This window comes from Cyclopterus lumpus, chromosome 7 (genome assembly GCF_009769545.1).
Source record: "Cyclopterus lumpus isolate fCycLum1 chromosome 7, fCycLum1.pri, whole genome shotgun sequence".
Classification (NCBI taxonomy): domain Eukaryota; kingdom Metazoa; phylum Chordata; class Actinopteri; order Perciformes; family Cyclopteridae; genus Cyclopterus; species Cyclopterus lumpus.
The window spans coordinates 8,712,658-8,997,705 of NC_046972.1; the positions used below are offsets into that span (position 1 = coordinate 8,712,658).

The following is a 285,048-nucleotide window of genomic DNA, read 5'->3' on the forward strand; positions in this document are numbered from 1 at the left end:
GGAAAAAAAGAAGATATTAGCAGGAAAGAGAAGGAAGACCCCAAATACTTAGCGCGAGACGGTCAAATCGCCAATTAATGCCACCTGTATAGGGCACGCGCGCGCACAGAACAAGGTGATAGCGACCAGCTGCATGAACATAGACAGACAGACAGACAGAGGATTACTTAATTACCTGTATATGACAGTCTCATCCGCGGTACATTTAACTTGGTCGATGAGACGGTGGCGACAAGTAGTGCGGCGAGAATCATGTTGAAGAAAGCTGTAAATCCCTCCATTCTGCTGAGGAGATGCCCTCCGGCTTTTAATTGATTCAAACTAGACTATACAAATATGTTGCCTACAATCAAGCAGTATATTCCAAGATAATTTAAGGGGCGGGGGGGGCAGTTGTTGGATCCTTGTTCTCAGTCACAGTGACAACATTTGCGTTTTCAGGTGGAATTCCTCCCGGTGCGTAATTGGGTCTTTGACTGAGCAGCTGCGTCTTCTCCGCGGAGTGAGTGCTGCTCTGCCCCGGCTGCTGAGGTGATTCACTTACTGCGCTCTAAAAACTGACACAGAAGTCTGTTTCAGTCAGAGAGAGAGAGAGAGAGAGCGAGAGAGAGAGAGAGAGAGAGAGCGAGAGAGAGAGAGAGAGGGAGAGCGAGAGAGAGGGAGGGAGAGAGCGAGAGAGAGAGAGAGGGAGGGAGAGAGAGCGAGAGAGACACCACGCCTTGAGAGAGAGAGAGAGAGAGAGAGAGAGACCTATTTTACCCACATCAGACTCCCCGGACAAGGCACATTTGGAGGGACGCTCTTACAGATGATTCATAACACCATTTCAACTTCATGTATAGTGCATTCATCACGTATAGCTGTGATAATCTTTTATTGAGGCCATTCATCATTTCTAGGCATATACACCTTTAATAAATAGTTTGCAACACATTATTATGTGGACAGTATGGATATTTGAAGTGTATGGATGAAGTAGTTGGCTACTACATCAATAAATAACAAAAATATGTTCCGTTGGAATTATTGAATGTATGCATGTATGTATATATATATATATATATATATATATATATATATATATATATATATATATATATATATATATATATAATGTCAGCAAAAATAAGTTATGAGGTTGAATTAGATGTCAAGGTAAACAAAAGATGAACTGTATAAAAGCCCATTGCTCAAAATAAAAAAAATAATCCAGTTAGAAAAGTGAACTGGCCCTTAAGCACCGATGAAGATATTCACTAAGAAATCAGGAAGCTTTATGATTTATGGTCAATAAATGAACAAAGAACATCTCCAACTCCACATTTCTCTCCACTTTGAGCCCGGTCCATGCTTGAACTTTCTTAACCCCTTCAGCGCCAACTGAAAGTGTTCAGTAATTAAGTTGTAGGGAATACTCCCCCCCCCCACACACACACACACACACACCCCTTTGCATCTATTCACAAGCAAGCCTCCACGTGAACCCAGTGGTCTTAGCAGGGTGAGTGAGAGCCACTCAAGGTGTCAGTGTTCTGGAACCCAGAGTCCTTTGGGAGCGTTTGTTTGTTGTGAGAAAGGGGCTCCCATACATGTTTCTTAGAGACAGAACACGGCTGCTGGGTGCTTGAGATGACATCGTGTCTCTTGGGCATGCCGAGGGCTTGTTTGTGCCAGGGAAGGGGCTCCCGTGTGCACTTCAAGTTCCGGTTTCATGGAACTTGTCATGCAGGCAGATCAGTGGACTGACTGAGCCAATCAGTATTGATTTGATATCCCCCTCTTAAGTTTGGTCTCTTTGATTGTGATGAAACTGTGATGAAATTGATGTAGTATCTTGGACATTATTATTTATGGACATATATTAAACGTGTATATTTTGGCTTTTTTTAATTAAAGGCAACAAAACCTCATATTGCAAAGGGAGATTTTCAGAGATATGCAGGGATATCTAATCATACTCTGTCTGAAATATGTTTGTGCAGTAGTCAAACCCAATTTTCTTATCAATATTCTTTTATATTATATTTATAATATATATTTTTTTTTACTTAATACTAAATGGGAGCTCGATGAGTGCCTTCCAAATGCTAAATGAAATATTTTGAACATGAATACTGTGAGGGGGAAAATGATCAAAATACTTTTGCATAATTACTGCAGACAAAGGAAACCGCGCCACCGCCTCCGTCTCATTCCAGTGGTATTGTGCTCTCATTAGGATCCTGTTTCCACTAAATACTAATGCTTACTGATGAAATAAAGATGTTGCTACTTGTCCTCGTCTTCAGGCACATGTCTTTTGTATATTTCAGAGGACAAACATGCTCTAAAAAAAACTATTTTTCCATCTGCCATTTTCTCGTCTAATTATGTGCCATTACCATAAACCCTACTGTATCCCTTTATGGCACAAACCAACAGTAAACACAGTTAATATTTCAGTATTCTAACAAACCACAGAAACAGTAGTGCATGATGTGTGATGTGGTATGTTGTGTGGGGGCCAGTGGAAGCTGCTTAGTGATGGTGTTGAGAGTGATGTTTTTTTTATTATACTTTGAGACCACTGCGGTGCTTCAATTATTTAGCATTTGAAAATATGAAATAATGAATGGGAATGTTTATTAATCCAGATTGTTTTAACCATTATGATAATGCTTACAAATATAGTTTATTCATTTCAAGACAAAGATCTGAGTTTTACTGTAATTTATGACATTGCATATCAAATGTTGTCTGTGTTGCATTTATTCTGTTGATTATACAGTGCAAGCAAAACCAAATGTGGCTTTTTGCCGGCTCTGTTATTAAAAAGCATTAATCAAAAGCATGTTGCAACAGTAAAATTATAATTATTCAAAAGTATTTGCACATGCATGTTGTTTTTAAGGATATGAATGCATTTTATTCAAAACAACCAAGTCAGCGACCGCCTGCGATTCAAGTTCTTCTGATTGGTTCTTTTGTTGGAGTGAAGGGCTCTCAGGCCTCAAGGCTCCTGATTGGACAGCACTCGTCCTCAAGCAGACGCCTTTTGAAGGACAAACTGACGTGGGAAAGCAGCAGAAGTGTTCAAGAGCTGAATTCATTAATGTGTCAAAACACCATCCTTGTGAATGAATGTTCCCTTGCACTGCTAACGGGAAGTGACATCTCTAGAAATGCCTCTCGAACCGCATCGTTGGACGAGGAACACGAGGAGCAGAAACGAGTATATTTCTGCCCCGTTTAACTCTCTCTTTCTAACTCTCCCTGTACATTTCTAACTGTCCTTTACAACTGAACATTCATGCAGGTTTCAAAACATGGTGCTTGCTTTCAAAAGTCCAGCGAAGGATCTTTGTGTGTCTCGGTGTCGCCATCCAAACTCTTGAACAATGTAATTAACTCTGAAAGAAAAGCCATACTTCTCCCAATTCCCTTCGTTTACTGCGGTCCATTGTCTGATTGAATTGTTCTGTCTGAGCGAGCTGACCTTCTCTGCGTCTCACAAAATCCTCCCGGGGCTGAATTATGCCCTTCGGACTGTCAGAGGAGATGAAACGTAAGACCACTTACCAGCATCTTGACATTGCGTCACTTTGACAAATCAGACCGGTGCTCCTTGAGTGGTTATTGGGAATGGCAGGGCAGAGGTTTATGAATTCACAATGTGGTAGGTAGGCGGAGAACAACTCCGAAGCAAGACAGCTGCTGCGTTTGTGTGTGCGCCTCAGGGTTCATACATGTTTCATCTCTTCTTGGCAATAAGAGGAGGAACACGGATATTGGAGTTGACACGAGTGGAGACACAGTCAAGGACAAAGTGACTCGGGAAAGTCAGAACAAGTGGAGAGGAAGCCGGGCACGCAGTGCACTGACACAAAGGGTGGTTGTGGGTATTTGCTGCTTGTGCCACTGGAGGACTCAAAGGAAATGTTCACAATCATTTATGCGTTCCACATTTTTGAAGGTGGCTCCGTTACATCGAATACAGAATGACGAGATTCTATATTTTAAACACTTTTCAAAGACATTGGTACAACAGTATGAGTATCGCTGAAAAACTTTTAATTAAGCAGACATCTAGATGTTTCACGATAGGAAGAGCACATTGACGATGTCTCAGTAAGTCATGGCAGTGTGACAGAGATTCAACGTGCTCAATACCGGGGACCCTGAAACTGAATCATTCTGCATTCTTTTTTTCTTTTTTTCTACCAAAAATCTATATTCACAGAAAAAGGTCCACTAGATCCTTTTCAGGTGAGCTGACTGAAGAGTGAGGGGACATCAATCTATGTGTTGGTTGTATCTGTCAAATGCTAAAAAAGAATTGCTGACATTCGCCCAGCTTCCACACTACACCAAACAAGGATTTATTAACGATGATAACGAATGTATGCAACTATTTGTTAGTTCACCAGGGATGGAGGCGTTTGCTTTTTGCACACATATTCTATGTCACAAACATTCTGCCTTTTCTTCAAGTTCCCGTAACACTTCTTTTTTTTTTCTCCAGAAAGTTAGTTGAAAAAAAATTGCATGAAAACTTTCCACAGGGAGCACGTAGAGCACTTTCCATCAATTGGAAAAAAAGAAAGAAAAATAAATACATTGAGAAAAATACTTTTGCCACAGCTGCTGCATCTGTGAGGCGGGTGGACTGACCCAGTTTCCACCCAGCCAGAGATGTTTGGTCATATGCTGAGGGAAACATTCTCAGATTGTATGTTGTTTATGGCTTTTGTTTGTTTGTAAGTTGTTTTAAGTGAGTTTTTTTTGTTACTAATATGTATTCCACTTTAATACCAAATGCATACGGAGAACAAGCTTGCTCACAATACTTTACTGGATGTCTTGGTGTCTGTGATGGTCATTTCAAACACCATTCGATTGTACCCTGCTTCATTATTTTCCTAATCTCATGTGGCCAAAAGGCTGGACAACATATTCTAGAAATCATGCCTTTGCGTGCCAGTTTGACAAAAGCTGAGTCTATTTCTAAATATTCGACTGTACTTCATTTAATCACTGCACAGATGTGTCGGAAGAGTTACACACCAGTAGGAACATCGACCTCCATCTCTTTCCTCCATGGATTATTTGTCTTTTGGAGAACTTTATTGGCTGTAAGGGATGGGTCATGCTATTTGAGAAAATCTTAACACAAACACAGCTGTAATAATGTTCTCCTCCGTCATCCAAGTTTAGGAAATCGAACGAAAAGTCCAAGAAGAACCGTCTCATGCGCTGCATATATTATCACTACTATAATTACTACCGCAGCAGGGCTGGAGGGTGGCCATGTCAGTTGGTCCAGAGGGAAATATCAAACATTGAATGGATTGCCATAAAAAAATGGTACAGCCATGCATGTTCCCGGGAGGATGAATCTCCCTAGACTAATGACATTTTACAAATGTTAGCATATTAGCACACTAATCTAATATGTTAACTCACTATTACTATCCCAAACTATTTATTTATTTCTACTATGAGGACATATTATTTTTCCTACTCTTGTAGCATGTCACGTTTCCTCTTTTTTTATATCAGAGAAGGAATTTGGTATCTAGGATAATAAAAACATGACGTAATGAGAGGAACAGATCAAATCCATAGTTTGAAAACAAAACTCAGATGCAGCTCACCTATAATAAGGAAAGACATGAGAAGTTAAGAGGAGAGAAAAGAGGCACACACACACCCACTCACACACACACACACACACACACATTTGGTCTTTAACACATGTGGCCTCTGCAATAAAGGGGGACATTTTAAATTGGTTTGTTTGGGACCTTTGTGCCAGGGAACACACACACACACACACACAGACCGCTTTTGGTATCCTTTACGTGCCCCAAGTAATAATTTCGACTGATTAGAGCCTGACCTTAGCAGTGAACTCTCACACAGGACTCCTGCCCGTCCTGATTGAGATGTGACCCGGCCACTGACCACTGGGCACTAAACACTCCCAGACCAGGATAAAACACAGCTGACACACTAGAAAGAACACATGGGGGGGGGGGGGGGGGGGGACACTAAGCTGTGCAACTGCATGAGGAAGTCATTTAAAGCTCCTTATTCTGCTCAAACAGGGTGTCATTTTGTTCATTGCGTTGCAACGGTTTCCCACTAAAAAAACATTTTGACCTTTGACTCCTACGAAACATAAGATTTAATGTGCTATCATTACCTGCATCAGTTGTTTTATCCTCAGAACCCTTTTTTGTTAGTTTCATTTGAATTATTGTTCAAATATACCCACTGCATTGGTTATATCTGTATTTACCCCTTTAATGAGTCCCCAGTGTGCTCTTTAAATAGTCAATAAGATACAAATCGTAAAAAAAGGATGGAACACTTATATTGCGTTTTTTCCACCCTGTAATTTTTCCGGATTGTGCTTGTGGTCATTTTCATACAGATGTCGCCACCATAAAGTTCCCCTCTGCGTGCATTGTGTGTGTTTGCTGCTGTTGCTCAACAGCTCAGATCGTTCAAAGGGTTTCAACTAAATTACAGCTGAAGAGCATTTTTCAAACTGGACAGTTATTGCACAAGATGTCATGCAGAATTTGTCATTTAAATTAATATAAATGGATTATTATATTTTAGTTTATTGTTCAATTATTGGCAATAATTGTACCGTTGGAAATATTCTTAATATAATTAAGTCTGCATGTGTTTTGGCTTTTTACTGTTGCTCTACAATCTCTAAGTGTTATGCCTCTCTTCTTTGTTCTCAAAGATGATTATATCCATTTAATGTATAACTTACTCCAGAAACCAACTGGGTTGTGCCCTGCAGTGGAGAGTCAGGTCCAGAAAGACCAACATCTTTATTCTGCTGCCAAAGAACAACAAGCTTACACTCACACGCACACACGCACACACGCACACGCACTCACGCACACACACACACACGCACACACACTCACACGCACACACACACGCACACGCACACGCACATGCACACGCACACACACTCACGCACACACACACGCACACGCACACACACACACCCCTACACACACACACGCACACACACGCACACACACACGCACGCACGCACGCACGCACACACACACACACACACACGCCTACACACACACACACATTGTAAGACTGCCCTGTCGCAAACACAATCTAAACACCATCTCCTCATCCTTAAAGTGAGAACCAACCAAAATGTTCTTAATATCTAAGTCTTACTACTTTTGTGAGGATACAAATACAAACAAGCCCAAACCCAAATCCCAATTGAGCAACCTCTCCTGTCTTCACCTTCTCTCCCTCATCTGAGTCATCTACCATGTCTCCTCTCCTCTCCTCTCCTCTCCTCTCCTCTCCTCTCCTCTCCTCTCCTCTCCTCTCCTCTCCCCCACAGTGAGCACTGCTTGTTTCCAGTCGAATGTATAAAACAGCATGTGAGGAGAACAACTAGCAGTGATTTCCTTATCAACAGACAAGCCAAACATAAATTGTCTTTATGATTTGTTGGGAGACATTTTCCTCAGCACAAAAGTATTTAAAACAGTGTTGCAGGAGTGCTTTAAGGACAGCAGCAGTGATTAATGTATCCCTTATTAAATATTGCCTGGCAATAGTTAGCATAATAACAGTATTTCAAAACAAAGTACTCTATTATGGAAAAAAATAGCATGTTGCTTGCATTTATTTTTATTTTTTCCCTCTATACAATAGACTTCCACGCTCTCCTCCCAGTGGTTCCAGTCTGTCCTGGGGCTCATCGCTGTTTACCGTCTTCTAAAAGAGAAAAGACTTGAACAATAACCATCAAATTAAAGCAAATAGCCCGGTCGTGTGCGTCCACTCTGTGAGGACAAAGTGATGACTGTTGTGTGGTTCCTACAGCACGCCAAGGTCGTGACCCCGCACTAGAGGTTAGGATCCCTAATGTGGTTGATCATCATGATGGTGTCTTTAACACTTACACGCAGACATTGGCCACGGTCTGTAACCTTTTGACCCATACATCACGGTGCCAGATGTTTATTTGTTGATTCTCCCCATCCATCATCACTGTCAGAGTGGGGAAGGAGTGTGTGTGTGTGTGTGTGTGTGTGTGTGTGTGTGTGTGTCTGTGTGTGACTGTAGTATTATGGGTGCTGATCGATGTGCTGTGTTGTCATTATTAAGCTTTATTACAAATTAAAAGATGTCATGGTTGGTCATGGTGTGTGCATGTGCTCTTCCACTTGACTAATTGGGTTCAGCATGTAGAGATTGAGGGTTAGAGAATGTGAAGGTCCTCAAGATACAAATGTGTGTTTGTATATGTATGGAAGATGGATGGGTTACACATACATCTTAATATCATTTAGCAATGTCAACTTTACTACTCCCCTGAAGACTACAGACAACACAGACACACACACACACACACACACACACACACACACACACACATATAAACACCCACACCGCTTTTGGGACCTTTACGTGCCCCAAGTTACAATTTCGACACACAAACACACAGAGTCCAAACACTCCCAGAAGACTAAACACACACATTCCCTAAAGATAAGTGAAAAAAACAATAGAAATGTAATAAAAAATAAACGCCATGTGGAATGTCTTGATGTCAGGTATAAAGAACACAGCACTAAATGTCACTCTTCAGACCGTTGATACACTTGAAAAGCAAAAGACAACATACAGGTACATAAGTCTCTTGTGTACCATCAATTTGTCTACTTCAATCAGTGATTTCATACATTTCCCATAATTACTTTCAACAATTCCAAGCATTTGGTATTTCATTGAGAGGATGACAATGAGACATTCCCTTTGTGAATCTTTACTTTCGCTTTTCAAAAAGAGATTTCTGCTTGTTTTCTGCCTCCAACAGAAATAATTTAAGGTACGTCATCCACAGCTGTTAATTTGGGGGGTCCTTTAACAAGCATCCTACCAGACCAGAACTATTCATGTCTGTTTTTTATTTATTTATTTGTAGGTACTCTAGAGCAGTGATGTCACATACTGCTGTATTTCCGTCTGTCTGAAAGTCACCTATCCAAAACTAACACCTAAAGGGGATTGACTGAAATAATGTTTTTCCGGGTTGCGTGGAACGTTTTTCCAACGCTGAGCACACACAATCAAAGTAGCCGAGCATATTGACAAATGAACACATTAGATTTAGAACAAACTTTTCACTTTCGATTAAATGAAAAATGTGAGCCAAATTTCGAACGTTTCTTTTCAGATATATTATTTGGCCTCCAGGTGATAAACACCAGCCCTGCTCCTGCTGCGGTCCCACACCTACTTTTAAAGGTGGGCTGTTTAATGTCCCGTAACCCTGGCTGTGTAATGGTTTTAAAACCTCTTAAACAAGGAAAAACAAGGTACCACCTTAAAATTTATGAGACATAATTTTTTTTTCTCCATTAAATTGCAGTCAATCCATCATCATTAAGGCTTTCTCAAAATAATCACCAAGCCTGTAAAACAACTTAGCTAGTATTTTTGCTGAGGTACAAGTACAAGGACAAGGTGTGTGTGTGTGTGTGTGTGTGTGTGTGTGTGTGTGTGTGTGTGTGTGTGTGTGTGTGTGTGTGTGTGTGTGTGTGGGTGTGTGTGTGTGTCACCCTCTAACTTTCCTTCAGTTTCAGTTTGGGATGGAATGAATTATAGACTTTCTTCCTGCGTGTGGGGGTTGGTGGTCTTTCAGCCTCTCATCTACAGATATTTCTCTCTGAATAAAGAAAGGTGGAAATGTTCAATATTTCCATCATTACAGGCTTCGGTCTGTGATCTCCCTTTGTGTGAACGTGTGTGTGTGTGTGTGTGTGTGGGGGGGGGGGGGGGGGGGGTTGGGGGTGTAATTAGTGATGATTATCCATTGCTAATTCTTGCACTTCTCTACATGATGACATACATTTATATATTGTAATCACTATAATTATAAAGGGATCGTTTTAAATTAGTATCTATAAGGAAACTGCACTGTTGCTGCAGCATGACAGATAACATCAGCACATTAATGGGAACTGATCTCAGATAGACATATAAAGTGAATACAAAAAGATCAATACCTACCGATACAGGATGTTAAAAATTACCACAGCAGAATTAGTAACCACAGGGCAGAGTGGAGTTTGCATTAAATAGGAGAAACAGTCCAAAGACCTTTTGATACAGAAAATAATATTTCAAATTTTACATAATAATATTATAATTATATGGGGACAAATATATGATCAGAGTGTATGGAAAACCAAATCGCCTCAGCACATTGCAGGAAGTAACGAAATGGCCTCTTATTGACATTCTGTGTGGTTGTAGTGCAACACGCCTGAAAGCTTCGGGCAAAACTGCTCAATGGCTATTATCATACAGCTTAATCTTGTTCTCCTCCATCTTCCGTACAAAGGTGGGGCCTGATCAAGAATGGTGTGCTATGAATTTTGTTATTTGAGACTTTACAAAGAAAATGAAAAAAAATTGCGATCTAGTCTGCCCCCTCACCCTGGTGCCCCAATCACCATGGTAACCAGTGACACATACGCACGGAGAGAAAAGGATATGCAAAAAGTTCTCTAAAATCCCTCGAATGCGTCACTTAAGAATTAATTTCTTCAGACCAGAGGTTCTTGCAGGACCAATGTGCTGCACAACAGATGAAAACATTCATAACAAAGACAAATTGATCAAATCGGAACTTTATACAACATTCTTCCATTCTCCTTCCTTAATCTCTCCATCTCGTGCAGGTTCAGTCGTTGGCACAATATGGAATACAATATAGAATACAGGGCAGAGTGGCGTTTGCATTAAATAGGAGTAACAGTCCAAAGACCTGCTCTTCGGGTGCCTCGGACACATTGTTTATAGACGACTGAACGATCGCGGTAACTGATGGTGATCCAATGAAGAAACACAATTCCATCTCTTCATGTTTCACTTTCCCACCCTCCTCTGACTCTCCTCTTTTCGCAGTTCTAAACCCTTAAATAAAAGTCTCCACGCTTCGCTGACACTCAGTTGAGCGCCCCCGTCTTGCCTCTCCTCTTAAAAGCCAGCACCGCCCGTCCCCGTCGACAGAGCGAGCCAGCGGATGCTTCAGAGCGTGCCCAGTGGAGCCCGATTACAGCCCCCAATGGTTTCTGCCTGGCAGATCACAGCTTCACTGAGAAAGTTAAAATGAGAACAGTTTCTAAAGCTCCGCTCAGAGTCACCACCACTACTTTTCCTGCCAAAGTTTACGTCACGCCTTCTTTCTTTTTTTTTACATTATGCCTTTTCATGATTGGGATTTACAGCTCCTTTGTTGCCAACCAGTCAACGCCGCTTATGTTAATAATGTGTAAGTGTGACGTTTTTTCTTTCTTTCTCTGACAACAACATGTTGTCTGGGAAATCTTCTATTTATCTCAGGGGAAAAGTTGGGACAGAAAAGTAGGAACACCTAATTTGACCCTGACCCCAAGGCTGGCGATATTTTCAGAAGAAACCAGAATTTGACAGAAGCACACCATGTTTGTTTTGATCATACTTATCGGTTCTATGCACTTATTTCACAATAAAACAAAGTACCGTCTGAGTTCACCAAAGTGCCAAAAGGTACATAACTACTTTAGTTTTTTATTGAAGACATGACTAGTTATATTATAACTGTGTGTGCCGTGTGTGTGAGCTCCTGTCACAGTTGGCAGTTTCCCCATCTGACTTGGAGCCGGACTCAGAGCTGAGCAGCGTTTAGTGCTTCGCCAACACACCGACATTATGTGTCAATGTGAGAGGGAAGATCCAATGCAGGGGGTTAGAGGTCAGGCCGATGTTGATACAAGCTGCACGTGGCGCAGGCTTCTCTTTGGCCAAAGCACATAATTGACTGCACACATTAAATGCATGTGTAATGTTAAATGGACACTGTGTATATTATTCATGTATTATACATATATTCCACGTGCGATACAATTCTGGGGTTTACTTAGTTAAGGTAAACTTTCATCAGGTGTACTTCGGCTCAGCTTTGGTTAGCATACCACTTCCATCAGCTCAATGACCGTGTACGATTACAGTTTAATTACAATTAACTGAACAACAATCACCTCAAAAGCAACGCCGGTTAGATGTCACCATGTAAACAGGGCAAAGCGGTTTAGGAAAATGTGTTCATCATTTTAAGAAACTCTTACGTGACAAATTGTATCATTGCTGTGTGTGTTGGCTTAATATGTTGGCCTTAAACAAATGTTTCATGTTGCACTTTTATCTCTTCCACCACTCATCTGGCTCATTCTATTCAGTCACTCTCTCTCTAATGTGTTCTTTCGGGGGCCAAAAGTTTATCTACTGTTGTCGCCTTTTAATTTTGTTCAAGCAATCTTTCTTTCTTTTTCTGTCACTTCCAGCCTCTCTATGACCTCATTCCTCTCCCGCTTCCCTCTTTCCTTTCATCACCAGCCCTCTGATGTCTTCAGTGTTTCCTTAGTTCCTCTGTCTGTTCCCTCTTGTCCTCCCCTTGTTCTTTTATCTACCCACTTTCCTTTTTTGCTGTTCTTATTATTCTGTCTCAATGTTTTCCTCCTCTCCCATCTAACATCCACCAGCTCTGGATATGCAAAGACACACACATGCGTACACACACACACACACACACACACACATTTGTGGAACCACTTATGTCAATTGCTTTCTAACATCATACACATAAAGTCCACCTACGTGCACATTAACGTGCACTTGTCCACCTCATAGTGTGTCTAAAAAGCTGATATTATTTGACAGGCGGCCGCAGGAATTAATTAGAGAGAGTGCTTCTATAACTGAATGGTATACGTCACTGACACTACCTGCAGTATGACGTCACTGACTCTACCTGCAGTACAACGTCACTGACGCTACCTGCAGTACGACGTCACTGACTCTACCTGCAGTACGACGTCACTGACACTACCTGCAGTACGACGTCACTGACTCTACCTGCAGTACGACGTCACTGACTCTACCTGCAGTACGACGTCACTGACTCTACCTGCAGTACGACGTCACTGACTCTACCTGCAGTACGACGTCACTGACTCTACCTGCAGTACGACGTCACTGACACTACCTGCAGTATGACGTCACTGACATCACTGACTCTACCTGCAGTACGACGTCACTGACTCTACCTGCAGTACGACGTGACAGACGATACCTGCAGTACGACGTCACTGACGCTACCTGCAGTACGACGTCACTGACGCTACCTGCAGTACGACGTCACTGACGCTACCTGCAGTACGACGTCACTGACTCTACCTGCAGTACGACGTCACTGACGCTACCTGCAGTACGACGTCACTCACTCTACCTGCAGTACGACGTCACTGACTCTACCTGCAGTACGACGTCACTCACTCTACCTGCAGTACGACGTCACTGACGCTACCTGCAGTACGACGTCACTGACATCACTGACTCTACCTGCAGTACGACGTGACAGACGATACCTGCAGTACGACGTCACTGACGCTACCTGCAGTACGACGTCACTGACATCACTGACTCTACCTGCAGTACGACGTGACAGACGATACCTGCAGTACGACGTCACTGACGCTACCTGCAGTACGACGTCACTGACTCTACCTGCAGTACGACGTGACAGACGATACCTGCAGTACGACGTCACTGACTCTACCTGCAGTACGACGTCACTCACTCTACCTGCAGTACGACGTCACTGACTCTACCTGCAGTACGACGTCACTGACGCTACCTGCAGTACGACGTCACTGACACTACCTGCAGTACGACGTCACTGACGCTACCTGCAGTACGACGTGACAGACGATACCTGCAGTACGACGTCACTGACTCTACCTGCAGTACGACGTCACTGACGCTACCTGCAGTACGACGTCACTGACTTTACCTGCAGTACGACGTCACTGACTCTACCTGCAGTACGACGTCACTGACACTACCTGCAGTACGACGTCACTGACTCTACCTGCAGTACGACGTCACTGACACTACCTGCAGTACGACGTCACTGACTCTACCTGCAGTACGACGTCACTGACTCTACCTGCAGTACGACGTCACTGACTCTACCTGCAGTATGACGTCACTCACTCTACCTGCAGTACGACGTCACTGACTCTACCTGCAGTACGACGTCACTGACACTACCTGCAGTACGACGTCACTGACTCTACCTGCAGTACGACGTCACTGACTCTACCTGCAGTACGACGTCACTGACTCTACCTGCAGTACGACGTCACTGACTCTACCTGCAGTACGTCACTGACTCTACCTGCAGTACGACGTCACTGACTCTACCTGCAGTACGACGTCACTGACGCTACCTGCAGTACGACGTCACTGACTCTACCTGCAGTACAACGTCACTGACTCTACCTGCAGTACGACGTCACTCACTCTACCTGCAGTACGACGTCACTGACTCTACCTGCAGTACGACGTCACTGACGCTACCTGCAGTACGACGTCACTCACTCTACCTGCAGTACGACGTCACTGACTCTACCTGCAGTACGACGTCACTGACTCTCCGACAAACTGCTATTCAAGAGTAAAGCACCAAGGCAAGTCATTTGCTAGGTTTCAAATTAGCAAAAGCCAGCAAGCCTTTCTCTGAAAGGGAGTTTTTGAAAGAATGTGTGGTAGATAGAGAGCAGCTTTTAATCCTTGATTGGTGGTTTTAAGCCCCTGTAAACACAGATGTGTTTTGATGACGGCTTTTAATAAAATAAGCGTTGCTGTTTTGTTGAGATGGGTTAAACCATCATCATTAAATACGAGAGTGGGATTTAATGAGCAGCATCACCCACATAAACATAAATGTGTTTTTAACAGCAGCTTTTAACTATATAAATACGGGTTTGTTTTTTCTGCGGTTCTGACACTTCTTCTGATCCTTCCACTCCTGATGAAGCACAGACCGCCCCTTTAATCCCTCACAGGCCCCCGTCTCACCTTTAAGGCTGGCTTTTATAGTCAACATAACTCACAGCCCAGACTCTTGAAGTGTTCTTCCTATGAGTGAGGCCTATTTAATCTCCGTTAGAGGGTCACGTGTGGAAGCGAATGTTGCACTCACACAAACATCCGCATCAAAAATACATGCAGACCCAGACCACTCTCCATATGCGCAACAAAAACACCCACAGCGAAGGCCGTCTGCTCCAAAATATGTGTAATATTCTCCATTAGTGATTTAGGATAAAAGTGGCGTGATGGTCATATGGAGCAGTGAACCCAGGTGGTGGATGAGCCTGTATGAGTGGCCTTTAACACTAACAATTAGGTTATACTGAATCTTTCAGTGTTTTAGAACGTTTTGACAGATCATCACCTTTCATATTGAACTTGGTGGAACGGTGCTGTGATGTGTAATCAGCCTCAGCTGGGATCAAGTGAGCAGGGGTAGCTGGAGAACGAGAGGAAGAGCGGGGAGCAGATGCTGACGCAGCGTTCGGAAAGCGTAAACCTGACCGGCAGCAGGGAAACGGAACTAGTAAAGCCAGTCACATTGCAAAGAGCCCGTGTGTTGCCCTCTTTTGTGCCTGCCCGAAACTCACACCTGTTACACATGCTAACTATGCTAGCCAACAGTCAACGCCAGAATGGGCGGCTCTGCTCAGAGGTTGGCAGACAATTTAAAGACTCAGCAAAATATTTTTCTCCGACAAACTGCTATTCAAGAGTAAAGCAAAAGCCAGCAAGCCTTTCTCTGAAAGGGAGTTTTTGAAAGAATGCATGGTAGAGACAGCAACTAATTCAAAAAAATGTAGTTTATCACGCAGAACAGGGACTCGGTGTGTAAAACTAATTGACGAAGACTTAGCCAGCCAGTTAAACAAAAAAAAGAGTCATTTAAGTTATATTCGTTGGCACTGAACGAAAGTAACGACGTAAAAGACAGCGCTCAGCTCTTGATTTTTATCAGAGGTATTAATGAAGATTTTGAAATAACGGAGGAATTTTGGACCATGGAATCTCTATAGGGGAGGAGAGGACACACGAGGAGAGGACTTGTATGACAAGGTGTCCGGTGTCATCGAGAGGCTGAAGCTACCTCGGTGTAAACTTGCCAATGTCCCCACAGATGGATCGCCAAACTTAAGTGGAAAAAACGTTGGGCTGCTGTAAAGAATACAGGATAAGGTGAAAGAGGAAAACCCTGAGCTGCATGTCATTTTGCTACACTGCATAATCCATCAGGAAGCCCTGTGTAAATCTGTATTGCAGCTTGATCATGTAAAACAGTCGTAAAACTCGCTAACTGTATACGAGCGAAGGGACTTCAGCATCGTCAATGTATTAAGTTCCTTGAGGAAACTGATGCTGATCACCAGGACTTGCTGTTTCACTCTCATGTCCGCTGGTTTGGGGAAAGTATGTCGACGAGTGTGGGAGCTCAAAGGGGAGATTAGCTCGTGATTTTCCAGAGCTGAGCGACGCAGATTGCCTTTGTGATTTTGCTTTGGACATATTGACATACATGAATGAGCTGAACATGAAGCTACAAGAGAAAGATCAATTTGTGCATGAAATATACACAAATGTGAGAGCCTTCAAAGCCAAGGTGACTTAATTCTAATAAGTTTCAAATAAATCATTTGCTCATTTCCCCACACTAGCAAGACTGCAAGAGGCATGTGAAGAAATACAGCAAATCACTGGACGACCTGCACGGAGAATTCTGCCGTCGGTTCTCTGATTTAAAAACAATCGACAAGTCACTTCAGCTGGTGTCATGTCCCCTGTCACAAGACTATGAAACGGCGCCGCAGGAGTTGCAATTGGAACTCATTGATCTTCAAGTTCAACTCCCTTAATGTGGATGAATTATATGCTTCACTAAGCAAAGCCAAGTTTACAAACATCAGGAGGGTGTATCGGGCCAGTATCCATCCATCTGATACTGGCCCGGCCCGTCTGTCAAGTTTTAAAAGTCATTGTGGCCCCTGAGCCAAAACGTTTGCCCACCCCTGATCTATCCATTGCATGATTATATTATTATAATGTCTGTGGAGTAGGACGTCTATTTACATACACTAGCTTCAAGTGTAGTCGCGAAAACACTTTTGTGGCTTCTGATCTCTCTCACACACACACACACACACACACACATTTTAGCCCATACATCAATTTCCATGACACACACTTCTCTTCAGCCCTGAGGCTAATTTAGTATTTCCACGCGGCGCCTCGTCCTAATCCTTGGTTTGACTCTGCTGAAACGTCTCCTCAAGCTAAACCATAGACACACAAACACACTCTTGCACACACAAAGACTGCAGCCTTCCCACCAGCAGCCCTGAGGACGCCCTGAAGGCCTGTTCGACCTCACAGATGCAGATGTGTTTGGCTTGTGTGAGGTCATTTTAGGTATATATCATTAGGGACTTTGCTTTGAAAGTTATTAATGACCGTATACTTTTTTTAAACATTGACAACAGTAATTCAACCATTAACCTGCATGTGAAGCTTTTACAGACACAAAAAATGATATGTGGCATGCAAGAAAACAGAAATATGTCTCTAAATCTCAGCCATTATGAATTATAAGCAGATGTCCGATGCAGCTCGCAATTATCCATACAGGCTCTTATTCTTGTTTGGATTCAAACCACCCTCAGTCTGTGCTCAGTCTTGCACATGGCAACTTCCTCTTAAGAGTGCCAGAGCAGCCAGTGTGTTGATGCAAGAAGCCATTGTACACCAGTTGATGACGTGAGGCATTAACTCTTTTAATTGGTGGCACGAGGAAGCCAAATGTAAGGCCTGGTGGTATTTATGGTTTTCAGTTGGACAGATCATCATTGTGGGACTACAGATGAAAAATAGCCTCTTGGCTAACTCTGGCACATTTACAGAAATTTTTATATTAATGTGCATTGTCCCTTATCAAATAAACAAATATAAAAAACAAAAAAAATCTAATGAGAAGGAAGTAATACATGTTATATTTAAAGCAGTAACAACACATGTTTTAAGCCAAAAATGATATCAGGTGAGTAACAATAGCCACCATGACTGATCATAAACGGGAGGTACAATCCACAGGTTAACTCTGGCTAGTTCAGAGCAACAAAAGACTCACCAAAGAAAAGCATTTACCAAATACAGATGGTGTGACCTGGCACGTTAACTTCATACCACCGTCTCCACAGAAATTAAACGCTTACAGCAGCAGAATGTTGAGCTGCTCCTCAGTGACGTCGCCCAATCTGCACATTCAGCAGTGACACAAGAAAAAAAACTGAATTCACAATCACAGCATTTATAAAACAGATTAAAATGCAATCGCTTCCATCCAAAACATCAAAGAGCAAAATGTGGTCTCTTGCTCCGCAAAGACACTGCTGATGACCCCGAAATCGAGAAAACAGACATTAACACACATCACACACACTACATATACACACGCAAACCGAGTTGGTATTCCACTTCCTGATGCGATAAGTCTTAATCGCAACTCAATGGAGCAGTCAAGAGTGCGAGACGCGGCTTGGTGTGCACAGTAGTAGGTCTGACACACACTCACTCACACACATAATTCATTCAATTCATTGAGCAAACCCAATCCAGTGGTGGGCTGTGCAGACTCCCTGGGGACTCGCAGATTAGCCCGGGCCAAAGCCACTAAGCCCCTCACATACCTACACACAGCCTCAGACAGTGCCTCTGCCCTGCGCTGGCCACATGCAGTCTCATTCAAACGATTGCCTGAAAGTCGAGAGGGATCTACTTCAGAGTGGTCTCTCACACACACACACACACACACACACACACACAGAATAAGTGAGGGATGGAAACAGAGAAAGGTGAGGGGGTTTGTCTCCAGAGGGTTTACTGAAACCTCTGGTCTCTACCTTTTTAACCTCTTGTTTCTTCTGCCATCTGAAGGATGCTTTAAATGCTTTCGGAGTTGTGTTAGGCTCTGACGCATCAGCAGATCAATGATCCAGATTTTAATATCCTCTCAAGGCTCTGCATGAATGCATGGGCGGGGAAAATGTGGCCCACTGTAAGATTCTTAGCCGGAGTAATACGCAAGCTACTGGGGTAGCAGCTACTGGGGTAGCAGCTACTGGGTTTCAGAGGTCACTGGTATGATAAAATAAATCATGTCTTGGTCCACGCCGGATGTATCTGTATTCTTCTCCTCAGCCAACACAAATCATGCCTGTTTGCCTCCTATTCAAAACAAGGGATGACATTTTTAATTTTTATAATGCAATAAAGTTTGAAACGCTTCAACCAACAAACTGGAAGAGAGCCTGCAGAACTCATATTATTTACATCTGCATGCGGTGAACGCTGTAAAAGCAACGACACCGCGGTTCAAAAGCACTTCATTCAGGTAGGTGGTTTAACAACACGCAATCACTCCCCAGCTACAACTTTACCACATATCTGATGGTTTCACAGCGGCTAAGCTAACTGCGCCGTAACTAAGACGAGGTCACAAGGTCAAAGGTTAAAACCACACTGGCTCCTACTCAGAGATTCAGTTTCCCAATGTGTGTGTGTGTGTGTGTGTGTGTGTGCGTGCCTTGTTTAGCCACCTCAACATACCGTAACAATCACTCTCCTCCCGCTGACCACCAACTCAATATCCTGTGTGCTTTGGTATGTTGGTTCAGAGATGTCTGCTTCTTTTCTTCTCCGTCTTTTTATCCGTAAACCTTTTTTTTCTTTATTTACTTAGTCATTCTTTCAGTCCGTCTCTCATTATTCCACTCTGTCCTTAGTGTTTTGTGAATGTTTTCATTAAAAGCATCTACAGTCTCGCCTTGCATTGTTTGTTGCCCTCGCCTTCCTTTACAATAGGCTTTTCAATTCATCCACTTATTCACTCAATCCATCATCTAGACCTGCAATCAGATCCCCAGATGCCTATTGGGGGGAAAATCCAGTGCCAAACTAAAAGCAGATTACACTTCCTTCTGAAAACGGCAAGATGAAGAGCGAGAGAACAAGAGCCGGTCCACTTTTATAGGATTACTGGTTTTAGCCCCTAAAGAAAGAAAGGGATACCCTTCTAATTTTAAAGGATTACCCCTTTGCCTCGAAAACTGGACAATGCCCAAGAAGAAGAAGAAGAAAATAAATCTGCCCTGTGGGTTAAGGTTTACTAACAAGTATCTACGCATTTTTCTTCAGGATTATCATTGCATTATACCTCTTTGGTGGCCTGGGATAAAACCAGAGCCCAACACAATCACACTCACCACATAAAATGTTCCATGAACCTTCCAAATTACTAAAATTACTAAAATATATATAAACACTTGTAAAGTGCACTCTCTCCACCAGGCGTGTCTCCCTCACCACTCCAAAAACAAAGAAGAGTTGAGTCTTTCTCATTTGTCCTTCACGGCTCGATACAACAAAGATGAAAGCAAAGATCTCTATCGTGCCTCACTTCAGTGGATCCTAACATATCAGGTATTTAATTCATACGCAGTTCCTCCAGTTCAAAATGAGACCAAACTTTTCTATGGATGTCAGTAATTGAGCCACAACTAAATGTGGCCTGCAACAGACTGGGGCAGGCGTGGCTGTAGCCGAGCTGATTAGCCATTGCATAGTCATGAGCAACAGTTTAAACTATTTCACCACACAACACATAAACCCTGTGTAATGTGCATTATTTTAGAAATATGTATCTTGTAAATTGTCTACTGACCGAAATTAGCAGTAGAAATGACCAAACGTCCAGGTCTAACACACACACACACACAGACACACACACACACACACACACACACTCACACACACCTACACACACGCACACATCTCATTCACAGACAGGTGGAAGCTAAAAACTAGTTACTAATTACATTTGAGATGAGAACATTGCAACAAGTCATCTGAGCAGAAGAAGAGATTGTTAACAGTAAAATCATAACATGTCACTATTTCATTTCACCAATCATAAAATCACCTGCCAAGACTTGAAATAGGTCATCGCAAGCTTTCTGGACACTTTATTGTCTTGATTATTGTTATATTATGTTCAGCCCACTTGAAATATACTTTATGATTAAAATGACTTTATTTTATGACCTCTTGAGCACACAGTACAACCTCCAAAACCTTGAAGGCGCAGCCGACAAACAACAAGGAGCAATGCAACTTTAGAATGCTGGACTCTCGCAATGGATGCACAAGATCACCAGAGAATTGGGGACTCTCATATTAAACCAAAATGCATCTTTCCAGGTTTACAACAATGTGTGGTGTCCAGTAAGCCACAGCACAAGAGCTACTAGTGTGATCTAGGTGTGTGAGAGACGTGACAGTTTGGTGTAACAACAAATCTTAAAGAGTTTAGCGTTGGTGCTGCAAGAGCATCGGTCATACCAGAGCTGGAGAGAACTTCTTCATCGAAATGGCACAAAGAAAGACTTTTCTCGATGGAAAAGATGATTTCAGGGGGAAAAAAACAGCATGGACGAGTTCAAGAGAGAAGTAACTCTGCTTCCTCCCCGGAGTCTTTGTGACTTCACGTCTCAGAGGGTCCATTGGACCTGGAGGTGTCTGATGCCGATCTCCTGCCATGGCCCTGCTGATGCGCCCCGCCCCCCCCTCCTCTCTACCTCCTTCTGTTTCATGGATTGTGGAAGTCCATTCATACATTGTCATATTCATGTAATGTGTTTATGTAACTTTGTAACGCTGTTCATTCTGTACACATGACATCTATTGCTTCTGTCCATCCGGGGAGAGGGATCCTCCTCTGTTGCTCTCCTGAAGGTTTCTTCCCTTTTTTCCCTGTGAAAGGTTATTTTTGGGGAGTTTTTCCTGATCCGATGTGAGGTCCTGGGACAGGGATGTCGTATGTGTACAGATTGTAAAGCCCTCTAAGGGAAATTTGTCATTTGTGATATTGGGCTATACAAAATGAACTGAATTGAATTGAAGTTTCAAAACAAAGAAGAGAAAGGGAAAAAGTACAAAACATACTGAGAGTGTAGAGGGAAGGTTCAGGATCCGACTGCGGAGGCAAAACAAGTGAATGAAGAAGACTAATGATAGAGGGAAGGGAAAAAATGATGAAAAAGGAGAATATTGAGACAGTGGGAGGGCTCTTGGTATCCATGGAGGTAAATAATGAGAATCTCATGACATCGGGCCTCCAGGAGAGTGTTCCACTTTCCTCCCATTCCACCCCTCCTCTTCCTTTTCCTCTCCCCCTCGCTTTCATCCGTGCCCCTCTTAGCGGACTCCCTTTTCTACTCCCAAATCCTTCCTGCCGTTCTCTCAATCAGAGGCACACACATGTATGAATCGACCTCGGCTTGATTTGCATAAGAAGAGAAAATACTTTTTCTCAAATCCTGATGGAGGAGATCCGAGACGGTCATTAAAGATTAACCAGTGATTACCGACGTGTCTGCCTTTTGAATCTTATTTGTCTGGAATGCCATGAATAATAAGCTTTCCTGATATATGTGCCTCTCTGGGGGAACGCAAATGCTCCGTTCCCTCCTATATGACATATATATTTCTATTTATGTATCACTTTTATTTGATCCATATGTGATGTTGTTAATTCTTCAATATGTCTATGCAGTGAAATTGTCGTACTGATCTTGATCTACTTATCTGCTGCACGCACAACTAAAAGTTTACAGCTGCACACCCAGCGGCGACTCCAAACCACAGAACTTCCCTCCAGCTCATCCGTGGTTTAAGCATCAACTGCAACCCATACTGAATTTAAAATTCTGCTGATTTTATGGCCCTGTTGGAAGCTCCAACAAAATCCGGGAATGCACCATGTAAAATAGAAAGCAGAAGAATAAGAGGAGGAAGAAGTGGAAGAAGACAAAGAATGAGGAAAAGCAAGAAGAAGAAGAACAAGATGAAGAAGAAGAAGAAGAAGAAGAACAAGAACAACAAGAACAAGAACAAGAACAACAAGTTGGGTAAGAGAGAGACTAATTCATCCATTTGATTCAAAGCAAGGTTTTATTACAAAAGAAAACAAACTCATAGCAGCATGCGGCAAAACAACCACCCGCTTAACATCAAGCAAAAACATCGCAATATTTATGGGCATGCTTATGGACTTGTCTTTGTGGCCTGTATGATATTTAAGTCCGATAAACACTGGGCTCTCAACTTTCTAGCTCTTGTTTGGTCCACCAAGTGAAGTAAAAACAATAAAGAAAAGTATAGCATTCTTTTGTTCTGCACGTTTTATAATGATTGATTTTGTCTGCTCAGATAACAAAGCAACACGCTGAAAGTAGCTGAAGTACGCTGTGCTCATAGCCGTGGGTGAGGCGGGGGGGAGTTTGTCCCTTTCGTCCTGTTCAATTCAAGTTTTGAGGAAGAAGTCACAAGCTCGCTCTCACAAGGATCTGGATTTCTCCAGTAGCATTCACACGTTTCAACTGGTACGGCCTTGTCACCTGACGACTGTGACAAACTATGGATTCAGGTCATAAAGGGGAACATCGGCCTAAAGGTCAGGATGGGAGCTGAGTTTAGGTCTTTGTCCCTGCTCTTCAAATTTGGATGTTTATAACAGCCCAAACTACATCCCAATCCCCCTCTGCCCACGGTCCCCCCAGCTTCATTTCCTTCTCTCCTCTCAACACACATGTTGCCTTAAACCTCTCTCCTCTTCCTGGACCCCTCTTTTCTAAACCTCCTCAACCCCCTCACTTCCTTCTCTCCCAGATCACTCTGTTATAAAATTCCTTAGGGCTGCCTAAGTGATGATAAGACCATGCTCTCTCCCTCCCTCTCTCCCTCTCTCCCTCTCTCCCTCTCTCTCCATGGGTGCTGATGAGATCATGTGATGATTTAAGTGTGTTTATACCATTGGATTGACTTTAAAGTCAAAACCACAGGTCGACGCTACATAAACCTTCTAGAAACCTACGAGTGAGTGTGTGTGTGTGTGTTTGTGTGTGTTGTCCATAATGGATCTGTCTTCACTTTGGGGTCAGCGGGGGTAATCCCCACCTTTAAAGCAAGATAATCAGACACACTAGAAGTGCAATCCCACACAAAAACACACACACACACACACACACACACACACTAATTCATGTTGTTAAAGGATTTCTGCAGCATTTGCTGAAGATCATCCTTATTTTGCACCATTGGAGTAAATACAACCAAACACTAGAAAAAACATGTTCACAAAATGTTACAATTAACTTTCATCAACTGAAAGCACACTGTTTGACAAAAACAAGGACAACTCCCACACAACGCTGTGTGTAGCGACCTGTCAATCACAAGGTCGCCACAACTTACGTCTGTTTTACTAAATGAACATCCCGTGGTATTGAAGGAGACTTGAAACTAGCGATCAAGACTTTTAATGTTTATTGAGGAAATAAATCAAGTGAGAAGTAGGGTCTCGGACTATAGGAGTCGCCCCTGATGGCCTTTAGAAAGAATGCAAGTTTAAGGCCCTTCTGCATTGGCTTCACTTTTCAAATCTGGAGGTGAAACTTCAGTGATAAATACAGGGCCTTTCCTATAGTTGCTTCACAATAAAAGTCTCCATGTTATTCACTTTGCAGTCATGTAAAACAAGTCCTGGTTTGGCTCTAGAAGAGTCTAGTGGTGCATCCATGTGTGTGTGTGTGTGTATGTGTGTGTATGTGTGTGTGTCCATTGGCATCTCTGCCAATGAAAGAGAGTCCCTACTTGTCCCGCAGTGTGACAGCAAGAATTATACCCCCTTCACTCTACCATGTGCTACTGTCACTACACATTACAAGGTACACACACACACACACAAACACACGTTCAGTATTCTCACATTTCTTTGTAAATACAGACACCCAACCTTTCATGATATGTTAAAAACACATTCACTCATCCTGAGAGAGGGTCCCATCATAACCTGTAGCACACTCTTCATTCCCCTCTCTTTCTTTCATCACCTCCAGAACTGAACACAACTTTGTTCAGTGTGTCTGTTTTAACCATGCACTCCCCTGCTGAGTGACAAATCTCTCTGCCAAAGAGGCAATCCATCAAGCCTACACATTCACACACACACACACACACACTCAATCTGTTATGAAGATTGAATATCAGAGTAGCCTCAGATGATCCAAATCGATTCTCATCCCAAATTTTCGTATGAACCTTCAGCCGCTAAAGATCACAGCAGGAATGCACGTTAAAAATGATCCAGAGCAGAGTCCTGTCTGTGTGAGGGATTTGTACAAACACACACACACTAACAGGGAGAAGTACACACACACACATACTATAGTTGGAACAGAGCTCTCTAATTTGGTCTGCTCAGCGGGGAGTCCGTTGTCACCGTACGGTTTCCCATGGCTGGATTTGAAAGGGAAAATCCAGCTGAAAGTCTACTTTCGCATCCAGGAACACTGAGCATGACACACTGTCTGGCATTGACAGGGAAAGTGCTGAGGACAGGGGTGTCCAGACTTTTATCACTGAGGGACAAATACTGAACAATTTACGAAAGTCTGGGCCACTCACTAGAAGTGAGGTATATTACCTCACCTCTATTAAAGTTAACACAATGAATCAAATGAGGTCAATTATGCCTATAGGCCTTGAATATGCTTAAAGAAGAAAACATCAGCCTGAGGTTGCTTCAGTCAGGATGGTGAACCCCTTCACAGGGGATGGGTATATTTAGACTAGTTATGCAGATATGTTATTGGCGTTGTTAACAACTCAACTAACATTTAATTGTTATTAAATGACAACAACTAGAATTGATTTAATGTATTACATAATTGGGCTTAATAACACAGGCATTATGTGTGTAGGATTAGTTAGTTGTGTAGTTTTTGTCACAGAATGCTTTCATGTGTGCATAAAGTTGTGGTTCAAGCTGGTCTTTGCCTTGCAGGCTCTTGTTCAGTGTGTTGAGATGATGATTAAGATCAACTAAGGCCAGGTCTGCCAACCATAAAGGGGCACTCCGTTCATGAAGAGGTCCTTCTCTTTCAAAAACTGGTCAATTTCTGATCTCAGGGAATGTTAAACCCGCTGCGGCACGGAGACTGAGCTAGCGCACCGATAGAGGAGGTCCCCGTATTCAGCATCAACATCAGCGAGGAATGCTTGAAATTATGTTAAGTTATAACAGCTCTGTTCATCACATAGCCAAGATGGACGGTCTTTGCAGACAGGGCTTCTTGGTGGATGATGCAGTGCATTTTAACAGGGATAGGGACGTATCATACATTTTATATATGCACAGTGGACAATCTCTTTTTTCATTTGTATTCATTTTTGCTTGTAGCAGTATCTCTCAATGTGTGAACAAGAGTAAGGAGCGTGTCTTAATCTGCAACATAATTAGTCATCTGATTCTGACGTTCTGCTGCATAATAAAATACAACAATTCACTGGCTCACTCGTATTTATGTACGAAGCCTAAATTCACCCACTGCACTCATTAATTAGGAAGGACGCGACTCCGACAAATGACAGCATGATTCTCTGGGGATCGGTCTCCAAAATGAAAGTACAGCTGTAGTCAGACGTCCCACTGAATGCAAAGTTTAGACAAGGCTTTCCCACAGAGTCAGTCTACCATTTAGCATCAGCAGAGCAGCTCCAGCTGCATCTTAGTGACGTTGCTCTTTTTCCGCTCCTCTCCTCTGTTTCGTGGCTTTGGAAGACAGTTCTTCATGTCCACAGAGGCTGAACGGCCTGAACCAAAGACACAGGAATAACACATTTCAAAGATGGTATCTGCCTGTGTCAGTTCAGCTGGTATTTGCCTTCCAGCATTTATATACACACACACACAGACACACAGACACACACACAGACACACACACACAGACACACACACACAGACACACACACACACACACACACACACACACACACACACACACACCACACACACAGCATTGCAGAAGGGCAGAAATAGCCCTGAGTGTTTATTTGTGTACCGGAGGAGCAGGGTCGTCTCACAGCTCTCTTTGTAAGCCCGGTAGATTCTATTGGGGTTCGGATTTTCCACAAAAACAGAATCTGTAATCTTTCCATCGCAGAGAAATCTGACTCTGTATGTTTTCTCTCGCTTTAGCCATAAATGAAAATAGTGGAGTCGCTAGCTAGCAGGCATATACTTTATTGGGCACTCCAGACACACACACACACACACACACACACACACTGTCTCAGTTATGAGCAAACCCTCTCCAGCACCCATCGCTGCATTAAGCCTGCAGGGATGTCGGGCGGTGAATGGGAGTGATTTGCAGTGTATGTTTGAACATTAATCTCAGTTTCAGAAACAAGATAATCCTTCCCTGGGCATGTCGGTCTGTCCTGCGGGGGAATTTTGAAAAAAGTTTGTGGGATTTTAGTCCTTCATACCAGTGACTATTTTTGCTGATTTATGCCCCAAGAGTGAGAGAACTTATGTTGGACATATGGACCTGCTCATGCTTAATATTTCTTTTTGTTTCCAGAGGTTTTTGTGCTGGTCAACTCTGATTTAAATCTTTGCATCTTTCCTGAACTGTTCCCATTGTATTTTGCATCGTAATTCACTGCACTGTTGTAATACAGGTTGGATGGCCAGGTTTTATTGAATCAATGATATAAATATGTCTTAATATATTTTCTCAGTAAGTTCAATTCTTGTTCACCACATTTAGATAACTGCAGGCATGTGTCATGATGTTCCCCTCAGAGTCTGCTCTGCTTTGAATGTCGTGCATGTCAAGCCCTTAAAGACTCAAACTTGTCACATGGCATTGTTATGATACAGATTGGTTGAGTAGTCACTATACAATAATCAAGCCACGTTATAGAAATAATGCTACATAATGCTAAAAAATTTAATAATTCTTCCAAGGATGTAGGGAGCAATTAAGTGCAGCCTGTCAAAGTCATAGCTCAAATAGTTATGCCTGAAGACAGTGGGTTTGTCGTGGTTGTTTATTGTAAAGGTAATATACTTAATTTATGTCTTTACTGCGTTGCAACGTGTCAGCCATTCTATCACAATGAGATAACAACAAAAAAAACTATGCCGCTACTATGATTTTACTTTCTTTTGTCTCCTTTATTCTTTGTAATCAGTTCAAAGCAAATCGAGAAATTATTTGGTCACTGATAAATAAATGGTTTCCCAAAACTATTTTGACACTGATTGAATGCAGTTGAGACATTAAGAAAAAGCTACATCTTTGAAAATGTGTGAAAATGAACTCACAATAAAAGGCGTGATGATGCATGACCCGAGTGGATGAGAACAATGTCGTCATGTTCTGCTGTTGACATGTTGTGCTTTGGTCTTCTCGCTGGAATGAACTGAGCCTGAACACAATCTGTATCCTACTACAGATCTTTAGAATTTAATCAACTCACCCATTTCCAAGAAAGTGGTCTTTAACTGATAACATATCAAATCAATTGAGGAGAGAAAAAGGGGGATAAAGAGTGAAGCGGATGATAAGACAGGAAAAAAGAGACAGAGGACTGTCGGTGTATATTGAATCTGTGGGTCCCAATGGGAGTAATGGGGAGGAGGGTTCCCAAGCCGCTGACACTATTTTTCCAAACCGCTTCACTTCTTCTGATTTATTACCCCATCATACATCTTTCCACACCAGAGGAGGGAAGATGGGAGGGGCCCGTGAACCAAATCAGAAGACGATGGAGGATATATCGCAGAGAGAAGGAAACACAAATGGTGGAATTGAAAGAAGCAGCGGTTTGTTGAGCAGAGGGTAGCCACTAGTGTGACAATGAGTCCAGAGCTCGTATAGAGAATAGGAAACACATTTTATGAACACGGAAATGTTGAATCTTACTTACTATCTTAAAGGTGATAATAAATAAGTGCCATAAACTGACATCATGATCATAAGATTTGTCATTGCAGTTTGAGGATAAGGTCAGAGATTAGCATAAGAGGAGGGTGAGACAAAAATGGAGGTAAAGACAAGAACAAATGAACAAAAAGGGGGAAAGAAATCCACGATGGAAGAGATGAAGGCAACAGGGATGGATGAAAAGAATTGAGGAGCGTGCTGGGGGAACAGCCGCCGCTTCAGAGGTGATAAATGTTGTTTTGACACGTGCGTATCCACAGGCCCGAAGGTCACAGTTTAACAGGAGGAACGGAGGTCAGTTTAAAGTCAGGGTCAAGTCAAATATGATTCCCGAAATGACAGGTTGGGAATTTTACTTTATGGTTCAGAGTAGCTCGATGGGTGATGGATTAGCATGATAGTACCCCAGTTAAGGTCAGGTGACGGGTCACGTGTTGTCGAATGAGCGGAGGGGCAGTGATTTAAGATCATGTGGATACAGACCTCCACCAAGATGATGGAGGTAAAGGAAAGGAAGGTTTGAATAAAGACGATCCATACACTGAATATAAATGTTGACTACACTGCATAGAAAGCAGGAAACATACAAATAAAACCGGGCAAGTCAGATACAATAGATTTAGGCTCAAGGCATGCGGAGAAGAAAAAGGCAGGCGGTAAGAGAGGTGGAACAAAACTAAGACTTAAGAAGAGGGGTAAAAGAAGGGGGGGGGGGAATAAAGTAAAACACATTTTAACTAATTAATGTAGCAGTATTACAAAAAGGAAAGAAGGAAAATAGTTGTTTTAAACGTTAACAGTTGTTGTTTCACAAGCCAATACAATGTGTTTATTAAGTTGTGTTGCACTTTTGACCAGCAGACATGGATATTAACACACTTACAAAGTCTGGAAGCAATTACTCTTTACCTGCAGGCTGCTGGGTAATAAACACTACCCCTGTGTGTGTGGTGTGTGTGTGTGTGTCTGTTTGTGTGTGTGTGTGTGTGTGTGTGTGTGTGTGTGTGTGTGTGTGTGTGTGTGTGTGTGTGTGTGTGTGTGTGTGTGTAAAGCAGTGGCCTTGGGAAGATTCTAATTGTTAAATCTGATGTCAACTACCTGCAGGAAACAGAAACATATACAAAGTGGAAAGTGTTGACATCACATACACACATGTCCTCACTATGACTCCATGAAACATGGCTGAGCTTATGTCAATACACGGATCATGCCTGACCACGGGGGAGCTGAGGCAGATCACTGAAACCGAACGCACGCTACGAGGCTCCTGACAGCAGACCAGATAGATGTGGTGCATCGTTCTTTGTCTCCGGCCCAATCGGATTTGCTCTGGTCTCTGGTATTTTCTGTGTTCTTGACTCGTATTTCGGCCAAAGGCTAACACAAGTAAGCTCAAAGAATTGCCTCAGACTCACAACATGCTCTGTTTTACAGATACTTTTGAACCATTTGCCAACTATTAGGGTTTTGCTGTTGACGCTGACTCAAGCTTGCCCCGACTCGATTGTTTCATCTCGAAGTCAACAACGGGTGAATGTGTTTCACGATCGCAGGCTTCTCTCATGCACAGTTCGTGACTAAATCCAGGAAAAGTAATGCACCATAATTCATATTCACATAATCATGGTGTACTACGTGTCCACGTAACCGTGAGCCAGGAAAGGTGAGGTAGTACAAAATGTAACAAAGTGGACAGGTGGGTCTAAAAACACCAGCTTTTCATCCAGAAGAACGCCGTTTGTGTCCCGTCAACATTTATTTATTTGTCACATAACTTTTAACCCAACCCATGTTTTTTTTTTCTCAACCTAACAAAGTAGTTTAAATACCGCAGGGGCTTGAACAGGCTCATGTTGTTGAACATTGGGAGGTAAATGCGTAAAAAAATGACTTTTGGTAAACGTCATACAAACCGTTCTATGAGGATAATTGAGCAGAGAGAAGGACACAAGCTCCAGCAGATGCTTATGGTGGCCTACTCCATCTTTGATGTGGAGTCAAATATAATGTCTAATTTAAACCTTTAGCGTTGCAATTAAAAAGTCAAAAGTGTTTACAATTTCAGACCAAAACTTTAAACTTTAAATTTTACCTCCAAACGTTTTTGCAAAAAGTGTAATGCTCTCAAATCCATAACAATTCCTGGACCAGTCTCTCCAGTGAGCGAGCACACACACACACACACACACACACACACAACAATGATGGACCCATTGGGGATAAACCTGGTCCAAATCTGACTAAAGCTTGCGCTGTACGTTTGTGTTGTTGTGGAATATCATGCATCATTTGTCTTGTGACAGAGAGATAACTTGAAAGTGAGCTCTTTCCAGAGTTGCCTGTCCTTGTTCGGACCGCTGCATCTCTCCAGGAGACAATCCCACGAGTCACTGACAGGTCAGAGAGACGTGGGAGAGATATCTGGATGAAATGAGCCCAGTCACAACAAAGACGAGCTCAGCACGGAATATGTGCATGAACATGACACCGCTGTGCACATTTGAGGCTTAATAACATCCTCGGTCCCCAAATAAAACCTCCCAAAGTGTCATTATTGTTTTTTGTTATCTTTTGTAAACATTGAAGATCTCACCATGACACATTTGTCTTATGAATGAACTTCCACCCGCCCTTTGATCACCTCCATTGTCTCCCATACTATTGTCCGCGGTCAGTAAACATGTTATATTATTATTATATATTCTACATCGATCTGTCTTTAACTTTATAGTCCTCACCTGTCAACTGAGCCTCGACAGTTTTGCCCTAAAAAATAGAACTAAAATATGTTTTTCTTATTCATCAATCTGATTCAATTCCCCTCTGGGTATAATAGTTTAGAAGTACGTGTCCCTTATTCTGAATTACTGATTAAATATAATTTTCAATATCATTGTCATGTAAAAAAAATTATAATAAAGAAACAGTGACATTGTGTACAGTGTAATTATACTATTACAAAATGTAAAATATGTCCCCAAATATGTTATTGTCATAACCCACATTAATGTGTTTTAGATTTGAGTTTTTTGATTTTCACTCAATCCCAAAGGATTATACATATATATATATATATATATATATATATATATATATATATATATATATATATATATATATATATATATATATATATACACATACATGCAATACTGTTTGTTTGTAACAACAAGTTATTTTCTGTGACAGGATTGGTCACATATCTTTCAACACTCGTTGCCTCTCCTCTCCATCCTGACTGTCGTGTGTGTGCATGTGTGTGTGTGTGTGTGTGTGTGTTTGTGTTTGTGTTTTTGTTGGGGGGGGGGGCAGGCTGATGGAGGATCATAAATACAAGGTCACTGGTGCATGTTCTTTGCGTGTGCCTCACATGGGGGAGCCGCTACATGGAAACACATGTTGGCTCTGTGATAACCTCTGTCATAACTGTACAGGGAAAGCAGGACACTCAAAGACAATCGGGAAGAGAAGATTAATGAGATGAGAAGCAGATGCAGCTCTTCCATTATGAGTCAATAATAATATAGATCTTTGCAGTCGTTAAACTATGTGTGGTGCGTCTATTAAAATTCAAGTAAATCTTCATTAGGTGAAATGTTCAAGCACAGGGAGAGGAGCTCAGATATCAGGAGGGAGATCAGAGGAGAACTGCTTCTCCTCATATGGAAAAAAAGAACAAGTCAAAGAGGACATATATCATTCTCAGGTGCATACTTGTGTAACGCCCGTCCCATAGCTATGTAGTTGTAATTGAATCTGGTGTAGTAGTACCATGAGCAGGGTCCTGGGTACAGTTTTAAAAGTGATGGCGCTATTAGCTGTTCTTACAAATTAATATAATGGTTCTTACAACTGCGGTGACTCAAAATAAAAGGTTTGTGCCTATTAATAAGTCCTTTTAGCTTGTGTTTTAATTGTATTTTACCTCTGATTTAAACAGTTCTCGAACTTTGACACACCCAAGATACTTCAACTGCCTTAAAATACAGTTTGGTATTTATTATACAACAAACAAAATAACATGCAGATCCCTTATGAAAGACATATTAAAAGAGATACTATGCAATATCAACAAACCCCAAAATGATTATGAATTCCTCTTTGGACCATCTTAAACATGTGAACATCAATATACGGTAAACCCACACTCTCACACACACACAATCAATTTGGACCATCACTCATGGTATTAGGTTAGTTTGAAAGTGGAGCCCGAACACAAATCTCTTATTTGATAGTTCCTCGCTCCTTCTGTCCTCGCTTGAACTGAAAGTTGTTCTGGCTCTTTAACTTTTATTCCTGCTCTGAGGAGCGAGGAGGGATTTTCCGAGGAAAGCCATGTGCGAGGACACTCGAGAGCAGCCTTCACGGAAGTCGTTCAGCATGAAGAGCCGACGTACTCGGAGTACCAACTCCACCTCCATTCTACAGCTGGCACATTTTAACTTAATTAGACGCAAGTGAGGGGAAATATGGACGCAGTTAAGAGATTTGGGATGCACCGAAAGAGGCAAGTGACGTTAAGAAGAAAAGGGTTAAAATATTGGAGGTCTGATGAGCTGATTGTTTGCAGGTGTGTGTGGAACGAAGGGGGGGGATAGGTGATGAGCTGATTGAAGGCAGGTGCGTGGCAAGACGCACACGCACGCACGCACACACACACACACGCACACACACACACATGGATGGTCAAGGCTGCAGTCGAATAGTCCTTTTTGGTTAGGAAGGTTCCTAACTGAGTGAAATGACCCGAAAGTATCTAAGTGGCCGTCATGATAAGTGCTGGTTGATTTCTCTGAATGCAAAGAAAAGGAGCTTCAATGCTTCTTAATTTAGCTCCTTTAGCTTAGGAAACGCTGGACCTTACTTTATGAAAGGAAAGGAGATAATGACGCCCCAAAGTGACCTATCATTCGGTCGTTCATCAGAACAAACGATCATGGCCGAGAAATGCAGATGTAGGTAACCGGTAGCATCACTTGGAAATGTTTAGAAGTTGTAAACTTTTAATAATCTGTTAAACCTGCTGGCAAGCTACGAACGTTACATTGCAGTTGCTGAAAACTGAAAAGAAAAGTGATCAAACTGAAATTGTCTCTGGTGTTGAACTGCAATCCAGAAATACCTATAGCCCACTTGTCAGAGCTGTCCATCTCACTGTTATGTGCCAGCCCCTTCCTCACAACATGGACAACAGTAGATACCACGAGTGGCTTTTTCAGAACCGTCACCTCGACACGACACGTCTGTTAATGCAGCATTTATTTACATAGAAGTTTTCAGAAGGGTTTGGTGAAGTAGAAATACCCAAATTCAAAGTGACCAACCTACTGCGGTCATATGAACTATTATTTACACCACATTTGGAATAGTTTGACCCGTTGGAAGTCCCTTCACCACTTTTTAATTGCGTGTGTTTTAGGCACGCTGCCTAAAACGGATCTTTGCATCTCACATAAAGATCAAATGTAATAGAGACAAATACTAGGGTGAAAGGTAAGTTCTTCATTTATTTATATACAAAACAGTTCAATTATAGCACACCAAAGATATTTATAAAATGAAATAATTGTGTTTCCAACGAGGTGGGAGACACCGGTTTGGAGCGGACACACCTCTGAACTGCTGCCCTCCGTGTTCATTGGCTTGCACAGGTAGTGGTAGTGGTGGTGACCCTGGATCTTCTTCCTCAGCAAACTCCATATTGACGGCCTTCCGCTCTTATTTCCGCTTTGAGGAGCGAGGAGGGATCTCCGGGGATCCATTAGCGAGGATGCACGAGAGCAGCCTTCCAGGAAGTGATTAAACTCAAGTTTTATATTTGATTTTTTTTTCTGATTCACCATCTGGTTAAAATATGTTCATCCTTCGCCCTATGTCAGCTGGGATAGGCTCCAGCGCCCCCGCGACCCTAATGAGGATAAGCGGTATTGAAAATGGATGGATGGATGGATGAACAACAAAATGATGACAAAAAAAACGTTCTTCCTTTTATAAAAAGATGTGACTTTTCTTGATTTATTTCCCTCAATAACTTATTATGGATACAATTAAAGTCAGAGAGATCCGGAGTGCCGAAACACTTTTTACATAATTTATCGTCATTTCCATTCAGTCACATCTCGTGAGTGTCTGGTTTGATGAGCCATGTCATTTCAATTTCCCCTCGAAACATTCTGGGTCAATTAGTAATGACTTCAGTCAGAATTTTCAAAACATATTGCAAATAATTAATAATTAAAACAAACGCGATCCGCCGGTAGAACTAAGTCCTGTGCTTATAAGCAGAACACAGTAGAAATACAATGCAGTTTGTTAAACAGGTAAAACATCTCTCCTCTGGCAGCGATGATAACTGTGTCTTTATTAGTATAAGTACAGTGATCATGTGTGCAGACACAAAATCCATCAAAAGTCTCTCCAGCTGTTAAAGCCGACTGACAGCTGGAGAATTATTGGCTTTAACAGTTGTCTCTCCAACGTCATCAGAAACAGACCTGTCTCTTCAAACCCGTTTCCTTGTGCACGTCTCTGGAAGCGACTAAGAGGCGAGGAACAGATCCAAGTGAGGGAAACGTGGATGCAAATAAGAAACTTGGGATGTACCCAGAGACACATGGTGCACATATTCAAGGGAATACTGAGTGAGCATGAACAATGAGTGTGGCTGGCCAGTCAGTGGGTGACATAGTGTACATGTAGCTCTTGTACGTCTCTTTGGTAAGACAAATCTGATCTTTAGACCATGGGAATAAAGACGTCTTTGGAGATCTCTCCCTTCTAGAAAGGGCTGTTTGAGGGTTAGGATTTGGTTTTAAGGATTAAAGTAGGTTCTGAATTTTCTTCTCCAGGAAAACTGTTTTATAGATTGTACATATTGCCATGTAATTTTGGTTGTTTTGCTGCCTTTTGGCAGGTTGTCATTGTAAATGTGAACTGGTTCTCAATTGACTTACTGGTGAATTCAAAAGTAAAATAATACAAAATTAATTCTAAAGTTTCAGCTTTAAGGATTGGGGTCAGGCATTATATTAGGAAATATGATGTCAATGAGTGTTCTCACAACAGACATAAACATGTATGTGTGTGCAATAAAAAATAAAAAATAATGCTTTTTTTAAATGGAGAGTGTTTCAATGCTCTTTCCCCCCTCTCTCTCTCTTTAGCCCTTCCTATCTTACCGCATCAGCTCTCATCTAATTACTGAAGTACCAAAGGGGGGTGACCTCATCACCCCAACGCCATGGTAACGCCCCGCAGCCGTGCACCCTGGGTCCCCGGGATCCTGGGAAGGTGGAGGAATGCGGAATGTGATTGGTCTGTGAGAGGCAGAGTGGACGCGCAGGGTGGGAGCGGAGCAACCTGAGGATGGATTAAATGACAGCTGGTATAGGCACACACACACACACACCTCTACAAACTGTGCTGATTAAACTCACACATACAGGAAAACACACAACAGGTTTCCTCTGTTGGCCAAAGTATTAAACGACATAACACCCTGAAGCTATACACACACAAACGCAAGCATGTGATACCTGCAGAGCAGCAGTTATCAGAGTCTAATTCACTTTGTCTGTCCAAGCTGCAGGGCAGATCTATGAAGCAGTGGAAGTGAAGGGTGCTGAAAGCCTTATTTGAATTCATTCACACAATGTCAAGAGTTGAAATATTTTGAATACTTGCACTCGCTTTACTAAATCACAGCTCCATAACAGCTTCCTTTTGAACCGTAAGAGCAGATCTGATGTTCCTGACGCTGTAAATCAAGCGAACCTCACAGCGTTGACCCTGCTGGTGAGTGTGGTTTACGCTGGGGAACCAAGTAGCCTGGTAAAAAAGAGGCAGTTAGGTCACAAAGCACTGTTCTCATTGAATGTTTAGGTTATTATTCATTGAGACTTTACTGTTTTTAAATATTTAGTTTATATTCAAATAGGTAAAGAGAAGAGAAAGCAGCTGTAAATCACAGCTGTAAAGGAGTGTAGCATTGAGTGTGTGTCTGCCTCCGTCTGTATGTTGTGTCTCAATCTCTGTGAGGACCATGTAACTTTGCAGGACTTTCACTTCCAAAAGTATTATTTATTTTGCACTCATAATACTTTTACTTAAGTAAAAGAAACATAATATTTCTGACTTTCACTATATATCCACTTATATCATGTTGGTGGAAAGAAAGAAAGAAAGAAGGTCGGCTTAAACGAAATACAGCACGGTCACATGACTTCATGTCACCACCGCTACGCTAAAAGCCGACTAGTGCCTGATGGCGCTTAGTCGTCTCATTTGCCCACTTGTTTTGTTTTTAGCAACCGCCCTTTTTAAGACACATTAAAACTTAAAATTTCTTGAGCGGGATATCAAAACCATAACATCTCTTAAGTCAACCTTTTTCAGCCACCTAACCAAAAATCCACTGATTTTTAGATGGTCACTTGCTCGGTTTTGTAAATCAGCATATTTCGAGTGCTGTATGTTTGTGCGTTACAAAGAATAATATTAGTCTTCACAGAGGACCGTCCTTCTGGCTCATTGATATGGCTCATTTTATTGGCCATCTTTGAAGGCCACTGATGCTGTATTCCACCTGCTACAAATATCTTCACCCTGGTTCAGTGAAGCTTGCCCTGCCATGTGCTACCTTAGTCCTCACTGTCTGGGTCGGTTTGGGCTCAAATCCTAGCCGTTTTGCTCATATCTGGGATTTTTTCCCATTTTTTTGTTGGGGTAAGAAAGCCATTCAGCACTATGAGGTCAGAATCGTAGACAACCTCTAAACTTATTCTAAGAAACCATAAACATCTGTGTTTTTTTTATTATAGGCATGTAACTAAACATCTTTCATCTCTTTTATATGAAAAAGGAACATATATAATAATCTTAATTATTACAAAATAAAGCTAGTGGAAGCATTTAACAAAGGGCGTGGGGTGTTGAAACAGGTTTGTTTCACTTCTAAAGCGGTGACATTCACACACACACACACACACACACATACACACAAAGTGCCTCGTCCCCATTCAGCAAACCCACACAAACACTCATTCATCCAGCTTGAGGCTTGCAAAGGCAGCTCTCTAATCAAAACAAATCTTCAGAGACAGAGGCAGAGCGGGACAAAGAGCGTGAGGCGCTCTGAATGTGTTGTCAATTAGCAGCAGCGGCGGCTCAATGGTTACGGAGTGAAAGGCGCCGAAACAGGAAAGATCCTGAATGAATCAAACGGCTCTGTTGTGTTTGTGCCGTCTCTAATGTGGACCCAGAACTAAATGTTTAACTCAGTTTTTAAACTTCTTCAAAGATTTGGTCAAGAAGCTTGTACAGACAGGCCTTCAGTGTGCTGGGTGATGTATTGTCTGGGACCTTTCAGAACTCAGTTATCCCCTTCCTGCGCCCCAGCTTTCTTTTAGGCTTGTCTTTCATGGGTGTAATTCATTACCGCCTGTATTCAGATGCTCACACACACACACACACACACACGGTTGCAGAAATCAAGCATAGTTTTTACTGCTTTTGTAATCTATGATGTCAATATGTGTGTTGGTCCTGTGCCACCCCGTATGTTTAGGGAAGAGAACCATAGTTTGTTTATTGAGCAGAAACGTTTAAATGGGGTTAAGAAAATTTCACATGCTGTTTCTCAATGTTTGGTTTTGAGACTGAACCGTTAGCTGTGGGAAGGCTAACATTGGTTTCTTAAATTATTCAAAGGAAGCCGGTGTCAAAACCGTTGTGTTGTTAAACTGCAGCACTCCCGCAGATGAAAGTGGACAGGATACAATTAAATATAGTAGGACGATTCTTTACCTAATGGATGCATATAGAAAGGGCCAGTCTTTTCTCTTATTTCAGCATTCCTTTTTGTTTGCTACAATGTGAAAAACATTAACAGGAATAATTTCTCCCATCAGGCTCAATCACAGTTCCTTTAGCTGTAGCTGTCAATCTAAATGTGTCACGGGGTGTGGTGAGGCAGAAGCTCAGGTGCAGAGGAATTAGGCAGGAGTCCAGGTAACGTGAAACAAAAAAACTCTTTTTACTAAGGAAAAGGTAAACATGAAAAACACTGAAAGTGACACAAAAGACTAACAAACAACAGGGACCAAACAACTGGGACTATACACCATGACTATAAACAGGGAATCTACTAAACGACACGACGGAACACATGGCAATCTGGCAGGGGACAAGTGTGTGTGTGTGTGTGTGTGTGTGTGTGTGTGTGTGTGTGTGTGTGTGTGTGTGTGTGTGTGTGACTGTGTTTTCCTGACTTTTGGGGACAGTACATCCATTTCCTGGAGACTTACCCTAACCATAACCATACCAGCATTACCCTTGCACAACAGGATTTCTAGTCATCATGTTTGTCTTTTTGGTTATACATTTAGAGAAAAGAAAATTCTACAAATTGTGTTGTATTTTATATCGTCAACAAACACCATTTCCCATAATCCCTAAGGTCACAGGTTGAACATCACCAGAACCTCGCAACATCACCAACATCAGAGGAGGCGAGACCACAGTGAGTAAGGAGCAGCCAGTTGTTCAGACGTGATGTTTGTAGTGACATCAAGATGAGAGAGAGCTGAACTGTGCACAGGTTTCCAGACAGCTGAGGTTGCTTATCTTTGTCAAATGTACAAAGGGTTCAATTTCTAACAACTGTTTTCCTATTTGGACTCAATATCATGTTCCCTGAAGACCAATTTACTTCCACAAAACTTTAGCTGCAGCTCACTTTGAAAAGTAAAGTAAATGCACTCACTGTACACTTACTTGAGGATCTCAAATTTACAGTGTAGACTCTGCAGGCCTTCAGCAAGCTTATCTGCACACCTGAATCCAGCAGGTCTTTACGACTCAGGTCCATCTTTGTCAGATTACAGGATGGGGAGCAGAGAACTGAGGACGACAGACCTCTGCAGGATTCCTCTGAGAGCTCACACCAACTCAGCCTTTGAAAACACTTGGAGGCATATATTGGCATGTTCTACAGCAGACTCTGAGCTGAATGTTGATTGTAATGTTGATTGTATCGATTGTATCGTGCTAAATCGCTGTACTACCTGCCAAAACCCTCTCTATGTGTCATGGTAATGCAAATTCCTTCCGAAAAACTGGAATAGTCCCAACTACAAAATAACTTCAGATCATTACTTTGTGTCTGCTAGACACTAATTTGATTTAATGTTGTTTAAATTAAACGTGGGAATTTGGCTAGACAGCAATCTCACTTTTAGACAACACATCAAACAACTGGCACAGAAATAAAGATAACTAGAAGGACATTTAGAGAGCACAGACCTCCATCATGGCAGTTTATATAAGTAAAAAGATAATGCACATGTAATGTTTTTTTTCCTTGGCCTATGCTCCACTCTTCCGCTAACTTAATGAAAATAGGGCCAAAAGTATTTTCGTAATTCTGCAGTCAAACCTAACCAAGAACATAACCTCCCTAGAGGAGGTACAAATGGGTTTATTCTATAATCGAAATAAAGCATGCATCTGTTGACTTGCAAGATGAGGCTTGCCTGGAGGAAAATAAATGTTATTACGGATATAAATTAGACAATAGTTGTGACTAAATGTGTGCAATCATGGTGCAAGTTTATAAAATCTAAACCATTTTTGTATTTGATTGTTTGGGTACACACTGGCAAACTAAAAATGAAGCAGAGCAACATTTAAGAATAAGCTTAAGAAGAGGCAGAATATGAGCATTAATCATGACACTTTGTACTTTGTTGGTTTTCGTGTGTGAACCTGATGTCCACAGCCTGCAGTGCCGACATGTTGTGACATATACAAGTAGAACTTATATCGCTGCACCGGCGCGACTGACTCTGACAGTGGGGGAGGCTAAATGCAAAGTTCACTAAACTCAGACACTAAACATGTCTTTTCCTCTCTCTCTCTCTCTTATTAGTAAATAACTGCATTCAGGAAGCAGCTTCTCGCCAATTAAATGGCGTCAAAAATACTAATTAACATTAATTCCATAAGAAACTTATGGTCTGTTGTCTGGTTATTTTATCTTTGCAGCCAGTGTGTGTACTCGTCAAAGATCGTCTTCAGGAGACTTGTCCTATCTCTAACAGATCGGGTTGCGTCGATTACAGGAATCCAATTCTCCCAGTTAAATATCGTATCAGTACTTCAAAATGATAAACTTTGTTGATAGCTTTGAACCTCAAGCGTTTGGATCAAGAAGCTTGGTACAAATAAGGTGAGTCAGGTAAGATATTATTATCGGTCTCTGTATCAGCAGATACTCAATATTAAAGATATTAAGAGAGTTTCATTTCATAGCGGTTTTGAGCATTTATGCTACCTCAAGGCGAATTAAAACACTTTGAACATGCTCGGGTTTGATTGCACACCTATTTAAACCCTTCCATTGACGGCTTTAATCCGCACCCATAAGATTACATCGTATTTCTGTCATCCTGTCAACACATGGTTCAGGCAACAGGAGGTTATCCAGATCCAGGCAGAAGGAAGCAAGTTTCCTCTGATGAGGTCTGTCAGTAGAACGGCCACTGAAGCTGGCGCTCTGACACCAGTCACGGTGTCGTTGTTGTCCAAGTCAAGAGGACTAAGCATCCATACCGTCCAAGACAAATACAACTTTGAACTGTTCAAAGTTAGAGATCCCAAAAGTATCAATTTCTTTGTAGAAATGATTAAGAAATCCCATCAAACAGACTTTTTCTCTTTAATCAAAATCCGCTTAGAGAGGTCAAGTGGAATTATGACGTTTATCACTTAAATGTGACTGATTGTCATTTTTAGCCCACTCTTTTATGAATTTCTGCACGTCTTCCACGTTTTTCCAATTCCAGCTTCTCCGGTGGTCAGCACAGTTCCAATCTTTTTTTTCTTTCGTATCCTTAAAGATGTTAGATCCTGCATTGACTCGTGTCACAGATGTTGCTTCAGTACGTACAATATTCTCTTTGTCATTGACCTCACCACTTTGGTCTTCTCATTAGCGGGTGCAGGTTTTTCCGGTTCGGATGATTTATGTCTTTTTGAGTGGCTTCTTTAAGAAATCTTTCTCGCAGGGCTGACGTCTGCCATCGCTTTGAGGTCTCTGAATGAATAAAACAAAATGATGGATCATGAAGGCTACAAGTAGCTTTAATCAGTTATTTTGAAGTATCATAAAAGTGATTGTTTTGAACCAAGCCAGCTAAAATGATTCATAGTACAATACCAAAGTAAACAGTGTTGTTGACAATAAACATATAAGAAATGATGTTACTGTCGTAGTTTCATATTCATGATCCAGAGCAGACGGACGCAAATTCCCCTTGATGAGGTTTGTTAGCAGCACGTCCTTCCATATCAGTCACGTCCTCATTCTTTGCAAAATCCAGAGGAAGTTTACATTCTTCCAAGCCATCGAGGACGAACGCTACTTTACACTTATCGTAGTTGTAATCTCTGAGTTCATCATCATCGAAATAATGACAAATCAGATCTTTCAGGCTATGAACTTCTTTTCAGCGCTCCAAAATTAAACTATCAAATCTATTTTTTTGTTGGATTTTCCTTTTGCCCAATCTACCTTGAACAACTTTGTTTGAAATGATTTAATTCTCTGTGTCAAACATCCAACATAACCAACACATTTTACCCCAGTTCGTCTTTACTGAAGCTGGGAGGATCACCCATGGAACGGTCACTTTTCACTGAAACATTGCTGTGTGCAGGAGAGACTGGTCTTTCTGGCTCAAGCCTTTTTTAAGACGGATTACCAATAAATGCTTTTACGGCCCATGCGCACCAGCCGTTTAAACAGCAACATGTAAGAGCATTTCCTAATGGAATTGCTGCTATCAGTGGATCTATGCACACATATAAGGAATAATAAGTTTAACATCAGTCTTTACCTGGGAGGTAAAATTAATTTCTAACGTAATTTTGAATACATTAAAAATGTCAAAGACCTAATTTCACGCCCCAGGATAACGGGCACTGTGTTTTTGGACTAAGAATAAATGGCAAATATTTTCCTCGCTTTGTCACGAAGTTGGTGTCTTGTCGATTTGGTATCTAGTGCAATCGCTCTCTCATTTTTGTTAATTATCATGGTAAGAAGATAGTCACCTTCTTTCATTTCTTATTTTTAGCCAGCAGTTTGGCTGTTGGAATTCACCACTTTAGTCCAGACTTCAATATATTTTCCTCCAACAATTTTTCGCGCCTCTGGATATCATGTAAAGTCAACGCACAGACGCGTTTGGTTGCGAAATTCGCCGGACGTTGCGATAGACGCATTTCGCGCGTTGCAAAATTTCGCCAGAGTTGAAATATTTCAACTTCCAACACGGTGAAATTTCCCGAGTTGTGTGAGAGGTGATGTTATGAACCCAAACACGAGGGCGTTAGATGTTCCGACGTTTATGGGATGTCCACAACAAGTATAAAGCAGAACTAGTGGTTATTTTGACCGTGGTGGATGGTGGAATTTATAATTGTTTTTACCGAGACAAGCCACGGAGATAAGCCACGCCCCCTTTTCGCAACTGGTTGCGAAAGACACAAATGAACACAACTTGACTAGCGAATAAACTGATGTGAGTAAAGCGTTGCGAGTAAAGCGTTGCGAGTAAAGCGTTGCAAATATTCGCAACGCGTTTAGTGTGAACACACCATAAGAGGTTGATATTTGTGGTTTTAAGTGACAACTATTTAATACATGCTTTGGTTTATGACCACGTGCATGTTTAACTCTTTTGTCGTTTGGTGATATTCAGTGTACTAATACACTATAACTATTATATTTCACTATAGATAGTACCATGGGGCAATATCTACACCATTAGAATATTAAGCATTGTCATTGCGGACAAGTTAGCACACAGATGTTAGCACGCCTAGCCTCACAGAGCTGCTAGCATGTCCACAGACTCGTAGTCTTTTTCACTCTGTGCCTCCTGTCATTTCTTCTTTTCAGACCAAAGTGTATGTTTTTAAAGCTGCTCGTTTATTCAACCAGCTTAATATGTTCGTGTGAAGTTAGTCAACATGCAGCCCTCACCAGCACTATGATACAGTCAAATGTTCCCCTGAAAACCGGGGCAGTTTATTTTGGACCATGACATAATGGCCGTCAAAGCTTTCTGGTACTCACTCTGCACATTAATAATCCAATATGACCTGACCAATGTAGTAGCTTATGGCCTCCACAAATACACAGATGCATAACCATGTATTTGCACATTTGTAAACAAATACTCAATGTATTTTTGGAGCCTGTTCCTCTTCATCAGTAGACAGCAGTGAACCGCCTCTTGGTCACACGCACTTATACAAACATGTGAAAAAGTCCAAAAGAAAAACTCAATTGAAAACTGTAAACTTAAGAGTGTGTGTGTCTAGTGCATAGTTAGACCATAAAGTAGTTAGTGATCGACAGTAAAGCAACAAAGTAAAACTATTGTCACACCCATTCCTGCCTCATGACTGACCTGTGGTATATAATTACAACAGATCAGTGATATATTCAACTGGATGGTGTAATAAGAGTCCAAAAGATGTCCTCCTCCATTTTGAACTCCATGGTTTTCTCAGTTACCTCAAAGATCAGCTCCGTCAGAGCAGATTGCAATAGGTCAATAGCGCAAATTTAGATGTCAAAGATCACCAAATGTCGCAGAAAATGAGATATGATTTACTCGAAATCCACAAGTGATTCCAGTGGAGTGTGTCCAATGATATTGGTTGACTTTGGCCCAGATTCTGTTTCTTCAAAAGGCTGTTTGAGATGTTAAGTGTTGGTTTTGGTTTAATGTAAACATTACATTTAGGTGAAAATTAAGCTAAGTGTTGGTTTTGGGCGCGCAGTTGTGGTGGTTAAGATGTGTGTTAAGGAATGCTGTCAACAAGGGTCACGTGCCTGTGAGCGCGTCGAGGATCTTAGTGATGAATCCTAGTGTCCCATCTCCTCTAAAGGTGGGGTTCATCCTCACTGACCCTAAAATGAAGATCCATCCTTTACAGACACACACACACACCTACACACACACACACACAAATGTACACGCAGATGTACGTTTCCAAACCTGAAGTTGAAGTTTCGTGTTTTTGTGTGTGTAAGGCATTTTGAGAGTATGTGTGTGCGTTTCATAATAAAAGCATGGGGCAAGGAAAGTAAATAATTCACAAGACTCCCCATAGAAATACAGGAATTTATAACCTCTTCAATCTCACTCGGTCACGCATCGCCACTCACTCGTTCCACATACACACAACGCAAACATACAAAATGACAGACACACACATGACCCTGCAGACCTGCGCTGCTTTTTGTCCAAGAGTGTTGGAGAGGCAGACGTCCAGCATGTGTGTGTGTGTGTGTGTGTGTGTGTGTGATTTTACTGCCTTTACAATGCGTACACATGGTCAGCACCTGCCCACTGCTCCCCTCCATGTCTTTTTATTACCCACGCAGCTCATTGAACCCTCATTACCCTTTCTCCCCCTTCTCTCTCTCATCTCTTTACATCTGCTGTCTATCCTCAACCTTCTGCTTGTACCACCAATAAAAGTTGACTCACAGAAATGGTCAAAACCGATGTAGCAGAGGCTTTAAGTTTCTCTCATTGTGGACCGACAGGATTGCAGGGTTACAGATGTGATCCTGCATGCTGTGTTTCCACCAGATTTGGGAAAGAGAAGGAGAGAGTAAATACAAATGTTCCCTTTCTGTGTTCAGAGGTTTGAATAGCTGTTACCGAAGGTATGCAGATACATGTCCACATTTTAATGAATTTACGGGATAAAAGAATCTGACAAAAGACCCTTGCCATGTTGACACTTGAGTTCAGAAACATTAAAAGAATGTCAGTGGAGCCTTATAACTAAACTAAATAATATAGATGTCATTACTGATAAAAGGCCCTGCTGCACAGGAGTCTAACAGAGCATCAGAAAGTGATACATGCTATGTCTCGATTTGCATCCTTTCATGCTTCCATTTGCCATATTACAGTGGCTCATATGTCAGTGGCTCATTAAAAAAAATAATCAAAAGTTCAACTTAGCAGGAAGGTCATTTTTACCTCTGGCTTCAGGGATGCCAAGCTATCGTCCCTGATGGACAACACCTCCCACCCCATGCAGGGTACTCTGGCAGCGCTGCACAGCTCCTTCAGCCACCGGCTGATTCATCCCCGGTGTCTGGGGGAGAGGTACCGCAGGTCCTTTCTCCCCGCTGCTGTCAGGCTGCACAACAAGCTGAGCTCCCAGTAGGCCACAAACACTTGAACACTTTGGACTTCGCACTGAACAGCACTTTAGCCCAGTTGCCCAGTTGTGCAATACTAATACGTTTAAGTACTTTTTTAATTTTTTTAAAATTTATTTTATACACTTTATCCACTTTATTCTATTTCTACTCCGTCTGTATATATAATATTCTTCTTGTTTTTTACTCTTTTATCTTAATTCTGTTATACTACTTGTTTTTTACTTACTACTGTGAGCAATGCTGCTGTAATCCTGTAATTTCCCCACTGAGGGACTAATAAAGGATTATCTTATCTTATCTTATCTTATCTTATCTGTGGGTCAATCCATCACTTTTATCTCTATCAATATAAGTTAATTTAATTTACTTTGTGCTGAGCAACATAAGCTTTCCTGTCAATTCAATAGCATTTATAGAAGCATAGTTTCTCACAATCAACAATATTGAGGGATGGTTTCCTTGGAAAAAATTGTTCCAATAAAAACTATATTCAGTTTTTACAATTTGTGATATTGTTAGTAATAAGAGACACTAATCTAAGACAGTACACAATATATGTACCAACCTTTTTTGAGCTTTTAACACAGAATCAGGAAATGATAAATAGTTATGCAGTTATGCAAAGGTTATGAGCAGGCACTGAATTCCTGAGGAAGTTTAATGAAAAAGCTAAGCTCAGCAAATGGAATTCATCTGAGGCTCAGACAGATAGAGGCTGCCTGACAGGCAGAAACACGTTCAGGTTGAAATGTCTGAACAGCAACTCAGCAAAAAACAAACAAACTGGACAATTTCGCAGGCAGCGTTCTGACTGCACGACGCTGAGCAGAGAGATGCTGTGAAATATGGTATTTTTCTGCTCATGCCTTGACTCCAATGTGATAGAGGAGCTTAAAGGATTAGGAATAACGAATGACCACGGATTTAGGAAGGGACGATTCAAGAAACCCTGTTTCTATATCGTTTGAACTGTTCAGTCCAGATTGATCAACATGAGGTGAGGCCGACACTCACCAGAGAGGAGTAACTGTTTGTTCTTATTAAAGCTCCTCTTCGGGTTTCTAGAGACCACACATCCTCTTTACGGAACTGGAAATTAATCGTTTTCAAAAGCAAGCATACAAACATGATTTATATCTGAGTTTTCAATGCATTCAATGTGACGTTTCATATATCTTTAATATCGTTATTATGTCTAACATTATTATTAAAAGATTAGGATTCATAACCTGAAGCACATTTTCACCCAGTGTGAGAAAGTTTGATGTACTATAATCAGGTAGTGTCGTCTGGAGAAGTATGATGAAATAAATATTGAGGTTTTGTGTTTGATGGCTTTCACATTTGTTGTGGCACATTGTGCACATTGTGCCACATAACTCTGTTATCAAAACATTATTTTTCAAAAAGGCATTTTTGCAACAAAATGACACACATGCAGCATTTAAATTCAAAACAGCCGCAACACATTGATGATGTACTTCATAAAAACACAACTTTAGTACTTTGGATAGCTTTTTGATTTCTTCTGCAGGCTTGAAATATTGTTTCAGTACAGTACAGCTAACACATTTCAATGAACACAAAAATTGACAGGCTTCAGATGAAATGGCTCATTCTTTTCTCCTCTACATCACAAGCAATATCATCCCTGCCAATCATGTCCACTTCCTTGTTCATGTCCTCCTCTTGCTCATCCTCCTCCTCCTGTCGCTCTCACTGCCTCCATGTTTGCAAGGTTCTCACAAAGGAGGTGAGCTTATTTGTAGTGCTATGGCTAATAGCACTACACTGTTTAATTGTGTATCTGTGTTTTCATGTGTGTGTGTGTGTGTGTGTGTGTGTGTGTTGTTCATTTTATACAGAAGTGTTTTCCCATTAATTGCAAGCAAACAGTGTGTAGTGTTTTGCAAGTGTGTTCCACAATTGCAAATCAAAGTGCAAAGTAGAAACTGTTAAGTTGTCGTTGTTTAAGGCTTTGGTGCTTTTGCCGAAGCTTTCACGTTCAGTGAGCAAGCAATCGCAAACGAAACTGTAAGATACGGCACGGTGAAGAGTGGCTGGGGTTTGGTATATGATTAATGAGAAAGAGGTAAGCCAATCAGACTGTGAGTAATTACGTGATATCTCTCTTCCTCTCTGTCATATCTGGCTACTTTGTTTTCTTCCTATGCCATTCCATTGTTAATAATCCCCATCTTGTCTGTCTTTCATCAACCCCCCCCCCCAGCAGTGACAGACGACCTGGCAGCCATCGGTGTGATAGGCCTGCTGTTATCTTCTATAGACAAGTGCTGTCTGATGTGTGTGTGTGTGTGTGTGTGTGTGTGTGTGTGTGTGTGTGTGTGTGTGTGTGTGTGTGTGTGTGTGTGTGTGTGTGTGTGTGTGTGTGTTTGTGTGTGTGTCTGAAGGCAGATTAATGGAGATGATATGAATATTCAGGACAAAGAAGGCCTTCACTGTGGGATTAGAGGATCCAGTAGCACATCAGCCTGACATTCCACAGTGACTCCTGAATTGTGTGTGGAAACATCTACCTGACATTTGTAAGCACTGCTGGGTGTGCATCAAATATCACTTAAAAGAAGCACCACTTTAAATGTTTCCCCCATTTTGGTTACAGAACCACATTGAATTACTTTTAATTCAGGTGTGGACGTGTATCCAAGTGAGTTCGAGGGAACAGATTAACTTGTGAAAGTAGCAAACAAAGAGTGAGAGATGTGACGGAGGTGAAAGTGAAAAAGATGGAGATGTCAGAGAAAGAGAGAGAAAACAGGGATGTAAAACCTGCCCCAGTTAACCTGGTCGATAGCAGTTAGAGACACTTCACTCCTCGCCTGTCAGATGCTGCTTGAGGAGAGAGCATTGTTATTAGCTGTTAGGGACCCCAACATTGGACACACACACACACACACACATTGGTGTCCTTATGAGGACCATCAGAATAGCATGACAAAAGTATTTGTATTATGTTGAAATACTTTGCAGCACTTAATAAAAATATAGTAAAAAAAAGTCAATGAAAATGTAATTTCACCAGATCCATCAAATGCCACTTTTCACACTTAAAATAGTATTTCTTGCAATTTCTTAAATTGTCCATTGAAGCAATTTATCATTATCTTTATTACATGAAATACAGTTATATTTAGAAAATGTTATTAATAGAAACAGGTTATAGTTTGATCATTCAAAAACTAAAAACAATTAACCTTATTTATATTTGACAGAAACTATGTCATCTCCTTTTAGAGTATATTTAGAGTGATGGTGTGTGATAAGTATGTTTGAGGCGCCATAACGCGTTTTTTTTAAAACCAGCAGGCTGCCCTTCTTGTTTTCTGTGAGAGAAAGGGTTAAAAAGAGAGTACCGTGAACTTCTATCCACTCTTATCTCTTCATACAGTCTTAGTTTAGGAATAGCACTGTGTTAGAAAATGCACATGGTCTAATGTGTTTTAAACAGTGCTATTCTTGGTCTGATTGCCTCCGAACCAGCGCATTTAAAAATCATTAGCTTTTTAAAGGGTGACTATGGTAACTACCTTCCTCACATAAGAAAAATGCAACAGATGACTAATTTCGGGGTTTCACAAACAGGAAATCCCCACTTGTATTTAACATAAAAGCCACATCCAGATCAACAGATACTGTAGCGACATCTGGGAGAAAAGTACTTGTATTTATTTACTTCCGTTGTCAAGAAGCACACAAAATGAAAGGAATCCAGGTAGCTAAAAGAGAAAAGAAACTTTATATGCAGTCACTTAATGATAATTTTTAAGACTGGAGCATTACTGGATATAAAGCCGGGGTTCAGAAGTTGAGTGATTTCTATCAAATTACATTTTCAATGCATGTCAACACAAGAAATACTGAAACAAACCACTATCAATGTTGAATAATTTAATGTGGATAAAGTGAAATTTTCAGCTTTTTTTTCCAGAACTTTCTGCTTTTATTTTTATGCTGAATAGCGTACCGTTAAAGATTTATCTACTGACAGTTATTTTTGTTGAACTGTACGTCGATTAGCCACCGCAGTGTGTGCGTGTGTGTGTGTGTGTGTGCGTGTCTGTGTGTGTTCGTTCCCCCAGGTGCCTGGAAAAAGGTTTATGTGTCTAAATGTTTCCAGTAGAAGAATTTAACCTCTGAACTCCAAGCGAAAGTGCTTTTCATTCATCAGGGGGAAAGTGGACACACACTCGTACGCACATACAGTCACGGGCAAACACACTAACAAGCACATATGGGAATACTACACACACATACACTTAGTTATAAGCTGCCATGATGATTCATGAGGACGTGGTGCGTGATCATTTCCCTAAAGGCCGCACTCTGACCTTTTGACCCCTCCAGCAGCAGTGTAGTTCTCCCTCACGTCAGAGGTCACATCCGTACAGTCGTCTGTCCTCTTTTTTCTTTCCCCTCAGTTTGTCCCATTCATCGCTCCTCACCTTTAATTTCTGCTTTCTCCAAACTTCTTTCCAGCCGCTCCTCCAGAGTGGACACTTACCAAACAGAGCTGGAATGTGTTTTGAGTTGTCATCCAGGAAGTCACGGCTACTCATTAAGTTAACATGTCATTTCCTGCATCTGCTCGTTTGATTATGTTGACTGACTTGATGGATGAACTGATGAACACATTTATGACATTTATGACAGAATAACTTAACAGACTCTCTCGTCTTCATCCTCTCCCAATGGTGACTTGTAACTAACTACATTTTCTTAAGGGTTGTAATTAATTACTTTTTTGAGAATAATTCTATTTTATGCCACATTATACTTGCACTCCACAATCTATCAGAGGAAAATATACTTTTTACTGCGCAACATTTCATTTAATGTATATAAAATAAAACTTGAAAATATAATTAAAAAATATAAAACGTTTCAAACTTCACATCCATCAGCCACTTTAAAATGCTACTTTCCTGTGAAAGCATGAATTACTATAATCCAATAACCTATATTCATAATGAACACTTTGTCTCTTGATATGTAATCACAATAATTTGAGGGCATGGCTTACACTTGTAATGGAGAATTTTTACATTGTAAAACAGCTTTAATTGAAGTAAGGTCTAAATACTACCACCACTGTCCTCACCATGTCTGTGCTCCTGCAACTTCAACTCAGAACTTTATATTGGAAAATCGGTATTTGAATAAAGAGACACGGACTTATACAAATATAAGCAATCAGGTATTTCTTTTTCTGAGGGTGTTGACAAGATTTACAGCAAAGACGCCAACCATGCCTCCCTACAAAATGCATTTATACACTAATTTGCTTTGTCAAAAAAGCATGTACCCAATACCTACTTTCTCATTGGTTTGTCCTTCTGGTTTTAAATGTCTTTTCTCCTCCAAATTTGTAATAAATCATTTGTCTCGCAGAGAGGAATTGTGGCTCGCCTGGAAACTAGTTGAGAGCAGGCGGCAGCAGCAGGGGGTGTTGAATAAAAAACGCTCTCATGTCAGACAGTTTTCAGCCGCCTTTGAAAGAATACCCAGGAAGTCAAAGAAAGTCACATCCCGTTAGATCTGATCTGTAGGCTAGTTGCAAATATTTAAATTGAACCAGAACATACTATGTTCACGGTTTGTCAATTTACCGTTGGGCTCAACTGCAGAGGGGCACAGAGTGGGAGTGGTTCAGGGAACCGTGCCAGGAAGAGGCCTCATTGGCCTCAGCTGAACTCCATCTTGTGATTGTCTCTCCCCGATATGATCTCCAGTAGGGATGGAGGAGCGGACGAGGAGAGCACGAGACAATCTGCCAGAGTGGTGGGAGAAACCACAAACCGCCTTTCGCAACGACGCTGTTGCGAAAGGCGGTTTGGAAGAGGATGCTCAGGCCCTGGGTCAAGAGGGAATGCACATCGGTGACTCAGCTTATCCTCTATTGCGACAACTGATGAAACTCTACAGGGATAATGCGGGCACCTAACTGCCAGGCAGAGGAGCTTCAACCAAAAGCTCACTGCAGCGTGTGTAGCCATTGAGCATGCTTTTGGGATCCTGAAATCAAGAGGATTTGTCTGCACATGAAAGAACAGCATGTTGCATTCTTCACATTTGTTTGGATTCAGGTGACCAACTTGATGAAGATGAGCAGGGTCTTCGTAATCAACTTAGTAATTGATGATCCACATCCACCACAGCCCAATAACCAACATGCACATCAGCACAGAGACATGATCTGTGCCACGATGTAAGGAGAGTAGACACTTTGACACTACTCTTGGTTAAAATGTTCTTTCCACATGTTGTGAGCTGGTGTGCAGGGATGGGAGCACTTCAGGTCAAATGCCAAGCAGAAAACAACCTTGTAATATTTTGAAGACATTCGCTTTTTTGATTGAAGTGCCTCCACACCATCAAGACTTCTGCTGTGCCTCCGCGTGGCAGCTCATGGGAACTGGGTGCAAGAAGTCAATCATTTAATACCAATTGTTTGACAATAAATGACCACACACCTATGTGAGATGGAGCAGATCTACTCTGTGGGAACTGATTACAAATGGCAACAGAATATACCAAATCAGCGCCCATCACACGTGATGACGTGCGTGTATGTGTGTGTGTGTGTGTGTGTGTGTGTGCGTGTGTGTGTGTATGTTGCTGATTTTCTAGATGATATTTTTCAGGAATGTTTTTCTTATGCTTTACTGTAATTGTACAATGAATAACAAATACATGTAACATAACTAATCATCTTAATGGCCATATGAGATCAGGTTTGTGATATCTAATATTTAATCTCACGAATGTAACAAATGTATTTTCAATATGTTGAGGTCAAACAAAACAATAAATCTACTTTTCACAGATTTATTCATCAAACATTTAGTTTTCTTATTGAAGCTGTTTTGGTCAAAGCGAGAAAATAGATCATTTAAAATGACCTCTCGTCTGCCTGGAAGACGTTCAAATGAGGGAGTAAAAGGTATCGAATACCCACAATTATACGTTGCAGCAAAGTATTTACATAATTTAACAAGCAACGTCAGTAAGTCCCTGAAGGTTCAGGGTTCAGGGCTGGAGGCCTTAGGGGGACATTGGGATTGGGCCGTACACGAAGCTAACCATCATGCATTGAGAGGCGATCGCCGGTGATCGATTCTGCAAAGGACTGGCTCATCTTGAACGAGCCTAACATCCCATTTCATACTCACACACAGACCACTCCCTTATCAGTTGCAGCCAAATATTAAGTATAGATACACAGATCATCAGCCAGGAACCGTCTCATATCTAATCTCCAATAACCATTAACAGCTGAAACCCACTTAGCTGCAGTAATTAGAGATTGGTGAAATGGACGGGGGAAAAAAAGCTCAACAGCCTGACAACATTCCTTTATGCTCCTCGTCATTTTCTCCTTACTGCTCTTTCTTTTTTTTTTCCATCCCTCTTTTTCTCAATTCCTTCCCTCTTAACTTAAACCCCATCCATATGTCTCCAGCAGGCCTGGAACACCATTAATGCAATGTAGACTAGACACATCATCTCATCTGTCCACAATGACACATAAAGCAAAAAGAAAAAGAATCTGGATAAATGTTTTTCAGACATAAACAAGCATTTAAAAGTTCAACATAACTTTTCTCAGTTCATTTCTCATCCCTCGTTTTATTGTCACTGTCCATTTTATTATTCTCCTTTTCCTTCTCACGATCAACCTTTCTTGCCCCACCCCTCAATGCGTTATTACTGTACAGTCAATGTTGCAGACTTCGTCGTCGGGTACAGGATTAATGCGACTTGGAGCAGAGTGACTGAAAACCTCCAGATCTCAGTGGTTTTGGAAACTCCAAGAAATAATGGCCCAAACCACAAAAGCAAGGCCCAGATCATAAGAAAAACATGTTATTGTACCAGTCTGATGGCAGCCATCCTAACTTCCTGCTCTTCATTCCCATGACAACATCAAATCTGTGAGGCCATAATCTTTCATTGAACTATTGCATATGACTCTAATCCACATAGGATTATCAAAGAAAGATGTCATTGTCGTCATGCCCCATATCCTAAAAAGACAATATGTCTTGCAGACGAAGCACAGATACACATTTATTAAACAGTCTTTTCTGTTACAAGCCACACCGAGGGCTGTAGAAGCAACTTAAGTCTGACAGAAGGACACTTCATATCAGTTGATTAGAGTCTGCAGTGCTTCATTGTGTAACCCAGTCAGTGTGCGTATTTTACGTTTAAAGCACAACACTGTTTCCTTTCCTCTTTCTTTTTCTCATCTGTAAATGACACAATTGATCACTCCTACTTGTGTCCAGCAGGGATATGCACCATCCCCAAGGACAGCTGAATGTCGGCCAGGGCCATGCAGTAATATAATAACTGAGTGAAGTGTACTTGCAGTAATATAATAACTGAGTGAAGTGTACTTGCAGTAATATAATAACTGAGTGAAGTGTACTTGCAGTAATATAATATAAGTGATCCGGTCATGATCTGCAGTAAACGTTTCAAATGTTGTATAAAAATATTATACTTTATTCAAATGTCTAGATTTGTCCTAACGTTCTAGTAAAACAACTCTTGGCACACACACACACACACACACACACACAGCATTGAAACTTGTCAAAAGATAGAAAGAGAGCGATGGAAATAGAGAGAAAAATCCACACAGCACATTCCAACAGTCAACAAGCGCTGAGTATTTTCTTGTGGACCTTTTACTGACATTAGTCGACTTTGAGATGACAACTGCACGCTGGCAACAGTCTGTTACATCTTTGTGTATCTGTTCAAGGGTATGTGTCTGAAGAGATGGAATAAAAATAAATAAATAAAATATGCATGGTAAAAGATACCGGGGAAGAGAACCAGTGAAGAGGGACGGAGAAGTGATGACCTTGGAGAAAAGAGATAATGGAAGGGAAATAAGTTATTTATCCAGCTGCAGGCCACAACTTCATCTCACTATGTGTGCTCTAGTTAGCTGAATCATAACAAATGCATATAAATATACATTTTAATGAGGAAAACTACACCCCCCCCCCCCCCCCCCTTACCTTCTCTCTTGCTCCTGTTCTCTTCGCCTGACTGTTATTTATGAACTTTCACCCCTCTGCATGAGTCAGTCTTCAGAAGTACAACCCTGTTTTGGCTGAACTTCTGACCTCTGACCTTCAGTCTGGGGTCATGACCATGGTGACAGGCGGCATCAAAGATGCACAGCCCTCTAAGTTGTTGAGCTGTTTCTTTTTATTTCATTAGTGTTTCCCAAAGGGACATCTGAGAACCCAAAAGGCTCCTCGTGGGGTCAGAAAGGTCTCTATCAAAGTAAGGAATTGTATATATTCCCTGTTAGTTTGTAAATGAGGGCAGCGTTTCAGACACTGTAACTGTATATCATCTTTTGGCCTTTGCTGCCCTCTAGTGGCTGTAAAGTGAACACAATATTCCTGAATGTCAGGGAATCAATATGAAGCAGTGATGAAGTGAAGATGTTGAGGATTTTTAAGAATTCAAATTCCCCAAAATGTGATGCATTTGTGTGTGTTTGTGGAGCAATATTACCAATGCATCTACACTGATGAGGGAAGAATGCCTGTTCGCCTGCATCAGGTGTTCTGTCCTTTTTCCTTCTATCAGTGTTTGCACTTTCTGTGTCATGGCATTTAGAAGCAGCAGCAGACAAAGAACAGAGTTGCTGCCCAGTACTACAAAGACAGCCTTCAAATGTGCAGAACCATTTCTTTATAATCTATTAAACAGTCTACATGTGTGGTTGCCGTGCCATTTAAGTTACTTTGGGGTTGTTGTTGTTGTTGTTGTTGTTGTTGTTTTATCTAATATTGCATTGTCCACATATGCACTTTAGCAATTCTATGTTAATTTATCCATATTTACCTTTTAGTCAAAAAGAGAATATTGTAGAACGAGTGTGACGCTTTTATTTTGAAATAACCGTACCGGACGTGTCGGTCATTTTGTTTTAGTGAAATACAAACGGGTCTGTAAAGTAGCGGTGGACAGGCTGAACAGCCTGCCTACCTTTTTATATCGTTACACCTCCCAGTATGAGTGACTTAACAGACTTTGACAGGGGCCAGATTGTCGGTGCCCAACTTGCAGGTATGTCAGTCAGAAAAACTGCCCAGTTATGTGACGTAGCGAGTCAAACTGTCCTCAAAGTGATGAGTGTCTATAAAGCACATGGACACACGGCAGCAAAGAGGAACGGCGGGCACACGACAGAGACTAAGAGGGTCAAACGGACCAAAGCTGCTGCTTCCAGCGAAGAAGCTGCTGTCTCCAGTGAAGCTGCTGCTGCAGCCAGTGAAGCTGCTGCTGCCTCCAGTGAAAGTGCTGTTGCCAGTGAAGCTGCTGTTGACCGTGAAGCTGCTGTTGACCGTGAAGCTGCTGCTGACCGTGAAGTTGCTGCTGACCGTGAAGTTGCTGCTGCCGCCAGTGAAGAAGTTGCCTGTGGGAAACCAGGATGTGACTCTGAGGTCAAAACACCAAATTCTGATGAAGAGAGCAAGAGACATGAAACCCAGACCAAAGACACGGGGACATGTTAGTCTTATCTGCTTGTATTTCAGACTTTTATGACCTGCCATTGGTTTTGCGCGCTTTTGATTTATTTTATTTTTTTAAAGCCTTAAAATTGACAGGACATTTGAAGGTATTCTGTCAGTACATTCATTGGCTTTTCTCAAGCCTTTTATTTTATTTTATTTTATTAAGAATCCGTTACTGTAGTTAAAGTAACTAATGGTATATGTCTGTAAATGTCTGGCCAATCTATTGATGAGGAAGTAAACACATTTGGACAATGACACTAAATTGTGTTTAGACTTCTCTTTTTAGTATTAAATAAGGCACCGTCATTGTAGCATGTAAATACAGTACAATACAACTAAACGGTGTAGTCCTGCTTGTGTCCGTCTCCTGTCCTGTCGCTCACTATTCTGACCCCCAGAAAGATAACCTTTTTCAGTCTGTGTCATGACCATCAGAGGCTGCATCGGATCATGTTGACGGTTTCTCAAACAAACAGCCTTCTCTGTTTAACATTTTTTTAATTGATATGATTATTTGGTCAACCATTCCCCTGCACCATCAACAGCTGTTGGGAGTGATGCACTGTCGTCGGGACCCTTTTTTTATTCTGAAACCCTTCGACCGGAAGTACTATTTCCCCTCTCCCCGGTGAAAACACAAACAGATCGGTGACAAAGTAACGTTAGCAGTGGACAGGCTGCCAACGTTGCACACGGTTAGTTGTAAGTAAACCCCGCAGTGAGTGCGTACCCCTGCGTGCATTGCGTGACACTAACATAATAATGACCCCGTGACGTAGCTACGTGTGGAAACGTGTTTAGCGTGTAATAGTAGCTAGCGGCTACCTGGTTAGCCTAAATTACAGCATCGAAGACTGGGACTGTCAATAAAAGGCAAACCCACGCCAGTGAGCGTCTCTACTTGTGTATTTTTATAGGTAATTGTACTGTAAGTGTTCATTGTTTCGAGTATATCTGTTAAGTAACTATCTCAGGTAATGTTGGCTCTCACGTTGAGTCCTGATGATGTCAACACTGGACACCTGACATTTTTTTCATGTTTTTAAAGTGTTACTTTCTGGTATTTATTATTAACCTCTTTTTTGTATCCATTTATAGACCGTGGTGGATGTTCACCTGCCCTGGATCGCTTTGCCCCAGTGTCCAAAATAATGGAAGCACCATATGGCAGAGGACTTTGGAACACCTGAGTAGCAATTACAGGGCCCGCCTGCCAGTTGGGATCGTTTGTCGCCTCTGAGAAATGGCTGCCAACGCCTAAATAGTGGTGCTCGAAGCAATATGAGTGACTTAACGGAGTTTGAAAGATGCCAAATAGTTGCTGCAAGACTATCAGGTGCATCTGTCACAAAAACTGCACAGCTGTTCAATGTGGCCAGAGGAACGGTCTCCAGAGTCATGACTGTGTACATCAAACATGGACGAACGGCATCAGCAAAGAAGAACAGCGGGCGCAAGTCAAAGCTCACTGAAAAGGACAGACAGACACTTCTCAGGATAGTTGCTGAGCACCCCAAGTATACAGCGTCAAAAATAACCTCGGAGTTGAATAGACACCTCTCTCACGCCGTCTCAGTCAAAACTATACGGCGAGAGCTCCACAAAGCTGGTATTTTTCGAGGAGCTGGCAGTCGGAAAACGGAGGCCGAGACCGACGCACAGAAGCCAGGAGGAGAGAACACTAAACCCCAACCTGAGAAAGCGAGCGGCACACACAAAACTGGTGAAGAGAGCACGAGGCCTGAAAGGCAAACAAAGGACAAGGAGTATGGCACACGCCGGTCTGTGGAAGGCCGAACAATATCAGAGCCCCAGGCTTGTGTCGAAGAGTACGACGGAGAAGAGAGGATACGACCTGAACCCAAAGTCCGTGAAGAAGAAGAAGACGACAGCACACAACAGCTTGGTGAAGAGAGCGCGGGACCTGAACCTCAGACCAGTGAAAATGAATAGCATGTTGTATTTCTGCCTTTTCTAATACGTCCACATTGGTCATGTTAATGGGAAATCACAGAATTCCTTCATCTCTTGATTCGACAACTGTTAAATGTGACCATGGATCTGAAATTATATTTCAGTTTCTAGATTGTATTGTTTATTTTTGCATGAATGCATAACGGTGCAATATTCTGTCTTTTCGCAAGCTTTGCTTTCATATTTTCTCAATTACAAGAAAACAGTTGACTTAAATGTAGACTGTTGAGAATTACCTTTTTGTAACACTTAAAATATCCATACGGTAGATTTCTTAACATTATATTATATTATATTGTTTTGATGTCTGTTTGAAAAATTCACAGTTCAATGTGATTGAATCTGAGTCATCACATCCCTCCCTCTTTGCTTTTGTATACAACATGTCATATTTATGGCACCTCCATGTCCGTAGCTATGGCAGGGGTGGGACACGAAGCATCAGACAACATATGTAATGTTGGTACTGCATATTAAAACATTACACAGAAAAAACAAAAGTTGTCTGTATGTTCTATTGGTTATATTGAAATACACTCTGCTCTGTTGTCTTAATGTGTTATCCTCGGACAATAAATTATAAGCACCACTGTACAGCCTGACATTAAAACAGTGGTGGGATAAGTATCCAGATACTTTCCATCAGTTAAGTACAAGTAAAGCACTGGAAAAACGTTTTACAACATTTTTCTCCTGTATTAATGTTTACTGCTCTTATGGTTGTGCTCAATATAACTACTTTAATAGTGTTAGTTTAATCATCAGCATTGCATCATATTCAATATGAGCATGATATGTGTGTAGTCTTCTTGTCCTGTGTTGTCATGGGCTCAGACAAATATACAATTTTCAGCTTTGCATTTTGATTCACTTTTTAGCGAAATTAAAGATGTGTTTTTTAATTTTTTTCCAAATGGTTCATTTATTTTAGGATGTCAAGAATTCAACCCATAAAGGAAAACAATCTTTCAATTTATCAGAAGAAAATCAATATGCTGCGTTTCACTCATTTGTTTTCAGAACCGCTTCACGCCCAGAGCGTCTCTGGCACATCCGGAGAATGACTCAAGACCAACGCCAACGAACCCGGAAGTGGAGCACCAGCTGTAAACACAGCTGTGGACGCTGTTGTTAAAGTAAAAGATGGTGTACGTGTCCAACGGTGAGTGGTTTGTCCCGTGTCTTCAACAGTGTTCTTATCTTCAGAGAAAATAGGCAGCGGTCTTGTTGAAATAGCTTTTCTCCGTCGGAAACCTTTCAGTGGAAACACCCCGTTAGACATGAAATGTGTATTTGTAGCAGCGCTTTGAGCTACATTAAGCTAAGCTAGCTCGTTAGCGTGTAGCCTAGCAGGAAGAACTACTGTATTAATCCAGCGAGTGTTGGCCCCGTAGGCATCTACTCACTGTTCTTCTGTTGCCACCAGTAGTTCGAGTGTATTACGTTGAACACCAGGCATCGGAACAAGTCTCGGACCCCGCTGTTCTGATGTCAATAACCTCACAAGCTCTTCTGTTTCCCATGAACTGACCCCGTCCCTCACAGGTCAGGTCCTGGACAGCAGGTCCCAGTCGCCATGGCGAATGTCCTTCCTGGTCGATCTCTTCTGGGGAGCAGTGGACTTCATCGGCCTGTTGTAAGTGCTCCGTTGTCTGTTGTCAACGTGTTGCTAGCCAAACTCATAGAAAGTGGTGGAATAGTTATTGTGTGGCTTTGAGCTAAACTGTCAAGTCAGCATCCTCAAGAAGTTCACCATTAGTGGGCCATTAGCGTGCTAACCTTTTTTTTTTATGACGATGCTGAGGTGGATCTTAATGTCAGGTGTTTCTCAGGTAAAGATGTGAGGATAACAGTGGCTCCCTCGTGACTCTCCATTCACACTGATCTTTGTTGTCCTCCTACCAGTTTTAAGACGATACTTCACCCCAACATGACAAAGGATGGAAACGGTGGTTCATCCCGCTTCACTGATGGCAGAGGGTAGGTTTCTGGGGCCCAGTCATTTCTCTACACACACACACTGGGAACATGCTCTACATTAGTGGCTCTCAACCTTTTTTCAGTGATGTACCCACTGTGAAATATTTCTTCAGCCAAGTACCCCCTAACCAACGCAAAGCATTTTGGGTTAAAAAAAAGATGTAATACACAGCACTGTGCCATCAGTGTCTGATTTTAATATTGAATATATACAATTCTGTTTATGAACATACACTTATATTTATTAAATAACAATTTTGAAAGGATTTTTTTTTAAATGGATGTTAATTTTAAATGTATATTTTAATTCCCGTACCCCCTGGAGTGCCTTAATGTACCTCCATTTGAGAACCACTGCTCTACGTGTACCGCTACCCTGACCAAGGGGCCCGAATCCGACGGTGGGAGGGAAACCACCGGTTACTAGAATCCTATCTCAAAATTGTTCTGAATCCAAGGACAGTCCTGACCTGGGTCCTTCAGTTTAAATGTTATCTTATGCTGCCCACTACAGCAGTGGAATGAACTGCAGCATAGTGAGTGTGTTTCTCATTGATGTTGTCCATTCCTTCACATTGAGTTTCAAATAACTAATGTAGGAAAGGAAAAGACTAACTATAACAGATCATTTAAGGCTGTTACCCTCATTTTATAAAGTTTCCTCTTCTGTATCACTTGTTTATTTTCAGTCCTCCAGGTCCTCCTGGTGGCAGAAGACGGATGGGAAGAATTAACCACGGTGCAGGTCCCACTGCCCCACCGATGGGTGGAGGAGGATGAGGAAGGTGAGGATTTATTTGATTTTTTATTATTAAACATCACCCATCGGATAAAACCCTTGTTGATATATTGCATGTTCTCTATCTGAAGCCTGTGTCACAAAGTGAGATCATGGTTTGTTACAACAAGTAGCTGTACATTTTTTTTTTTAAAAGAATGTTAACATTTCAGTATTGTTTTTTTTCCCCAATTGCCTCAAGTATTTTGGAGATGATGTGAATACATAATTCCTTTATTTTATAACCCTCACATCTCTAGGTAAACGCCTACACATTTAGTGTAGGCGTGGGGCCGGGCACAGTGTCCATTCGCTGACAACCGAAAGAAAGATGGTGATGTCACAGTGCTGAAGCTCCTCCCCTCTTCATCGGCTGCCGCTGCAACGAGCAGCTTCTTGACGCCTTTCTGGGAATTCCTACATGTAGGAACCAGAATGTCCGATACAGCAGCTATCCACGATTCCTCCCTTTAGACTCATTAGTGTTCCATTCTGGGAATTATTAATTTAGTTTGTCATTATTTTGTATCTTTGTCTGAATAAAAATATGCAATGTTTAAACATGTTACTACTGAGTCCCATTAGCATCACACTCTGTAACAACACAACCTTCCTCTGTGTAGAGCAAGGCAATACTGGCAAATAGGTGGTATCCCGAAACCCTGTACTTAAAACAACCAATGTGAAGATATTATAAAACATTAAATCTAATAAATGGGTGTTTGAAATGTAATGTGCAAGAGCCTGCAGAGGCAATTGTCGTTGTTTTAACTCGAGACCGTTAACGCAAAGTTTCAAAGCATTGAGTTACTGGGTTTGTAAATTCAGTCGCAATTCAAAACCCCTGTGTTTCAATTCAAAATGTTCAGAATTCAAAGAAAGGAGGATCTTGTTTGTTCCAACAATTGTGTATCCAAGTGTTATTTGGTTTATTTACACATATTCAAACTTTCATAGAGGCAAGAATTGCAGTATTTACAGAATACTATTAAAGACCGTTCAAAAGTTATACAATATTGACGCCTACTTAGCAGCGCTATAATTGTCGAAGGGCTTCATTGCCCTGTAGGAGCTGCCTCTCGTGTAAAATCCAGCATTGGATTCAAGTAAAACGTTTGGTTTCACCAGACGAAGGCCGCTCTCTCGCGGAGCATTCGGACACCAAACCGCTGCCACTCCCTCTGGTGGATCCACATCTCCTGAGTGGTGTCCAGACACGCCAGCACTGCCCCCCCCTTCCATGATATCAGCCGAGGGTCCATGTCCTAGGAATGCACAGCAATATACAAGTACATTAGGAGTTGTGTATAAAATATGTGCCCATCTCTCCAGGATGTGTGTACAGTATGTTGTGTAGCACTCATCTAACTCCCAACCTTCGACATACATGAACATAAAAACATTAAGCCCACTGAACAACATGCTACTTCGCCCACACCGCAGATCTGTATCCAACTTTATGACTGCACAACATATTCCAGGTTACCTTTGGCCGCGTGATAACTTCCACGTTGTCTACCAGCCTTCTGAACGAGGGCGGCATCTTGTTGATGATGCGGTGAAGCAGAAACTCCTGAGCACCCTGAAACATGAGCCCTCCTCCCACGACCAGGATGGAGCTGTACATCTTGCGTTTGGTTTCGTCCGATGCTATACAAAATAAAATACAATATGAGCTTATATCGGACTATCAAACATCTGTCCTTTATTATATAAATATTTTTCCTGTCCATCCTTACCACAGCAGTCGATGCTATGCAGGACGGCCTTATCCAGGCCCAGAGCTTTGCTCTCAAACTGGCTCATGATGGCAGTCTTCCTGGAAAGGTGAGCAGACAGGGGCTCTTCCACCTCTCCTGCCCCCATCAGGCACTCCCCCTGCGCAGGCCCAAACTCCATCTCCCCCTTCATCCCTCCTCCACCGCTGCCACCCCCACAGCCCCTGGTTAGGTCAGAGAGCTCCCCGACCCCTCCCTGACCGCTCATCTCACCGTCCAAACCACCACCTGGTCTGGACAAACCCTTCCGGTCTGCAGCAGATTTGGAGGACTAGTAAAGAAAATGGGATAATAATGATAATAATAAAAAAAATTAAAGAATCGCAGAGTCTCTACAAGAAGAATACATTATTATTATTATTATTATTATTATTATTATTATTATTATTATATATTCTCTGTGTGAGTGTTTGTTACCTGGTCCTGTTTGCTCTGTGTAGCCATCAGGTAGTGTTCATCATGAGGATCCTCTGAGTCTCCTTGGGAACGGTACTGAAGTGATGTCATCTTTTGACCTACGATGCCAAATGTGGTCGGGTAGAAAAGACCCATAGGTGCCTAACATATAGAGATGAGCCGGAAAAACATGAGGGGGGGGACACACAAATATAGCCACAGATAAAAAAAATTAAAAAGTACTTCCAGTACACAAGCTGGAGGCTGAACAATTGAAAATAATTTCAACACCAATATTTAAAAAAGCATAGTAATTCATTAATATCCAACTTGCGTACCTGTAATTTCTCATCCCCTAGTCGAACCTGGTAGAGAAGAGCTGGGGCTTCTGGGAGACGGGTCTGGAATTCATGATCTTGTAGCCCTGATATGTCCTATTAAGAATAAATGCAGGTAAAAACACATTTTGGAAATGATCTGAATAACTGCAGATTTCTCTGTCCATTCTTGAGAAGGACTATGGTAATTGAAACCAACACAAAGGTGCCAGCGCTGCCCTAAAACGGATCAAAGTACAACACTACACTTCTCCAGACTCCCTCTCAACACACTTGGTTCAGATGACAGAAGGTCTCCTTCAGATGCTGCAGTAGCTGACAGTTCAGTCTGCTGGACAGCTGACAGTCTCTGTAGGGAAAGCCCGCCCTCTGCAGGAGCCAGAAGAAAGTGCGGGTCACATCTGAGCCACCATAAGCCAAACACAATCTGCCAACAGACAAGAAAAACAATGTCACTGAAGGAATAATTTTTTTTTCTTCCTGAAAATCCAAGTTTAAATAAACTGGCAGTGTGTTGTAACTCGACTGTACCAACACACTAACTGTTCCTTCGAATGAGGGAAAGTAAAACGTAATAGTATTGCAAGGGAATGCAAAAGAAATCCAGAAACCAAATTCCCACTTTGACGGCAACACAAACTGACTAGAAACAATGTACTCAACATTGAGTATTGTTATCTTCTGTATGTCACTGTGACCGAGTCATGTGTAAAAGGGATCCATGATGTCTCCAATTATAACCTGGATGAATTAAGCGACAGAGAAACCTGGCGGGGGGGGGGGTGATTGGGAGGAACGGTTTGCCCGATCTGAACCTGAGCGGTCGTTATTGTACTTCTGTGCTAGCGATGGTTTGTCCATAAGGAACACCATGTTTTAGCATAAGGTGGCTCATAAGTGTACCTGGTACCAGAACACCTTAGGATGGAGATCGTGAAGAGAGGAGCAGAGCTGTCAACTGATCACCACCTGGTGGTGAGTTGGATCAGATGGCGGGGGAGCCGGCTAGAAAGCCCAAACGTGTAGTGAGGGTGAACTGGGAACGTCTGGCGCAGGGTCCTGTCCGCCTTCAAGCTAAAGAAGGAGGCCTTTCAGGGGCTGGTTGGTCCAGGGGTCTCCTGAAGCAACTGACAGGTACCGGCAGGCCAGAAGGGCAGCTAAGGCTCCTTGGTGGCAAGGCACCGGAGATGCTGAAGATGCTGGACATTGTTGGTCTGTCTTGGCTGACACTCCGTTTCAAGGTCGCATGGGGGGGTCCTGAACAGTTCCCATGGCCTGGCTGACCGGGGTGGTGGTTCCCATTTTCAAAAAGGGGGACCGTAGAGTGTGCTCGAACTATTGGGTTACCACACTACTCAGCCTCCCGGGGAAAGCTTATGCGAGAGTGCTGCAAAGGAGGCACCGACCGTTTGTCGAACCTCAAATTCAAGAGGAGCAGTGCGGATTTCGTCCCGGCCGTGGGACAGTGGACCAGCTCTTTACCCTCGAAAGACTACTGGAGGGGTCCTGGGACTTTGCCCAACCATTCTACATGTGCTTTGTGGACTTGGAGACAGGCTTTCGACCGGGTCCCTCGGGGGTTGTTGTGGGGGGTGCTGCGGGAGTATGGGGTGCCGGTCTCGTTGCAACGGGATATCCGGTCTCTACTTCTGCAGTAGAAGCTGTGTTCATATTCTCGGCATTAAGTCAGACACGTTCCCAGTAGGTGTTTTCCTTCACCAGGGCTGCCCTTTATCACCGGTCCTGTTCATGACTTTCATGGACAGGATATCTAGGCACAGCCTGGGGGTGGAGAATGTCGGGTTTGGGGGTCTCGGGATCGCCTCTCTGCTGTTTGTAGATGATGTGGTCCTGTTGGCCTCCTCGGACCGTGACTTCTAGTAGTCACTGGGGCCTCCTGGACCATTAGAGGTTTTCCAGGCACGTCCAACTTGTAGGAGACCCCGGGGAAGACCCAGGACACGCTAGAGGGATTATATCTCCCAGCTGGCCTGGGAACGCCTCGGGATCCCCCAGAATGAGCTAGAAAGTGTTGTGGGTGAAAGGGAAGCCTGATGGGTCTGCTGCCACCGCGAACAGACCACGGATGAAAATGGATGGATGGATGAATTGACTATTTCATAGAAATAAAATATAACATATAAATTGGTATCAGTCCCACCTGGAGTTCCGGTGGGACACGCCGTCCTCTACACAGCAAAGACTGGACTTCTGGTCTCCTACATCCACGACACAAGCGCTGCTTAACCCACTGCCAAATGTAGCACACACCGACTCCTGGTGCACGATGATTGCTACACACACACACACACACACACACAACACACGTTTGCTATTGCAAAGGATAACAGTGTATATAACGTGTTTTGTTGTGCACGCAGCCATGTGTACATGTGTGTAATACCTGAGAATCCCATATTAAGCAGCAGCATATTGACAACTTCTTTGATGTGCTGCCTGTTATAGATGTCGGGGACCAGTAGGATACATCTGTAATACTGGCAACAAGTCACAAAAGCAAAGCTTTAATATGAAAATATTTTTCTTTTGAAACTATCAGTTTAGTTTAACATAATTTATATTATTTTCTACTTTCAATATGTTGCAGAAGGTCATGTAAGTTTCTCCTACCTTTAAATCTTTGAGGGGGATTTCCAGTTGCTTTTGAATAACGTGACTCCAGATTGTCTCGAGGTCAGCCAGTACGGCGGTCAATGAGCCTCCGGTACCGGCATGCACATTAAGCTGACCTCTGACTATTGGCCAGTGGATGTTGTAGGAGTCGGATGGATTCACATAAAGAGCCTACATGATAAAACAGACAGAGAGTCTCGGTAATACAGTTTTTAGATGTCTTATTTTCTAGAAATTATCAGGCACTGACCTCCTCTCCGACCAGATGAGGAGGCTGGTGGGCTGTGTTGCTCCACTTAACCCTGGAGCTGCTGTCTAGTACTGCCGGACGGATCTGACAGTTATACGCTCTGGCCTTTACTCACATAGGTTAAACAAAAGAAAGAAGATTATTTAATGAATTTCTGCACAGAAAAGCATATAGCACTTGAGTTATTCATGGTCCTTTCTAGCAGCCGATCAACCCATGAATTACTCTAGAACCTTTCATAGAGTCGATGCAGCACACCGTGCTTCACATTTCTTTTTGAAAAAACACCATTTACAATGTAAAAGCAAAATATATAATCAAATCATGTTGCTGCTGTCTGTGAATAGTGTAGTATTATATCTGCAACCACTCTCCCTTTCATAATACACACCTGTTCAGCGGACACGGGTGTTCTCCGCACTCCGTTTGACATTTTCTTGGACCAGATGGCCTGGTCCACCATTTTAAGCCCATTCTGCCTCTGGTCATTACTCTCTGTTTTCTGTTGAGCAGGAAGTAGACGCAATGAGGGTAATTTACACAAATATGAAATTAATTTGAGTACAGTCGAATAAGACACAGAATAAAATATAGGGCTGCACAATAAATAAATAAAAAAGTGGCAATTTGTTTTTTGCAATTTATAAATCGCAGAGGCGCCTTAATTGTTAAAGGCAAAATGTGTGTCAAAATACCATATTTAACTTAAATAGAATCCTTCTGCGGAGCTGTCCAGGCTTACACATCCTATTCTACAGACCTAAGAAAAAATATTTACTGGTACAGACCCCGAAAAAAACACCACAATTATATTAATCTGCTAAACTAATTGCAATTAGATTTTTTTTTTTTTAATCGCTCATCCCTAGAATCAAAGCCTGCGTGTATCTGGTCATGAGTGACTTACATTCAGACCATCTCTCAACAGCCAGGCGTCTTCGTATCTCGGCTGTCCAGTTTGTTTGTGTCTGCGTGCTATGACATGTGGGAGTGTCACCGGAAGATTATCTGTTGCTCGGCCAATGCGGAGTGTCCTTGAACCAGGGTGGATGACAACTATAAAATTGCTCTGTATTTGCTGTAAGAGAGGAAAGTATGATTATCAGCATAAACATAGCCATACCATAAACAAATCTCCAACATCCCAAAAGCATGTGGTCACCTGTACATTACACCAGCATGTGACTGCTGTATATAAAAGCATGGGCATATATACATTCTGCTATAACAGTGTATTAGCCTGGCTGAAGAGATGTGTCTCCCCTTCAGCAACAAAAGCATTAATGGAGTCCAACACTGATGTTTGTTCACACTCGGGCATTGAGTTCATCCCAAAGGTCAGAGCTCTGTGCGGGCCAGTCATCTTCATCCGCACCAAGCACAGAGAAGCAGTTCCCTATAGACCCCAAACTGTGCACAGGGACATTGTTATGTGCAAACAGTAAAGGTCTCCCCCCAAACTGTTGCCTCACACACTGACACACACTACAATAGCATTGTAAGCTGCAGCATCAAAATTAATCTCAAACCAAAGGTATTTCTGATTATTTGCCTCATCAATGCAAACTAAACACCTGGGGTGATCAGCTGATCGTCAAATACTGTATCTGAAGGCACCACTTTAAAGCTATTCCGATACGTCATAGGCTTGGGCAGATAAATGGTGAGTTCAAGTGACTGACACTAAACCCCGGTCAGTCCAGAATAGGCTGTATTGTGCATGCACGAGGGATGAATTACAGAGATTGAGACGAGGATATTCGACCATTCTTTTATAAATAAGAGCATTAGACAACCATTGAAACACTCGACATCACCATCTCACCTCCTGAAGGGGGTCTGGGATGACCGGAGGAGCGATGGGTCTTTTCACCCCACGTTGTTGCTCCTTTTCTTTCTCCTTGTCTCGTTCCTTTTCTTTCTCCTTCCCGTTGTCCTGCTCTTTCTCAGCCTGAGTCATTGTTGGGGAACAATTTTAGTCAACTAAATAGTCATAAATAATGAGTCGCGACCTCTTTGTGCTTCGACAAGCAACCAAAAGCGAGGACCTTCCCCTAGAAAGTTGTGGCAGCGTTAGATTCTACTTCCGTGTTTGATCACGTGCTACAAGACGGCGGTTTCTATTCGCCGAAAGCGATTTTTACTTGGCACTGTCTATGACAAAGGTACTCATCTATCAATATCAATATCGCCGTTTCGATGACAAATTGAATTTGCAATGTTGAAATGCATTGCCAAATAAAGAAAGAGACCCACAAACACTGCATTACATAATGCTATCAATTGAGCTTTAAACCAAATTTCATCATGTTATTATGCATTTTCAAATTGCATTAGCAAATTGCACTTTGAATTGCCAATTGCAAAATGCATTGACATTGGGATAATGTCAGTAAAGGAAAAGAAAATTAATAAACGAGGACCTAGTTCACCAGGTTCACCTTGATTATTTTGTTGTTTTTCTCCACGTCTACAAAACATTCTTGGATTCCCTGGAATGCACTTAAGGAATGCCAGCTATTATTATGACTAATAGCTCAAATTAACCACATTGTGCTACTTTTTCTGACTAAGTAAATGTGTAGCAGTAAAACCCCTATGTCTACTGAGTTGAACTCGGAACAGAGTGAGGACAGGAACATTTGTTTTAGGGACACCCCCACTTTTGACAAAGCCCCTAGTGTGCTGGGCCCCTTTGCCTATTGCCAGTAGGAAAGTTCATTCATTCATTCCCTGACATATGTGTATGAACTGTGTGTTAATCCCATTCAGGCTTACGTGATGCAAGAGTCTACCCAAGCAACCACCTCTTTCTTTAGTCTTTTTAAGGATGGCAGATTAAGTAAAGAAAATAAACAAAACACAACAAATACATTTCTTAAATCTGTTACATAAAAGGAGAGGAGAGAAGGTGTCTTTGATGCCTTTATTTCTTTCTTTCTTTGTGTGTTCATCTGTTTACAATTTATACATGATGATGATTATGATGATGATGATGATGATGATGATGATGATGATGACAAATGAAACACTCACGCAGCATTTTTTAGGTAGAAAATATAAATAGGTAACTATGATGTTATTACAAAGAAAGTAATAGAATACAGTATGCAGTACTGGAAAACACAGAGACAAGTATCCACCCTGTGGTGTTGTTAGCGTCGTTCAGAATCGTCTGCATGGGAAGAGCCTTTGGAGGAATTCAGCCAACAACTTCTCTCGTTCTGGTAGATTTATTTCTCTGATCACAAGCAAAGCATAAGGGCTGAGATTGCAATACCAGGGGAGTCACAACAACTCTGCCCTATAACCGGAAAACCCGGCCTTTACATACACAGATTTCATCACAGGTTATGCATCATCTTAATTTCTGATTGGTGCTGAGCGATCAAGGAGGTGGATGATTTCATCTCACAGGACTGCGCCATGCAAGGCCAGTCAACATTTCGATGAGATCAATGACATTCGGGTGTGTTGTTTCCAAGACGAGACAGCCGCACATTCCCAGACACAAATTTCACCCTCTATGTGTTATTCTGAATTTGAGTAGCCTGACAAAAGCATAACATTATAACAATATATAAGTATTTATATTATCAGTGTCCAAGCCAGTGTTTGGGTTACCAAAATAAGCATATGTCTATGCTATATAGAATAAAATAGATGTAAATGCTCTTTAGAAAGCGTAATGAAAGACTCAGCTATTCACTATCAACTATTCTGACCCACCTTCTTTATCAAGCAATCTAAACATTGTCATTACACATTTTCAAACAATGGTAGCCACAGATTTCAGTGGTTCTGCTTTTCTGGAAATGTTTGGCTGAAGCTTTTCTACAGCTTCTCTTAACTTCACTGTACACTTTTCAAACCCCGGTCTGAAGATCAGATCTGATATCTTCTTGTCATCCTGACTCTCGGAATGAAGACTCCTGCACAGCTTGTTTAAGTCCTTCATCAAACGAAAAGTTTTGCAGGCCCTTAGTTCCAGCGCAAGGTTGCTAGGCTTCTTGTCCTGCTGCTCGCCCAGCTGCACCACACAGAACTTAGCCAAGTCGCTGGCACTCTTTGCGTGGCCTGCCACCATGTTGAGAATCAGGGGGTAAAGGTCATGAGCTGAAGCTGGGATTGAAGGCTCTGGAAAGGTGTGGTTGGGAGGAGAGTGACTGGGCAGTGAAGAGGACTGAGAGAAGAGAGGTTTTTTATTTAGCAGATGGCAAATAAAAAATGATAAATATTACATACAAATTATAATCTACCTTTGGGCACACAATGAGGACTCGGTGTGCATTCTTGGCCTTTTCTGCCAGCCAGCGCATTGGCCCTAGCTCTGCAATCTTCCTCTGCTCCCACATGTCGATAGCCACGCTGCATCCGCCGTACCCCTGCAGGAACTCCGTGAGGGCCACCAATGCCTGCTGGAAGGCTGAATCCTCAGCAGGGTACACCACAAGGACAGGGACGGGTGCCACGGGAGATGTAGGCAACCTTTTGAAACCCAATGAGCTCGCAACGTTGGCGCCACATCTTTTATCTGGAGAGTAAGACGTCAGCGGAAAGTAGGAGTTTGTTGTCTTCAACACATCGGCACATATTTCACATAACCTAGAGGGGATTTCTGAATTTGTTTGTGGTACATTTCAGTACTTTTTTCATCCAATCTTCCCATCTAACAGCGGAGGCATGTTTCCAGTTTAGCAAATATTTTGATCCAGTAGCTTTCTGACTGAGGACAGGTCCAATGCATGTGTACCAGATTGGCGAGTGAGCCCGTGCATCTGTCTTAAAATGAGCATCTTTTACTATTCAACATCTGCAATTTCGGTGCCAACAAGGTCCTCTCCCAACTAAATGCATGTTTAAAAAGTGTTGTATTTACATATCATGTAGCAGGAACTCAGGATCATCAAACCGGCCAGTAGTCCAAAAACGGCCAACGCTATTCTGGTGAAGTTGACATTACCAGGGACAGCATCTGTTCTGTTTTCTGCACAGACAAAAAAAAAATCCCCCATTTTACTTTATTTATAATTATATTGCGATTGTACTGTATGGCTTTAAGTGATGGTGCAGTCATACTTAAAGACTTGATCTCGGCTGCAGTGAAATATTTAAAAAAAAGGTGTTGTTAAAGATTGAATTACAACCATCTTTGTGTTATATTAAATACACACATGCACCAGCAAATGAGATTGCTCACCTATAGGAACTGTACAAGGCTTTGTTGTCACACCTGAAAAAAACAGAGACAAAGGTTTAAAGAGTTTACTCACATAAAAATGAAAGTATAAAGTATCAAAGTATCAAAGGAAGTGGAGAATAAAAAAAGAACGTACGCCGTGTTGGGCGAGGAATTGTGATTGTAGCTAACTTGTAAGCGATGACGCTCTCCGACAGAGAAAATGGCAGACTGGCAGCTTGGATGCTGTTGAAGCCATAGCTTGCCTCTACTAAATAATAAAACCATTTCTAGATTTGAAAAGATGACAGTCATTGCATTAATCTCACATATGTCTATCATTTCCAACTCATACTGTGCAGACAATCACTGATAAACACAGAAATGTTGTAGGCAAGATACCACGATACCTGCACTGATCCACGGATGCCTGCCTCGGACAAAACTGGTTTGTATGTACAGTGGTACGTTGGTTGCCCCATAATTACGATCCGAATGCCTGTCAGGTATTTATTACTCGCTGCAAATGGACAGAAAATGTCAGACACCCTGCATAACTAAACACAGTTTGTATAATTAATAGATATAGCGTAAATACCATCTAATTGTTCTCTCATCTCCTGTTTACCCTTCCACACAACAACGTGCACACACACAATTGTTGTTGTTTTAGCTTAGCAACGTCCATCAGTGTTAATTGTCACAATGATTGTTTACCGTTGTGTGCCACTGTTAACCCATCAGCTGTGTTGTGTCCTATTATGTTATGTTTCATCAATTAAAAAAAAACAGCATTTGATGTTTCTCTACTTTTAGGGAGATGCAAAGTCTGGGTGGATGTATGGGTCAAACAAGCACAACACTGATCACATAAGAATATGATCAAAGGGATTTATAACTTAGTCCTAGTTCTGTTTGAAATGACAATCAACACAACACTTTGTGATTCTAATTAATAGTCAGCTTTTTGTTGTTATTATTTTTATTATTATTATCATTATTACTAGTAGTAGTATTTCTATTATAATCATTATTATTATTGTTGTTGTTATTTTTGTGGTTCTTGTTATTATTACTGTCAGGTTATTGTTATTATGTTATTATTTCAAAGTATCCACTGGGTAATAGGCCTCATCTGCTCTTTGTATGACTTGTTATACATCATGACCAAATACTTTCACAGGTTTAAATCTTGGTCAAGGCATTATCTATAACCATAATATAATTTATAATATAAGATGTGATCTATAAAAGCTCAGGATATATGGCAATGCACATTGTTGCTTTGCTAAAAGACCACAGCACACTAACTCTGTTGTGATCCGTGTTACTTATCCACTCACTGCATGCTCGTCTCCTCAGATTAAAAGAAGCCTGTACGTCGGTGTTATGTTGGTGCATGGCAGGGATTGACCAACACCTTGCAGTTTGTTCTGCTGAGCAAACTATTTTACACTTTCCACAATGCTTTTAAATACAAATAATACTTCTGGGATGCACTGCCTTAACATAATTAGGGTGTCTTTATTTTATATTCTGAGTGCATACTAGCTACATTATTTCAATATAAACGTGTTTACCTTCTGTCTAGTGCAGTGTCCTGTTTTACAAAGGGAGTGGCGTTTTGGGGAAATCTCCTCTGTTATTTTGATAAACAGTATAGTAGATGTATCAACTTTTGATGTGTTCAGTTAATGAATAATAATCAATAAGCTATCGTATTGTATTTAATATATATATTTTGTATTATATATATATATATATATTTTGTCAATTCTGAAGATGTCATGTCAGTGAATTACTCATGCACAACACATGTTTGTTAAACTGTTTACTAGAAAACAAGTGGTTTTATAAGTTCCATGTAAGTCAAATTAATAAGTGGTGTATCTTACCATCAATGTTGATTGCCCAGCTTATGTTCATCATATCTTTTTCTCCCACTGTCACTAGCTTCACTCTCAGGTCCGCCAGGACAGACGGAGTGATGTTACTGTAAGGAGGGAAAACTGGAAAAACAAACAACGGTATTATAATGTGTAGCCTATGGTATTATTCTCTGATATTGACTCAGATGTTGTCTGATAATTCTGCGGTTGACGGGTAGGTCTATTGTACTTCCAGTTGTGTTTTGCGAAATGCACACATTATTCACATTCACAAACATTTGGAATTTGGATCCACCTGCTTGGCTAAAGATGTTATTGAATTTCAGGCAGACATTTAAAATACACCTTTTGTTGTTTAGCCCTGGCCTCCATATTAAATATTAACATATCAAATCTCTTTGATTATTTCTTAATCAGGTGGGCTATATCTAGAGTTCCACTTGTGTCATTATGATCCAAGTGTTATATTTCCAACATACAAAGCTGGCAGCTTTGAAAAGTAATACTAAATTAACAGTACAGCATGGCATAGATTGGTCTCTGCATTGGCCAACAAACACTGTTTTTTAAATCAAAAACAGCCATATTATTAACATAGAGGTCGGACCTCATCCAGAGTACAAATAATAAATGACATACCATGAAATTCACGACACTCCACTTTCTGCAAGAAAACACCAAAATAAATTACGTCATTTACTTTGAATTGAATAACAGTTAATAACATGGCTCAGTTGTCAAAGTCGATAACTTACAATTTCTTGTGATGTCACCTGGACCGCGAGATAGGAGAACACAATCAGACTGCCTCCCCACATCATCAACACCTGGTTGTAGCTCAAATAAAAACTATACTATAAACTAAAACTGAAACTATAATAATAATAAAAAAACTGGAAAATAAGGGGATAGTATATCTTTTACATTTGACCGCGTCTGACTCTCGCGCACTTGTTGAACGAACTGTCAGTGAGTGACACGCTCGATTGGGTCCGTTAAATAGCACTAAACCCCGCCCACAGCATTCGTCCAGTTCATTCGGGGTTCACACGGTCACACTCATATCCACTGTCAGTGTTTAAAAAAGGTAAGGTTTTTTTTTTTGCTGCTCCTTGAGCCAGTTGTTCACGTATATGTAGGTATATTGAACTCCTCCGACACCGCCTCGCTTTTGCATTAAACACAGTTTGTGACGTCCACACGCGGTGTCCACCGTCCTGCTGTCAACTACTAAGAGTAACGTGTTATCGAAAGAAACGTAACGGGCAACTAAGGCCCGCATGAAGCCTGTCAGCAAGGCGGTCAACACCAGCCTCGCCCGTTTTAAGATGTTACACTTCAACACACGTCATTTCAAACGGGTTTAAATCCCGCAGCCCGGAGTGGAGCTGCACGCTGCAGCGGACCGACAGACCGTTACACTGATAAGCGAACAGTTGCGTCATTGGCCTTTAATAGTAAACATGTTTTGCGGTATTTCAGATTTAACCATACAACTTAAATTGGTGAAACCTGCACACGTCTTGCTGTGAATAATTTGGTGTCTCAGAAGCTTTTTTAGTTTTTACTTTACCGACATTTCAGGCTGTTTGCTGATTTCAGCTTATCAGTAAAAGTGCTGCGCACTGGCTGCTTTATTGCTCTGACGGTCCTGACCTACTTACCCCTCCCTGTGAGTGAGCAGGCTACACTTGCTCTATGAAGTAAACGCACGACAGAAAACCCCCCAAATAAATACAATTACAATGCCAGACAGTGTTTTGCAGCCTTTTGCTCTGTAACATTTTACACAAAGTAGACATGATACACCCTCTCTCTCTCTTTCTGGTTGAAAGACACATGACCATTTGCCCAAGTAAAATGTAAGCATTTGGTGGTTGAGCAATACAAAGTTAGTGGAGAAACCTCCCTCCTCAACAGCAGGAAATCAGCCAAGGCACATAAATAACCTGTGGGGCCTGGCTCCACATGCAGAGTTGGGGGTTACTTCCAAGGTGCCTGGAGAAGGGAACGACAAATTAATATATTTCTGTTTGTTCATTTAACTGCTTGTAATTTTAAAAGTAGGAGTTGAGAAGGACAAGGTGTGGTTGAAGTAATGATTAATGATTAATAAAGGCTCCCCGTAGCCCACAATGTGCATACTTAGCAGGACAGCACACAAACAAGTGTTACTTTTGGACATGTACATTTCATTAGTAGTTTGAGTCCCGGCTCCAGCTTGCCCCTTCAAGGGCAACCTTTACTGTGTGTTGTTGTGATTTACAGTGAATGAAAAAAAACTCCCAGAACCAGGATGTTGTCTTTGGCCACATCAGGCCAAACGGGAGCCCGCCAATTTGTGACTGCGGCTCGAGGGAGATTTATGAGGGATGGCAGGTGCTCGTTTACCCGTTTGCCAGAATTTTCCCCTATGACCAGACATATGGGCCGGTGCTTTTCCAGATCCTCCTTTAACCACGACAGATGCTTCAGTGCAACAGCTGCTAGAAGGAGCACTTCATCACCTTCAGCCAATCAGAAAACACCGTCCTACAGTTACGTCGTTGTCGGGGCAGGATCAGCGGGCTGCGTCCTTGCCAACCGTCTCAGTGAGGATGCCCATGAGTCTGTGCTGCTTCTGGAGGCTGGGCCTAAGGACATGTTGCTAGGCAACGTACAACTCTCATGGAAGATCCACATGCCGGCTGCGTTGACCTACAACCTCTGTGATGACAAGTACACTAGTTGGATCATTTCACAAATGTTTTGTTGCTGATGTGTCAAACTATTTGATTTACCTTGTCATTTATTGCTACGGCGGTTCGCAGATGTGTGCAAACACAAATAATGTCAACACAAATGCCATTTCTGTGCTAACAGTTTGACACAATGTGACTTTTTTACATATAGCATATAGTTTTCCTCAGTCAAACTGTGATTTTATATTATTTTAGACAATTAAAGCCACAATAACAAAAGAGAAACAACTAATGAATCATCCATATATCACATACACCTTTATATCAACTTATTAGTCCAGCATGTTGATATCAGTCTCCATATAATAACATATTATTCAACTGTGTCCAGATCCGGTAAGCAGACAGATATTGGTTCCAATCAGATGCCATGCTGTATCTGTTTTCATTTCTCCTCAGGTATAACTGGTACTACCACACTTTGGCCCAGGCACACATGGACAACCGGGTGATGTACTGGCCGAGGGGCCGCGTCTGGGGCGGGTCCTCTTCTCTCAACGCCATGGTGTACATCCGCGGACACGCTGAAGACTACAACCGCTGGCAGAGGGAGGGGGCCGAGGGCTGGGATTACGAACACTGTCTGCCTTACTTTAGGAAAGCTCAGTGTCATGAGCTGGGAGAAAACAGGTAGCGAACAAAAATATCTGCTGGACATTCTTTCTTTCGTCCGAATGCTCTTAGGGTACCTTTTGACCTATTTTAAAATAATTGTAATATGCATAGACCGAGTTTAAAGGGAACCCTAAGTCTGGCGGTGTTGATGCTGCCGTCCCACAGACTCACAATGCTTCAAAATGCGTCCTGGGCGGTAAATGCAATGTAATGTAAATGTATACTGGCACAGTGACACTCTTATTACATATTACACAGCTGCGGGAGCTTCAAAGGTTAAATGCTATGTGTCACCAATATAATTTCAGCACATACAAATGAGGAAAGATGACGGCAGCTCAGATATTAACATGCTTGTTCAAACTAGAATGATAAAGACCTGCTGGAAACATTCTGGGAGGTAGATATCACAGACGAGAGCGATGTATGTGTCCATCTGTGTTATAATGACAGACAGAGAAATTAGATTTTATTATGTGCTATGTTTTGTTATAAAAAAAGTTTACGTTATTTGTCATTTCTCAGAGACTGTAATGTAATTATCATGCCATGCATCCACAGGAAGTTTTTTCTGCAGTGTTAGATTAACATAATGCATCTACGTAGTACTGAATCACCAAATTGTGTCCATTTGTTTGTGTTTGAACTCAAATGTCATCTCATAAGTACATTTTCACCACCTTCTTCTGAAAGATTGTTGCTTTTTGAAAGGGGAATTCTCTTATCTTTGTGACACATTCCATCAATTTGTGTTTTATGTGTTTACTGTAGGTACCGGGGGGACAGTGGACCTCTTCATGTGTCCAGAGGGAAGACCAACCATCCCCTTCACCAAGCTTTTATTGAGGCGGGGCAACAGGCAGGATACCCCTTCACGGATGACATGAACGGACACCAACAGGAGGGCTTGGGCTGGATGGACATGACCATTTATAAAGGTTAAAGAACACATTAACTCCTATATCCAATAACAACTGAGAACATCTGCAACCACAATGCTGTATCTATACATCTCTAGTGAACCAACTATTAAATATTGTCCACATCTCACTGCCCAAATCTGTACAGGAAAGAGGTGGAGCACAGCCAGCGCCTACCTGAGACCTGTCCTGGGTCGACCCAACCTGAAGACGGAGGTGCGCTGCTTGACCACCAAGATCCTGTTTGATGGCAACCGTGCCGTTGGTGTAGAGTACACACAGAAAGGACAAAAGAAAAGGGTACGATGGATAGAATTACCATCACTTTTTAAAAGATGGGGAAAATAAAATGATGTTGTGGAAGGTGATTTACTGTCTTTTTTTAAACACATAATTGGTATGATCTTTCTCAACCAAGCCTTCTAATTTACTTTACACTTGCTACTCGTGTCTTAATCATTCTGGTTCTGGATGGATGGGTTTAAAATGTTTGATGAATCCTTGGACTCTTTTAGTATTGATTTTCTCATTAGTTTTTCTCTTCTCTCTTCAGGTGTTTGCCGATAAAGAGGTGATATTAAGCGGAGGAGCCATTAACTCCCCTCAGCTTCTCATGCTGTCTGGGGTGGGAAACGCTGATGACCTGAAACAACTCGGTATCGCTGCAGTTCAGCACTTACCAGGTAACTAAAATGAGGAGAAAAAAGGACAAAACTCTACGTGACTTTATTTGATCAAACACAAATACACACTGACAGAGTGATTCATTGACACGTGTTTCATGCTTAACACATGAGTGGTATTCATGCCTCTCTTTGTCTTCTCCTGTGGTTTCTCAGGTGTTGGCAGTAACCTGCAGGATCATTTGGAGTTATACATCCAGCAGCAGTGCACTCAGCCCATCACCCTGTACAAGGCCCAGAAACCTTTCCGCATGGTTAAGATAGGCCTGGAGTGGCTCAGTCAGTTCACTGGTAACCAAAGCAACCACATATGCATGTTGTAACACACACATTCTCCCGAATGTTCGATAAAATAATGAATTTCAATGCCTACTAACACAGGAAACGGGTCAATTATGTATCTTGAATCATAGAGATAATGAAGTTTGAAGAAGGTTTTTTTTTTTCAATACGTCAACACAATAACTTCTTTACATTCTGTTGATAATGAGTTATATTTTTACCATTTTATATGAAAAAGTCTGGTCAGATCTGACACATTGAACCATTATCACGCAGAATGTGAGGATGTAGCGATTGTCACGTTTATCAGTTAGACAAGACGGGCGCTGCCTGTCTGATGACACTGTGTCCCACCATCTAACACACCATGACAACTGTCCCTTAGGTTATGGAGCAACAGCCCACTTGGAGAGCGGAGGGTTCATCCGCAGTCGACCACATGTCGCACACCCCGACATCCAGTTTCACTTCCTGCCCTCACAGGTCATCGACCACGGTCGAGTTGCCTCCCAGATAGAGGCGTATCAGGTGTGTGTTTAGTGCGTGTGGGAGCTTTCAGGGTAGTATCATACAGGCATATGCGTGTCTGTGTCTGTGTGTGTGGAGGGTTTGTTATTTGTCAACAGTGTGTCAGATAACATCCCAACGAACTCCTTCACACTCTGCAACCACACAACCTTTATTCATGATTAATCAGATAAGACCTTTCCATAATGTATATGAAACAAAGGAGAGTGTTTACAGCTCCATGTGTTATTCCACGGAAAACCAAAAAAAACCGACAGGAGCTTTCTAGGAATTTCCCGAGAGGTGGCTCATTGATCTTAATTGTAGGCTCTTTTCCAGAGAATGATATCTTCCAGGAAAGAGTTAAGTTATATTGTTACTGTATACAGAGAGTGAAATGAGGCTTCCACTGAAGTGCTAAAAAAGGTTTTGTTAATGTGTGCAGAAACCATGAACGCCAAAAGCAATAACACTGGAAATTGTATACTAAGTAACATCTGTATAACTACAAAAGACAACAAACAAATTGTCTTCATAAAGTGTTTACTGAATGTAGGCACAGTCAAATACACACAGTGGTTACTTTACTTGTTTTTTCCTCTTGCGGTGAGGAGACACTATTTCACTAAATAGTGTCTCCTCACCGTCCGTAAGGAGAAAAGGAAGTCTACCGGCGCAGTACAAATGAATGCATTGTGAATACAAAACATACCACAGAGATGAGTGTTCCTATTTGTGTTTTAGGTTCATGTTGGACCAATGAGGAGCACCAGTATCGGCTGGATGAAGCTGAAGAGCGCCAGCCCTTTGGATCACCCGATCCTCCAGCCGAACTATCTCTCCAGCGGTAAGATTGAGTCACTGAACTGTCTAGAAGGTTTTGAGAACACTTTCTATGAGACCGGCTTAGTTCTGAAGGTACTTTGCTTTATTTTGCTTCAACACTTCCCTCTGAAGGCTGATGATTCGTTTGCAAGCATTGTTGTTATTTGAAAGATTTGTACTGTATTCATTGTGGCTGGACGGCACACTGCTGCTTATACAGAGAGTTTTTTTTAAATGTACATCTCCTCTCTCCTCTCAGATGTTGATGTGTGTGAGTTCAGGGAGTGTGTCAAACTCTCCAGAGAGATTTTTACCCAGAAGGCCTTCGACCCGTTCCGTGGTCCCGAAGTCCAGCCTGGTCCTCAGGTCCAATCCGACGCCGACATTGACGCTTTTGTCCGCCGAAAAGCTGACAGCGCTTACCACCCGTCCTGCACCTGCAAGATGGGCTCGCCATCCGACCCGGCGGCGGTCGTCGACTCCAGTGTGCGCGTTCTGGGGCTCGAGCGGCTGCGAGTGGTCGACGCCTCCATCATGCCCAGCATCGTCAGCGGCAACCTGAACGCTCCGACCATCATGATGGCAGAGAAGGCCGCCGACATCATCAGAGGTCACGCTCCTCTCGTTGACCCAGGGGTTCCCGTGTACCAACCTCCGACACTCGCCACGCAGCGATGAGCAGAGGAACCGAGTAACGGGTGAACGGTTCACAGCGCAATGATCGGCGTATTCTGTGTTCTGTGATCAATATCAGTTTTAGATGTGTAGTCACAGGCTAACAACAATTATGAAGGGCTTTTTCAATTCAAAGCCATAATGTTGTGATAATTTTAGCAGTTTACATGTGAAATTCTGTTTGAATTTAGACATAAAGTCCTGGTGCTCCAGGATGGCATGACGTGGTTACTGGGAAATATGCTGAGCAATTGCAACCGCATTGTGAACAGAATGGAAAAGTGCTTCTCTGGAAGTTTGACAAACTTACTCGTGTAGATTCCCCTCACGTCACCTCATTTTATCAGCAGAAGCAATTCCAGTTAGATGAAGCTAACATGGAAAAGGTATTGGGCAACAGCAGACTGGACAGGAGTATTGCATTATTAGCTCACAGGCTTTAGTTGCCTTTTGGTTCAGGATGCTGAACGGTGCTGTCAATTTCACTCGTGTTTATACATTTGTTCTTAATGTATCGTGGATGCTTTTGAAGAGTATTGTTTATAACTGATCAGATTATACCACCTGTGCCTGTAAAGTCATCATTGTTATTATTGTTATTATTATGCTGGTTCAGTCCAGCCAGGAATGATACACGTTGGTGTTAAGTACATTTTAGAAACAGCCTCACTGAACAGTCTTTGATTTAAATGAAATGAACATGTTTTTATTATCAACACTAATATGGGCAAGTGCTAGAATTAATTCAAGTTGTGTCTTACTAAGCTTTGCACTACTCTATTAAGTATTTTCATTAGTGACAATTATTGTTTACATTTTATGCAGTGTTGTGCTATATTACATGAGTGTTTAAATCGTTTGTGTCCTAATGAAGGAGTAACACTTTGATTGTAAAGGGGAAATTACTGTGAAAGTTCTTACAGCCTTTCTGTCTTCTATTTTCCTCGTGTTAGCTGTAAACAAACACGTGTGAGTTGTAAACAAATGCGAGAAGCTGTGCTGACCTTGTCCTTGTGACTTTATTCAGTGATCCTTACAAAAATTCTCAGCAGGTTCATTGTCAAGAATTAAAATGTACAAAACAGGCTTTTTGTTTTCCATTGGTACAAAATCTATAAGGTACTAATACTTGTGCTACAGGGTAGATAGAGTTATATTTGTTTGATTTCCATATAACAAATGGATAGAAAGCAGAAGTCATCACTTTTTATAAACACTATGCAGATTGTATACATTGTTGTCATTTCATAGACGTCTGTTAAGCAGTGGACCAGTACAAAAAAATAAAGCCGTCAGTTGTTTTTGTCACTGCTTCTTTTGATAAAAGTCTAAATGTTGATGCGTTTTGATACTTGTACTGTGAATAAGCAGCGTATGAATATTTGTACTGGTGTTGCTGGCTGTCAGTTATTCTCTGTTTGATTGTATTGACTCAAAATGAACTGGACTATACAAAGTCATGTTGGTTCAATCATTTCTGATCTGTTTTGTTGAAGTTTTTAAATGTAGATGTTTGTAAAACCAATCAATGATAACACTGAATGATGAATTTCCTTTTAATAGTGTGTTTGATGGAGTAACTAGAATGTTTCTCTGATGGGAGAAACAATCACAATCCACCGCAGCTCTACGTTCCCCAGACTGCTTTATTGGCTCCTCAGAAATGTGTTTCAGATGGATATGCAGAAAATCTACACACAGCATGTCTGTCATATGGCTTTTGAAGTCTTCTTAAGTACTCTAAAATGCTTTTGAAAAAGCCAGTCGAATCCAAAACCGTAATATGGAGATTTTGAAGAGGTAATTGTGTGATTCTGTTTCATTCAAACACAGAGGTGACTTGGAAATCTCTAAAAATGTGAATGTTTCACATGATTGCGTCTTTAATTATATATCTTTTTTTTTTTAAATAGTTTTGTGCTAAATGAAGAATGAATGAGTGCATTTACGGAACATTCGAAGAGCGTTTCAGACTCCAGCTGGGGTCAAATTAACCGGTATATTCACTATTAAGTCTTATGCAAGAAAACAACTTTTTAATATTGGCATCAACCTTTTGTCATGAGTGTACAGAGGGAACAGTGTGCTCTTCTTCAGCAACTTACAAAAAGAGACAAACGGCCAATCTGGAATAATAATTGAATGTGCGTGTAACTTAATGATTCCTTGTTTTGGTTTTATATTTGAACAAGCCCTTTGATTGCACAGATCAAGCATGTTGCCCAGACAACAGTATTTAAATTCAGGAAAGAAGAAAAAGAAGATTGCCCCCACCACGACCCAGTGTTTGTAATAGTTGCCCCAAAGACATTGTTACAGTTGGCAGTGGTAGAGAAACACATCTTGTACACATCTGGACACCTTGTACACTCACTAGTGTGGAATCAAAACAAAATCCTGAAATAAATAATAAATAAATAAAAGGCAACATCATTTCATTCCAAGAACACAAATACACAGAATTAATATATAATCAGGAAAGTCTCCCTGCCTGTTGCGGCTTTTTAAATATACAATATGTGGACAGTCGGGCCCTTTAGTGTCGGAGAGCTTTGAAACGAGCCCTCAGACGCCTGCCGGTGGATTGAAATGCTGCGTCGCAGGTTAAACCAATAAAAGTGATGCGGGGTTCACAGGAAGCTCCCCGAGAGGCCGAGCCACGCATGACGTCAGACTGATGGCTTTCTGCTGCAGCATAATACATCAACATGTCCTTTACAGCTGTCATGTTCTCAGGCAGTTTGTCTTATTTTCATATTTTAGCTTCGAGCAGGTCTGAGAAAAGTGAGACGTTGCATATTCTGGGGGAGTCGTTAACAATGAAATGGTCTCTCCTCGCAGTCTTCAAGGGGCTTTGATCAAAGTTAAGGGTCACGATGCAAACAAGTGTGACATGGAACATTCATCCTAAATCTTTATGTCCAGGCTGCTTAAAGTGGTTGTGTTAGTCGAATGGCTGTAGATGTCGTCTCTGTTGTTGTGTAAAGGGGGGAGTGGATGCTTCTCTTATCAGTGTGCATGTGAGACAGAAGGATATGCCTGAGGACAAAGTCTTTTTTCAGTGATATGTGATTTCCTTTTCAAGTCAAGTACCGACCAGCAACATTTAACCCTGAAACCTGAACTCAAATCAGCCTACTGAAATATACATATATATATATATATATATATATATATATATATATATATATATATATATATATATATATATATATATATATATTTATTTCTATCACCTTTTTTTGTTATTTGAGTTGCAACATGGAGGCCATATTGTAATATTAATAACCAGCATCTGTTACCATGATCACTAAAGATTAAAAGCACACATTATACGTATATACATAGACATAAAACTCCAACTGAATACAGGGAATCTTGGAACCATCGGAAAACTAAAGACATTTTGCAGCACGACAAATGCAGCTTTTCAAAGCCAGCTTCGCTCTTTCACACGCGCGTGTGTTTAGAACGGTGGCCAATTCAGTTTCATTGTCTCTTCACATCGAGTGAACGGTGTTCGATTCACGGCCTTGTTTGTACAAAGTCACACAATTTCAGTCGGAGAAGCAGAAGAACGACAGGGCAACAATTATACTCTCAATATGGATGCAAACGCCCACATTTAAAGCCATTTCAAATCCATGTGCTGCAGTACAGAGTCAAAATGATAAAGTGATCAAGTACAGACCATCATTACGATCAACTCTCGGTATTTCACTTGATCCTCAACGGATGCTGTTGTAGAAATGAATGTGACGAGCTCTGGGCTGGCTTTGCGAGGCTGGCAGGTTATTCTGTTGACATAAAGGAAATAGAAAACACTCTTTGGAGAGTATCCCGAACTCCTGCGAAACGACAGGCAGGCTGGCGAGTAGATTGATTCCCTCTGGTCTCAATATTTGCAGAATCCCTCTCAGCTCTTTCACGTCTGTTTTTCTCATATCTCCTACATTCCCATTCTGCACAGAAAGAGAAAACAAGGCACTTTGTTCTCTTATCCCTCCATGTTCTCCATGTTCTCTCTATTGACGGATGCTCCTGAACGGAGACATCCCCTCACTGTGGAATAGAAGTAGAAATTCAATTGAAAAAAACTAAATAATCCCGTGTGAGCCGCTGCTATAGCGACGTGATGCATATCATCTCATCTGTCAGGTCCTCCTCGCATTTCAGAGCCACGTACGGCTCTTCGTCGCTGTAGTCCCGGATACTGCAGTCTCTAACATTCGTGGTGGCCAGCGGGTCCGAGCTGACGCTACCCGCTCCCCCCGTGTTGCCATTATCCAGACTCCCGTTCAGCAGGTTGCTGGCGGCACTCTCCATCTCATCAATGGTCATCTCGCAGGCGTCTGCGATTTCGTGTTTGGTTGCTGTCACAAACTTGGGGTCCCTGGCGTATTTTCCCAGACCCTCCGAGATCAACACCTGAGGACCAGTGAAACATGATCAAAGCTGAAGAGATGGGGTTTTTTATGGGTATGTTTTATACATTCACATTCAAATTCGGCTAAATGTCAGATTCTGGCAGTCAACTCAGAAACATCTGGATTGTGTGTGCGTGCTCTTGAGTAAGGTGGTTTTCACAGTGGGACCAAGGGTCCCTACGGGGGTCTCAGGAAAATATAGAAATACTTTAATATCACTGTAATTTCTATTACAGTCTGTAATTTCAATTAAAGCTCAAATGGTACGTTTGTTGATGCGGTGATAGGATTACCTTGTTGCTCTCTGGTTTGACATCACCATGAAGTTACAGTAATACATCTTTTATATATATATATATATATATATATCAATGGAAATCTCATCAAAGTGGTCAAGGTTGTAAATGTGTTGTACTCACAGCCTCCACCACGCTGTTGGCACTGCCTCTCTTCTGCATAATGTGTGAGCAGCATTCTGCAGGAAGCTGTAGATGTGACGGAGAGCGGCTGAGGCTGGGAGGACCGTCCTGGCCGTCGGTGTACCAAGAACTCCTCTTCACTGCTCCGGGGAGGCTGCTGACGCTGCCGGGGCTGCGCCAGTCCACCTGGGTGTACACACACACACACACACACACTGAATTATTAGTGAACCAGTCTTTACCACTAACCGAAATGATCGGGTTCATCTTCACATGTCTCTGACCACGCAGGGAACCAGACCTGTATGAGCGGTGTGTAGCAGGGCGAGCAGCCGCGGCTGATGGGTGAGGCCGGAGGCGTGACCCAGGAGCGAAGCGACCCCGTCGGAGACAGACGGTGAATTCTGCTGGCGTCGAAACCGGCCACCGCCATGACCTGAGGTTCAATCCAATCGCACCCGACATGTTTGGGTTTGGGGAGAAAAAGACACAACGGGTCTCTTACAAGTGCTCTGCTTCCCTTTGTAACAACTGCGTTTTGTGACGATAAGGTTTATTCTTGTTGACAAACAGAAGGAAGAAAAAGGTGCGCGAGTGTACCTGTTGCTGCACCAGGTGTAGTGGAAGAGCTGTGCAGGATGGAGAGGGAGGGGTGTCATCCTGACTACTTCTTCTGCGAAGACACTCAAAGCTGAACGTCGGTCGGTTGGAACCTGAGAAAACAAACAAGAGCCAAACAAGTGATCACTCTCTGCACTTTAACGCTGGTTACATACAGGAACATAAATACAGGGACAAGTATTGCACAACAAAGTTGAACGAAACACAAGAAAAGCTCATTTCACGCACATTCATGAAAAGCATGTAATAACACATACTAATTTAATTGACCTTTTCCTTAAACGTATTCATTACAATGAACTGCATCTGAATGACGGTAAACACAACAATCTTTATAGATTTCGTTTGAATACCATATAATTTGTTGTACTTTCAACCTGATCGGCAGTTCTAAAAATACTGAACTACAGTTTGTTGGGCGTCACCTTGAGGTGAGGGTAGAAGCCACCTCCTGGGCGACCGCCTGCCAACTTGGCAGATCGGCTGTTGGTCATCGTCATAACAACCATCAGAATGGTGGTCACCCCTGGAAACCCCAAGGTCACAGTCACCCTCTTCATCATGGTGGTCCTTGTTTGACAACCTGTGAAACAAATAGATTGTTTTTGTTTTAGTGATGGAGCCAAAAGAATTGTGCCAAAAAATATTAGTTTATTACATAATTAATACAAATCTTTGCAGGGGGGATTTATTTGGAAACTGGAAGTAGCCGACTTCATTGTTATGTTGTTACTGGTGAGCATGCTGCCAGTGATGCACGATGAACCACGAGGACTCATTCTAGATCAATTCTCAGCCACAAGGAAATTCTTGTATAACGTCATGTCAGCACTATTCCATCATGTCAGCAGCATCCTATTGTGTGTGTATTGAAGTGTGGCAGTGGTGTTGTCAGTGTAGCACTCCCTCATTATGTGATACTTGCTGGAATGTTCTTCCCCTAAATTGATTTTAGCTGAATGTCACGATTCCCTGAGTTCATTGTAGGCTCATTAAGATCACCTGTTGAGTTTTTGAAAAAGGCTTAAGAGTTTTTTAAGACAAAGCGGAAGGAGAAATATTATCCAAACACGGAGTCAATCAAACGCTACGGATTAGATCCTGCAGGGCGAATGTGTGTTGTTGATGTCAGGTGTGCTCACATCTCCGACCCACACAATAACGCCAGAAATAAAAGTGATCACAATATATTAAGCAGCTGGAACAATGCTAAAGTGTCTTGCTGGTTTATAGATGTACATGTCAACCAATGTCGCCACTTATAGACTGGACAGCAATCCTAAAAACTGATTGTGAATGCGGTCCCGGGTCTTTAAGCCCTTCTGAGACTTCTTTGCTGTCTTAACTTTTCGGATTACGGTGATTTCTTTTCTTTTTTTTTGCGTTCTGAAACTAGCTGAAAATTAAAGATCACCATTCCACTAGGTTAACTGAATCAGGCCAGATCTTAGTACTATTTGTGCTTCACTAACTCATGCAGGGTTTATTTGGTTATTTAGTTTTAAACACGTTTCCTTATTATCAAAGAGGCATATTGTTTATTGTTTTAAAAGGCATTTTTTTCATTGTGAAGGCACTTGTGAGACTTGTTTTTTTTTCAAACGTAATATGTCTGTATTATGCGGTTGGGAACTGGTTCTCAGGCTTCTTCCTGATCAGTTACCATCACAGTACCTGTCCTTAGTGAGCATGATGTCGTCTTCGTGAAACTCCTCCCCGCTGAAGTACTCTCCCGACCCTCGCTCGTCATCGCTGTCTCCACCCCCCGGCTCCTCTCGGCGAATAGTGGAGTAAAGCCCACCGCCGCTTTCTGACCTTGCATCGCAACGACAAAGAGACACTTATTAGTGCACATTTGACAATTATACATATGCCGGAACGTTTTTCTTTATTTGTAGTTTGAGGTTTTATGCAGTGCATTGACACACTAATACTGTGAAAACAACTCTACTGAAACACCAGCAGTCCCCACAGAACTCATTCACAGACCGATGCTTTGAAACAAATTGTCTATCTTTGTTTGCAAGTAAGAAACTTTCACAGATAGTTTTTATGCCACCTGACCCAGCCCAAAAAATAAAGGATAATGAGAAACGACGGTAACATTGTGCACATACCTAATGTCAGCCTCATAGTAGCGTGTCCTGCTCCGAGGAGAGGAAGTGGGCAGGGAAGGAAAGTGAAGAGGTTGCATGCAATGACAAGAGGACAAAAATATAAGCGCTTTCAAAAGTAGATTTTTGTACAGGCTGGATATCATGTGAATGGTTTCAGGTTACATGAGAACATAATGTAATCTAAATATTAGTATATGCTATATACTAATAAGTTAGGTACAATTGTAGAGCCCAAATATCTAGATCAGAAAGGATAAGCACCTTTGAGCTGGGGGGGGGAGGGGAATCCAAACACAAGCTTATAATATACCTCAAAACAGACTGGGTAAGATTAGTTATGTCCGCCAGGGGATCATGCGATGGGTCAAGTGTGTGCTTCTGCGAGTCATATTATGGGTTGCCAGTTATGGCTGCATGCTCAACGACCTCTAGCTGGTGGACTCACACTAACACGCTTTTGCCTGTGTTGTACTATGTGTTTTTGTTTGTTAGTCAGGACATTATGCAACAAATCCTCTTCAGTTTGGGAGAAACATCATGGTTGGTCTTAAAATAAGTACGTACACTTTGGTTTAGGTAATAAAACGTTCACAACAACACTTTGTGTTTGTTGGAGCGATCCATCCCACCATAAGTCTTTCTTCTACTTCACCTAGCTCTGACTGTTGCACATACTGGATGCCACCTGAATGTCTTTTATTTACAAATGTTGTGGTGAGACTGGGTTAATGTTGAGCACATGGTCGTTGCATCTAGTGTCTGTTGTATAATTATTCTATGTACTTCAATAAACAATTGATTGAGCGGTTCTACTATGTACAAATGAAATGTGAATGTTGATAAGATGAAGTCCTGCAGGAGTTAGGGGAGGGGGCTATGAGGTGATACTTTTATACGAAAGCTATTTGTTGTGATCACGCATTCATCACTATTAGGGAATGTCTCAATTAAAGCACGACTCGCTGGAACCTTTGGGACAGGAAACGATACCCATGACACTTTTTATAGGTACATTTTGCCTTTGTGTATTTCTGCCATTCCTGTGTAACAGTGACCTGTTTGTTGAGAGACAATATTCCACATTGACGAACAGATCTGTGATGGAAACCTTTTGAAGTAGCGTGAAGGGAGCCAAGTATATGAGGTCACGCTAATCAAATGACCTTTGGCTTTGTGACACAGTATTGAGCCTGAGTATTGAGAACTTCTGTCTCCACTGCGCAGTGAATAAAACTGATCTGAACCGGCCACAAAATATGACCTTAAAGAAATGTGTCTCCAACACAGCTGTGTGGGAGGAGGTGTGTAAGTCTTTCATGTTCTAAAATAGATCTGAGACACTTCATTAATCGTATTGAATTGGCACCCAGACCCACTGAGCAGTGTATCGACATGGCTCGTCTCAAACTGCTCAATGAGTATATATCTCACTGAAATTTGATGTCAGTTCATGTAAAAAATGTGAGCATCAAAAAATGGATAATACATCTGTAACTATCACATGAGACACTCCAGGATTCTCCTTTGAAGGGGAGCTCTACCCTTTTATGGGGGAGTACTACTAGCCGTGTAAACAACAACGTGTGAATCCTTTTTTCACTGACCTCAGGGAGTGTGACTTCCAAAGCTTGTCGTGCACTCCTTTGCTGTAAGTGGACGCTGATGGTCCCTTTTTGGTGGAGGATGGACGCTCTCCCCTTAGCAAGCACTTCTGCTGCCTCCCGTTGGTCATGGGGGGAAGTGAGGGCACGTTGGCATTGTTGAGGTTGGCATTGGAGGGGATTGGCGATTGATGGCAAGTGGAAACGCAGTGAGGATAATGATACGAATGCGGGTTGTGACAATGATGGTTGTACTGGATGGGTGAGGAGTTCATCTCTACTTCCTCTCCTCTCTCGGCGTCGCTGGTTCTCCTGCCTGATTCGGTGGGTTCAGTTGAGGCACTGCAGGAGAAGGGCAGGACCTGTAGCGGCCGCTGGGTGACCGTGGTCGGGTGAAAGCAGCCTTGCTGATCAGCACTGACGTGGTTCCCAAAAAGGCCGCCGTTACGCTGCAGAGAGACAAGAGAAACCGATGAAGATTGAGACATTAAGTTTTTCATACTGAACATCAGAGCAAGTATTTAATGCAGTGCCCCTTGAAAAAATATATATTTGTGGTGAGCTAAGATCCATCTCATCTTATCAGAAGGTGTCCGGGTTCTTTTCTGTGTTGAATTTCACTCTTTTAGTTCTTATCCCTCCAAAAATATGATAAATAGGTATCAATAATTTAAAAAAATTTTGTGTTATATGTCAGTTGTAACAGCAACGGAAATATAAATAAAGGTCCGCACACTGTAGCTCCCTCTAATGCAATTCATTAGCACATCCTTAAGTGACGTGTTGAGCTAACGCTCTTCTTCAGATTTGTATGTTGTAAGCAGTCATCTGAGAGCCCATCTAATTGGCTTCCTGGGACGTCTAAATCTTAGAGTTTTGTAATTAAAAGTAAAAAAAAAGAGGAAAGACCTCACTTTGAAATGTGGAATAAAAAAAGAAAGAAAATTGGTATGTTTTTATTTGGCTTAATTTAGGAAATGTGTCTTTTTTTTAATAACCCAATAACAAAAAATGATCAATGTCTGAAGGGCATCTTAAAGGATGTTTACCCTGTAGATGTCCTCTTCTTCCTCTCCAATAGCATCTACTAGCCCCGCCTCTTGCAGGTCACATGATATGGCTCGACGGATCTCTGGTCCAATGTCATGCAGCGTGCGCAGGCCGGCCTGCAAAGAGATCAGCTATAAAAATCAAACCTGCCAGCTGCTGCGTTCCAGTTTTTTTCAGGTGCCAGCATGACCCTGTCAGACTTTTACATATCCATAACAGAGTAATTCATAAAAGCTGATAACATATAGTTTTAAAGGCAGACAGAGCAAATCTCTAATGTTCTTTTTTGACCTCTGCGGAGCATAAAAGTAAGAAAGGCACATGTACTTTTAAAGGGTCAGCCAAACGCATCGTCCCACTTACTGTAATATCCACCATGCAGATAGTTTTACTTGTCCCCCTTACTTTGGATGTTTCATTGTACTTCACTCACCTGCAGAGCCATGGTTGTGTTCAGCCTCTCCCACGAGCGCCTTCCTACAAGACCTTGCTCTTTGCGCCTCTTGAACTTCCTGAAGTAGTCCTGTATCAGGAAGGTGGCATAGAACTTCCCCACTGTTACCTCGTCATCTGAGTGAACAGACCAGACACACCAAAGCCTCCCAGATCAACACCAAAATACTGAAATACCGCAACACTGTTTGTATCCATTGACATAAAACATGTACAAAAACCCTTAATAGAGATCTTCCCCATCACTATCTCACCATCAGAGAAACAAGAAACACATCTAGGCAGTAAAGTCTTAAATGTATCCAAGTATTCCATAAACAGTGTTATATCAGAACAATGAAGCCACCTCCAATGCAGATGTATGACAAGATAATATGAGATAATACAATGAAAAAAAGAACGTATGTCACAATCAAAATCAAAGAATACTAATAATATGATATTAAACTCGCTGCAGGAGCATTATAATAACCGTCCAGTTGAGAAAACGCTATTTCAAGAGGATCACAACACACCAGCACACACACACATATTTCTTCAGAAGCTTTATAGTTTGTCTGTGCGTAACACTGTTTGTGTCTACAGAGCAAAACAATGTCAGATTCCCCTTCCTTTCCAACTTAAACAACCGGGTAGCTCGACATTATTCTTGGCACTGTTTTATTAAATATCATAACTGGTAATGAAGTAGGTGTTGGTGCTCTGGTGAATTTGTGAGAATAGTATCATTCTCACAAGCAAATGTGTGCAGCAGCTTTGAACCTGACAGCAGATATCATCTATGGCTGCGGCTGCCATCTACAGTATGACAACGTGCATGTGGTTATGAAACACAAATCCCACACATGCATACACGATTGCTCATGCAAGCCAATTAATGCACCAAAATCAGACTTTAGCTGGTGATGAGTTTGCAATACAGTATGTAAATCTAACCAGTTACCACCACACATACCAGCACTACATTCAACATCCGCCGCTTCAGATACGGACGAGCAGAGGTTTGACACCTCTAAACCCCGGACAACAATGGACTGTAGCAAGAAGCAAGCGCATGCAAAACGGCAGCCAAAAAGAAACAGCCGGGGTCATATCTATAGCTCGCCTCTCGAGGGCCAACACATTGAGCCTGGCAGGAAGCTGTGACTAAACACACTGTCTGCCATGCAGGAAGGCTAATCAAGCGTGGGTCTGATTCACTCAGATAAGGTTGCTGAAGCAGAATGGGGAGAAAGACTACAAAAGAATAAAGCTGAACTCTGGTGCGTAGGAAATGTGGGCGTTTCTTTTTTTCTTTTTCATCGTCGTCACCTTTCCTCGACCCTCTAGAGCCTTGACAGGAATCGAGTAAAGGTGACACATGTCTGTTTGGACGGATGCTTTAAGATGGAAGCAGCATTCATTCTGATTTGATGATCCATCGTAAAGCAGATGACACATTTCTCTACGTCACCCGAGAGAGAAACTGTGAAAGGCTCTGTTCAGAAAGGGAAACCTACGAATAAAAAGCATATTCAAGGTTCTCTGGAGCTCTTATCCAGAAGTTCAGATGTGCATGAACGTGTGGGGCGATTATTTATCAGATGAATCCTGATATCTGTGATCTGCACCGTTTTTACATATTTTCTCTTCAGAGAGAAGAGTCGATCCAAGTGATTTTTATCAATGTGTTTTAACGAGGTGGTGAGATGTAACCTGTCTATCAACCCTGTTGTGGGAGCATCAATGTACCCCTTGTGCCCACATGCAGGTGGCAGCTGCTTCTCTTTCTGGGCAGAGCCTGATGACGCTTTTTTAAGGAAGAGGTATCAGTAGTTTCATGCCACCAGACTAAAACAGAACTGCCCCAGAAAGTTAGGATGGCAGAAAGAGAAGAGAAGAAGGCCAGCGACTGACAGAGCAGAGGAAGCTGTGGAGGAGACGGGCTTGGCAGAAAAGGCGAAGCAGAGAGGAGAAGAGGGGTACAAACGAGCACACACAGAGACATGCAGCTGAATCAAGCATGAAAGCTAAAGCATTGTACGCAAAGTAAGAACCACATGAACGCAAGTAGAGGAACCTGCATGCTGGACTCAGGTGTGCCTTCCATCAGCACTCGACTTCCAAGAATTCATTGGTTTTCCACACACGACCATAGAGTTAAAGGTGAAAACCTCCAGCTCGGCAGAGGCTGTCTAATAAAGACGCTGGATGGCTTTCTGTTTTAAATAAGACATAAAGTCGATTTCCACTTCAATTTATGAAGCAGTAAGCTGGATAGGATTGATTCAGCAAAAGAAGTTGGGGATTTGTTTCGGGGCATAATTGAAACTAACGCAACTTTTGTGTATTTATGGCATTTCTAACTAATGCTGATAAGGGCAATGGAATAAAGAGACTTATTTCAGCGTGGCTTTCATTTCGACACACATTGTGCTCGGCCGTTTGGAGCTGATGCATGCAAATAAAGTTGTTCATAAAGGAAGAGAAAGATTAATGATAAACAAAACTGCAGAGTTATGACAGAGACTGCAGTTGAACTGCGATAAGAGTTTCTCTGAAATGAGGCGGCAGTGCTGCACTATCTTGGTTTTGGTTCCTGGGCCTCCCTGCTTCAGAACAGCAACAACAGGATGCTGGTGTCTGATGGACTGACCCTCATCACCTGTTTCTCAGTGGCATGCGCCTCCCACAATCTTGCTTGTGTGTATTAAATATATTGTAACCACTATGTAGACTTTGAAAAAAGGTGGATTGTCAGCATGTTTGTTCCAAATTTGAAGAAATTTGTTGCTGAGAAATCACTTTCACGAGAATGAACAACTGAAAAACACAATTCCTCCAGTCACTTTAACAACTGAGAGCCCCCTTTCAAGCCGAGGGTGGACAGAATACTCTCCCTCCCCCTCCTAAAACCAGAATGATTCAGTTATCACAACATGTTTTTGAAATGAACTGTGTTTGTGGTGTGATTCTTTAGTTCTGCACAGTTTCCAGTGGTAAGAACAATAAGTCGTGAGGCAGAACATTCTGCACAATTAACATCATTCAGCAAAGAAAAAGTTAGTAAAAGTTTCCAGTGGTTTGTAAAAGTTAACAAAATAAGTAATGAGGCTGCACAGTCTGCACAATGAACATCATTCAGCAAAGGAAAAGTGTGTGATTAGCGCTGACTTCCTTTTTTAAATTCAAATGAAGGGAATAATATATGTGCATTCAAATGCATGTCCATTGCTTCACACCCTTCCTCCTTCTATTAATACTCTAATGTAGAATGGGTCGCTGTGGGACTTCCAGGACATTTACCTCACCTCACTACGTGTGAGGTTGCCATTATTTAATTCTCTGGAAAATACAAATGAGAAGCATAGTGTATTCAAATCAGCTGAAAGAAAGAAGAAGAGAGGGAGGCAGAGAGGTTTCTGGAAAGCAAATGACATCACTGTTAATGAATGGTGTTAAAAACCACGTGTGCATTTGTGTAGGTAATGACCACTGACCGCCTGCAGGGGGCACCACTTGGTCCAGCAGCTTCATGCTTGTCCTTTTCCAAATCTTCTTAATCACAGCTCTAAGCTCCTCATTGGCTTGCTCCAGATTACCTTGGAAATTACAGAAAAAGTGGAATGTTTAACCGAAGGGTCACTTTGGTCAAAAGCAACGAGTCGCCGATCAATACATTGTTGTATTAAGGAGTATCTGGCTGAAAGTATTAAGTATTATAATTCCATTTCTCTTTTTTCTCATACACACACACATCATTGATATTTAAAGTTACAACGAATGCACACAATTCCCTATATAAACTAGTTACAAGAGATTAAGATTTAAATGTTAGGAGCCCTGTGTAGATATGTAACACCTATAGCGCCCTCTTAAGGCGAAATGTGAACTGGAAGACACTCAGTGAAAAGGGAACTCCTACTAAAAGTCAAAGATGCTTAAAGTCATTAATGACATTAATTCAAAAGATATTGCACCAGTAAATAATTCAGAAGAGGGAAAAAGTGTAGAATAAAATATTTTCAATAAAAAAAAGATCTGTAGATAGAAATGTAATTGCAATGCTTATGCAAATCATAAATTACTTCGTACCATGTAATACTGCACGACTCTGGCCCATTTATTCCCTTGTACTACATCTTCTCACCTTATGATCGTATGACTCATCTATTTTATACTGTAAGTCCCTCTTTTTTACTGTACAGAATGACAATGCACAAAAAACCCACAGAAAGCTTGATAGTGTTGACTCACCCTCTGTCTTAATCTTGAGAGCAGTGCGGACCAGAGCAAACAAGGTGGCATTAAACATGACGGTCCCGTCACTGTTGAGGGGCATGTTCATGGCCACCAGACGCTGCAACAGAAGTACAGATTATGAAGGGTTTCATCAAAGGGGACAAACCTATGAATTGACATGTTAATGATGTAACAAAGATCTTCACGTATTTCTGTCTCTCTCGACATTCACCCCATTCATCTCTCTCTCTGTATCGGTGTTAGTGAGTCGTTGTGTTGTCGAAACCTACCTTACAGGCCACTCTGTGAGGGCAGAGCTTGCCAAAGCCCAGCGGGGGCTGGATCCTCCTCAGCAGAGTCACCACGTCGAGGTGCTTTATCCTGCCCCTGACAACAAGATGCGTTCAGATATAAGGCACGTTACCAATGAGCACAGTCTTCACTGCCACTCAGGTTCTGATAAGTAACGGATCACCATCCCATGTGTTCTGACGCACATATTCCTCAGCTGTAACGTACAGTAGAAAGGATAGGGGAACTTCTGGCTACTTACTTGGCTTCAGGGTCGTATTCAGACCAGATCCTTTTAAACTCATCCAGGTGATGCGGCCCAAGAATGGACCAATCACGGGTCAGATAGTCAAAGTTATCCATGATGACCGCAACAAACAGGTTGATGATCTGAAACCAGGACATGCCATTTTATTCTATTTGCAACGTTTTATTGTCTACAGGAATGTGCCTGCTGTCTGTGCCCAAACATTATTGCTACTGCACACAGTGAAATGATTACCAGGAAAGCACAGAGCATGTAGAAGGTGATGAAGTAGATAATGGCGAAGCCGCTGCCGCAAGTTCTCTCCTCTCCGGGGTTGTAGTCCGACTCCGGATCACACAGCTTCCCCGGCAGACAGGCCAGCATGATCTCCTGCCAGGCCTCACCTGTGGCACACCTAACACACAAAGCCAGAAACATTGACACAGGAGCAGAATCAGGGGGTTCCCCTTGTGCATTTTATGCATTCGTGATAACTTATTATAGCTGTTAATGAACAATTTAAGCTACACAAACACCTGAAGAGCATCAGCACAGCTTGAGGAAAGGTTTGAAAGTTGTTGTTGCGGTTGATTTGAGTTCCATCCACCATGGCTATTTTTCCAAACACCTAGAAAAAAAATGAAACATCAGCCAGCCTGTTCTTAAATTTGGACCAACATTCAAGACGAACTAGACGGGCACTCGGAGAGCGCAGACCTTCGCGAAGGCCATAAAGGCCGTATGTCGCAACATTAACATGTGTCCGACCTGAAGGGGTTCTAACTTGCTCCCGTGATACACCCGTCCACCGAGTTGCATGCAGGGTGTCAAACAGGTTATCGTACCTGCATCCCGATTACAGCATAGATGAAGAACAGCATGGCTATCAGGAGTGCAACGTAGGGAAGAGCCTGGGTGGGGAAAAAAGAGAAAAGAGTGAGACACTGGAATCTGCAGTATGTCATTTGAGACCACGGTTTCGCCAGCAGATTCACTTCTTATCTTCATTACATCTTGTACAACTAGCCCACTATGTCCTCTAATCTTAGTATGCTACACAGTTTCTTCAGACCTACATCAGAAAAGCTTTTTTTTTTGTAAACTTCAACATTATAATTACATCTCAGAAAATGTTAGCCATGAATTGTGGTTATACTGGTTAAAAGCGGACTACCCGGCAACCAGTTTGAGAAAGTTAGAGGCTAAAACCTAACTTGTGATAACACGTGTAATCTCTCATCTCATTGGTCCATGACATTGCAGATTCAAGAGGGATGTTGCGGTCTTACCTGGAAAGACTTGATGAAGGTCCAAAGCAGAGTCCTGATGCCCTCCCCCCTACTCAGAAGTTTGACCAATCGCATCACTCTGAACAGGCGGAAGAAGGTGATGGAGATGCGAGCGCTGTCCTCCGTGTTCTGGGGTGTGGAGGACGTAGAGAGTGATCAGGGGAGGAGGGAGTAGCATCCAAACACAGCTCTGTGCCACTCATTCATTCATTCATTCACGCAGTCAGTCATGCATTTGTTCAAACCTCACGTGTGAGTCACATGAGCTTACAAGCAACCTTAAAGTAGATTGTCATTTGTGATCTTTCTGCCATGGCAACAACAAATGTGCATGCCATGACCAACAGACCCGGAGGACTTACACACAGGACATTTAACTCTGGAGGACTGATTCAAAACAGGTGACAGACAATCTGCAGACCAAAAGACAAACAGACCAAAAGACGAACTGTTTCAGTTGATGCAAACATCGAAATGGATTTTTTTATTACCATGTTGAAATACAATAACGTGAGATGTTTTGACGAAAAATGTAATCTGATAGCAAACACTTGGGCGAGCTCTGTTGAAATGAAGAAACGAGACAAAAGACCGTACAGTGTTATCTGTCCCGTCAGTGGCATGCCATGCACTCAGGTGGATCCAAGTCGACAGAAAACAAAAAAAGTCACTTTAACCATGAAACTGGAGCCAAAATGCAACAAACCAGGTGGATTCAAAACAAGACTTTGACAAACATCGAGAATTCGATCACAAACCACCACACGATTGAATACGTCCAATGTGTCCATCAGTAAGTGAGCGACAGAGTGACAACAAAAAGATCTTTGATGCTGAGTGAGCACAGAAGGGCGAGGGGCTTCATAGTGTTCTTACCCCTGGCTCCACTATCACCTTGACGACAGGAATGGCTGCTGACTTGAAACCAAAAGCCTCAGGTTAATCCGAGATGCACAAACCAGCCGTGCACCACATGTTCACGAGTCATTGTTAGCTTTTGATTGATTCACCATGCAATTAAAAAAAACGCTTGTATGCACCTTCACTTGTAAACAACAACACGGCATTACAGTTCATAGCACGAACAAGAGCATCATCATTGTAAAGCCTGTCATGCAAAAGCTTGACCACATGTTATCCACAGTAACACCAGACATGAGATGTATTTAGGGCTGAAAGACAATGGCTTCTGGACCAAAATACTAGTTTAACTGTTGACATTGAGAATAAGGAGAAAGCACTGAAACGCCTCCCTGAAGGAAACTGCTGACATTGGGTTTTTCTCTCTCCCAAATTACATGTTACATTTCACTTGTGATTTTATAATTCATGCCGGATGTAATAACATATTTTCAGTATTTTTGAATGATATGATCTTTCAATATTAAGACTAATTTAAATGAACTGTTGCCCTAAGTTAATGTTGACATCCCAAATCAAAAGAAGATGTATTTTTTCTTTAAGGCCCAACTAAACCGACATCATCGAACTAGCGGCGGCTCATGTCGCTTGTGTCTTGGCCAACAAGTTGCACTTGAACACACTACGGCCCACTAGCATGTATGTGTGAGTGGGAATTACTCTCCATACCATCAGGTGGCGCTAGTCTGTCATTCAAAAGGGAAAAACAAAAGAACTACAGAGCAGTGTTTGCCTAGCATTTCTCAGTCTCTTCACTATCTTCATTTATGATGGCCATGTTGTTGTGAAAATATTGAATGCGTTAATGATCCGAAAAATAAGAAGAGCCGTCTGTGTGTGTCCTCTCATTAATCGTACACCTGCTTCCCTCACCCTCGTCTCTCTTGTTGTGCACCGATTCGCTTAAGATGAACAGCCAATCAGATTAATCTTTCTCACAAATGAGCTTCAACTGGCCTAAAAAAACAGCAGCAAGGGCCAACTGGTGCCAACGGTGCGGGACACCAGAGCCCCAGAGACTCACAGGCAACCTGACATTGGCCAACAGTCGATCGTCGGGGCCTTTTAGAGAACTTTCTCTTCCTTTCTATCCAAGATACCGGAACAACCTCCTCGAGCCCCACTCATCTGGTTTCAAAGCGGGCCCCTCCACTGATGAGGCCCTCTTTGCAGTGACAGGGCTGCACGCTGCCTTCGGACCTCGCCTACAAGACCTGTTTGCTGCGATTGAAACAGTAAAACACCAGCTCCTCCTCTCCACTTTACAGGATTTGGCATCTGAAGCTCTGTAATCTCTCTGTTTGTATCATTTGACCAAATAGGTCAGTCCTCCCAGGTGACATGGAAAGGATGTGTGTCTGAACCACGCAGCCTATCACCAGTGAACACTAGGGGGGTGACAAATCCGACAGCGAGGAACCTCCGAATGACCCTGATGTCATTCTCGGCATTAGCCCGTAACCATAACCCGTTGCCTCTGGATGCATTGCTGTCCCTTCACCCTGTGGTTGTTCATCTCAGTTAAGGCTCCTCTATAATCTGGCTCCACATCTGGAATGAGCTCCCCACTGAAGGCAGCACATCAGAGTCACTACCTAACAACCCTTGCACGTCATTTTTCATTTCTAGAAATAAGAATGGTTGTACTAGCACGGATATCAAGCTCAGAGTTTCTTTCAAGTTTCGAAATATATGGTGGCTGTGTGCAGGAAAATATATATATGAAGTAAAAGGATAAACTGAGATGATGACTGATGTTACCTTTTAAAAAATGTAAAACATAAATACGCTGGAATTTTCTGAGTTGCAGAACTATACATGCCGACATGCTCTCAGCAGATGTATACCTGTTTCTCTTCAGGCCTTCTGATTGCAGTTTATTTTACACCTTACATCATATGCTAGAGTTTTGTTAAATGATGTGTTCAGTGTGGTCTTAACCTCAAACATTCACTCAAAGCAAGACCGACCAGACAAACCAACATATTCACATGTACAGACAACAATACAGAGCGGCCTTGGAGGAGGAAACAGTCTGGTACAAAATTATCACATCAGATATTTTTTAAATGATAACTGAGCTGCATTCAAAAACAACAGTTCCCAATAAATTTAGAAGCTTTTTTTTTTTTTACCTGTTATTTGATCAATTAATTGAGCAAGTAATACAATTGTGAAACAATTTGTTTGTTTTATTGAAATATATTTTTTATCAATATAATAAAGAGAAAAATATTTAAATGCTGTCCACCTAATGTATGTATGTTCACAACCTGTAGTTTTTAAATTGAAATTATAGCACCATTAAATATCATGACAGACGTGAAAGTCTCCCTTCATCTTTTTTTCTTTACTTCTGTTTAGTTAAAAAATTATTGAAGGTGGATGGGGTTCTCATAATAAACTCGAATTACATTCGTTAAACAATGTCATTAGAATATTTAAGTATCATGAGACTGTGGTTTTATGACCGAGGATGGCATTGTGAAGAGCGGTAATTACGCATAAAAAAAAAAAGAGCATTGTGATCTTGAATGCAGCTCTGATGACAGGGCCAGGCCCTCTGGCTGGCAGCTCAGAGTAAGCAGTAAGACAGGCTGGTGTGTGTGATACGTGACTACTTACATTGATCTCAGTGATGGCAATGTCAACCACGCTACCCACAACAATTAAGGCATCAAACGTGTTCCATGCATCAGCAAAATAGTTCTGCAAGCACCAGCGACAAAGACACAGAAAAGAAGAAGAGAGAGACAAGAGAGCAAGAAAGAAAATGTACAACAATAAACAAGGATTATGAAAGATAGAGAACATCAAAAAGTTGTGATTAGATTTAAGTGTGAAATTGAAAGTCAAATCCTTCCTGCCACTGAGTCTGTGGGACTATTCATTTGTTTAATTTATCCAGATAATCATTTGAAAACTAAATCATTCTATGTGATTAATTTGACTCTCTGTCATTAATCTTCCATTTCAAATGTAATGTTCTACTCCCACTGATGCGGTGGCAGGCTTAAAGAAATGTCCACCATAGACTTAAAACTGAATTTAACCAGATCTCATTGGTACGGAGCAGGGCCTTCATCTAATTCATGTGTTGGCATTCATCCCGCAGGTAGTTGATTTTAGTAGTTGAATATATTTTCCAGCCAATCGGCATGTATTTTGTTCATGATGCTCAGCAACCATTAAGTCCACAACAGGTTCGACAGACTTGCTTCAAGAGCAGAAATTGGCTCAAGCCAACCTTTAAAAAACAACACAGAAATACAAACAGGAAGGAAAGGAGGAAAGGAGGAAAGGTGTGAAGGGCAGGAACAACAAAGCAGCAGCAGTGGGAGAGCGGAAGGAGGGAATGACAGAGTTGTACATACTAACGTCTTTCTACCTGGCTGAGTATGATGTCGACTACACTGCCAATCACGACCAGGGCATCGAAGACGTTCCAGGCGTCCCCGACATAGCCCTGATTATGGCAGCATGCACAGCCAGCAGGAGGAGAGGGGGAGGCAGGAGTGGAGGGCGATGCCGCAAAGGATAAGAGGTAGAGAAGTTACGGTGAGGAGTAATGGAAGGTGACGATAAGGAATAGATGGAAGTGGAGTCATAGCCGGTGGGCAAAGAGCCCAAGAGAAGAGTGTATGAGGGCGGGGTTACAAGGAAACGTGGAGGCCCTTCAGGTAAAAGGTCAAAAACATGAACCTTTTTATGGATAAAATATAAAAGGGAGATCTAAAAGGAAAAACTATAAGCAAGAGGATTTCAGGTGATGGTAGTTTTGCACTTATTTGTATACGAGGAGAGGAGAGGAGAGGAGAGGAGAGGAGAGGAGAGGAGAGGAGAGGAGAGGAGAGGAGAGGAGAGGAGAGGAGAGGAGAGGAGAGGAGAGGAGAGGAGACTTACTCTGGGTTTGAAGGCGATGAGCTTGAGGATCATCTCCACAGTGAATACCCCGGTGAAGACCATGTTGAGGATGTCCATGGCATAATTAAACAGATGAGACTGACCATGGTGCTGGAAAGAGACCGGCAGATAGACAAATATAAAACAATAACACATGTACTCTATTTAAAGTGTATCAGTATTCAGAAATTGCCACACACATTAGGTAGAGAGTCAATCTTCTGCAATACATTATTGGAAGAAAGGTCCTGATACCCATTGCTACAAACAAAATGATAGATTTTGACACAGTAGATGGTTTAATGAAGAAAGAAAACATATAGTGGTTCTATTTTGATGGCTGTTGAGGAAAATGAAAGAAACAATTGTATTCTGGTTCTAAGGAAAGGGAGTCAGATAACGTTAACTGCATGCAGCATTGCTGAAATTCAAACAAAAATCATCTTTTACGGTGCCAGACGCATGCATTAAACTGAATGGAGGGCACTCACCTGAATGGCCAGACACAAGGTGTTGAGGATGATCAGGACAAACATGACGTACTCAAAGCCTGTAGAGTTGACCACATACCAGAACTTGTACTGGTAAGGGTTTTTGGGGATGTAGCGCCGCAGAGGACGAGCTTTGAGAGCATATTCCACACACTGACGCTGTGGTGGCGGGCAAATAGAGAAACACATTCACCATCAAGAGAAGCATGTCTTCTCTGAAGGACACAGTAACTTTTACCACAATCTTTTCCTAAACCTAGCCAAGTTGTTTCATGTGAAGACAGAAGTTTATTTAGAGAATACTGTATGAACGTAAAGAGAGGAAATTAACACGTGTTGCTGTGCATTTTGGAGGAAAATGCAAAAAAAAATGTCAATAGCTTTTCATAGGGTTTCATGAGAACCGTAGCACGAGGATACATTGCAACGATCCACAATTCACAATTTGACATGAACAGATAAAATGTTCAATAAAAGCACCAACACCAAACAACATCCTGCACAAACACATAAACGTCAAAGGTGCCGCCCACCTGGTTCTTGTCCAGCTCGCAGTTCTTGTACTCCTTCTCCCCCTGCTCCTGAAAGGTGACGATAACGAAACCGACAAAGATGTTCATCATGAAGAAGGCGATGATGATGATGTAGATGATGAAGAAGATGGAGATCTCGATGCGGTAGTTGTAGATGGGACCCATGTTCTCTCTGTTCGAGTCGATGGCCTTGTAGAGCAGACTGCATGGACACACAAAAGAGATAGTTAACAGTAGTTATTCAGAACGATTCTGCTAGTTTCATTTTTTAAAAATATAATACATAATATCCTTAAGCATACAAAAGAGACAAATTAAAGACAAAAAGGCCTTGAAGGGTGGGTTGGCTTTATCACTTTACTTTTGGTTATTGAAAACAGTGGGAATGAAGAATTTCCACTCAGACAGAGATAAAGGTGAATAATTATCAAACACTAAATCTTGCCATTATTCTACATATTGGTAATCGAATCTCAGGGCCAAAGCAGTACTTACGTGGGCCACCCTTCGAATGTGGAGACAGTAAAAAGAGCCATCATGGCCATGAGGACGTTGTCAAAGTTGAAGTCGCTGTTGTACCAGATCCTCTCCTTCACCATGGGCATCGCCGTGTCCCCGTTGTTGTAGAGAATGTAGGTACCTCTGTGATAGAAAGATGAAATATCAACCACATGTAAGCACAAGCACATACACAGAGACTCTCATGCAGGCCAATGCCCAAAGCTGGAAGCTGATAGAGAAAATCAACGACTCACTTGCAGTCGTCTGGGCTGGACTTGGCGTCATCGGTGCAGCGATAAAATTTACCCTAAAACAACAGAGAAAGTCAGAACTGTTCTTTGCTTCCTTCTACTTGCGACTAACCGTGACCCCATTGCCCTCAATCTCTCTTCCCACTTGTCCCCGGTACCTTGAAGAGCTGCACTCCGATACAAGCGAACATGAACTGCAGCAGCGTGGTGACGATCATGATGTTGCCGATGGTCCTGATGGCCACGAACACACACTGGACCACATGCTGCAAAGGACACACACATTGTGAGAAGGGTATACAGTACCGGGAGGGGGGGGGGTGGGGGGGGGGGGGGGGGGGGGGGGGGGGGGGTAGCCCCATGTCCTTTATTTCCATTGTGTATTTCAAATGTAGAACATATTAAGTCTTGCTGATGTACATAACACCTCAGTGAAGAAGCAAACATCAGCGCTGCCTCAATGAAGGGGACCAATGAGTTTATGCTTGTTCTTGTACACTTTAAAAACTATAAGAAGATAAGGAGGAAAGACGGATGGACTTCATTTACAAGTAAAGGTAAGCCTATGCATACACTGCAGTCGGCTATATGGCCTGTTTATATTTGTATTGAATGAGGATGAATTGTGGAATTGAGATGGCAAATTAAAAGCACACGGAGGGTGCAGAGGAAATGCGCTCTTTCTCTGAGCAGCTATAAATTGGTGTAATCAAATATGTACCGTACCTATGTGTGTGTAAAGAATATGAAATATGAAAAACAAGCAGTAGTCAATGTGCCAAATGAATGGTGATTTAAGCTACTCTATTGGGTTCACATATTAGTAAATCTGACTCTTGAATCAGCCACGTCACTGTACAGTACTGTATCATAAGCAAAGGCGCATGCATTCACAATTATATAGACGCAGGCCTACAGATGCACACTGTGATGTGTTATTGTTCTTCTGACCTTCAGTCCCTTGGCTCTGTTGATGGCCCTGAGCGGACGGAGGACTCTCAGAACACGGAGAATCTTCACCACTGAGATAGCAGAGGACCTGAGGAAGACAGAAAAACACACACCAGTGGTGTCAGCTGAGCAACGTTAACGCCATGTTGGTCATAGAGGCACTGCTTTCAGCCACCAGCAGATGTATATGTCATGGCAAAACTACCACAACTGCTCAATGATACATTCAAAAACATAAAAAAGATTGAATGATACATACTGGATGCCAAAGGAGACCAGAGACACACCAACGACCAGCAGGTCTAAGAGGTTGAAGTAGTTTCTACAAAACGCCCCTTTATGAAGAAACGCTCCAAACGCTGTCATCTGGATAGAGGAGAGACACCAGTCACGACTAAAGAAGATCTGCCATCATTCAACACATTCAGGCAGCTTCAAATCAGGCTGAAATGGAATTTAAATGACTGTTAATACTATTTAAAATGATGTGTTACTATTTACAGTGTCAATTTTCAAAAGAACGTGTTGTGATTACCAAAATGTTTGAATGTTGCATTTTCTTCATTTCATATGGCCTTACATTCACATTTCAATCATGGGTGTACACAGTGTACAATGCAATTTCATCTGCAGTTTACCAGTTTATGGTCCTGCATTGAAAATGAGCTCTTATGTTAATTATGTTACGTAATTATGTTCCTCATGACCAGCACACACAAACAGATTAGTACTTGTGTGAGTGACAATAGCTTCAAGCAATATTTCTTATATGTTTGATTCGATATTTAAAAATGGTGCGACAAAAAAATTAATTGATATGGTAAGCCTGGATTCACACTCATGAACACTTATAAGCACTTCCAAACACTGTGGTCAGAAATGCATACATGTGCAGTACAACACACACACACACACACACACACACATAGACAGATCATATATGATGCAAAATGGTCACACGAGACACAGGGAACATTATTCGAAAGCTACTACACTCATTTCCGGTGCAGATTAAGAGAGGGACAAGGCCTTTAATCCTGTCCTGATCGAATTTAAGGCTTAAGCCATAATACATGAGATTCACCTGGTACAGACATGCAGTGAGCGAAAAGGTGAGGCAGAGGAGTTCATTCCAACAGCAAAAATCAAAAATAATGTTCCTGATTTTGTGGATTTCTATAAATACAATAGTTGGGAGTGCAATAGTCCAACAAAAAAAAGGGAGGCAGAGCTACTTGTACTGGATGCAATGAGGCAGTGGGATATAAAGTTCAAGTTCATCTCTCCATAGTTCAGAATATTTCAAATCTAACAAACAAAATTCTAATTAAAAACAAACATGTTTGTGAATATATTAACAAAGATTCATGATAGTGGTTGGTTTCAAAATTCAAATCAGGCTTTTGTTTTTATGTTCAGAAAGTTAAAAGAATAGAACAGAAATAACTGTACCATCTGAGCCAAACAAGTAGTTTTACACTGGTCTATGAATTAGTCGAGGATGAAAAAGGGAAGTGCACCATAATGAAAAAGTGACTGACAGAAACAAAAACTCTCCACGCTAACGGACTGGCGCCATAACAACAGGACAAGCGTCCATTTCAACCAAAAATGATAGAGACAAAAATGAGGGGGATGAGGAGAACACGTGCAGCAAGCTTGGAAGTGATGGATTGTTGCTGAGGAGGCGCAACAGTTTTTATTGTTTACCTTAATAAGGATCTCAAATGTAAACATACTAGTGAAGACATAGTCTGCATAGCCTAGGATCTGAGGAGGCAATCAGAGTGACATAAGCACGCAGGGTTACTGAAGCTCTACCCGGCAAAGCACAACACAGCAAAAAGGGTCCTTTACCTTCAACAGGATCTCAACAGTAAAGATTGCGGTGAAAGCATAGTCAAAATAACCAAGTACCTGCAAGAGGCAATGCACAAGTTCAAGTTTTCAACAGCACAATATATTTAAATAAATATATATATATATATCAAAATATATATAAATGTGTATATATATAAATGTGTATATATATATATATATATATATATATATATATTATAAATATATATATACACACACACAAACACTAAGTGTTACACTGATGAGAATAACTACCGGTATATTAAAACTGCATGAGGCAATATTCTGATGCAGTATAAAATAAATAATCTAACTAACTTCTAAATTATTTCTATGTGTTTCTATGGCAGGTATGTAATGTTATAGGACCCAGGATTCATTGTAATATTTGCTCCTGTGCTTTTCTACTGTGGCATGTCGAAATGTGCGCCGTGATAAACTCGGATTGTCAGCTACAGAGAGACGAATAAACTCTCCAAATATGACGTGGGGTCGCCTTTTGGGGCCGCCAAAGACTACGGTCCTAGTGGCTAGTCCACGTACGATATTGCGAGCAGAGAAGTTGCGTATTGGGTCCTCAGCAGCCAGAGAGATGGAGCTGAGCATGATGAAGACCAGGATTAGGTTGGTGAAGATCTGATGGTTGATCAGCTTATGGCAGAACACACGAAACCTAAAGCGGAGAGAAAACCAAAGAAGAAGATTTGGAGACAGATGATGCACAGTGAGTGTTACATCAAGGCTGGTTCTGTGACACAGCTGTGGTTTCTGCTATCACTGAGATGCTTCTGGGATGTCTGTCACACTGAGCAGGGAGACTGGTTCCTGAGTCCATATCAGCACAAAGCGGTCCGAGACTCACGGGTTAGTGCTGCTGAAGATGAAGAAGGCGCTGCCCACCGGGATGGGCGGGGTCTTCTCTTTGATGCTGAGCTCCGACAGCCTCTGAGGGCGGGGCCCTGACGGGACTTCTGGGAGAACGGCATTATTGTCGTCATCATCGCAAGCTAGGAACAAAACTGGAGTTATTTATAATCCCTCTTCTGATTAAAACAGTCCTTCAGTTGCTTTTGTAGTTTCATTACTGCAGAAACCAAATTCAGTGTATGTCGTTGTTACGGTGTATGTGGTCCGAAACATGAGATCTCATTCAGAAATAATTAAGAACTTTATTTCATGTAAAATAAAGCTGTTCTCAGTACCACAGGAATTTACAGCCTTCCACCTCGCTGAATCTTGTCACTAGGAAAAGGTGATATTTGTGCCACAATTCTAACTCAACTGGACTGTCGGTGGTAAAATAACACTGGAGACCTCTACCTCTGATTTATATCATTTTTCAAACCTATAGTCAATCACAACACCAGGAAATTGGATGAATTGATGGATTATTGTGGACCCCCCCCAACTCAAAGTGTCACTTTTACCCAGAGAGTCGATGGCAGGATATGACTCCTTGTCTTCCTCCAACAACACTTCTGCTGGCACCTACACACAGTGATCAGGTTTCATAAAACTGAACAATTACTCAGATGAAAACTATATATAGATAATGCACTTTAAGACAGGCGGTCTGTTATGAACACAATTTGCATGATTTATGCCGATAACTAGTTTATTTTACCTTGGTCTCTCCATCCTTGACATCTGTGATTTCAACCTTCTTCTTCTCAGTGCTAATATCCCTGTGAGGGACAGATCAAACAGGGAGTAACTAACAAAGCAGAAGGCCATTTCGTTGTTCTGCCAATAGAAAGTGCCTGTGGCAAATGTGACATCTGTCTCCACGAACGATCAGACAGAAAATGGAAACAGAAATGAAAAATGTTAATTATTTAGGTGTTTTAAGCTGTACTTGGCACTATTCTTCCTCTTCTTGGCCTCCTCTTCCTCCTTCTGTGCTGTGTTGAGGCTCTCCGCGTCTGCCAGGTTGTCAACGGCGATGGCCAAGAAGACGTTTAGCAGGATGTCTGGTCATGTGACTTCAGAAGAAAACACTGAGCACATGAAAGACGCACCTGGGCTTTAGAATATGGAGACGACACTTTCTTACACAAGCAAGCGTGGAATGTGTGAGTGTGTGTGTGTGTGTGTGTGTGTGTGTGTATGTGTGTGTGTGTGTGTTTGTGTGTGTGGCCAGAAGGATACAGTTTCCACAGATAAAGAGGATGATGAAGTAAATGCAGACCACCATTCCAGAGGAGGCCGGACCGCCGTACGCCATGATACCGTCATACATCACCGTGTTCCAGTCTTCTCCTGTCAAGATCTGGCAAGCACAATATACAGATAGACAATAGTGTGAATCCTGAACACTGTTATGAAAATAATTATTATAATTATAATCAAGACAAAACACTCACCTGGAACACGGTGAGCAGGGCCTGGGGGAAGTTATCAAACGTGCTCCTTTTGGTCACAGTCTCATCAAAGTTGAACTTGCCCCCAAAGAGCTGCATGCCAAGCAGGGAGAAAATAATGATGAAGAGGAAGAGCAGCAGCAACAGGGAAGCGATGGACTTCATGGAGTTGAGCAGAGAGGCCACCAGGTTACTGAGAGATGCCCAATGACTGGAGAAGAAGAAGAAGTGTAAAGCAAGTTAACGGGAAGGATCCGCTCACAGAATGCCAAACACAAGATGTGAAGGTACTGAGGGGGACATGTAGGAATGATACTATTAGTTAGACGAGACATGAACACCACATTCTCCTGTGCCAGACGCCACGTATTAGTATTGACTATAGGTTGTTGTCATTTTCGTTTGTGGCGCTCTTTTGCTCACCGCGTAACCTTGAAGATGCGAAGGAGTCGTACGCAACGGAAGACGGAGATGCCCAGCGGACACATGAAGGCCAGCTCCACCAGGATGGTCTCTACGATGCCTCCGCACACCACGAAACAGTCAAAGCGGTTAAACAGGGACACGAAGTACGCCTGCAGCCCCAGACTGTACATCTTCACGAGCATCTCCATGGTGAACATTGCCAGGAGAACTTTGTTGGCTACGTCTGGAGAGAAGAGGACTTACTTCAACAGCCAATCATCGGACATGTTGAAACAGTCAAGAAAAAACTGAGGAGAATTCATGTTTTACGAAAACCTGAATAGAACAGAACAGAGCACGACAAGTTACCCTGGACTTTGGTCAGCCAGTCCGGCTGGTTGTAGTGCTCAGAGGCAATGGTGAGGGTGTTGAGGAACACCAAGATGATGACCAGCCAATAAAACGACACAGACTTCACGGCTGCTCGACACTTCCTGCGGCAGAAACGGTTCCACCGTCGCCACTGACGACTGACGAGACAAATAGTTCCACTTTAGGATCAACCGGCAGGATATGTGAGGCCAAAGTTAGAAGAGTTCACTTCAAAAATACGACGAAATAAGCCACAATAAAAACTTGTCTTTCTTGAATGGAGAATTATATTGAATCTAACTCATTTTGGAATGAACTCTTCTGACTTTGGCCTTCTTGCGTATGCATTTAATTGTGTTTTCTCACATATGCAGTTATACATGAAATAACATGAAATACCACTGAAATATGAATTTTAAAGAAGACAGGGAAATAACACAGTGATGAAACTGCAGCAACATCAGGATAAAGACAGATTGGTCGGATATAAAACATGACCGATATCGGATCAATCGTAATAAATTAGATGAAAACATTTGGGATTCAAGTACGAGGTAAGAATGAGTCATGCAAGATAAGTTGATCCAGTAAATGAATGAAGAAGGCATCAACATGCAGTGTCATACAGTACCGAGGTACTAACCTGCACTTTGACTTAGTAATTTTTTGACTGCGGAGGATAAAAGATTAGGCAACTTTAAATAAAAGGGCAACATGTGAAATTGTGCACTCTGCATTTGAGTCACATTTTCAATATGTGCAATAGCCCTTGTGTCTATTGACATCCCTTTATGAGCCTCTTTTTATTGGCTCATCACAGCAACAATACGGTCACACTCACCATAGCGGACCACAGCAGGGGGATTTGTTTTCCTCTCCGTTGTGATTTTCTGTGTTTGCCGACTCTGTCTCACTGGGCATGCTCGCTGTGGTAGCACACACACACACACACACACACACACACGCATACACACACACACACACACACACACACACACAGACACAAGACAAAGTAAGGTGAGACCATCAGGTGCCACGGTAACAAAGAGGTTTAGGACATAAAAACAGGTTTCAACAATAAAATACCAATTTTACTTGATTTTCCTATTGACACGCATTTGGCTTGGTTCCTCTTTGAAAAGAACAATTCTTTAATTTAGGATTATATTAAACTGAAACTATTAGAAGACTCAACTGAAAAAATGAGCCTTCACTTAAGAATAAACTGCTGGAAAAAAATATTAGCTGAAATTGTATCTGTCTTTCATGTTTTACAAAGCACTAGCCCAAACCCCTGGAAAACAAAAAATGCAGGTGTAAATAGAAGATGCTGGGTGACTCCTCAAAGTTGGGCATTAATGAAAGCTAATTCAGGGTTTTCTAATTTTAGAAAACCCTGAATTAGCTTTCATTCATTTAGAATCTATATTACAAGATAGTATCGTTCTCAAAGAAAGAGACTGACGATATCCAAACATTATGAATGCTAAGGTGCCTGCATAGATGAAGTCACAGTGAGTGAATGCTGCCAGACCTGAGTCAAATTGGACTTGATCAATCGTTTCGAAAAAGATTTGATTGATTGGAACCATCATAATATAAATATTGTTACTAGAGTTTAATTGTTAAATGTTGAATCTTTTTTCGTACTGACTGTATTGTCCAGCTGATTTATTTGATCAGACTATTTGGTCCAGGTCTGTATGCTGCAACAAATAGTTACATAGTTACAGAGTTACAGCATACAGCATATTGGAAATCACATATACTGTACATGCATTGTCTTTATAAATGACAAATGAAAGGAAAATGATGATGATTGGATGAGAGATCTGTACACAAATACTTTGACAATGCTGTTTACTTCAGAACCAAAATATATTTGACATGAGATTTACTGAAAACATTATTACTATGTTTTACTATACATTACAAGGGGTTTTCTGGATGTAATATTTAAACAGATTCTAATGTCTAATGTTGCTGGCAAAAAGTCTAAGAAGATTGTCTGGAAAGTTCTAATGTCACACAAAAATGTGCATCCTTTACATAAGACTTTGACCTTGACATGCATTATTCATTTAAAGTCATAGTTTTTTATACTAGGACTCCCATTTAGTATGTCGCAACAGAGAAGTACATTCAAATTTAGTTTGAAAAGCATTGTTTTACTGTATCTTGAAACTTGAAAGTACTAATGCTAAACGTTACACAAATTCATATCATGTTCAAGATGAATGGCAATCTCTCTTGTGTGAGCGTGTCATTCGTAACATTCACGTTAAAATGAAAGCTTCATAATTCGGTACACATCCCCCTCCACTGTGACATGGAGGCTGGAGCACATTTCCCCTCCATCAGCTTCTCGTGTGTTGTACAACACAAAGTGTTGATTCATTTCACTAGAAAGGCTTTGTGTGCCGCTCGGGGACAATGTGAAGCAAAGTTTAAAGGAGGTATTCGTGTGCTCCGTGAAATGGATTTGCTTAAGATGAGGATGGCAAGGATTAGACACTGATTAATGCGACAAAGGGCATGCGAACACAAAAGCACAAACAAAAGCAGAAGCAAAGCACACACAAGCATGAACTGTCCCTTTATGAACATGCACCAAAGGACGCACACTCCCTCACGCGCACACAAACGCATTTACCCTGTGTCTCTGTGGACTGCGTGAACCAGCCAAACTTTCCTTTCTTCTTCTCAGTGAGGTCAGCCAGCGTGACCCCTTGGTGTTACCAACATGCAGTTCACACAGCCAGACAGCAGAGGAAGCAGTGAGTCAGTACCGGAGAGAGAGGATTGGACAACAGAAGACAATACAAACTACAGCACAGACACGGCTACCGTGTCCAGGAAGAAAGCTACCAAACAAGTGTGCAGGACATACAGTAATATCCTCTAGCCATAAAAGACTATCTGTAAATCATTCACTGCTAACAGGAAGGGGATTGACACATAACAGGAAAGAGAAAAGTTAAAGAGACGATACTGTAAACATGAGCATAGAAACTCAGAGCCCAGTCTAGACAGATACTTGCTAACTGAAAGATGATTGTAGAAGTAGAGAATAGTTGTTGAATAGTACTGAAAAATAGCCAGGCTCATATGTCTTAGCTGAATGCAGATATACCGGTATTGGCGTATTTATTTATTGGCTATGTCAGCCAATAAATAAAAAATAAAAATGCAAGTTCAGACATGGCATTTATTTGTTTGAGGTACGTATCTTTATCATAATTCTTTCAAAACTAACAATACTATATTGACCTCAAAAATCCCCTCGGTTACAGACTAACAATAAATACAATATTAGACTGAAAAGGATTAGCAGTAATCACAACTTCAGAAAGAAAAGATAGAAAGCAGAGAAGGGAAAACCTGCTCGCAAGAGGAGGAGAAGATATGAAGACACAGAAGGTGGAAAAGGGAGAAAGAGGGAGAGAAAAAACTAATGTTAGCGGCAATCTACAGACGTTTTCTTTTACACGGTCGCTGCAGGAGTTAAGGAGAGAAAGTTAGTGTGTGGCCTCAGGTGTCTACAACAGCAGCAGCAGAGGTAGAAGCAGAGCAATTACTGGAGGATGTAAAAACCGACAGGTACATATGCACTGACCGCACTGTGAATGGTTTAAAGGCACTGGAGCAGTGTGGCAAAACCTGCCAACCCTGTTACCCACAATGCAACTCTACCGGCATCAATTGGGTCTGAGAGTCACGTGTATTATGTTGCTGACGTAGCCTCAAGCCGCGAGCCCTCATCCTATTGAACAACATATATGTGTGATAAAGAAGGTAAATTATTGACCTGTGACATAAAGTATCAGCAAACCTAAACGCCAATCAGTATGAGAGGCAAATACTCATTATTCAGTAAGACACAGACTCAAAAAGAGAGAAACAGAGAGCAAACTATGCGAGAAAAAGTTCTTCTGAGCATCATGACTGTATCAAGCAAGTTTTTCTATATTTTGTTAGTATGATGTCCTTGTGAATTGGATAGATCAAGCATTTGGTCATCTCAAAAGGCAGTTATGTAAATAATTCTATCCTTTATGTAAGTGATGGTTGACGGGGACATTTAAAGAGAGAACTGCATGGCTGAACTCTTCTGCACTCGCACAGTGCACCAGGAAGGTCCTCCACAAACACATCTGATAAAACACTCCTAGATCCACTGGATGAAAAGAAACATGGTGCTCTGGATTTGTGGGATTGTAGCCACCGAGAAAAAGTAAACTAATGTACTAAAATGAACAACAAGGGCAAAATGTGGTATTTGCTAAACACACAATTTCAAAATTGGGATGGATTTTGACAAAGTGAAAACTCAGCAGAGTGCATCAGCCGCTACAAAGACAAATAACTTTATACTGTGGGTGACTGTGTGTCAGTGGTTAGCAGGTCCATCCTGCATTGCTCCCTGTAGCTGTGTCTACAGTGTATGAATGTAAAGTGTTTTTGAGTACCTTAAAAAGCGCTATATAAATTAAATGCATTATTCTTATAAAGGGTTATTTAATGTGTAAACTGTATGTACTCTAAACTGTAAAAATCCACACAGGGTGCAATCATTCTCTTCCCACAATAAGCCTCCTCCAGATCAGAATAAGCTATATTTTATTTCTCTCACACGCACACACACGCACAAAACCAAACATCCACAGTTATCGCTCTGTCGTCATGGCAACTGAACACACAAGGCCACACCGTAGAATAGACTGAAAATCATGGCACCGCCGTCGCCCACTTTCTTTGTGCTACCTCAGAGGTCGCCACCAAGGCTGACGTCCCTGTTGCGCCATCCCGAAACAGAGTTGTTTTTTTTCCTGGTTGGTGTCTCATCACAAAGGCGATCACAACGTGCAGAGAGTTTAAGACTGCACTGATCAAGAGATGATAATGAGCATCTATATGTGTCATACATTGATACACAGTGTGATTCTGCAGGGTCACGTACATGTTCAGGAAGTATTTATATTGTTGACCTAATTAATGAAAGTAATTCACCTCACAAAATTATGAGGTGAATCCGGTGGTGAATGTCTTATTTTGCTACAATAACTGTTCTGGATTGATTCCTTATTGTAGAAATGACCTGTTTTACCAAACTACACAACCTGGAGAAAGATATATTTTATCGAATGCATCGTTGATATTCATGTGTCGTCTCCAATCTAGCGGAGCCAGAGCAATTTGTCCCAGATACATAGAGCATTTCCTTTATGATACATGAAAGGCAAAGCATCGGTGAGCTTGTCCAAGTGGAATAACAACAGAAAGATGAGTAATGGTTTGCCCTCGTCACCTGCCTCCTTTCTCTATCAATGAGAATAAGAGACATGCAACAATATGTAAAGGCAGCAGAGTTTAAGGCTTGGCTTAACTCTCAGTTCTGTTTGCATTACTCAGAGAGACAAAATTTATTAAATTCAGGGAACTCACGGTTACGCTTGCCCTCCTCGTCGCCCTCCTCCTCGTTCTCAGGGTCAATGTCCTCCGCCTGGGTTATCCAGTCCAGGTAGCCCTTCAGGTCTTCCTCTAACTGCTGCTTCTCACGTAGCTTCTGGAAATCTCCCCGAGCCTTGGCCTTCTCTCGCTCTTTGGAAAACTCTCTGGACAGGGCAGAGCATAACGATGGTCAAACCTGACTCAGATAATACTGTACTGCACTAAAACAGAACTGATGAACATATGGCTTCTAATGTTTTTAAAATGATAGCTTATTGAACCGTTTCATCCAGCGTCTGAGAATATTCTTAGTGTTTGAAACACAACCTGTTGTCTTGTGCACAGCACAGAACCAACAAAGCACCTCAAAACTTACCCGCTCAACACACCCAAAACCAAGTTGAGAACAAAGAAGGACCCAAAGATGACCAGACTGACAAAGTAGACCCAGGGCAGCTCAAAGCCCATTGCATCGTTCATCTGAATAGAAACACAAATAGAGAAGGGGGAATATTAGACGTGGTTTATTTATATGTTTTGGTTCATTGTACATATATTCTCTTCTTTTTTAATGTTTTTTGTATACTAAAATTGCAATAGTTCCTGTTTTTATCAAACGTGTTGTACTGAATTGAACTAGTTTGCTCTAGTAAACCCAAAGACACTCGCAAACAACTTCTCAAACGTCTACAAAGAATAGTCTAATTCTACCAAATGTAGTTTAGTTTGACAGCTGCCTTGGTGTTGCATCCATTCAAGTATTAATGTCTGGATGATGGGAAGCTAAAGCCCATAATGTCCTTCAGAGGGAAAGAGATCTCCAGAGAGCTACAACTAAAAGTGGAGCAGGAACTGTGACCACTAGAGGGCACCACGTGAGAGACGACTGGGTTAGCGATGAGTGGATGATGATATTTATCTTTTAGTAATGATGACGTGGTAAATGACCTCACTACAAAGTGTGTTTTAATCCAGCTGTTTGGCAAAAAGAACATTTATAGTTGTATGTGTACATTTTTAACCTCATACCTGGCTTTTAACGTAGTCCAAATTACCTGGATACACTTGACACTTAACTTTTCGTTGTCCTGTACATGCAATTCTACTTAAAAACTCCTAATACCACAGCAGCTGGCATGGAAGAGACAACTCAATGCTACAACTATGCCTCCAGCAGCAGCACAAGATATTGAATTGATTTATGTAGTAAAGGTCAGAGGTCTCTCTGTCTATCCATGCAGCTATCCTTCTTTAAGGCTCGTCTCCTTCTTTCGGCACCTTAACAGCAGTTTTAGCATGGGATTGCCATGGTAACACATACAGTAAAAAGTAAAGAGTGTGCGAGGGAGAGAAAAAGGAGAAAAAGGACAACACGCCGAGGTTCATTATTTCAAAGATGAGGGTCTCCATCAATAAAAGGATGTGGGTGGATTCTGATTAAAACCCATTCTGAGTTGGGCTTCAATGCTGAGTGTTTTGGCTAGTTAAAAGCTGCTTTTTATTTTTGCTAATGAAAAGCTGAAGGTTTTGAAGTGAGCCTGGCTTTTGGGAGTTTTGAAATGTTGTTATGAACGAAAAGAAGGGCAATAGTTCAGGCTACAGCTCTCAACGAGCACTGCTTTGTATATGAGCTTGAATATTGCAGGAAACAGAGACCGAATGTCTTTTATATATTGAGAGCCTTAATGAGTTATGTTTCTTGTAGACTGCAGAGCTTAAACCTTGTAATTTATCCTCAGACGTTATTGTGATTGTCCTGTATGACACAACACTTTTGTACATCATCTTAATTGTCGTCCATGTTACATAATAGTAATAAATAATAAATAAATGGTAATGTCTTATGTAAAATACTTGTTGTTGAAAGGGGCTGTACAAAAAAACGTGCCTTGCCTAATCAATGCACATTGCCATCATCCTGTCACATTTATGGCACTTATTTCATAACTTCAATATATTGGGATACTACTATCAGTTAAAATATAGCCTTATAACTTTCAAATTCCTTTCTGTGATGGAAATTAACCTTTCCAATATTCTTTAGAGAAAGCAAGGGTAATGTTGAAACACTTAAATGTCTAAATGTAACAAATAAAGCAATTCAACACGGGGTAATCATGAAAAATACGTCACACTGTTTTTAACTTTAACTTAAAAGATGTGGAAGATGACTGACATACTGTAGACATACCCGACGTTACAGTATTTTACCAGCTTTTGTCAAAATCAAAGATCTCAAAAGTGAGACACGTGGATTATGAACTCAAATTATGGCCCCATTTCAGCTCCACCAGTCATGTTGATGCATATTACCCAGTAGAGAACGTCGGTCCAGCCCTCCATGGTGATGCACTGGAACACAGTGAGCATGGCAAACAAAAAGTTGTCGAAGTTGGTGATGCCGTTGTTGGGGCCTTGCCAGCCCTCTTTGCAAGACGTACCATTGAGCAGGCAATGGCGGCCGTGCCCTGAAACCGCACATGGCGTGGCCTCTTCTTCCGCGAGGGCACCTGGGGGCACAGAGTCCGACAGATGAATCCACTGGATTGTAGCTGGCGCATAAGGAAGGCTAAGAGAAGATCAACGCTTTCTGTTTGAAATGGCACCTTTTTCTATTCTTAAATCTCTCTTTTTACTGAATATCTTGGTCTTAATCATACTATTTTATCATCTCCTTTTGCTGGTTATCCTAGTCTACATTGTCTTAGCCTCCTATCACCATTTCATTCTTTTGACTGTATTCATTTCTTAAAATTGCCTGCTCCGTTTAATTAATAAGGAAAAATCTCTTATAAGAGCATTTTCCTTTGATTTTTCCTTTGATTTTTTCTGGAAAAAGCTTACGATTAATTATGATCACTATATTTGTAATAATTACTCTATAAAGAGAGAATAAAACAGTTATTTAAGCTTATCCCAGTCAGACAGACCACACAGATCAGCGCCTTGCTCACAGAAAAAGACATGAAGGGGGATTAAAGGGAGCTTCCATCTCGCTCAGTCATGATTTACACATTATTTATTTCAAATGTTTGATAGATATCGCGATATTATCGTGATCGTGAATTCTTTTGGCCACGATAATCACATAGTGAAATATCTGATATTGTAAAAGCCCTCGCTTCAAGCAATGCTAGAGTAGGTCAAGCCTATTTCCATAATAATTAGATATTAGTCATCAAATCACTGGCTTTAATCCACCCATCTGTTGTTCTGTCCTGTTTTCAGCAGCGTTCCACCATTTACATTCAAGGAGCATGTGTCCATTCATTCATAGGGATTACATTCTGTATAGATGAGATGTATCCTCCTCTTCATACTGTAGGATGGATGTGGGGCTCCATTAAAAAAGGGTTTCAAGGATCGAACATTGAATACATTGCATGAGATTCACAAGGTCTCATTAATTAAATCAAAATCAAATTAAACCAAAAATGTAAATAAAAATCGCGAGCCCCTACCATACCTGTTTGTATCACGTAGCATGTTGCATGCATTTTGCCAATGAAGAGCTCCAGCCCAATGATGGCGTAGATGATAATGACAAAGAGGACCAGCAGAGCGATGTGAAGCAGGGGAACCATGGCTTTAATAATGGAGTTTAAAACCACCTGTAAACCTGCAAAGGGAACACATGACAGAAATATAAATGTTGGTGTGTACCCAACAATTAGTGCCTTCCATATGAGAAAAGCAGCAATAGTATATTTGTTCCTTATTTTATTTTTTATTTCATGTAGAAACCTTAATTATGTGTTTATGTTACCAAGAACATACATCTATATTCTCGATGCTAAAAATATATATATATCAATATATATATATATATATATATATATATATATATATATATATATATATATACTGTATATATATGTATATATATATACATATATATACACATATATATACACACATATATATATATATATATATATATATATATATATATATATATATATATATATATATATATATATATATATTAGTTTGGTCATTAAACTAGCCATTCTCCTTTCGAGCTCCAGAAACAGGCGGAAACTTACAATTATAAGTATTACTGATTATTTTCTCAAGTCTATTGTTTGGACAAATGATATGCAGAAAAGCAAACAGCTACATACACACACAAAGCTATCAGTCGTTGTAAAGTCATGGCATTATCCTCATGATATCACCGATTAGACATAAAAGCCCACAAACCGGCCTCCATAGCTTCAGCCAACGAGCCCAAATATCACAGCTTAATTAAACGGAACAAACCAGAGTACAGAGACAAATGTTAAACCAGATTAGAACTGAAAATGTCATTGAAGCTCAGTTCATCTTTCCTTCCTGAGACAGGTGCACAAGACATTGCTATGGCAACTCAAAGAATGCAGAGACATTCGGGCAACGTCATGTTCAGGTCAAATATGAGGTGGACTGAAATAGTGAAGGAAGCCGCATCTCATGATCTTTTCTTTGCAGGAAGGGAAGTTTTCTTTTCAAATATCTCCGGTAATATTCCAGTGGTTAGCCACGGTCAAACAAGCAGCATTACACTGCTCGCTGTAGAATGAATGCTGTACAGAAACATGAAATAACTTCTGCTTGTTCCTATTTGCTGTTGATTGCTACAATTGCACTATATTGGCTTGGGCAGAGACCACTGGCTTATGTTAGAATCTGCCCAGCCAAACAAATATCTTAGTTAACTTAATACTGAAGGTATGGGGGGATCTCAATAGCAGGGTAGACCCAGCTCATTAGGTTCATCAGTTGTTCAATAGTCAACAGGTTCCCTTTTGTTGACTGATTTCAATACTATGTGGATGTGTACACACTTTGCTCGACAAATATCTGCCTCTCTTGTTAGCTGTATGAACACATTTTTATTGTTATTATTGTTATCAGTAGCCGATACATAGAATCACCCAACGACTGATTAAATAGTGTGTGCAAGTGTGTGCAAGTCAAGGGATACGGACAAGTAACTCAAGTCTCAACTGCTTCAGACCTAAAACCAGCTCAGTGTTAACTCACTAGGGACTCCAGAGACAAGGCGAAGTGGTCGTAGCACGCGGAAAGCTCGGAGGGCCTTGACATCAAACCCCCCAGGTTTGCCTCCAGACTGGCCGCCAGAATCAGCGTCTTTGGTTATCATCTCCAGAACCACACTGAACAACCTGATGGAGAGGAGAGAGGGAAACAGTGACAGAGATGTCATGAAAACAGAGCAACGGTAAGGTAAGGTAAGGTAAGGATGTTTATTGTCATTGTAAACGAAATTAAGTTGGCAACTCAGTCAGTACAGCACAGGAAAGCAAGACACCTCTTTGTCTCTGTGTGCATGCACCTGTGTGTGCAAGTGTGTGCTCATATGCTTTATGTGCCTTTTATGTCTGCGCATATTTACCTTTACCATCACAGTTTACATTAAAGTCCTACCAGGGCCAGGTGATCTACTGATCACTCCTAACAAGGCCATGTGTGTGCACGTGTGGACATACGTGTGTGTGTGCGCGCGCGTGTGTGTGTGTGTGTGTTTGTGTGCGTGCTCGTGTGTGTGTGTGTGTGTGTGTGTGTGTGTGTGTGTGTGCATGTTTCGAAATATTACTGCCATCTTGTTTCTGAATTAGATGAGAATGAAAATCTGGGAAGCCACGCAAATGACGGACAGCTAAATGTTGAGCTAGGTGCTTGTGCAATTCCTATATGTCTGATTGAAAGTGAATGAGGGACCGTATGAGCAATAACGTGCATCGTTAAAGCTCAAGTGTATGTAAGAAATCTGTGTCTCTGTGTGTGTGTGTGTGTGTGTGTGTGTGTGTGTGTGTGTGTGTGTGTGTGTGTGTGTGTGTGTGTGTGTGTGTGTCATGCATGCGCTACTCTGAGCTCACCCCACTATGACGATGACAAAGTCCAGCATGTTCCAGCCATTTCTGACGTAGGAGTTTTGGTGCATGACCAGACCGTAAGCAATAATCTTCAGAAATGTCTCTATCGTGAAAATGATCAGGAAGGCGTATTCTACTGTTTCCTGCGTGGAGAGAGCGAGAAAAGAGAAGAAAGAGAACAGTTTAGTCACCTAACTTTGCCCAAACTTTGCCAAATAATGTGCATGGGGGTTGCCAAAAAAGGAGACAATGAGACGAGAAGGTATAAGAACTAAGACAATATTTCCCTGGTTATCACCACAGTTGGCATGGCAACTGGTTTACTTTTTTGTCAAAGCAAACGGAAGAGTATCTTTGACTTGACTTTGATCAGATCCACAGCCTTCTGCTGACTAGTGTAAAAGTAGGTTTCCAATAAATAATGCTCTCCTGTTATGTATAGTTATTATAATATTATAATAGTTTCAATGTGACTCCAATCCTGTTGCAAAAAGCTAAACTGAACGTAAAACTTAAGCATGGTTTGGCACGATCAAGAATGTGAGATTTGATTTGCACATCACCTCTCGAGGACATGCTGAGCGGAAGGTTGAAGGAAATAAAAATATCTTTATAAACACAATTCTTAACATATTCTGTTGTGGAAGTGATGCATTTGACATCAGTAGTTTGGAATAAAAGGAAGAACTTGGTGATTAACATGACCATTGATGATCACTTTGGGCGAACAGACAAACAAAACTAAAAAGATGTCGAAGTATTACCAGCACTGTTTATTTACAGCTGATCTCTGGGAAATGTAGCACACAAACAATAAACCAATGACCACCGAAGCATCAGAAATTGAGGCAAAATAATACATTCCAGGGCCAAAAAAGATGATATTCAAATTCTACAGTCATAGTGTATGTCCTGCTGCATCATCAGCATGTTTCCATGGTAACGCTGTCTGGTAACGGAAACAGGTCCCTGAATTTGGACATATCCACATACATCTATTTATTGAGCTTCCCTTTCATTGTCTCTCTGCTTCTCCCACACAAACTCCCTCTTTTTCTATCTGTGGATGTCTCTCTCTCTCTCTCTCGTTCTCTCAGTCTCCCTCAATGCAAAAGGTTAGTGAGTCAGGTGTAAGGACCATTAAGCAAAGCACTTCTTCTGTTGATTTAAAGGACACAAACACAGAAGGTGCACACAGAGACATTCATGCCCACTGAAAGATACTGACAACAACAGTAACACTCAGACTTCACACCCACCCAAGCGGGTAAGAGACCCGCAGTAGTACACACACTTCTGAAAGCAAACCAGCTTTCGCACGGGGAATATAAAAGCTCCTGGCAATGGTGACTGCACAGTTAGGATGTGTAATTAAACAGCAGCCATTGAAAGATGACAACAGCGACCTATATTGTTTGTTCGTGCTCCATAACCGCATGTGCTGTATATTCTATTTAAATGCAGACTATCATTGCATGCAGTCAGGTACAGTCCTTTCATAATGCAGAAAAAGGCCCTGATTCTTCAGATGAACATCTGAGCTGCCGTGTAGTTATGTATTTCTCTACAATGTCTGTCTGGCTCATAATTGTTATCTGGTGTAAACTGAGCGGTGTGTCATAACAGTAGCTGTGTGATGACCAGTTAAGGTCAACAGGCTCCGCAACTCAGAGCTGTTTAACACTGATGAAGAGACTCCGAAGCACACACACACCACACACACACACACACACACCACACACACACACACACACACACACTCTCACACACACACACACACACACGTACACACCACAAACACACACACACACGCACTCACACACACGCACCACACACAACACAAACTCACGCACCACACGCACACACACACACACACTCACTCACACACACACACACACACACCACACACGCACACACTCCACAAACACACACACTCACACACATGCACCACACACACACACACACAAGCTCCTCCGCTTAGTGAACAGCTGACAAACTGTGTATATGTGTGTGTATCTGTTTAGCCCTCTGCATGCAGGTTGTGACCTGCGGAGTGCAGCTGATCATCAACATGGTTGTGTCTTAAGAATGGAGATTACTGTAGGACAATGGAGACAATAAATAGAGCGGTCACATGATCTTACATACTGAATTAATACCCACTCACCCGCACACACACTAAAAACATTGAAGCGTAAGCAATTATGAACACCTAAAACAACTGACAACTGTTCAAAAACAAAATCAATAGTAAAAAGCTAAGATATTTGAAAAATGAGTGTAAGCATTCAGTTACACACTGCTTCCATTACCTGAATATATAATGTATTTTTAACACAAGTAATAGAGGCACTATACTATGATTATATATTATATATAATTGGATTTGAGATTGGATTTGATTTGATTTTGTTGATAGTTAGATCAAGTGATAATTAATGTTAATGCATTTATTTCATTTGTAAGACGTCCTTTGTCATGAAGAGTCCATTTCACAGACATTTACAATAAGTCAACCCTCTCCTGCATGTCCCACTGTAGTACACTGTATTCCTGGGTGTTATACCCAAAGAAATGCAAGATAACCTGACAGACAGTTTTACTTTCAACCACCTCACCCAAAATGAAAAAGAAAAATCGGACACAATGAATGATGGAGGCCAAAAGCAGCAGACAGCAGTTTTCAGAGGGCAGGTGCATGTGTGCAATGCTGGTAATGAAAAAAAAAACACTTCCTGCTGCCGCATCATATTAAAAGCTTTCCTGTGAAAGGGCTGGATTATGTCTTTATTATGAAGCAGCTATGAAGACCTGTAATTACTGTGGTTAGCTCATCCTGCATTATTTAAATATATATTTTTAAGCACAAAATTCAACATTATTATAATGAATTAATATAAATACGTTACAACAATTATTGTTTTAGCATGTAGGCAAAAAACTAAATGAATAAACTAGTGTAGAGGGAGCCGCTCATATATTCTAAATTACACCATAATGCACTATATTTTCAAATGTATCTAATTCAGCAAACTAGAAGACCCATCAGAAACTCATTTTGCACTGAAACCCACAGTTTAGTGTTTTGCTCATGTAACTTCCACTCCTCCCCTCCTCCCCACAGGGTACAGGAGTGGATTTAATAAGTAGACAGAAAATAAATAGTCTTTGCCCTCTGCCCTATTACATACCTCATGATGGCTTTAATACACATGGCATGATGTTACATAATAAATATAAAATCTCTTGTTTCTCACATGGGTTCCTGGATAGTATGTGAGTGAAGGAGTGTTAGAGACACGTGGCGCTGTGTGACATAATTAGTGGGGTTGAGTGCTGACCAGGAGGTGGAAAGAGAAACACCCAAAACCCTGTCAACCCTCTTCTCTCGACAACCCGTTGTTGTTAGAACTGAGGTGGAGACTGGGAAATGCAATGCCCACACTGGTATGCTCAAGAGCCACAAAGCTGCTTTTATTTGGTTTTGTTCAAAGGATCAATTAAAAAGTTCCAACGGTTTTTGTTTCCTTTGTCCAAACCCTGTGAAGACCACTACACTAGTGCATCGTGGTAATCGCCTTCTGTGCTTGTTATACAGCTGTGATAGAGATAACGTTGCCATGGAAATCAGGCTTTTTTTCATGTGTGGGCAGAGAATGAGACTTGAAGTTGGGATACTCAAGACAACCGCCTCTTGTACAGCACACGTTGTCAGATAAATAGGAGTTTTCACTGATGCACTAGACACTTTAGCCAGCAAGTGCCTTTAAATCTGAGCTGCACACATAAAAGGTGAGTGACCAATGTTAAAGATCCTTTAAGTAGGTTAATTGTTTGAATACAAAAATATAGTCGCATTGCATTTTGTTTCTCTGAGTATTTAGGATCTAAATAGCTCATTCTTCTTACGTGTGTGTTGTGGTGATTTTAAATACCATTGCTCCATTTAGACTTGTTGTTTTTTACGTTGGATGTCAAGGTCTCAGATCACAATCGTCTAATTATAGCTTTACTCAGGATCCACAATGCCCAAATTTGGATTTACTGGCTTCAGCAACTAGCATCATTACATTACATTCAGCTGACGCTTTTATCCAAAGCGAATTACATACGTAGACACAGCTACGGGGAGCAATTCAGGGTTAAGTGTCTTGCTCAAGGACACATCGACATGAGCTAGCGGAGCCGGGGATCGAACCGCTGATCCTCTGATTGAAAGACGGACCCACAGTCGCCCTGTGTTGGCGTTGAGTGGTAAGCTCAAAGAATAGGCCTGAAGGAAGTCCTTTTCCATGAGCACTGCCGTACGTCCAAGTTTTCCTACAGTCGTTAATTGTGAAAGCAGGAGGATGAAGTGCATTTGTTCTCCTTTCCCTCGTTACATTCCTTGGCTTTAAGATGTCTTTCCTAACCGCAGCACAACACCGGCCCAGGCACACATTACGAAGCAGCTTAACTGATTTAAGGAGGAGCAGTGCTTCCTGTAATCTCCCAAATCTCCTCTTTTGGAAGCCAGACAAGAAATGTTGGTTGCTGAAGCCAAGAGAGCTCACAGTCGCTCTACAGAAGACAGACAAAATGTCCAGATGATGTTTTGGGATCGGCAGAGACTGTATTGCATGTTTTCAGTCGAGAGAAGTCAACAACTGTAAAAAAAATTATAAAAAAGAGACACTCATTACATTACATTACATTACGTGTCATTTAGCTGACGCTTTTATCCAAAGCGACTTACAATAAGTGCATTAAACCATGAGTCCAAACTCAGAACAACAAGAATCAAGCAAGTACAATTTCTTCAATAACGTTAAACTACAAAGTGCTATCAGTAAGAGACATTTAAGTGCTACTAAAGTGTTAAACTACAAAGTGCTATCGGTAAGGGACATTTAAGTGCTACTAGAGTGCTACTACGGCTCTACCTTCCCTATTCAAGGTATATTCGAAAAAGATGTGTTTTTAGTTTGCGACGGAAGATGTAGAGACTTTCTGCTGTCCTGATGTCAATGGGGAGCTCGTTCCACCAATGAGGAGCCAGCACAGCAAACAGTCGTGACTTCGTTGAGTGTTTAGCTCGAAGTGAAGGAGCTACAAGCCGATTGGCAGAAGCCGAGCGAAGTGAACGGGCTGGGGTGTACGGTTTGACCATGTCCTGGACGTAGACCGGACCCGATCTCAGAGTTGTGCCGTTATTATGAAGAGATGTAGGGTCAGCTTTATCCTCTCTATCCTCATGGCTTTATTGATCGACCTATTAGCCTGGCTAAACCACAATCACCCCTTTTGAGATTGAGCTGGACGATAGACAATTGGTTTGAGCTCTCGTGCACTCAGGCATCACCACGGACAGCCCGACACCTGACGGGACAAATGCACAACTTTGTTTTGCATTTTTCTGTTTTTGTGGTTGCTTTATTGTGCACTCTGCATCAGGCTGTACAATGATACGAATGTAAAACTGTGTTCTCCAATAAGACAAACTGGAAGCAAGCAATGGTGAGTTGGCTGTACTCTGCAAGCGCCACATTATGTTGTGTGAATCTTTGCAGTTATACCAACAAGTTCCTTTTCTGCGCCATCCCACGACACATGACCACCTAATTAATTATCTCAATGTGATTTGTATCAGTCTGATTCTGGATTTGTTTCTCTTCCGTGGATAATACAGTGCAGTTTTTTGCACAGTACTTAGCCATTTAGAAAATATAAATAAACATGAATAGCTTACATGATCACAAAGGTGCTGCTTGGACAATAATGCAGGGAATTAATGCAGTGAATTAATGTCTCAATCTGTGTCCATTAGCAATGTGGTATTTGAGATACGTTTTTGGTCTATGGCCCTTATTGCATATTTAGATCGAATTAATACAAACTTGTTTTGCTGTCAACTGCAGGCGGGAATGTTTATTGTTATTTAAAGGAGTTTTTAATCTTCATATAATGAAATAAATTGTGTTAATTATGGAGGCGGATTCATTTACTAGCTGTTCTTCTCTGTTTCCTGTCTTTGTGCTAAGCTAGCCATCTGCTGATGATAGCTTCATATTTAACCTACAGACATGAGTGTCTTCTCATCTAACTCTCAGCAAGAAAGCGTGGAATATTTCCCAAAAATGTTAAATTATTCCCTTAAAAAAGAAGCTCATTGGTCTCCAGATCTGTGAGAAGTAACATACTTTTAGAACAGTGCTTAAAAAGTTGCTCTTCAGTGGCTTCACAGATCACAGATCTTACAAAATGACACCACCAAATTAAAACACATATTTTAAAGCAACCGGAGCAGCTTCAGTCCCTCCTGAGGAGCCCCGCCTCTTAGAAAACACTTGGGAATGTCTTAAAAAGGTGTATCTGTCTCTCAACAACAGTGTTTGTGTTGTGATGATTTTGATGTGTGTCCAAACCAAAATCCATATTAAAAAAAGGAAGAAAATATACACAAATACATACTGTATGCAAGCAGTACTAATTCAAGATGCAGGGAACAGCTGGCCAGTGTTATGTCATGAATGAACTGAAGAGCCCACTTCAGGCAATGAAGTGTACCTGGAGTATCCAGGGTGCATCAAAATTATTTCAACGTTCAACGAGAGCGAGAGAGAGAGAGAGAGAGAGAGAGACGTTATGCAGATGGTGAGGTGCTGACATTTTCTTTTCTGTCCGATCGTTCATGCACTCTGATTTCAACACTGACTTACTATGTGTTTTTCAGGTGACTGTATTCCCCCTCTGTGTATATTCTGGTGTGTGTATGTGTGTGTTTGTGTGTGTGTGTGTGTAAATTGATTAGAGAGAAGAGCTGGGAGCTTCACATACACACAAACACACACAGCAGATGCAGAGTCACGCGATGTCACTACCCTCATTGATGATAACACAAGCTGACATAACACTCAATGCCATGTGGCTCTGTGTGTGTGTGTGTGTGTGTGTGTGTGTGTGTGTGTGTGTGTGTGTGTGTGTGTGTGTGTGTGTGTGTGTGTGTGTGCTCAGTATCATCCACCCCACCCAACAGGTACTGTAGCATCCCATAATGATCTGTCTGTGAACAAGAGCTGCGGTGATGTCAGCCCGAGTCACATGATGTAAACAGGAAGTTGATCTTTCAAAACATGTTTTTAAACAAAACTATTGATATTCATCGACATTGATCAGCAAACAAGTGGCCTTACATATATAGAAACCTCATGAACTAGATTCTAAAACATGAATAAATCCTACAGCACCTTAAATGAAATGTTAATAAAGACCAGAAGAGCACATACCTCAGAGCTGTACAGAGATCCCATTCTGGAGGACCATCATGTGTTTGATCATTGAATTTTGAACTGTGGTAAATAGTGACAGTAACTGTGTTTATTTATCTTTCATAAAATATCTTCCTACAATTAAATATATGATGGGGTACACAAGTACTGTATAGTTGCAGTTAAGCCTATATGCTGAATATTAATAGTATGTAGTAGAGTGAGCATCATCCTTTAAACAGTTTAAGCATGTCATATTTTGCGTTGAGTTGATAAATCAAGGTTTCCTTCAGCTCTTTATCGTGGAGAGAGAGCAGCAACATCCTCTGCTGATGTCAGGAGAAAGTTGTACACTTTTAAAGAAAACTGTAGTCTACAGTCACGGTAGCAGCTGTGTCCTAAAAGTAAAGCCAAGGCTAATGGGAATGTAAGAGGCACAAAGAATCCAGCAATCCATAAAATATATGTCAGAGTGATATTGCCATCCATTGAGCGTGGCTAAAAACAAGAGCACACACACTATTTCTCAGATCCACTGACGGATCAGACTTCCTATATTCACATCTGGGTAATTAATCACAGCCCCTTTAGATAAAATGACAAAAACTCAACGAGGTTGACTCAATGTGTCATAATTACCTGCAGGTGTGTGATTAATAACTCAGCCGGGAACAGTTTTGTGGCAGTGTTGTGTCGTGAGCAAAGAATCACTCCGATTGTCAAGAGCTGAGCTGGAGTCTGAAGTCTGATATGTTGGAGCCCGGCTTGTATTTTCTCCTCGATGCGTTCGAGTTGTTGTGAAGACAGGGCCTCAGCTCTGCCTCTCGGACACTATCTGATTCTGCCCACCAACTTTTCTCGGAGAAACCCAGAGAAAGTTCAATGAATATATTTGTGTGGATGCCGGTGTACGCTCGTACGAGAGCGTGTCAGTGTGATTCTGTCAGTGTGCTCGTATCTTTGAGGCCATGTGCATGTGAACGAGTGCATGTAGGTGAATCAGCCAGGCGGCCAGAGACAGGCTCATCAGCTCCTATTAGCCTGTGTTCCCATTGGTCTTAATATGATTAATGAAGGCCAGAGAGGCTGAGGATGTGCATGCGGATTGCTCCAGAACACGACCACATGGCTGAACAATAGAGTCGCCAGCATCGCCTCCATCAGGGCACTTGTTCTAAAAAGACTAATGGAGTGTTGTTCTTAAATCTACTGCCTGGTCGTGTCAGGAAGTGATGCTACATGTACCTGTTGTTGATGTAATATATGTACCTGTTGTATTTATTGATGTAATATATTCTAAACGTGTTTAAATATGCTAAATGTGAGGTCTCCTTTGCTCTACTGTCCATATTCATGAAGAAAACTGACTGGTTATGTATCGTCACCTCTCCTGTTGCTGCAGGTCAGAGCTGCACATTTGAAGAGTTGAAGATTGGAAGTAATTTTCAAACAAAAAACTATTTGGTAGAATACAGTAGGTGAAAAAAGACAGAACTCTAAATGATCACATGAAATCCTGAAAAAAAAGTGCATCCTGGTTTTCACATCAGCTGTTAACTTGGTCTGATCCAGAAACAGCAGCCGACCTCTCACCTTCAGAATGGACAGGATTTACAGAAAGAAATTAGAAAACAAAACTGCTTAACGTTGGAGTCTATTTGGGTGGATGTTGAACCCACATGCAGCATACTGTTTCCACTACCTGCTACCTACCACTTGTTACCTGTTTCCTACCTGAGAAAAGGGGGTAATACCCGTACTTTATCCTGAATCACTCATAGAACAGGAGAAGTGAAACACAGAGAGGATTTATATTGTCAGCTTCCCACTTCTCTTCTCCAGCATGTCTGCTTCTCTCATGTCTCTTCTTTATTCCTCTGTGTGCCTCTGTGTGCCTCTCTCTCTCTCTCTCTCTCTCTCTATCTCTATCTCTCTCTCTATCTCTCTCATCTCCGGATATAGAGACCGGTCCTATGATATCATGTTGGATGTAGATGGCATAAAATATCAGTACAGAGGAGAACACTGTAATTGCTAAATGCTAATTATTAACCTGATAAGTTTTGCCATTTGCAACCAAAACTCAAGGAAGCAAATGTCAGGGAAAAGTTATGATGTGGTCAAAGAAAGGTGACAGTCATATACCAGATACAAACGTATTACTGACCGAAAACAAGCTACTTTAAAGTACCCTTTTTGTTTACAGTACAATCTGGTCGTCTGGTTGTTTGCTGCTGGGAAAAGATGATGTTCCTTATTACAGGAAGTTGTAAAAAAAGACATACTAACTACTCACTGTTGAAGGAGTCCATTTTCCCAAAAATATTTTAACTCAAGGTTGATTTCATAAATTAACTGGAAACGTAGCATCACATGTGACATAATTCAAACATTAGTTTCATCCCGGGTAATCATTTAATCTCTTCGGGCATACAAAAGACGTCTGTGGGATCATGAAACACTTAATCTGGATAATAGCAGATGACTTTGGATAACCACATTGCAGTGATCCTGACAAATTTTTGACGTTTTGATTTTTCCACTAAGGTTGGATTTGCATCTGGTGGTAACGTAGCATAACGTAGCATTGAAGCGTTGTTGCTATTATTCCCTTGCTATACCACTGATTTCGATATGGCATACAGTTGCCTACTAACAAGCATTTAACTGGTCAGTTGTACTTACTTACACATACCGGTTTTGGATTAATTTTAAAAGAAAGAAAACTAAATAAGCATCCCAGTCAGAAAGCTTTTTGTATTTGATTCCATGTTCAACATATGCATCAAACCCAGTATTCAGCAAGCTTCACTTCAACAAATACTTTAAAGATGATCATTGTCCAGCACTTTCTATCTCTTCTAGCTCTGTGGCAGCATCAGTCCAGACAGCGTTATTGATGGTTCGGCAGCTGAGTTTGGCCTTTGTGCCTTCCTGTTCTCTCTACTGGTTTTCCAATCATGACCATATAGCTAGTGTCTATTTTTAGTCGTGGATATTCATAATCCTGATGTCAAAACAGGGAGCAGCCAACGTCGGTACTGGCTGACCACCAAGAGCTATTTACTAATCCAGAGTTGGTATTAAGACTTTATAGCCTCACTATAGAACGTAAACAGTCATGTGTACCACGACATGGCTTCATCAGTCTGGAAGTGATGATACAAACACACACACACACACACACACATTACTGCTGCTGATCAAAGCGGCTCAACACAGCATGACTTCAATTAGCAGCTGAGTGGGTTTAAACATGTTAATAACAGATTAACTGCAGGTCTCGTTCAAAACAGAATATGAGAGAAAGAAGAAAGTTCATCTCTCTTGATTTTCTTCTCCCTTGTATTGTTTCAACCCTCATCTGCTGCTCTAATTCCACCTATCCTTCTCTCCTCCTCTTTAATTCTTCCCTCTCTTGTCCTCATTCCCCTCTCTCAGCTGTTCGTCACCTACGATCTTAACCTCTCCACTTCTTCCGTCTTATGTCATCCTCTTTTTTTCCTCTCCCTTATTATCTCCTAGCGCTCCTCTTCCCTCGCTTTGACTCTTGTGCCCTCTGCTCTTTTCTCCATTTCTTGTCCCACTCTTTCTCCTCTCTGCCTCTCTCTCTCTCCTGTCGAGAGCCTTCTCGTCCGATACTCCACAAGTCTCCATGGCCACAGTTGTCACGGCAGCCGGCCGGCCTGTATGTAAAATGAGGCGCAGCAGCAGCACGATGAATATGAACACCTAGCGTTAAAATGCATATGCGGGACATGGATGGCAACTTTAGCATCCTCAAAACACACATTTGCTTTCCCACAAAATAGTGTTTCATTACAGAAATAAAGATGAGGCATATTTTGTAAAGATTGTACAATATCACTGTTCATGATGAATAACATGTTAGCTGAAGCAATATGCAGGGTAGCCTTTTTCCATACGACACAAGGTCCTGTCATTTCATCCCTATTTTGTATTAATTTGTACATTATAAATACTGTGTTTTATTTCACGTGAACATTACAACTGGAGGTATTGCATAGAAATGTAATTCCCTTTTTATACTCTAAAGCGTTACTTTCATCTCCTTTAAACACAGGACTCTCTCCATTATGACAAACTAGCAGTTTGAGAATCCTGTGGACTTTTCCTCAGAGGACACTTATTGTTAAGTCAATTTTGAATAAAGTTGTATTTCCACTGTAAGCCTACAATACTGTGAAGAATCTTATCCAGGCCCGCCTTACTTTGATAGAACAGTGAAATATTTTCCATTTGAATTCATATTTCAAATGCAAATGGTTTCACTTTCACTTTGAATGTTAGTTCTTGAGTTGCAGAGCCAAACATCCTGCCGTCAAGAAGAAAACTGTTTCAAACGACAGAGAGATTTAAGTTCTCATCAATCCCACAAGCCATAAACCTGCTTAGCTGTAACAGATAAGCTCCTCGTCGTCATTTCCTGGTCATTCCATCTACAGCCACATTTTGAACAGCTTTGTTTGAATAATATACATTTATCATTTAAAACAAAGTAACTGTAACAAAAATGGTCGCTGGTGCCAGACAAATCACATTTTCATGGGATGATTAATGACTAGAACAATGATGATTAATTTAGAAAATAAAAACCAACACATCCGCACGTTATTGAATGCCGAAAAGTTATTCAAACAGATATCTTGAATTGTTGTGTTTCTTCTTACTTTAATCAACATTTGATGCTATTTGTAAACAACGACAACAGCTGAAGAAATCGGCCTCATAACTATTACTATATTATAAAAAGGTGTACACTAACCTGAGCCTCACTTTGCAAACATCCATCCATCCATCCATCCATTTTCAATACCGCTTATCCTCATTAGGGTCGCGGGACTTTGCAAACATGTATTAATCAAATATGATTTGCTCTTTGCGTCTTGTCTTTTCATTTAAATTCAATCAATGAGCTTCTCACCAGACAGCGATTTGGGTTAAGTCCAGAAGAATACTGAGTTTTGAGTCCTTCAGTCTGGAGCACAGGGCTTAACACTGCATTCATTAAGTGTGCTCTGTGGCTATTGTCTGGACAAATGTGGTTTTGTAATACAAAGCTTTGGAATCATAGTGTGTGTGTGTGTGTGTATGTGTGTGTGTGTGCGTGTGTGTGTGTGTGTGTGTGTGTGTGTGTGGGTGTGTGCGTGCGTGAGCATGTGCGTGTGTGTGTGTGTGAGACAGAGCGTAAGTGAGAGAAAGAGTGAGAGTGTGTACGTGTGTGTGCAAGTGTGTGTTATGTGTTCCACATTCCCTGCAGTGTTTGTGGTCCCTGGGCCTTTGGGTGCTAAGCAGTCTGTCCAACAGGCCTCCTTACATCTGGGCATCTGTCACCCGATGGCCTAAAAACCTTTAAAGCCCCTGGGCTCCATTTAAAAACACACTTGCATAACACTCAGACACGCCCACGCGTTCATTTGTGTGTCCCGGTTTCTATTATATTTTTCATTAAAAGTAATACCAGTTTTACCTTTTTTGGTAAAACGTCAGAAGATTTTGCTCTCAACAACTGAATCAAATATGTAATTCTTCCTCAATGAGAGATTGAATTTAGCAGACCGTATATAAGTGAGCATGTTTGCTATAGTTATACGGAGATTCTATATGTAATTCATGATAATGATGAAGAGGAGTGACCACTCAGAGAAGGACATGACTGGACATAAATGGGACTGCACTCTCTTAGAGCTGTATGATCACAGATGTCCCGAGGCAACTTCAACGGTGCAAAGGTCACACAAGAAAAATAGTTTTTTTTATTGACAAATGAATATTCCTTTTGCACAGCGGGCCTTTTGACACGTCACAGCAGGAAAACCACAGGTGTATTTAATAAAGGTAACGATGGCTGCATTCCAGTCAGGAGAGCCAGTTTCAGGGTCCTGGTATATTGCATGCTGGCTTCCTGGAATATTTCACTCGGACACTAAATGGAACTGAGCCATCGTTAATGTTATCAGTTGCATGCACCTGTGTTTTTTCCTGCAACGTCTGCTGTGAAAAAGGTCTGTTGGGGGTGGGAGTAATTGTATTACACATTATAAATTCATATGTGTGACACTACTAATGGATAAAATAACCAGGAAGCTTTTTGGATAATGCAGTCAATTAAACATACAACATAATAAGGTACTTCCTTATAATGATACAATATTTATACACAAATCGATTCTAGATTGCCCACAGTGGGCTCATAGAGATGTTAAAGAGATAGAAAGCCGTAAACACTAAGATCAGTGCAGCAAAATCTGTGATGGTGGACAAATGTTGTCTCACACTATATTGTCATTCCATTCTAATGATAGATTGATTACAATTGTTCTATAAAATGACAAATGACAAATACCCATCACAATTTACAAAAGGCCAATTTGGCGCATTCATATTGCAGCTTTTGTCTGAACAGTTGGAAAATGGAAAATGGAAAAATAATGTAATTAGTAAATGTAACTTCTGAGTATTTCCTACAAACAATTCAACAAGAATTATCCAACATTTCTTCAACAAAAAATATCTAATGCTGTAATTATATGTGTTTAGTGTTCCGCTCCGGGACACACGGTTGCTGATACACACACATACACACTCTTTTTAATCCAATCCAACAACATCATTCAATAAACAGTGCTTCAAAATGTAAGAAAGCAGCACTTTGTCAAATTTGAAATTGTTATGTATTTTACTCTTTTGTCAAAATAGTCATTACTTACTGTTTTCTCAAGGTTGCCAAATCATTTGCGCAACATTCATGCATGAATCTTCCTTCCTGCTCATGGTGTGGTGAACAGACAGACACACACACACACACACACACACTCAGAGACCTTACAGTGGAAAGGGAGCAAGCTTCAACCAAATGTAAACCAACAGGGTAAATGAAGCTTTAAGAATATTAACAATGGTGTTCTTCACACTGTCCCACCCACTCTCCATCCCTTTATCTCTCCATCCATACATCCATCCTGCCATCAGTGCGTCAATGCTGCAGATTCTGTCAATCTGGCAAATCAAGATGTGAGCTCGACCCTCCAAAGTCTCCTAAAGATAAGCCTAGATTTATTGAAGTGTCATCAAGTGTTGAGTTTTTGTGCATACATGGTTTATCCACTCATATCCCGTTGTGTCATCTTAATTCAGTTAAATCCTAATGAACTAATTTTAGGGCTTGTTCTATTTGTGTTGAAGGCGAGTGTGTGGGCAGCATTGACGCTTGTTATCTGATCAGCGTGGAAAAAGCAGCCTGCTGTTCCACTCTCTTCACTTTATGGGAACAAGTAATGGAACACCAAGTGCTATTTGGTGGTCATAGAAAGACAATGTGAGGACTTGATTAAAATGTTTGTGTTATATGACACCCAAAATTGAATTCTGTCATATTTTTATATGACAGTATTTAATTTGATGTCTATTATACGGGCCTCATAGACTTATATTAACACAAGTGTGTCTGTAAACTGCATTACATGACGTGCAGTACTTTATTATACCATGATGTATATTTTGCTTTAAACCTATCTACTAAATAGTTCAGACAATATGTCTGCTCAAGTTGCACGACTGGACTTATTATTGTAATCTATATATTGCATATATAGTTTATCTTAACGTCACCTCTCTATTTTAGTGAATCTCTTATTGCATTTGGAGTTATTGTAATTTGTTATTTCTGTGTGAAAACCTCTAACAGTAATTTCCCGTCGTAATTCTAATCTTTTATGGGTTGAGGAAGCTCATCTGATAATTCTCTCAAAGGCTTTCAGATCTTTGTTGCTCCAACAGTTGAAGTTGTGACAAACTGAACGTCTAATTGTCTTTCTGTTAAATGTCCTGACAGCATGTTGCAATGCTCATGACAATCTGGACCAGAGCAACACGCAGCGACTTGATAAGAAGGAAAAGCCTCTTCTAGCACCACTGTCTGTTTCCTCTCCTGCCAACTGATCCACCGTTGGACAACTGGCACTGGGAGGGGACCGCTTTACTCGTCTTATTCGACGAAACACTGACCACAAGATGTGCTGGGAATTCATTCATTTATTTTAATAACTTTGTAACAGGAGTGGCGAGACGTGTCTATATTTTTATGAGTTCTGTGATTCACCGGCGAGACAAGGCTGTCCTCACTAAAACCCAGAACAATCTTTTAATAAAAAAAACGATCTCAGTATTCAAACACACCACCCATGTTTTCCTGTGGCTGGCGATTAACGAGAGGGCTTCACCCCACACACCTCACATCGAGACACCCATCCCTCCTCGCACCCACTCGCATACATCATACACATGAATATGGAGTCACGCAGACAGACTGAAGACGGAAATTATTACGAAATGACAAAGAGTTGGAAGTCAATGCATGCGTTTTTTTTGTGTCCAAATACTGCCCTAAAGGCTGACATCTTGCTAGGTCAACAACCAGCCACACGCTGCTCTCGCCTGATCACCAATACAATTAATTGATCTCTTTCTTTCTCTCTCTCCCTCTTTCTCTATCCGTGTAGATACTTTATGATGACAGCTGATACCCGATGCTGTTCAAATTATTAGTGAAATCAGCACCACAATCAAATATTTCTTCCAATATGTGTCACAATGTGGTGAACATAAGCAGGACCACATAAAATAATCAAAATGTTGTTTTGTAAAAATGTGTTATATTTGATTTCACTGAAAGTCCCTTCCTCTTTAAACCTTTAATCCCTGACTGAGAGGGGAAATGACGCAACACCACATTCTGTTCTCAGAATCACACACGCGCAAACATAAAGACACACAACATGCATGATTGCGACACACGGATACACAAGGGTGTGCAGACTGTATGTGGAAGCTCTAGATAAAAACACAAACAGGCATATGTTTAGATACACACAAGTTCATTTACACACACAAACACACAGCAGTTTTTACATATCCATCATCCTCTGAAGTCACAAACATAGAGTCTGTGCTTTGACTGACTGGTACACAACATATGTGTATGAACACACACACACACACACATGCACAGAACTCACTCCTGTACTGTTGTTTTGTATTAGCCTGCCATACTTAAAGTATTCAGGTCTCATGATTGCTGTTACACGACCAACTCAAACATGTGAGAGTGAGGAGCAACGTGAGGAGCAACGTGAGGAGCAACGTGAGGAGCAACGTGAGGAGCAACGTGAGGAGCAAGGTGAGGAGCAAGGTGCAGTCAAAAGGATCCTCATATGACAACACAACGCCTTGTTGCTCTCTTAATGAGCTTAACGATAAGACCATAAACGTAAAGTGCTTGTCTGTAAAAAACATATATTTATTTATTATTTCTAAAGCTCTTGCCCTGATGAAAGACAGTAGGAACACACAGAAGGTGATGTGCTTCAGGAGGGTTTTAAGTTACCTTTCTTGTTTCAAATTGCACTCGATAATCATCATCGTGGTCAAAAGGTACGAAATTCCAAACCTTCTCTTCTGAATCTCTTCAAGGTTGAATCTGAAACTAATGAGAAACAAAAGGCACTCTGCACGGCCATCCAGGTTCAATGTGCCGCCAGAGACCAGGACCTCCACTCAGCCGATAATTGATTGAGACAAATCAGTCAGACAAAGACTCTGAAATGTGTTCACATTTTCAAAAGCTACACTCGGGCTGAAAGAATTCAGCTACCACGGCAGGCAAGTTTATGAGAATGAGTTTTACATTTGAGGTGAATAAAACAAGGGTGAAGTCTGGATGTTTGCTGCTGTGTGTTTTGACTTGATGACGGGAGTCAAGCACAGTTAAACACTCCTGCTGCAGAGTCTGCCTATAGTGTTAATAAAAAAATGATGTGGCTTGTTACCATGCCTTCAACTCCGATATCCAACCCTGCATTAGCCAAAAGATTTGATCTCTGACTCATGCTGCTCATGCGAAGGCTCACTCACCCACATGAAGTTAAAATGGACTCCAAAAATGAGGACAGAATGCAAACACAACCAGTGAGGTTATACTCTGAGAATAGAATATAAACAAATCTGCTTATAATGACAAGAAATAGTCTTTTCATGTTACTACTTTGCATCTTTATTATTTATGCACAGAATAAAATATCCCTTTAGAATAACCTCAAATAGCTCACATAGCACTTGCCATGCATTGTATGACTATCACAGCTGTCTCCATCACTTCATGCCAGGTTCTGTAAACAGCAGGTACTCATATGAGCTAAGTAATGAGGCAACATCTTTTTTCCACATAATAAAAATTATAATATTAATCGTCACAAAAAGAATCAGCTTGAGATCTAAAATGCCTCAGAACATTTATTGGATATATTTAACATATATTTGATGTTATCTATTTGACTCAATAGAATGAATTGGCATTTTATTTAAAATGATGTGGTTTTGTATTCTTTAGTCCATATTGCTCCATATTTGAGGAGATCAAAATAATCAAAATATGAAAGTTGCCCGATTGTTGTTAGAAAGTAGAATACACACCTCAAATCAAAGCAGAAATCCTTTCATTGCAGTTTCGTAAACATACTGCACACTGCGAAGTATAAATACACAGACGCTGGAACAAAATCCCCTTCAGTGTTTTGACATGTTTTTAGAGCCTAGTTTGAATGCCAGAGGCAGGGAGGGAGGGTTTGGTGCCAGCAGGTCATTTCGGTTTTTAGTGAAGCACTTACATGCCCAATGGCCCTAAAACAGAACTTTATTATACTGTATATATTTCCATTTGATGAAAATTTATGAGATTTTGAGATTGTAAAAGTGGAATTAGCCTCTATGCGACCAACCAAACCTATGAGTTTCTAGACTGAGAATAAATACTTCAGGGTGATGATAGAACATTATAGTTCATGGAGCAGACGTCTGTTATTGCTTTTTTTTTGTTTTTTTTCAAAGTTGCCATTATTTTTCGGTAAGAGACAGTAACATCATTACTCACTGAATTTGGATAAAGAGTCAATTCTAAGCGTTTGACAACATTTCTATCAGGTTCTATAGGACGATGCCTGCTCAGTCGCTAAAATGAGAAGATGGTCTGAAGCTTTTCCACATGATGTATGTATCCAGTCATTTAAAAAACTAGACACTCAATCACATTTAGACTTTACATCATGGTTATGATGTTCAAGTCAGTTTTCCCCTGACCTGAATGAGCATGTCCACTTTACATACATGCCTCTTTCTTCTCCACTCATACAGCAGATTCCTCTCATGGGATTATGAGCTGATCAAAGGTGTATATTAGTCGGCCAGTGGTCAAAGGGGCCGTCATAAGTCTGCTAAATCACTAACAGGCTTAATAAGATATTAATCATGTTCCATTCTGCACAGGAAGGGGAAGCAGGGGAGGAGAAGAAGAACTGATAGAAGAAAGAGGACAACGAGGAAAACATGAATGGTAAACGTAGGAGGAGACTGAGGCAGTTAAGTAGGCAGATTTAGTAATATGAGAGTAATGGAGAGATGAACGTGACAAACAAAGCAAAAGGTCACAAAGAAGAAAACTGCAGGCCTTCATGATCAATTTCAAATGGCTTTTTACATGTGGGATGACTTGCTAGCATGTCATTTATTATCAACATCAACAACAGCAATGTCACAAACACGTGCACAATAACGAAACACATCTCCTTATTTCATGAACTTGCTCGTATGTTTTAACATGTTTCAGGTATGGACGCTGCTTCATTCAACTGAAGAGTCTCGACACACACACACACACACACACACACACAGAAAAGCTAATCATGTTCTATGGTTGTGTTTCTTTCCATTGTTGAAAATTAAAGCACATTATTTTTTTATTTTACTCAAATCTCTTTCTGTATGAGTTCATGTCCCATCGATGCACATTACTGACGTTGCTTCTTTGCTCTTCTGTCCCTCCTGGGAGAGGATCCTCTTCTCTTAGTCCTCTGTTTCTTACTTTCTTTCCCCCTTTTATTTGGGGGGACAGAAAATGTTGTATGTGTATAGATTCTAAAGCCATCTGAGGTCAATTTGTAATTTGGGCAATAGAAATAATTGAACCGAATTCATTTGCATTGAAGTTACATATTAAAAAAGTATGTGGAAACTGATGGAAATAAACCAATATTGCAAAACTCCAGGTTTCTGATTGCATCTACTGTTAGCACAATTATTTGAGAGTTGTTTTTTTTTTTTTACACCTAATTGAAAGTAGCTAAATCTGGTATAGAGCATCTTGACAGACAGACAGATAGATAGATAGATAGATAGATAGATAGATAGATAGATAGATAGATAGATAGATAGATAGATAGATAGATAGATAGATAGATAGATAGATAGATAGATAGATAGATAGATAGATAGATAGATAGATAGATAGATAGATAGATAGATAGATAGATAGATAGGTGGATGGGTGAACTTGGAAGCTCTCGCCCCATCTCTCTCTTTCTGCAACCTCCATTCATTTACTGACGACTAATCCACTGCACAGATTAATCCCTCAACCTCCACAGACACACAACTGGGACACACACAACATTCTGTCTGTGCACACTCAGCCCCTCACACTCACATACAAACTCTTATATAAAATAAAACTAAAGTACACGGCAGCACAGTACACACTAACAGTGACATTTCATCACTAAAAATACTTACGAGTTCAACAACGTTCATAAATGATTGTTCTACTCGTATGAATGGGATGAGAATTATTCTGTAAAACAGAAGAACAGAACTGGCGCTTCGCAAAAAGGCTCGAAAGGTGCAGGTTGAAATGTGTTGGGTTTTGTCAACTTGAAGTCAAATATGTTTATATTACTGCATACATGCTTTCAAATCACCCCATTATTAGATTACTTTCATACAATTCATTCACCCGTCAAGTTTAGCACAAATGTCATTAAATACAGTGAACACTTTGTGATTGCCACATTATTGTTCCAACTGTGTTTTCTTTGTGTGGTTTTCTTTTGGTGTCCTTCAGTAATGCACATGTGTGTTTAACAGGCTAAAACATGGAAAAGCACCATGGTAAGTCAATTTAAAAGCTGTAGCATGAAATCTACTTAGCTAAGTAGCAAACAACAGAATCCACAAATGACTCTATTTAGAGAATTGCTAAAGTGCATTATGACTATAATGTCAGAAGAGTTAAGACCAGACAACAAATAATGACACCATTTTTCTACAAATGTCCATGGCAAGTTCATGTGAGGACTTATTGTGTTCCCCAAGCTCAATAATTCTCCTCCTCGGTCCCATTTCTTGCTATGAAGGAGCCGATCAAACAACACCTACACGCGCTCTAAAAAAGGAAGCAGTGGTTGTGGAAATACTAGTGTGTTCCCCAGACCTTGAATGAGTTATTCTTTTAAATAACCTTTGGCCTCGCTAGAATATATGTTGTTAATGTTCTGTAAATGTATAATAAGACCACAACTCTGTTTACTTACATAGCAACACATTTAAGTGGCACATTTAGCTTTATTTGGCACATTTTGACTCAAATATGAGTCCCTGTGTGTGAGGAGCACAGTGAGGGTGGACAGAGCAGAAATTGATGATGCTGCAGGAGAAGTTTGAGAAGTTGCTATGGACACTGATACTTTAATAAAAGAAATACTGGTTTTAAGTGGAGCATTACTTAACCATGTTTATATAAATGACTATTAGACCAAAGGATCACTTCATTAGCTTTGGGAATTTGAGCAGAATTTGAGCACAATGTTGCATTTCAAAAACATTTTGAGGGACAATAATTAGTTTACACTGAAAGTCTTTTGCCTGAAATGAACTCTTTCCAACATTTGTTTTGGCTGCCAACAAATGTGCACCTGCCAAAGAGTGCATTTATGGACTGGACTCAATATTATTTGAGATAAAAGTATGTGCTCCATATCCTCGTAAACAAGCAGTACTTTGTAAAAGTACAACAGTATAACAATAACCGCAATGACCTGAGACATCTCATGTCTGTAAGCAGAAAAGAGCAGTGTGTCATGTGACTCCTAAAGAGATGCAAAAAGCTGCACAAACATTCACACACACACACACACACGCGTACAGTACATTATGTAGAGAGTGATGACTTCACAGCACGAATAATACCCATCTGTTGAGGGAACATACTACGTTTCAGTGTCCGTCTCGCGCTACACGCACACACACACACATAAAAAGATTTGTAGATACATAAATGATGGTTCTAGTTAATATATTATAATTTTGCCTATAATATATTCAGGAATTATTTATTCTGCCTATTTCGTTATGACTACAAATACAAAATTCTAGCTCTAGATTTCGATTTGAACAATGGTGGTTATGGTGAAAATATTCCAACGCTGACTGTAGGTTGTAAACGGGAGAGGTCTCCCTGTGACAAAGTCTTAACTTTAGTCGACTATCAAACAAACCCAACAACAACAACAACAACAAGAGTACCAAATAATAAACGGTTGACCGAGCTAAAAAGCTGCTGATAACATAAATCTTTGTCAAAAACGTGATTTGCGTGTAATGGCGCGTGATATTGTTCAGGCCAAGGGGAAAAGGGTTTTGCATTGGAGATATTGTGAATTTCTGACCATCTTGGCGAAAAGAACTAAAGAAACGAGTGGCAAAGTGAAAAGAAACGAGTGGCAAAAAAGCTGCAAAGTCCCATTCGTTAAAATCCAATTGTACGTTTAATGTAGTCTTTATTGAAAATCAAGAAAGAGGATAAACCACATGTGTTTGTTTGTCAGAGCAAAGAATATTTATGCGTTATTAAACAGGTGTACAAGAGAGTTTCTGAGCAGTTTCCAGAACGCTTACAATCCAAAAATTGTGCCAAAAATGCTATTCTTGCAAATCGCCAAATGTCAAATGTGTTTGATACCAAATCTTAACATGACTTTCCTGAGGTGTTCCTTCTGGTCTTTGTGTCTAAATCTGCTATATTGGAGGGATTCTGGATCACTCATCAATTCGCGAGTGGTAAACAAAAGATTTTTTCTTCGGCTTAAACTGCTTGCTTTGTTGTAGATAACAGGAACGTAATTTGAGTGTATTGTAATCAAATCTGAGTTGGATTCATACATAGTATTGTATTCAACTGTAATAATTATTGTCAGATTACACTGTCATTTTGGCACCAAAACAAACTGCGTTTCATCTCTCACTGCCTTTCTGCTCTCACACCATGGGGAGCTGCTGGGTGTGTGTGTGCGTGTGTGTGTGTGTGTGTGCGTCCACCAGTAATTGCGTGTGTCAAAAAGACAATGAAACACGACACATCCATCCAAATATTGCCGGGAAAACCCTCTGACGCAGTTCACACGTCAAGCCAATCACACTCATGCAAAGGTGTTGAGTCGAGCCTTTGTGTGTCCGCTGATGACAAATAGTGGCACGAGCAACAAGCAGCACAGTGCAAGTGTGAACAAAGTAAACTATCTGCATGGCTTGATACCACGTGGGTAAAGTGAGAAGATGTGACAGCATCTCTTTTGGCATTAGTGACGTGCAACAGCAAGCCTGCTCTGAATGTCGTCACTGCTAAACTAAGCTGAACGATGCTCTTAGAAAGTATTACAGGTTCTGAAAAGCTCCCAAAAATTGCAGTGTGTTCTTTTTACAATCCAATTGAGCTCAACACACACTTTCCGGGGACAGAAAATACATATATTTGGCTAAAGTGTATCTTCTGACCTCAGAAGCAAACCTATGAAATTCCTCTAACAAGCTGATCTGTACCACTATAGGCTATATCCACAGCAGGGATACACACATGGCAGTAGCATTTAACAGTGGATGAACAATATACTTCAGCGAACCCCAGTTTATCCGTTACATGCCTTGTTTCTGTATTTTCCAGCACCACTCACCAGTTCTTGGTTGGTAGAGTTGGAGTCGTCTCCGGGGAAGGGGATGTAGATGGCTAAGGCCACACAGTTGGCAAAAATAGACAGCAGTATAAAGATATCAAACGGTCTGGAAAAGAAACTGTTAAGGACATTAATCGTGAATAGTGGTATTAGGATTTTGGAAGTGAGTGAATCCTTGGACATAGCAGGGCTTCTACATGTAAGTTACTTATGTTAACAACGTTAATTATGTTGTTTATTTTAAGATACACATTCATTCATCAACCTCCCAACCATCCATCCGCTGAGCTATGAAGCAATCTATGCATACAAACAAACATATGTGAAGGAAGATTTTTTTTAGGTCAATCGGGAGAGGAGGAATGAAGTCTCTGAATCAAAGTTGCCTGTATCTGTTTTATTTCTTGCAAGAAGGAAAATTATGCCACAGCTTCTCAGGGCACGCTGTGACACAAGGTTCAACAACCCAAAAGTCACACCATTACTTATACAACATGAGGGTTACGCCCCTAAGCCCCGGTCAAACAAACAAAAAAGTGCTGAGTCTGGTTTGTACCAGAACTTCAAATAAGAAGTTACCCCCTTGTCTCTGCTTACCCCCACCCCCAGTGTGGTATGTGATTGGTCTTAAGAGAGCAGGAAGGTCTGCTCCGTATTTTCCCTATACACTAAATCACTCTTTTATAAAACTCCTGATGAACTTAGCTCTATTTTCCCATAACATGACACTACTATATTTTACCATTACACATAATCCCAAGCATCTGCCATCCATCCATCCAGTCTCTGGGCTAAAGGATACTTCCACTCCACCAGGCTGATGCAGGCCCTGCGGATCGGGTTGTTGAGGGTGAGGCAGAACAGAGCTCTGGGTGGCCTGCTGTTGGTAGATCCTCCCTGCTTTTTGCTTTTGGCGTACTGCTGCCTCTTCCTCTGTGCCAGTGAGCCCACAGGAGGTTGTCCCGTGGTGCAAACTGTGGGCTGCGTACTCATGTCAGGCTTGGCGACATCGCCCTGCACTTGGCGAGCAGCGCTAATGGCGGCATGCCAAGCGAGGACCGGGCTGACACCGGAACCAGTGCCACCGGAGTCCTGAACGCCACTGTTGGCCCCAAAGAGACCACAAGAGGAGCCCACGGGCTTGCCGGTGCTATGCGGGGCATGCAGGGGCTCAGGGGGATGGAGCTGGTGCAGACGGGTTTGGCTTTCTGACCAGAGAGCTGAGGCGTCACCGGGGGGAGTGGTCCTTTTGTTGCTGGCATACTGTGCCCCTGGAGGAAGAGGGCGCAATCAGACACAAAAAGGACATGACATTTAGAGAATGTAAGTTTGAGTATGTAGCCAAGAGGGATGTAATAATACATTTATATTCATAAAGGGCATTAGAAACAAGGGGGCAAAATGCTTTCAAGAACAGGTCAAATAAAGTGCAATAACATGTCATAATTGCATATATGCTATATGTCCAGACTGGAACATTTTACATTGTACACAAAATGTTTGCATAACTACAGCAGGTGCTTTTTCAATAATGAAAGGGGGAAAGGAAGCAAAGAAACAAACATTGAGGAGTCTGACTTTCATAGATGTGATCTTATTTCTGTGAGCAGAGACATGCCAGATTTTAATTTGAGCAAACAGGAAAAAAATATTAAGACCTTCCATTAGGGGACTGTATATTTAATTTTCTTTAGATTTTTGCAGATAAGACGAGTGCAATTTCACATTAAATTCCTGTACGGGTACAAATGAATATGAAAACTGAACTTCAAGGAGAAGATGTACAAATTACCTGGGCAGAAAAGTGAAAGGACAAAGAAGAACAAGAACAAGAGGAAGAGGATTGTTTTTGAAAGAATGTAGAAGAGGGAGAGAGCAGGACAAACTCCCTTAATGAGAGAGACAGGGGGAGTCATTAAAATCAATGCAAACCACGAGTGAAAAAGACAGTGCCCTTGACACATTCACTTTGGTTCACTGCAGCTCACAGCAGAATCACATTAGAGACAGTCACAGCTAACTCTGGCTGGAAGAGCTCTCACACTGAGACGATCAAATCCAAAACACAGATCATTCATATGGATAATAACTCTTAAGACTGGGTGAGAGGGAAGAACACACACAGAGAGAGAAGGCCCCTCGTTAACAACTAAGGTTGAGGGTGATGAAATGGTCAAAACACCAAAGCAAAGCAGAAACACACTTGTTTACAGAAGGTTGCCAGTGACTAATATCGTCCCTGAATTGTTTTTACTTTTTTTTTTTTTACTGTATTTTATAAATGTCTCATCTGAATGAGTAACTGCTGGACAACAACCTCATTATTCAAGCACACAACATCGCAACAGGTGCAAAATAACAAGTGCAGCCTATTATTTATTGACGAGTACAGCTTCTCTGACCTCTCTGGGATGCAACAGGAATAACCAGCATGTTCTGCTGGACATCGCACATCTGTCACACGTTGCTTGATGACAACTGTTGACTCCCCTGCTGTTGCTCTCGACTTCACTTTGACCTGTGGTGGCTTTTGGAAACCCTACGAGGTTTTTAGAGGACCTCTTACACGTGAAACTCATTTTAAACGAACGGGATTCGCGTCACTTCAAAAGTTTATTTAGCAAATCCAGAGCATCCTCCCCAAGCTGTCACATGGATCCAAAACGTACACTTGGCCACAATGAGAGCGAACATGGTCAACCATGTTTTCGGAGAACTACTGCAAACAACTCGTTTCCCAATAGATTGGATGACATTACAATCACGGTCCCTATAGAACCAGCGCTCACAACGAGCCGATTCAATCTGTGGACTCAAATAAATTGGAGGAAATAAATCCTGGGCACAGACACGATTCAGATCATACAACCAGACAGAGCGAACAGGCATCCAGAGAATAAACCGAACGAGCGCTCTCGCCCCCTCTCTCTCTCCCGGCGCTCCAACTCTCCCACTGCGCCCCGCGCGCACAGTATTTACCTTCAGACTGTTCATCTGCTTCTTGCATCCTCGAATCCACATTGAAATGGTCCGTTTTAAATCCAACTCATCGTTGGAAGAAAAACATCCAAAGGTTTCGACGCGTGAGTCTGAAACGAGCCGTCAACCTGAATTATCAAATATGTTCCGAGCGCAAACCCTGAGAGGAGCGCCAAACATTGTTGCCACATCCGGGTGCCCGCCTGCAGATTCACGGCGGATCCGAGGGGACGCGCTGAAAGCAGCAGTCAATCCACCACTGTCAATTATTATCTGGACTCAAGTTACAGCAATTTACAGTGCAGCCGACTGGAATCACATCCGAACTGGGTATGCACCTGTTGCCGCCCACTGGACGTCAAAAGCGCATATTAAACATCTCAACTCAAGGATGACGTCTGGCAGGATTGCCAAATGTTTCCAGAGAAAGCTCATGATGTGTGCTTTAAACAACAATCATCAATTAAATGGATCCTATGCGGATAAAGAAATAAATTATTCTTCATAAATACTGATGACAAGAAACAACCAGCAAAGACAACAAGAAGTCAGCATGTTTCTAATTAGATCGAGATGCATACATCGTATTAATAATAAATGAAGTCGCGTGTAACACAGGGACACAAACACACAAAGAGACGCCCACAAATTAAGGCCTCGTCTCCAAATCATTTTAAAAACAACAACTAAACAGCATTTAACAACATGTGTATAATCTGCCTGACGTATATTGATATCAATGTTTCAGTTCAATGCATTGTTTTATGACTCATTAGGATGCAAAATCATTCAGATCAGGGGAGTCGCTGTAATCACTCTGACTTTCCCCGTTTTCTGGATAGCAAGATAAACAGCATGCCCTCGTCCTATCACTCCATATCATTGAGGTCTAGTTATTTCAGGTCCTTGGACTTACCCCTCGTGGGTCTTCCCCTTATAATGAACGGCATTCTGTCACCTGGCTCTTCTCTGGGGCCTCATTGCACCGTTTTCTGTTCTCACTCCGTGGCGATTCGAGAGGAAATGAGATGTCGGAGCTGTGCTGGAAGGTTACCAGTGATTGGATTACCTGTGGCTGTTTGGAGGATAACAGTTTCACGGTAGCGCGTAATCCTCCGATTATAATCCCTGCTCCAATGTTCCCTCAACAGAGGCAGGTGGGGCAGCTGCAGTTCAACTGGACCAAATGACCGAGCAGAGAATTGTTATTGTTTAGACGTTATGTATGGTGGATTTTAACATACTACTGAGTTATGTTAGGCTATATGTTGGTCACCTGCCGACCAATTGGTTATTTTGGCATGCGTAAAACAAAAAAAGTAAAGATTTAACGATCTGGATCTTGAGTAAATTCCCTTCGATGCAAACAACTGGTTCACTTTGATTGTTCACCCTAAACTACACAAAGGTTCCCCGAGAGATTGGAGCCCAACACATAGACCTGTTGCAGTTTAGTCCTGTTAGCATGAAGACACTAATGAGTACAGTGCAATGGTTGTCTTCTTAAATAACACAATTTTGTTCTGAATTTAATTTAATGTAATGTTTCATCATTGCCAGGTTTGCGTGCGCCTTAAAATAAAGATTTTTTTAAATCCTCAATTTGATTAATTTTGTTTATTTGTAACATATCCTGTTTAATACGACCGTCATTTGCTAAAATAATTGTCTTCTTTTTTTAATGTCACTTTAACCAATTGAGAATGACCCATCTTGCGTTGCAGATTAAACTCTGCGTAAACTTTTCCGAGAGCCATGATTTCCGAGGACAGCGGAAGTGACAACTGTGTCCTCCGAAATCCGTCCGTGTTGGAGCAACAATCACATCCAAGATGGAGACCGTTAACGCTGGACAAATGATGAGCCTGGCAGCGCTACAGAGGCAAGACCCGTACATCAACAAACTGCTCGATGTTACCGGACAGGTGGCTCTCTACAACTTCAACTCCAAAGTGAACGAATGGGTGAGTTTGTTCACAGGCACGCGGCGGTTTGTCAAAGGCTTCAGCGGTGCGTTAGGTATGCTAGTGTGTATGCTAACGCGTGATTAAAACACCCGTGAACGCGAAGAAACGCGTTGGTATCTGTCACGCTGTCCCATATCCGGATATGTTGGAGTTCCCACTGCTTTATTGTTAATACGTTAGTTACCTCACCCTCTATGTGTTAACGCTACCTGCGCTAGCACAAGTTAGCTCGTGACGCTCGTCGCTGTTATTCAGGACGTTTTGGAACAGCGGTTGTTGTTGTTGTTGTTGTTGTTGTTGTTGACATGATGTCTCCTATCATTTCAGGAGAAGACCGACATCGAGGGCACCCTGTTTGTTTATGCGAGGTAAGCACGTGAGGTGTGGGTGACGTCAGGTATTAAACACGCGCACCATCTGTGGTTCTTTAATTATACTCCATGTCATTGTTTATGTCCACAGTTAAGTCGTTTGTTACACTAATGACACAGTTACATACTAGGCGATCACTTTTAAGTGTGCGGATGCGTTTGTCAGTTATTTGTGGCTTGATTTAACGCAATAGCCATCTTTAATAGACATCATGGTAACGTATGATACCACATGGCAACATAATAATAATGCAGCAGTTCATTATTGAACTAATTTATTTGACTTATCAATAAGGAAAATATCTGTCAGTTGTTTGTCAGTGTCTGTAATGTATAAACATGTTGCGAGTTATATATTTATTTAAGATTACTTAACAATATATTCATTTAGCTTTATATATTTCAAAGAAATGCAAGTCTAGAAAGTTTGCTAGGCTCAAGTCATGAGTAATGTGTTGTGAAGTGTGACCAGGGATCTGTTGTACTGCCAGAGAATGATCTTAAGAGTGTTTGCAACCTTTGCTCATCTAAGGTCGGCCTCGCCTCACCACGGCTTCACCATCATGAACCGACTGAGCACGGAGAACCTGGTGGAGCCGATCAACAAAGACCTGGAGTTCCAACTGCAGGATCCCTTCCTTCTCTATAGAAACGGCAACTGTGAGTATTTTGTTGAATAGAAGCTCAAATGAGCTAAAAGAATAGATATCATACACAGTCCCGACAAATTGCCCTGTCAGGGTTAATTTACTGATTTTAATTAAATTAATTTACAGATGTGAGAAGAGATTGTTATTCAATGTAGGGGGAGCCACTTTTTTTGTTTTTCAGTGTGCATGGTTGCATGTGAGGCCCAGCCCAATACCAATCAGTCAAGTTTTAAGAATCTGCATGAAATGTGAGATTTTGTCCCGATTGAAAATGCTGATCGAACCTTCATCATCACAACGTTACAAATGCTGGACAAAATCTAAAAAATCTTTGTCAGTGGAATATCGTGATGTATTGTTTTTTTGCTATCGAATCTGTTTCTGTTAGATTTCTGCTCAACTACCATAAACACGTCTTCTGTAACAAAGAAGATTCTGTCATGCAAATGTACACATTGTGCATATGTCCTGCTAGTAGACAGCATTGTTGGCGTTATTAACATTCAGTATCACACACAGAAACAAATGGAATAGAATATAATGGTACCTCTGAAAATGCCGAATAAACAACTCCCCAGCGTTCTCTGGAACATCTCCTTCCCCTTCTGCTTGAAGTCATTGTGGCGTCTTGGAGTCGCATTTAGCAAGAAAACTTCTTCTGATGCGTTTTCTCCGCTCATGGCCTCACACAAGCCGACCAGACAGCAACAGTTTCAGCTCGTTTTGGCCACAGACGATATCCTTCTGTATGCGGGCCACAGCCAAAAAGATCTGTCTATTTGATTATAAATCCGAAGTTGTGTTTTGACTGATTGCCTTATCCAGATAGATGCCTATGCTGCAGCAGAGTCCTTGTGGAAACTGTTCTGCAAAAGTGCTTTGAAAAGAAAAAGAGTGATGAAATTCCTCAGATCTTGAGAAAGTAACTGACAGCGCTGCCACCGAGGTAATCGATTAGAAGTCTGAACAGGAGTTTCATTAAAGCAATGAATAAGGAATTAGACGGTTTTCCCATTTGTTTGCTTATCAGAAAAAACAACATAGCCAGGGTCAACGTCAGAGTAGACTGCTCCCCTTTTGGACTTGGCTTGCCCATCAGCCTGCCTGGTATGGAAGACATGGTGTGATGTATTGTTCGTATTCAGGCCAGAGCAGCTTCTCTGATTGCTTCACTTGAGTCAAAGTGCTCTTGTTGGCATGTCTACTCCTGAGACTAGATTGAGTTGTAGGTTACAGTTGTTGAGTAAAATACCGGTCGAAGATATTCCTCTGGTTTTGTTGGAGACGTTTCAAGCGGCAGTCGGTCGCCTGGAATGAATCAATTTTCTCTGGTCGTGTCCTCCCCTGTTGTTGTTTTATTCCATTGAGTGCATGTGTAGTTCTCCCAAGTTCCTTTCAGTCCATTGGTGGTCTTCAGTGATGCAACTTACTGGCTGAGGATCCCTTTGGTAGATTTCAGATGTCAATTGGTCATCATGTAGAGCCCGTCTTAATGCGCTCCTGTGAAGGTGTGGTTGTTATCTTCAAGATGGTTCGACGACGCCTCCCTCGACGTCCAAGTAGGAAGTGCCGAGACGGAACGACGGAGGCTAAGCACGAGCACGATTGAAGTTTGATTCAAACGTCCAACACAGGGAGGATGGATTATTCAGAGAGATGGTGATAACTAATAGTTATCTGTGTCTTGTCCTAGTGGACATGCTGCCTGAGGTTCACCAGCGTACTCAAACTTAGAGAATGCTGTTTAGAGAGACCAGTGTACTTGGACACACACCTGTTTACAACTCTCCATATTCCCCTTGGTCACAGTTGATGCTGCAGGGAAGCAAACACTCCGGTTGTTAGGTTACCTCAGCCTCTTGAGGGACCTTCAATACACCAGTATCTCATCACATACACACACACACTCACACAAATGACGCACAAGCAATGTAGAATTAACTAGTTATTGTTTCAGCAAAAACTGCTGACAGATTGTTTTTATTTGTACATTCTATTGTGCAACAGGTAGGTGAATACGGTGTATGTGCTGGGCAGTCTGTCCAGGTGATATGCAGCATTGAGTTTAATAATAATGATACATTCTAAGGTCCAATAGGCCTGGGCGATAACCTTTAGTATAACTGTATTGTGATGATATAATCATATGATGTTAATGGTTTGTTCTATGTGGGAATAGCTTTGTCTAATGTAATGTTTTCTTTGCTACACATTGTAATATATAGTATTTGTGTTTTTTCTTGCAGTGGGTATCTACAGTATTTGGTTCTATGACAAGAGGGACTGCCACCGCATCGCTCAGCTGATGGTCAAGTAAGAAGTGTAACATGTGTACACTGCATCTGTTTGGATGAGATGGAACAGTATGCTGTTGGCTCTTCAGAGGTTTTCACCCATCAGGTGTTAGCTTAAGAGGCAGCGCTGCTCTCATCACAAGGAGCATTTAAATCCACATTTGACATAGCACATAACAGTTCGGTGTGTATGCTAAATGTCACATTTTAACTCTCCCCAAGGATTGTCAAACAAGAGGCAGACCACGCCCAGAGAAATTCCCCAGAAAGGGCCTTGCCAACGAGGACAAATGGAGTCGCAGAACCACGGCCCATCGACATCCTGGAACTGCTCAGCAAAGCCAAGGAGGAATACCAGAGAGTGAGGAGGCAAACACACGTAACATGTTATTTATTTTCTTGGATGAGCCAACATGTTTTGTTTTTTTAGTACTGGGGTTGGGTATGATACAGAACGATAAATTGTCATTGCAGATTATACAAAAACATGAACGTTGATCACAGGCTTGAGTCCAAATGTAGCATTTGTAGTTTTTTTAATTCATACATGCCTATTAAACACTGACTGATACGCTCTCTTAGGTCTGACCCTGGCGAAACATACTCATGACTCACGTATACATATATGAGATTACGGTGGTACTAAATCTGTGATTACTTCTCAGGATGAAGTGGGAAATGTATGCCGGGTCCAGTTTTTAGTGAATTTGAGTGAATTTGATCTACGTATTTATCTAGTTGCTCTTTTTTAGATTTAGCATTTCATTTGTGTGTGTGTGTGTGTGTGTGTGTGTGTGTGTGTGTGTGTGTGTGTGTGTGTGTGTGTGTGTGTGTGTGTGTGTGTGTGTGTGTGTGTGTGTGTGTGTGTGTGTGTGTGTGTGTGTGTGTGTGTGTGTGTGTGTGTGTGTGTGTGTGTGTGTGTGTGTGTGTGTGTGTGTGTGTGTGTGTGTGTGTGTGTGTCGCAGGCTCAGGCAGGTGAAGATGTGTCTGCAGAGCCGAATGGGAAAGCAGCTATCAACGCCACCGTGCATCCGCACAGCACACCACAACCTGAAAAGGTACACGCATTACACAAACATCAACGCAAAGATATTTATTCATTTATCCAGTTAACTCCTACAAACAGCGACACACAGGTGGTGCATGTTTTCATCTCAGGTGTCACTGTCCCCCCATATGAGGAGTAATTGGATGCAGAAAGCTGTTAATTATGTGGGTTATGTTGCAAACAGACAGCTAGTCATCCAACCTTGAGGTTTTATGAGGCACAGGTCTGATGTTTTTTTGGACAATTGAGTTTGACAAAAATAATTTCATGAGAGCAGAAAAGGCAGCATTTTAACACAATAGTATGCAAAATGCATTATCTTGAGCCTAGGAAATGAATCAGGAAGGCATGGAGCACTCCCTCGTTGTGTTCAGTCTGAGGTAAGCCGGAGAGTTTAAGCATTGAGGATATCGTATTTCCACTTTCACACATAATACTGATCTTGCCGGTTTTGATTGGGTTTTTTTGGTTCCAGCTTCCAGTTAACAATATGCCGGACATGTTAATCTCCAACCCTAACAAATCTTTTTTGTTTTTATGCTGTTATTAGACCATTCATGGTGGTCTAAACCACTTGGGCGTACCTTTTTAATATTCCCTCCCTATTAGATTCTTTTATAAATTGCTTTAAACTTAATGTATCAGAAAATACTAAACAATGCCCATCTTACAGTCTAATGTGGCATCCTCATATTGGTAAGAAAATCAATCAACAGCTGTTTATGGATAGATTTTCTGTCGACGACTGTTTCAGAACTGCTCTGCATGTGTTTAATTCCCACCACAGCTCACACATTTGTTCTTTTTACCCAGAGCTCTCATACGATGGTGAAACAGATCACAGTTGAGGAGCTCTTTGGCTCGTCTTTGCCCAAGGACCCCCCCCTACCCACCTTGCTGGCACACAACACTACCACTGCTTCCAGTGACAGTGACCCCTCCACTGCTTACCTCCACAACCAGTCTTATCCCACTCCAGCCCACCAGAACCCACTCTTTCCTCCCCATCTCTCAGCCCAAGACCCTGGGTCAAGTCAGCGGCACCAAGTCCCTGGCCTGCTCCCAGCTCCGTACACAATACACCCCAGCCCTGTTTTCAGGTCAGTGGTCTCGAGGTCTGACCCCCAACCTCAGTGTTCAGTTTCCCCTCTTATGGTGCTTCCAGCTGGCTCAGAGGCGCGTGCTGCTCCGCCCGTTCCTGCAGCACCATCATCAGCTCCTACTGCATATTTAGGACAGGAGATACTCAACACTCTCAAAGCGGCAGTGCCCTCTGTGAACTCGGACATCCACAAGCCCATCCTCGCACCCAACTTCCTGCCCAGCGCGCTGTTCCCACCCCACAGCTTCCAGGAGCCCATGGGGAAACCTCTTCTCAAGCACAGCAGTGAGATGGATGTTTTTTCTCAGCCTCCAAACCTGATCAAACCAATGTCTGTGAGTTCAATGGTTTTCTTAGCAGCCGTTTTTGTGGATCTGTTTGCTGATATTAACCTCATCTGTGTCTTATAACGCAACACATTTCATTATAATCCAACATATTGTTTGTTCCTTTGCCGTTTCCTCTCTGATCCTCTCCATCTTTCTTTTTCTATTGTCAGGCGGTCCCCATGAGTCCAGGTCTTGCTGTTCCAGTGTCGCCGATTTCTGTGCTTCTCTCCCCCAGCGCCTTCCAGCAGTCCATCAGTAAGACGGCAGCATCAGTGGTCCCACCTTCCCCCATCAAGCCCTCCTGCGCCTCTGTAGGAGCTTTAGAGCCTCCACAAGCAGCCTGCAGCAAAACACAGCTTCAGGATACTCTGATTCTCCTCATTAAGGTAAGCAAAGTGTGTGAAATACATGAAAGCAGTACTGTTCGCCCGTTTAGTGTAAAACACTTAAGACAAAGCTGTTCTTAACACAGCATTACCATTTCAAAATATAAAGACTAGCGGGGTGGACGTTTCTTGACGTATATTTAGCGTAAGCACTAAGTTTCAGTGAGCGGTCGAGTGAGCTAGAGAGACAATCACAGAGAAGGAGCGACAAGAGAATAAAGCCAGTGATGTAAAGAAAAATAAAACCTGTATTTCCTGAAGGATTCGTTGCGTTTACGTTCTACACGCAGACAAGATTGCTCAAAAGGGACTTTTAGTTCCTGGTTTGGTTCCTCTGATTCCAGAATTCCTGGAAAGCCAAGTTTCATAGAGAGCTGTCTTACTGCTCTGGCCCAATATGGTTGAGGTGAATGGAGTTTCATTTGTGGTGCTCACATTGTTGAAAGATTAGAATAATGCAATAGTAACTCTTCTTTCCATAAATGGTGTCCATGTTACTCGTGTTAATAATCCTGAGTAACTGAGACCTCATTCATAAAAGATTTGCTGCTGTTGAGTTTGAAGTGCTTCAATGTGAGTCAGTAATCTGCTATTTCAAAAGTCCCACCATAAAAATATTGTAGGCGTTTTACAATTAGTTGTGTTTCCAATGAAACGGTAGAATTCCAGTGAATGTCGTCTTGTTTATTTGCTCACACAGGTGTAGTTTGTTCATTCCTCTCAGGTGTAGTTTGTTCATTCCTCTCAGGTGTAGTTTGTTTATTCTTCACAGGTGTAGTTTGTTCATTCCTCTCAGGTGTAGTTTGTTTATTCTTCACATGTGTAGTTTGTTCATTCCTCTCAGGTGTAGTTTGTTCATTCCTCTCAGGTGTAGTTTGTTTATTCTTCACAGGTGTAGTTTGTTCATTCCTCTCAGGTGTAGTTTGTTTATTCTTCACAGGTGTAGTTTGTTCATTCCTCTCAGGTGTAGTTTGTTCATTCCTCTCAGGTGTAGTTTGTTTATTCTTCACAGGTGTAGTTTGTTCATTCCTCTCAGGTGTAGTTTGTTTATTCTTCACAGGTGTAGTTTGTTCATTCCTCTCAGGTGTAGTTTGTTTATTCTTCACAGGTGTAGTTTGTTCATTCCTCTCAGGTGTAGTTTGTTCATTCTTCACATGTGTAGTTTGTTCATTCCTCTCAGGTGTAGTTTGTTTATTCCTCTCAGGTGTAGTTTGTTCATTCTTCTCAGGTGTAGTTTGTTTATTCCTCTCAGGTGTAGTTTGTTCATTCCTCTCTCGTTTACTTCCTCCCGGTATAGAACGACCCAGACTTCCTTGGTGCCATTCATGATGCTTACCTGCAGAGTTTGTCCAAGGACCTCAGCAGCATGAAGCTATAGTCAACGTCAACAATCATCACTTTCAGTGCCGCGACCCCTCTGTGACCTGTGAAGAATTCTCAAGTTAATGGGACTTAAAGGAAGATAACAGGTTTTTGACACACTGCACACCACAACTCTTCAAACCCCGTCTGTGTTCTGAGGCCTATGATCTCATGCAGCGCCTCATTCAACTCACTGTTCCTGCCTCTCAACATGTCGGTGGTTGTTTTTTGTCTCAGCTGAACTCTTAAGCTGTCTCGGATACCTGCGTTACCTTGGATCAACTTATTGTCTGCTTTGTCGAACCAGAACTGCTGTGGCAGAGAAGGATGCGTGGCCTTGAGCTTTCATTTTTACTCTAAACATATAATAAAAGAGTCGTCCACGTACTGGTAATGTTGAGCTGTTGCTGGTTTAATTCCCTTGAGGACGTCACCGCGGTGGAACTTCGGTGACGTCAAATCATTTAACTTTTGACTTTTTATGAAAGATGATTTTTACAGTTTAAACATTGTGGGAATCGGAGACGCTGCTTCTCGTCTCACGTCTTCGGGCTTCTCGCAGTGCGAGACTGGGACCAGTCAGGACACACGAAGAAGAAGAAGGATCTCTGCTGGGACCTCAGAACTGTTGTGGGGTTTTTTTGCAGACAAACTTTCCCTCTCTCTCTCTCTTTTTCTCTGTGTGGACTTCTCATTTTCCCTTTTTCACTTCCCCTCTTTAATGCTGAGGCCTGTACGAACAGCCTTCACAGTTATTGTAGACTTTTGTGTTTGTCTGTTTGAGATTGTTGAGGATTTTGGTTTGGTATTGTTCAACCCTTGTCCAAGGAAGATGAAGAACTTTCGGTATTGTTTGGAGAAGCACTTGCAGCTGAATCTAAGAATCAATTCCTCTCTGTGGTATATAAAAACACAGAGACGAACGCACAACCCAGCTTCTGCTTCCTGTCCTTTTCTCCTCGCTCCTCCCTGTCCTCGCTCTTTCTCTTGTCTGCGCTGTTTATTTGTCCTCCACAAGCGGAGCTCCTACTTGATGTTCTTTGAGGGGAACAACAGACAACTGTCGCGTTGCTTTTAGGGACACCAGCCTTTTGGGATACTTTATGACGGTACAGTAAAGCTACATTTAACTCAACCTCAGGATTCTGGTTCTGCAACAATTCATAATTCAAATATCATGAGAAGAAAAAGAAAAAAAAGAGCTATTGATTTTTGAGTTATTGTTAACATTCCCATTAATATTACATTTCAAATCAAGGAGGACTCGTAGCTTCACTATGTGTAAAACCAGTTTATAGAAAAACAAACAAGTTTATACCAGTAATCAAACTAATGACGACAAATATTAATTGCCTCCTTTCCTTTTCCCAGCCCACAATAAAGTCTTAAGTCACAAAGACTTAAGACGGACTTGTTGTTTTTTTGTTGGGTTTCTTTGCAGTAGAAGGTTACTGCAGCACAGAACCGTAGAGCCTGCAGACCACCGAGGGAACAGGGAGAAGCTCATCGGCCTCCTCCTCATGTGCAACACTGAGTGGCTGTTTTATGCTTTTCGTGAACAAAGGAAACCAATCCAACGTAGATCAGAAAATCAGGTTTCAAAGATTTAGGGGAAAAAAGGTTTATTATGTGCCTCGTGGGCATGTCTGAACACAAGAGAGTGCTAATAGGTTTCATTCACCCTGTTCAGCACATACTTGATCATTAAAACAAAGTAAAAGCACGGACATTTTGGTTTACGGTTGTTCGGTGATGTTTGATGTCACTCGTCAGCTCATGGGCGATCTGTCTTATTTTAAGTCATTCCAGATGGTGACCTTAGCAGAATACTTTTTAAGGTTTAACAAACACGAATTGCAGATATTACGGCTCTTTTTGAATGTTTTCTTGCAGAATGTCATGTAATCCACGTTTGGAGATAACTGAAGGCGTGATTATGAATCTTTGCATAAATACCTGTCTCGATGGTGGTACTACAGCTTTGCATTATGTCCTGCTATTTGAATGTATGTGATTTCTTGCAGTATATATGTGCCAGTCTATTTTTGTCCTGCAAATTTAAGCTGAACATGCTTTCAGTACCAGCTGTTAATCATGTTTTTCTTTCCCTTTTTGATTTTGCAAAATTAAGATTAAAATTGCGAAATGACGCATCCATAGCCAGTGAGCAGTGAGCAAACCAGATCATTTGTACACTTATTTGCCCTGTTTATAATTTTTCAGAAGTAATCTTTCCAACAATTCTGCAATGTGTTGGATAAATAAACTCAAATGGGAGAAATGATTGAAATTAGTTGTTTTAATCCAGGGCATATATTTAAGATTTTAAGGTTATTTTATGCTTAGATATAATTTATCTTATTGGCCAGAGATATCATTTTGGAAAATTCTTTGCATATTCTAATACTTTTCTAAGAGTGTTGCCACTGTACATAATTTGGTTTATTTTTGACTATTTTGTGATATTAAAGAATCGAAATAGAGTTTTCTGTTTTTGTTTGCTGCTGTCTTTCGGTCAACTGTGAAAATATGCTTTAAAGATTAAAAAGGATTGGGATTTGTTTTTTATATAGTATATGATTTGAAGCTGACAATATTGGGACACCAAATCATGTCACATTTTATGAAGAAGGTTCCTAATTTTCCAGTTTAATAGTAGAGCATACATTAAGAGAAAATGTAATTATATTTGGCCAGATGGTTTTCTCTAAAGTGTGTCATTCAGGAGGGGGAGAATTGTGCACTTTCTCTTTTTGACCACCAGGTGTCACTGTGCGCTCACTGTGTTGGTGGTTAAATTGTAATCCTTTGGTATCTGGCCCATGCAGGGGTTTATTAAAGGGTTTATTTAAGCCGAGAACTTGACCTTTAAGCCTTTCTGGGTTTAATGACAAAACCAATGTATCCTTCTCTGAAGGGAGATATTGACTAATAGGTTGCCATGGATGTCCTTATTTTCTTTTTTTTTTTAATCACCATCCAGAGGTCCCCTGCTGCCCAAAATGTGGATCTCAGTCTCAGCCATGGGCAGGAGTGCCCTGGCATTCCATGAGAAAAGGTTAGTCCCCCTAAAATTAACCTTTTCTGAGTGTCAAAACCGAACAAAAGCTGTGCGCTAGTTAATCAGGTCAGCCTGCGTGGAGAAATGTCATTAAGATTAGTCATTTGTCATCCTCCTTTTGCATGTCACCCTCCCCGGCTCTCGTGTAAATGGTGTGGCTTCACAAACAGGCCCACTCAATTGTTGAAAGAGAGATCTGTTCATGTTACACTCGACTGTGTCTGATCGGTCTGTCTCTCACACCAGAATACATTTCAATTGGACCAAGTCAAACATACAGTGTCAGTCTGCAACTGTGGCGGCTGGTGGAATTATGTTTTGGTAGGGCCATCCAATTAATTTCAGCAAACATCCCAGTAATATATAATAACATATAAATATTGTATAACATAAATCTCATACTCTGCACTTACTCCATTTCATTTTTACTGCATTTTCTGTTCGCCTTAGCCTCCCTCACCAAAACGTCACTAGATACGTTATAGTGCTCTGGGGGTTGAACCTGAGCAGAGTGTGCGTGTGGCCTTGGTCTCAGCCCAAAGCCCTCCTCCTCTGTGCTTATTGGTGCTTATTGGTGCCCATGCGTGACAGTTTGGAGTAACGGTCTGCTCCTTTTAGCCCTACATTAGCCATATTCAGAGTCTTTGCTTGCCAACACGCCCCCTCCATCCCTCGTCTCTGTCTGGCAGGTTCAGCACCACTGCCTCTTTTTAACCCTGACATCGTCCGCTGTGCACAGATCGCCTTTTATTCTCTGGCCAGCAGACCGTGGACTTTTAACTCTTCACTCCATTCAACCGACTCGTGTGTGCGTGTGAGCTCTTCTTCGGTGCATCGGCCAGATGGAGGACTACCATAAACCCGACCAGCAGACGGTGCAGGCGCTCAGGAACATCGCCACCAAGCTCCGGATCAACTCCATCAAGGCGACAACTGCAGCGGGCAGCGGGTAAGAGGAGGAGGAGGGATACGGAGAGATTAACCCGAGCTGGAGATGTATACCCAACACAACCAGGTTACTGTCCTGGGATAGTTGCGATATGATTCATGCACCTTTTTTTTGTTGTTGTAAAGGGCACAATAAAAAATAAAAAAGTAGAAACGCGGACTGGGATGTTCACAACACACAGCTTGTTTTCTGATTGCGTGACTGTCCGCGGCAGACTGCGTGCAGGAGGATCAGCAGCATAAAGCATTTTATGCAGAATATCACAACGGTGACGTCCCGTGTGGTGTGCCAAAACTAAAACTTGACATTGGATTTTCCTTATTCATATTTCCTCCTACAGTGTTGCGCCAACGCGCGTTATGCGCAATTTACGCACTGTGTTGTGCGTAAATTAAAGGGTCCGAGAGTTGATTACTTGGCCTTTTTGCATCTGTATTTCAGTTCACGAGGGTATTAAGTTTCTGAGCGCAATTAGACGTACAATAAAATTAACATACGTGTTTTGGTTGGCACCAACAGCCCTTCAAATTATAAAATATGTAATTATCGTGTCGGATTAGGCTCGGCATAATTTGCTGGAGGTGTCCCAGCTTTCTCTTCACGTACTCTGTGGTCGGTTATACAACGGAGGAGGAGCAGAGCCGCGATCGGTGAGTGCATGATCGCGTGCGTTCAGCCCTCGGGTCGACATGGCGTGAGGAGGCAGCTCTACCACGCGTGCGTGCGTGCGTGCGTGCGTGCGTGCGTGCGTGCGTCCAGCCTCTCACGAATTCAAAACGGGAGAAATACGTCGGGGGGGGGGGGGGGGGGAATGTCAACATAAAATCCGAATTCACAAACTGACTGCAACGTTATTGGAGTGATGGAAAATAAAAGATTACAATTAAAAATAGATTATAGGATACGCGAAAGTGTAACTTCTGCGTGCTTGTTCAACGTTCTTCTCATTACACAGAATATAAGGATTAGACAGCCCCATTTTGACTCTATACAATATGTTACTGTGTTTTGCTTCCCTTGGTGTTATGATTAATGGTTTAATGTTCAAAGTGTTTGATTATTGGTGACTGAGCTCTATAGGCTGCTTTTCTTTAAGTCAATGTGAGTGAAGGGCTGTGTGAACAAGACATCACTGAAACACAAACATGATAATAAAACTGTCTATCACATGCTTCATTTATTCCATTCTTTTATCACAGCCAGTTTTCATGTTGCAGCCATTGAGCCTCTGGCCTCTCATGGAGCATCCTCCTTCCCACATGAGAGCAATCTAATTCTTCAGCTCCTTCTGCTTTTTCCCCACAACATCCCTTTTTTCCATTTCAGGAGAGTAAGGTACAGGCCTTCACGGAGGAGGTCTGAGTGAGGTATTATCATGTGATTAGAAAATAAAGAGAATAACAACCTTCAAGACATAAAACCTCATCATAACCTATGTTGCGTTCAATTGTCGTGACTTTAACAGTTTGGGACAACGCATTGAATTAAGCTTTTGTACTCAAGTGTATGTATTTTTGTGTGTGCGTGTATGAGAGAGAAAGAAATAAAGAAACATCCTACAAAGAGCTACTGTATATATATATATATACTGACTGACTGTCTGGCCCTGATGAAGTCAGTCTCACTAGCATACTGTGTTTCTTGCATAACTCTCTGACTGCAGTTGGTCCGGCATGACTTAACCCACTCGGTCCAAGTTGACAAAGAGTCGAGCTCCACTTCTGATTACCACTTTGTTTCTGACTTTCTTTCTTTTTTTTTTAATGTCTCCTTTCTCCTCTGCATCTGTGTGTGAACAGTATGCTCTGAACATGCGTATATATTTCAACAACGCAACACATCAAGTTTTTTTTTATTTGGTCGCCGTGTGTCTGATGTCTCTCTCTCACCATCATTTCTTTGCAGTCATCCCACATCATGTTGCAGTGTGGCAGAGATTATGTCTGTGCTGTTCTTTAATACCATGAAGTACCGACCTGAAGATCCCCGTAACCCCAACAACGACCGCTTCATCCTCTCCAAGGTAAAACACACACACACACACACACACACACACACACACACACACACACACACACACACAGCGAGGTGGGTGACTGATGTTTCTTTGATGCAATGCACAAAAACAACACACGAGGGACATCTTCATTATTTACTACCTGTTAAGTGAGGCATATTGAGAACATGTGCATCTAATTCTAAGTCCACATGCATGTTTTTCTTGATTCTAGTGTTTGATGTATATAAGGTGCCAGAGGCAAACTCCACACTTTACTATTCCAAATGTCACACCTAATTTGACGCTTGGGAGAAAAATTTTAATTAGAGACGCAAAAACAAGATCTTATAGCTCCCTAACATTGATGAGCGTTTTATAAACTCTGATAGCAGCTCCAGCAAATCCGGTAAACGGTATGTTCGCCTTACACTCTTGACCTTTCACCTCTGCCTCCTCAGGGTCATGCAGCCCCTGTGCTGTATGCCGTGTGGGCGGAGACTGGCTACCTGAAGGAGAACGAGCTCCTCAACCTCCGCAAGGTGGACTCCATCCTGGAGGGACATCCTGTGCCGGTGAGGTGACGTTCAGACCTGCAAGAAGTCTGAAAGCAATTTACTCCAGCATGCCAACACATGTGCATTAGGAATACGTTGAAAGCCGGCCACTAGCATTCTGTAGTCATTTGGGGGTCACTGGTATTGTTGATGTGAAAGAGAATATTTACAATACGACTATACCAGTAAATGAACATTGAGGAAACACATTCATAGCTCTTCCACCATTAACACGTCGGCATCTTTCTGGTTTGACTCCAGAACTGTTGCCTGCACTGTTTTATCGGTCCAACTCTGCTTGCTTATTTGGGCTGTGGGCAAACCTTTTGATCACATCTAACAATCTTAAAATATTGCCATGAGATGAGCAAGGACAAATATCCCTGGATGTGGCCATACTGCAAATTTTAAATATGCAACGATTTAAGGTAGTTGTATTTTTCCTGTTAGAGATGGTATGATATTTTGACCAGTAGTTCCCAAGCTGGCGATTGAGACCATCCAAGGGTGTTACAAGCTAAATAGGATGGTGAAAAAGAATAATAAATATCTTTATGCAACATAAAAACAAGGTTTTCCATTTTCTAGCCTTTCTGTAATCTTTTTCCCTCTAAAATACTGGATAGTTTTATCTTTTCAAATGTTTGTGAACTTCTACTTCAGAACATAACATGTACACTTGCTGCACATTCTGTTCATATAGAGACATAAACACATGTAGACAGATAACAGATAACAGACACACGTTATGCACAAAGGGACCTGGTGACAAAGATGCTCTTGTGTGACAAAGATGCTCCTCTGTCCCCGGCTCCTTTCTCCTTTGCTGCAGACATTAATAAGATGCTGTTCACATCAACCCAGATACAGACACGCTGCTACTCACAGATTTCAGGCTTTCTGTGTTTGGAATCTATAGCTCTCCTGCAGCCCGTAGAGTGAGACGTGTGTGTGTGTGTGTGTGTGTGTGTGTGTGTGTGTGTGTGTGTGTGTGTGTGCGTGTTAACAGAAGCAGCAGTTTGTGGATGTGGCCACTGGATCTCTGGGTCAGGGGCTGGGAGCTGCCTGTGGAATGGCCTACACTGGAAAATACTTTGACAAGGCCAGGTAACATGCACCAACAAAACACCACACACACACACACACACACACACAGCCCAGCTTGCATCTGCACACATTAAGGTAGATGGTATGAAATTATGCATGATGCATAATGCAGTGCAGTGAACGGTGCTGACGTGTGACATTTCCGCCTTTAAGTTGGGATCAAATCTTACCTGACAGCTCTGGTCTGGGTTGACATTTAGGTCAATCAGAGAGCCGGGAGATCTGACCTCTGATCAGTTTACCTTCATATCCGGATGAGGGAGGGTATGTGCTTAGTGATCCGAAATCCCCAATAACTCTACAGGGATAGATGCAAAAGTGCAAAATATATCAGTGATGGGGATTCATTTGTCTCTTCATAAAAGGTCAAATTCAAATTCCTAGATTAAAATGATGTTTAGTTTTGGTTGAAAAACAGTGTACACTTCTGCAGCTTCTTCTTTTATATTTGAGGTTGACGGTTTCCAACATACTTGCAACACAATAACGTGTGTGGCCATCTATCGCTCAGCTGAATGTTAGCAGTGTTGCAGATGAGTCCTCGTGTGTCTCCTTTGTTCTCCTGCGATCTAGAAAGAGCCACATGGTCTCCAGCCCAACAATAGAGACAGCGTAATGCCATTCATATTTTACTGAGAAGACGATGATGCAAAAGTGTCAGAGCTGAACACAGGAACATAGTTTGACCATTTTAATCGTGGCCAGAACTCCAACGGCAATTTTGTAAGATTGTGTAAATGTGTAATAGCAGCCGTTCAGGGAATGCCGTATTTGCAGTCTGTGTAGGCGGCCCTTGATATCTCTCACTCTGCATTCTGTGTGCACTCGATTGTTTCTGCTCTAATAATCACACATGCAATGGCAGAGCCCCTCCCCTCATCTCTACGCCTCACCCTTTAATCTCGTTCTCACAACAACAAAAAATAGAACAATTCTAAATCCCATTCCCATGCTTTGGATGCATCTATGTGTGCGCGGTGGATTATACTGGGATGTGCTTGTGCATGTGGTTGAGCGCGCATGCGCATGGGCGTATGCTTTTCCCTTACGATGCTCAGAGCAGCTTGTCAAACTAATGTGCATCACTGGTTTCACAACACAATCTGAGACAAAAACTGCTGAATGGCTACTATATGAGCCCCTCCTGGAGGCAACCTGCTCTACTAGATCAATAGGAGTGGAGCAGCAGGCATATGTCACACTTTGTTATTTCTGGTCGAACTGTATCCAGAAATTAATCAACAACCAAACTGACGCTCAGCTTCTCTGAGGGTGTGGTTTTATTACAAATCAATACAGGAATGAACCTGTCAACTACACTTATCAACAGAGACTGAATAATTGACACTTCTCACTTCTCACTCTGGTTCCATAGTCTGCAGTTGTAAATATGAGGTTATCGGATCCAACTCATGCAGGGTTCCTCCTCGAGCTCGTGTATTTGGCTGGAAGTTTCATCTCCGTTGTTTTGATGTTGGCAGGGTGTAATTGTTTGGATGACACAAAATGCGAGGTAGGTTGTTGTCAAGGAGAGGTATCACCTTGTCTTGATCTGTTATTCTCACGTTACAATAACCGGATGAAAGAAAAGTGCACACTCCTCACACCTCCTGAGGGATTACTTAGCTCCTCCAGCCAAGCGCTGATCCACCTGCTCTAGTTCTGCTGGATGCCCTTCAGACTGTGTTCTTGATACCAGAGTGGTTTTATTTTTGACACAATGGGTTGCAGATTATCACAATCTGCAATTTCTTGAAAACTTCAGAATTGAAAAAAAGAAGAAGATTTTGGCGACTCTCTACGTGACTGGGATCACTCACATGTACATACAGTGTAAAATAAATACCTAAAGGGTGAGACTTCGATATTTGAATAAAATATATTCATTCAATTCAAACTTAGTTTGGAGAGCTTACCATACTTATCCTGTTGTTTCTTTAGACCATTAAGATTTTTTAAATGTTAAAAAATATCTAATATCTGAGTTACCTCTCATTGTATGTCTTACCTTAACTGCTCGTATACGCAACTGAAATAAATTATTGTTTCAAACTGAGTTGCTTCAATGATCAGCAAAATTAACTAAATGTGCTATATTTTAGAGCCCTAAATGATGAACACTAGCTGGCACTTTTACCAGATGTGGTTCAATCCATCTGCATATGTCATTACGGATAGTTTCAGCAGACACGTTTCAGAAACCGACCGTTAGAGATCAGTCTAACTGGCTATTCGTGTTTCATCTCTACCTCTTTTCACTCCTTCTCTTCTTCACTTCTTCCTCTGTCTTCTCTTTTCTGTGCCATTTGTTTATTCGTGGTTGGAATGCGTAGTGTAATGGGACGCGTCTCGGCCGATCTTCCAGCTTTAATGAGAATGTGTCTATTTGACTGGAAAGCTGTCAGGAGTTGTTACACATACACATGATCAGAGCTCAGCAGGAAGGGGAGGGCGGGGGGGGTCTGCTGTCACATTTAGCCCTATAGGAGGAATCAGAAAATGGGGGGGGGGGGGTCTGCCAAGAGGGGAAATGGAGCTGATATGGAACATTTTCTCACCTATTTATTCAGCTCTTTCTTCTGGTCTGTCTTTATAAGCTCTGAATATCCCTAAAGTCTCTCTCTGGTCGTAGCTATCGGGTGTTCTGCCTGCTTGGTGATGGAGAGATGTCCGAGGGCTCGGTGTGGGAGGCCATGGCCTTCGCCTCCTACTACCAGCTGGACAACCTGGTGGCCATCTTGGACATCAACCGTCTGGGTCAGAGCGACCCGACTCCACTTCAGCACCATGTGGAGAAGTACCAGCGACGCTGTGAGGCTTTTGGGTGAGCAGGGGGGGGGGGGGGGGGGGTCAGAGGGTGAAGCTGGGTTGGTGGGAGGATGTGAAGTGTGTGTACATCTGAATGCTGAAATGATTAGATTTTTCTATGAATACAATAACCAGAGTTGTTTTCATTTATAGAAATTCACCCGTATAGAGGACTGCATTTAAGTTTGATCTCTTCTGTTTTACCAGCTGGCAGGCCATCATTGTGGATGGCCACAGTGTGGAGGAGCTGTGTAAGGTGCTGAGTCAACCCCGCCACCAGCCACTTGCCATCATCGCCAAGACCATCAAGGGCAAAGGCATCCCAGGTACAATAACCAGGCACACGTGCAGTGATCCACAGTATGAGTACAACCTGTCAGTGTGGAGTAGGGTTCAAGTGCAGTTCTTAAATGTTTTGTTTCTTTTTTTAATTTAAGAAAATACTTCCTATATGTTAGTTTGAATGTAGATGTCCTTCTTAGCTATGGGTACATAACAAATTTCAAGCACAATCATTTTAAACTATCACAACAAGCATTTTTTTTCATAACCTCGACACGGGGTGGTTATTGCTGCTCACCTGCTCCAGAAAACTTTTTTTCTAAATGATGACTTGGTAAAACGCCGGCAACTCACAGGGAATAATTTCCGTCACAAGTTTTCTTAACCCTGGGGACCCGCCGCCAGAGCAAAGGGGCCCGAACTCGCTGTAATCCAAGCAGCGCTTTAGTGCTTTAGCTGCTGCAGCGCAGTAATCCTTCAGAATGTGGAGGATACACTCGCAGCCACAGCCCTTTGTTGCTGGTGTTGTGATAATGGTGAGGGGCCATGTGTGTGAGACCATGTGTGTCAGTGAGAAAGAGAGAGGTAAAAAAAAATTGTTTTAACAGCAATGTGTGTGTGTCTAAGAGAGGAGTATGTCTTTGTATACATACGTTTTTGTGAGAAATCGTGAGTGTTGTCATAAGCATGTGGCCTCTTGAGTCTACCCTTCGGATCTTTGAAGTAGCCGGTTGGGACCTACTGAGGTGGATGATTGTTATGAGTGTTACAGCTGGACATGGTTTATTGTATGCACATGCATACATGTGGAGGAGAGAGGTATGCAGGATATGAAGAGGAATTTGTTTTATATACTCTGTACTATATTTTCAGGTGCATTTTGATCTAAACTTCATTAATACCAAAAGCACATACAAGTCATCTCTTAAGGTCCAATGAGTAACCCCGTACTCTTCACTTTGACTGTATACATGCAGCAACTTTCACCACATATCGGTTAACTGTTCTGTTTGTCACCATTTACATTTTTTCTTGAAAATAAAAAGGTTATTTTAATTACCTCCACTCTGTAATAAGTTGTACTGCGGCTACAACAACGGTAAAAGGTGCATTTGTTTGCTCTAGCCTTCGTTGTGTTTGTTGTGTTTTTCAGCGGCTGAGGATAAGATGGGCTGGCATGGCAAACCTTTGCCCAAAGACATGGCCGACAGCGTGATCAAGGAGATGCAGAGCCGCGTCGTCAGCTGCAACAAGCGCCTGTATCCTGCTCCACCCAATGAGGATGCCTCACCTGTCAGCCTCCGCAACGTTCGCATGCCGAGTGCACCCAGCTACAAATCTGGAGAAAAGGTGTGACAAGTGATGACAGACAAGCGCAGATGTGTTGATTCATCTTTATATCTCATAAATTGGGTTTTTACTTGTATGTTATATTGGTGGAAACAAATAAATTGGTCTTTAACTCTTCAGATAGTACACAACATAGCTTGTGTATCTTCTCCTGATTGGTTGTTGGTTTGTCTCTGTGTCACCAGATTGCTACGAGGAAGGCCTACGGCATGGCTCTGGCCAAGCTGGGCCGTTACAACGACCATGTGGTGGCTCTGGACGGAGACACCAAGAACTCCACCTTCTCCGAGCTCTTTAAGAACGAACACCCCAACCGCTACGTGGAGTGCTACATCGCTGAGCAGAACATGGTGAGAAAGAGACAATAGCGCTCCAATCAGATGTCTGGAGAGGTTTGGTTTAATAATATATATAAACATCAGTATATTGTTTCCACTGACACATCACCCCTTGAGAATCATTATGATAAATAACTCATTGTGCTAACAGCTCTGTAGGACTGGACTTTGAGCTAAAGGTTTCATGTGTAACATGTCCTCTATCTTAGTTTAGCATGTTAGCATGCAAACATGTGCTAATGAAACTAAACAACATCTTAGGCTAATGGGGATGGGATTAGCAACACTTGTAGTATTAAGTAACCGTATTGTGAGACCGGCTCAACCGTCTTCCAAAGTAAAACATCATGGTCAGCTAAACGAAAACTCGGGGCATCAACAAAGTCAGCACACCTCCTTCTTTTCCCTCCTTCCTACCTCTCTCCCTCTCTCTCCTCCTGCAGGTGAGCGTTGCAATGGGTTGTGCCGTGAGGGACCGTAATGTGGTGTTTGCCAGCACATTTGCTACGTTCTTCAGCCGGGCCTTTGACCAGCTCCGCATGGCCGGCATCTCTGAGAGCAACATCAACCTCTGCGGCTCCCACTGTGGTGTCTCTATCGGTCAGTTCCTGTCTCTCTTTTCACCAATCAGGAGCTTGAAAATGAACTGCTAAAAGCTCAATAGTCCATTTTTTTAGTCCTTTTACTGCTTACTATGACTTTTATTTATTTATCGCATCATAGTTATACAGTAGGTGGCATTTGTAGGGTTTAGGAGGATTATAAAATGGCATGGAGATGAGAGAGGGAAGACAAACATGATAGGATTACTGGCAACATTGTTTATCAAATGAGGAGCTAGGTGTGCACAATGTATGTCAAATGAAAAGCAATCCATGCTTTAATTTTACTACAACGTGGATTGAACCAGCCCTCAATATGTCTCAGTTTTAATTTTCCTGACCCTAAACCTTTTTTCCAAAAACTTCTCACCACCTCTGTTATTCTGTTATCCATCTTCCTCTCCTGGTATCAGCACTCTTCCTCCTCCCCCCTCTCACTGTCTCTATGTCATGGAGGTGATGACAGAGCGGCCTGATTCTCTTTCACCTCCTCCTCCTCCTCCTCCTTCTCCCCTTACTCCTTCACTTCTCCAGGTACATTGCATGTGCACCTTTCCAGACTGAATGCATGCCAGTCTGCCAGAATGTATTTCCCAGTCTCCGGTAAACATACCAGTCTTGCTGTGCCTTACTTGTCCGTTTGATGCTGAGATGTGTGCATATTCAGGTGAGGACGGGCCCTCTCAGATGGGTCTGGAGGACCTGGCCATGTTTAGGGCCATTCCCACGGCAACCATCTTCTACCCGAGTGATGGTGTGTCCACTGAGAAAGCTGTGGAGCTCGCCGCCAACACAAAGGTACCCGTAGTCACCCTTTATAACAAATGTTACATCCTGAAAAGAACATTTGTGAAGGTTTAGAGCGGAATGAAGCTTCATCATATCGAGTGTATGTATGGGATCCCATCGTACACAGTATCTGTTATGAATAATACATGTGGATGATTTCTGGTTCAGGGTTTGTGTTTCATCCGAACGAGCCGCCCAGAGAACTCCATCATCTACAACTGCAATGAGGACTTCCATGTTGGTCAGGCTAAGGTGTGTGCTCTTTGAACTTTGTTCTGTTTATACCTCATTATCACAAATGACTCATCTGACCAGAGTGTGTGCATTTTTTCCATTTCGAGTCCATAAACAAATATTCTTCACGTCCCACTCAGGTTGTGTATAAAACCAACGACGACCAAGTTACTGTGATCGGAGCAGGAGTGACCCTCCACGAGGCTCTGGCAGCTGCTGAACAGCTGAAGAAAGGTATGACGAAACCAAAGAAACCAGCCCACGTCAGCATCAGAGTACACAGTCTTTATATGAACCATCAGTTGGACTGAGGTGTCTCCTCCACCTTCCTCTCTCCTCCCTCAGAAAGAATTAACATCCGTGTGATTGACCCGTTCACCATCAAACCCCTGGACTCCAAGACCGTCATCGACAACGCCAGGGCCACCAGAGGACGCATCATCACAGTGGAAGACCACTACTATGAAGGTCAGGGGTTGTGAATTACCTTTAAAAACAAAGAAATGGAGAAATGGCTGAGTTATTTTCTTGCGATATTCTTAAAATGATCCAACAAAGTGCATTTCAGCCGACAAGGTTTTTTCAACTCTGACCTGTAGCCTTCGTCACATGTTCGTGCCCTCGGTCGCCGATCTATCCAGACCCTTTCCACTCAGACCAATAGATCAACTTAAACTTCAAAATGATTTTAAACCTGATTTAAGAACCACTTGGGGAAAATAACTATTTTTGTCCTGAAATAATGATTTAATATCTGTTTGATTCATATTGTAGCATTGATGAATAAACTAGTCATAAAATGCAATAAATATATGATTAAAAAGTCATCTCAATCCCCAAAAGTTAAACTTCTGGTCACAGAACGTTGCTACATAATGTCACATAAACTGATGTTGTGTAATACATTATTAGTGGTGACGGGTCTCAATAACAATGTAAAGGGACACTCTACTGCTGTCATCTACTGAACCATGTCCAGTTTAAAACCAGGACAGTCACATCTTCGTGGATATTACCAGGAGAGCTCTAACTAGCAGGCATAGGGATTGTTTGTGCTCATGAATAAAAAATGCCTGGAGCAAAGGACAAAGGGAAATCTGCAGACAGATAGAGGAAGTATGAGGAAGCTGGAGTCTGAGCAAGGGAAGGGAGAGAAGAGCGGCATGGGGGTGAAGTGGGAGGAGCTGGGAGAGCTTGTCAGGGTTTCTTAATTTCAGCTCCGACCTTCGGGCTCACGCTGACCTACATACAGTACCAGCAAGACAAAAACGAGTGTCCTGAATTAGCTCTCTCTCTCTCCTGTTGTGTTGTTCTGTTGTCCTACATGCTGCTTTCTCAGCTCGTTGACACTACATTATGTTCGCTATGAAAGACAACAAATAAAGGATGTCTCTCACACACACACACCTATATTTGGGTTAATTTTTAACAGACAGTAGTATCCAGGGAAGGGGGGGATGTGGTGAACAGAGTAATTATTAATGTTCTTTGTCCTTTACTACTGTTAGTAGTAAAGGACAAAGAACATTAATAATTACTCTCTTTTTCTAATTTCTCAGCTTCAATGTTCACTCTGTCAGAAATGTTTGAATGACAGTTTGGAGTGAAGAGAAAAAGAAAAGTGAGACAAAGAGAAGGGGAAGTTAGTCTTCAGAGGGGGGGGGGGGGGTGAAAGTAAGGAGTGAGAAAGTGGAGGTAGGGCGTCAGCCGTCCTGTCAGTCCACATCGCTGCAGAGCTCAATCACCCGTGAGGGTGCGAGAGATTTAATATGACAGAGGAACAAATGAAAAGACCTGAAGGGAGAAATTCTCGTGAAGAACACGTTTGCCTTTTGAGTGATCCTTCAATCGATAGTCCTGACTGCTGTATATTCTCACTCCTCAGGTGGTCTCGGTGAGGCAGTGTGCTCCGCGGTAGTGAACGAGACCGGCTTCACTGTTCACCGCCTGGCAGTTTCTCAGGTGCCCCGCAGCGGCAAGCCCAACGAGCTGCTGCGGATCTTTGGCATCGACCGCGACGCCATCACTCAAGCGGTCCGTAAGATGCTCAGCAGCTCCGCCAACGCCAAATAAGAAGCTGTAGCAGGGGCGGCAGCGGCGACACATATGGGGAAGGACTCTGTGGTTAACTGGTGATCACCATGGAGACAACAAACAAGTAACCCAACACGGAAGGAGGGAAAGCACTTCTGGCCCACTCACGCTCTCCTCCTCGTAAAACAATCAGAAGCAAAAGTTTGAAAAATGTTGAAAAAAAAAGTTAGCCCGGCTTTTCTCTTTTACTGTCATTGATGTGGTTGTTGACCCCCCCCCCCCCCCCCCCCCCCCCCATTAGTTTGTGTAAACACCCCCTTCCCTTCACAAACTCACATCCACACTTCCACCCCATAACCCCCTTCCTACCTCCCAGAGAAAGTGTTGGTACTGCTGTAGTGTTTCAGTGAAAGCAGTGAACGTGGTTTGGAGTACAGTGAAGTCTTTTTTATATTCTTTCTGTGGATCCCCTCTCACTTCTTCGGCGCAGCGTTTCGTACGTCTGCGCCCAGTTCGACTCTTTAAATGCTTCCCCACTAGACCCAGCAGGGTGTGGAGAAACTCTGGTGTGGTCTGTTTGAGCACTGACTGTTTTTAACCCTTTTGACCCCTGACCTCGATGGGACTGCTTCACACCAATAAAGGGACGGTTTCTTCACAACATCTGTGTCTGAGGTCTTTCTTGCAGGTCATTTGTTACAGGGAAAGAAAATGGTACAAAACCTGCTTTCTTTATTTTTGCACAAGAGCAAAGCATGTACTGCTGAGGGCAGGACTAGCAGCTAAACTGTATTTAGTTATAGAAAAATAAAACAAGTATTCGATTAAGTGTACGCAATATTTAGAATATGTTCACAGCTTTATCAGACAGCCCTTGAACCGTAAGTGTAACTTGTCTGTGCGAGCGACAAAATCAGTAGAAATAACTTTTACTTTCAGTTCAGTTACATGACAGAAATCTTTTTAAGTACAGCCGACACTTGAACACTGAACACTGATTATGTTTGTAGTCCCGCTGCAGACAACATGCGCATCAGTCTGCATTTTTATGACATACTGTGCTATTATTTTTTACTTTTTAAATATATTGTACCATATACCATACATCATTACATACATTTGACAAAAAAATATATTTTTACTGTACAATAACTTTACATTTTTATTAAATAAAATACTGGGATTATGTTATGGTATTTTAATGGCTGACTATACAGGGACATTCTATACTATGCTTTTTTTTAATAAATTGTTTAGACATACTATTTGATACTTTGGCATACTATTTTTTATGGCATACAAGGATTTTAATGTTGTTTTATGACATTCATGGCATACTAAACTGACTTTGAATTACATTTTTGTGAAATCCTTATGACATACTTTACTAAATAAAATGTTTCTAACATATATACTATGACTTTTTTACTCTTTGACAATATATTACTTTTTTGTAGCTTTTTTTTCAACTTCTTTCACCGCATTATATATATATATATTTTTTTATATTATATGACAGTATTCAACATCCTATTCTGACACTTTTTCAACACGACTTTGTTCGACATGCTATAATATTACTCACTTTAGTCACTACTAGTCACTTTATTTAACAAACATTTAATTATACTTTCAACTTCAACTTTTTCAACATACTATAATATGTCTTCTTACTTTTTTCAACCTACCATACGTGACTTTTTGTTTTATATACTTTACTGACTGTTTTTGACAGATATTACTTTCTGACATACAATATTATTTTTTCTTGCATTACTGTACATTGACTGTTTCATGTCTTATGACTTTTCTCAACATACAATAGTATTACTATATTGTACTATGACTTTATACTATGACATTTTATGAACTTTCTCGACATACTATGACTGTTTTATAACTTTGTTCGACAGGACACTGACTTTTCTGATAATTTTTTCAGAAATACTATAATATGACTTTCTTGGCCATCTTCGTCATACTATCACATTACTATTTTTGACATTGCCGTTCAGAATGTGTGCCAATCAAGGCTGTATCTGTGAAACCATTTAATGTACTGAAATAAGCAGAGGCTTTTTTTATTGTCTATTCATCCAACTTTTTAATTTGTAAGAGGAAGACTTCTTATTCTTTCTTTCAAAGGTTACAGTGACACATTAAGTACACCCTTCATTATGTCCTATATACATCTAGTTTAAACCAGGTATGAGATCCAGCAATGAATATGAAATAATGGTTTTCAAAGGTGTAGGCATAACAACACTTGAGACAGTTGTCAAAAAGTAATTATGCCCGACACCCCTAAATAAAATAATTGCTATAAACAATTATTGCTTTGAATGAATTGCTTTAAACTATGAATTGTCTCAATTGTGATGCAGGTTTCCTAAAGACTTGTCTAACCATCTGTCAGGCACATGACTCAATTCCTCTTATGGAAGCATGCATGTACAGTTCTGTATAAAGGTCTCAGCCTCACCTCATTGCTGCCCATCTCTTGGTTCAGGTTAAATTAAAGTGCCCCTGTGCCTCGCTGAAGTCTGTCAAACCCACATTCGCCATGTGTTGTGCATATTCAACATGTGTTAATAATTGAAAAGCCTATTGAAAGATTCACGCATACTGCAGCAAAATGTACTCTGTGTGTTTGTTATACTGTATTTACGGCATTTCAACTGTTCATTTAGCAACATTTCATGAGAGTTTTAAGAGACGTGGAACAGGATTTGAAAGGTTCAGGTCACCCAGATTTCTCAGATCCACGAAGAGATGGAAGTAAAGAGGTCTGCTGCTCACAAGCTTCAGTCAAAGGTAAGGAATTGTGGAGCAGCCATATACAGAACTAAAATAAGATCCCCTTTGTCCTTGGAACCAACAGTGTTGTCTTACTGTGCTCCGCCGTCTTCTGGACAGGGTGCTGCTGGTAAGAAGGAATACAGAAGATTGAATGTGATATCTGGGACCTTTGACCTCACTCCTATGGCGCAGCAGGAGTCCGTATGGTCTTTGAGGTGAACAGTGTGCGTCAGCTGTGAGTATGTGAGAGAAAAGTGAAATGCACTGTAGATGCAGCCGGGCTGGGCGTTCCCGTCCTGACGGCCATCAAAGCATCTGTCAATCTGTCGTATTGATTCTTCTCCACTGATGCACACACACACACACACATCTATGAACACAGAGCAGCTCACACACCTCCTGTCAAACTTGATTTCAGCACCTTCCAAACGCACACACCATACATGCAAATAAAAGCTGTACATTAAAACATGCTTTCAGAACGTGAATTAATTACACAACACACTAATTATACACAATCCCTCACCATTTAAGATGAGCATACGCTTCTCTCAGAAAAGAGAATTGTATACGATGGAGCCTAACATTTCAGAATGTTATATATATATATATATATATATACACACACACATACACATACATACAGTATATACAGTCGCTTTCTCGACATCTGTAGGTCCAGACAGCGACCGGATTCCCCACTTTGTTCCGCTTCACTGAGACTCCGCCCCCATATAGAATCACATTGACAGTCTACCTCATGGCCAGTTTCTCAGACACAAAGGAATATTAATGTATAGTACATTGTCTCAAAATATATCTTTGAGGGTCAGTCAGTTTAAATAAGAAATAAATATTTGTATATATATATACACACACACATGTTGCAAAGAGATCTGTGACCAATACTGAGAGAATACATTAATTGGAATATATTTTCTGAAGCTCAAAGCATTGGGAAAGTAACAAGTCAGCATCAATATCTCTTTCCTAGAACAAGGTCAGATGTTGTCGGGATAATTCTGTTAGAGTTTCGGGGGCAAATCATTTTTTGTGATTCTGGTTAAATGCTCTTATAATAAACTGCAAACTTGATGAGAAAAGTTTTATTTACCTATACAACCCACTCATTCAAGGTGATTTGGATTAATCTCATACATTGAATTCAACACAAATTAAAAACAAACCCTCAGAATTACATTAATGAGATGCCATATCTTATTATGAGAAAATATTGATTTAAATCAGTGTGAAAGAGTACAATCATAGTTTAGACTCTGCCCTTTTTTTCTTAATTCTGTAACTAAAAGACACTGAAATGTAAACAGTAATTACTGTGTTTGTGCATTTTAATGCAACAATATTCAAGCCTGAATGAGAAGCTTCTCTCCCACATTAAAAAGCACTACAACACTGGAAGCATGCGCTGGAAGAGAAAAGTGTTCAGTGTGTTTAACAGCATCAAATATTCAGTGGGTTTTTACCCACTGAATATTTACACTTTGAATGAGGCACATATCTTCGGAGGTTGTATAAAGGTCCAAACGTATAGATCCCCACTTACTGAAGGCTCTTTCTCATGTAAATAATGTTTAACAAAACAGCAGCTTCCGCCTTTTTTCCCAGCAACTTCTATCAATCAATAGGAGTGGCAAAAATGTGAATGGAGAATTGAACAGATTTTCATTGCTTTTTCTACTTGAAGAGCCGTTCTGTCCTCCCTCCCTCCCCCCACCTCTCTAGCTCCTGTACTCATCCCCACAGTCCCCGATAAGTGCACTGAGGTCCCTGGAGCGTTGTGTCACTGCTGTGATGACGGCAAGATCTTCCACTGTCAACTTCAAGTCAGGGCTGCAGCTACGCAGACTGTCACTGATGTGTTGCCCCGCCCCTGCGACGCCTAGCCGACAACCGACAATGACCCCGCCCACTGCAGGGCGATCCAGCACGTAACGTGTTGCCACGCTGGCCACTGAGCAGTCGTGTCTCCGAGCAGCGGTCTCCAAGGCAACGAGGAGGTCCTGGAAAAGGCTCCAGCCACCCCAAGAGTTGATCATGTTCTTGTACTTAGAGAGGGAGGCGGTGTAGAGCTCCGCCCTGGAAGTAGGCTCCGTCTTCCCCAGATAACGCTCTGAGAGTAGGCCGCCAGCTAAGAGAGGGCAGTGATGGAGGAAGAAGAGTGGAGTGAGGGAGGCAGACGAAGGAGTTAAAAAGGAGTCAGGGAGAAAATGAGAGGTGGGAGGAGGCGGCGGGAACAAAGGGATGGAGGAAACCAAAAAGATGAGATGGTGATGGGCGGAGAAGAGGAAGTGGATGAAGCGAGAGAATGTGGAGAAAAAAAAAGAGGGAGGGTAGTGCGGAGACCATTGAGGTCATGAAGAGGATGGGATGCAGAGACGGAGGGAGAGGAAGGAGTAGCGGCGATCGAGGGGGAGGGAAGAGGACGTGTCGTCACGTCGACTGACTCCATTTTAGAAACCCACCATTTTACATCTTTATACCATATTGGGAAATGTACTGCTCGACGCCAAGGAAACCTTCATCTTTGTAATTTTACCCAAGTAAATGAAAATAATGTAAACAAATAATATATGATGACTGGATTTAAATCGTAATGTGTTGCATCTCACCCAGAGTGCCGTACGTGAGGAGCTGAATGTTGTTCGCCAGACAGAACTTCTCCATCTTGGCCGCAGGTCGCTGGTCAATCAAAGAGTACTGAACCTGCATGACGACACATTAGATACATGATTAATAGATCCACTGAAGGAGAGTCTGATGGCGTATTGCACCAACATGCAGGTACCTGGTTGCTTGAGATGCGGATGCCTCGGCTGGTGATCTCCTCCAGCCTCTGAGTGTCAAAGTTAGTGAGGGCGAGCTCTCCTGAGGGAAAAAAAGAAGAAAAAGGTTAAAGTCTCTTCAGAATAAAAAATCTTGGATAACAGGAAGGAACAAGAAAGAAGAAATATGTTGAATTTGAAGTTGGACCGCAACTTCTTAACACAATGTCCACTTCCTTAAAAGGTGGGAGTTGTTGTAGTTGAACCCCCAAGGAAGCGGACCTTGTGTTAACATTAATAATGACTCAAACTGCTAATAAAGCCCTTCAGATGCAGTTGGAAGTCTGACCAAATAAGCATTTTAAACTCAAAGTCCACTTACTAGCCTTTAACCATTTCCAAGTCAAGATTGAACAAATATACATAAAATGCAGCCTATAAAACGAGAATATATTACAATTCCCAGTTACACCGGTGATATCAGCCTGCTAATATATTGGTCAGATTCTAGGGCTTTTGTTATTTCTTTCTTTTGTTCATCTGTAGATGTTGACCGTATGCATCGTGTGCATACGTATGAGTCCCTCCTGCTGCAGGTCGGAGAGGTGTCCCAGTGCGTCCAGGTATCTTTTGTCTTTATAGTCCCACCAGTGGAACTGAACACAGTCCAGACTGTCAACCTGCATCCGGGTCATGGAGCGCCGCAGAGCCTTCTCCACCACCTGCACACACAGAGCGACACTTCAGTATGTTTGTTTACTAGCATGCGTGTACAAATACCATGAATAAAATCAGATTACTTGTGATGGGATTTGATTTCCAAGTAAAGACCTCATAAAACAAAGGCTACAGAGGGAATCCATCGAAGGGGACTCAACACCAACAACGAGAGTCTGCACATTCGTTAAGTAGGCCAGTGAGGCGATGTCCTGGTTCTTTATGAAAAGACACACACTGCTCTCTAGTGGATAAAACGATTCTCACTGTAAAACACGGCAGACTGAGCGCAAGTGTCACACTTTGTCTCAACGGCTCACCTTTCGGTTCATCGGTTCTGGTCTCGGCACGTATTTGGTGAGACTCTGCAGAGCTGGGACGTCATTCCCAGATGATTTGACCTAAGAAAAGATCAAACAAAGCCATAGAAATTATAATTACAAAAGACACGCATTTGAATTTAACCATGTCTCTCTATATATTACAATCTTACCACGATAAATAACTCGCAAATTATTAAATACTGCACATAGCTGGGGTTTTAGTACACCTAAAAACACTATAAAACAACTTATTTAAAAGGATGCAGGAATTAGGAAGTATCTGTTGATTAGTTGTGCCAAGAAGCCTGGAAAGCACGTGTAATGAGGTCAAACGTGTGTGCGAGAGCGAGAAAAGCTGGTTGGATGAGAAACGAGCTCTCTGGCTCTCTGCACATTATTCCCGGTGAGCGGCTGAGACCACGGTCGATACCATTAAACTGTCAAAGCACATCAGCCAAAAAACTCTGATCTGAGCCACACCGGGACCCGTAACTCTCATCCGAATGCTTGTGTGTGTAGCGTGAGCATTTCTTAATGTGTGTGTGTTGAGTCTCTGCAGCTCTGTGAAGAGCGCCGACACCAACCGTTGGATTGATAATTCAATAAACTCACAGGGATAATAACAACTGTGTTCATCACACTTACCTAAATAATACAGTTTCTTCTGAATTGTGTGAGTTTACTTTATCATTGGATATTTATTCCAAACATATTCCTGTGAATGCCGTCACAGGTTTTTTCCACAAGCAGTTTTCTTTTTAAGAATCTGTGTCTTGGGCTCTATTTATGTGTCTTGCTATCTTTTTGTCACACACACACACACACACACACACAACTTCAGTCTGCGACAGAACATCAGCTCCCTCTTGTGTTTTAAAAGGTTATTAATCATCTATGATCGAATCATAACAATTTAAAGGATCACCCCTAAAATTTGTATTTGATTATGTTAAAACCACATTTGGACCAGTATTTTGTTGTTGGATCATTTTAATTTGAAAAAATATGAGCAGAAACAGGCACAAATAAGGCCAGATGGAGCTTCACCACGTACAGACAATTCTAGTTAACGATTAAACGTTTTTCAACTCAATTAATTACACATTTCAAAATATCCAATATGGTACAACCTTGACAGCGACTTGGGTTGCAATGCATGCCATCCACATCAATGACTTAACAGTTCATATCAGCTATTATTCTTTAAAACAGGGACCACAATTGAGTTTAATAGCTCCCACCAAACAATGAGGTTTATTTAGAAACCCTGACAAATTAACGGTACAAAATAGCAGGTGGGTATGGGAGCACATTAAATCTCACGTAAGTGTGTGTGTGTGTGTGTGTGTGTGTGTGTACCTGGCTGTTGAAATGTCCAAATATTTCCTCTGCAGGCCCATAAATATCTGCCATGTCAAATGTGGTCAGACCAGCGTCTACGTAGGACTGCATCGCCTCCACTGGACAGATGAGGGACACATTAGATTGAACACATTATTATCATATTCACAATCAGGCTATGGGATAGGTAATGACCTCATGAAGTCTTTCGCCAACTTGAAATAGTAGTATATGAAATCCAAAGTGTGCACGACCAACATGTGTAACGTATGTAAGCGCGTGTCTGTTTGACGTCACAGACGCTGTTGAGACACCCGTGACTTCCCACAGCCGAACTGGAGGAGTCCATTAACTCCTCCTGGGAGCTGCGTGTTTGACCAGGCGAGACTATCGAGTTGGTGAAAGACTTCACTAGTGTTTATCAAAACATGTGACCCACTACAGGACACGTTGTATTGTTGCCAGCGACATGGAAGGTGTACCTGCTTTGGCCCGGTCCACTTCCCCGTGCGCTCCGGACACCTGCCACATGCCGTTCAGCACCCGGCAGACCTCCAGACCTCCGGTCAGCCTCACTTTGGGAACCGGGGACATCCTGCTGTCGGTGCCGGTTGATGCCTCTCTTCTTCAATCCCAATACGGTCACGTCGCTCTGCTCGGCAGACCACTGTGGAGGCTGAACCGGCCGACAACTGCAGGATAACACACGTGACTTACTTTACGTCAAGACCGAGCCGCCACGAAGGAAATAAGCTACAAGTCACAACAACGTGCTAGTTACAAAACATTGTTGCGTAACAGTTACAACATCCACGAGTGTTTCCACCAACAGCTGACTCTGTTTAGCCGGAAATAAACGTCTTCTTCAGCAGGTTGGCTGCTGGTTTCCTGCCCTCTACTGGAAATAAATGGTCACTACTGTGAAAGAAAACCCCCTATTGCAGAGCAGCAATGATGAAACACGGAGACGTGACGCAGTCAAAAATAATCTTTACTCTTCTGTTACATCACACATAGATATTAATAAAGCCCCTTACAGAAAGCATTGCGTCCAGACAGCATGCGGTGGCAGTCCCATTCTACATCGCATCACTCCACTGCTTTCTTCTTCTTCTTCCCCCTCTTTCTCTTCTTCTTGCCAGGTGTACTGACGGCCTGTTCCGCGGCAGTTGTTGGGGCCTCCTCCGTCTCCTTCTCCTCCATTTCCTCCGTCTCCTCCGTCTCCTTCTCCTCCATTTCCTCCGTCTCCATCTCTTTCATCTCCTCCGTCTCCGAAGCTCCAGACTCTTCTTCTGAAGCGACAGGTCTCTTCTCGCAGCCGGACGGGCCGAGTGGCTTCGCCTCTGGCTTGCTGTGACAGAACAGACGGCGAAAGTCAAAATCCTCCAGTTTCAGAACACCGGTTACCAACAGCTTCTCTAAAACTTAGAAAGGTTAATTGAAAAGTAAAAAGTATGTGTCTAATGAGTCCAATTTGATATTATTGTTGATTTCAGATAATGACTCCACAGGAATTCCATTTTCAAGCTCAATATTTTTAATTAAAGTTGAATGTGAATGAACAAAACATGTAGTCTAGATCTGTACCATTTTACAAATCAGACTTTAAAACGGTATTATAGTTAACAGATGTGGCACATTGGCATGTAAATAAAAACGGACTGGACGTCCCTTGGAATTACACATTCTGTATTGCAATAGGATCTAAAACGGCACCCCGGTGGTTACCTTCTCTGAACCGGTGGCTCCGGCCCCGGACCCCCAGCCCCACTGTGCTTCTCCAGCAGAGCCACGAAGAAGCCTTGTGTGCGAGTCTTGGTGGTGCTGGCGCGAAGACACTGCGGGAGTGGCTCCAGGCCACGTTCTGGCCACTCAGCCAGCAGAGGAACCAGCCTGGGGGAGAACATATACTGTATGTAGCATGTATCCAGGGAACAGGTGCATCAAAATGGATTCACTGTGTCAGGTAATGAAAGCCGATTCCATAGAGAGTATTAAAAAAAAAACGTGAGAATTAAAGGATGGATGCAGATGTTCCACATTTGTATTATTTACGTTGGTGGTAATGACACGGTTACATCATTCGAAGGTCACTAAATTAAATATTGAGTAGGTGCCTGCGTAGGCAAAGACAATGTCAGACTGTAGTTTGCTCTGGTCCCCTGACAAATCTGGCCTCCAGCACCACCGTAAAGAATCCCTCAGTCATCTTTGCACTGCACTGGCTGTCTGTAAAACCCAGGACAGAATTTCAAAACCGTTCTCCTCACCTACAAAGCCCTACATAGTCAGGCACCATCACATCCTAAAGAGCTCAGAGCACCATCACACCTTAAAGAGCTCAGAGCACCCCATTGCCCCACTTGAGCATTGTGGTCCCCGAATGCAGGGTCACTCGTGGTATTTGGCTGCTTCTAGAGTGAAAGCGAGCGGCAGCTACCTGAATCCCGGGTTCTGCTGCAGACAGGCCGCTACGACTTCCTCGTTCTCCTGGCGGTGGACGGAGCAGGTGGAGTAGACAAGGCGCTTCAGGCGAGGGAACTTGAGGCCGTGGTTCAGGCAGCGCAGCTGGAAGGAGGCCAAGGAGGCCAGACGAGCATCCTGGTCCGCAGAGGACGCATTGTCCCGGAGACACACCATACCTGGACCCCACGAACACAGATTACATTTTAATATTAATCTAATTTGTTTGTGTACAGGTGCACTAGTATTGCATGTAAACCACATGTGGCAAATCCCACATTATTTATATATATGAATGCGTTGGGAGTAAGGAATGGGGATATTTAGAAATAAAGTTAATTAGTAACATCCAGGTTTCTGACTAATTTCCTTTTTGCACATCTGCTTCTTTTATGATGATAGCAGACAAGTGATCAGAAACCCAGGCATCACACAGAACTCTACCTGATCCACTGCAGGACGGATCCAGCAGGACATACTCAACATCTTTAAACTCCTGGCTGTCGGGGTCCACCGTCAGGAAGTCCTGGTTGGCCAGCCGCTGGCATGTGACCCCAGCTCGGAGCAGGAGAGTGGACATGGTGGCCAGACGCTTGGCATCCAAATCAAAGGCAAACAGCCTGCCCTTGTTCTTCATGATGGCTGCCAGGTGGCTGGTCTTGTTGCCTGGGGCAGCACAGGCATCGATGAGATGGCTGCCGACTGGGGGGTTGAGGAGGTATGCGGGGAGGCAGCTGGCTTTGTCCTGCAGAATGAAGTGGCCGGCCTTGTACAGGAAATGGTCGTGAAAGTCAGTTTTAGGAGAGAAGACCAGCAGCTCTGGCAGATGCATGTCTATCACAAAGTCTTTCTTCCTCAGGGCCAAGTCGTCCAGACTGGAGGCGTGTCCCAGGTAGGAGAAGCCGTCCCTCTTCAGATAGTCCACAGCGTCCTCCACGGTGGTCTTCAGGGTGTTCACGCGCGCATACCTGGGCAGCTGGATCCCGAAGAGCTTCTGGACGCTGGCCGGGAGCAGGTCCTCGTTCTTGCTGACCTTCTGCTTCACCTTAAGGCGGGCCAGCGCCGCCTGCAGCCTGGAGCGATGCTTCATCATCACGGTCTTCCAGGACCCGCCGCACTTCAGCCCCCGGCCGATCAGGAGGTCGTACACCAGCACTTTGGCCAGGGGCAACCTCAGCTTGGTCTGCTTGAGCAGCTTGGTGGACTCGATGATCTCCTCCAGGACGGAAGAGAACTTCTCGGTCTCACACACCAGAGCGAACAGCTGCTTGATGTTTGAGAACTTGCTGTCGTAAACCAGAGTTTTCAAGGCGGCCTGCTTCAGCTCAGATTTCTCCAGGATCTCGGCAGCTTTCACGTACAGAGCCATGGCGAAAACTAGCTGTTATGGACACGTCCCCGTTTCTACCAGGTGGTTGTTTTCCTCTTGACAACAGTCCGGACACAGCCCTCGTCCCGCGGGGCTTCCTCTCCTCTGAGCGGCAACACGCGGCTGATTTTCTCACGAGCGTGTTAGAGAAAGCAGCTTCGCGACTCGGTCCCGCATGCACATGGCAGAGGAAGAAGCGTGACCCCGGAAGTACTAGTGAGCTGACGCACTGTTTTGGTCTGACTTAGGGTGTCTGTCCAGCCAATCACGGAGCAGTTGAAGTATATCAGCTGAACAATAAGGCACTTTACTGTTTTTTAACTATAATTAGCCATAAAACGCATCTTATATGAACGTTTAAATTACATAAACATAAATATAAAAAAAAATACCAATCAGTCTGATGTATTTTGATGTCCCAGTTATCTTGGTATTCAAACAGCTTTCTCTGACTTTTTTGGATTTGTAGATTTTATTCTTAATCCTTTCAGTCTTTAGTCCTCAGGCTAAATGTAAATGACTCTGCACACTAGGCACACTTCAGACTAACAGCTCCCAGCTGATTATACTATTAGTTATATGTTAACTCAGTGCTATTAGAAAACACAGAAATGGACGTGAACATCATGGGATCCTGGAAACCGTAGATAAAATAGCTTTTCTCTTTAATACAAATTCATTCCCTGGATATTTCCATGTGGAGAGGCCAAAGGAGTAAAGTTCACTTTACAGTTTTCCACACCAGTGAACCCTCATCACTGCATTAAAACCAGTTAGCTGTCATTCAATGTGAACTTTAGTTTGTTTAAAAGTCTACCTGTCAACATAAGAAACAGACCGACCTTTTCCATCCACCCAATCAGACATTACAAGTCTGTTAAGAGCAAAAACAGTTGATCATCAAGACACTTGAGAAAACTTCTTATCGCTGACCATAACATTTTTTTTTTTTTTTTTTTAAATGCCAAAGAAAAAGATAAACATTTTAAAGTGGAAAGGGACAGTATCTCATTCAGTTTACTACCAAGTGACCTAATACACAGTATATCTACTGTAGACCATACGAAAACAAATACATTAAAAGGAAAACATAACATAGAAACCATTAGTCACTTAACCTGTGGATTTAGATAGTGAACAGCCTAGTCATGCACTCGCAATGGGATTTAACATCCAAAGAGTACAGCAATAAATATTACATTTCTGCACAGACATGCTGATGTTAAAGCTGTGCAGCACTGTTATTGCAGATTTAAGCATCTTTCAAATTATTTCAGTGGCATAAGGAGCGAGGAGTAAGAAGTTAGTGGCAGCACAAGGCCTTCAGAGAATGCATGCTCTAAAGGCCTCTTAATTCAGACTGGATTTCAATTGTATAGTGTTGAATTGTACTCAAATATAACAAATGTTTATTAAACATCGTTTGTGGAATGCAGTTGAGCTAACTTGTGTGAAGGAGGCAGAGAAGCTGCCTTTCACTCTCAATCCACCGTCCAGAGAAATGACAATAGTTTGTGCTGTATCTTGTCATTTCAACTAAAGAGACATTTCTGAGATTGCTCTTATTTCCAATATACTTTAAAGATGTTTTACTACTGAAAGGTTGAAATGAGAGTGCATTCAGTTATTCTAATTCAACGTTCAAAGAAATATAATTGAGAGGGATGGTGACAATTGGGTGTGGGAGCATAAGATGATGTATGAAGAAGCAAATGTGTAGGTTTGGTGGGTGGGAGACAATAACCACAGCCAATTGTCACTTTACCAATCAGTGTTTAGCGACCCCACTGGGCTTTTTAACAGTCTTTGTCTTTAAAGAGTTTTTGTATAGAAGCAGTCTCTCTGTGGAGTGAGGAGGCAGGCGGTTCCTCTTGGCTTTCACAATACACGCTGCCAACGGACACAGTCGGTCGAAGCCCCCTGAGGTGGCCGGTACTGCCAGCAGCTTCTTGGCAATGCCCTGGAGCAGGGGGAACCGAGTCGCAGATTTCCAGTACAACACACTGGTGTTGCTTTCCCACAGTGGTTCGGATAGGTAAACATCAAGCTCTGCTGTCTTCACGGTCTTTGCAGGTGGCTGCAGGAAGTTAAAGATGGACTTGCGCTTGAGATCATTCTCCCTGAATCTGTCGGAGTTGTCTTCATCTGAGCGGTCATCAGATGCCTCCATCTTTGTGTTGTCTTGACTCGCCTCTTTGCAATCTTGCTCCTTTTTCAACTCTTTGCTTGTCTGGTCTTTATCTGCCTCTACAGAGGGAGCTGCCAAGGCCTCCATGCTTTCTAGTGTGGCTTCCACGATGGTGCGAACCTGATACTTTGACAGGGGTGTTAGGACACCTGTCTGGTCCTCCAGTTTGGCATCAGGAAACGGCTGGAAAAAAACATTCAAACAAGGATGAAAGTTCTGATTCTGACTGATTCAGATTCCACTGTGGGATGCAAAATAGCAACGCATGACAGAAGGGCAATGTGTCAATTCAATACCTGAAGTTTGATCCTGGGGTCGAGCACAGCAGCTAATATCATGTCTTTCTGATGAATGAGGGACTGGAAATGTGTGTGGATGCCTGTGCGCAGAGCCTTGTTGAAGTGGGTGTAGTTGGTGACAATGCTCTCCAATGTTTTATCAAGGCCAATAAGGGATGGTGTGATGAAAGAGATGGTCACTCCATTTCCTTGAAGGACCTGGGTGAGAAAAAGCATAGTGAAATTATCTCACATCATCTTCCATCAACACTATAAAACTGTATGTACTATGTAAATAATATTTATGGAGGGGTTCCCAGAGAAAAATAAGTATCTGATCCTTGAAGCAAGGCTCAATGTACAAATATGATTGTGCTAGTAATGTTTTTGTTTGCTTTGTTTTAGTAATTCAAACTGCCCAACTCAAGAACAAACATCCGTTAACATTATATTTAACACCAAATAAGCAAATAACACGTTTTGTTTAAGAACATGTAACAATGTGGAACACAAACATTACACCACATCCACGAAATTAACTTTCTCTTTTACCTGTAAGGCCTCCTCAAAGGGCTCAAGAAGACCCAGGATGTCAATCACTTGCTCCCTTTTGGCCATGACCAGAGGCGGGGCACTGGCTGTGTCGTTAGCCTCTATGCGGGCCTGAGCCAAGAGAGTCATGATGGCACTCCAGGCGGACTCCTGCACCATACGACGTAAAGATAGCATCATGGAGTTCCAGCGACAGTTACTGGAGGAAGGGCACAGGGAAACGTTGCACTCCTTCAACAAGACCTAGATGATGAAATGATGCAAAACAGTCAACAATTCAGGAAAGAAAAACTGATCTCTTTAAATCTGTCCATGAACAAAAACCGTATTGTCAGACCGTTTCATTTCATCTTTGCATGTAAAATCTATAAAAATCTGAAAAATAGACTTTCTGACCTGGTTCATGAACCTTTGCAAAACAAATATAATACAGAGTAAAATACAATTGCAACATCGGTTTTAGTTTCTCTTACCTCGCTCCAGTAGGCACTGCTCCTAAAAAAAGCCACCACATTATGGACCTGCGAGAGCAGGTTTTCCACGACCCTGGAGTTCTTCAGTGCCTCCTTAATCACAAGCTGCAGTGTGTGAGCGACACAGGTGGTTCTAGTCCCAATCTGTAGCTCTGAAAAGGGGGACTCTGTTTCAGACATCTGGTCTGAGAGAAATGCCACCATCTCTTCTCCATCTGGTTCTCCCCTGTTGGATGAGCACATGATCTTGTAGTCGCAGAACAAGTTGTTCACAGCCAGGGCTTCTTTGGCTTGGTTGACGAGCACATAGCCGATGCTGGGAGGAAAGATGCCGTAGCTTAGCAGCACACCTTCAAGCTCCCTGGCCACCGTTGTGCTAAGGTTTTGGTGGCTGAGGTGGCGGAAGGCTACAATAGGATGGCGTATCTGCCAGGAATCACTGACAAAATGGAGTTGCACAACGACAATGGGCTCCTCCACTGGATGGGATTGATTCCCTGCCCAGAGGTCAAACGTGACATGAATAGCACTCTCTCCATCTTTGGTTTTAGCAAGGCAGGCTTTAAGGTCACGGATGAGCTGAGGTTTGATGATTCTCTCCACTTCATCATAGAGCTGTAGGCCCATGACACGCTGGGATAGCTTGTTGCATTCAGGACTGATGGTACTCATAAATGACCTAAAGCCTGCGCCTTCAACGAAACTGCGGGGAACAAAAAGAAAGCTACATTGGCATTGTGCATTTTCAAATGATGCGAGTGTGGGATCTAGAGGTTTGATGTTTATTTGGATGTCCATTTGGAATGCATAAACAATATACAACTAGCCCTCTGCTGCAATTAAGTCTACTGACACCACCCATGGAAGATGGACCCATGAGAGTACTCGTTAACAAAACTTGTTTTTTTTCCAACTTTGGACAACAACCCAACAAAGTCACTTCAATAGGTCACCTGAGAGGCAGCATGTCTTCAGCGATCATCCTCAGTGCCGCGTTTGTAAACTTTTTCTGGTCTATCAACGCAGCTGCTGGTGCAGCGCCGGAGCTAGAGCTGGGACTGGAACTCGAACTGTGGGGCAAGGAGGGACTCATGGACGCTAAAGTCTGAGGAACCAAAGCGGCCGTATTCTGCTTGACTTTTTGAGATACCGGCTTCTTTTCTTTCACCGGCCTGACCTGCAGCGAAGCAAAGAGTAGGTGAGCAAAACCAAGCTTACCAGCTGAGACATCACAGCAGTATATGGCTAAAAATCAACAGTCAACTCTGGGGATTATTGCATTAACTATGTTTGGGAGCTACTTAATACTAACCTATTTGAGAGTCATAAAAAAAAATCCTCATAGCAAGCTTACCACTTTAGGAGTTACTGGTTCAGTGTCTAATACAACGTCACACTTGAAGTCCACCTGTAAAAGAACAGTCTTTACAATAGTAACAATAGTCTTTGCTGCAAATAATAATGAATGACACCATGACATCATAGTCTGACCAGTAGCCCATACAATTATTAGATTAGTATATTATTGATTTCATAATATTTGGCAAGAAGCATTTTCTTTACAATTTATAAACTGTAACCAACCAACATTTTACCTGCTACATCACTATGATGATTAATCAAGTGGCATAAACTAATCTATTAACCATGTTCATTCATTTATATTCTATTCATATTTGCTCACTAAGAAATCATTAAGAAAAAACATATGTGAAAGCTGAAAGTGATAAGCTGTATACAGTATGTGCTCAACTAAAAAAGCACTGTACCTCTCCTTCAACAAACTGTTGAATATCAAGGGAAATGCTGTCAGCGTCATCTTTGTACAAGCCCAACTCTGCTTTACGCTTGATGGTACAGTTCCAGTGATTTTTCACAGAATTGTCAGTCCTGCGAGAGAAATAAAAGATATACATGTATTTTCTCGTTAAAACAGGCTGATACATTGTTACGTTCACCATTTACCCAATATTGCATTTGATTGCCCATCATCTATATTGTTAAACTTCAGCAAATCAATCACAGCTAACCAACACACCTTCCAGGGAGCAGCCTGGCAATCTCAGCCCACCGGTTTCCCAGAAGGGAGTGGGCTTTGTAGATGATGAGGTCTTCTTCATTGGTCCAGGAACTCTTTTTGAGCAGTGGGTCGAGCTGGTTGTGCCAGCGCTCACGACATTGTTTGCCCATCCGTCCTTTCAGTTGCCTTGCAATCAACGACCAGTGTTTGGTGCCGTACTTGCCCACCAGCTCTGCTATCTGTCCAGAGCAAATGCATATGTTAACACAGGAGTAGAGAGTGAGATGGGACAAACTAACTACAAACTGGGTTTAAGTCTGGATCAGATGTATCTGTGTAATCTTTTCCACCTTTTCGTCTTCCTCTCTGGACCAGAAGCCCTTGACTAAATCAGGATCCAGGTGCTTTATCCAGCGGTGCATACACTGGAAATCTGTCCGCCCCTGCCAAAACAAGACAGTTTTTTAAAAGAAGAATAATTGAATTATCCAAGAGGACAGAAAATCAACATGGAGAGATTGGTTAGCATTCAGAGATCTGTTCAACAATGCGACATGCAAATGTGACGGGCCTTCCTCAGTTTTCCTTAACGTCGCTGTGTCATTCATTCTCTCTCACTCAAGTAACTTTGCTTCTGCTGAATACGTACCGGTAAAAAACTGGCTATGTTTTTCCAATCTTTCTTCCCAAAGTTGCTGATCAGGATTTTTAGATTTTCATCCTGCACACAAAAAGGAATCGGTTCAGCTTCAGTAGTTTAGTGTAAGCTTAAAGATACAATTTCAGGGACAAGTTATCTTGAACACACTTTTTTTTTTTCTTCACAAAATTACATTTTGTTCATTGACACTAATACAATCTACTGGCCATTATAGTGTGTTTCTCAAGATTATAAAATCAGATGAATATCTGAAAAATACATATAAAAGATCAAAGTATTCTTTTCACTTACCTCTTCCTGAGTCCATTTTACTTTACACGTGGTAACATCCTTCTTATCGTCTGAGTCGGTGTCAATGCACATATTACTATCCTCTTCTTCTTCCATGCTGCAAACAGACAGATAGCCAATCATTCAAACATGTATTACTGGATTTTGTAATGGAATAAACCTTCAGCTGGGCCAATCAATGTATAGAGATTATAAAAAGTGAGAAGACATAGTAGATAATAATTAGAAACATCTGCTTTCAAAGGTATGAAAATATGACATGTTTGATATGGACTCATTAATGGATGCTGTTCAGTTTGAATGTCATTTGAAACCAACTAAATTCCATGTATTGCTTTGGTGAAGGACCAGACCTTTCGGCTGCAGATGTAAAAAAAAATGTCTGAATCTAATGTTTAGCTATCTAGTTTAAATCAACAGAAAACATGTCACTGACTTAATTAAGTGTGTCTAAGTGGTACATTTAAAGTGCCCAAGACAAAACACTAGAATATAAGACAATAACACTGCTGATTGAGTGGCAGTTTGAAACACAAGTTGCATGCCACTTATGGCTAATACTGCTCGATATAATTTGCTCTCTAAAGTGCACTCTGGTCAACAATGCAACATTTGATATAAAACCAGCCAGTTAGTGTCTATGTAAATGTCAAAGACAATGATGATACTAGACAGGAGGTAATCAGAAATAAGTAGTACAAAAGTAGTAAAGGATCAATTAAGTGGCCACTTAATTAGATACAACTGTAATATCTGATCATAAAGTCTACCTTTACACAGATAATAATGTTCATTTTAAGGTGTACTGATTGACACACTGCCATACAGGTTGTAAGGAAGTTGTAGTTGCAGATATGTTGAATTGGGCTGCATTATACTGAGGCGTTTCTAATGTGTTGCCTAACCTATTCGTTACCAGTGGCAACACATTTGCGTCGCAATGCATCAAAGAAATTAGTTGAAGCCAATAGAAACGGAGTTGCCACAGACATGCAACCTTGCATGTTTAACAAAAAAAAGATACAAATGGTTAATTAACCCTCCACTGACATTTAGCTAACTTGTAAGTGAAATACAACGCCTGTGTATGTCACCTCCCAGTCCTAAACCTAGACAAGCATGCGTGTTGTGCTCCAGAGCAGCGAGCGAGCTGCACTCACCACAGAAAGCTTTACATAAGTTAGCCTAGTAGCTAACATTAGTTAGCCGGCGCAGCCAAACAGTGACCTCGACATAAATATGACTCTTCCCGCACACGTATGTATCCAAACAGCACACTGTGCAACTCTCAAGACACAATTATTGCAATTGATGAGTCAAACATGATTGTCAAAAGAATAAACTTACATTGCAACTTGGCTCTAACTTCAAGCTAACCCTCACTCCCGTGTGAACCGGGCACCGCGAGCACGCTGGGGGAAGCGTTGGCTGTAAGTTCAGAAGGTAGAGCGCCTCCAGCGGCGCGTGGCACGAAGCGCAATTGCAATATCTTGTATCGGCGAATATGAGGCGTTTGTGATTGTTTCGATGCGACTGTGATGGAGGAAGTCAGTTGACGTGACAGCAGGGATAACACAGAAATGCCTACCTAAATTTCAGATTGTGCAACTGCTTCTGGAATACGGCCGGGTCCAGCTTTTCCAGCTCACTACCGTGACACAACAGAACAGCGGCTTTAACACGACATGGGGGAGAGGAAACAGTCGTCTCGCGCGCGCACACTCACAACAAAGCAATGCAACCACCGTGATAACAATAAAACCAGCTGTGACGCTGGTTTTATTGTTATCATTACATATGTGGCGCATTTATAACCTCCTCGTTGCAAAAACACATTGCGCTAAATAGGCAACGTTAATGTCTCCCACACTTACCCGCGCGACATCCCCCCTGTTTCTGCCACTTTGCTCGGGAGCTCCCAACTGCTGCTGGAGCGGCTGGGAGTTTAAAACACTCGGTCTTTTTACAGCGAATTAGAGTTAAAACTACACGAGCGTATTGAAATGCTTGTTCATTATTACAAATACATTCACAGTTAACTACTAAAGAACTCGTGGCGTTGTATCGCTATCAATTTACCCGGGACTGAGAACACCGGGGGATGCGTTCAAGAACACAACCACTCTCCGGAAACGATCCATGTGACAAACGGTTTCAACCGACGCTAACGGCTAACAACTGCTGTTGCACAGACATGTATTGGTTCCTCTATATTTCTCTCTCCAACGTTAACGTTAGTGAATCATTTTTTTTGTATTGAACTGTTTAACTAAACATTCCTGAACGGTATCTTTTTCTATTATTTCTTTAGAGGATAGTTGAGAACATTTCACAAAGTAATAGCCTGGCAGTTACAGTTAGCACTGAAAGTCTGCAACAAATCAACAGCGTGTCTTGAAACCCCTCCAATTAAAAAAGCATCTATAAATATATATGCATCCCAAAAAACATCTATAAATATATATGCATCCCAAAAAGAGGAATGTATAGTAACACAGATGTCAAAGCCCATGTTGGGAAAAAAGCCAACAAAGAAGCTATAGGCTACATTGCATCAAGGGTGGCCTGAGACACACATTTTGACCACAACTTGCCCAATCTGTTCTAAATCTGCCCACACTATATATATATATGTATATATATATATATATATATATATATATATATATATATATATATATATATATATATTATATTTGTGAAGGTTAAATATTGACTGTGTTGTAAGGAGGACAGCAGCATCAGTCATCTCTGTTATTCTTCTCCAATATAATGCCAAACATTATGTTTATTATGTGTATGAGGTGAAGGAGGTGAAGTTGTAACCTACAGCCTTGTTCACTTTGCCTGGTTCATCCCTGCAGTCTTCAACAGTGTTTCTTATCAACCGGTGGTTCCTCACTGTTACTTAAACCAATGTTTTACACAACATTATTGCCCTTTACATGTCCGCATACTAACATATTTTGAATGTTTATTTCTGACAGCATTTGCACCTTAATGTCACATTAAATCTGTTATCTTTACCCCAAACTAAAATGATATTGCCCACATATTGGTAGTGAAAATGAGTTAAACTACCTCTATGTTACGCACATTCTGATCTGACTTCTGATCTTATTTATAGGTATTCAAATCCATCACAATCAATCGCTCTGATCATATGTTGTGCTTCTCATTGTGACCACTGAGTGGGGCAGTTGTACATGTACATGGTGTTCTAATAAGGTCACTTATCTACACCTGTTTATTTCGTCCCACAGGTGAACAGATCTGTCTGCATGATTAATAATTGACACTTGTACATTGACAAAATGTATATTAATAAGTCTCTGCTGGTTAACATCAGCTTTGCCTAAAGTGCGTTTGTGTAAAAAAATGGATAAGATACAGCAACATAACAATAACATATTTTACAAACTTCCTGAAATACTGCTTTGTATTAAAATATGCAACCAGAAGGATACATTTTGCTCCATAATTTTCACTGTTATCTCTTTTAACCTTTCCTTTATTGTTTGACCTCTTATCTGATCATTACCTTTCTTTTATTGCATTTATTCTTCAAACCCACTTGTTTATGTTGCTCTACAAAGTTATCATTACTATCTGGATTTTATAACAGAAAACTTACCTACTTACTTACTTACTTACTAAAAAATGTACAACATAGTGGCTAATAACTACAAGAATAACGATAACCCTGTAGTCTGTATACATATATTACAGCAGACATTTTTCATACATTTATATATTGTAATATAATATATAATATTGTATTGTAACAATGTTATGCCATACATTAGATGTGTGATAGTACTTGACACATTTACACACATGACAAATGACGACAATAATACATACATACAAACATAACATATTCTCACAGATTAAGACTACATTATCACTCGTGCAAAATGTCCACCCATCCCTTAGCTGTCGCCGCTTATCCTTTTCAGGGTCACAGGAGCTGATCAGCTGACATTCACACCAAAATGCAATTTAAAGTCGTTAATGAACCTACCTTTGTGCTGTACGAGGAAGCCACGCTGACACGGGGAGAACAAACTCCACTGAAGGGCCGTGCAGCCCGGGAATCAAACCCGGCTCTCTTTTGCTTGAAGCCACAGTGCACTAACGATAGCGACAGTTTCATCTGCATCTACACCACCCTGCAGCCTATGATGGTATGATGCAGATAAAACACACAAAACACACCTGTGCATCAGCATATTGAATTTACAACATTGTTACCTGCTGAGTTTGTAATTGTTTGTTTTGGGCTCCCTAATCTCACAAGGCTCTGCCAGCACCTTACACATGGATCATTATAGTTTTGTATAACTATGTATAAAGGGTGCAAGTGGTTTCAGAAGAAACATTTAGATCTGTATTATCAGCAACAAAAGACCATTTAAGGGCTCATCAGTTAATGGCCTCTTTCATAATGTTATCCCTTCATGTGTGAGCAGTATTTTCATTGTGATTGGTTGAACTTTATATACTGTTGGGCCTTTTAATCAGCAAAAACTTTCTGCAATATAGTCCTAAAACCTTATTTCATAGCACAACAAGAATATTCAAACCTTTTTTTCATATATAAAAATATAGAAACCAGTGTCTGTATCTTGAAAGAATGAGACCCGAACAAAGAAAAATACGTTTTTTAGAAAATTCTTTAAAATGGTCAGTTATTTGTGTTACTTGTATATGAATATAACACTTTGAGGACACAATTACAGACTCAAACTAATTGTTTTAAAAGCTGATTGTGTGGCCCATAAGACAAATGATAAGCATAAAATACTAATTTAAAGTCCCTCTAAAGATTACTTAAGTACCTCAGTAAATGTACTTAGCTACTTTCCACCACTTGCAACAACTCAACCGTTGTCTTAATGCCTCATATACTTTATCTCGGAAATTGTGTGAAGCAATAATGGATTAATACACACAATCTAAATTGACGACGTAGATTCATAATCTCCCTGTAACTCAGCAAAGTTCGCTCAGGTCATCATCACTAAGTTGAGGGGGTTTATGACTCTGGCTTTGATGTCACTGAACAGTGTTTCTGTTATGCACACGTTTAATGGCCCGTCCAAAAGAACACACCAATGTTTTGACAGATATTTGATTTATTAACATGTTTTCTATATGTACACAAACACACACGCGACCCAGCACCTTTAATGTCAGTTTCTCTGTTTACAGCTTCAGCCATGGATTAACAGCTTGGCCTGCAGTGTTACAGTTTTGTAAGGCAAATGGTGACCAAGCAGGGTCACAACAGCGTCCGTCTGTGTGACTTTAGATCTCTTAGAACAAATTAAAGCCGTATTTCCCTGTTTGCATATACGGTTTGATAGAAAAGCCTGCCACACAGCATTCTGTGAATTAAAAACCAACAGAAGTTTTTTTAAGAAGGTAAATGGGAGCATGTTATGTTCGGGAATTGGAAGAGAAGAACGTCTTTAATATTGTCTGTACAAACAAGGCTTTATGTATTCATATAAATTACATAATACAAATAAAAACAAAATGCAAGGACATCAGATGCAAGTGTATCACCCGTTACTGCCAACGTCAAGCACCATCAATCACCAACTTCATATTCAAGGCAGAGAGGCACTTCATGGTTTACATTGATATAACCACATTACTATGGTACATAATCCTACAGCAAAGCTGCAAGTGCATATTTACAGATGTGACATACAGTATTTTTTATATAACATTAACTGTTTAAGCATTTATCATGAACAAAACTAATAGATCTGCAATCTAACAATCGATTCCCAGTTACCCAATTACAATATAGAAAACCTCAGTCCACAGTTAACTCACACTTTTTTTTTTAAGGTGCTACAAGGAGCATTTTCTAACATCAGTGCATCGTCTACAAATTCACTTTTGACTCTTAATTGCCACAAAACAAACAAAACCACTTTGTTGAGGACTTTCTTTTGGTCTTTGATGAAAAAAAACACATATGGGATGTGATTTTATCGTCCCGGCTTTAGCTGTCTGTGCACAAGAAGATCCCTCTTGTGAATGTAGAAAGTGAATGTTATGTACTTTATGCTGACGATTAAAAAGTGTAGTTTGTGCCAGAAATGCAGCCGTTTCCCTGTGAAATCTGACGCAGTGTAAAAGTCAGAAGAGGCAGTTTTTCTTAAGCATATGTGGCAAAAGTGTGTGATGGTAATTGTTGGACATATGTTCATTCAGATATGCTTTCTATAAAAATGGGATCAGTGAGACGAACAACAATAACATCAAACTTTCTCAGGCGCAGGTCTATTTTCAGGTCATTTTTTGTGGCTTCAGTTGGCAGAGACGACACAGACCCCTCCGAAGCACCTTTCATGTATGTTAAGTTTTCGACACTTTTGTTCCCTCTAGACTAACTGTAGATTGATATGTGCATCAAAATGTTATTATTTTCACTGTAACAGATGATGCATGTGTTTCATCTGCAGTCTCTCATTTGAGAGATGGGCTGTGATTGGCCACACTTTTAAGCAGGGATACAGCAGCAGCAACTCCCTTCATTATTCTGAATTTTCCTTATTATTACTTTCAATATTATTATTTCTGATCTTCCTTCTGCTCAGAGCAAACTCCATGGCAGAGGATTACACTTGCACCTGGTTTTCACCAACTTCTGTGGTCACCAAAAATTGCCGAAGGTTTGATGATTTTGCTTGCGTTCGCGCGCCCTTTTTCAGGAAAATGGAATTCTGGAAGTTTGGATGTACACAGGAAGACAACTTTGTGTATTTTTCCCCCACACAAAATGACAATATCTGTTTATAAAATAATAATACACTCCTAATTTCATTGTAAATGATAAATTAAAGATGCTCCTACTTCTTGCGAGTCCTGTATATTTGGTGACACGTTCATGACGATCCCCGCTATCTTCTCTAAGAACAGACCTGGGACTTCCAGGCAACAAAAGTTTAACATATTTTAACCAAAAATGTCTCCATTGCAGGCGTCATCCCTCGAGGGGAACCGGTTGGAAATCCCTGCAGTAGTCAAAACCTAATAGATGCCGCGTGGGATTTCGGCAAAAGTACACGAGGAACTGTTGTGCTCACTCCACTGAATTACAATGTTCAAATACTCGAACAGTTAACTCCTGCCTCTACAGAAAGCTGTCCTCAGTGCCAACGAAGGAGAACCCATTGAATGCGTTGTTGGAGCTGCTGCTGCTGGCGTTGAGCTCCGGGCTCCGACTCACCGAGTTCGGAACCATTTCTCTGGTGAACTCTGGATCAATATGTTGAGTGTCAGCTGGGCCTCTCTGAAAGATGAAACAGTCTATGGAACTGAGAAAGCAATGACTAGGTGTCCCCACATATGCAAGTAACAGATAAGTTGACACATACAGACAGCCGGAAAAAAACACTCACCACATTCGGGTTGTAAGGAGGAGTGATTCTCTTGTTGTAAAGGTCGTCCCAGTTGATTGGAGCGAAAAAGGTGTGGTTCTTTATTTCTAACTGTAAATAAAACAGAGAAACGTTATGCACGTGTATTGTAAATAGTAGCATTTCCCATTCCTTCTGTTAAGAAAATCAGACACATTCATGAGGAACTGGCACTCCAATAAAGATGTTCGTATACTTTATTACTATTATGTGCAGAAAAAGTCCAAACCCCTCTAAAGATGTCTCATACTGTAAGAGGCTAATTTCCCAATATGAGAATAAGCCTAATCCTTGAACAACATTTAATGGTGCTGTCCTTTGATCCTCCCTTGTCGAAGACTATAGGTTTATTTCTTGTCTGAGAAACCACCTGTTTTCATGTGTCGCAACAGTTGAAAGACAGACTCACAAAGTCGGCGATGGCCCCGAGGCGTCTGTGCTGGTCTTTCTGCAGAAGACCCACCAGCAGAGAGCAGACAGCCTCAGACTTCCCCGGAGGAAGTGGCAGCGGCTTGTGAAGGATCCCATCATACATTTCACCCACGTCACGGCTGTAGAAAGGAGGCTGAAGCGGAGGGTTGGGTACAAACATCTTTAGTATAAACAATATATTGTGTATTATATTATATTAGAACGAGTTGTATAAATTCCTATACAAATACATTAATGCAAAATAAACATATATGTTTAAAACATCCAATAGTTGACATTTCCGTCTCCACCAAGGTGGTCAAAACATCACAATCTGACAGACAGGTCACCATGAAATGTACTTAGCATGTGCATCATGGTCCCTTAAGGCTGAAACTGTTCTTATTTGGAGACTTACTTTCCCCACCGTCAAAGGAAAATGTCTAGCACACAAGATATATCGTATTGTCTAGTTTAACATAAAGATGCTTCCCAAAAGGGAGACGGTACCAATCAGCCACACACAAACTCCCATACCAGGCTGTAGATCATCTCATAGGTCACTGCTCCCAGACACCACCAGTCCACTGTCCTGTCATAGGCTTCCTTACGAAGGATCTCTGGTGCCAAATACTGTAGACAGAGAACCAGATAGTAAACCAACAACAAGGTTTTTTTTCTAACTGAGAGGCAACAAGTCTTAGTCAGAAAATAAATAAATAATAATATTGATGTTATTGTTGAGTTGACCTAATCTTGTATGATATACAGTTGTATGTTGTATGACACATAAGTCATTGCATGTCCTTTTCCCGTTTGTACGTATATTCTTTACTCACTTCTGGAGTCCCACAGAATGTTGAGGTGGTGCCTTCAGGCTCTACACCTTCTTTGCACAGCCCAAAGTCTGTCAGCACCACGTGGCCCTGAACGCAACAATACATAATGCAATGCAATAAAGACTAGAACCTATAGAGGAGTTGAAGTTTACAAAAAACAAATGTGAGGAATTGGACTCACCTGAGAGTCTAAGAGAATATTTTCTGGCTTAAGATCTCTGCAACAGATGAGAAATTTAATGATAGATAACATGTGAATTTACCATTTTGTGTTTGGCTGTAATAGATAATGATTCAGGCCAACTCTCATACGAGTATTGTAATAAATGTTCTGACCTGTAAACGATGTTGAGAGAGTGAAGATAGCCGATGGCGCTGGCTACCTCGGCTGTGTAGAACCTTGCTCTGGGCTCGGAGAAACACCGCTCTCTTTGCAGGTGGAAGAACAGCTACAGAAGGAGAGAGAAAGGTGGAAGGACTGATACACAGAGCATGCAGAGGTCCACATGAACACATTAAGTTGTTTCAGGAGGACAGAGAATTGAGGGTTAAAGAGTTGTGCAAAGTGACAAAATGAAACATGAGAAATCAGTTTGGGAAGATATTATTTTCCAAAATGTTATTAAAAGAATTATACAATTCTTTGAACTAGAGTCCGGTGTGACGCGGTCGATCATCCGCACAACCTTTCATTACCACTAGCGCGGCAAAGTGCACATTGTTACAGTGCAGCCTGCTGAGACCAGCTGAAATACTAGGAAACAAAATGGACAGGAATAAGATGACGTGATGCAAAACCAGGTCTTATTCCAGTTTATTCACAATGTGGACTTTGTGACACTTGTTCTGAAAGAGTTGAGATCGTTATTATAGATCTCATTGGATTATACATGCCATTACGCCGACTGCCAGCAGGCACATTTAAAGAATGAGGCACTTAAAATTAGCCGATACATTTTCCCAACACTGATGCTGCGTTCACACCAAAAGCGTTGCGAGTAGATTCCATAAAAGTCAATGCACAGACGAATGGATGTGAATAAAGAGGATTTTCATCCACTTATCTAGACAGTCGGTGAAAGTTACTGAACTGTGTGAGCCTACGGGTATTAATGTTATGTTAATGTTATGTGAACCCAAACACGACGGGATTAGATGTTCTGACGTTTGTGGGATGTCCACAACAAGTATAAAGCAAAAATACTGGTTATTTCTTCCATTGTGGATGGCAGAAGTTATAAATGTTTCCATGGAGATAAGCCACGCCCTCTCCAGAGTGAGTGAAGTGAATGAATTGATTAGATTTTGCCATGATTATGGTCTGGAATTCCTCATATACGTTTATGATCATCTCCTGCTCGTCAGCGGAGAAAAAAGAGTCTCTTCCTTTGAGTTTATTTGCCTTTGTGCTGTTAGAGAATCATGGTTTCTGTGATCGACGCTTCCCGCTTAGAAGTCGGACGGGGACGCGCAACTATCTCTGTGAACTGACGTCTGGCTCGAGTTAACGAGATGGTTTGAGTGCAGATCAGCCTTTGAGAAACCGGGATAGCCTGATGTCAATCATCTTGTTAATTTTAGTTGGATAATAGGACATTTGATCGACTTAGTTGAGACACGTACGAGAAATAGGGCCCAGGAGAACTGACTATACGTAACACAAACACACAAAATATAAAGTCTACAAGGGGTTGACAATGGCAACACTACTAGTACTAAGCTAAGTTGAACATGTTTACCAAATCATGTAGCACATCATTTCTAATTGTATGCCATAACAACATTCCGTATTTCCTCAAATAACAAACAGTAATCAATTAAACGCCGGGCTTCCGATAACGGCAGGAGGTCGTATGATGTATGATCGACACGGAAAATTAAAGGCCAGGCAACAAAATTAAAGGCAGGGCAAAAAAGAGTGTGGATAAACTCCTGGTGCCTGTGTACATTTTTACCGCTTTAAAGCAAATAAATTCCACAAATGAGTGGAAATCGTGTTATTTTCATTACACTTCTGGGTTAAGGTACTCATCTAAAGTATTATTGCCTCTGGGCATTTCAGTCCCTGTGTGTCAGCCAGCTGTAGTTTGTAGGATCGTACAAGTGTTAGAGGGATTTTGATGTGAACCGTTACAAGAAGTGCTGACCTTCCATTAACAGCGTAATCTTTAACAGGTCAAGCAGGAATGAGGTTTTGTACTAAAATATGACGCATTATACTAAACAGAGGGAAATATGTTCTGCTGTGGAAGTAAATAAAGGCCTTGCTTCTTATTTGAGGAAACATGTTAATCACGTTTTTTAAAAATCTATTTATTTACCTCTCCCCCATTCACATAGTCGAGGACAAAGTAGAGCTTCTCTGGAGTCTGGAAGGAGTAGTGGAGGCGAACCAGAAAGGGATGTTTCAGACTCTTCAGCAGTACATTTCTCTCTGCCATAATGTTCTTTTGCTAAAGAGAGAAGACATCACAGTGATGACTACATTAAATACAAATGCCAAAAATACACCAATCATACAGAAAACATATTTTGTACTCAAGTGTATTTGTTGTGGGGTTCAGCTCAATACACCTTTTTCACAGAAGGAAGGTGTAAATAATTAATCTAATGATTAATGAGTTTTATGGAGCTGCTTTGAGGTCAGGGTCCTGGTATCGTGCATGTTAGCTCACTGTCACCTTCCCTTTAATTGAACTGAGCCATCACTAATGTTGTCCGTAACATCTGGGTTTTTTCTACACTGACGAGGCAACATGTTGGCTCTGTACTATTTTAGCTCTATGATAAAAGTACGCAAAAGATATTGTCAGTTGTTTGAACATCTGCAGTTTAAATATTTCATTTCTATCTTTATTTATTTATTACTTTTTCAAAGTCAATTATTCAATATCCCTTTCAGTGTAAATGAGCATTTAAATGTTCTTCATCAACCGTTTTTCTTAAAATATACATTAAAACCATAATAATAATCTGATCACATTTGCCAAGTCGTGTTGTTCACACAACAATGTGGAGTTTCCAAACTACATGGAAGCATTTTGCACAATTTGGTACTCATTTCATTGTTTAATAATGTTTTTTTTAACATTTTTTCAACTTAGAGTTTGAATGTGTAATAATTGTCTCGATGCTGTTTCAGATTATCTTCCCATCTGATGGAAACAATAAATGTTTTTCATTGACGGAAAGGCCACCATATTCATCAGCTTTCTAGGACTTGGACGGCAGATGATTAAATTTGAATTTCATAAAATTACAGACAGACGAAGAGAGAAGAAAAAACCAGACCAATCGTTTCCTCACTAAAAACACATTGAACACTTCCACTTCAGCAGAAGCAAACAAGTGTTTTGATTCGATATCTCCGATGTGTTGTCAGACAAGAACAAAGACGTGGCTCGCTTTACTTTCTGGGAGTTGTAAAATCTGCTCTTTGTACAGAACAAGCTGTAGATTAGATAAGATTTAGATCATGTTGCTGGGTTAAAACACTGTTTACTAATGACACACACACACACACGTTCTTCTTGGCTCATGGAGCTATTTTCCATCTGTACTTACTTTAGCCTGGCACATTGGAGAACTGTGTAATTCAAAATACATTTATTAATTTTGACTTCCTGGTCGTAATCTCTGAGACTCATGTCTGCTTCATCACTTCAGACATAATATATGTATTTCATAGTTGGTACGTTTGTATCAGTTCACATGCTTAAAGGCAACTTTGTATTATTGATTTGAATTAAAAACGGCGTGCCTGTGAAAACATGAAACTCTCCATCAGTTTTAAGTGAGGTCTGTGTTAGTCTTAGTCTGGAGGATGGGTTCAGGAAGGAAAGGAAATTCCAAAGCCATCAAAGATCAGCTGGAGCAGAGCCCACCTCTTTTTTCTTGAGGATGACTTTCTTCTGCAGAACTTTGACGGCGTAGAATTTGTTGTCGGCTTTGAGCTTGGCGAGCAGGACCTGCATGAAGGTTTGTTTGTCAGTGGTTTGTTTGGTAAACAGACTGCGCCATCATCTCGACACGCCGCTGTCGAGACAGTACATCAAGCCCCTCTGAGAACACAACACAGATATGTGATCTGTGGAAACAGATGATACTGAGAAATCTGAGAAGTGTGTTGGTCTGACATTGACCTGCGGCCAACAAAAACCTTATTAACATTACTTTTTCATATGGAAACGCAATCCTGCCGACAAAGGAGAGCGATCACATTAAGAGTTTAGGACATAAGGAATTTACCTTTTATGAAACACGTCTGACTGGATGATGTTCAGGTTAACCTTAAGAGGCCTCAGTGGACTCGAAAGTAAATGATTCATGAAGCAGGCAGCACATTTTGATCAGACAGTAGTCAGCAGGTAGAATGCAAAGCCAGCCACAGCTCACTATTTCTCTCTCTCCTGTCTAAAAGAGTCAGCTGCTGCTAATTGAGAGTACCACTGAGGGGGACTTTGAGTCTTTACGACCCGCCATTCATTCCTGCAATAAATAGGGTCTATCATTGTTAACGTCACACCAAGTCTAGTTTAAACCACTTTCGCTGCTGGTGAATATGTGACCTGAATGAGTTGCAGGAAACTGCTGAAAGAAAAACAAAAAGATATGTATTAAATAATAAAGCGATAGATAGATAGATAAGTAATTGTTTCAGTGTTACCTTTCCAAAGGTCCCTTTGCCAATGACGGCCAAGAAGTCAAAGTCAGTGGGCCTGGCACTGAAACAAGGCCGAGAGTAGTCTATTAAATGGTGGACAGAATTACATAATAACCTCTGAAGTACTGTATTTGTAATAGCTGACACATGGTAGAAAAGCAACCGGCAAAAAACAAACAGTACTTAGTTCAAATTGACCATTCTCTTAACAGTAGCCCAGATCACTGAACATACATTTCTTAGCAAAGACAATGCACGTTTATTTGCACTGGGTATATTGTGTGAATATAAAGACATGCTGGTTAGTGAGAGCAGAGCTACTGACTGAGGGTTTGCTGAAGGTCCCAGGTTGACGTCATCATGAGGAGAGGAGGATGGGGACCGCGACTAGAGGACAAAAAATACACAAATACACACAAAAAAGTCAACAACAGGAAGACGATTAGACCGCATTAATTTAAAAACAGTTGCTTTCAATCACTCTCATTGTTCAACATCAGCATTCCTCAAACTATCTTCTCCTGTTTGTGAGCACTCAAATAAAAACACGAGGATCTGAGTCATATTTCTTCTCATTGAATGATCATTATGTAATTACAGAACATCGGATGAAAAGATCCCACTGTTAGAGATCATCCGTTTTGATATATCTAATGCATTGAGGCAATTGTTTTGGGCGGTGGGGATTTCCTTGACATCGTGTTGTTTCCACTGAAACTCAAACAACCACATTCAGCCCCAAATGTCCTGGACGTATTGCTAATACAAATTAGCCCAGGGGCGTCTACTAAACATCCATTTCTTGAAAATAGAGTTACAACTGCATTGGCTGCAGGCCTAAAAACAAAATAAGGCAAAAAGCATGCAAACATAAATACACTCACGGTACAGTGTGCCATGGCCATTATCTATTCCACTCCCACTGGTCCAGCATCGGTGTTTGACAGACCTGTGAGAGGAGATGTTGAGGGCCCTAAAGTCAGCAGCTGTGCAGGTGAACCTTTATCTCTTCAGCCTTTTACCTGTGTGTGTGTGTGTGTGTGTGTGTGTGTGTGTGTGTGTGTGTGTGTGTGTGTGTGTGTGTGTGTGTGTGTGTCTACCTCAGTGTGACAACCTAAGGATCCAGATGAGCTGGTAGTTCTGGTTTGTAGGAACAAGATGCTGGAACAACAGAATCACAAGGAAGGACATTGTGTAAATATTCTCAATGTGTGTGTATTTGTGTGTGTGTGTGTGTGTGTGTGTGTGTGTGTGTGTGTGTGTGTGTGTGTGTTTGTGTGTAGGTACTTTATCAGTGAACATGTTTACATGGTAAACATTGTTGTGTCATTCTCATATCTGACAAAGGTCACACACACATACACACACACACAAATGAAACAAATGTCCCCAAAATTCCAATTTTTTTTCTCTGGACATTTAAGCTTTTCCAAAAAAATATGTTTAGATTGCATTTTCTGGCGTTTTATAAAGTTTGTGATGGTCAAACATTTTGAGGCAACACATTACTACATTAAATCTAGAGTAATTAATAATGGTTACAACTGAAAAATGCGTAAAGCAACTACCTGGAGAACTTAATGTAAGAAAAGAAGATTAAAAATCAAGCAACTTTAGTTTCAAAGAGTCCCATTTTGGACCGAACACTTTATTGCTCAAACCGAAAGTTGTGCTTCGACAATTTATTTCCCCCATTGTAAATTAATCTACATTTTATTGCTAACTTCTTTCTGATCCCTAAGAACAGACTGTGTTACTTAAGGTATCTCAGGCTGCAGTGCAGTTATATTATTGTACATTATTTGTCCCTTTAACCAAGCTGTAGCCACGTTTATGGCAGTTTCCCCACATTCATTTAGATGAAGTAACACGTGATTGACATACTGAATAGGAAACCAGGCAAAGTTGGATTTGAGTTACATGTAATTCATTCAAAAGTGTGAATACAATATGCAATAAATACATATGCAAAGCATGCTCAGCTTTTCTTTTGCAGTTTGAATAAGTGGCTTTTTAAAATAATTCAAATCCACCTCTTGAATTGACCTGAGTCGTCATTAATAAATACAGCAAAGAGGAAAACAAAGAGGATATAACTGCAGGTTAAGATGATCATGCAGTTAAGGCGACCTTAACAACACTCAAGGATTTGTTTGATTTTACTATGTGTTTATTCCTCAGAAGTGGTGGGAGACTTTGAACCACCAAATCAACTCTGATAACCTGCCAAAGCGCATCAGGCAGAACAAGTTTGTTTTTCTAAATTCAGTTTATTTTGTATAGCCCAAAATCACACATTACAAATTTGCCTCAGAGGGCTTTACAATCTGTACACATATGACATCCCTGTCCCAGGACCTCACATAGGAACAGGAAAAACTCACCCAAAAATAGAAAAAAAGAATATTAAATATAAACTCAGCATTTAGTTAACTGTAGAGCCAATATTATTCATTTTCATTTAAGAACACACATGTAACCTATTAACTAAGTTGGTGATCTGAATGAGCACAGCTTCAAAGAGCAAGGAAATGAATTAGATGCCTGAAATAGTGCTCATGTACCACGGGAGATCAATAATTTGAGGTCCTTATAAAGTAAAGTATTTCAGATATCACGTATGTTGTATGATTATATTAGCAGCAGTATACGAATATTAGCAGCCCTATAAGTTTGATAGCTAGTTGAATGTCTGAACAAAAACAATGCAATGCGGATTAGGAGAAAAGTAAGAAAGTACACACGTGTTCTTTCCCCAGAAATAGAAAATAATCGATGTACTTTACGTACAACCGACAATCTGGGTTAAGAGCATGACACCTGTAACGTAACAGCTTGCTCACCTGTGTGCGGATGAGAAGGTCAGCGGCTCTGCTCCGAGACTCAAAGTTCACAGAGCTGTCGGAGACTCGCGGACGGCGGAAGCTGATCTGAGGTCAGTTTTCTTTTCTTTTTTTTATTGTTTACGGTCATGAAGGAAGGTCGCCTGTGTATAGAAGCCCATTGCTGCCAGAGAAAAGAACAAAATAAGATGAAAATGTAGCTGTGATAACAAAAATATCCCCATGGTAATTCCTATGGTATTAAAGTCATAATTATAAAATAGAAAGTCGAAATTATGAGATTGAAAATTCATAATTATGATATAAAAAAATCGAAATTATGAGATAGAAAGTTGAAATGATGAGATTAAAAAATCATAATTATATAGAAAGTGGAATTTATGAGATTATGGTCTAGCCATGCACACGATATGCAAACGGTAACTATGTTGACCTTTGTAAATGTTAGATATCATGATGCAGTCTTTTAATCAGTCCAACGTTTTAGCTAAACAAATAATAACATTGCTATTAATGTAGCCGTTGCATGTGTTTCTCAAAGGGGGCTAACATTACATCAGACTCCCCATAGCCCTAAATCAAGATTTGGTAAGTGTCATCACAGCTGTAATATCCTAATGTAACGAAGTGCTACAGGGTGTTGAAAAGTAATGCAGATATTGTAACTGTGCACTTAGTTGTCCTCTGTGTGTGTTTGCAAAATACAATTTAGAGAATGAAAAACAACAGTGAGTCTCAAGCATATTTAAGGTTCCAGCTCAACTGCTAGACCCTTGAATGCAATTTAATGACTTGGAAGACACTGAGTCACGATACTATTGTGTCTCTACACTGCCATATTTTGCTATTTGTTCAGTACACTTTTGGTGACTTGACTCAGGCATGAGTCTTTGCAAAAGGACATACACACATCTAATCTCATTCCCACTATATCAGGCCACAACGCACTGTAATCTCCGGTAATCCGGAGGTGTTTTGAAAAATATCGAGGCGTCTCATCCCCTCACCACCCTGTGCTGGTGTACTGGGCCTCAGTGACTGTGTATTAACCTGTTATGTCATGGTACTTCATTGACATATACAATATGACTGAAATATTTGGTTACACACTATTTTAAATTTGACAGTCGCCTAATTTGTTTTACAATGGCTCAAATAAAATATAACACAACAATGATACACTTTGGCCTTTATTGCTTTTATCATAATTGCCGTATGATTGTGATAACACTAAATACTATACGTATACTGTTTCCATCAATGAGCATGTTTAAAGTTAATAGGTCATTTATGTGCACGAAACAAGTCAAAATGTCTGACGTGAAAAGGGTCAACTGCAAGATGTTTGTAAGATGTTTAGTGTTTAGATAAATCAACAGATAATTAAGTACATAAACAAGCTCATGGCATATTTAACCATTTAAATCAAATGAAGTGATTTTGCTCCTTAACTACTTTAAAGTATTGCATTTCATTATAAAATCATAAAACCAAAAGACTTATTTTAAATAATAAGATATATATATAATAGGAAATCAATAAGAAATCAACAACTTGATGTGCCAGAATTTTCTTCAATTAAATAAAGATAAAAACAGAAGTCATTGTTTTTGGTCCCAAGGACGAATGATTGAAGGTCAGCGCTCAGCTTTCGTGACCAAGCCAGAAATCTAGGTGTAGTTATGGATTCAGACCTTAACCTGAGCACTCATATAAAGACAATTACAAAATCAGCCTACTATCACCTGAAGAATATATCAAGGATTAGAGGATTTATGTCTCAACAGGATTTGGAGAAACTTGTCCATGCGTTTATCTTCAGTAGACTTGACTACTGTAACGGTGTGTTCACAGGTCTCTGTAAAAAGCTTCCTGTCCAACAAAGAATTGACTTTAGAAACCTGCTGCTGGTTTATAAAGCACTGAATGGTTCAGGGCCTAAATACATTCGTGATCTGCTGCTCCTTTGTGAACCATCCCGAACCCTCAGGTCGTCTGGGACTGGTCTACTTCCTGGTCCAAGAGTCAGAACTAAACATGGAGAAGCAGCGTTTAGTTTTTCTGCTCCACATATCTGGAACAAGGTCCCTGAAAGCTGCAGGTCTGCTGAGACCCTCAGAGACCCTCAGAGACCTTTGGCTCATTTAAATCCAGATTGTTTGCTGTTGCCTTTAATTGAACCAGGAGGGTATCAATGAATTTCTGCATCTCACTACTGCATTGTATTTCTTTAACTGCATTGCAACTTTTATTCTATTTCTTGCTTTTTGACTGTTTTTAATGTTTTAATGAATGTTCTGAATTGTTTTTAAATCTTGTTTTCTTGCATTATGTTTTGATACTTTATATGGTTTTATGTGAAGCACTTTTAAATCGCCTTGTTGTTGAAATGTGCTATACAAATATACTTGCCTTGCCTAATTTATTCTGAAATATAACTCCTTTCTCTTCACACACAATTTAATCACATTTGAAATGTTGGCACCTTTTAGATGTTAACCTTTGGATGTTGTGCCTCTGGTGCCACCTTCAGACCAAACGTCAATTCACTACTTTATTTTATTTGTGTTGCTTTGTGTTATTCAAGAATAGCAATGTTTGTGTAGCAAAGTGCTCTGAATTCCATATTCTTCCAATATCTTTTGTAAATATGATACTTTCACCACCAGCATGGCTGTAGTTTTATTACATTTAATGTTTGTCTTTCAAACTCAATGCTTAATGAAATATTGATTCAATGGTTTGCATAACACTGTAGCAGAATATGCCTTTGAAATACATTTAAATGAATCTGTGTTGATACGTGGTGTGTGCTGTTGAAGGCCTCAGCGCGCTCCTTCTCTCCTCTGAAGCGTTTACGACCTGTCCAACGTGTTCATCAGAACTCGTGAATATGTGGGAACGCTTTACACCTGGATTGATTTAATAAAAGATCTGTTCTTTCTCTACAAAGTCATCCAGATGACTCAGTGTACAGGAAGAGGTTTGAGCAGCATTGTAGCCGCTGTCGGCATGTTTACGACACCTTCGACTTCGTTTTAAAACCCGTTCACCACATATACTCAACACCATGAAGCTACAATAAATAAATCTCACAATACAAAAGTGCCACTTTGGATGCTTTAGTGTTTTATTGAATGTAAAACAAGTTGAGAAAGTTGGGAGACAAAGTGCTCAGTGGGCCTCTGGGACGCTCAGGCTTTCGGCTCTTTTGGGCTTTCTTCCACATCCATTCGGTCGGGCCCCAGGATTTCCAAAAGGCACAAGCTGCCCAATGATATCGGAAACAAGAAATAAGGGAGAAGGAAAAGCAAACAGACGTTAATCACATCTCCAAAAATCAAAATCAAAAAAGTAGAGAAGCCAGAAGAAGGTGATTGCCACAGTAGCAGCCATCTGGCACAGAGTTAGAGAAGAGGGTTCGGTCTCAGGAGGAGGAGTAAGAGGAGAAAAGGATCAATACGATATGGAAATCACCAAACGATATCACACGCAGAACCAGTTTAATCAAATAACATGAATTATTTTCTCAGTCTTTAAATGTTTTAGCTTGATCTAAGGGATTTTCTTTTGGTGTCAGATTATTTAATCACGTTATAGTTTAAAATAAGGATAAGTGCCTGTGGACACATTGAGAATACAATAACACACATTTCCTACCGTGTCTTTACATTACAGAATATTTAAGTCACTGTTTACGTGTCAGAAGCTCTAATTTACCTTCTTCGTCCAAAGAGAACACTAGCAGCTCAGGTGGATTAGGATTAAAGTAAAGTACGATCATGGTTAGTAAAACATTCTTTTAATTATTTGATAAGTGAAAGACAGATTGCCTTCCAGGTATTGTAAATTGGGATTTGTTCAATTACCTTATTATTTAAATTTAGGGAAAGCATAATCCATGAACAAACAGCCTTTGAGGCTTCTGGCCTCACTTGCATATTCTATTATTATTGATATCCTTTTGTTGAATGTTTGTTCGGTGTGGTGATGCACAACACGGGAACCCTTGCTGCATGTTGCTCTCTGTGTATAGTTATATGGTTTATATTGACATTGCTTGTTAAATACGCTGAAAACAAGACTCGAGGAAGTCGATGCTTTTGATTAAGAAATAGTCGAGCACATAACCCTCATACAACCAAAAGTTATGGTTTTCTTTCACTTAGGTTTTTGCACAAATTACATTTTAATTGGTGAGCTTTAAAAGATACAGAATGCATCAATGCATCAATGTACCTTCAGCCACGGTGTTCAAGCACTCATGGGGTCCCAAGGCGGGGTCTGGGAATCCGTTGCAGTTGACGATGGTGGAGTCGAGTGTAACAGAAGTCGTGGCCCCTCGAGGCAATGTGGGGTCCGAGTGATTGATGTAGAAAAGGCCAAATCGTTCTGAAATGCCAGTGGCCCACTCTAGGTTGTCTATCAGGGGCCACGCTGTGTAATCCTGGATATCCACATTATCTAGCAAGTAAGCTAGGAGGAGGAAATAAACACATTTATGGAAAGGGGGGAGGGGGAATAACATTAGCATAAAGCTATTTTTGGATAAATTGTATATCTTTCGTCCACAACGGATGATTCCAAAATATGACTAATGTAATGTTATGAGACACTGCTAATATCTATCTGTCTTGACAATAGCATTAATTTGCTCAGCACTGTATTACAGAAATTGTCCAATATTTTGTAGAACATGATTATTATGAATTTCTACATTTTAGATGAGATGACACATTTCTCATGAATCTTAGTTGATACATTTGTCCATTTAGGACAAAGCTGGAGACAGGTGACGATTAGCCTATAGCTTAGCATAAAGGACCGTTAACCCGGGCGGTTCTGCCTCTCCAAAATAATCACGGATAAACTTTTTGCACAAACATAGACATCTGAGTTAGATACAGGTTTAAAAACATCACTATATGAGCAGCTTTTCCCTTCAGTGTATGCTCTTTACTATTTTTCAAATGTATTTTATTCTTAACTCTTACTAGCGTAATGGCGGAGCCAAACATTTCAAATGAAGACACAATAAGCAAATCCCATTTTGGAATGAAGGAAGACCTTTAAAACATTTGATCATTTTCCACTTTCTCAAATGAGCAGACTTTTATTTTGAAAGCAAGAGAGCAAGAGTGTCTCTGGTCCTTAAAATCCTTCCTCCAAAGGATATACAAATTAGAAACCTGCCATTCTGTGACACATTTACCACCCAATAATCAATTCAGTATTTTGCTGTCTAGCTGCAGCGATACAAGAAGATAAGCAGGAAGAGCGTGAAAGGAGTTGTCACCACGCCAGCCAACTGCTGACGAGAATAAGGCCATCGATAAGGGGATGGGATGTGAGAAAAGTATGTTTATAGTCAATAGCACCACATCCACACACAAGTACAGGAAATGCAGTGTGTGTGTGTGTGTTTGTGTGTGTGCGTGCATGCGTGTGTGTGTGTGTGCGTGCATGCGTGTGTGTTCGTGTGTGTGTGTGTGTCCTCAAAAAAGCAAAGAGGCAGGGACTTTAATCAGACAAGACAGCTTTGGATGTTTATTAATTCATATGGATTGAATGACATTTGTGACCCAAGAATGTCTTGACACGCACACACGCGTATGCAAGCACACACTCACTCACACACACACACACACACACACACATACATACATACACACGCGCATATGCGCATGTGCGTGCACACACACACACACACACACAAATCCCACCAGAGAGACACACAAAGAAGTAAGATTCCAAAAGCCCTTAAAACACTTCATTTCACAATATCAAATCCGTACAGTGTCCATCACATGTAAACTGCAGAGAGCTCCATTGACTTGCTACCAAATCCAAGTTTATAGAGCCAACCGTGAACTGTTGCACTCTCTAGTGACCAAGTGTGGCAACTTCATTGTGTAAAATCCATTTGGGTTTCACAGTTGTGCTAAAAGTGTCTAAGAATTGCAAAAAAAATAATTTAAGATCTTTGCATAAAGATATAAAAACAGTGTGTTGTTTCTGTTCTCTGACTCAGATTCCATGTAAGAGGGAAACATTTTAAATTACAGCTCCTGTATCACACGAGTTATCACATTAATGGTACAATGTAGAGAAATTAAACACACATGAGTTAATTCTTCGGGATGCTGTTTCAACTTGCTCATCTGACATAGATGGAAACAGTCTGAACAACACAACATATTTTTCATCTCATCTCATCTTATCACAGAATAATCTGATAACATAAAGGAGCTGTAACATTAAGTGGTACCAAATACTTATGTCTCAACTTTTTTTATTGCACAATGTGAGGCTTGTAGGAGCCTCACTGACCAGCCTCGTCTACAGCATTTAACTCCTCTTTTTGCCCCCCCACCCCAAAAAAGCTAAGTGTAGAAACTTTTTTTTTCAAATTATTCTATTCCCACTTAGGCTTCGGATGCACACATTAAAAACTCAGCATTACAAACAGGTGGTTGGAAATGACTAAGCAAACCATAAACTGGGAGTTCATAACAGATGTGAAACACCGCCAGAGAGGTTTGAACTGTAAAGACTCCTGATGGTCCACCTCACATTCATCACCCTGCTTCTGTCCACCTACACAGCAATGTGTCCATCGTCTTTAAGACATAACTTCCAGGGAAATATCTGTATTGCCTTATTTCCCTTCCTCTTCCAACCCTGATCGGACCTCCCCCCACCCCACTCCCTCCCCCCTCTCTCTGATGGGTACAGGACACCAAACACATGAAAAAAAGGGGTCAGGGTCTTTTCCCTGCAACAGAATGAATTTGGCACATGATGAACGACGGCCCGACGCCACACGTCAGGTGAGGGTGGGATCACTTGAGTACCTCGTCTGTGCTCTTGAACATGAGAATGGCATTGGAGATCTTGAGGGCAGGGCCAAGCTTGATGCTCATGATCTTCACAATGTCGGCCTGGGTCAGCAGCAGGAAGGCCTCCCCGTCAATCATCTGGGAAGACGCAGACACAACAGCGGTGATGCAACTGGACGTGACGGGTCCAGAAAGAATTAGTATTGTCTGCCATGTGTAATCATGTGTTATCCAATTAAAACCGAAACACCTTCATACTAAAATAGACGATCAGAGGTGTTCACTTGACTCAATAGACATTTCTGACGCTATACTATATATAGTTTTCTAAAGATGAATTGTCTCTCCAAGCAGTGAAAATATTCTAAACACAACGTCCACCTAAACTTATTTACACCGTACAACCCCACTTAAAAAAATATAAACTATCCCTTCAACAGACGGTGCAGTGTGCAGTGCAACATGACAGTAAATACCGCAACGGACTGTGGACGCTTAGAAATGTGCAAAGCAAATGCGCATTAACTTAATATCTCATTGACATACACTTGGTGGTCTCACCTCTTCTTTGAAGAGACGAGCCTGTTCTTCACAGCCGATTAGATTCTGGACAAACATGAAGACCTGAGGTACGAATACAACCAATTTTAAATAATCAATCCAGACAGAGAGAAAGAATAAATTAATATGTAGGTAAGGGATACGGTTTGCGTACCTCTTCAACGCTCCATTCGGCCACCTGGCTGGCGTGAATGCCCTGAACGCCGGGCAGCAGCTTACAGTGCTGCTCCCAGCACAGAGACAGAGTCCTGTCTGACTGGCTGCTCAGAGCTGACATGAATAGTGACGGATACACGCCTTCTGAGGACATGTCTGAGGACAAACACACAAACACACACACACACACACACACACACAAAGATATGTTAATTTATGATCACATGGACAAATATTTCAGATTGAAACTGCCGACACATCATTTTCCCGGGGGGCATTTTGATACATCTTAAATGGTGTCATCATTACACGGTGCCATCATTTAAGGAGCAGTTTATATGATTGAGTGGCATCTAGTTGTGAGGCTCATCTAACTGAATATCCCTCTGCTCACCCCTCCCTTCCAGGCATGTCGGAGAACTACAGCGGCCTCCAGGTAATGTAAAAAAGGCTCTCTAGTGTCTGTTTTCACTTTGTCCATTCTGGGCTAGAAACTGTGGATCTAAACGCCTCATTCTAAGGTAGCGGAAACACAACAATTCAAAGTTTCAGGTGATTGTACTGTAATACGATATTAGCCTGATAGAACATTCACACCTGCAGCTGACAGGAAAGATTTCCCCTGAAATCAATGAGCAGGTTGGACAGGCAGACACACCTGAAGCTACAGAGTAAAATGCTCTCATCAAAGACAGATATGCATCATGCATTTAGAAAACTCACTCTGGTAGTCTCTCTGCTGGTTCTTCCTGAATTTGGGAGGACGGCCAATCCTGAAAACAGAGGAAAAGATCAATGTGAGACAACGGCAAACTCACATGCATATAGGCCAACACACACACACACCTGCCACGGTAATGTGTCTTCTTGGTCCTCTGGCCAAAGAAGAGGGTCCTCTTGCACTCCGAGTCTGACAGCTCGGCCTTCAGCCTGCCTTGGTTACGCTCAGCCAATGGGCAGCCGGATATGCAATGATGGGCCGTGAAACGGCCGGTCACATGGCCCGAACCGTCACAACCAGGAGTTGGACACTTCCTGTTTCAAAGACACAGCCCCGTGGTGCACTTTAGGAAGACGCATGACTTTAAAAGGTTTTGATGTCAGGTATTAATGTGCATCCTGAATGGTTGACCTGGTGAATGAAGCATTATGATTTGAGTTGAGTTCAGCTGACCTGTTGTGGAAGCTGTACTTGTTGGATCTGGGGTGGCTGATGGGTTTACAGGGAACCGAGGATGGGTAGGTGGACTGGCCTGTGGTCGGAGGCTCCCTCACACCTACATCCATTCAAATACAGACAGATAAACCCTCACACATAGTTCTGGAAGGTTATACCTATTGCTATCGAGTGGTGTAAATACCAAGAGGCCTTTTTAACAGTAGATAGGAAATCCACAAGTGTTACTAATAACATTAATTACGGCTTTGTTCTATTCAAGCATGCACGATATGAGGACTTTGAAACTGAAGCAGCTAAATGAAATTCAGCCACCGTTAAATGTATTGTTTGGGCTTTCCCAATTGTGACAAATCAAAATGTCTTCCATAAAAAGGCTCCTTTTATCTATATATCTATATATATATATATACACACAACATATATGGAAAATAGCTTGCAATAAATAGAGAATTAATGCATGAAAAGTTAAATAAATCATAAAGAAAATCAATCCAGCTGAAAAAGTGGCAGGTTCGTTTTAAATGGGAAACAAATTGGTGTTTTCTTTATGTAAACAAAGAAACAGGTACATAAATACATGAGAGGATTTTTTGTAATAGTTTCAAAAGATTTAATATTCCAGTTAGCATTTAAATTTCTCCTTCAACTTTTCCATTTGCCAGTGTAATTTTCGTTTGCATCACACTCCGGGGCCTAAAAGTGGCTAAAACAAGCTTAGTCAGAGCTCAAAACAATAATTGTTGCTAAGATTTAATGCTATGTAACAAAAATAACTTTCATTTGAAATTTGAAGAAAATCAACTTCCAGTTTTGACCAAAGTGCTGGTTGCTAGCATGTGGCTGCTGTCTTCTGGCGTCCCGCGGGGGAACTTTGAGTGGGTGACTGGTCGCCTCACACCAGCCTGCTGGGTGGATGTCAGGGTGATCTGAGTCCATCCACTCATCATAGACATGACTCCAGCCGTCATAATGGACCTGCAGGAGGAATAGAAATACATAATACTGTACACATGCGCACACACACACACACACACAGCTCAACTTGCACAATGGGTCCAGGGTTGGTTAGAAAGATGTGCATTACAGTATCAGTACATGTAAGCTCTTATTCCAGAACCAACTCACAAGTACACTTGGTTAAAGGTGTAATGGACCTGAGGGAGTCTGGGAAACACTCAAAACAAAATCACACACATACATGATCGTGACCTTCTTAACCTGAGACATTTAGTACTTAAGTGTTTATGAAACACAAGCTGACAACACACAAACAGAGCATTACCTTAATGCGATGAGTCTCCACTTCCTCCACTGTGGCCACTCGGATCAGACCAGGACTTCTCTTGTCCACAGCCTCCAGTTTCATCTGAGGCTGGAAGCTGTGGGCCGCACGCTGGAGCCAGAGCACAGGGTGATTGAATAACACGGTAACTTGTATGTTCGGCTCGACAACCAAACATGTTGAATGTACTTTCCGTAACGTATTGGCTTTACTTGCACCAAACATCAGTTCTACTATTTAACTCGGGGCATTTTAGGTCTTTTATTTGAGATTTTACAGAAGAAAGATGACCAGACCATATTATGCATTATCATCTGTTATTTAAACAGCTGAACTGGGCCTAATGTACTTATTACTGCAGCACTGTCCGTGAACTGTAATGACATTCATGATATACTGTAAGTAACTGATTTGACCGGTACTGTAACAAACATTGTCAACAAACTATGTCTCTCATTATTTTAAATTACAGGTTGCATTGAACTCAGCCGCCTGCTGTGCGAGGCTTAACCTGATTCAGTCGACAGATGCTCTCAGGCACCAGATGACTTGACTCACATGCTGATGCCGGAGCTTGGTGGAATACTGGAGATCTTTTCTTGATTTCATATTGGAAACATTGGAACTGACTCGTGACCCATCGTCTTAAACTATAACCTCTGATATCGATGGGAGGCTGTCAGACGGACTGCTAAACAAAGTAATGTCATCTCCTCTGCCTCTTTGATTGCACCTCGTTGAATTATCCTTTAATGGAAATAAATCTCCCACCCCGGAAAAAAAAACCTCCTGGCTGCTGGACTTAATGTCATTTCTGAAATTGGAAAAGATAACATTCGCTGTCTGTGACTCGACTAAATTTCTTAATCTTTATACAATCACTGGCAGCCTCTCATCTCTCATTTTGAAACAATACAATCCATCCCATTTGAATAAAGTGTTGGAAATATGTCTGGAGGAAGATAACTGTGGACTGTTCCGGGAGATGTGCGTGTGTGTGTGTGTGAAAGGGGAAATATGTGTGGAGATGATTTAACAGTGTGGGTACATGGATCTTGGACTGTGACCTTGTGGGTGCAGGCAACGTTTGGTTGACAGGAGGATTGTTGGGGTGGTATGATTATTAAAATTCTTTGTTCTCACCACTTTAAAGGCCTCAGCTGCCACCGCCTTGGAACCAGTCTCCTCCAAGTAGTGAGACCAGGAGAACCGGGCCTGATCTGGGTAATCTGGTGCAGCAAAACATTAATTCAACAAAAATCTGTCAGTGAATACAAACATAAAATCTCCTCCTCTCCATATTCAACTTATTTTCTTCAGGATTATATTAAATTATATTTCCAAAAGAAAGGGAAAAAGGAGGAAAAAAGTGTGCAGAGATGTTTTTAAAGTTAATGAGCCATGTTATGACTATGAACATGATTAAATCAATGATTAACATTGAACACACTTTTCACCTTGGGGTGGTGTTAGGGGGAGGTTCCTCTCCTGGCACCAACCAATAGGGTGAATGTACGGACTGCTGGAATCACACCTGCATAGTTTGACAAACAACAACGTCCAGCGGTTCAATAGTTCAATTTCAGAAAAGTATTTTTCCTGTTTTCGAGCTGCTCACCTTGACGCTGCAACAGCTTTAACTGCAGATTTTACTGATGTTTATTTGATGCTTAGTACGAACACTGAATCTAATAACTGCATTAATTTGATGAGAGTTGTCCCTTAAATGTACAGCTCTTCTGTGCTTGTTAACCTCTTTTGGTTTATTGTTTGGGGTTTATGACGCCTTAACTGCTTCAGTCGCAGCGCCGTTAATAACCCAGTTTCCAGCAGCTGTTTTCCACATAGTGATTAAAATCCTGTATGATGTATAACAAAACAAACTGTTTATCTCTGACACAGTTAGCAGCCAGTGAATGAAGAAAGTAGAGCATCTAACAGCGAAAGAGTCACATAGTTTTCGTCGGATGTGGTTGGGACCAAATAAGAGCTAAAAGGAGAGTAAATATTGGACATTAATAAGGTGAGCAAAAGCACAACTCCACAGTAAATGTTACTATTTCTACAGTATTTCAGCCTCTATATAGTGATATATGTCATGGGGTCAGATTATTTTTGAGTGGTTCTCTCCCTTAGTGGCTGTGTTTAGATTAATGTAGCCTTACTACACCTGTAGTTTGGTTCATTTGGTCGGGACCACATTGTTGTCTTTAAGTTCTGGTCCTCTCCCGGTTCACACAGGCTTTTTACAAATGAACCAAATCTGTAGACATGAAGTTAAACAGACTGAAAGATTGGACAGTTCCATCTGCATTGCTTCTTCAGCAATGTCATAGAATATAATAAGCCTAAATTTATCCAAAGCTGCGCAGAAAAACATATTTCTTCTTGATTTTTTTCCTCAGTCATTTTCCAAAGCCCGTACATCCCCAATGTGTTTGAGGCTCACCAGTAGTCGTATGTATCATCCCAGTTGTCAAAATGAACCAAGAAGCGCTCGTCCACCACGTCAGTTACAGTTGCTACACAGATGAGGGAGGGGTTCATACGGTCCACGGCCTCCAGCTTCATTCCTATCTCAAAACTGCACTTCACGTCGATCTAAACAGAAAGCGGAGATATTAGAAATGACCTGGCAAGTGCACATGAGGAAGTAGAGACAGACAGAGCTGCGGGCTAGCTGATAAACGGTGTACCAATTGTACTGTTGGACGGTTTCTAAATATGTTTCTGAGTTCACCAATCATTACAAAACTGATACAGTTTGATGTATTGAAGCTTGAACGTTAGCTTAAACATTAGCTTGCAGAATCAAGTCAACATCAACCCAAACAAGCATAAAGCTTTTTGGTGTTCTGGCGTTAAATATTAATAATATATATTAATATATAACCAGGCAGGACAACAGGCCTGACTTTGGCACTTTTGGTCTCGTGAAGTGAAAATGTTTTCTGAAAGAGATAGAAGCTGCAAATTGTTTTTATTATAACTGCTTCTCGTAGGAGTTGGATTTTCCCCAAACCCAAATCATTCACCTCATCCATTCGTGCTTGTAGATAATACAACTACCGTATATTATATATTGGCAGTTACCCTCCCAGGACTGGCAAAGTGTTCTTTGGACGCCACTTGTGCTTTAGTCATTCTCAGGTAGTTGGTCCAGGTAAACTCCTCCTCTTTACAGCCTGCAGGAAAAACAGAGATACAGAGAGAAGGTTAAACTGATTCATATTTGGTCAAACATCCCATCATTTAAATGAATAGTTTGACCTTTTGGGAAATAGGCCAATCTTGCAGGGAGCTTAGCATAAAGGAAACAGGTGGAAACATCTAGCCTGGCTCTAAAGGGCAACAATATCCACTGACCAGCACCGTGAACATTCACAAATCAACACTAATAGGCCACATGCAAAAACTGGGCTCATTGACTTCCTGGAGTGTCGTCATCAACATGAGGTTGCCAAGCAATCAGCGGAGACTCCATCATTTTAGTGTAAGTTAATCAGTGAGTTTATACGGTGCTGGTATAGCTGGATTCTGTTAACTATGGACATGGTAAGTGAACATGAATGAGTGTATTTGATTCTTTGGTCTTTCAGCATGTCCAGAGTGTTCCGACCTCTCACCTTTGGGAGTGTGCAGTTTGTGTCCTGTGCTCTCACACCAGCCTGCAGGGTGGATGTCGGGGGAGTTGGCATTCACCCAGAAGTCGTGGCAGTCGGAGTAGCCGTCAAAATGAAGCCGCAGCCGGTAACCACAGACCTGGACGATGACATGACACATTAGATAGACAAAAGCTGTCCGGAGAAGACGACAGCGGGGTGATCTCCTCCTGCATGCAAAGCAGCCTGGAAGTGTATGAGGATTTTAATCCTAACTCATCAGACGGGCCATTAAGATCCTTCTGGCTCACCTCGGCCACAGTGAGAACAAAGTACATGGATGGATGTTGCGGGTCGATGCCTTCCAGCTTCATCCCCTGCTTAAAGCCGCTCTTCACTGTTGGCACTCTCTGGGTCTGGACACATGGGATGCAAAGGCAAATATTTCAGTACAGCCAACAGAGATTCAAACTAAATGAAGTGAAAACAAAGAATGGAGGTTAATTGGATCAGGACAACAAACAAATACAAAATACAGAGGACAGCAAATGGACAGTTTATTCATTCTCATACTACTTACAATGTTGGAACAGAACGTATCTTCAAGACAAAGCTTGTGTTGCCACAATGTTTAGATTGTTCAAGAAATAAATCACTTTTAAATGAAACTCTGTGACAGAATAAGAATATTAATGTGCGCTCTTTGGCTGCACACATCACTTTCTCTCAGGTAAATTTACATTCCTTTTTTCCCCTCGGGGCGATAGATTTGTCCCTGTGCTATAGGAAGTGCTGCAGCGGTATAAAGAAAGTCATAAAACATCATGGGTGCACTGGGTGAACCTGTGTGTAACAAGGCTGCAGCTCAGCCTGAAGCTGCAGTCTGAATATTCCACTCACACGTACCTCTTGGAAAAGCTTGATGGGCGCAGCAACAGATTTGGTTTCCTCCAGATACTGAGCCCACGTCCACTGTTCTGTCTTACTGTCTCCGGCTTCACCAAATATAACAATTAAATCATTAGTTGATTCATTTGTACGAGGAGCAGCTCGTGTTTCAAGAGCTGTAATCTTGCAAACAAATTCGGTGCGATAAATATTTAAAGAAAAGAAAGAAGATGATACATGTAAAAATTAAAGTCCAACCTCCTCTGATGTGTCTGCCGTCTGCTTTAGAATCATCCATTTTCTCATCCTAAAATACATGTAATAGAAATAATGCAAGAGCTAAGAGTAGAAAGAAAGTATAGTCCCTGAATTAGAGCAAACAAACACTTCACCTAAAATACTTTCAGTAAAGTAAAACCATATTTATGCTCCTCTGTCTGAATTCATCTGATATGAGAACATCTATATTTGTATCTGGATGTTAAATGTAAATAGCAATGCCGTCCCACCGTGCCTTCGATGTCAGAGTCTTCCTCAGAGGGACTGAGGTATTCCTTCCTCTTCCTCTTCCTCATAGGTTTCAGGTGATCTGGGTTAAGGAAGGAGACCCTCCCGCCTGCTGGCACCTTCTCCACCCCAACAATCCTCCTGATGGGCCGGGAGGACAGATATCGTGTCTCAAGTCGAAACACATCACCAGAATGAACTCTCTTTCCTGTCGCTTATAGGACGTTTTTTAAAGAAATACTCCATCAATCAAACAGACTAAAACACATTATGCTGCTATCCTCAATGCTTTTGTCGCGTTTTAATCAAACACTTCTTTTATGTTTGTGCATTCAATTTACAATAATAAAAACATTTTTTTTTTGTTATTTGCCATTAAAAGTGTCCCGGATCTTAACATGTATATGATTACGTAATTAACGTTGGACAACAAAATGGAAGTACAAAAGCCCTTTTTTAATATCTGCGATTCTGGCCCTGTATTACTTGGTATTTCCTTTAAAACCAAATGTTGCGTTATCGCCCACCTCTAGCATGTGCGAGCATCAGCGGAGAAGCAGCTGTTACCAACATACTTGTCAGTGATGGGCTCTCTGCGTAGCTCCTCTTTGTAGGTCCTCTGAGCTCTGGCATCATAGGTCTGCTGTCCCAGTCCGACCTGGGCCTCAGGTTTGACCGGCACCACCCTCTCCGGCTCCGCTACTGCACCTCTCACGGAGCCGACAGGAGCCGACACGTCTGACATGCAGGAGACAAGAGAGGTCATGAGGAGGCAGCAGGTTTAAGACACAGGTTAACATTTTAAATCTACAATACTAAAAAATGTTTAATACTTTTTATTTCCTGTACTGAATTCATGTGGGGGTGATTACTGCACTAATACGTGCATTATCCTTTGTGACTATTTCCACTAGTTATTGATTACTTTGAACCCTTTTCCAGCTGGATTTTGATTTTTCTCAACATGTGATTGATGCCTGCTTGATATTTTTACATAAACCTGCAGCTGCTCTCTCTTCACTTGTCAAGAGCGCTCTGCTTCAGCTGATACAATTATTGCTCAAGTGCTCATTGAAAGGGGGTTGCTGTTAAAAGTCTTTAGAGTAGAAGTGCAGCCATATATAGAAAGTAACAGTCCTTTACTAGCGTGACCTGAAACACCAGGAAATACACTCTGAATTTGTATTCCTCTCACGCAAATGTCATCTAAAAACAACGCAAATAGTACTTGAAGTTGTTTAATTTAGTATCAGGCATTAAGAAAGTGCAGTGCTTTGTGTTCCGATCCTGGCGTTAGTACAACATTATGTAACCACGACTCTACCTGGCTTGTCTGCTGGAGCGCTCTCTGCCAAAGCAGATCTCCCAGAAGTCCCGGCTGCTGGTTCAGTTATGCTGCTGGTGGCCCCTGGGGTGATCAGTGTGCTCAGCGTTCCTACATCACTCACACAGAACTGCAACACACACACGTGCACACGCACACACGCACACACACACACACACACACACACACACACACACACACACACACACACATCTGTTTAAATGTGTCTTGATGCGCAATATCGTTTTGTCCATTCAAACCTTTTTCCTCCTCAGAACAATGTATTAATGTTTCTGGATTTTGGCGAAACATTATTCTTCATTGTTAATATGGCAATATGATTTCCTGAACGACTGAAGATAGAATAGATGCATGATAGGATTATAACCTGCATCTTGATTGCTGTTACACAAAAAGTAAAAAATTGTCTGACTAAAATCTGGTCAACTGTCCAGTAAGTGCACTCTGACTGGATCATCAAAATCCACAATGACGCTCAAATTGTTTTTATTGTTGTGGCTCTTTTGCTTTTATATGACAGATGCAAGTTGAGATAGACAATAATAAATGACCATCCCACACATTAAAACCAGACGGGTACAGGGTATTCTCATAGTGTCCATATTAAAGTCACATTGTTTCATTTTACCTTGAGGTTGCTGCTGGGCAGGATGGCCACTCCCTCCTTCCACTCTAGGACAATGCTACAAGCCCCGCCCACCTGTGCTGTCAGGGTGGGTGTGGCTGTCTCATTGGCCCTGCCTCCTTTACCTGGGTCTCCGATTGCAACAGCTGGAGTCACCTCCAGCTTCTGGTGGCTGGCAGCAGGAGCTGAGGAGAGAGATGCATTCAAATTCATTCAACTTCCTACCTGAGCTCACCCACGAGCAGGCGTGGGACAATAGGAACAATGTCACAACAATAATTGTGATTCATGTTACTATCAATGATATTATTAGTATCATAAAAGGTCAATAAACAAAGGATCAAAAGCTTTAACAAGTCACTCATGTGAGGATATTCATGATTATTTAGAAAGTGACACCGGTTAACTTATGGTGAGTGTATTTTTCACTTTGTACTCTGTTTCCATGTTAACCCGTGTTACTAGAGACCAATGTTTCTTCTGCCACCATACATACAATCATTTAAAAGAGTCCTGTGGTTGGCAGTGGCTCAGGAGATAGAGCGGGCCGTCCACTAATTAAAGATCAGCTCGTCCAGTCCTCAGTGTCCTTGGGCAAAATACTGAACCCCAAATTGCTCCCGAACACAAATGCAAGTCCATTTACTATTTAAATTGAGCTTTGCACTGAAGTAACATGGTCAGACTCAAATATATAGTTTTCAAAAAAGGATCAGAATCAATGCAGCAAATCAAAATATCGTATTTTTCACTCCACAAAGTCCTCTTTCTTAAACCTAGCGCTTATATTCGCCACAATGCAACTCAACTGCAAACAGTTCGGTCAGATTACGGTGTGTCATGCTAGTGGCGGCTAATGTAGCCTCGAGCCACTAGTCTTGATCAGGCACGAGGAGCAGAGAAGTCTGTAAGCTCACTTGTTTCTCTCTTGACATCCCCAGATTTCATTTTATTTTATTTTAAAACTTTTTGTCTTTATCCCCAACCGGTGACTGACTCAAGTGATACTTTATACTACTTTTTTTTCCAGCATGGGCAGTTGCACCCAAGACCTGTGAGCTGACTTTGATGTGTAGAGATGATGATCCCCCTTTAAAGGGCCAGTGGGAAGGGTTAGGTGGCATCTAGCGGTGAGGTTGCAGATTCTTCCGTGCACCCACTTTCCAAACCTGGAGAAGAACCTTCAGTGGTCTTCAACGTATAACATGAGAGGCCCTCTCTAGAGTCAGTGCTTGGTTTCTTCGTCCTGGGCTACTGTAGAAACATGGTGGGGCAACAAGACAAGCTCAGTGAAGGAGGGCGGTCTTCCTACGTGAGAAGAGTCTAGACGCTCTCTGTATGTCTCCCACGTCACTACACAATATACCTGATGAGACATCATAGCTTGTTCGCGTATCCCTGAGTTAAAGGAAGGTCTCCGTGAATATGACCACCCTGTGCCCACCTGGTAGGAGGAACGCTGTGGTGGTGTGGGGTTGGGGCCAAGCCTTCTTGGCCACACTGTCAGTGCCACAGATGACGACGGCCTCGCTCGGGGACGAGGAGCATGGGCCCAAAGTGGTGCGATCGGGTTCTTTGGGGAGAGCCTCCAGGTTCACTTTGGCACTCATAACGGCGTCCCTGTCCTTTACTCCGGAGCACTGGAGAGGAAAGAGGGGCAATACAAAGCAATACTCTCAAAAATGAAGTTAAACGTTATTCGTGGAATTATTTCTTCTTATATTATATATATACGTATACATATATTTTTATATATATATATATATATATATATACACAATTATTTATATATATATACATTTATTTATATATACAGGATATACACATACATATATATATATATACATATAAATACATATATATATATATATATATATATATACACATGCATATATACATATATATACATACATATATATACATATATATATACATACATACATATATACATACATATACATATCAGAAACTTTTTTATTAGCCAAGTAGGTTTACACCTACAAGGAACTTAGCGTGGTGTGTATATACATATACACACACACGCAACTGAATTGGCAAAAAAGTGATGGGTCCTCTATCCTGTCACCCTCATAATTGTGTTTTTGTTTTTTGATTCTTCTGATATACATTTTCTTGGACAAGTTATCATTCATTATAAGGGTTTTACTACAATGCACATTCATAAGAACAAACAAATTAGTAGATTCCACTTTGGTGCATTTCTCAACATTTAAAATGATATCACCACCATTTTACCACCACTATAAAGCCTGTGCTGATAGGCACTTATCCCCAAAAGAAAAATGCTGAGACACATGGATTAAGAATAATCAAATGTAAATACTAGAACATACTTTTTATTAAATATATTTCTCAAGAGTTTAAACAATTACATTTCTAAATATATTTTACGGATGCCATTTACAGAATGATGGCAGAGGCTTCCTCCATCAAAAGCCATGACCCCGTGTGACTTTCTAACAGCCATCCTTTAACCTAACTCCAATAAAAAAGGCAATAATGGTGACAGCAATATTTACGTCGACACACACACACACACAAAAAATACATTCAGTTAAAATGGCGGAGGCAAACACATCCAGGAGACAGAAAAGAAAAAAAGAATAAAAGCAGTGTCTGAAACCCTGTGAAATTGTCATTTAGTGAAAAATGAAACCTGTCACCCATTCCAGCTGCATCTCAAACGAATGAGCAACGTTTACTCCTCACAACACCGTTAAGCGTGTCAGATGTCAGTAACAGCTTATTTAAAAGTGTTTAACGCGATAGGTTAATGAGGCGCGTGATACCTCAAATATACATTTTAAAAGGGAAAGCAATTGTGCTTGATTATATCCTAAACGGAAACCCGCTTGCCTCAAAACACATTTATACTCGTCCCTCTAAGACGTCTGCGGCTAAAATACCTTCTGATTCGACACAATAACAATTATGAAGGTGAAATAAATTCGTGGTTTCAGATCAATTCGGAACTGAAATTTGGCTTACCAGCTATTATCTCCTGCGGCTCCGGGGCTCCGTCTGCGCATGCGTGAGCCCCCAGTACAGTCACCGCTCGTTGACTAATGTAACGCCAAAAAAAGACTTCGAGCGCAACCGCGCCGGTGTGATGTGAAGATAATGTCGTGGACTATCGGTGAGTCGGGAGACCGGAGCGCTGCCGCTTTTACGTCACATTGTAAAAAAGCACAGAACACCGTGATCCTCTTCATTTAGCCACAAAGAGCCGCGCGCCCGTGAAACACCGTTTATTATATAATTAGCAGGATATAGGTCACGTCGATACTGCAGACAGGAAGCAAAGTCACACGGAGGGATTCTTTTATTAAGATCTTTAATGGAACATACAATAAAAAAGGACAATTATCCATTAGATCTCATTTGCGCGGAGAATAATCTGTTCCACAAGATGGAGTGGGGGGAAGGGGGGGGCTGCATTCACCAAGTCTTGTTTGTAATAAACACACAAACACTCCAGAGACACAATGTACCTTTAAGTACAAACACTCCAGTACTGGCTGCACACCGTAAATAAGCAAGAGGCTTGACAAACACCGTGTCCCCTGGATTCAACTCGCAGAAAAAGGGATGCAGTACAAAAAAATTACTTTCAGGGCTGCAAAAAACAACAAAAAGCAGTAAACATGAGAATAGGACATTGCATTCTGGGCCTTGAAGCTCTAAGAAAAAGACAAATTATGTTCCACATATTACCAAAAAAAACAAAAACCTGTAGCAACAAAAAAAAAAAATATATAAATCGTTTTTTGATGCCGAGCAGTTTATGTACAAGAGGTTAAAAGGAGATCATAACAGTTCCCCTAATGCAATGCTCAAGTTCTGCATCCCAGTTGAGCATTTTAGAGTACTGCAAAAGACAAAGATCGGCCAATTCAAATGAGAAAGAAATTATTGAAACTGCTCCAACGCTCCTGCCGAGCGCTACTTTCCTCCTACAACCACAGATGAATGAACGTGAAAACAGAACTGTTGCATCAAACTGTCCGATAGACAGAAATGACAAAGATCTCACAACGCTAGGAAGGTTTTTCTTCTGATCTACAAATGAAACAATCCCGATCACAACTGAGACGCATGTCTAAAATGATGAAAGCCAAATAAAGACTACTTAATTTTCACGAGGCTGTAATCAGTTTTTAATAAGAGACTGTGTGACAAACCTAGTTTACCGATCAAGTTTAATTTATTGGGACAGAGTTACTTGAACGATCTCAAATCAAAGCACTAAATGTTTCAAGTCCAGCTTCTTTTGACTCTAGTTCAGTTATTTTCAAATATAATTGAGAAAATGTTTTTTTCCTTGGTGGCAAGACGATACAGAAATCTAAATTACTGTGGCGCTTCCTCTAATAAAACAGAATCTAAAACATGTTTAAGACAAGTGAACACGTAGAGAAAAGTAGACAAGCCAGGAAGCATAAGCCAGTATGACAACACTGCTCACATGACATGTACAGCAGAGGGATCGAGCTCGACAAAGAAACGCCTCCCTTTCTTAATTCCACTAATCCTTAGAGGCCGATCTAGACCTTGAGCGAGACCTTGAGCGAGGGGATGGAAGTTTCTCCCTGGACTTGGATCGGCGGTCATCCTCACGAGGCGATGGGGAGCGGGCAAGAGACTTGGTGACACTCTCCTCTTTCCCGTTGACCATCGGAGATGCTGAATGACTGCGGGGTTTGTCGCCACAGATCTCCTTTGAACGACTGCGAGAATCACGATCTGACTTCACCTTTGAAGGACTCTTTGAACGGGACTTTGATTTACGGTCAACTGAATGAGACCGGGATTTGCGGGAGCCTGAACGGGACTTTGATTTGCGGGACCGAGAACGGGACCGAGAACGGGACCTGCGGTTGCGGGATCGGGATTTGCTTTCGTCTGACTTGGAGCGAGACTTTCTTCCAGATCTGGAGCGGGAATGGCGACGCCTCTTGTTGCTATGGGAACGAGACCTGTAGGAGAACAAAAACCCGCAAATGCTTTACATGACTGCTATTTAACAATATTCATTAATTTCCAGCACAAGACCAATACATAACCTCTATTTCCTACTTATCTGTGACAATACTTCAAGTTGTACTACGATCTGTATATTAATCTTTTTTTTACATGCTCACCTGGAGTGGGATCTAGAGCGACTCCTGGAGCTCCTGCGGCTCTTGCTGCGGGAGCGGCGGCGACTACGAGATCTAAGGATAACAGCAGAAAGTCAAAAACCTACCTACAGCCAATTCATGTGCGAGATATCAGTGTTACATATTTGTTGGAAAACAGAATCAGGGTGTATCTTCGGCAAAAAGTCTGAAGCGTGTGCAGAGTTCTCACCTGGAGCGGCTGCCGGAGTAAGACCGTTGCTTGCGAGGTTGTTCGGCCACAAGACGAATCTTCCGTCCATTAATGTCCGTACCATCCAACTTGTCAATGGCCCTCTTCATGTCCGACTGGGACCGAAACTCGATCACACCCTCATTTGTGCGTTCCTTGTGGGCATCTGCATAAGTCACCTCTCCTGCCTGACGCATGAAGTCCTGTGAGACAACAAACAAAACATTTTTAAAAAAGGAGGAAAACAAACAAATATGTAGACAGCTGCCTTAGCAGCATCAACATTTCCCCGCAGTTAACCAAACCAGCTTAGTATTTGAACGCGTACCTTGAGGTCTTGCCAACTGCAGCGGCTGGACAAGTTCTCCACGATGACACGGTATTCAGTACGAACTGGAGGTCCGTACTTATCCCTGCCAGTGCGGCTCCGGCTGCTGTAACCGCTACCTTTTAAAAACAACAGCACATGAAAAAAAGTTAGAAATGGCCGAGACACGGTGAACTACTGGCCTGGGTGATCAAATGAACACAAGGCAGTGACCTGCCAGATAACAGTCCATTGGCGTATACATTTTAACCTAATAATGACAGGGGTCCCTCTGATCCCATTTTCAAACACAACGCGTCAGATAAATGATCTACAGGCCACTGCTCGGGCTCTTTGTATCGTTTGTATTGTTCAGCATTTTGATGTTGTTCTCTGCTGCAAAGAACACCACTGCATCTGTTTCCGGCAATACAAAGCTTGTCTTACTCCGGTACATCACACTGTGATGGTTTAGCGGCATAAACAAATGAACAGTGATGTTCTTTCAAGACCTCCGAACCCTGCAACACAAACAAAAAGGAGGTGCCCACATAGGTTGCGGTCAAGGACACTGTTCGATCAAATTGATAAAGAACGGTGTATCACATACGCCAATCTTTTGGCATTTGACCAGATGCCGGTCTGAAATTTTGTTTTCCAGGTCTCTCACTTACAACATTTCTGGTGTTTGTAAGTTCTTTACTTGAGCCGCTCCACTTATGTTTGTTGTCAACATAAAAACCAATGGCAATCCTCACCATCACCCCTGGTCTATTGGCAAAAGGCTGCTGTCATCATGGCTTCCGGTTAGGTCAGCCAAGGATCAAGGGGGGGCAAAGGTCACACACACATTGTAAGGTGAAAGCCAAGGCCAAACGGGACAGGCAGTCATCTTAGCCAGTCATCTTTAGCCTCAATGGACTCTCAGCCTCAGCCCGCAACTGGACTCTTTCAAATTGAAACATCAAGGACTTTTGTTAATGTTGAATATAAAAATATATACCAAAGTAAAAAAATACACATTTCACATGAAAATGTTCTAGTTCTAATGATAACGCTAAGTTTGTAGTGATCATTTGCAATTAGCTTTCTTCTGTGGTGCAAACAAATTGGAATATCTAGGCCTTAAAAACATGGCTCGCCAGACTAGTAATTATCATCCAAGAGACTTTGCAATCTGTTTTAGGTAAGAAAGCTATTTTGGCCAAAGCCAACTCTACAGCCTGAGTTTGGCTATTTGAGGTTTCTGACTTGCATATTATTGTTCCAGCCCGATAATGAACTACAGACCAGTCAAGGATGGCCCGTGATCACCAGGGAGGAGCAAAAACCAGCAGGTCGGCAACCTTTTACGACAAGAAATGAGATTTGTTCAGCAGGATGAAGAACGTCTCCATGTGGGCATACTGTTAACATAAATGAAATGAAACATGTAGAGTCTAGTGTCAAATAATGTTACAGCAGCTCTCAAACTAGCATGCAATCTGAGCCACATTAAACATGTAGTCTCGTAAAACCAACATGGGATGGCTGGGATTATAAACCGTGGCAGTGCACCTGAAATAATCAAAGTGTAAACGTGTGCTGCAAGTACGAAACATAATGGTACTCTGTGCAGTCCACATTGAGCCCTCACCCCAAGGGGAATAGAGGGTATCTGGTAAAAGACTGCACTTACTGCGCCCACCATCCGCGTGACCCCCACCGTAGCCATCTCGATCTCTCCGCGGCCCCCGGGCGTTTTCCACGATCACCCGCTCCCCGCACAGCTCCTTCCCGTTCAGCTCGTACACGGCGTCGTCGGCGTCTCGGTTGTCCTCGAACTCCACGAACCCGTAGCTGGAGTGGAAAGACAGGTTAAGATATACACGTAAATGTACCAGCGGCGGCGGCTCCAGTCATGTCCCCCTTTCGACACAGCATGTGTCCATCTCCAGTGCACAGGTTAGCCCGCTAGCTCCGCGATGAAACCAACACAAAGACGCCATGTTGGCCACGCGACATCGGGCACACGAGCGAGACTCCCAAGTTGAAGATTTAAACAGAACAGAAAAACCAACTCGCGGGCTTTAAGTTTACAAGTCGACCGGTCAGTGCAGACGAACATATATATGCTTAACTCGTAAAATGGTTCGAAATAGCAACGTGCTTCTTGAACCAGCACAGCACGTCGTTCACGGTTACGTTAACGCTCGCGAGGCAACGAGAGCTAACCCGAGATCGCATTTCCGTCAAACACTCACCCGTTCTTCAAATCCACTTCCATTAACTTTCCATATCCGCTGAAAAAACGCTGAATGTCCTTTTCGCGGACATTATAGCTCAGTCGTCCGATATAAACACGAGGCATGACTTCTCGACGGTTTCTCTGCGGCCCGTTGGCGAGTTGAACGACGTCTTTAGCGCTGCTCGGCCTTTTCTACTTCTTCTTCTAGGTCGTAATCTGCTTCTTCTTCGTTGGTGTTTACTTGAAAGTCGACAAATCAGTTTAGAGGCGCATTACCGCCACCAACTGGACTGTTGTGTGCAACAAGACAAGCGAGAGACAATGGGGCAATGCTGTTCCCCAAGAGACATGACAATTAAAAGTAATGGTGCTTTACCTTCTTTATTGGCCGAGAGGGCGATTTCTCTCGATACTGTATTTTCTACATGAAGTTCGACTGTTTCTCGTTGGCTACAAGCGTCTATTTGATAACATCTGTTTTTCTCAGACTAGTGAAGATCAAAGAAGATATATTCAATCAATATACCTGTTCAGAATTTATATTCTGTATGTTAACTTGCTGTTGCTCCCAGAGTGCCTGTTATATTGTTCTGATAACATTACTTTAAAATAAAAGCGTGCAATACACTAGTTTTTAATTCATTCTTGAATTTTGCGCATAATGCAATTAATCGCAGTTAATCACAGAAAAATCTTGCGATTAATCGATTAAATTTGTTCATCTTTGCCCAGCACTAATTTATATATATATAACATTATAGCATCCTAATGAATGTTCTTGATTCAGCAATGCGTAGTTATTAAAAGATTGTGTGACCAAAATATCCACTGGCTCATTTTCTACTACACCAACATGCCAGACTTCTCAAATGTTTGTGCCATACTAGTTTTTATCATATAGTATGAGAAGGAATATGATTAGCAATAAAACGTTGGCTATATATAATCATTGGGATTGATGTGTGGTCTAAGTTGACCTCCCAAATTACTCAGTGCTTTACGTTTAAGGTCTGATCCAGCAAAGTCTCAAGAACAACCTAAAGCCTTTACACATTATACAAGCATTTAGAACCAACTTCTTTCAATGCTTAAAAGTTTGTTAAAAATAACAACAGGAAATCTCAGCTATAAATACATTGCTTGCAAGTAGGACTTTTTGGCCTATCCAAGTAAAAGCAGCAACCACATCAAGCACGGAGCCCGCCTGCTGCTGGGTAATCAATCACTGACCACAAAGAGCAAACCCTCTCTGGTCCCCATGGTTACATTTTCACAGAAACTTATTTTTTGATTGAATATTGAACTAGTTAAGGAGGCACACTAAACTAATGTGGGAACATGGATGCAAACACACAAAAAGAGAGCAGTGCTGGAGAGAGAGAGTAGAATGTTTTATTTGAGTAAAAACCAACTTTTAAAATGATTCCAGCCAGTCATACTTATCCACATCCTTCTCAAACATCAACAGAACCAAAATCATGTAGGAACCAGCATTACTGGACTGAAACGCCTCTCATCCTGGCTAGCTTGCGGTGAAAATGAGACGGAAATCCCACTTGAAAAGACCTGTTAGAGTAGGTTAGAGGGGTCTGCTCAGAGGCTGTTTTCAGGAGGGAGCTTTTGGGCGTTTGTGTTCGGGGACTGGCATGAGCTTGAGAAAGCTGCTCTTCTTGACAAAATTTGGTTACATTTTCACATCAGCTCTCAAATGATGGATAAAACGTGTTGATCTTAACTGCAGAAGTCAAAAGGAAGCAATAATGAAGTACAAAATTGCTCATCAATGACACTTACAAACACACTATCATTGTATACGTCTGTCTCACAAACAACCTCTCTCAAAGTCTTAAGTGAGAAGGAATGAGGTCTGCGTTGGGGCAGCCACAGACTAGTAGCAGTGACACATTTCCCTCCATGTACTCCAGCCCAGTGATTTCTATCCTTGAAAAGTTGGAGCAGAAAATTCTGGGACAGGCAGTGTTGTGGTTTCAGACCAGACAGGGACGCGATCTTCAATTCAAGTACATCGAGGTAACCATATGAGCAACTTACCAGAGCAACTACGCTCCGTCGCTGTAGATCAACTTATCTTAAACTGCAATCCAGAAATATACATCTCTTGTGCATGTTAAGGGGGAGAGGAAAGAATGAAAAAGCCGTATCAAATTGGTAATCTGGCAGGAATCAAGAATCACAGCAAATCTAAACAAAAACAACCTAGGAGGTGGAGGGTTCATCAGCCAGACAACAAATCAAATGCATCCAATCGTGTATGTGGTACACATCATCTGCGTACGGCGCCTGAACCCAATCAGTCCGCTTTAGATACTCTCTCACTCTCCCTGCCCTGTCAGGCCACGACACAACTTAACAGCAAAACCCTCCCGCAGTTCGATCCAGAGAGTCCTTTTAGCGAATCAGAGGGGCATCCGTCCCCAGCTCCGGGAAGCCGAGAGAGGGGAGGGGGAGCCCCGTTTCGGTGGTCTTTAGTTGGCTTTAGCTCGCAGCTGCGCCCTCTTGCCCGTCACAGCCTGGAAGCCAGTCTTGATGCTGGCGACGGAGCAGCGGGAGTGGCACGTTTCACACTGCAGGAAATAGAGGCGAGTGTCTTTCTGCAGGATGGTCTCTGGGGAGCGGCAGGTGTGACACGTCACATATTCCTCTGTGGGATTAAGGAGAGTTATGAGCGTCGCAGTACTCACAGGAGTTATCTCAATGTTCATTGAGACGTTCTTGGTGGTGAAGCACAAGGTGTGAAACCCGTGACTGGCATGTTGGAAACTGTGCTGACTAAAAGACCACTGATTTAGCATTGTACGCCTATAACACTAAAAGACACAATTTTCCATTTCAAAACAACTTCAATTTTATATCTTCTTTCATATATTCTGTTTGTATCCATTTCCTGTTTTGGGACTTCCATTCCTCATAGAGAACAAAGCATATGCTACATTTACATTATAGAGGTTATGGTAAATATGTATTCACTATAATGAATTGCTACTTACTGATGTATCTTCTCAAGACATTTTCTATTTGTTTCTGTTGAAATCTGCCTTTGATCACAAGCTGGTTATTTCCGTCTATGGAACCACTGTGAACAGAAAAAAACACAGATTAGACTTTGACAACAACCAATGTTTCATTTTATTTGAGGAACTAAAACGACCTAAATTTGACACAAAATACAATTACTGTGTATCCATGAATTGTGATGAATGTACCTTGTTCCCAGCTCGGCCAACAGGAAAGCGAGGAGATGTTTAGGCTGACGATGCAACCTGTGAGAAAGTACATGTAAGGTCAGTGTGTCGTTATCACTTTAAAAATGTTGTATTGGTGCCAACTGGGATTGACAGTAACTGTTGAGAGGTGTGTCTGCAAAGGGGGGGGGGGGCTCACAGTTTGCAGATGTCTGTGAAGTTGACGAAAGAGGTTTTCTTGGTTCCAACTCGGACCACTTGAGGAGGCTTCATCACAAACTTCCTCTTCTCTCCTGCCACCATATCCGGGTTCTTCTCTCTCATTATGTTGAAGACTCGGTTCAGGAGCTGATACATGGAAAGAGGAAGAATTTTGGAGTGGATAAACAGACTTTTCATCTGTATCACAGCATTTTCAAAACTTACATATTCAATTTTTTTGAACACAAACGAGCTGTCCTTCCTCATGTAAAATTAATTGTATAATAATATTGAAACAGCATGGGTGTGTGTGTGTGTGTGTGTGTGTGTGTGTGTGTGTGTGTGTGTGTGTGTGTGTGTGTGTGTGTGTGTTGACAGCGGTCCTACCTCATCATAAGTGTAGTCTCTTTCAGTCCCGGCCCAGGTCGGTCCTGTCATGGAGCTGAATGAGATCCCATCGTTGTTCTTCCCCTCATCATCCTCCAAAGCTGTAAAACAAAAATGTGATTAAACGCGTGCTTTCCATTAGTTCTTTGCTTCAAATATGCTGTAACTTATTCTTACGGTCATCCAGCTCCAGCAACTCTCCCTCATCAAAGTCCACTTTTTTTGCCTTCTTTTTTTTGGTAGGAAGCATTAGGTCCAGGTTGTCCTCCTCCAGCACCTCTGTTTGCTCCCCCTCAATTTTCAGCTCCTGATTCGGATCAACAAGAGGTGAGATTCAGCGAGGAGACGAGTAGTGACGATGTGCGAATGTGGTTAAGACGAGAGAGAAAAGAGTAGGATGGGAAGGCAACGGTGGAGGTGGAATATGAAGTGCTCATGTCGAATGATCAGAAAGAGAGGATGGAAGCAACCAGAAATAAGCAGACTACGAGGGATGAGGAGAAATACATAAAAACTGGTTGTGGGTTCGCAGAGACTGACCTTTAATCCCTCCTCAACATCATTTTCAAATACTTTCTTGGGTTTCTTCTTCTTTTTTTTCTGGTTGAAGAAGTTCAAGTCGTTCAGATCATCGGACGGTTCTAGAGAAGACAAAACAAACTTGCTGGTGATGCTATATCATGCAACACCCCCCACAACAAATATGCACAAACACTGGGTCATTTCTCTCTTTTTATGTTCTAACCTTTCTTCCTGCCTTCATCTTCATCTAGATCCAGCTCCTTGTCGTCTCCGGTCTCCGGTTCCACTTCCTTCGCCTCCACCTCTTTAGCCTCTTCTCCTCCCACCCCCTCTCCTCCTTCCTCATCCAGCATGAAGGGCTTCTTCTTCTTCTTCTTCTTCTTGGTCATGTTGGGATCAAAAATCATCTGAAGGAGAGGAAGAGAAAGAAAATTAAGTTTTAGTTTCTGACTTTTTTTCTTTTGCTCAACTCATTGTATCGTTTCCTAACATGCACTTCTCTGATTATTAATATTCAGGTTGTGGCTGGTGTTAAATGTAATCCAACATTGTTTTTCTTATAACATATTAAAATCAGCTGTAACCTATGGTGCGCCATAATGGATAACAGAAGACAATTAAAAACACTATTGACCTAAAAATTTATCAGTAACACGTATCTCTGTTTCTGTCACATTTAGCATACATGATAAAACTACCAGGTGACAGACTCAATGGGGACTTTTAAAAATGTGAATGATAGTTAATCTAATATCGGTTTTGGATAGTCTGTAAGACAAAACAAGAAACCTAAAAGATGTCAATTTAAAATCTTCCTGATATTTAACAGATTACTGGTTCAGATCGAGACGATGGCCCACAGAAGACTCGATGACTGTGTGACAGCGGCACAACATCATTATGTCCGTTATTTAATATCGACTGTTGCAGCTGGATGACTGGGCTGGTTTACTATCACCATCATCATCATCGGATGAATCTGGTAATGATCATTTACCTATTTTCGTAAAACCAATGGACTTCTCAAATTGCAGTCACATCCTTTCATTGATTAGAGCCAGTGAGAAAAAAGGCCGTTGGTGACATTTCCTTGTGAGAATGTTGTCTGTCTTAATTGTACCGGTCACGCTTCTCTCTCGGAGCTCCCGATAACGGAAGCTTTTTGTTCCCGGTAGAGAACGCTGCCCGTTAGCGCCGCAGCTTAGTTGCCGGCCGAGCTAACGCTAGCTAGCTGCAGCCCTTCACTTGGGAGTAGCCAGCAGCCGCGACCCGGGCGGATCGATGAAACACGATGAGAACTAATAATGTGCGATGTGTGGTGAATCGAGGCTCAGTGGTGGGACGCTGCGGGGCATTTTCTTGACGTTTTGTACGGTCGCGCTAGCTCAGCTGCTCCGCTACAGCCATGTGAGAGCTGGTGCGGACAGGAAGGAGAGCAGCAGTACCGAGGCCCAAAGTCATCTTCAGCACCGATTCGACCCGGTAGTTCACTTATTTTTACCAAACAAGTCTCCACAGCAACGCAGAGCAAACAGCGGACAACCCGAGGTGACTTACCTCGTCTCCTGACATGTTTGCGGGCTGAAATGTGATTGAAACCTGGCTAATGTGTGTCCCTCGAACAGTGCCACAATGCTGCGCCGAAAATGTCTTGCATCAGCGTTGGATCCGCAGTACGCAGGCGTGAACTCCCCAGTTCCTGACGTCATTACCTCGCGACGTCGCGTTGCATTCGGGTGTTCAAGAAGAGCAGAATCGGAAAAACAAATCTGTTGCTAAATAAGATGTCTAGCATTAATTGTGAAGCACTTTGTAACTTGGTTTTGAAAAGTACCATATCAGTACATTCTGTCATCATTATTATTGGCGTTATGTATGTCTTAGCTGTATATTCATGATAATGCCCTTCCCCTGTAAATATGCATACCATGTTATTAAGCACACCTGAACAGTAAGAAGTGTATTCCTGTTAGCATGCAAGTATGAACAGAACTGGTAGGAAAACCTGTGAACAGTTAACATTGCATGCAACTAAAACTGTGTGCTTCAATAATTAATTGAATATGTTGAGTGTTGGGCAGCTGGTGGGACATCACCTCCGGCTAAGGAACAGTGTGGATTATGATGTTCTGGCATATTATAAATGGCAATACTACAATAAAAGAATTGAAAACCTTTAATGATTTTGCAAATAATATTCTCATCTGGATAAATAAAACATAGAAATGCAAACATGCTTGTCCATACAATCCTTGTGTTATGTATTTTTTTCCCTATGTAAAAACATTTACATAATGACTTTGAAAAACTAAAGTAATTAACTTTTTGAACTCCAAAATGTTGTAGATTGAGTATAATCTAATCTTTTACAAACCACCATCTCCTTCAAGATGCAGTTAATAAGGTGTAACAATAGTTTCTTATTATTTTTTTCAACATTATACAATTTGAAATGAAAACCTTTATGAGAAGAAACGAGACAGACAGACAGACAGAGCAGGATGAAAATGTTTAACATCTCTCTTTCGAGCCGTGCCTTGTGATCTGTATTGGGATTTATCCATTGTTGCATGCTTCACTCAACCTCAACACAACCTCTCAGTGATGGCAGAAATACAGTATATAAAAAGAGACACATTTGGGATATTTACACCAAATAACAAGAACCACTGGTGAGAACGCCTTCGAGGAAGGGAGAAGTCGCTGAAATGGCGACAGGAGGAGGAAAAAGGACAAAGCACGCAGCCGTAAACAAAAGAAGAGATTCGCACACAGCTCATAGCTTCTTCATCCAGCTCATGCTCAGCTGTTCTCCTATTTTCAACAGCATTAACAAAAAACAAAGAGCAGGAGTGTCATTTTTGTCAAGAAGGAAAAAAAAACATCCAGCCAGTTTAACGCCACAAAACACAGGTAAATATGTAAGTCAGAAACAGATTATTGAGGATCTATGAAAATTCTCATGTCATCCAGTGATGAGCCATGCAGCCTGTAACACTAATCTGACAGCAACTCCTTTATCGCACCACAGAGCTCATAAGATTACACCTCAGTATAAACTCTGTGGGCGGTGACATAGCCCTGCCCAGTACAATGACCATTAAGTGCTAATATTGTGTTAAAATTCAAGGTAAAAATATTAGATGACTTTGCCAAAGTACAGTGATAGAGCTTCAATATAAAAGCCCCTGACTTGCTCGTTTGCGGAGCGTCCAGGGGTCTCTGTATTTCTGAAGAGGACGGGAAAATAAAGTCAACAGCATTTTTGCCTGCGAGTGTTACATAAAGTCGGTTCTCCTCAGACACACAAAAATATACTCATACACAACATCCTATCGGTCCATTCATTCCCCCTTCCCTCTCTGATGCAGGTATGATGTGGCAGACGCTGCGTCTACATGGCTTCCATCGCCCAGCGCTGCAGGTCCTCCATGTCGTCCTCGTCCTCTTCTTTCTTGGCTTTGGGGGTGAAAAGATAGACATTGCAGTTGTGAGAGATATTAAAGAATGAATGGCTACGGTTGTGCTTTCAGGCCTCATCCTGAACCAGGATCAACCTCAACCTCAAAAACCTCAACTGAACAGCTGAGCCTGAAGCAAACGTTGGACATTTCAGAAGATTGGGTTATTTGCCTTCTAGTCAATAATATAATAATAATAATAATAATAATAATAATAATAATAATAATTCCTTTATTGATCCCCGTGGGGAAATTCTTCTCTGCATTGACAAGCACTAGGAACAAGGGATTTGGGGATGTATGGGCGGTGGGGTGAGCCATGCAGCCTTTCTGAAGAGTGCATTAGTTTTAGGGAACCATTTATTAGTCCAACAACATGTTAAGTAAGTTATAACCTATACACCCGTGTCAATAATGAGATAAAGTCTATCATTAAATAGCCCTTATATTGAAAAGAATAATCCCTCAAAAAATTATAATACTTTAATTTATGTTTATTTAAGGGCTGGTGAGACTACTCTAAACATCGGTAGTTGTATTACGCCTATAAACTTGTCAAGCTAAAAGTATATATTGTATATCTCCACAGATATCACATATCTATCCAATACTGACTCAAATAGCTGGATCAGGTATCAGAGACAATGGGCAGATCTGGTATCTGATGTCATTGTTTTAATAAATTACAATGTGGTTATGTGCTGGACTATTTTTTGGCCTAGAACAATAACTTTCCACTAGTTACCTGGCAACTGCAGAGCAAATACATATTTCCACGCCCCTAAAATGGCAAAATGTCCACCAGAAAGCGATTAACCATATTTGCCAAAGTGTCGACTATTCCTTTGACAAGAAAAAAAGATTCTGTCATAGAAATAGAATTTTATACATAGAATAGAATATTTCTATGGATGTTACCGACAGGCTCCCAGAGTTGTTGCATCAGTTTGTCAAAAGGCTCTTACCAGGTCTGGAAGGTAATGAAGAAGAAGGCACGTTGGGAAGGGGGACGTTCTCTGGTCCCCCGATCTCCAGCAGGTTTTTGTCCAGCTCCTCCTGTTCCAGCTCATCCAGCTCCGCCAGCAGTTCATCCTGGCAAAAGACAGCAAACACCAAAGTTGAGGATAGTCACAAACTAATTAATGCAAAACCAAAACAACACAATATATTGATTCAAGCAATGCAGCTTAAATTGAAAATATATATATATTTAAAATATTTGTAGAAAATTAGTCTGGGGTGGTATAAGCTGGTCCTGATCTGGTGCGTCTGTCCACTTGGTGAGTTTAAGGTCTCGCTGAGTTTAAATCTCAATACTTCCAATTTGAGAGAGAGCGTCTTCATTCTCTCTGCCATAATCGTCCCCCTAATAACTCAAGACCAACAATTATGGTGAAGTTGGTCTATGAACAAGACCATCAAAAATAAGGAAGCCTTAATGCCTGAGTAATGACTCAAGAAACACAGGTCAACAACCCATCCACAGGCGATGATGGTTCAGCCCGTGTTATCATCAGCCCATCGCTTACTATGTGAAACAGAGGAAATATATCTTATATCTATCTAAATCTAATATCGGGAAAGCGCTGCGCACCTCATCAAACTCCTCTCCAAAGCCGACAGGTTTAGAGATGGCGTCAGAGATTTCCTGGGCCAGCTCCTGCTGCTCCGTAATGTCCTGCATTAGGTCGTCTACCTTGTCAATGTCCCTGAAACAACAAGCAGGGGATGAGTCTCATGGGAGTTAAACAGAATGCACCATCACACCTTTTAAGCCTCAGAGATCGACACATACTAACAAGTTGGCAGAGTTAGAAGTATCTTATCATTTAGGCAGGTAAATGTGTATGAAAGTTGTTATTATATATTCAAATAGTCTGGTGCTAATGGGTTTGGATAAGGGAGGTATTACTGCATGTATCCTCTGTATTTTGTTACAAGCTAAATATATTCCTCATAATCTTTCTTTTGATTGAAACAGACTGCCTCTTTTTTTCCTCGCCCTGTGGTCCCATGAAGGCAATCAAGAAGCAGCATTTATTAAAAAGGCTTCACATCAGTCTGGTCCATAAATACAAGTGTCATGAACTTCCACCAGCGCCTGGGTGCTCGCTCTCACATGTTTTCATGGGCCGACTTCATGGCCTTGGCAGCGAAGCCCATGTTCTTGAGCACTTCCGTGTTGGTGTTGGCGTTCTCCAGAGCCTCTCTCTGGAACTCGATGGTCGACAGCGTGCCGTCGATCTGGGTGAGCTGCTTCTCATACCGCTTCTTTCTTTTCAAAGCCTGCAGGGCCGCTGAGGAGAGAAAGACAGGAGTTCGGGTGATTAGATTGTCCCAAAACTAGATTGATTGCGTTCAATGACGGGAGGAAAAAACAGTGAATCACAGGATTGTTTGGTCTTGTAATAGGAATGCGAGATAGTGGTTCAACGTTTGCACAATGCACATTCTTTGAAATGACAGTGATCCGGCACGGAGTGGAATCATGAATACAATGCTGACTCACTAATCTACCGTGTTAGTGAGTCAGCTAACACTAATATTAGATTTAGCTTCTGACTTGCAAGATGTAAAGTAGAAATGGTTCAGCCACAGTAGTCACATGACCACAACCACAGATGGGCTTTAGTGAAGCTATAAGACAGTGTCAGGGCTAAGACTCAACCTTTGTAGAGCTAGAGGAGGAAATAATGAAGATAAGCTCAAGGTATAAAGTATTCAAGCAAGGCAAAGAAGCTTTTGTATACTGAATGCAGTGTAACGCCAAGGGGTCTGCAACTTTGTTATCAACCTTGAGTGATTCTTCACTTAACGGATACCCTAAAGTATAAGGAGAGGCAGGGCAAGATCATTTTATATCCTATCGTTGCAATAACAAAATTATATTTCTGGTCACTGAGATACTTTTGTTCACATACTGCCCATCTTTACTGATGATAAACAAAGTGCATGGGTCTTTCCGGGTTTATTAGCTTCTATGATAAGATCTCAGATAGCGGGAGACTTCTGACCGAGGTACAAACACGCCCACCTCTCTGACAGCGATATCGCGTCCCTGTTAACGCGAGCAACTCCAACCCTTGTCCCGACACATGAGGTCAACGTCCTCCTCGTCAGTCTGTCTGCAGCCCGGCAGCTGCAGCTGCAGCGCGCGCCACACCTTTCAGATGTGTTTTTAAATGGCCACCGATCAATCAGACGAAAAGACCCGATTACCACAGAGATGTGGAAGGTAAAAAAAAAAAAAAAAGACGAGGCGGATGTTACCGCAGTGACAAAGAAGTAAGCGATCATCAGTCGTGAGAAAATGTAATCTCTCGCACGAGCGACCTGACTTCCACAGGACAACGACGGGGTGAGGGTGCCGACAGTTGTGGCAGATGGGGAAACTTAGCTAACTTAGCTAACGTGCTGCATTCGGCTCAGGGCTGTTGACCAGGCAGTGGGATGATAAAATGAAGAAGCACTCACACAATACGACTCGATATCTCACCTCTTTTGTTTTTCGTGCCGTTTTTTTTGGCAATTTGCAGCTCCTGTTCGATCTTTTTCTCTAGAAATTCCTGTTTCTTCGTTAGCATCTCCTCCGTCTCTCGGAGTTTCTGGATAGCCTCCTGTGGGCTCGGTCCCTTTCCTCCTTTTCCTCCTCCTCCTCCGAATATCTTGGCAAACAGCGACATGTCCGGGGTGCTAAAATAACAATAAGTTTATATAAAAAAATAAAACAAATCTGCTAAAACACCCGAGATAATCAAGCGTAGCTACCTCGCAGGCTAGGCTACACTGACACTTCGCCCGAGCCTGAACGCTGGAAGGATTGTTGACGTTTTTCTACTTCCTGGATAAGGCCCGATGACGTCATGTTGCCCGATGAGGAGTGGGCGATGGTGGTTGGATTGAACAACTGGAGCACTCACTTGTTACTGCAGACCATATACGATCATGATTGTGTTGTTGTTTTTACACTCACTTATTCGAACATGCGCTCTACTTTCTCTGGACTGGGCCGTTTATTTCGCTGGTATTTTCTTTCTCAGGGTTGTGCTTCGTCTCATTCAATGAAGAGCTTCAACTCATTTCTGCAGGTGCACTGCCCTGCTGCTGGGACACCGGCAAACCTGTGGCCACACCCAACGCGATGACGTCACGACAGGTGTTTATATCAGGTGTCAGCTGCAGCCATCTCAATAGGCTTGGTTTCTACAGAGATGCTTTTGTAAGAGTACTGGGTTAATTTCTCTGCTGATTTCACTAAATTGGTCATTTCATTTTAGTTGAAAAAACAATGAAAGAACTACAGACACTTTTATATGCATGAATGACATTTTGCTAATTTAAGTTTTAGGTTTAGTTTTTCTAAACTTAAAACCTATTAGGCTATTTAACGCAATATAAATATAAACAATGTTACTGATGATGAGCTTCACGTAATGTGAGAAGGTTATGTGAGAAGGTGTCAATTCCTTAAGACCCCTTCCATTCAATAAAAAGTTATACTTCACATGGATATTTGAGCTTCACTGTGCATGATGATGTATGTGCAGAGTTTCAAACTTGAAGGCCGTCTGCATCAATGTGTCAGACGGAATCTGTGAAGTCACAACTAGTTTGAAAGCCAATCGTGGTTCAATATTCAACATGCACTTGTGGAAGCCTGTGCAGTGCAAATCAACTGAGAATAGACTTTTCAGTGAAGACAAACATCCTGTGTCATTTAATCGTATGTTTGCATATTCATAAATACTACATTTTCCACTACTTTTAAAGAGTGTGTAGTCTCGAGGCCCGATTATCAGAATACATAAACTATATAACTGATAACTTATATAACATATAATTGATCTTCATATGTAAAATCAGTGAAGTTGAATCCATCAAGAGCAGTTTAAAACTGTATTTAAACTTTCTTCCATTTTTCTTTCAGTATCAAATGACCCCTTAATAAGAACCTGAGTGGTTCTGCACCCAGGATGTTTTTGCTTTTACTGTCAGACTGTTTTTGCAGCTTCACACACACACACACATTACGATCTAGTTATAATCTAAAGTAAATGGGGCGGGGGGAGTACACTTTTCACAGAAGCACACAGTTGGGGGTTTATGCATTTTAATTAATTATGATGCTACATCATCCATGGTGGATGATTATTTCCTTCCTTTACTGCAGTATATTAATAACGTTGCCAGTTGTCTTTTTAAGTATGGTTTATGTACATACAAAAGAGTATCCAATTAATGTGTGATTACATTGTGTCTGTATCTTTGCATGTGTGGTATGAAGCACTGATGCCTTTTTTCTCTTTAATGTAGTGTGTATTCATAGGTCAGTCCTCCTCCCAACCGCCCACATCCCCACTTCTCTGCTCCCTGAGTTCCCTCAGGCAACGAAAAATACAGATATATTCTTTTTTTCATTGAACAACCTGCTGAGATGGTCATGTGACAGCCTGAGATAATACAGCTGTGTTGTCTCAGTTATCTCACAACCACCAGAGCCCAACATAAAACACAAGGATAATTGAAAGGAAACAAAACACGAACACAGATAAACCAGACTCAACCTTTTGAGAAAACAGTATTTTTTTGTTTTGCCAATAGAACTTCACTCAAATAATAATCATAATAAATCCAGGTCATTTCATGCAGACTGTAGAGTGGACACATGAATATAGTGCATTTGAATATTATAAACAGAAGCATCCGACTACATGATTATATAAAGGGGGAAAAAAGAAAGAAAAATGCTGTAATACACTCAAGGACGCAAATACAATACTTTATGAGCAAAATTAAACAAGGTGGCCAAAGCTATTGTTACATACTGTATGCTATATATTGAAAGTGAACGTTGGAAAACTGCACTGTTTTAAGGTGGGTGCGGGGAGTTTGTCATTTTGGTGCCTCTCTCTCTCTCTCTCTCAACCCGAGGAAGCAATCGTTTATAACATCTGGGAAGATCTGACGTCTTGAACTAAATTACAGCTTTGCTTTTTCTTTTTTTTTTAACTAGATCACCATGCAGCATAAAATCTTTATCGTAATCTTGAAGGTTATAATTTTTAAATGGCAAAAAAAAGAAGTTTTAATCTGATTTTTAACAATGACCCCCATTTTTGTTCAGTTATGTGCAGGAAGTCTGTTCAGATGAAAGTTTAGTTTTCAAACCACCCCTCTTCCTTCATTCTAAAACAGCCTGTGATTTCAATATTTAGGATCTCCTCACATAAAAACATCCAAAAACAGTCACATCAGCTCTCTTGCACGAGACGCGCGCGCACACACACACACAGAAACACTTTTACCAGATACCGTTTAGAAAACAATACATTGAGTTTATTATTTTTGTAGATATCAGTAATAAGTGGAAGAGACCAGAAGAGGAGTGTTAGATCTTTCTTATAGACAATGTGAGTGAGGAACTTGAATCAAAAGACTTTTGACATTCAGCCAGCGTGAAGCCACTTCCACACACCACTAACTGTTACCTGTGCAAGTTGCGGAAGATCAATTAGGAAGGAGGGAGGGATGGACGGAAAGAACAGATCAGAGGTGGTGATTATTTCACAAAAAAAAGGACAAAGGCAAAGACCTGTGACAAAAACCCTTGCACTCGTGGTTTAACTTGGGATTGCCTTGCTTCGTTCTCTCTTTACACATTAAATTATTTTCCATCCAGACAAACCATCATTATGTTGCCTTAAATGTAAAAAAAGAAAAGTAAAGAAAGAGAAACCAACATAAACCCAGAAGACATCCCCGTTGCCGTCATTGACACGTGTCCTGCCGAGCACGCCGTCCGTCCGTCTGTCACTGTGCTCTGTCTGTCTGAGTCTCTACAGGGCCAGCTTGCCAATGATGACTCCAATGACAAAGAAGAGAACGCAGAGCGCCAGGATGCGGGTGCTTAGGCCTTCGTCCCTCATGGCCGAGGTAGCCATGGCGGAGGAGGAAGAAGAGTGAGGAGAGCCCATCGAGGTCACCTTTCTCTTCCGCAGTCCGTCGTCCTCCTGCGAGTAAGAGACAGTCAAACCAGTTCAGCACACAACAAACTCAGATATACATGTTGCAAGTAGGTAGGACACTGCCGTGTTAAAGTGCTGTTAGAAATGTCCAATAACAAGCAAAGTACATAAATCCCCAACACAAGTACAACGTTGTTGCCTAAGTGGAATGAGGACACAAGTCTCTAGATTAAAATACAGAAAACGCAGATTTAATGTAAAGACACGATTGTTACAGCAAAGCATGCGACTTCTGAAGCAGATTACTTTGACAGCAATATCCAGATATGCAAGTTCACAAATTTTTAACAGCATATAGCTACTCTCCCTGCAAAGGTAGAGCAGAGAGGATCCTTCGGACCGAAGCTCTGCCAAATGCAAGAAAAGGTTATTCATTTTGTATTTAATCATTTAGAGGCTGCTGGACTTACCCCTGGAAGAGAGAACATTATCCCTGGCACTGGGACATAATGTCCCCCGATATGTGCAGCTATTACCTTCTAAAGCCTCATTTGGGGGGGGGGGGGGGGGGGGGGGGAATTACCATTCATACAATGACTGAAATGATTTTAGAGAAATTTGGGAAAAAAAATACTTGTTCAAGTCTAGTTGTATGATCGCTGTCATTTAGACAATAATTTCAGATGATTTTTAAAACCTTTTTTATGTCAGATGATTCAAGAATGAATACTCTTTCTGTGTACGATACAAGACTGAAAGGAAACGCAAACATATTGCCTCTTTGTTTTTGTGTGACTCACCCTCATCTGTTTGTTTTCTTCCCGTAGCCTGTGCACCTCCATCTGCAGCCGCTTGCACTCCTCCATGATCTTCTTCACCTCCCCGTCATCCAGCGAGGCACTGGCTGACTTGGGCAGTGTAGAGAGCTCAGTCTTAACAGAGGAGGGAGAGGAATACACAGTTTGGTCGGTTTCACTCTCATGCTGTGGAGAGAGTGAGGGTGGGGGAGGGCGAGAGGGAGGAAGGGGATGAAGAGACGTGCAGAGAGAAGTGGTAGAGAGTGAAATGAAAGGACAAATAAATCATAAATGAATAAATAGGCATGTAATGGGTGATACAGTGAAGTTGTTGCTGATGGGTAAGATAGTAAGAACACTGCAAAAGGGGAACAATTACACTAAAGAAAAATGTATTGTGAATGTTTCAATCTGATAAGATTAATTTTGATCTAATGTGGCTATTATAAATCTGCAATACATTTACATATGTGAAATACATGAAGCAACCTAATGACTGAATGCTTACAGTATCAAAATGAACATCAACCCAAAGAGGTACTTACATTTTTGTCATTTTCTAGAGGCATCTCAAATGCACATCTCAACTTTGAATCCATCAGCTCTTCAGGCTTCGCCTCCTTCCACTGTGGGCAAGAACATCGAGAAGAGAGATTAACAGGAAGAAAAGGTTCATATCGGGATTCTTTAGTTTTAGCATCAGATCAGTTCTGTTTATCTTTCATTTAATTATAAAAAGCCATTACTTCACAGGAAACGCTCTACAGAAATCTAGAAAAATTTAAAATGTCCAGATTTGCGACGTGTTTCAGAACAGTTTCGGCACAATGAGACTGTAATATTCAGCTGGAGGTAGTCTACGTGTCTGAATGATGAAGATGTCTAACTCAAGGTCAACAGTCGCATAGTTTAAGGAATGATACATATATCAACCAGAATAAAATCCCAAATCATATCTTATGCTCTGGTACTTACAACTCCTTCCATGTCAGTCATGCCGTATGGAGCCAGCATGGACTGCACCATGAATTTGTGTTTACTCTTTTCATTGGGATCGTAGTCAAATGGCTGTAGCATAACTGTGGATAAAAACAATAACAGAATGGAAAGTCAGAACATTAGGGAAAGAGTAACGTCCTTTATTGGCCCATAACATCTATTACACACCCTGTAAATTAAAGTCAGGTTTATGATTTGGGTTACACTGTGACCTGCCTAGATGACCATTTATTTGTTCATGCATTTAGTCATTGAAGAGTACAATGATTCTGCTCAAAAAGAATCTTACAAATTCAGTTGAATTTTCATAATAGTCAGACAAACGATAGACGTACGGGACCATTTTTTTCACTTTATGCAGAGTGTATTTACCCAGTGGCTGCAACGATTTTACAGATATGCCTCCTGATGCATTCTCAACATTTCTAACCTCAAGAAGCTAATTGCTGCATCAGTACAATCACTGATAGAACTGAGGTTAGAAGATTCCGGTTGGTACTGACTGGTAGCTTGATAAAACTTTAACGCTGTCTTGTTAGAGCCCACATTCAAGTAAAATCATTCTACTTATGCAAGTGTTGAGTGAACTTGTCAATAAATGCCTCCTTCTGCTTGGCCATTACTGATTTTTCCTCAGATACAAAATACCTAGCCCTAATTTAGACATATATACTAAAAGCAAAGTCAAACATTCAGATATCTGATTGCATCACTATCATCTAATTATCTGAGGGAGATGTGTGGTTTTGACAGGGATTTTCACTTATGTTGCCAGACAATACAAACAATTGTACGAACCAGAAACATTGATGGAGTTTCCAGGGTCAATGATGCCACTGTTTGGGCGCACACAGTATCTGCGAGGTGCAGTTGTCTTGACTTTGAAACACACATTTCTATCCGTGGGGTTGGTGAGCTTCAGAGTGGCAGTGACGACATCAGTAAAGGGGCCTGAAAAGGACACAGAGAAACAGCACAGTGATTAAAGGGTGATTGAATTTACACTTAAGTATCAAAACTGAGTAGGCATGTAAGATAAAGTAGACACATATTGTGTGTCTACAGTGATGAATTTATAAGTAGTGTTTGTGAGGGGCTCCACAGAGCATGTCGTAAACATTGCACATTAAACATTTAAACAATGGGAAGAGCAGCAAAGTGTGCATGCATTTATTTCACTATTCATGCCCCGCCCTCAGCCAAAACCTGGACACTGTAGGAAAACACTGTTTTTGTTGTTGTTGCATGCATAGCATTTAGATCACCCTCACATGTTCATGTTCAATAAAGAACAATTATACAATTCAACGTTTTTGAAAACTGAACCTTTTTTTTGTTAACACTGTTTTGGACAAATAACCTCACTGTGGTTACTCACCTCCCTTTCTCATCTAATCAGATACAGTGAGCATCAGTAAATGAGTGGGTTTGTGCATCTTATTCTTGGGTTATCTTTGCTTTCAAAGCACTGCAATACTCAACCAGTGAACAAGCAGTTCCTGACTTGAACCCATCACTTTAGGGCATCATCTGACCCATTTCTGCAGCAATATCACACGCACACACCCAAAGGCAATAATCTGAGAATGTAGCCATTATCCCTGCCACACCAGCTAAATCTGTATTTTCACAATCTTTCTGCCTGTATACAGAAAAGCTGGGAAGGAATGTAGGGAGCACAGTGAAAGTAAACTGGCAAATCTCCCAAGCACAGCTCGCTAGATTAGTATATCGTGAACTAAACATGGTAATGAGGATAAGAAACGACATCCTGCTCGCAGAAATTGCTAGAATGGTCCCCGCTTGGTGTTCGTCACAACATTGAAAGGGAGGCGTCTGTCTGTCAAAAGCATTACGTTAGATCTCGTCACGGTGTTTTACAAACCATCAGGACATTTAAAAAAGAAAACGAGCACTTGGAGCAAACCGGTGGCTGTGAATGAAAGCGGTGGGGCGGATGGCCTGCCCTGACGCTGCAATGACAGCGAACAGTTTGACTCGCTAGCTAGGTTAGCCGAATACTACCTAGCTAGATTAGCTGAATGCTACCTAGCTAGGTAGCGTCGTCGCACACAGAAACAGCGTCGCCTCACCGTCAGCGCACACACCACGCAGACGACCGTCAGCTACGACTGTCCCTCTAATTCAATAACAGCGATGACAAATAACGAAACAATTGTAAAACGTTGACTGGCCGACGCCTGAATCGACACGTCGGCTGTCAGTAACGGCTCCTTGGTGAACACCCGGCCCGGCCCTCCGGTTCGGCGTGAACGTTACCTCTGAATTTGAGTTCATGTTGCGGCTCAAGCCCTAGGACCTGTTCTTGTCTGGCCATGTCCCAGAGCTTCTTCCTGTCGTGACGGCGAGGACAGCGATAATTGACCGCAGGTAATGGTGGCCCGAGGAGATGAAGCAGCTGTCTCCCAGCCGTTCACGGTGTATCTACGGGAGGGAAGGAGGACACGGTTACTAATCACAAACGCAGCACCGCTCCGACCGACTGACCGACTGACTGACTGAGTGCCACCGACAGCTGCTGGGCGCTAACTGCTAGTGCTAACTCTGCTAGCAGCGGAGGGCGAGACGGAAAGGAAGGAGGAAGACGACGTCACGCGAGGGGCGGTGCGGGGGGACATGTCACATGGTTGCTTGACCGTTGCAAAAACAAACTATCACACCTTGAAATGTCGTAAATAATGGTCATATGCAAACATTTGTAAATGTTGTTTATTCCAAAATGTTATTTTGTTTATTCAAACAAAATACACAATTATATAAAAGGTATATAGCTATATAGCAGCTAACGCCTTGTTATGGACATCTATTATCCATTAATTCCTCTTACTAGTTCCTTATGTATATACATGTAATTAATATATATATATATATATATATATATATATATACATACACACTGTATGTATATATATACACATATACATATAAATATACGTGTGTGTATATACACACATTTATATATACCCTTTACAGTTTGTTTGTTTGTTTGTTTAGGATTTTTGATTTTGTTTCATGTTTCTAACTTCATATTTTCATGTCATCATGTCATATAACATAATTAACGATCAACAGGGTTGAACTACAGACAGACTGTGACTATTAGGATTTAGTTTAATTCTCGTCAGGTCCCGATGAGTGCAACAGTTGAGTCACAAACTTAAGTGTGATCAGACATTTAGTGTACGGGCTAAAAATCCCAAGGCTCAAGAACCTGAAACGAGTTATAGATTTTGACTTCCAGCCAATGTTTTTTGTGATCCCTTTGGTACTGTACCTCAAAATAGTTATTTCATACTGGCTGCATAACTGACCCGTAATTACATTTAATACACCGACATCATACGTTGGGTACGACTGTTTACCATGCTGTGCTTTTCCTTCCAGGTCACAGTTCCCGTCTAAAACAATATACTGAGAGACCAAGTTCTGAATAGTTTGTTGATAATTTTGGTGGATGTGCTAGAGAGGATGCTGTTGCAGTAGTCCAGTCTAGAGGTGATGAAGGCGTGGATGAGTGTTTCTGTGGCTGAAGAGGAGAGGGAGGGGCGTACATGGGCAATGTTTTTAAGAAGAAAGATGGTGTTTTTTTGTGATGTGCTTGACATGGCATTCAAAGGAGAGGGTTGGATCAAAGATGACACCAAGGTGACAGACGTGTGTGGAAGCAGGAACAGAGGTGCCATCGATGCAGAGGGAGGAGTTGTGGTGCGATTTGTTTTGTGATTTGGGGCTGATTTAACAGGATTTCCGATTTGTCGCTGCAGAGTTTGAGGAAGTTGGCTTGCATCCAGGTCTTTATATATGTGAGGCAGTTGCTGATGGTGGAGTAGGTAGTGGGTGTGATGGATTTGGTGGAGAGCTGAAGCTGTGTGTCGTCGGCGTAGTAGTCAAAATGGAGGCAGTGGTGCTGTATGATGTTGCCAAGGGGGGAGCAAGTTGAGAATGAAGAGGAGGGGGCCGAGTACTGAACCTTGGGGGGCACCTTGATGGACTGAGGCTGTGTCAGAATTGGATTTATTGATGATAATGAACGGTTAGTGGTCAGCAAGGTATGACTTGAACCAGGAGAGGGCTGTGCCTGTAATGTGGAGGGAGTACTCAAGACAGCAGAGGAGGATGGAGTGGTTGATGTTGTCAAAGGCTGCACTGAGGTCCAATAGAATGAGGATGGTGAAGGAGTGGTCATCAGAGGAGAGGAGGAAGTCATTGGTGACTTTGATTAGGATTGCTGTGCTGTGATCTGAATCTGGATTGAAATGGTTCATACAGTTGGTTGGAGTCCAGGCGGATTTTGAGTTGGTTGGCAACGGTGCGTTCAAATATTTTAGACAAAAGGGAGATTGGAGATGGGTCGGTAGTTGTGTCAAGATCCAGGCCAGGTTTTTTGAGGATCGGTGTGACTGAGGCAAGTTTAAAAGCGAGGGGACGGAGCAAGTTAGACAGGGAGGAGTTGATGACGAGGAGGAGCGAGTGGAAGGGATGGGGTCCAGGTCGCAGGTTGGAGTTTTCATGCCAGATATTGATTTATTAAAATCTGAGAGGGAGATTAGGGAGAAGTGGGAGAGAGACCGGTCGGTTAGTGGGGGATTCGCAAGGTCGAGTTAGCGGGGCTGGGAGTGGCCAGTTGATTGTAGAGGTCCTAAATTTTGTTTATGTAGAAAGATAGGAAGGAGTTTTCTCAGCCGTGGAGAAGTGTGAGCGATTGTCCATAGGTTTGAGAAGTTCATTTATCGTGGAGAAGAGGACCTTGGGGTTGGTGAAACCGGGGTGGATGATGCTAGAGTAGTTGGTGGAACGTGTAGTATTGAGAGCCAGCTTGTATTGCTGCATGTATTCCTTGTAAGCCGTGGTGTGTACAACGAGTCCGGTTTTGTAGGAGTTGATCTAGTGTGCGTTTTCCGGGATGTCAGGTGGAGTTCAGGTGTGAACCAGGGGGCAGTGTGGGTGAAAGACAGTTCTGGTTTTGAGCGGGGCAAGTTAAACAATGCAGGAGGACAGTGCGTTATTGTAGAGGTTGACCAGGTCTGTGGGGGAGGGGCCAAATGAGGGCTGGAGGGTGGAGATTTTTGCAGCAAGATAAGATGACAGGGATGAGGGGCAGATGAACTTGATATTACAGAGGGTCATGGTGCGTGTCTGTTTGGGTTCCGAGATAGGGATGTCAATGTCCATGATGATGGCTTGGTGGTCAGAGATGGTAAGGTCAGAGTTGTATTTCTCAGAATAAGGTTGGATATTAAGGTTCTCTCAGTATATCATTCACTTTAAGGGACCCACTGAGGAGACAGCGGCAGGATAAAAGCCACCGGTTAAACTTTTATGGGAGGCAACTGGGAAACTGGGTTTTGCAATCTTCATGGTCGTCCCAATAAATACATACTCTGCAAATCTGAAGAGGAAATGACTAGGAAACTTTACTTCCTCTAGCGTGGTTTTACAACAACACTTTGGGCTGATAAAAAAAGGGCAAGATTTCAAAAATGCAGTTCATGTGAGAAAGTAGAGTAATGTGGCCTGTGTCTGTGAGTGCAGTTACATACGTCATCACAGATCTGTTGCTGTCGGCACCAAAAAAAACAATCTTTATTTCTTAGAGCTTCTGTTCAGAAAGTCGAGACCCATATTTGTTGTACACATTAAATGAGGACCAGGGCTCTGAAAGGAGAGAGACGCTAATACTGTACAGGCCGCCTCTGCAGTGCATCAGAAAATTGAAATGGATTTTTACATTTTCTTTTGGCCTTTTTTCTTTTTTTTTTTAGCAAAAGAATACGATTTGTGTAGAAACAAGCAATGTTTTGCATCTGCCATCTCCTCTTTAACCCTTCAGAATGTCCTTCGCAGATGTCAACTGAAAGACAACAAAAAGAAACCTGAACACAACTTCAGTTGAAAGCATTTAAGTTATAGCAATACGCACACTATCAAGTGTACAATTTGTCAAGGTTCATTTGATTCTAATAAAATACTTTTTTTAAAACCCATATACATTTCATATATTTATCTTTTTGGAGTATATGGATTCAAAAATAGATATTTAAATCATAAGAGAATGGGAGGGTATGGGAGAGAAAGAAAAAAGAAAAAAAAACTACGAATGGTTGTCCTCAGTCACCGAGAAGAGGGAGAGAGGACAGGGGAGGGAGGGATAAAGAAAGAGAGAGAGAGAGAGAAGGAAGTGGAAAGGAAAGCTGGGAGTTAGGAGGGGATTGGCCAAGCTATACAGCGCAGTATGACACCCACTTTAGCTCATTACACACGTACAGTCGTGATCAAGGCACAGGGATCTTCTAAAAGTAATTTTTTTCTCAATAAAGTTGTACAAAATAATACATTTTACAGTCTGTACAAGAATAATAGTTCAGCAGTAATGTAAAGACAGACATACAAAGGAGAAAGAGGTCAGGGAGGAAGGAGGTGAGAAGAGGAAAGATGGAAGGAAGGCAGCGGGAAGGAATGGCAGGGAGGTGCGAGCAGGCTGTTTGATCACACGAGTATCAAAATAACAGAAAAACCCAAAAAACATTAGTGTCCCGTTTGTTGTTGTCGTCATACATATATATATATACATATATATATATATATATATATATATATATATATATATATATATATATATATATATATATATACACATACATACATACATACACACACACATATATATATATATTTTTTTTTTTTTCTTTGATTTCAGGATTATTATATTTTGTTTTCTCTTCAAAAGAGCACTGCCAGGAAGGTAGAAGTAGAGATGGGAAGGAGGAGGGGTAGTGGAGGAGAAAAAAGGAGGAAAAAAAAGGAGAGAGTGAAGATAAAGAAAGAGAGCGCACAATGTCTACACAGACAAAAACAGCTGTGGAGACAGTGAAACAGGGTCAATCATGTCAAGATGAGAGCTCTCTTTAACTTATATGGTACTGTACTGTAGAAGGAGGCTTTCTGCCCTCCGTCAGTTAAAGCTCCATAAAAGTTAGTAATTCTGTTGTCGTTTCTTTTCGTTTTAAACTCAATGTTTCCTCCTCACGCTTTGCTCCACTACCAACAAGACAGTCAGGCGGCAAAACAGGTGTGTGGAGAAGTCGAGGGACTGCCATCGTCGTCTCGGTCTAAAGTGTCTAGACTCCATCAGGGATTCACATCACAGTTGGCTCTGTCCTGTCCCACCCGCCCCTCCATGACCCAAATGATCCCAACACACCCCATGTCAGTTTAGTCTGTGGTAACGCTGCTCCTCGGGGCTCAGTGGCGGAGTCACTCGGTTCGTTTAATCTCAAAGCACTGTGCTGAAAAAACCCAGCACTGATCAGTACATATCCGGAACCAACCGGTTGTCCAGTTAATAGCAGGTGTGAAACGATTCTGTGTGCGAGCAGATCCTGTGGTTGAAATTATGTGTGTGTGCGTAAGCGATAGGAAGGATTGGTGGTCACGGTTTGAGTAAAGTTCTGAGCACAGTGCTTTTTAGTTTTTTTTCTTAGATACAGCATTCAGCTAATCTGTTACGATGTTTGTTCTCTATTCGCAATAATGCAACAATTATCCATTTTCCGAGTTGCACTGAAGTAGTAGCTCGCTCCGTTTTCATTCCGACCTCAAGTGGGAACTCACGTTCTCAAACCTTCCGCACTGCAGTACATACGGTCCGGAATGGGCCGATCTCCGTGTCTAGAAAGGTGAGGGGAAGGTGTGTGTGTGTGTGTGTGTGTGGGGGGGGGGGGGGGGCACGATATAAGATGTTGAGCGCTGTGGAGCTGGGAGTATGGCTGAAGGTGGAGATCAGAGTCCATTCATGTGTTAACCCCTTAAACCCTTCCATCAAACTAACTCAGTCTACTGCAGAGGGAGTTTGCGTCAGGGAAAGTTCTGAGTTGAGGGTGTGTGTGTGTGCGTGTGTGTGTGTGTGTGTGTATATATATATATATGTTTTGGCCCCCTGTTCCTTCACAAGAGCTCACACACTTCTGTGGAAGAGGGGAGTTCAGAAACTCAGGGTTTTTCATAGTCCAGTTCATGTGTTTTTGGCCGAACACCTTTCTTCTTCTCTTTTTCTTCCATCACAACAGCTCGTACTGTCGCAGGTGCATCCGTTGAATGATGTCTCGACAGTCGTTGAAGACACGGCGGATGTTTTCCGTGTCGACGGCGCAGGTGAAGTGGGGGTAACAGTAGTGCCTCCCGTCCCCGCTCGCTGTGCTGATCCTCTGTAGAAGGAGAAAGCAAAAAGTGAGAAACTATTTTACTATGTAAATTACAACCATTTGAAAAACAATGGAGGTGTATGGCAGAGAGAAATAAGCTATCAAACAATATGTTAATGTGATGTTGTTTTGGTCTTCTGGGATTTGTTAACAATAAGAAATATAACTAAATACCCTTTACATTTAGCATGTTACGGTGCACAAAAGCAAATCTTTGCCTATAAGATAAGAATCCTTTATTAGTGCCGCGGTGGGGAAATTTAAGGGAGCTTACCAGGAATTCATCTCTTATGAAGTACTTTGCCCTTGTAACACGTGGATCTTCTCCAGGCTCTGGGGTCGCTGCAAGAGGAGGGAAAGGAAAATTAATCCACATTTCTTATAATATGTAATCTTCTCAGGTAGAGAATATGCAAACATGAATGGATCAATCATACAACAACCACGATAGGTTTCTGGGATTCTTGACATACAGGTGTCTGTATCAAGGATGACCTCTTGTGGTCAATGATGCTAAATGCCCTGTACTTCACCGATTTATTTTGTTGGAGAAATAGCAAGTCGGGAGTTTTTGTTGGCATTTTTTTTAGCTTTGTGGACACACAGGGATGTTTCTGTGTGCTCAGGAAAGTGTTTGTGAGACAAGCAAGGCATCTTGGCATATTTATTTGAGAGACCAGTTTCCAGCTGGGACTCTGAGGCAGTTTGGTCTGGTCATCCTAGAAGCCGTTTCCAGAAGGAGATATTTACTATATTGAGAAAGGGCCAGCTGTATTTGCGCAGCTACTAATATGGATAGTGTAGCTGAGAGGCGTATACAAAGGCTCACCATCGTCAGGTGTGGTGTAGCGAGCAAATTCAGGAAAGTATTCCTCGATTTTGGACTTCCCTGCCAGCACCTTCTCTGCCAACAGGTCCTGTTTATTTAGGAACAAGATGACAGAAATGGTCCGCAGCCACCTGAGGAGAGCAAAACACCATGAATCAATATCACACTGAATCATACAACTGGGTCTGAGCATGAACACAAGACAAAATCACTGCTATAAGTTTTGACAAATAAATTCAAACGGGGGTGGGGGGCAGTGGGTGTCATCTAGAAACATCCTACAAAATACTTAATACTGGATGGATTCCAACGGCAGAACAAATTGGGGTTCGTTTTAAATCCGGATTTAAAACGACGTGTAGTCTATGGTTATAACTTACATGCTGAGGCATTACGAGTCGAGTTTGGTTTGTATAGGTTTATTAACCGTCACTGACCCATATCAGTTTATCACACTACACTTTAGCCCCTTTACTCATGATATTAAATGGAGTTTTAATGAGGTGGTGGTGGTGTGTTCACTGCGTTTACACAACATAACCGAGAGCAGCCTAGTCCGACTCATCCATAAACTACCATTGGAACATTACTATGATCCTGAACATAGCTTAGCCTTTTCAAATGACAGTTTAGTTCAATTTAAGCAAAAGGACGATAAGACAATGTTGAAATAATTTTCCAGGACAGCACCAGATTTTCCCCAAGACATTTTAAATTCTCCTCTACATTTCAATGTGTTTTCACTGACTGGAAAAACATAATTAGAATATCTGTGTCTCTTCACCTGTTGTTCCAGATGTTCTTGAAGAGGTTGAGGGCTTCCTGTAAACGGTTGGTCTGATTGTCCTCTCTGATCACCATGTTGTAACTGCTGCTGGCCACCACGAAGATGATGGCCGTCACATCTGAGGACGAGAGAGGGACAGAAATAAATCAGACACCGGGAGCGAAAAAGACACGAGCTGAGCGAAGTAAGCAGAAGCAATAAATAAACACAAGTTACCGTTAAAGCACTGAATCCATTTCCTGCGTTCGTCTCTTTGACCGCCAACGTCAAACATACTGTGTAAAACAAGAGACATGGTGCTGACGGGTCAAATAATGCCATCGTAAGGATGAACTATAACCTAGATTCTCAGTTGTTTATATGCAGAGTTATTGCACATGGTTATTACTGAAGCTATGTAGGACATTGTAATATATATATATATATATATATATATATATATATATATATATATATATATATATACTGTTACGTCACTGCCCTTTCCTTCATTTGTTTTTACTCTTTTTACTCACTGGAAATTAACTTTGTCCACTTGGAATCTCGTCTCAAAGATGCCTGAAGTCAGAACTCTGCACCGCAACAAATCCTGGTGAAAAAACAGAAACAGAAAATGTAACAAAAAGGTTCCCAAAATCATAAAGATATCCTGCAGGATTCTGAATGATTACACAGCAAATGTGGAGCAAGTTTTAGACTCTGCAAATGGCTTATTGAACTTATTATATAAGTCTACATAAAATGTATCTTTGATGGTTTTGAAAAATATTTCATTCAAAAGTGAAAATAATGTAAAGAAGCTATGCTGCTCTACTCCAGGTCAAAACAGAAAACGCACAACTCATATTTACACTCTGGGTGTGCGTTGTTCAATTTGAGTGTAATCACTCAGCTTATTAATGACGATACAAGACTTTTAAACCCTCTTCCTTTTGAAATATCTCTCTTTTTTTTAAAAATTAGTTTTGAGATTCACCCACCTGATCTGTTGGAGTGTAGTCACTCTGTTTCACAATGTCAATCTTATCTAGGAAGCTGAGGAGAAAGTAGAAAATACACAAATGTAAAAACACTGTTATGGGGATTGTATTAATGAAGACTTGTACAGATGTGCTCAGGCACCACCATCAGTATCAAACTCCAACTCCAAACATGACGGAGCACTTTTCTGCAGCGAGCATCATCTTTTTAACAGTCACTATTTAAAAAGCATCACATGCGTTTAAGTAAAAAGTTCCATAGATAGTTCACTCAAACCTGAGCTGGCTATGTGAAGTACAGCAGTTTGACGTGGCACAGAAAGGACTTTAACACAACATGTTGACTGTGACTGAAACCTTCCTTTGAAACCAACATAAGTGACATTGTGTTTAGATTGTTGGGTGACCTTCAAGATAGGCATCTTCCCCGCTCGTTCAAAAGCCAGGGAAAACACTAAAGAGCTTTAAGTGTGTGCCACTAATATTCCTTTAAATGTTTTTATTGCAGATATTAAGTGGGAGATGGGCAGCCACCTGCAGCATGTGCCAGGATTTCAAATCTTCTGGAAAGCACTAAATATCATGTGGACGGGCATTCCCAAGAAACCCTTCAGGATCACACAATCATCTTCACTTTCAAAAAGGACTTCTGAACTTCAGGTGATCCATCAATGTACAATACAACCACATCTACAGGGATGGTGGATTATACAAAAATGGTGGATTGCTCCAGTGTGCTTTGATCAGTTCACAACCAACACTGTGCACAGTGGCCGACAGACAAAGTTTGAAAACAGTCCAAACTCCAGACAAGACCGAAACATTAAAGTGTCATCATCCCTATTAGTGACCCCTTTTCAAACCCTAACAAAAAGATAAAATAAAATGTAACTCAAACTTACAAATTGTCAGTGAAAGATGGACTCTCAAAATTAAGCACCATTTCCCATTCCACCGTTTAATGTCCTAAAAACTGGACAAAATAATCTTGACGTGTGCAGAGTACCGTCATCTCATCATATATATATATATATATATATATATATATATATATATATATATATATATATATATATATATATATATATATATAATTCCAATAATATAACTTCTGGGTCTTAAAGTTTAAACGGTTTCATGAAGCTATGGACTTGTGAGGTGGCCCAGTGCTGATTTTTAAGCATCACAGGTGAACTAGGGCACAGGGAAAGGAAACGAGCAGTGAACTTGTCATCTCACAACAGGACGAGAATCTCAGGAATTCTGTGATATTCCTGAAAACTAAGTGAAAACTCAATTAAAGAAAGCTGGACAGAGAGAAATGCCGTTAAGAGAAGTGCACGTGAAAGGTGAAACGAGCGTGGACGTGAAAGAAGGGAAGACGGACAGAGAGGAAGACGACAGAATGAAAGCGTAGTGCCGTCTGTCTGACATTACAGAGCAGATTTCTAAAATAGCTCCCCAGCGCCCTGGCCTCCAGCACGGTTACCAAGGAGACACGACCGCAGGCGCTATTAATAGTCTATCAGCTCTCAATCTAGTGCGGCTGGACTGGATCCAGAAAGAAGACAGACAGATGCAGAAAAGGAAGATCTGAGAGAAAAAGAAAGCAAGAACAGGATGAGCTTGAGTTTTTTTTATGCCTGATGTGTGAGCGAGAGAAGGGAGGGAACAAAAGACTGGACTGTACCATCTTAACTATCTGAGGGGGGAGATAGGGTGGAGAGTTTCTCATCATTTAAACTTTCAAAAACACCAACCTAAAGTGACAAACATGAATGCATGTTTTATTCACTGATTTGCAGTTACTTTACTAGTAAAAAGCTGTTCAGGCTACAGGCTCGCAGTCAACAGCCGAGCAGCGACTGGATCCTCCTCACACATCACCCCCTCTCCTTTAAATATCCTCTGATCTGCAGATGACTCAGCCTCGGCCATGTTGGCTCCCAAACACTGCAAACTGATGCTGTTACATGAAAAGTAGTCCACCATCATCATCATCATCATCATGTGTTTTTACTTGCCTTTGCTTTGGAAATGAGAACTAGACCGTCAACTCTGAGCTCTCAGATGCCCTTAATGAAACACCCAATGCATCATTTAGACTTTGACGATGAGATGGTTATGTTTGGAGCTCATACAGGGTGACGGATGCTTAAGCAGAGTAAGTAAGAAGTCCTAAAGCCAGGTTGGGCCTAGACAATCACAGGGAACGACATACTGTCAACTACACATATTTGAAACTGTATCTGACATTAATTAAGTCTGAGATGTTGAACATGTACATCAGTAAAGAAACAATTTAGTGGCTGCTTCAGATAACAGAAAACACCAAATGTTTGAGATCACTGCCTGTGAACACTGTAGCAGCATAAACTGGTCAGATCGGCTTTGAGCAGATAAAAAAAAATAAAGTAGAAGAATATATCGTTTGATGCAAACTGACGTGGCGTAAAATCATGGTAGAACACGCAGAGGTGTTGCTAATGTGTGCTATCTGTGCATGGACTTACTGCCATTCATCAGTTTAAATAGGGAAGATATTCAAACATTCTCCAGTGAACAATCTGACCTGAATGCCAGTGTAAAACCACATAACAACATTTGCTCGGTACACATGGAGGTACCAAGTCCCATCTCTGAAGTTACCTAATGGGCATAACACTGCTTGTGGTGGTGTCCTGCAGCTGCCACTAGATGTTACTAAAGAGCCAAATCCTACAGCACCTTTGTGATTGTACAGGAACTGTGTTCTTCCAAGAATGTATTTTTTGTGAGATGCACAACACATTACTGTAAAGCTGTCTAAAGTTTACGTCAGGCAGGTTTGTGGTATTCCATCCAATCTGTATAACGACTTCTCCTTTTGATTACGTCGTGTCGGGAGGAGAGAAGAACACTTGTTTATTGCAGTATCAGCAATAACAACTAGAAACTGTAAATTGTTTTATACTGGATGCACACTACCGAGCCTGAAATAAATCTGTCTGATAGATAAATAACATTGCAGTCGCTTCCTTCACAGTGCACGCACACAACCACACACACACACACGCGCACACCAGTGGAAGGATCACGTTACCATGTAGCTGCTACTTACTATTGTGCACAGTCGATTAGCTGGTACTCGTTGGATCTCTCGAAGCACGCCCTGACCCCCTCGTCCTGCCACAGTGTCTTCGCATGCTCGTAAAACTCCTGAGGAGGAAACAGAAATACATGAGTGACAGGACGCAGTGGCTGTCAGAGCCACTGAAGAGTAACATATTCATTCCAGATAACCGGAGTAACGTACTGGTGTTTGTCTGATTTCATCTGATGCACTGGTGAAAAACACTCGGTTTCATCTCTTGGCAATGTTCGATTACATACTGTATTTTAAGTAAACAACTATGTTTAAGTCTCTGCTCGATTAAACAGGGTCAAGTAACCGTTGGTTAACCGACATTCTGTGTTATTTAATGTGCATCTTACACCGAATATGACAGCTCGAAGAAAGAAAGGAGAACGGGGTTGTGCGTCCGAGGGCACCGGGGGCAAAGGCCTTTTTGTTGACAGCACATATAGTGTACGTTGTGCCTAGGAGATGCCTGTGTACATGTCTGGAAAGGTAAATAGTGGTAGAGGATGAGACATCTCTGGTGTAACAGACTATTGTTGATCCGTGATCGGTACGGTTCCCCTCTCACGGAACCGCAGATTAATTACAGTTTAACCATAACCATCACAGTGTGAGATAAAGTTTCATTGACGATCGTTATCCGCCGATATTCAGATAAGAAGAAGAAGAAGAAGAAGAAGAAGAATTTATATAGCGCTTTTCTAGACACTCAACGCAGCTGAGAAGGCCCCGTCACCCAAAATATGGGATCAGGACATTATTTATGCTTTCCTAGTTACCATATTTGACAATGTTACATTGTACACAGCTGCTGGTAACCGTGGCAGCACCGCTAACGATTCCAATCGGTTACTATGATGTGTTCAGGCTCTGTTCAGTGAAAATGAATCTTGGGTGAAGCCAAACATTATCATGTGTAGTTTTGTTGAGAAACTTCAATAAATCTGGTTTGAAGACGTTTTAAAATAAATAGACATTACAGATTAATTATTACTCGTTAAAAATTACTCTAAGCAGTTTATAATACATAATCAAAACAAATAATGACACGATTTGTTTTAATCCATACAAATACAATCTATTATTTCCTTATTTGAATTGTTTGGTTTTGATGGAGGAAAAAAAAAAAACCTTGTGGTTGACAAGGTCCAGAAATTCAAGTCAAACACAGGAATTCGTTGGGGTTTCAGTGTGGGAATACACAGACGCCCATCTGTCTTGCTCTCATCAATTATGTACAACTACAATAAAATAGATCAATTAGCTATGTGTGATAATAGCTTTTATCTGCTAACCCATTATTAAAGCAGAAAAGACAACCAGATAAATTAACAGTGTCACAGTCCCCTCCACACACACCAGTGTTGTAGTCACGCGCTGGTCATATGCTCTGGTCTGCCTTAGGTGCTGATTTTCTCGTCTAACCAACCAACCAACCAACACTACACACACTTGGGTCTCGGGACTAAATGAAAACCAGACGATCAATAAAATGTACCTCCACGTGCAGCGTAGATCTCAAGTAGATCTAAAAGCTGAATAGACCTTCGCCATCTGGATTTCTAACTTGGAAACTACGCCACGCTCGTCATAAACAAGTCAAACAACCAAACGAGTAAAGCCAAAGAGCAACCGAAAACAAATAATTAAGTGGAATTTCTGAGGCAGCAAGGTGATTTCAGGGTTAATGAGATCGCCCCGCAGAGGAAAACCCACAGATTTGATTCCTGTAGCAGCTGAAGTGTTAGGAGCCGAGTAGGATGTTTGTCTGCCTACTTACTATGAATCAATTAGGATAGAAAGCCACCATGTAGGTAAATCAATGGAGAAGTCAATGCATCTGGTGAAGATGATGACTTGACCGTACGTGTGCCCTCCTCAACCTTGTTTTTATCCTCGTGGCTATAAATGTGATCATTATCTTCCAGAAGTTACTTTTATTCACTTTTCTTGAAGACATTTTTTTCCTGATACATTTTTTTATCGTTTTTCAAAAGTAAAGTGAAAATGAACGGAAATTGTAACCATCCACTGTAAAGCAAAACGGTGTGTGGTATGGTGTGGAACAAGTTGTATTTATATAAAAAAGGCCCAGGTCTAATTTTCCTTCCTTTTACCTCTTTTGCTTTGTGATCATGAAGAAAAACTAACCATTATTTCCATTTTCGATTAATCTTCTTATTCATTATTTTCCAAATTCATCGCCAAGTCTATACAATTGTTATAATCCCCCACAGCCTGAAGTGACGTCTTCACCTTTTTTGTTTTATTCCACAAACAGAAGCATCAAGTGCTTATATTTAAGAAGCTGAAAACTTGAATTTTTCTTTAGCATTTTTGCTAACAATAAAAAAAATAATCAAAAAAGACATAAGATTACTTGATTATCGCAATAGCTACCAATTAATGTTCTGATGATTAACTAATCAGTTAATCAAATTATCGTTGTGTTCGCCATCCTTGTTTGGCTCAGTTGCTTCACACTACCACTCACTTGCCTTTAATTGCAACATTAACGACCCGTTAGCGAGAGAAATCTTGTCAGTTTCATGTAAAAAGAATAAGATTCTTCCATTGTGCAGTTTTTCATCATGTGTTTACAAACAAGAGCGCTCTTTTATACATCAGTCATGCTATTCGCTCTCCTCCTTGCTTCCTCTCCCTCTTCCACAGCCTCTTTTCTTCTCCTCCTCCCTCCAGTGAACGTTACAGAACAACAAACCTCAAACTGGGCAAGCAGAAAGACCTAAATCCTTGATACGAGATGAAACGCTATCAATCCCCACAAGGAGCTCAGAATCGGTTTAAAAACAGAACCACTGGTGCTGGAAAGCAACAAGTGTCTTGCTCAAGGACACTCCGGCAGGGCTCATGTGTGGGCACTGGTTTGGTCGGACCGTTTGCTCATCTATGACAGTTTGGAAAGATACAAAAAGGCTCTTTTGCTGCCCGAGTTCCCTCCATGATCACAATCATACATTAAATGCAAGCAGTTACGCCAATTAGGTCATTACGCCGATGAATGCATTAATTAGAATACTCATCTTCCCATAACTCATGTACACTATTAACATGAACTCTGTGCCTTCAAAGCACAAGACCGGTGTTTTATGCTTTTGAGCTCATTTACTACAAATCACAACATGACATGCTGACCACAGCAAGAGAGATTTTCAGACTTCTGAATTTTGGGGCGGTGATTGTTTCCACTCAGTTTGGATTGAAAAATACTGTTAATAATAATAATAATAATAATAATCAACAGTGTGAACATCAGTTTCAAAAAGAAAATCCAACTCTAAATGATTACAGTGTGGAAATGTAGTTCAAGCACAGATTAAAGTGTTCCTCAAAAGATAACAAACAGAGGTTGTGATAACAATACTGCTCAGCCGCCCGATCTCAAGCCTAGTTTCCCACAAGAGGTGAAGACTGGGAGAAGGAATCCACACTTCCATCTGCATTCAAACACCAGGAGATTTTAAGTTTGAACAAGGTTTATTTTGGTCAATGTCATGGATTGACTATTCCAATCCTGTTTCAAGGACCGGAAAGTTGACTTTGATATATAATACTGAAATAAGAGTTTGCCAGGAGCATAATATTTTTTTTAAAAAGGTCAGCAAATGATGATCAATGGCCTTAACATTTAAAAACACTGATATGGTTGTTCAACAAACTGCAGCATTTTCAGAAAATACGTTTTTATTTATCTCAAATAAAAGTGTTAATTTGATTCAAACAGGTACTAGTATAATTTAAAAGATTGTATCATTCACTGGGCGGACAGACACCTCAATGGCAACATAACGGACATATGTAGAGTGCCGTGGTGGCAAGAGGTTCAAAGGAAATTAATTCCTGTTGCTATAAAATATATTCATACTAGACTTAAGTGAAGTGAAATGGGAATTAAGCCTCACCCTGCAGGTGGCTGTGGTCTCTTGGCTCAGACAATTAGTAATGTACCGCTGAGAATATTAAACTCAGAGACTTTAACCATCAGGTCATTAGTAAACATCAGTGTTTGCTACCTGTGTCAAGGGATTATCACCTGGGACTTTGGGACTATTTATACCAACAGACACTGAAACACACAGCTGAGGATACCTGCACCTGTTGATAAGGGAGTATATCAGCCACAACTTTACTTTAGCTACTAGCCCACTTTTTGAGGGAGGGAATGTTAGTTAAAAACTTAATTTTGCATCGCAAATCCACACGCATAAAAAACAAAAAAAGGTAAGCGGGGTAGATACAACTTTAATGACATGGTAGTTCCAATTGAAGTTTAAACCGTAGGTCACATCGTAAAAACAACAATACAGTGTTTTCTTTTTGACATATGTATGCATGTATTGTAGTACTCACGGAGGGAAACTCAAAGTCCTTCTGGTTGACGAGGTTGAGCACGTATTCGATCCGGTACTGGCTCTGTGGGCACGCCAACTGCACTGGTGGTGCCAGGGTGCTCATAGCTGTTACTATGGTCTGTAACAAACACACAAACAGAATACATTTAAGTGTGGATGACAGAAAGACTGACATGAGTATCCAGTGCTGCTTTGGTGTTTGCCACTTACCTCAATAGCCTCTTTAATATTATTCTTGATGTCTTGAATTTTCTGCTTCTTCTCTCTGAAACAGACACTCGGATTCAGTGACAATCATTTTAGGGATTATCGATGTACAGCAGTAACAGAGAGTTAGGAGTGTCTTCACAAAGGAAGGAATACAAAGAAAGAAAGATACAGTACATTGATATCCACTGCCCATCACAGACAGACCTACAACCCTCTGTGGATTCTGATGCACGTTTTTAGTCCCCTAAAACAGAGACACTACAAACTAAAGCATTTTTACAGGGGTGCTACGGTATTTCACTTAAATGGAGTTTAAGCACTCTTAACATATAAAAATAGTGAATACACAGCAAAAGCTCCTATGCAGACATTTTCATGCAGAAAGTGTTCACACATGACAGAAAACTACAATTACCATGGAAAATATTTGAAGATAAAACGGGACATTTAATTACAATACATGAAATGTATGCTGTCGATTGTCAGTCGAATCGAGGGGATCCTGCAAAGGGTCAGAGCTGTTTATCACCAGCCATCATAAATGGTATGCGCTTGTTTTGGTCACAAACAAGGGTTTAGTGAGCAAGTATTGTTTTAGTGAAGTCCCAAAAAAAAAGAAAGAGTTCCCATTGAAGTTTACTGCACTTCAGTGGGATTGTTTTTGATCTGGGAGGGGTAAACAGACAGAAATGATGTCTGTCTGCTGTGAAGGATCGCTGTTTGTACAAGACATTTGGACTCTCTGTGACAGGCATGTTTGTATTAAAGGCAACCAGAGAGCAAGTTAGTCTATCTTTCACCTTGAGCCTGTCAGGACAACAGTGCATTGTGTTTACAATAGTTCTATGTCAGTGACAAAGGGCAAGATGGGCCTATTTGGTCTGTGACAGTTTTTGCTTGTTTCCAAGGGTCTCAACCAAATTCATGTAATGTTTAACAATTTCTTTACACCAGTGCGATTTGCATTCATTAGTTTGACTCATCCATTTGGCTACCGAAACCCGAGGCGGCACAATTACTTCACTATGCCACCCAACAGGTCGACTCTATTAGGGGGAGGTCATTGCTCTAACAGTCCAGGTTGGAGCTGCATGTTTGCGTCAGATTGTTCAGATTTCAACTGGCTTCTCACTCGCTCACAAATGTATCCACATATATTTAGCCGGCTGCAGATTGTCCACACAGAGGAGCTGGTTTTCTTTCATGGTCAGACTATAAAAAGGAAAGCAGTAATAGCAGCAGTTTAGACGTGCAGATGCAGACACGTCAATATCGCCACCTACAGTCAAAGACGCTGAAGTAGCGCAGACTCTTCAGTGTCAAGAGTTGCTAACGTGGGACAGAACGCATTTTTGCACATCAACTCAAAACACACACACAATCATATATAAAGAAAATGCAAATCATAAAACACACACACACACCTTCCTTGGCCAAGTTACCATGTCGCTGCAATAATACAAAATGTATTTCTTTCAGAATATTTGCTCTCGAGCAGATGCAAAAATCAACATACAAACGAGAGGATTATATTTACAATTACTAGCAACTGTACTTTTGACAAGAACGGAACATCTCAAAAATGTATGCATTAGACTTAAATTAGAGCTGCTACCATTTTTGAAAGTTGTGTAACGCTCATTGACACATGTTAACAGAAAGAGCAAAAAGAGGGGGTAAGAGAGTTTATTGGGTTCGGAGGGAAATTGAGAAGGCCTTGTTTACTTTTTCAACCTGATAGTCATTAAAGATCACATGGTTGTGTGTGTGTGTGTGTGTGTGTGTGTGTGTGTGTGTGTGTGTGTGTAGCGCGCTCCAATCATGAGTATGACTGCATGACTGCATATGGTCAGAGAGACATGACGAAACATGCTTTATTGATGGCGTTTGGTATGTGAAGGTGGATGAATGCAGATGAAGGATTTAATTCAACATCACTGTAAATACATTTTTGTTATAAGTCAGTGTGTCACTATATGAATTTGTCTGCAAAATCTTATGATAAACAAATTAAATTGTGTTCGCACAAGCAATGGCATGGAAACTTTACGCATTGATAAATGTATAAATTATATTTTCAGTTTTTGGTAATTTAGTCTCTACAAAGTAAAGAAAAGGTGTGAAAAAAATGCCCATCTCAGGTTTAAAGAGGAAAATAAATTGAAGGCAAGGCAATTTACAATGATATTATGTTTGAGTTGCACATTTAACAATTATAAAAATGAGAACATTAGAGAAGCTGGATCCAGCAAATGTTAAACTAAAAAGGGCAAATATGAAAACTGGCTTGAAAGTTAAGGGATCAAGTAAAATCAATACTTGTATAATGAAAATGAATAACACTGGACAAACCCACAGAAAATGACCACCAGGCTCATCAGTTCCCCTCAGCTCTGTGGAGCATTTAGTTTACTACACAAATAAACAAAAGCATCCATAAATGGCTTGGCAAACAAAAACAACCAGATAGCCCAAACAATGTGACAGGTCTGACTGGAAGTGATGACATCGTATGTGTCATGTGTCTTGTTATCGAGGACTTCCATCCACATGTATTGACATATTGATATATTGCTCAGTGTTGTCTAACCATGCAAAGATGTGAACATCCCCCATCACAAGAAAAAAAAAAGAGGACAAAAGAAATGTAATCTTTTGTACTTGAGTGACACATTAAGGCAATGTATATCCACAAAAGCAAGAGTGTGTCTACTTCAGGCAATAAGGGGCAGAAGCTGGGTGTCTTCAAAAAAAATGATTCCTGTGTAAACATTATTTTTGTTTATTGCACGACTGTTTCTGGAAAAAAAAAAAAGCCCAGACATGATATTCTACTTTAAGCTTGATATACATTTGCTCCTTAGTGTGAAGAATTGCATGCGTGTTAACCTTCTGTAGCGCTGCTAGCCAGCCAACGGCCAGTGGATTAGCTCAATAGTGACTTTTGGTCAAAACAATCAAGTGTCTGTCATCTCTGCAGGCCGATATTGACACAGCATATTAAATACACAACTTCCAACACTCCAGGGTTGAGTTTTCCTCTTCAGGGTCAAACTTCCATTTCTGCACTGCAGTCAGACGAAGCGAACACACTGTCTTTTACTAACTGTGAGCACTGGTTATGCGTCAACACACATGTCTTTCTCTGGTGTAAAAATACTTGGTCAAATTATTGAAGATTAAATTGATATAATGGCTGACTAGAATGGTTTAATTTTTTTAAAGCAGCCATATAAATCTTAAGACTGCATCCTATTTGAAATTCCTGAGAAGTCCACACAAGCATTTTAAAGGCTTCTCAGAAAGTGGCCATCAGTATATTGCGAACCCTTCCATGCTGGCCCCAATATGGATTCATATTGCAACCGTTGGATACGTCCTCATGTTCGGCTACTTTAGAAGCAAGACTTCACACATATCATACTCACTCTGCATTGAAGCCGTTGACATGAAGGATTCTCATCTGTTTCACTATGGTGCTCTTTCCTGACTCTCCAGCTCCTGGGAGACAGAAACGAAAGAAGACATATTAGGAATCTGTTGATATCACTCACACAGGTTTTTTCACAAGCCGTTTCGGCTGTAAATCACTCTGATCCAACAGGACATTTTCAATGAATAAACAGCAGATTTCACACATGACTGACATTATTTGGCAAAACCGGGAGCAGAAGCCAGGACAGTGGCGCATGGTCACGTCTGTAATAACTGGATTATTTCCACTTGATAATGTGATCACAATCACAAGATTGAGACCTGATGATGACTACCCTTTAGACTTTTCCATGAAAAGTAGATTTAAATATGTCCCTTCAAAGCATGTGGAGAATAAAAAGAGCTCACCATATGTCTTTATGTCCAATGAGGAACATGTGATCAGTGTAATTGTCCATGGTATTTGCGGTCAACGAACAGTAAATGTTCCTGAAAAGGCCTTATGAGACAAGCTGGTTTAGCATTGCTATCTGCCGGTCTGTGTGAGAACTAAACTTGCATCTCTTGTTCTGTAACGCCTGCAGTTTATTCATCTGCATAAAGGGCGAGCAGCTTGAAGCTCAACAAGTTGCAGCTCTCACACGGCCTTTACAGTTTCCTCCATTCAACGGGCACCACTCCTTTTATCTTCATCTTATCTTTACAAGTCAAGGTTAGATTAACAATGACTCAAATCTTTCACTGAATCAAAATCATTGAATTATTTGAGCAAGGGATCTAAATAAGTTGTACAGTTTATGTAAAGTAGTATGTGAGGTTTAAAAATGCACCCATCTGACATGAAATCAATCCTAACAAGCTGATCAAGTCTTTTTCTGAAAAGTGAAGACGGGTTTAAGATTCATTTTTACAAACATTAATATATATTTTTTTATTATTGCTCTTTATGCTTAAAAAACATTTAAATATCTATATGTATGCAACATCAGTCCAGGGACTACGGATGGAAAATGGCAACTTGGCTCGCTTATGAATTTAAAGCTGTGTGTATTAATGTAATGTGTTAAACCAAATAATAAAATAAGAAATTTCTCTCATTTTCAATGCAGTATTTTATTTATTTTTTTAATCGCCACGAGTCTCACTTCAAGACAATATTGGTCATGTTTAACTATAAAATCTATGAAAACGTTTGAGCTTCAACGTGTTTGGATGAACACGCTGCTATTCAGGCTGCACACAGGCGAGCTGGAGCCCCTGGTGAGATGTTAGTGACTGAGTATTGATAAATGCATGTACCGACACCTTTTTCCAACAACCCTGTGAAAACAGGATTATAGCCGATGATAGTCTCCCAATATTAAGATTTGATGTGAGGACAAAAAAAAGGTGTGAGATTTTAGAAAAGGAGGCTTAATTGTTGGTTAAATTGGACCCTTCTTGGAAAAATGGACACCAGTCAGTAAATCTATGATGTGTGGTAAAAGCAAAGATAATTTCCAAATGACAGCAGTCTAATGACAATCTTATTGTCAAGTATCTTGACTGACTGGCGGTTTGCAACAGTTTATTTTTAATAGCCAATGTTTCCCACCCACGAGATGCATTTGTGGTAGTCTGGCACATCAGACAAGCCACAGTGGAGTCTGGGACTCGGACATTTTAGTGGCTCAGCAAGCTACAGCACACATCATGAACTCAAAACATCATGCTCTCAAATCTAACCTCATGCTCTCCCACCTCGCTGTCTTTTCCCACACTACAAGGTGAAGAAGAAATACCACCTATAGTATCTACATAATGCCTATAGTGACACTATAGTGAACAATAGTGGAGCTTGTCCCTCTTGTGTTCGAGGAGAAACCATTTTGGGTTGCATTTTTAAAAAAACTCAATCAAGTGTGGTATTGAACCAACATTTGTTGGAGTACCAGAAGTGTGTCCGTCGAACAAAGCATTAAAAACAGTAAACACAAAGAATCTGACCAAGCATTTAAGGACAATTCTTGTCTCTATATTGATTATATTAAAAGATACTTCTAGATCATAATTTTAGCATTTCAAATATGTTTTTAGACCGGTGGAAAGTTGTTGTCCAGCTGTTTGTTAAGACAGCGTTAAATATTAATGCAGTTGAGAAGTTTAGGTGGATTACAGTCGGCAAAAGTAAAACTTTCAAAATGCTGTAAGAAGATTCTGGTCATCAGTGGTGCAGCCAACAGGCTACTGAAGGATCTATAACCTTAATGACAAAATTCCCTGAACATATCAGTGATGAATTTGTCCATTCTGAACCCGGAGACATGGAAACATGCAGCATATCAAGTTACCACTGTTACCACAGATGTAAACAGTGCAATACGTCAGATAAAAGTCATGAACTCTGATCAACTCAAATGCGTGTGATCTCTGGGGAAGGATGCCGTTAGTCAATTTACCATTTACAGCAAATTAAATTACAATATAACAACCATTTACAGAACTTTGTGCGGACAGGATGCTTTGGGGCGATATTGCATTATAAATAGTACTGTCAATGTCAATACTTAATGATTTTACCAACAAGGTCACTTGTATAGCTCATAAAAAGTTCAGATGAGCCATATATTATTTGAACCAATATATGGCTTTTGGTTAAAATAATTTAACCTGAATGTCAACATCTTCAGTATAGAGACCCTAGTATGTCAAAATGTTACTTTGTCAAGATGGGACTTAAAATAACTGCTAGCTCTTAATACCCCACATACTTTGTGCAATCATACCCTTTGTAGGTGTCACTCTTTGAAGAGAAGCAAACTTTACGAACATAAATCCACAAACCCATTAACACTTGAAATAGCTGATCTGTTTAATCCAATAACCAGTGTAGTTCTATGTGCAGGTTACAATTGTCTGAGCAACATAATCCAATGATCAACAAGGTGGAGAGTCACACTATAAGGTTTGCTCTGCAAATAGATGGCCACAATGTGTGTGTGCCAACTACAGTTAACATGCAGATTGACACCACAGCAACTGACCATGTTGTGGTTCAAGACAATTTCTACATTTGCTACGTTCTCAATGGTTAGAATATAGATTGCGCTACATATCTGTTCCCAACATGAATACAAACAAAGCACAAGGCATTCAGTTGTTTTTCAGCTGCACCTGGTTTGAATTGAGTGACTCTTTTGTGCTTCATTTGCCATTTAAAACACATCATTCAAAATATGCAGAATCCCAAATAACAGCCTGCAGGTCCACAGGTCTGTGATAGTCAACCTGGTAGGTGATAAAAATGAAAGACGACTAACTTCACGGCAGACATCTTTGTTTAGGTTTTCAGGTGGGTCCTGTCCTTCTGCTTTCCTTTAAGTCACCACAACTTCCTCCACAACATAAAATCCAGGTGTGCAGTACAATACTTGCTGGCATCTCAGTAATCAGATATTATGATTTTGATAAAGAACACCACGGCTTCTCAGACGTGGTGCGAATGGACATATGAGGAGGGTACAGAAAGGAGCACGGCAGGGGAAGTTAGACACTCTTACTTGTCTCTTATGTAATGTGGAGACCCAGCCCACCTCCAGTTCACTCTGACACAGACACACACACACAGTCTTTGGGATTTCTCTTCAGACACTGTATGGGGGGGCTACACTCCGACAAACTGGCATGTAATCTTAAACTAGAGTTAGTTTTACATGTTCAGGCCGACATGAAAAAACAATAATGAACTGCACAGCATGTAGTCCTAAACCCATAATATATGTGCCGTTTAAACACATGTATAAATTACATTAAACTCAAGTTTGTATTGATGCAAGTGGTTGTTTCTCCCATCTTGTTCACCCTACTAATATATATATATATATATATATATATATATATATATATATATATATATATATATATATATATATATATATATATATATATACATACATACATATACACACACACATTGATATCACATAAATAAATATGCATTTATGTATGCATGTCCTCCCAAACCAACCTATTGACTCGGCCTCAGCATGTTTTGTCGTTGGCAATGGTAGACTGCTAATTTGACAGCAACATGCTAAAAACCCAGCACAGAGCTGCATTTTTTAGCCTTATGCAATGGCAAAGTCACACTGTTGACAATGTTTCCCAAAACAACATCCCAGAAGGTTATGCAGGGAGGCGGGAGGCCTCAAACTGTGCAGACAGAGAACTTGCCTGTAAAGCAGCAAGCATAGAGAACAAAATGACAATCCAACTCACCTAAAAGTAGTAGTCTGTGTGTCGCTCTGTATATCTGTTTGTCTTTCTGGAGCTGCTTTTCTATCTTTTTGTTTGCTTCTCTTTGTGCCTTCTCCTCATTTCTCTGGTCTTCAGTCTTACTGTTGCCCAAACAACCCATCTTCCCGCAAGGAAAAAAAAAAGGGGTTCCAGGGGAGGAGGTGGAGGTGGAAGAAGAAGTGGAGGTGGAGGGGGTTTATGTAGAAAGAAAAATAAATAAACTAAACTAGTCTAGTTCCCTCGTTTGACATGCGGATTTTGGTAGCAATGCCACCCACATGTAGACCGTTTAACGTCCCCGGCCTGCTCCAGAACCCGTCCGCGGTGCTGCACTGGAGAAATTATGTGTCCATAACTCGTATTCTGCTGTCAGAGAAAGGGCAGGATACTGTGGCTGACGACACCGAGGCCGCCTTCTCAGTTAGCTGAATCCTGCTCGAGCTGTTCCTCCTTCACGTGCACTGTAGGTTTCTGTGTGTGTGTTTTGTTCCCCCCACCACTCTCTGCCCCCTCGTCAACTGTGTCACGTTAATTGTAATCCTCAACGTGTGTTAACACACGAAAAATCGGGCTTTCACCTCAAACGGAGGCAGAACAAACCGCCTAATTTGCATCTCCGTAAAGCCCGGGTCTTGCGTCTCACTGCCGCCCGTGACAAGGAGCCGAACTCGGCTTGGCCGAAAACCTCTCCCGTGCTGCGGCGCGGCTCGTTTCCGCGTCTTCGTTCATGATAAAAGGTTTCCAAAAGGCGTGCACTTATTCTCTCTTTCTATTTCTCCGTGTCCCCGACGGCTGTCTTGGTCGGGAGGGGGTTGGGAAGGGGGGTGACAAGGAGGAAGGAAAACAATATTAACACCCCAACGAACTACATGTGTGATATTCTCAGCGCTTCCGTCGTCATCCTCCGGCTCCGTTTCATTCGTTGCATCAAATCAACCCCAAACAGCTCCAAACTCACTGCGGTTGTCTTTTCGGCCGGATGCCCCACCACCTCCAAGTCCGAAACGATCCAATACCCCCACGATTTGTCCTCCTTATTTGTGACGGCTGTGTTTCTCCTCCAAAGGGCCTTCTCTCTCTCCGTCTCTCTCTCCCTGCCCCTCGCTTTTGTAGCTGAAATGTGTTATCAGCCCCTCACATCACCACCGAGCCTCCAAAACTGCGCACCGATACTTTTTTTTCTCTAAACTCCCGGCTCGGCTCCAATGAATCCCTTCAAGGAAAAATCATTTAAAAAAAAAAAAAGGAAAAAAAAAGGAGAAGAGAAGAGAAACGGAAACGTGACCAAGATGCGAAAAAAAATCCCTCGAAACGTATCCACGTTTCTCGCAGGTGAAAAGGCAACCCCTGCTGTCAGGCTCGCGTTATAAAGCCCACATACGGCCTACATGTGTGTGTACACACAGAGGCGACACTCTGTCATACAAACAGCTATATCAATGTCCCTCTCGAATCCGAGGTGGGTAAATAGGCTACAGGCTTGAGACTGCATGTGCATTTACATTGACAAAAAAATAGGACGCGGGGTTGTTGTAGCAGCACATTCCCACCGCGAAGGCCGCTCCCCTCCCGGCCGCTGGTCGTGGAAGGTGAAAGACAGGAATAACCAATTCTTGGAGGTTATTATTTTCTCTCTTTTTTTCTCTCTCTCTCTCTCTCTCTCTCTCTCCGAGAATAGTAGCCCACTACATTGAGGAGATAGACAGCGCCGAAGAGAGACGGGGTGGGGCCACACGGCGCTCATTGAACCCTGGGAAGGAAGGACCGAGAGAGGAGGAGAGGAGAGGCCGCTTCGCCTCGTCACGTGGCCCATGCGCGGAGCTGCGTCACCGGCGCGGCTCTGCGGAGAAAACGGCGCCCTCTTCAAAGAAAACGACCGCACGGAGGATGGGCGTCGCGCAGCCGGGCCAGGGGCTCCCAGAGCTATCGCTATACTCACAGAGGACACCTCGGACACATACGCATCCAAATAAACTCACAAACGTCGACTATATGCAGTTAAACACACGACGACACGAGTCAACACATGTATGTGTGCTGTGTTTACAATGAGCCACAGCCCAGAGGTGAACCTTTAATGGCATCTGAAAGTGGAGAAATAGTGTCTGTTATTTCTTTGGTTGAAGCATTTTTTTATACGCCATCTAATAATAACAGCAACAATACTACAATTAGTAATAATAATAATAGTTTTGAAAAACAAACATTCAGACTCAAAGGATACATGGGTGAATATCATAGGGCCACATGTATCCATCCACCTTTCTTTCAATCCACCCAGCATGTGTTGGGTGGGAACCTTGAACCGTCCATCACAGAGCAACACAATCAGACATTTCCACCTTGGTGTGTGCTCGGGACGTTTACAGTTCATCTTATCTGCAAGTCTTTGGACTGAGAGAGAGAACAGCAGCAACTGGAGGAAACCCGTTGATAGAGGACATGCAAACCACACACAGTAAGTTTCTGAGCCCAGGTTCTTCATCCTTAATCATAGTTCTTCAATTGAATTATCCTTTCTTATATATAACAGTCACACAGGCAGACCACCAGCTATAGTGCTGTTAGGTCTGTTGAACACTAGGTGGCAGCAGTCTTCTAACCCTGAGCTGCAGGTTTGGGGTTTATTTGTCAACTCTATCCAAACAGCTGCATAATTGTCATACATTCATACAACTTTGAAGTATTTTCTGAAGTTGCTTAGCTAAGTACAATTGACTGGCTGCTAAATGTATACTCTAAATAGTCTCAAATGTTCCGTTTTGGAGATGAAATCTGAACACAAATACAAATATTTTAAATGAATTGAATAATAATTAAATAATCAATTAATTCAGAAATAACTTTATATTGAACTATTGTGTTGATATGACGTGGGTTGGTTGTAGGAGCACACAATACTTATTAAAAAGATAAGAATGTCATCTGTAAATTTCAACTTGAAGTGATTATTAATAGATTGAGAGACAGAGAGATACGTTTTTACTTTCTTTGCATTCACAAAACACTGAAAAAAACGACCTAAATTGAGCCAAGTCACAACTTCAAGCATTCAATCACAAGCTTGTTTTGTAAACATTATTTACGTCAGTATGTCTGACATACACAGTCTACCATTTAAAAATGCTAATTGCAGTACCGTTTGCAGAAGCTCTTAGTTGTGGTAAACGCACCCTTTATCGGGAATGTGTTGGGACAAAACATGCATTTGAATAAAAAAATCCAAATACTGTCTCCTTTTCATTTATTACATATTATAATCAAATTGCATATAGTGCGTGTGTAGTGCCAAGTTTGGACAGCAATTTTGTGTTGTGGAGAAGTGCGGTGATGGAGGTCGGACAAGATGTTCAACGTCAGAGGAACTGTTGTGTATTGGCTCAGCACTCATCAAAACAAAGCGTTAAAAAGGATTTCCCAATCATGCATCTGCACACCAGTTAGCCATTTTTGCTTGAACAAAACTGCTAACATTCTGGAGAAAACACGTCTGCATTTCCTCGTGCACACATGCACGAGTTGAGCATAAATGATCAATCAAGCCTTGACTCACTCTGAATAATTCTGATCCTAAAACTAGAACGTTGACTATGATCCTGAGATAAGTGAGAACTTCCCACTTTTCCTCATCTTTCTATCCCGTGTCTCATAAGTACCGGTAGTTTCTCACACACACACGCACGCACGAAATACACACACACACACTTTTTCAGCACGTTCACTCACAGCTCTTTTTAACTGCACTGTCATGACATTTTAGCTACCTACTCAGCACTCATTCACATCCTAATCAATTTAGATCTACTGCTGAGGAGTAATTTAGTGTTTTTTCCTCTCATTGAGTCTGAGGGTTTGTCTGTCCACAGAGGAGCATCATCTGTGATAATCTACAGACAAATGCACACAATTAAGTTATTAGCTTGGTTTGGGCTTAGGATCCCTAGCATTGTTTGGGGTGTTCAAATGAATAAATGGAGATTAATACATTAGATGTTATGGTATACTGAGCATTTTGTAAAACTGAGAAGATGAAATAAACTAAAGCTCCTCTTATCTGGTTTCTCTTTTTATTTCTTTGCAGCATAAACCCCAAAATATCTTCTTTTTAACCCCGCTGTGTTCACAAAATAGTTTGTCATTAAATACAGCAGTCGCACGAAGGGCTCCGACAAACAATTACTTTCATTATTTCATCAGAACATACTGAGAAACGGCAATCACCATTTCCTAAAAACAAATTTACTCAGATCCATTTTCAATTTACTATCATGTGGGGAAAAGCAGTAAATCTGCATAAATACCAAGCAGGAACTTTGGCTCAAGTTTGGCATTTTGCTTGAGAAATGACTTGAGACTATTAATAAATCAGCTATTCGTTGCAGCTCTAGTCTAAAGTGTTATTTCTGCATATAAGTATTGCTGTACTTTATGTAGTGACCTTCTACAGTAAATATGAATACCCAGCTGAGTCACAAAATTTAACTGACAAGCCTGAATGAGTGTGAATTCAGACTAAGATCAATCTTTATGTTTTTTACTTTTGTCGTGAGCAGGAAATACGGAGATTTCATGACTTTACTGACATTGTACAATTCAAGACACAATACTTATTTCATTTTATTTGAACATTTTCACAACAGTCACAGTTGCTATTTCAGCAGGTTTATGTTATGTTTAGGTGTATGCTGTGTCGAAGAAAGAACAAAATATTTGACATACAAAAACGTCATATTAGATCTTCCTTGGAGGATGGTACAATGTTTTCTTTTATATTTGGAGTAAAGTTAATGTTTTTGTTGGTCTCAGTCCTCTCATTGATCATTCCTCTGTAGTCACACCAGCCCTTAATGGCCTCACAACCATGAATATTAGATACACTTCCCTGCGCAAATATGATGAGCCAGACTGACGCGGCTGTACGGAAACAGACACAGTACTGTATGAGTATCTGGATTTCAGAAATAAGGAAATCAGACATTCAACATCATGCGTGAATGAGTGCAATGATGCCTGCATGCACGAGCTGAAAGAACAAGACTTTTAAGCACAATCCCAATCAGAGCCGTCAGAATACCGTGTGCCTGTTTTCTGTATTAGTGAAAGCATGTTTTTGCAGTGATGTAGTAATAGCGGATATTCTCCTGAGTGAGATTAGCCTCAATGTGAGGATAGTAACAGAGATGCTGGGTCACAACCCATTATGTCTGGGAGGGAGACAGAGACACAGACAGACAGACAGAGAGAGAGAGAGAGGGGAAGAGAGGGAGAGAGAGATGAGGGAGGGAAAGCAGGGTGTGACAGAGACACAGGCAAAGATCTTTTTCACCCAATTTTAAATCAGGATGCTGTGCTCTCTCACTGGACTGGCATCATCTCCGTCTTGTTATAGTTCGAGTGTGTTCGACTCAAACTATATTTGCTGTATTTGAGGATGCTTTGACCGGGGCTTCATAGATGTTCTTCTGAGAAATGTTTGAGCGGGTTGGAGTTCCCCCCCACATTGCTAACACATTTGCGGTATTTGTGCAGACATCTAGAGGGAGATAGTGTCTACAGGAGCGGTGTGGGTGTCTCTGACACAAAGACAGAGACATGGCAGGGGACCTCGTGGTCGGGATGCTCTATAACTTATTACTACCGCTGCTCCTGCTGACTGGTGAGTTGATGTCTGTTTAATCCTTTTATCCATATGCATTTATGATGATATAAATGATGTTTCTAGTGTGTCCCTCTCCAGAGTTCAGTTATATAGCAAAGAGGTCATATTAGATTTAAATATATATAGAGAATTTCAGCAGCAGTTTCGAGTCAGAATAAAAGTTATCTGGTGGCTGTTATTTCTGTCTGGTATCAGCTTTAGGTTAGTTCTAATATATTGGTTACAATTCCTCCCTTTAGTGAAAACATATTGATTTTTGAGTTATTGTAGTAAGGCTAGTACATGTGACCTTACAGCTGGCCTTTTGCTGAATGGTACTGAGGACATGCACAATACTGATTCAATTTCAGGAATCAATATGGCTTTCTATTAGGTTCATCCATATCTCGTGATATATGAGTTGAGTCTTGAGTGTTGCTATCGGGACAGCAGTGTGCGTTTATTTCAGGTCTGAGATCCACCACGCTTACCTCGAAAGATATACCCAAGCAGTACGTTTGTATCTACTGGGATTTGAATATCAAAGTGTACTGTGTAACTTTGACTGTTGTCTGAGATAATATGTGGGGTCTTATGTACCCATTCGTGCCACTATGTGCTGCACAAGTTGATGCTTGACCTCATAAAAGGTGATGATAATTGGACATTTTGGAAAGTCTTCAAATATTTTTATTTTTATTTGCTGATGGGCAAAATGTTTCCAGACTGTTAGACACGTTTTTTTTGTAGCTTTCCCTTCCTTTCCTATTTCTTTCTTGGATTTCACATAATTCTAAATTTAAGTTAAGATGGCACTGTTCTTAAAAATGATCAAATATAGGCTGAATTAAAGGATTGTATTTTGCATTACTTTCAACATTAGCCAAGGGGCAGGTTACACCTACACATGTCATTTGTTTCATCAGTTTCTTTGGTTGTTAATGTGACCAGCTTGAAATATAAAGAACAAATTACAAAGCTAAAATGAGTTCAGACCATTTCTATCAAACAGATAAAGTAAATGTGTTCTCTCCTCTGCGCCTCAGCGTCTTCGTTCCGCTACAACGGCCTGTCAGTGGTGTATTTCCTGTTTTTGCTCTCTTTGCCGCTGATGCCGAACCCCAGCCTGGTCACCATGAAAGGTGAGAGAAGCTCCACAGAGAAATGACATCATATTCATGTTTGTACAGGTTTTTGCTCCGACATAGTTACAAAGTGTAAAAGTGTTGATAACTTGAAATTAAATTATAGTCATTTGTGTTTGCAACTTAAGATGATCACATAAAATAAGACCATTCCTTCATGTTACAAATAATTTATATAAAAAACGAGGCCAATGGTCATTTCCTATATTATTACAGGGATAGTTCAGATAAGTTGAAATGGGGTCGTATGAGGTATTTACATACTTACAGTACACAGCTTTATGCATGCCCATAGTTTGGAGAAACAGGCAGGAGTACGAACACAGAAGCGAAGCAAATGCATTTTAGATATTTTATTTTAGATACGCTATATTTTGAACATTTCCAGTGCTTTACTATGCTTTCTTCAAAGCCACAAATCTCCTTGGACAAAAACTGTTATTTTAACACAAACAAACCGATTGTGGCAGCAGTAGACCAGTAAGACATGTGCTCTTCAAAGTAAAATATTATGAGTCGAGAGCAAAGATAGAGCTTTGGTTCCCTGTCAGAAATGGCTGTAAGAGGAGAATACAAAGCACTGAAAACATTCAAAATATAGTGTACACTTAAACCAATATTGAAATACATTTTTCTGCTGCTCCAAGTTTATTGCTCAAATTCCGTGCTGGTTCTTCGATCTGTTCTATCTATCTCACTGAGGTCATGCAACCAGCCATTTTATTTTTTTATTTAACCTTTATTTAGCCAGGTGAAACAGATTAAGAACAAATTCTTATTTTCAACTGTGGCCTGACAAGAGGCGAAAACCTCTTGAAGGAAAGGAGAGGAAAAATAAATAAATAAATAAATAACAGGGTTAAAAAGTGCCAAGGAGTGGAGAAAGCCATCTACTGCAGTAATACACTGGCTATGGATAAGTTCCTCATACAACCCCACAACAACAAATATGTATGTATCCCTATAAAGCAAAAGCGTTACTCATGCTAAGTATTTACAATTATGTTTAGTAAATATCTCCTGTGACATTCTACATTAAACTCAAGTATGTGTATATTTCATTCAGCATCCGTTCTGCATCTGCGTGTGTTTTAATGAAAGACACTGATCTGAGTCCATAAAGAAATTCAAACCTAATATCAATTTGGTAATTTAGCTGAACTGTAAACTATGAAAATAGATAGTCGAAATTTGATGAGGAGGAAAAACAAAGAGGGAGAATAGCGGTCATAATGCATGAGATTATATTGAGTAAGTGTGTGTGTGTTTGCTCTGTATTGATCACTGCCTACTGATGAATTAAAGTATCTGTACCCCTCCCTCTGTCAAAGTACTTTGTAAAGGGGATGTGGTTGGAACGGTCAAATCAATTATACATAGCTTGGTAATTACAGTGAGGAATTAAAAGACGTGATGTCAGCATCTTAACAGCATTTTTGTTCTTTCTCTCTGGCCATCCCTCCATCTAAAAACTGTTTGCCTTTCAGCTTGTCTTTGAAAGCTTCATGGAGCCCACAGTTATCTGCATCCCCCTAATATGATCTCACTCTCCGTGGGCTAAGTGGTCCAGTGTGTGTACATCCTGTGTGCATTTGTTTCATGAGGTTTTTGTACATCCACCGATACCTGGGAGAGTGTACGTGTGTCTCCTTCATTGGGAAGCAGAGAGGTTTAAGTGAAACGAAGCTTTTAGTAAAAATCCTGAACATCAACAGCACATTTGCAGACTCAGCTAATGTTGAGCCACATCAGCTATTAATGCTTTTGCATCTCCAACATTTTGATTACAAGCGTCGAACTCCAGACTGAGATTATGATCTGATGCATTTGTTTGAAAACTAATTCATTGTAAAGCTACCCATTTGATTTTAATTTGATGTAATCAAATATATAATATACATGACTTTTGTGAGTTTTGCCTCACACACTGATCTGTTATTAGTTTGTCTGAATAGGAGCAGTCTAGCCAAAAGGAATATTATACACTGTTTTACCTAATCAAAATTTAAGCTTCAACATTACGGGTGAAACTTCGGGATTGGGTTGCACTAGCAACATAACTAAGTTTGTGTGTAATGTCCTTCCTACCTTCTTAATAACTATCTGCTAGTAGTTTTAGATTTACTAAATTGGGTTGAACCATTCAAACTTAAAGAATATCTTAAAGAATAACTGGAGGAATATGTGAATTATTGGGAAATAGTCCATTGTGTCATTCATTCAGAAGCAATAAACTATGAAACAGGAAGTCACTGTAGCACGAACAAACTTTGTATAAAATAAAACAACAATTCCAGGAGGCAAAAACCATACATAAAAACAATATTTATATCCATCTCCTATAAGAGGGCAACAACCTCAGAGGCTCGGTGTGATACAACTTTCTATCAAAGAATCATGAACCAAAATGTGCTCCTTTCTACGCCTCACTTTAACCAGAAAACTGAAACAAAATCAAACAATGTCAGCCTGTCGATCGGCCTTCAGTCTCTGCTCGGGTAGACATTACTCCACTTTATCTTTACATGGATAAGAATTGTTTGCCGCTAGATTCATGTTCAGAATGTAAAATACAGCTTATCTAAATAAATAGTAAGACTTACATTTTGATATGGCTCTCGTTTACACTTAAATGCATCTCTTGAAGAACTGTATTATAAGACGCTTCTGCACTGGCTTCAACATTTAGCTATTCTGAACATTCATTTGAGGGCCTGCAGTGATCGACTTTGATTGCCTTCTCAGAAGATATGTTTG

At 41.4% G+C, this 285,048-nt stretch overlaps 20 protein-coding genes across 34 annotated transcripts in view; 6 read left to right on the top strand and 14 right to left on the bottom strand.

Moving 5' to 3' along the window:
• sema3bl (sema domain, immunoglobulin domain (Ig), short basic domain, secreted, (semaphorin) 3bl) overlaps nucleotides 1-550 on the bottom strand; it is a 58,771-nt gene extending 58,221 nt beyond the window's left edge. For all 3 annotated transcript variants that reach the window (XR_004609710.1, XM_034536826.1, XM_034536827.1), the window contains exon 1: nucleotides 176-550. Coding sequence is in view for 2 of the 3 variants with exons in the window: in XM_034536826.1 (XP_034392717.1) it covers nucleotides 176-281 (106 nt within the window). In the remaining variant the exon portion in view is untranslated. The remainder of the gene's footprint in view (nucleotides 1-175) is intronic.
• A 55,503-nt stretch (nucleotides 551-56,053) lies between these two features.
• On the top strand, nucleotides 56,054-59,245 carry LOC117734201 (tol-Pal system protein TolA-like). 3 transcript variants are annotated; one of them, XM_034538377.1, is made up of 3 exons: nucleotides 56,054-56,193; nucleotides 56,290-56,637; nucleotides 57,744-59,245. In XM_034538377.1, exons 1-3 carry the CDS (start codon nucleotides 56,139-56,141, stop codon nucleotides 57,833-57,835), a joined length of 495 nt encoding a protein of 164 aa, XP_034394268.1. In that variant the 5' UTR covers nucleotides 56,054-56,138; the 3' UTR covers nucleotides 57,836-59,245. The 3 variants fall into 3 exon arrangements, with proteins under 3 accessions (XP_034394268.1, XP_034394266.1, XP_034394267.1); XM_034538375.1 differs by having other exon boundaries at nucleotides 56,054-56,637; nucleotides 57,744-59,240; XM_034538376.1 differs by lacking the exons at nucleotides 56,054-56,193; nucleotides 56,290-56,637 and adding an exon at nucleotides 56,644-57,347 and having other exon boundaries at nucleotides 57,744-59,238.
• A 404-nt stretch (nucleotides 59,246-59,649) lies between these two features.
• selenok (selenoprotein K) lies at nucleotides 59,650-61,945 on the top strand. 2 transcript variants are annotated; one of them, XM_034537691.1, is made up of 5 exons: nucleotides 59,650-59,781; nucleotides 60,165-60,255; nucleotides 60,525-60,599; nucleotides 61,289-61,384; nucleotides 61,638-61,945. In XM_034537691.1, exons 1-4 carry the CDS (start codon nucleotides 59,763-59,765, stop codon nucleotides 61,377-61,379), a joined length of 276 nt encoding a protein of 91 aa, XP_034393582.1. In that variant the 5' UTR covers nucleotides 59,650-59,762; the 3' UTR covers nucleotides 61,380-61,384; nucleotides 61,638-61,945. The 2 variants fall into 2 exon arrangements, with proteins under 2 accessions (XP_034393582.1, XP_034393583.1); XM_034537692.1 differs by having other exon boundaries at nucleotides 61,298-61,384.
• A 235-nt stretch (nucleotides 61,946-62,180) lies between these two features.
• Nucleotides 62,181-68,867, bottom strand: actr8 (actin related protein 8). The gene is made up of 13 exons (XM_034537690.1): nucleotides 68,599-68,867; nucleotides 67,681-67,851; nucleotides 67,165-67,275; nucleotides 66,774-66,878; nucleotides 66,521-66,694; nucleotides 66,294-66,387; nucleotides 66,051-66,183; nucleotides 64,163-64,316; nucleotides 63,890-63,985; nucleotides 63,573-63,713; nucleotides 63,117-63,426; nucleotides 62,864-63,027; nucleotides 62,181-62,642 (listed from the first exon to the last, which is right to left on the bottom strand). Exons 1-13 carry the CDS (start codon nucleotides 68,731-68,733, stop codon nucleotides 62,499-62,501), a joined length of 1,932 nt encoding a protein of 643 aa, XP_034393581.1. The 5' UTR covers nucleotides 68,734-68,867; the 3' UTR covers nucleotides 62,181-62,498.
• Nucleotides 68,868-69,992: 1,125 nt separating this feature from the next.
• On the bottom strand, nucleotides 69,993-75,495 carry LOC117733354 (interleukin-17 receptor B). Of its 2 annotated transcripts, XM_034536947.1 has the most exons (9): nucleotides 74,597-75,495; nucleotides 74,481-74,505; nucleotides 73,848-73,961; nucleotides 72,363-72,472; nucleotides 72,110-72,242; nucleotides 71,974-72,006; nucleotides 71,653-71,760; nucleotides 71,033-71,307; nucleotides 69,993-70,956 (listed from the first exon to the last, which is right to left on the bottom strand). In XM_034536947.1, exons 1-9 carry the CDS (start codon nucleotides 74,660-74,662, stop codon nucleotides 70,543-70,545), a joined length of 1,278 nt encoding a protein of 425 aa, XP_034392838.1. In that variant the 5' UTR covers nucleotides 74,663-75,495; the 3' UTR covers nucleotides 69,993-70,542. The 2 variants fall into 2 exon arrangements, with proteins under 2 accessions (XP_034392838.1, XP_034392839.1); XM_034536948.1 differs by lacking the exons at nucleotides 72,110-72,242; nucleotides 72,363-72,472.
• On the top strand, nucleotides 74,835-82,549 carry chdh (choline dehydrogenase). 2 transcript variants are annotated; one of them, XM_034536945.1, is made up of 10 exons: nucleotides 74,835-74,928; nucleotides 76,110-76,559; nucleotides 76,982-77,212; nucleotides 77,969-78,135; nucleotides 78,266-78,417; nucleotides 78,671-78,800; nucleotides 78,957-79,091; nucleotides 79,468-79,610; nucleotides 80,334-80,436; nucleotides 80,674-82,549. In XM_034536945.1, exons 2-10 carry the CDS (start codon nucleotides 76,138-76,140, stop codon nucleotides 81,090-81,092), a joined length of 1,902 nt encoding a protein of 633 aa, XP_034392836.1. In that variant the 5' UTR covers nucleotides 74,835-74,928; nucleotides 76,110-76,137; the 3' UTR covers nucleotides 81,093-82,549. The 2 variants fall into 2 exon arrangements, with proteins under 2 accessions (XP_034392836.1, XP_034392837.1); XM_034536946.1 differs by having other exon boundaries at nucleotides 74,840-74,928; nucleotides 76,287-76,559.
• A 1,783-nt stretch (nucleotides 82,550-84,332) lies between these two features.
• On the bottom strand, nucleotides 84,333-148,100 carry cacna1db (calcium channel, voltage-dependent, L type, alpha 1D subunit, b). The gene is made up of 47 exons (XM_034536671.1): nucleotides 147,784-148,100; nucleotides 145,607-146,075; nucleotides 144,805-144,910; nucleotides 121,707-121,846; nucleotides 120,850-120,992; nucleotides 119,291-119,443; nucleotides 118,138-118,334; nucleotides 116,201-116,304; nucleotides 115,819-115,988; nucleotides 111,215-111,299; nucleotides 110,371-110,531; nucleotides 110,020-110,245; nucleotides 109,600-109,807; nucleotides 109,385-109,505; nucleotides 109,092-109,206; nucleotides 108,861-108,921; nucleotides 108,664-108,724; nucleotides 108,099-108,243; nucleotides 107,780-107,909; nucleotides 107,234-107,293; nucleotides 105,636-105,742; nucleotides 105,377-105,464; nucleotides 104,584-104,691; nucleotides 104,429-104,481; nucleotides 104,169-104,315; nucleotides 103,674-103,875; nucleotides 103,141-103,299; nucleotides 102,650-102,760; nucleotides 102,135-102,212; nucleotides 97,826-97,954; nucleotides 97,382-97,447; nucleotides 97,073-97,164; nucleotides 96,792-96,951; nucleotides 96,552-96,679; nucleotides 96,289-96,385; nucleotides 96,014-96,116; nucleotides 95,257-95,358; nucleotides 91,758-91,894; nucleotides 91,324-91,440; nucleotides 90,278-90,723; nucleotides 88,674-88,700; nucleotides 88,231-88,371; nucleotides 86,982-87,139; nucleotides 86,536-86,648; nucleotides 86,237-86,371; nucleotides 85,936-86,121; nucleotides 84,333-85,517 (listed from the first exon to the last, which is right to left on the bottom strand). Exons 1-47 carry the CDS (start codon nucleotides 147,809-147,811, stop codon nucleotides 85,212-85,214), a joined length of 6,579 nt encoding a protein of 2,192 aa, XP_034392562.1. The 5' UTR covers nucleotides 147,812-148,100; the 3' UTR covers nucleotides 84,333-85,211.
• Nucleotides 148,101-149,538: 1,438 nt separating this feature from the next.
• On the top strand, nucleotides 149,539-159,855 carry dcp1a (decapping mRNA 1A). Of its 2 annotated transcripts, none has more exons than XM_034537033.1 (9): nucleotides 149,539-149,747; nucleotides 150,078-150,118; nucleotides 150,654-150,781; nucleotides 153,018-153,084; nucleotides 153,288-153,426; nucleotides 154,031-154,123; nucleotides 154,927-155,550; nucleotides 155,715-155,930; nucleotides 157,228-159,855. In XM_034537033.1, exons 1-9 carry the CDS (start codon nucleotides 149,616-149,618, stop codon nucleotides 157,306-157,308), a joined length of 1,521 nt encoding a protein of 506 aa, XP_034392924.1. In that variant the 5' UTR covers nucleotides 149,539-149,615; the 3' UTR covers nucleotides 157,309-159,855. The 2 variants fall into 2 exon arrangements, with proteins under 2 accessions (XP_034392924.1, XP_034392923.1); XM_034537032.1 differs by having other exon boundaries at nucleotides 149,560-149,747; nucleotides 153,288-153,444.
• A 1,071-nt stretch (nucleotides 159,856-160,926) lies between these two features.
• On the top strand, nucleotides 160,927-173,684 carry LOC117733352 (transketolase-like). Its single transcript, XM_034536944.1, has 14 exons — nucleotides 160,927-161,302; nucleotides 163,208-163,325; nucleotides 163,760-163,873; nucleotides 164,865-164,962; nucleotides 167,595-167,786; nucleotides 167,978-168,096; nucleotides 169,206-169,402; nucleotides 169,588-169,752; nucleotides 170,184-170,340; nucleotides 171,010-171,140; nucleotides 171,300-171,383; nucleotides 171,506-171,599; nucleotides 171,711-171,833; nucleotides 173,251-173,684. The coding sequence occupies exons 1-14, from the start codon at nucleotides 161,196-161,198 to the stop codon at nucleotides 173,436-173,438; spliced, it is 1,887 nt and encodes a 628-aa protein (XP_034392835.1). The 5' UTR covers nucleotides 160,927-161,195; the 3' UTR covers nucleotides 173,439-173,684.
• A 3,605-nt stretch (nucleotides 173,685-177,289) lies between these two features.
• On the bottom strand, nucleotides 177,290-182,220 carry LOC117733012 (uncharacterized oxidoreductase At1g06690, chloroplastic-like). The gene is made up of 7 exons (XM_034536283.1): nucleotides 181,845-182,220; nucleotides 181,381-181,481; nucleotides 180,019-180,099; nucleotides 179,556-179,703; nucleotides 179,005-179,084; nucleotides 178,829-178,922; nucleotides 177,290-178,347 (listed from the first exon to the last, which is right to left on the bottom strand). The coding sequence occupies exons 1-7, from the start codon at nucleotides 181,954-181,956 to the stop codon at nucleotides 177,938-177,940; spliced, it is 1,026 nt and encodes a 341-aa protein (XP_034392174.1). The 5' UTR covers nucleotides 181,957-182,220; the 3' UTR covers nucleotides 177,290-177,937.
• Nucleotides 181,937-185,418, bottom strand: nsun5 (NOP2/Sun RNA methyltransferase 5). Its single transcript, XM_034536282.1, has 5 exons — nucleotides 184,270-185,418; nucleotides 183,803-184,004; nucleotides 183,091-183,255; nucleotides 182,400-182,713; nucleotides 181,937-182,054 (listed from the first exon to the last, which is right to left on the bottom strand). Exons 1-4 carry the CDS (start codon nucleotides 185,192-185,194, stop codon nucleotides 182,452-182,454), a joined length of 1,554 nt encoding a protein of 517 aa, XP_034392173.1. The 5' UTR covers nucleotides 185,195-185,418; the 3' UTR covers nucleotides 181,937-182,054; nucleotides 182,400-182,451.
• Nucleotides 185,419-185,842: 424 nt separating this feature from the next.
• mybl2a (v-myb avian myeloblastosis viral oncogene homolog-like 2a) lies at nucleotides 185,843-193,804 on the bottom strand. 3 transcript variants are annotated; one of them, XM_034536279.1, is made up of 13 exons: nucleotides 193,532-193,803; nucleotides 193,246-193,305; nucleotides 191,658-191,754; nucleotides 191,355-191,426; nucleotides 191,056-191,148; nucleotides 190,724-190,944; nucleotides 190,455-190,575; nucleotides 190,040-190,093; nucleotides 189,639-189,862; nucleotides 188,686-189,388; nucleotides 188,213-188,455; nucleotides 187,679-187,879; nucleotides 185,843-187,565 (listed from the first exon to the last, which is right to left on the bottom strand). In XM_034536279.1, exons 1-13 carry the CDS (start codon nucleotides 193,540-193,542, stop codon nucleotides 186,963-186,965), a joined length of 2,703 nt encoding a protein of 900 aa, XP_034392170.1. In that variant the 5' UTR covers nucleotides 193,543-193,803; the 3' UTR covers nucleotides 185,843-186,962. The 3 variants fall into 3 exon arrangements, with proteins under 3 accessions (XP_034392170.1, XP_034392171.1, XP_034392172.1); XM_034536280.1 differs by lacking the exon at nucleotides 193,246-193,305 and having other exon boundaries at nucleotides 193,532-193,804; XM_034536281.1 differs by lacking the exon at nucleotides 193,532-193,803 and having other exon boundaries at nucleotides 193,005-193,273.
• A 4,034-nt stretch (nucleotides 193,805-197,838) lies between these two features.
• sgk2a (serum/glucocorticoid regulated kinase 2a) lies at nucleotides 197,839-207,933 on the bottom strand. Of its 2 annotated transcripts, XM_034538277.1 has the most exons (14): nucleotides 207,853-207,933; nucleotides 206,110-206,170; nucleotides 205,894-205,958; nucleotides 205,335-205,396; nucleotides 205,013-205,070; nucleotides 204,231-204,314; nucleotides 202,668-202,799; nucleotides 200,683-200,795; nucleotides 200,528-200,564; nucleotides 200,347-200,433; nucleotides 200,045-200,140; nucleotides 199,506-199,661; nucleotides 199,079-199,168; nucleotides 197,839-198,969 (listed from the first exon to the last, which is right to left on the bottom strand). In XM_034538277.1, exons 3-14 carry the CDS (start codon nucleotides 205,912-205,914, stop codon nucleotides 198,811-198,813), a joined length of 1,095 nt encoding a protein of 364 aa, XP_034394168.1. In that variant the 5' UTR covers nucleotides 205,915-205,958; nucleotides 206,110-206,170; nucleotides 207,853-207,933; the 3' UTR covers nucleotides 197,839-198,810. The 2 variants fall into 2 exon arrangements, with proteins under 2 accessions (XP_034394168.1, XP_034394169.1); XM_034538278.1 differs by lacking the exon at nucleotides 206,110-206,170 and having other exon boundaries at nucleotides 207,853-207,898.
• A 6,651-nt stretch (nucleotides 207,934-214,584) lies between these two features.
• Nucleotides 214,585-232,964, bottom strand: l3mbtl1 (L3MBTL histone methyl-lysine binding protein 1). The gene is made up of 28 exons (XM_034536662.1): nucleotides 232,758-232,964; nucleotides 232,193-232,353; nucleotides 231,273-231,462; nucleotides 230,536-230,654; nucleotides 230,208-230,410; nucleotides 230,000-230,071; nucleotides 227,847-229,834; nucleotides 226,282-226,477; nucleotides 224,841-225,022; nucleotides 224,192-224,321; nucleotides 223,443-223,605; nucleotides 222,870-223,008; nucleotides 222,619-222,667; nucleotides 222,379-222,467; nucleotides 221,784-221,888; nucleotides 221,497-221,632; nucleotides 220,964-221,055; nucleotides 220,320-220,471; nucleotides 219,328-219,404; nucleotides 219,014-219,099; nucleotides 217,871-217,981; nucleotides 217,395-217,563; nucleotides 216,583-216,685; nucleotides 216,255-216,443; nucleotides 216,132-216,181; nucleotides 215,407-215,564; nucleotides 215,253-215,315; nucleotides 214,585-214,829 (listed from the first exon to the last, which is right to left on the bottom strand). The coding sequence occupies exons 8-28, from the start codon at nucleotides 226,445-226,447 to the stop codon at nucleotides 214,695-214,697; spliced, it is 2,544 nt and encodes an 847-aa protein (XP_034392553.1). The 5' UTR covers nucleotides 226,448-226,477; nucleotides 227,847-229,834; nucleotides 230,000-230,071; nucleotides 230,208-230,410; nucleotides 230,536-230,654; nucleotides 231,273-231,462; nucleotides 232,193-232,353; nucleotides 232,758-232,964; the 3' UTR covers nucleotides 214,585-214,694.
• LOC117733737 (serine/arginine-rich splicing factor 6-like) lies at nucleotides 229,384-232,864 on the bottom strand. Its single transcript, XM_034537577.1, has 6 exons — nucleotides 232,758-232,864; nucleotides 232,193-232,353; nucleotides 230,536-230,654; nucleotides 230,208-230,410; nucleotides 230,000-230,071; nucleotides 229,384-229,834 (listed from the first exon to the last, which is right to left on the bottom strand). Exons 1-6 carry the CDS (start codon nucleotides 232,862-232,864, stop codon nucleotides 229,384-229,386), a joined length of 1,113 nt encoding a protein of 370 aa, XP_034393468.1.
• A 1,147-nt stretch (nucleotides 232,965-234,111) lies between the features above and the next one.
• Nucleotides 234,112-238,745, bottom strand: eif2s2 (eukaryotic translation initiation factor 2, subunit 2 beta). The gene is made up of 9 exons (XM_034536796.1): nucleotides 238,612-238,745; nucleotides 237,278-237,461; nucleotides 237,073-237,173; nucleotides 236,710-236,839; nucleotides 236,533-236,633; nucleotides 236,144-236,292; nucleotides 235,966-236,022; nucleotides 235,750-235,835; nucleotides 234,112-235,403 (listed from the first exon to the last, which is right to left on the bottom strand). The coding sequence occupies exons 1-9, from the start codon at nucleotides 238,624-238,626 to the stop codon at nucleotides 235,228-235,230; spliced, it is 999 nt and encodes a 332-aa protein (XP_034392687.1). The 5' UTR covers nucleotides 238,627-238,745; the 3' UTR covers nucleotides 234,112-235,227.
• Nucleotides 238,746-239,214: 469 nt separating this feature from the next.
• On the bottom strand, nucleotides 239,215-244,412 carry LOC117733280 (charged multivesicular body protein 4b-like). Of its 2 annotated transcripts, XM_034536798.1 has the most exons (6): nucleotides 244,284-244,412; nucleotides 244,012-244,208; nucleotides 242,635-242,812; nucleotides 242,110-242,224; nucleotides 241,481-241,607; nucleotides 239,549-240,513 (listed from the first exon to the last, which is right to left on the bottom strand). In XM_034536798.1, exons 2-6 carry the CDS (start codon nucleotides 244,196-244,198, stop codon nucleotides 240,449-240,451), a joined length of 672 nt encoding a protein of 223 aa, XP_034392689.1. In that variant the 5' UTR covers nucleotides 244,199-244,208; nucleotides 244,284-244,412; the 3' UTR covers nucleotides 239,549-240,448. The 2 variants fall into 2 exon arrangements, with proteins under 2 accessions (XP_034392688.1, XP_034392689.1); XM_034536797.1 differs by having other exon boundaries at nucleotides 239,215-240,513; nucleotides 244,012-244,364.
• A 1,196-nt stretch (nucleotides 244,413-245,608) lies between these two features.
• On the bottom strand, nucleotides 245,609-251,945 carry LOC117733592 (vesicle-associated membrane protein-associated protein B-like). 2 transcript variants are annotated; one of them, XM_034537362.1, is made up of 6 exons: nucleotides 251,557-251,945; nucleotides 250,075-250,227; nucleotides 249,253-249,356; nucleotides 248,823-248,903; nucleotides 248,281-248,463; nucleotides 245,609-247,525 (listed from the first exon to the last, which is right to left on the bottom strand). In XM_034537362.1, the coding sequence occupies exons 1-6, from the start codon at nucleotides 251,612-251,614 to the stop codon at nucleotides 247,352-247,354; spliced, it is 753 nt and encodes a 250-aa protein (XP_034393253.1). In that variant the 5' UTR covers nucleotides 251,615-251,945; the 3' UTR covers nucleotides 245,609-247,351. The 2 variants fall into 2 exon arrangements, with proteins under 2 accessions (XP_034393253.1, XP_034393254.1); XM_034537363.1 differs by having other exon boundaries at nucleotides 248,281-248,412; nucleotides 251,557-251,918.
• A 3,995-nt stretch (nucleotides 251,946-255,940) lies between these two features.
• On the bottom strand, nucleotides 255,941-277,227 carry gnas (GNAS complex locus). 2 transcript variants are annotated; one of them, XM_034537360.1, is made up of 13 exons: nucleotides 276,467-277,225; nucleotides 275,491-276,304; nucleotides 271,227-271,299; nucleotides 267,799-267,853; nucleotides 267,587-267,706; nucleotides 263,195-263,292; nucleotides 260,095-260,149; nucleotides 259,630-259,703; nucleotides 259,331-259,389; nucleotides 259,112-259,232; nucleotides 258,328-258,458; nucleotides 257,773-257,840; nucleotides 255,941-257,501 (listed from the first exon to the last, which is right to left on the bottom strand). In XM_034537360.1, the coding sequence occupies exons 2-13, from the start codon at nucleotides 275,627-275,629 to the stop codon at nucleotides 257,355-257,357; spliced, it is 1,140 nt and encodes a 379-aa protein (XP_034393251.1). In that variant the 5' UTR covers nucleotides 275,630-276,304; nucleotides 276,467-277,225; the 3' UTR covers nucleotides 255,941-257,354. The 2 variants fall into 2 exon arrangements, with proteins under 2 accessions (XP_034393251.1, XP_034393252.1); XM_034537361.1 differs by lacking the exon at nucleotides 275,491-276,304 and having other exon boundaries at nucleotides 276,467-277,227.
• A 517-nt stretch (nucleotides 277,228-277,744) lies between these two features.
• si:dkey-11f4.7 (piezo-type mechanosensitive ion channel component 2) overlaps nucleotides 277,745-285,048 on the top strand; it is a 31,632-nt gene continuing 24,328 nt past the window's right edge. The window contains exons 1-3 of the mRNA XM_034537364.1: nucleotides 277,745-277,966; nucleotides 281,038-281,164; nucleotides 282,193-282,288. Of these exons, the coding sequence (XP_034393255.1) occupies nucleotides 281,101-281,164; nucleotides 282,193-282,288 (160 nt within the window). The 5' untranslated portion in view covers nucleotides 277,745-277,966; nucleotides 281,038-281,100. The remainder of the gene's footprint in view (nucleotides 277,967-281,037; nucleotides 281,165-282,192; nucleotides 282,289-285,048) is intronic.

Excerpts from the sequence above, each read along its gene's own strand:
- actr8 (XM_034537690.1), bottom strand. The coding sequence starts at position 68,733 with ATGACTCAGGCTGAGAAAGAGCAGGACAACGGGAAGGAGAAAGAAAAG. Across the intron at positions 66,695-66,773 it reads CTCATCTGGTCGGAGAGGAG|GCTCTTTATGTGAATCCATC; the intron begins GTCAGTGCCTGA and ends TTTATCATGTAG. Across the intron at positions 66,388-66,520 it reads TCCCCCTCAAAGATTTAAAG|TATTACAGATGTATCCTACT; the intron begins GTAGGAGAAACT and ends ACTTGTTGCCAG.
- LOC117733737 (XM_034537577.1), bottom strand. The coding sequence starts at position 232,864 with ATGCCTCGTGTTTATATCGGACGACTGAGCTATAATGTCCGCGAAAAG. Across the intron at positions 230,072-230,207 it reads TACTCCGGCAGCCGCTCCAG|ATCTCGTAGTCGCCGCCGCT; the intron begins GTGAGAACTCTG and ends TGTTATCCTTAG. Across the intron at positions 229,835-229,999 it reads CGCTCTAGATCCCACTCCAG|GTCTCGTTCCCATAGCAACA; the intron begins GTGAGCATGTAA and ends GTTCTCCTACAG.
- LOC117733280 (XM_034536797.1), bottom strand. The coding sequence starts at position 244,198 with ATGTCGCTGTTTGCCAAGATATTCGGAGGAGGAGGAGGAAAAGGAGGA. Across the intron at positions 242,813-244,011 it reads CGGCACGAAAAACAAAAGAG|CGGCCCTGCAGGCTTTGAAA; the intron begins GTGAGATATCGA and ends TTCTCTCCTCAG. Across the intron at positions 242,225-242,634 it reads AAGTCGGCCCATGAAAACAT|GGACATTGACAAGGTAGACG; the intron begins GTGAGAGCGAGC and ends TTGTTGTTTCAG.
- LOC117733592 (XM_034537362.1), bottom strand. The coding sequence starts at position 251,614 with ATGGCCAGACAAGAACAGGTCCTAGGGCTTGAGCCGCAACATGAACTC. Across the intron at positions 248,904-249,252 it reads TGACTGACATGGAAGGAGTT|TGGAAGGAGGCGAAGCCTGA; the intron begins GTAAGTACCAGA and ends TCTTGCCCACAG. Across the intron at positions 247,526-248,280 it reads AAGAAAACAAACAGATGAGG|GAGGACGACGGACTGCGGAA; the intron begins GTGAGTCACACA and ends TCTTACTCGCAG.
- l3mbtl1 (XM_034536662.1), bottom strand. The coding sequence starts at position 226,447 with ATGAGTGCCAAAGTGAACCTGGAGGCTCTCCCCAAAGAACCCGATCGC. Across the intron at positions 224,322-224,840 it reads TGCCCAGCAGCAACCTCAAG|TTCTGTGTGAGTGATGTAGG; the intron begins GTAAAATGAAAC and ends TGTGTGTTGCAG. Across the intron at positions 220,472-220,963 it reads ACTTTGCCAGTCCTGGGAGG|ATCGACGTGAAGTGCAGTTT; the intron begins GTAACTGCCAAT and ends CTTTCTGTTTAG.
- nsun5 (XM_034536282.1), bottom strand. The coding sequence starts at position 185,194 with ATGGCTCTGTACGTGAAAGCTGCCGAGATCCTGGAGAAATCTGAGCTG. Across the intron at positions 184,005-184,269 it reads TCCGTCCTGCAGTGGATCAG|GTATGGTGTGTCTCCGGGAC; the intron begins GTAGAGTTCTGT and ends CGTGGGGTCCAG. Across the intron at positions 183,256-183,802 it reads CAGCAGAACCCGGGATTCAG|GCTGGTTCCTCTGCTGGCTG; the intron begins GTAGCTGCCGCT and ends GTTCTCCCCCAG.
- mybl2a (XM_034536279.1), bottom strand. Across the intron at positions 190,094-190,454 it reads AACAGTTTGTTGAAGGAGAG|GTGGACTTCAAGTGTGACGT; the intron begins GTACAGTGCTTT and ends GTTCTTTTACAG. Across the intron at positions 187,566-187,678 it reads ACCCCAGGATCAAACTTCAG|CCGTTTCCTGATGCCAAACT; the intron begins GTATTGAATTGA and ends GTTTTTTTCCAG.
- cacna1db (XM_034536671.1), bottom strand. The coding sequence starts at position 147,811 with ATGCAAGAAGCAGATGAACAGTCTGAAG. Across the intron at positions 107,294-107,779 it reads ACTTCTCTGCTCGCAATATC|GTACTTGGTTATTTTGACTA; the intron begins GTACGTGGACTA and ends TGCCTCTTGCAG. Across the intron at positions 102,761-103,140 it reads CCTTGTGTCTGGCCATTCAG|CACCATGGTCAGTCTCATCT; the intron begins GTGAGTGCCCTC and ends GTCTCTTTCCAG.
- eif2s2 (XM_034536796.1), bottom strand. Across the intron at positions 236,293-236,532 it reads GAGACTACACTTATGATGAG|CTCCTGAACCGAGTCTTCAA; the intron begins GTAGGACCGCTG and ends TCCATGTATCAG. Across the intron at positions 235,836-235,965 it reads TTGGCCGAGCTGGGAACAAG|TGGTTCCATAGACGGAAATA; the intron begins GTACATTCATCA and ends TTCTGTTCACAG.
- LOC117733352 (XM_034536944.1), top strand. The coding sequence starts at position 161,196 with ATGGAGGACTACCATAAACCCGACCAGCAGACGGTGCAGGCGCTCAGG. Across the intron at positions 168,097-169,205 it reads CAAGGGCAAAGGCATCCCAG|CGGCTGAGGATAAGATGGGC; the intron begins GTACAATAACCA and ends TGTGTTTTTCAG. Across the intron at positions 169,403-169,587 it reads GCTACAAATCTGGAGAAAAG|ATTGCTACGAGGAAGGCCTA; the intron begins GTGTGACAAGTG and ends CTGTGTCACCAG.
- dcp1a (XM_034537032.1), top strand. The coding sequence starts at position 149,616 with ATGGAGACCGTTAACGCTGGACAAATGATGAGCCTGGCAGCGCTACAG. Across the intron at positions 149,748-150,077 it reads ACTCCAAAGTGAACGAATGG|GAGAAGACCGACATCGAGGG; the intron begins GTGAGTTTGTTC and ends CTATCATTTCAG. Across the intron at positions 154,124-154,926 it reads GCACACCACAACCTGAAAAG|AGCTCTCATACGATGGTGAA; the intron begins GTACACGCATTA and ends CTTTTTACCCAG.
- LOC117734201 (XM_034538376.1), top strand. The coding sequence starts at position 57,927 with ATGAGTGACTTAACGGAGTTTGAAAGATGCCAAATAGTTGCTGCAAGA.
- selenok (XM_034537691.1), top strand. Across the intron at positions 60,256-60,524 it reads GTGGACTTCATCGGCCTGTT|TTTTAAGACGATACTTCACC; the intron begins GTAAGTGCTCCG and ends TCCTCCTACCAG. Across the intron at positions 60,600-61,288 it reads CGCTTCACTGATGGCAGAGG|TCCTCCAGGTCCTCCTGGTG; the intron begins GTAGGTTTCTGG and ends GTTTATTTTCAG.
- LOC117733012 (XM_034536283.1), bottom strand. The coding sequence starts at position 181,956 with ATGTCCCCGGTTCCCAAAGTGAGGCTGACCGGAGGTCTGGAGGTCTGC. Across the intron at positions 181,482-181,844 it reads AGTGGACCGGGCCAAAGCAG|TGGAGGCGATGCAGTCCTAC; the intron begins GTACACCTTCCA and ends TCATCTGTCCAG. Across the intron at positions 179,704-180,018 it reads CAGAACCGATGAACCGAAAG|GTGGTGGAGAAGGCTCTGCG; the intron begins GTGAGCCGTTGA and ends CTGTGTGTGCAG.
- sgk2a (XM_034538277.1), bottom strand. The coding sequence starts at position 205,914 with ATGGCCATGGCACACTGTACC. Across the intron at positions 200,434-200,527 it reads ATATTCTCTTAGACTCTCAG|GGCCACGTGGTGCTGACAGA; the intron begins GTGAGTCCAATT and ends TGTTGCGTTCAG. Across the intron at positions 200,141-200,346 it reads CATTCTGTGGGACTCCAGAA|TATTTGGCACCAGAGATCCT; the intron begins GTGAGTAAAGAA and ends CTCTGTCTACAG.
- gnas (XM_034537360.1), bottom strand. The coding sequence starts at position 275,629 with ATGGGTTGTTTGGGCAACAGTAAGACTGAAGACCAGAGAAATGAGGAG. Across the intron at positions 260,150-263,194 it reads CTAATCGACTGTGCACAATA|CTTCCTAGATAAGATTGACA; the intron begins GTAAGTAGCAGC and ends CTTTCTCCTCAG. Across the intron at positions 257,502-257,772 it reads TCATAAGAGATGAATTCCTG|AGGATCAGCACAGCGAGCGG; the intron begins GTAAGCTCCCTT and ends CTCCTTCTACAG.
- LOC117733354 (XM_034536947.1), bottom strand. The coding sequence starts at position 74,662 with ATGATGTGGGGAGGCAGTCTGATTGTGTTCTCCTATCTCGCGGTCCAG. Across the intron at positions 73,962-74,480 it reads GGAGTGTCGTGAATTTCATG|TTTTCCCTCCTTACAGTAAC; the intron begins GTATGTCATTTA and ends TTGTTTTTCCAG. Across the intron at positions 72,243-72,362 it reads GCATCCGTGGATCAGTGCAG|AAATGGTTTTATTATTTAGT; the intron begins GTATCGTGGTAT and ends TTTCAAATCTAG.
- chdh (XM_034536945.1), top strand. The coding sequence starts at position 76,138 with ATGTTGTCTTTGGCCACATCAGGCCAAACGGGAGCCCGCCAATTTGTG. Across the intron at positions 77,213-77,968 it reads CATGAGCTGGGAGAAAACAG|GTACCGGGGGGACAGTGGAC; the intron begins GTAGCGAACAAA and ends TGTTTACTGTAG. Across the intron at positions 79,092-79,467 it reads GTGGCTCAGTCAGTTCACTG|GTTATGGAGCAACAGCCCAC; the intron begins GTAACCAAAGCA and ends ACTGTCCCTTAG.